Below are 288,358 nucleotides of genomic sequence, written 5' to 3'. Positions count from 1 at the left end.
AACCAGGACATGCAGAAACACCAGAATGTCCCCAGGGGATCCAGGGGTCATTCATCACAGAGTTCCTTAATTGCCTCCTGTCCCAGTCCTTAACTCAGTAATATGCCATTTCTTTGTAGTTTCTTTGCTATTAAAACTCCAGACACTGAAATCCAAAGACTGTAATGATTTCAATTTGATTTCTTTTTATTTTTTGTATGAATTTCTAGTCCTCTACTTTGAAAATCTATGTTTAAAGGATAATGAAAATAGAAAGCAAAAAAAAGTAATTTTTGTATTTCCTGTGCATTTGTTCATTCTGTGCTCAGGTTTATGACTCTTAAACACTCGGAATCCAACAATACAAAGTACTATCCACATGAATTGCATGAATATAGCAGAAAAGAGTTGAATATTTCCTACTTTGATCTCATAAAAATAACCTTTAATTCTAACCTTGTGTTCACACAAAAATCTGCTTCCTTTCTACTATTTATGCTTTCAGATTCTGAGATGCTTATCACAGAATCACAGAATGACCCGGGTTGGAAGGGACCTCAAGGATCATTAAGCTCCAACCCCCCTACCTGGCAGAGCCACCAAACTTCCACGCTTACTAGATCAGGTTGGCCAGGGCCCCATCCAACCTGGCCTTGAACACCTCCAGGAGGTTACCCAGTTACTGCACACACACAGTGCAGCACAAAGACTTGTGAGCCCATGACTCAAGTTATACACTTTGTGCTGCAACTTTTTCTTTGAAGGATCTGTAAATAATCATTAAAATAAAGTCAACAAAACTAGATGCTATCTTACCACTACCTGGAATTCACTGAAAAGTACAGATTCAACCTTGTTGTCCCAGTTTAGGTTTGGTGTCAAATGTTATAGCTTCAGAACCTCATGACTAATGAGATTAGCACATATTAATATTAATCCCTTAATTCTTTCTCTAATTGCTTTGAAATCCAGGGTCATTAATGGCTTCAGCCATTCCTGAGCTGCTTTTTTAATTGGACGTCAGTTTTTGTCATCTATGCTTAAATTTATAGGCAAAATACTGTGAAAAGGGGATAAAGCTCAGGTGAATATGAGTATTACGAGTGTAATATGTGTTAATACATTGGGCTTTTTTCTGAAATAGTCTGTATGAAAAGAAATCACCTTCTCAAAAAAAAAAAAAAATCAAAACAGAAATACTGAAAACTTACTTTGTTTTATAGACCAGGTGATCTCAGAGGTCTTTTCCTCCTTTAATGAATCTGTGATTCTACAACAGCAAAGCCTTCCAGATGTATTCACTTTTACGGATGTCCTTTTGATGATTTTTCTCCTGTTGTTTCAATACTTTTCTAAGGCTCTAAGTGCTATTCTGTATATCTGGACATTTTACTGCAGACTTTTTTAATTTCTAGATGCGCTGAAAGTAGTTTAACAGCTATGTACGCTTTAAAAAAAATGTTTGCCCTATTTAAATGCATGAGGAGGAAATTTTATTTGTGTTTGAGGAGTCCACAACTAGAAGTAAAATTCAACTTTTTAGGGAGGAATGTGAATATCATCAACCAGCACAGTGTTACTCTATGAAATTCTAATGCATGATAAATAAATGCCCCATGCTGTCAATCATGACAAGAGATCTAAAGATGCACAAGGTATGCCAAAGCCATTATTAGAAAAGATGCTTGACTTTTATACTGTCTGCAGAGAAGAAGACATAGAGACGGACTGTGTACTGGATATGACTCGCAAAATGAACAAGGGGAGGGGAGGTAGATAACTAACTTGTGTACACAAAATACTTTCACCTGAGCAAGCTCATTCCAACAGGAAAAGCAAAGCTGCAACACACTCCAAGGGGGATGATTTAGTACCTTTCGTTTTGCTACCCCAGCAGGTTTGGTTCAAAGGCAGCTCTCATATCTCTGCATGGTGTTGGCATGTACACTGCACTTAAATCATTAGGCACTGCCTCAGCTGATATGTTCAGGCTTAGAAAAGAGACATTGTGATCTGTTTGCTGCTCTAGGGTCATAAAGCAGCTGGGAGTAATGAGGGAGGCAGAGAGGTTGGAGGTCTGAGCCTATAGGCTGAATACTTTGGGGGGAAACCATGTAGTATCTATAAAGCATCTTCAAAATCTGTTCCTAACTGCATTGGTTAAATATTGTCAAGACCTGAGTTTGGTTTTACTGTACTGTTCAGCTCATTCCCCTCTAAAATGGATATTACACATAGAACTCATTTTTTATCCAGGTCACAGTAATCAAATAAATTACTATTTTATTATTAGAGAAGAAGATAAACTTCATTATAGTGATAATACACTATACACAAATACACCAAAAAAAAAAAAAAAAAAAAAAAAAAAAAAAAAAGCATTGTATAAATGCTTTTAGCGCAAGGAGCTAACAAGAATCATCCAAAATTCACAAGAAATTGTTCAATTGGTCTGGTCTGGTCTGGGTCTGTCCAAGATGTGCCCAAAATGTTCTAATGAAGAGATAAAATATGACAGTGAAGACAAAAACAGTCATCCAATAACCTTTTACATATTTCTGGACCTGCAGTTTAATAAGCAGTTTAGTTGTGTGGGTATCAAGTCTATTTTTTAGATACCATTTCATCTTGTGGTAAACAACTGGTTTATGGCCTGAACGTATTGCAGTAGCACAAAAGATTGATACTGTTGAATCAGACAATAGACACAAATGACAGAACACCTTAGAAAAGAACAGTGTTTTCTTTGCAGCTATGAATGACAAAGAAAATCTCCCCTTAAATCTGTATCCTTTATATGGATACTGACTGGAAAGCATTAAACAGTCCCAGATCTAGTAATGTCTGGTCTTCCACAGACTTGTATCCTGTCTCAGCATATCCCACAATAGTAACTGTAACCTGCAGTTCTTCCAGCTGTCCCCTACAAAGCCCTGTTTATCATCTTTTTCCCATGTCTTTAAGATGACTGCTAGCCAAAGGCAGCATGTGCATTTGTTTCCATGAAACAGATCCATGCCAATCCATCCAGGCCTACCAGAGTACGTACCAAAGGACCAGATGGCAAACTGATTTGTCACAGTCTTCTCCAAAGCAAGGGCAATCCGGGACCCTGCCCTTGATCAGACACTGATTTTCATAACTTTTATAGTTCTTACATTCGTATCAGATTTGACTGAATTTAGCCAAGTTCAAACATTACTGAGAGGAAAGGAGAGAAAGATTGATAGTTGGGCAGATAGCCCAGCCATGTGAACCTCACATGCCTGGGTAACCATGTACACAGAGACAGCTTAATAATCTGCAGTTATACACACTGTGAACCCACATATGCGTACCATGACTGTGCGCTGCCTCCTCTCATCTCTTTGACTGATGCTCATATGATGGAGGCTTTTGATATTTTTATCCTTATCTTTTAATTAGTAGGGCATATATCTTTCAGTGATCCACCCAAAGCCAGTAATTAACGAGGAGTTATTTGTTTCCTCAAGGCCTTTCTTACAGTACTCACATTTCTTTGTGCCTTCTAAATGTGTAATCACTACCACAGGTTAAGAATGTGACTGTCTTGATAGCACAAATGAGTAAAATGAGCTAAAGAGGATTGCCTGAAGATAAAATCCACTTTGGAGCTCAGGCTGGTATCTGAAGCATCTCCCAAAGTGCCAAGCAGCACTTTGTTATACCTAACATTGCCTATTAGCCAGAACACCAAGGTGCTGCCACTGCCCAGCACAGCACTGCCACTGCCACCTGTCTGCAGGGTGGGTGGGCCTGAGGGCAGCCTCATTTGCCCTCCCTGCCCCAGAGAGGCCATCTGTCCTTCCCAGCACCACCGTGCTTCATGCTTGAACAGAGGCAGTCCTAGATGAGAATTCTCATGTTTACCTACTGCTTTTGACACACTGCCATTATTTTGTTCATTATTCAACTAAAAAAATCATCATTTCCTTCCTGTCAGACTTAATCTATCAATCAAACTTGAGTGGAATTTCACAGAAGGGCAAAACACATCTCTAGTCACATCACTTTCTCCCTGCCAAGTTTCTAAGAGCTTCCACAAACAAAAAAATCTTCAGTAATATTTTTAATCATAGGCAACCTAAATCAAGAAAGTGCTGCTCTTCTCCCTATAATAATATTCACTGGAGATTTCATTTGATTTCTTGTCAAGATTTCACCTGCAGCCACCATCTGTCTCATTGAGCTTCCCCAGCAGATCCCATCCTTCTGAGCAGCACGGGATGCACTGAGGACATCCTTCCCCTCCTCTTTGCAGTGCACCTGAAGGCCAGCAACACTACATGGAACTGACACTCTAGTGTCAGCCTCACACTGAAGTCAAGGAGCTTTCCTGCTTCACAAATCTGTCTTCCTTTCCCCCACTGATTGCATTCATTTTGTAAAAACTCAGAAGGGGTGAGGGGTGACAAAACACACATTTTTAAACTTTAGGTCTCCTTCTATCATTATCATTTTTCTCCTTACAAATTCATTGTGATGGCCACAAAGAATCCGCTTTTTTTTCTTTTTAATAGATGTATTCCTGCAATTGCTCTTGTCAGTATGGAGGTCGCTTTTATCCCCTGATTGCAGATGTTTGTTTAGCCCTTTCACAGAACAGCATGCTGTTAAGATGTGTGTGTACATGCATGTGTTTACGAGTTTGCATCTGATTTTAGCATTCTTCTATTTTTAAAATAGTAGTAATTTCCCTAGAAGAAAAACAAGTTCCTACTTCAGCCTGGGATAAAAGGCAACCTACAAGGCACCACTCAACTGAATTGCTTTTTCATGTAATTCTGCATTTTAAATAAAGCAGCAGTCTAAAGGCCTTGCTGTAATGGAAGGTTTCCCTCACTTATATAATAGTTCATGCAGACAGACAGCACTTCAGAGCCTGCCACTGACATTCAGACAAAACTAGCTCAGTCAAAAGTACCACCCAGAAAAATAAGCTTCTGGGATCCAAAGGAGCCTCTGCCCCACTTCTTTTTGTTTTGTTTTGTTATTTCCCCAAGGGTACTCCCAAACACAGAGCAAAATCAAACCACCAAAAGGAAAGAACTGGGGCTGCCTTTGTCTTATTAACATGGTGCACATGCGGCTGGCATTTGCAGAAACCTGCTAGGAACAACTCTAAACTCTACAAATAAGTGTCACTATGGAAACTAATCAGATGAAGAGAAGTATGAAAGAGACCGCCCCAGGAAAATGTCTGAGAGGGATAAATATTACTATAAATAAATTACTTTGCTTAGAAGGCCTCTGTGAAAAGGTTAAAGAAGCTGGCCAGGTGTCTCAGGGTCTGGGGCACATTCAGGACTTTTTTTTGCCAGGTCAGCAGTGTGCAGGAGCACTGTGTGTCTGCAAAGGGAGAACAGAGCCCGCTTCATTCTTATGCGCCTGAGCTCCTGGCTGGGAGGAGAACCTTGCTTCTATCTTCCAAGGAGGATGGCTTCTTGGCAGCGTGTCTGCTCCCTGACAGCTCCTAAGGATAAGGATAAATAGCTGAGGAGAGTGGCAACTTAAATACAAATGAGGATTAACTGTTGGGAACAAGCTAAACTTGTTCGACTAGAAGCCAAAAATATGCTTTATTTCCAATAAGTATGAAAGTTGAAACTCTTTTATTTTGTAGAATAGCAAATGTCATCTCCATTACATCTTTTCTGCAGTTAACATAAGGAACTGTGCACACACCTCACTTTTAGTGATTTGTAAAACAACATGTAAGAAAGAAACTGTAGCTACCCAAAACCAAATAATAAAATTTTGCTGCCTCAACTGACCCAGAGCAGATGTCTTTATGTTTAAATATATCCTGTGCCTTATCATACCATGTTGCAGCATTGTCATGAATTATAAGTAGTCAGTCTTTTGAAGAGAAGGAGCCAAACCTGAAGTTTGTATGGAAACCAGTAAATGCTCCTATCCAGGCTCACTGGTGAGACAGGAAGGTGAACGTGCAGCCTCCAGACTTTGATCAAGCAGCACCTCCAGGCAGCTATAGCCCACTGCTCCTCCAATCACAGCAATGGTCTGTACAGCAGAATGTCCAGCAAATTGTGGAAGAGAACAGCAGATAGTCAGCAGCTGAATCTGATCAAAGACAACATTAGTCAAAGAAGACTAAAAAACTGAGGTAAAATGTAGTTTTATTGAACACAACTAACAGCTGTTTCTTGATTTTGTCTTTTCAAGCACAAGCAGAAATAAATACCTGCTCTAAAGCCATCTATTTGTACCACTCATTTAGAATGGGTTTGGCTGGAACTGACTCACAGGAGAGCTGCAACTGGGCCCAAATATTTGGCTTTTGGAATCACTGTGACAGAATGCAACATGCAGAGATAATCACTTGTAATATTTTCTTGCCAGAAATGAGCCCAGACAGGGAAATTCACAAACTGCAGCTTTGAGAGGTTTATAAATTCTTCAGTTTCCAGTAAGATGGTATGGAGGGAGTTACATGTGATTTGTAAGAAGACTTTTAATCAGAAAGGTGATTAAGATGACAGGCAACTGATTGACAGACATTTTTCCAGTTGCAGAGGGAATCAAAATGTTTAGTTATGTGGGCATTGGTAAGTGGTACCAACCCATCACTCTTCAGGTGTGAATCCACCCTTCTTCTGGCAAAGTCTACTGGGAGAGAGAAACTATAACAGCAGTAAAAGATCTGTCTGTTCCACATGTGTTTAATTTGGATATCCACATGCTTTTAAGTGAAACAATTAGTCCCTCTCACTCAGTTCCACCCACTGTTCCACAAAACACAGAACTAGAGGTCAGGTAGAAAGCTTGCCTTTAAAACACCGCCCTTAGTCAATGCAAGCTGCCAGAAGTACGCTCAGTAGGCCTTGCAGAGGGACCCATGTCCTGCTGGAGTCTGGAGGGCACTGGGTGGCTGCACAAGGCTGTGCATGGTTGTGCTTGAGCGTGGTAGACAGCCCTGCCACACTGCACAGGATAACTCAAAATGTTTACTGTGCCAAAGCACATAAAATAGAGTTTTGAGAACTAGAAAAATTGACCAAGCTCAGTCCTTTGGGATTTTAGCAGTTCCTCCCCCTCCTTTATTAGCACAGCTGCAGAAGCAGCAGTTCATTGCAGCAGCCCTCCTCCCCCAGCACCGACTTCCGAGCAGAAGAGTTTCCTGCACTCCATAAAAGTGCTCCAGGTGGAAGCACTGAATACGTTCACATACTCAGAAGCAAGCATGTTATTTTCAAAAGCTGTATCGGTGGTAAATGTAGGTGGAAAGCAGAATGAAGTTCCTACTCTGTGATGGAGACAGCACTTAAGAACCGGCTTGTGGAACAAAGCTTCTTTGTGATTCTGTTCAGGTTCTTGCTCCCTTCATCTTCCCCCACAGCAGCTAATTTAGGTAATTAAGGCAGGGAGGGAGACGGGGAGGGGGGGGTAAAACTCCCAAAAAAAAAAAAAAAGCTGTTGTAGATTATCATATAAAGAAGGTTCGCCACAGAGTAAAAGGCGCTCTTCGCAACTTGAAATCTGTCTTCGGGAAAGAGAAAACTTTCCCTCTGATCGCGGGGCCGCCGGGCCCCGTCCTCCACAGAGGGCTTCTGCTGCAGAGCGGCACCATCTGCTGGGAGCAGCCGGTAGGGCGGGCAGCGGGTACGGGGAGCATCTTCAAGAAGGGGCGTTGTTAACCTGATTAGCCAGAGACTGATGTTTATAGGTGCCTCTCGCTGGAATCTTTCCGCAAAGCTGCAAAATTACGGGGTCGGAAATTGAAGGTAGGTTGTTAAAGGTGTCGTAGTACGTATTTACTGGAACTGGTTAACAAGGAGAGAGGGGAAAGGTCTGAGGTACGATAACTCTACTACTTAAACATTGTTCTCAGCAATACCTTCTATCCTTCAGCTTCACAACAGTGCTTCAAAGTACATGGAGAACTATTGAAGTTGAGAGAAAAAGCTTGGGCAGCTGTGGAGAAGACCTGGCTATGTGCATTCAGTCCTAAAGAGAGAAATGCAAATTCTCAGTATCCAAAAGCAGAAAATTACTGAAGCCCTTATTTTTTTCCCCCTATCTCTGCGATCTGTGCTAACAGCAATGAAGATTTCTGGACTATTCTCCTATACCTAAACTTGTATTCTCTTTAGGCTTTGAGCCAGCTGTTTGAAGATTTTAGATGACCGACCTTGTGAGCTAAGATCCCAGTGCTATTGCTATTTCACTTGTGCAGTCATGTACCTTTCACTTAGCTCCTTCCTCACTGATGTGGAAATCGATCCCAGACCTAAATGAAAACTGTGTGCTTCCTTTATTGTCTTATCCTTTGAATATACTTTATTAAAGTTATTAAAAAAATAGAATCCCTTGTACTGTACCAGTGAGAGGCAGTTTTAGGGTGTGCTTTTAGTATTCAGTCTTGGGGAAGTCTTTATATAGTCTTTTAGTCTACATGCTAGGCATGTACTGTGCACATGTTTCTGCCTCGTGTTATAATGCTGAAACATAATGGTTTGTTGTACACATTTGTCATACTGTACAAAATCCAACCAGTGGAACAGAGGCCTGCACTTGCATACCACAGCAAAACATGATCCAGTACTGAAACTGAAATCCAGATCAGTCTGATGAAAAACACCTAAGGATTGAAATGAAGGAGAAGAATTTTCAGAATAGCACGTTTGTAGAACAAGCCGTGAAAGCAGCACTTCGCTGTTCTCCCCATGAGACTTACAAAGATGGGAATCATTGCTGTCTTCACAACATTTCAGAGATGTACACTAAGACAGCTGTACGTGTTTTCTAGACTGTAAGATTCAGTCTTGCATGTTCTTTTTTAAAGCCAAGTATGCATCTTGTTTGTTGCTTGCAGCCCCACTTTTCCCTTTGCCACTCCATCTCATCATGGCCATCCATCACTGCAGGACTACTGACTCTCCAGGGCCAAGCTGCTCTAGAGATTATTTCTTACCCATCCTTTCTAAGCACTGTCTTCAGCCACCTTCTGGCCAGTCACAAACTCAGCTAAATCTCTGACTATCATTTGGCCTTCCTGGAGCAGCAGGGAAGACAGTTAATGCTGAGACTTGTGGCCCAACTGTAGGATACTCTCAGACCAATGGTCTGAATCACTCCAAATGATGAACTTGCTTCAGTCACAACCCTGGTTTCCCCTTAGAAGTCATCATAAATCCATCCCAAAGGTCATATCACAGATCATTATTAGGTAACTCATGCAGCACTGTCTACTTCTGCCACCCATTCAAGAATGCCATGCAAGGAAAGAAACACTCGGCATCTAAATGTCTGCAGCTGTGACGTGCGTGTATCTGTACACAGAATTTCTGATCATACTTTCCTTTTCACTTCTTTTGCCTGAAATTTAATCCTTTTTGAAAAGTGGTTTCCTACAAGGAGAAGGAGAACAGAGGGAAGGACATGGAAAAGGGCACGACTCAGCTTCCTGTTTCACCTTGCAAGTCCTCCTGTGAGTCTCTGGGACATGGGGTCATGATTGGGTAACAGATGGAAAGGGATCTTGGAAGGTCTCTAGTCCAATCCCCTGCCCAAAGCAAGGTCAACATCAACAGAACAGGTTGCTCAAGGATTTGTCCAATCCAGTATGGAGAAGCTGCTGAAGCTGCTCCAATGCTTAGTTGTCCACACAGGAAAAAATCTTTTCTTTACATCCAGTCTATGCAAGATAGATCTGCTGCACACAATATCTGCCTGAAATACAACTTGCTGAGTTGGATGCCATCAAGACAAGACAAGGCTATCCATGCCATAATGATCACCTGCTCTGTCCTAATGCAGCCATGCCCAGGGGTGCAGGCCTGGGTCAGCCCACCCCACAGAGGCAGCTGTCAGTGGGTGCTGCGTGGCTTCCTCCTCCCTCAGACAGTGCAGTTGTAAGCACAAATGAGACCAAAGCAATTTGAATCAACAGGCAGGAACTCTTCATTAAAATGTTGTACCTTCATTTATTTTGCATCTGTGTGCCTCAGCCATCTTGTTGAAGAACACTGTCGCCATTTTTGCAAAACATTGACTTGCAACAGAATATGGCTTTCGTACTGTAATTGGTGTTTCACTAATTCAAAAGGAGGATAAGTTCTGCCTTATATATTTACTTAAGAAATTGTCCTTGCATTTGTTTAAATACTTACGGGAAGTGCTCTCTTCTTGGTGTTGCTGCTTTTGATCTTTCAAGTATTGTGGGGGGGGGTTTGTTTAAAATAGGAATGATCAAGGGTGCAGGAATCTCTTATGGGCAAAAACACTGATTTTTTCTTTGGAAATACTGCACAAAGAGAATGAAAAAGAGAAAACATAAAAAGCTGTAGGTTCTGAAGAGTAACAGTTATACAGGATTACTGGTCTACCCATCAAACGCAACAATGAAGGAACATTTGATTACATTTAGAACAGAATACTGCTAAATGGTAAAATACAGACCCATTTAGCAATGTGGATAATTAATCTGTGCCACAGGAGGCTGACAAAGGAAAAGTAGAATGAAGTCCTAACAGGACTGTATATTTGTTATTAATTTGGGAAACCTCCTACTAGGGAAATGAAACAGGGGATTCAGAGTGACCATGTGGGTTCATCAGTGCCAGCCTCTTACTCTCAGAAGGATGTGAGCCCCCACCTCCCCCAAAGAAGAAGAACAGCCATGGCAGGAATTGTGTAGCCAGGAATGGGCAGTGAGGACGTACAGTGCACACCTGCTCTCTGCCTCCATTGTCTTTTAATGTGGGGCCCCTGTGCAGCCGTGAATACGCCATGGATAGGGACATGTGGAGGGGGACCACAGAAAAATTATGTGGGTGCACTGGCTGTGGGGTGCTCTAACTACTGAGTTACAAACAGCCCTTTGTACTGTCCCTTGGAACCTCTGACTTGTGCTCGTGGCTCCATTTAACTTATATAGGTGAACAAACAAGTAAACAAAGCGTTAGCATCTCTGGAGGGAAATAGAAAGAACAAGAAATAGCACTGTATGAATCAATGCCTGCACTTGAACTGATGAACACTGGTCAGCTGATCTCAGAGACACACGGCAAATGAACAGGAGTATAGGAAAAACTTTCAGATACAGATCAGGACTGTTAAACTGAGAGAAGAAAAAGGAGAGAACTGAAAAATGTACAGAGAAAGCAACATTATTCTTTTGGTACAAGAGAAAGGAGACCGCCAGTGGCAGCAACAAACATAGATCTGATGAAAGAAAGTACTTATTTCCTCAGAAAAAAATACCATATATTACTAGTTTGTGGAATTCATTCACAAGGGCAGGCCAACTACTTGAAAGACCTGAGCAAAATGTTTAGATGTACCGCATGTATTCAATAGGAATAATTCACACATTAGAAGAAAAAAAAACTTCAAAAATGAGGCTATAAGCCCTTATTCTACAGGGAATTAGACTTATTGGGTTCTACAGGGAACTGAAAAGTAATTGTGCAGCCTGTAATTCCTCCTCTGAAGCTGGCCTCCACATACAGCATTAAATTGGGCCAGATGAACCTTTAATGTGGCTGCCACAGGCAGTAACTAAATATTTGGAACATATTTACCTTGGGAAAAGGAAATGGAAACAGAGAAGAGGGAAGTTAAGAAAAGTGTAGAGAATACAAGAAAAGCAATAAATGATAAAATGTAAGAAAAAAAAATAGTAAAGCTGACAGCAAATTAAGTTCAACATTATACAGGTCAACACGTCGTTGGGCTACTAAAGTGAGTTTCATGAGGTAGACTCCAATTTTCTTACAGTTTGCTGCTTCTCAGGAATACCAGAGGAGAAAATGGTAAGTTATGGAAAATACAAGATGTATTTAAGCACACTTAAAAATATTTGCCAACAATACATGTGTAAAAAAACACCACCACCATTTCCCATGGCCCAGCTAGACTCATGCTCAAGTCTTGTACCTATACACTACAGTGTAAGAAAATAAAGTAGAACTTCTGTATAGGAAAATATTAGCAGGAGAATGAAAGAACAAAGTTTCCCCAGGCATGTTTCTAAGTCATTAAGCTGAGATTTAGAAAAGGAATATGAATTCTTAACACTCACAGGAAAGAAAAGCATCTCACCATAAATAGGAGTGAAAAAAAAATAGATACCAAGATATCAAAGACAAATGGGAGGACTGGGTGAGCCATTTGCTTCCTCGAAGTAATGTTTCATAACCTACAAGTCTACAGAACATATTACTTGGGTGATAAAAGTTTTGTGTTTTCATGGTCTGGAAGGTAGAAATGTGTAGTGGTAGAACTTGTGTTGAGTAGATAATGAGAGGATCAACACAGCTACAACTGCTGGCTCTTCCCAATTCATAATCTTCATGTCATTCTAGGAAGGAGTCAATCCAGAGCTGAGTAACCCACAGGGTCCTCAGTCCCAGCAGTGCTTCCCAGGCATGCAGGGAGTGAGCAGCCCTCCCGCAGCCTGTGGGAACCTTTCTGGGATGAGGTCTGCTCATGCAATTTGGGCTGGGAAAGCCAGTGAGGATGGGAAAAGCAGGCCTGGAAACTCCTAGCTGCAGAGTCATAAAGAGGAGTCATGCTGGGGGGAGAGGATGGCTGCTCATGGGCAGCTCTGTCAGCCATGTCAGCAGGGTGAGGCAGAACAGTGATGCTGAAGGGGGTGGCTGAGCTGGAGGCTGGTGGATGAGGCCAGAATAAGAAGGGAGGACAAGCTGAGGAAGAAGAGCTTTACTAAGGGAGGCACTCTGTCTCAGAAAGGAATTTGGAAAGACTGAGAAGTCTGTATAACAATCATAAGACTCTTTTGTCTCTCACTAATTCATCAGCTAGCACTATCTCAGTCTGGTCATACATACAGCTGAAGTCAGCTCTCCCATTAATTGAGCATGGCCAGCAACATGTCGGAAAACTGCCCATATATTTTGAGCATTAGGGCACTACATATTGTACAAAATCTCAAGGGTAAATATGGAAAATACCACTAACAGCATTAGAGGGAGAGGATGTCAGGTGTATCAGATTGATTCACTACAACTACACAAAGGATTAGAAAAAAGTTGGCCGGTGCAGTTCCTCGACAAAATGATTGAATGCAGGGCCAGGCAGAGCTAACAGTGCTTATATTTAACTTACTAATGCTTACTTACTAATGCAACATTGTGTGCACCGCAGGTGACCCCAAGCAATTTAATCAGAACTTAAGCTCTCTTTTAAGGATAAAAAGGAACATCCAGCTCTCACTGCTGTGAAAATACCTCCTTGACATAATGTAGACTACTGTAGCTGTATGCATGACCTCCTTAATTTTAATGTCAGCTAGCCAAAAAAAAAAGGCAAAGAAACAGAAAACCTGAGCCTCTGGCTTTTTTCCATAATTTTCCCAGATAAATTTCCATGCTCTTTGTCACAACGTGGTTGCCAGCTGGGCAGCCACATGACATTGTACTGTGAGGACGTTCAATTTACCAGGGATGTCAAATGGAACAGGCAGCTCAAACACACTGTGTGGACAAGATCATGAACTCTCTCAATAGTCTTCTAGAAATGCAGGCTATACAGATATCGGGTAAAGAATTACCCTGTAGCCATTAGTCTAAATGCTGGTTTTCACAGCTCCCCACTAAGAATAGTAAATAGCATCACAAATATTTTCTTCCTCTGTGCACCAGAGAGGGTAATAATTTGTCCAGGCATGAGTGGGATTTTTGAGAACTGAGCTAAACAGTCCTGAGAAAAAGGCAAGGAGAGGAACATAAAGTAGATTCAGCTGCCTAAACACAGTACTGTTTGATTTGCCTTGGGTTTCCAAGACCATCACTTGAAGCAAAGGACCTGTGGGAGATTTGTGCCTTTCTGAATGCTAGGGAAGATTTCCTACTGCAACGAAAACTGACACCAGGGCCTATGTTTAAGCAACTGAATCTTGTCCTCCATATTCGTTATGTTTGTGGTTAGATGCAGATTATTCAGTCCTGGCCATCTCTCAGTATTCTAATTCTGCTGTGCCCCTTTGGAGCAAAAAGGACTTACTCCCCTAGAGGGGAGCTCCCTCCATTTCTGTGAAGGTACTCTGATATCGTTCACTTTTCTGTGCATATGCAATCTAATACCTTCCAGCTGTTACGGTCAAGGGGATTTCAGAGGAAGAGAAATGCACTAGGTTTTCCATCCAGTGCATACTTCTTTGCATTTACCAACACTGAAGTTAATTTACAATCTTTTTGCTTGTTTCTTTCACTGGTTTAAATCTCAACTAACTTCATCACAGTTTTCTTTCACAGTGGTCAACCAACACAGGCAACTTTGGCTTCCAACCCCTCTTCTTCTATTTGTCTCTTCTCTTTCAAGATCACAAACAAATGCATTTAACACCAGAGGGGTTTGCATGATATCCTAAAGTGCTCTGCTGTTAATTTTACCTCACAGGGAGCTGAGTTTTCATTGCACTCTTTGGCTGCTGACGACCAGCCAATATTAACTGTTGGATGTGTTATGAAATACAGGAAATCCTGATGTAAAAATATTCTCCAGAGTAACCTAATCATACCACAGCACAGATTCTGAGCACTTGTATTCCACTTCAACCACTTCTAGACTTAGCAAGCCCTTATTTGTGCCTCCTAGTTCCACAGAGAGTACTCAGAAAAGATCTGCCTGCACCCAGCCACCTCCTTGCAGCCCCCATGGCCCCAGCAGGATCCATTCAATCACCCTATTTGACTAATGCAATTCCAAAAATTCACATGCATATGCATTATTGCCAAAAACATCACAATACTGCCCTGTTTGGCAACCTATTGTTGTATTTGTTTTTTATTCAGCAGCAATTGGGAATTTGGCAGCCATCTCACCACGACTGGTTCCAAAGGGGTATCTAAATACAAGGAAGTACTAAGGAAAATTTCTGTCTGGATTTTCTCCTCTAAAGTAGCCATTTAAAACAGGCTCATAAAAAACTTCTGTAGCTGGAAAAGCTGAGGTAACTAATTTAGCATCAAAAAGCAAAAGAATCATCGCATTAAAAATAATGCCAACTTAAACATGAAGGGATCAGGTTTGTGAACTTACATGTTGGTTCCTATCATTCTAAAATGTACCTCAAGTTATTTAGTGCTATAAGCAGGGAAACCTTCATTCATTTTCTTAGTGTAACTATCAAGTTTTAGAGAGGTTTTAGACAGGCATCAATCAAATATTAAGATGTGACTACCTTACATTGTAGAAGACACTGAATTTTTTGCTTATTGTTGGAGTGCACCATTATGCAGCCATGATGGGAGTTCAAGGGGGAAAAATGACTATTTCAATTTCATTTCAATTTCTTTGGTGTCTAACCTCATATAAAGGATTTAGAATTGTTCTTTTTTGTAAACTTAAAGCTGAATACTCCATTTCCAGTCTTGTATTAGATGAAGAGATGTTACACTAACAGAATCATACATCTATTTGCTTTGTGCCATCAGCTTTTTCATAGGGGCTGGGGAACACTTCTGAGCTTCAAGACTACTGAGAAAAATACATGCGGTTTCACCAAAAGCTCAGACATTTTAAACATCAGCAATGGGGAGACAAACAACATCAGTCTAATTCCAACAACTGCCACATCCAGTGAGCTCAGAGGTTTCAGTCCAAAGCCACATTTAGTCCAGAATTGTTTAATCACTCTCTTCTGATGGAGTGATAGTCGGGAGCTGGTGGCTGCTGTTTTGTCCATCCTACTTTGCACTGTTTCATGGGCTCAGAAGCCAGACTGATACAACAAAAGGACCAAAAGTCTTCCCTTAAAATTTGATTGAAGTAGTGGGAATGAAAAATTCATTGTGACTGACAAGAAATAATTGGGTATCTGCCAGTAGTTTACATTCAGATGCGAGGAAAAGGAGAGATTAAGCAGATTAACCTCCATCATCTGGGAGATGACATTTCTTGCTGTGTTTGAAGTATTTTGTGAAGGAAAGATGGCACTGATTTTGAAGTTTATACTAACTGAATCTCTTTGATTTGGTTTGATGCAGCAGCTGCAGTGACACGCCCTCAGTCTTTGAAGGCCTCGAGCTGCAAGGGCCAGGATGGAGAAGAGCCCAACTGCAGCTCTGAAGTGTCAGCTTCCACCTCTGGGGGAAGGAGTGCTCTTGTCTAATTTCTCCTGTCATCTTCTTAAATTTTTCTTAGAAGGTATGGGGCAGGTGGGATGCTTTCCCAGCCATGCTGAAGGCAGGAGTGGTGGCTCTGTTCATGTTAGGATTCCTGTGTTCATTACTGCACCTTCCAGGAGGAGCAGAGTTGGAAGGCAGCCAGCCCTGCAGAGGTACTCTGAGTGGATTTTGTGTTTTCCTTTTATTTTCTTAAAGAAATTCAAATCCCAGAAAAAGATGTGTTTTGACTTGTTGTTATTTGTTTTGGCAGTAACTAAAGAGAATAAGGCAATTATCTGCTGATAGACTTTGTATTTGATTGCTAAAAATCAGATCGAGTGTGACTTACAGTGGTAGACAAGCCCGTAATGAAACTACTCAGAAATTATTCTACTGAGAGAAAACATAGAGAACAACAGCTTATTGTATCTGAGACACTATTGAATTAACACTCATAGAATGGTGGAGCATCTTGAGTAGGAATGGTCTCACAATGGTTGAGCCCAACTCCCAGCTCCACTAAGGACCACCAAAATCAGTCCTTGTGTCTGAGAGCATTGTCCAGACGCTCCTTGAATTTCAGCGCTTGGGGCAGTGGGCACTGCCCTGGGCAGCCTATTCCACACTCACCACCCACTGGTGAAGAACCTTTCCTGATACCCAACCTGACCCTCTCCTTTCTACTCACTCCAATGAATAACAAGGAAATTTCTTCAACGCTCAGTGTTCAATATCTGACTTCCAGAGTCACGTGCTGGTTTAACATCTAAAACCTCTCTTCAGGTTATGCAAATATATTATTAAAAACAAACAAACAAACAAACCTGTAGCAATGTACTGCATTATTTCCTTTTGAAACAGTAACACTGAAGAGAGAATGAGAGCCATAACCCAGGGAAAGGAGGAGGCAAAGTGTGTAGACAGAGTCCATCTTATTTAACCTTTACATCCACCCATCTATCAAAAAAATCTTTGATCGCAATTTTGAGTTTAACTGCTCTATTCCCACAGAGTTACTTAGTATCTTAAAGGCAGTGTTATTTTCCTGTCTCCTCTAATCAGCCGTCACCCCTAGGAATTCTTTTATTTCCACTTATTTCACTCTCCAGCCACAAGTCAATCACAATATGCACTACAAGACATCGAATATTAGCAGAAAGAAGCAATATTACTGTAAATGGCTAGAAGGTGTTACTACAGATATCAAGTTTTAACTAGTTTATGACAGTTAAATCTTGGGAGAAATGCACTAAGTTTGGGTCACACAGCACTGTGAAGCTTGTTACTGGCTGAAATGTTCTGGCTACAGACATAGGCAGTGTACTTGTTAAGTAAGGGAAGACATATGTCTATATTTTTAACAGTTCAGGCTTACATATTATATATCAGCAATGATTAACACTGGATATCACCAAGTCTTTTTCCTATGGCATTACTAGAAGTGATCTTGACATGGGTATTATTTAACTCTACTTTCCAACAGGAATGAGATTGAATGCAGTGTTTCCACTTTGATCAATCTCAGGTTAACACTGCCCAAATTTCTGTGCAATCTATTTGTGAATTAACAGTTGCAGTTTGATCCCAACTCAGTCTTCAGTTTTAAGGTGACTGTAGTGTTTTTTCAATTAGCTGCTAAGTGAACATATTTTTCCTGTAGCCTCACGGTTCTGAGGTGAGCTCTGGCTTATTCACCTCCTCCAACTAAAAACTGACAGATCCTTGCTGCTCCAAGCTCCTTTCACTTTCACATCCCCAGAGGATGATGCAGCATCTTTTCAGTGTGTGATTCAGCTTTTACGGTTATATTCACTCCTGCTCCTGCTACTGCATGGCCTAACTGCAGAGTAGGCTGGGGCAAACAGGTGGCCCTGACGCCTCATGCAGACCCTAAGCTGCATCAAGGAACCCAGAGACTCTCCTCACATTTAGAGCGAGTGAGTGCAGTCAAAATGATGAAAGATTATGCAAGTTACATATCCATGTGACACTTTGTGCCAGTGCTCTGCTTGCACTGAAGCTAGTTCTGGTGCTTCCCTTTATAAGAATCAGCAGAATGGGGGCTTGGAAGGGTGCAATCGGTGCAGGACCAGCAGTGAGGTGGAAATAATTATAATAAAATTACTTATAATTACCTGAGCGGTAAAGAAAAGTCCCTTTCATAAAGCATTGCCCCTGTAATAGGGTCTCAGCAACTCCTTGGCACTTTTTTGTGTGTTTGGATGACTTTAAATGCTCCGTTACAGTGAGTGATAGGGAATCAAAATACAGAGTAAGCCTTCATTTTCTGGGTAAAAGCTCTTATTTCTGCTGTGGAAAATAAAAATATGATGAGGATTTAGATTTTAAAAAAATAATAACACCTGATATTAATGTTATTGAGCAGGGTCACTGAATCAGTGCTCTCTGTAATTCTGCTATGTTGACTTCTCATTTCAGATCTTTGCCAAAGCAGCAGGCAGAGGACTGCTTTTCCAGGAAGGGTTACAGAGCATTAAATCCCAGAGCTGACAAACAGGCATCAGCAGTACACAGCTAATTTCAGAGAGATTGCCATTAGTTACACATAAACACATACATATCAAATAGTAAAAAACATCAGACATATCTGGGATTTTAGAATTTTAGAAAAAAATTGACCCTGTATCAAGAAGTTTTTTTCTTTTCCCCTTTTTTTTTCTTCTACATTTTACCTTTTTGCTTTTTCTTTTTTTCTTTTTGCCTTTTGTTTCCCATTTTTTTTCCTTTTTCTTGCTAGGTTTGTGTGCTGCCTAATGAAGCACTTAGAGAAAACAGCAGCACTCACTCTGAACACACAGGATCTCATGCTTTATTCTCAAATCACCACACACTAACACTGCAGCATACAGCCGTCATGAGGAAGTCCTCTAAAGAAAGATAAACCAGAGCACTGTCAGCAAAACAACAAACCTGGGCTTCCCCACATTTTGCAGGGCAAGTCCTAGGAGCAGTGCTCACACAGCTTTCCATTGCTGGAAAAAACAGATGTGGTTCAAAGCAGCCTTTCAAGGTGGTGAGAGAGAGAGAAGGAGAGAGAGAGAGAGAAGAGAGATTTAATGCATTAATATGTTCCCGTATGGGTTTTTCATTGAAAACAAGAGGAAGGGTTGCCTATGGAAATGCACCCCAGGCATTCAGATTTAATGCTGACTTTGCAGCAGAGGGCCATGGTCTGAGCAATGCTGGCCATTGGAGCTCCACAGTGTATCTCATAGAGCCCAGAGAGATAACAGGGAGTGATGCACAGATTTATGTGAAGTGTATGTGAGTATTTACATAAAGCCTTTCTGGCCAGGGGCTGCAGATACCTCCCATCTTTTATCCAGCTGTAAGCCACCAAGCTCCTTCTAAGCAGAGCAGCCAGTTCTGCCCATTCAGGGTTGTGCATCCCAGTTAACATGCACCCAGACCTGGGGGAGAGTGGTTTCCTCTTCACCCCGCCCCAGTAAAGTGATCAATATGCACTGTTCTCATTTTAAAATAAAAAAAAATCCCCTTGAATAGGGATCTCAAATGAAATTCTGCTTAATTACATTAGTTGCAAGATTTTTCCATTAACTGCAGTAAAAGTAAGCTTCCCCACATTATCATTTCCCAATTTAAAATTCAAATAAAAATGACAGCATAAAATGTCCCGCTGGCATAGGATTTATTATCACTCAGTTACCTCTGCCTGTAAATATTAATAAACTGATTCCAGAGACTGGTTGCAGCAATTGACTCTCTTCAGCCAAGACTTACACAGGGTGGAAGTGCTCCCAGGATTCTGCAATAGAAATATCTGGTATGTGTCCAGGTTATCCCAGTGAAGAGAAATGCTGAAGGCTTTATTCAGGTCTTACGTAGTCCTTTGGCAAAACTTGCACAGCTAAACATTTATTGGAAGCCATCGAAGTGGGAGGTTTGTTCTTTTTTTATAAAGTTAGTAAGCCTCCTCCTTGCTGTTAGTGTTCTTCCTCAAGGTCTCCAAGTAAAGACACCAGCATATGGAATTATTCAGTAGGAGCAAGCAGGGTTTCTTTCTCCTATTGCAGCACAGTGGTCATTAATAGTCTGGATCACCATAGCCCCGATTTGACAAATTATCAGTACCTGAAGTATTAAGTATTCTGTTTCCAGTATCAGTCGTTTTCTCTCATTAATTTCCTACTACTGTTGCAAAGCGCACTTAAATAGGAAGCCAAGCAGGTATATGTTACCAATCAGAGCAACACTGAAGGAAACCTTACAGAAAATAAATAAATAAATACATACAACATTTTTACAGTTTTCTGCACAATCATAAGTTGTCATTTTCAATTAAGTTTCAATCACTACATGTTTGGAGAAATGCTTTATAGGAATTCAGAAAGCCACCTTCCTTTCAGCAAAAAGCATGTGAGCTGCTTCAACAGTCATACTGCAATCACAGAAGCGCTAATTGGGCTTCGAAGCTGGTGCTGTTATAAAGCACAATAACATGAGAAACAAACACCCAGCTAAGGCAAACACTTTTTTTTTTTTTAATCTGTTTTCTTCTTCCCACAAATATCATTCTCAGGCTGACCTGACTCCATACATCTATTCTTTCAAAACAAGATTTCCTGTCACACAGCTGTGTTCTCTAGACGCATCAAAGGAGTTAATAGATTATTAATAGCAGTTAAAGCTTATTACTGGCAATACTCTGTCCAAGAAAGAAATCCCAGAAGGAATCTCAATTCCCATTGGATACTTTTCATACAAATATCTGGAAGAACTGCAACTCTGCCTTGTTCTGCAAGACCAACCAGACCACCGTTTTCCTAGAGAGAACCCTGCTAAAACAATAACAAGTGTTCCTGTGCTACATGGTGCATATTGAGCAGATCCTTAGGGTACACAAAGACCCAGCTCCTAAATATCCACCAGTCACCCTAGACTTCCAGGAGACGGGAGTGAGGAATATAGGCAGCAGGAAGGTTTAATCTCTTCCGGAATGGTGTTTTCCCCAGACTCCCCACCTGCTTTGCAGACTGCCATGGCTCGCTGCCCATCTGCACTACAGAGAAGCAAACTGCACAGCTCTGCACTAGGGAAAGCCTGCAGTCCTGCCCCAGCCCTTGCAACACCCATGCCAACAGTCCTTTATCATCTGCAATCAATGCATCTATTTGGGTGCATGTGCTCTGAGTAAGATACTACGTTGTGATGTGTAGCTGCATCTTGATATGGGATGACCCTCCCACAGTGGCTTTTCTTTGGTCTGGGTTTGATTCAGAGCAGCGTTCAGCATGTAATCTTGTAAATACAGATATTGTGGAGCCCCAGTGCTTCATCCCACTGTCTTACAGTGTGCACAAATCTCTAGAGTGTTGTAGCAGACACTGATACCACCCCACTGTGTTTCCTGCTTCAGGTAAAACAAAAGCAGAAGATAAAACAGAAAATTTTACTTTAAAACACATTCCTGGTCTTATGTTTCTTGTAGTTTGTGTGTTTCTATGAATCATTAGTCATATGCCTTCTAAATGCACAGAAATCCATTCCTCTACAGAGAATCTGTTCTAAGTTTTTTCTTGCAGTAAGTCAACTTATAATAAAGGCAAATGCATATCCCTTCTGATATAAACCTCAAACTTCCCCCAGATGAGGCTTTTAAACATTTTAAAGTCTAGTTTGCAAAAATATACTTTCTGGGTATTTAGTCATTTCTACATTGAAAGAATCCTTGACTAAAATGTGAAAGTCTTCTATTTTTCAGAAAACCATCAGTTTTATCCCAATGACCCCTTAACCCATCCTTGATGACAATTTGTAACATAAGGCACTGAACAAAGATGAAAAACACCACATCCTGGGATACTCTTGCTCTGGATAAACAGTTACAGTGTTAAAACCAAAGGGGTTTCCATTTCAGACCTACAGGACTGTATAGATTGCAGAGGATTGATGATCTTCAGTTATTGCTTACTGCAAAACAACGACCGATGAGGTGATAAGCTGACTTTCACATGGTAGCAACAAAACACCAAAGCACCACTCAGTGCTATGGGTGGACAAATTCCTCTCTTCTTCAGGTTTTACTTAATTCTTGGATCATCTCTTTTCATTCATTTTGGGTTTTCCATGTGATTTTGCCAACGAGCAGTTCAGTTTTGTTATACTGTAATACTCACTCACACACAAGTAAAATAAAGGTCATAGAAGCTTCTGGTTTATTTCTAAGAGTGTCCTGTAGAAACCCAACTTGAACCGTGGTAAACAATGCAACTGATATTAATTCAGAGTTTCCCCTTTAAAAAGGGAAACAGGTCAAAGGATACACCCTCTAGGGTATGTGCTGGGATTACACACCTGTGATTAATCTAACAAACTGCTGGAGATGTGATTGTTTCTTCATAGAACTGCAGCTGAAACAACAGTTCTTTGGCAGTAAAATAAATGTAACCCCTCGTGGTGCCCCTAGACATACGAGATAATTACAACAAAGTACCTTCATAGGAAGTTAGGACGCTCCTGCTGCATCATTAAAATAAACGGACCCACGATAACTGATGCAGCCTTGGAAGTGCAACAGAGGAGCATGGTACTCAAGAGATGAAAGAGACCTGCTCTCCTTCTGGAACGTGCATGTGACTTTCATTAGCTCTAGTGGAAGCTGAGATTTCGAGCCCAAATCTAGCAAGAATAAGAGACAGGTTTTACTCCTGTGAAGTCAACTGCAGTTTTGCCAAGGAGTTCAGTGGGGCAAGACTTCTGAAGCAAAACTTAATTATCCCAAGGCCTTTTGGGGCCAGCCTGAGCCTCATGGTGGTGTGGCAGCCAGCCCCAGCCTACACACTGCTAGCGCTGAGTTGTGGGGCCATATCTGCACACCACTGTCCCCTGGACAGACAGAGTCCTGCCAACACCAGAAGCACTGCACACTACAGCCATTCCCAATGATTTCTCCAGCATAAATACAAGCATAGTGTTATAAAGGAGAAACAGTACTGTCAGCACACAATTATAGAATGACAGAATGACTTGGGTTGGAAGGGACCCTAAAGACCACTTAGCTCCAACATCCTCTGCTAATCAGTTAAAGGGTGTGAGCATGTGTGAATGCCAAATAAGCACAAAATTGTGCTATTTTAACAGTTCCAATGGTGATTTGCACAACAAAATAAATGAAAGGTAGCAAGGCTTACCAAGAATTTAGTGTGTCCAGTACTGACCCCATTTTGATCTGCATGGAACATATCCTCTGTCATTATAAATATTTCAAATACCATTTGAGCAACTTCATTTGGGTACTGACTTCCAAGTTATCTCACAATAAAGTACACTTATGATTCAGAATGTAATTCTATATATATAATTCTCACCATTCTTCCAGCAGATTTGCCTGATTACACCTCCTAATTGTGTTTGGATTGCTCTGCCTCCTTGGAGCGTGATACCGTTACTCACAGACACATAATCTCGTGGAAGAGTTTCTAAAGCCCTGCCCTGAGGACTTGATTCTTGCTAAGTCAGCATATACACTATTCTCCATCCATGTCCAAAACATGGTATTATATGTCCACATGCAACAGCACAGAGACATTAGGAGAGTCAATTGATGTTATGTTCATCACCATTTAGTGTGAAATAAAATATGTTGAGGCCGCTTTCCCTCATTATTATTTTTTTCTAAACCAGTATGGTCATCGCTGTCCATTTGTTTGACTTCTACCTCTTCATCTTTTGCAGCCAAATGGATGTGTGGATAATGCTATAAGCTTAAGGAAAAGGCTAGCCTTTATAGTAGACAACATTTTCTTTCTCTGGAAACTGGGAAGGTAATGCAGTAGTGTATATGTGAAAGTTGTCTTCACCACTTCAAGAAAGAAAAAGTGGGTTTTTTTAAAGGCAAAAATGTACCAACATAAATTCGACATGGGTAAATGTTTATGTAGGAACATTTACCATGATACAGAATCCAGTTCTGAAACAACCAGGGCAGTATGATGCTTTAATGTAACTTCTGGCACAGTAAATTTGTACAAATGGGGCCCTGAGCTGGGCAAACACACCAAGTTGTCTGTCTCGAGCCAATGGAAAAAGAGTCTAATGGCCAGGCTACAGGGAAACAAGTTCCAGGTTCAAACTTATTTAGAAACACAATGAGAGCAAGAGGGACCTTTCAGGAACATCACCATGCACATGCTCCATGTCATTCTATCTACTTATGTTCCTCTTGGCTAGAAGCAGATTTGATTCACCGTGACATGAATCTAATGTTGCGGATAAGAGGAAAATGCAGATAAAAGAGGAGCTTTGTTCTTATGTGTTCTTCCGCTCTCCACTGCTGAAAACAAAACACAGAGTCTAAATACTCACAGCCTCTGAAACTGGCAAAAAGCAGAATTTGTGACTGGTTTAGAGTGAAGAAAATGTTATTTAGATAAAATAACAAGCTTTATTTTCTTTCTGATACATATATAAACAAATACACATACAAACAAATAAAAGAGAAATGATTTATGAGTCTCCTAAGAGAATGAAATAACTGTAAGGAATACAGAAAAAGAAAATGCTGATGTCATTAAGAGTTTCTACTTTATAGAATATATTAAATAGTACAAATGAAAATAATTTTCTTCAGTGAAGGCCAATGTTGGACTCAGATAGTTTCTGAATTTTATTGATAAGATTGAGGAAGGTTAATTCTACACTTTTAATTGAGTGATTGATTTCTTACACATTTCATTTTCCTCTTTAAATTGGTCATAGTTCTTGTCACAGTTCTTAGAACAATGTGGAATATAATCATTCCTAGCATAACCAGTACAACTGTCTGCATGATTATTGTATCATCTCAGCCAGAGCTTCTTTTGAAACAGACTCCAATTAACATAAGGTAATATGATGCACAAATTAAATAACGGCATCTTAATAATCTTCATAAAAGAATCATTCTCATACAATGTGATTTTTAATAGTTACTTTAGCAAATTCCTATTTACAGTAATTATACTCAAAGAAGATTTTTTAACTTATTAATATGCAAGAATGCACACATATGAAAGCTTGTTACTTTAAACACACTAACTAAAGCTTTCTTCACCATCTCTGTCTGAATAAAGGCTTCTTAATAGATAGACTGCATGAAATACCCTTTCTTACCAGGCTGTATCTATTAACAGGACTCTACAAACTATTTTATAGCTATACTTTTGTAAATACCTTGCAGATGTTTTCAGCCAGGGTCTATATTCTTTCTCTGTGAGTCAACATCACTCCTTGGATTTCTGTCTGCCTGTCTAACTCAAAATTCACATCAACCTCCACAGCTTTCAGGGTCTTCAGCACTGTCTGAGCTCCTCTCTTTTCACAAGTGCTAATTTCTGCTTTTATCAGAAAAAGGAAGGCTTTTCCACCAGGCCTTCCCTTCTGGTGGTTCCTATTAGTTTTCAGACCCATCTCTTCGCTTATAGCAAACTTCACACTGCTGGGCTGGGGTATTCATCCAGGCCAAGCTCCCACCATCCCTGGCTGGAGAACCTCAGGTGATACATAGTATTTATCTCTCTGCTAAAAATTTAGGAAAAGTGTCCTGTTTGCATTTCAGTTCCTCTGCTTGGAGAATCTGTCCTTTCTCAAGGACACTTTAGGCTTTTGCTGCACTCTGTTGAGGACTGTTTGGTTCATCTTCACGGAACTATAACTGAAACTATTAATTTCAGCCAATATTTTACTCACTTTAATAATACATTAAAAAGCTGATCATAATATTTATTTTGAAGTCATGCGTGAAGCTTTAGGTATGGGGTAGAAAATCTAAAATAGACACTGCTAATTGTTTCATAGATATATTTCCTTCAAAAGCTGGAGTCACCACCTAGTTCAAGCCTTCAGCCAGAAAAGATACACCAAAATCCAAAGCATATGATAGCAGACAGCCCCCAGTGTCTGACTAGCCCAACCAAATTCAGTTGGGCACTAGATTTTGCTACCAAAAAGTTGGTTCCACTTGTAACATTTCTCCTACCAAGGTAAACCTAGAAAGAAAAGGGAAAAGCGAATAAAATACCCGTAATGCCAAATTTTGAACAATCTTTGTTCTCCATCATTTCTTTACTTGACAGTGTCTCAAAGAATATAAGACGTCCCTTGTTGGTGAAAATATTTAAGTAATAACAATTCTCAGCATACACGTGTAAATACTTAAACCTAAACCTTTTGTTTTTAGGGTCAAACAACAAATAATGAGAAGGGGAAAAATAGGAAAATATAGGAATCTGCAGTTTTAACTTCAATCCTCACCATTCCATTTATTGAAAACTTCTGATCTGTGTTTTGCATTCTGACATCCAGCAAACATTTACCACACCTGGGCTGCTCAGATATCTTTTCAAGCTCATACTCTGAGCACAGAAAGTACAGAGGCAGATATGTGTCAGAAACCAGCACTGGGTTCTTGGTAAACAGAAACACACAGGGATGCATGCACAAAAAAGTGGCTAATGGAGATAGATGGGAAGCAAATGAAATTCTAGCTTTGTCTGCTAAGAGCAGTCATGTCCAGTTTGTGCTCTCTGGCTGATCAGGAGTGAGATTACTGGTGGATTCAATGAGAAGCTCTCTTGAGCTGTGACATCCTTCAGGATCATAATGCTGCTACAGAACATGGTAAGATAATGCTTTCTAAAGGGCTCAACATTGCCTGCCAAATGTCTTTCACAATATAGCATTCCTTACAGGTCTGTGTTTGTCCCATTGAAATATCCAGCTTGAGGATGGTACCACAATGCCAGACTGCCCCAGTCACATCATCCCCTGAGCTAGGGCTCACCATTACCTCCCTCTGCCATGAGAAGCAGTTTCTGATCACACACACAGCCTAGCAGGGTTTCAGATGTTCTCCACACAGAGGATTTCTGATTAGAAGTGTAGAGTCTACATGCCATGCATCCACATAGCATGTGCTAAATGTGACTTTGTTTTATAGCTATATTTGGCTAGCTTTTCTGTTTCAGAATAAGAAAAAAGAAATCCCAACAAAAGGTTTTTAATCCCCATTCCAATATTAACAAACATGTTCCAAAACAAGAAGCTCGTATACCTTTAAAAAGCATCACTAAGATCTTTTGAGATAGCTAAAGCAGTTGTCCATTTTCTTCTCAGCAGATGAACCATTTTAGTTGAAGATTTCCAAATAAATTCAGCCCGACCCAGGCTCACAGTAAGGGAAATTTCAACCTAAGCAGACAACAGATGGCACAGTTTTAAACAATTGAGAACTGGGCCTTTTAGTAGAAAACAACAGGAGACCTTAATAAGAGGTCGTGCTAGCATGTCTGCTCATAAAACTTAACTTTTACGTGGCATATTCTTATTTCAAAGCAGACATATGAATAGTTATCATACAACTGTGTACTTTCTTAAGATCGTGGTTTTCATCACCCGTTTCAATAGCTCTGAGATAGTCCATGCTACATTTTCATACCATACCAGCTTATGAAAATAATAACAGAATCTTATACTATAAATCATTTGCTAAGGAAAGTAAAGTGATGTTTTTGGAAAAGAGTATATAGACCATGAACAACCATTTGGCTTATTTAAGTGTATATAATTGTTTATATTGGCCCCTAGCATTAAAATGTTTGAGCATTATTTAATAAGTAAATACAATTATGGGCGAAGTTTTTGATCAGGAAAACATGTTTCATGAGACCACTGCCAAGGCCACGCTCAGACTGTGGGTGGAGGATAAATACTCAGCAAGGGCTACAGTCCCAAGCAGATAAATGCACAGTGCAACATGCACACACACAAAAAAGCTGCAGCTCCAGCCACAGTCACTGCCTTGAACATATCAAAAAAATCACCTTTTTTGTGCTTTTGATGTGATGCATCATTGTTATCCTATAACACGCAGGACAGGTTGAGGAGTTGTAGGAGCCTCATAGCATGGATAAACATGTTCGTGCAAAATGATAACCTGGGGTGCCACAGCCACTCCAAACTCAGAGTGTCTTGACTGTTCCTCTCCTAATAACAAGAATATTTCTGACAGCTATATGGGATCCTACTGTGGGAGCAGCAAAGAACTGAGAAGGTAAAGCTCCCAAAGCTCTGAAACATATATATTTTTAAAAAGACGGGATTTTGTTCAACATTTCTGAATCGTGGCTTATTGCCCACCAAACAAAATGTTAACAAGATAAACTTGTAATTTAAATTACTGGTACTTCCAGGATACTTAGAAACGTATATTCTTTTCATCTAGCCTGATGATTAAAAATGCCTTTGGGATCATGCCTAGAATAATGTTTTACAGTATGGAGGCCAATAAAGAGTCTATTGCTAAAAACTTGGATCAAATACACTGTAACTGTTCCCACCTCTTAATCAATTAAAAATATATATCGTAACAGCATATGCCTTGTAAGAAGCAAAACACAGAAGTTATTCTCCTCTTCATGAACATGCTAACTGCTACTCAATTTAATGGGACACATACACATACACTGAATGAAAAATATCTTCTAGAATATGAAAGATTCATATATATCTGTAATTTATTACATGCTTAGGTGCAGATTGGCCTTTAGCCATGCAAGACTCAATGCACCCAGTTTTGCCTGATCTTGGAAGCTGAACAGTCCCTGGCCTGGCTAACATTTCAATACAGCGACCATCTGGGAATTCAGTGTGCCATGGGAACAAGCCAGAGAGTCACAGGGTGGTGAATATTAGGCCATAGAAACTGAATGAGTGGAAGATTTCATTCAGCACCATCAGCACTTCCAAAGTGATGAATGAGGAACTCACCGCTCCTTGCCTTCCTCTCCCTGCCTTCCCCAGCAGGGAAATATTCAGACTAATTGTTCTGGAAGGATGGAAGCTCACAGTCAAAGTGAAGAATTAAATCCAAAAATACCTATAAATGTAACATGGAATTAGAAATATAGTGAAAACATCAATAATACAAGTGGTGTTTGAATACTTGAAGTCTCCATTTGCAGAAATCTGCATGACTGAGGGTTTTATTAAGCACACACCTGAGTCTAATGGGAGACATTTTCTTCAACAAAATAAGCAAAATGCCCTGTGGCTGCACACATCAAACGTGCTGTACTTACACGCACTGTGACCAGTACCAAACCAAATGGAAAGGTAATTCTGGTTTGTGAGTAGATGTACATGTCTGTTGGACTTCACTGCTGTATTACAAATGACAGGAATGGTTTTGACAGTCAAAACATTTAACATTATGCTATGCTTCTAACTGAGAGATCTAACTAATGCCTGAGGCTATTTCACAAAGCACAGGGTAAATCTGAAAAGCATTTAGAGCTTAGAAAGACAGGAGTGGGGAATTGCAGTAAGTCCATTTCTTCCCTCATCTTCAGATCAACAATGAGAAACTGGACTTCCTCATCACAGCCTTGGCAATAACCAACCCATGGTCTTAAGAAATCAGATCTCTGAATTATTTGATTTTTTTTTTCAGCTTTTATATCTTCTCATCCCACCAACAACTGCAGAACGTTTAAACTACAATTAAAGAATGGTTATTCATATTTACATATGAAGTATTTGGATAGCTTAATGATTGCTGGAGCTTAGTTCATTTGTACTTTATCAAGCTTTCATGTAGTCTTTATTTTTAAGCAAATATATATTAAAAAATGTTAATGTCTTGGGCATAAATGCTATGGAAAGGAAAAGAAGATTTATATCAATCATGTTTTGTTAAAAAGGGAAGTCACTGCTCTCGTATTTCTAGTCATGCTCATGCTAATTACTCTTTCCTGGGCTATCAATATCTATAAAAACATCCCATATATATGTCTACCCAGAAGAGGAATGGAAAAGCTGTCAGAACTACTGACATGGCAACACCCTGGAATCAACAGTCCTGGCTCTCCTCCCAGCATTATACCATAAACCTTTGGTTACATCTATTCAAAATGTACACATAGATTACTAAACCATAATAGCAGCACATGACAACAATTTAGAGGGGTATAAAATGTCTGTTCTGTGTTCTAGGCAACAAAGATCCACAGGAACCATAATCCATTATCTGAAACTTCACCGTCTGCAAATGCAGACAGACTGAAGCAAATCCTTCACTGCGCACTGCAGTGGGCATGCTGTCATTGATCACTACAAGGAGGCTATTGAAGACAGACTCTGGGATGGATTTTAGTGCCAGGTTGCAGCTTTATTGGCTCAACATATCCCGGCATTCAAGTGGATCTGGTGTAGGAGTTGCAGGACTCCCACCATACAACTTATAGTTCATGGTTAACCATTCTCAGCCTGCCTACAGAAACCAGCTTCTCCCATCTGACATCTCACTTTGGGGAGAGAGAAAGGAGCACAGCAGGGGCAACTCTAAGCCTGCTGTGTCTTGGGTTTCCATTTTCAGCAATCCATGCAAAACCCCAGATCTTCATTTTTGGGAGAGTGTAATTCAGCTTCCTATCCCTGCTGGATACCAGCTTCTAGTTTCAAAGTAATTATAACACTGAGAATTACAAAGATATTAAATGTAGAAAGGCATAAAAATTACTTAATATTTATATCCATGTTCTATACTAGATTTATTGCCTTTATTACATATAGGGGTGGGAGGGTGGGGGAATCAGACAGATTAGAAATAAGAACAATAATCCTTCCTCAGTTTTGTCACAGTAGAGAAAAAATGCTATTTTGACACCAAAACAGGGAGCCTATTAAATCTCAAAACTGCTGAAAATACTATTCCTAGTTTACAGCTACAAGTCAGGAACAAAGAAGTAGTTTAAACCCTTAACAGTAGTTCAGAAAGGGGATTCCCAGTTGCTGCACACACACCATGCCACGAAACCTCAGGAAACACCATGAAGTCTCCAAAACCATGCTCTCCTAACAGTCGGAAACTTTCTCCTAACTTCTAACCTACATTTCTTCACTGGCAATTTATATCTCACTTGACCCAACACTGCCCTTTGGCTTAAATAACCCTTCTGTCACCTGTTTGCAGATGTTAAGTGTGTCAATGAAAGGAGGAGCACAAGATCCTACCATCTTCTGGCTGGCCAGCAGGACAGAAAGCCCTCTCAGAGGACAAGAATTGTTTCTTCTGTCCTCTCTAGGTTGCTCAGTGTTCTCCCAGCTCCTTCTGCAAACCACTCTCCACCAACAGCTAACCATGGCTCTGACTACATTTGCTATTTCTTAACTGGATAAAAATACAGTGTGAGACATCTATTAGGCATGAAACAAAGAAACAACCCCCTCTGAGAAATGAACAAGATCTGACACTAAAGAAATCATATTGAATGGACTTGAAATAATAGGTAAGCCAGAGAATTTTGTAAAGATGAAGAAAAGTGAGAAAAGGAAAGAATAGTGTTTTGAGAGACCTGAGCTGTGAAGAATGTAAAAGTAGAAAAGCCTTTGTAATTTGGGTAGGAGAAATGTGATGCTGGTCAGTGTACTGGGTAGGTGCCTTTCAGCACAGTGAGGTGACCTGCAGTAACGCAGGTTCTCAAAACGGTCGTCCTCCATGTACAGCATCAGAGGTCAAAAGTGAGTGGGATCCCTCCACAGGGTGCAACCCATCTCACCAGAAGAAGACTGCAAACAATATTCCTTCCATGAGGAGTCATCTAAAGTGACAAAGACACAGAATTTTGAAGATCTGGTTTTGGACAGGTGGCCAAAGATTGTGTCTGAGGGCAAAAATGCCACTGCCACCCGCATCCTTTCATCAGAGCTGGAAGAGCTGGAGCTGAATGTCTGGAAACACAGAACAGGGCTATAGGGTCACAGGAGATTTGCCTTGCCATTTGTTTTTACAGATCTACAGATGTAGCAAAAGTTCTGTCTAGAATATACACTCAGCTGTTTTGTATCTGCTTCAAACGATTCAGCACTCACTATCGTTCCAGATGGCAGAGATAGCGGTGTTTTGGTCTGTACCACACCACACAGAGGCCTGTGTCATATCACAGAGGTCTGTGCCACAGTGTGGAGTGCCCCTGTTCATCAGGAGACCAGCCTGGCAGAGAACGCAGTGTGCCAAGGAGTCTGCAGCCATAAAGCTCCTGGAAATAGGCAGAGCTGAGTGGAGAAGTAAGAGCTGCACACTGCTGCTGCCTAGCAGAGAGAGACTGAGAGCAGAGCAGCTCCTGAGTGTTCTTTCATAGACAGAAGCAATAATTCTTTTCCTGCATTTTGGCATCAGTAAGACAGACAGCAAATCTCCATTCTGCAGTGGTCTGCAGTGGTTTGTTCCCCCTTCAACTGCCTATTTCCTAAGACCACAGGTTCTGCTCCAGACTACCAATGGAGAATTGAAAGTACAGAAAAAGAAATGTGTTTTTTTTTTTATACTGACAGAGGAGGGTTCCTTTTGTCAGACCTTTATGCCCTCGAAGAAATGATGGGAGTGGAGCAATTACCCCATTACAGAAGCTGTAGGCCAGAAGCTCTGACCTACACTGGATAAAACATTTTCCTCACTGGATCCAAGGCCAGGTGCTGCCCACAGGCCATGCTGAGTGAGCAATGGCAATAAGGGAAAATGGATGCAAGGAAATGAAATCGTTGGCTGGCAATAATTATCACCAATGACTGGTAGCGTGATCCATACAAAATGTTGCACAAGGACCTTTGGTCTTGAAGATGGCAGCAACCAGCACACTGCAGCAACGGCTCAGAGATGTGAATTTATTACAGTTACTGGGGGGAAAAAAGCTATATGGTGCAAGAAAAGAGAATGGGTACTACACAGATTAAAGTAACGGTTATCACCAAGTACCTGTTACTTGTCACTTGAAAACAGAGATCCATCTCCTTCTAAACTTGATGAGACCAATCTGTTACTGTGATACTGAAGCTATGAGAAGTCAGGGTTGCCAGTCACCATATGGTTGTTACAGGCTGAATCAAGCACAAAAGCCATTCTCAAAGCTGAGCAAGAGGTCCAGCTAGTGAAAGATCAGACTGTGGAGACAGCATCTCAAAGCCTCTGACAGCAGCGGTGATAGGTGGAGAAATGACTTGGACAGAAAAAGTTGGGAAATGAGTTAATAGAAGCCTTGGTAGAAGACAGAAAGACAAGGCAATTAGCACAGCTGGAGTAACAATGTCCCAGTGTATCCTCCAAGACTCCAAGAATAAAGGAAAGCTTGTTAGGATTTGATCAAGTGCAACATCAGGTTGCACTTAAAATTGGAAGTATTCCTGGCAAGCAATTCCCAGCTTGAACACCCTGAATATCAGGTTACTGTGCAGCTAAGTGATATTCTGGAGGTTAGCCTCACTGGTCAACATCGTCAACATGCCTAATCCTGGGCATCCCCATGTGCAGACCCTTAAAGTTCTAAGAGATGTGAAAATGTGAAGGCTGTGTGAGGTGTAACACATGGGAAGGTTGAGATAATTCCCTACTTGCATAGATAGGCAAACACAAGAATAAAATCTACTTCTGAGCACTGAAGAAGCATCCACATGTTTCATAAGATGCATTAGGACTGGCAGTGATATTTAAATCTTTTGAAGGTTTAAGTGTCAAGAATTAAGTAACAGTACTCGGTAAGCTGCACCCTGAGCACACAGGCAGTAAGGACATCTAAGAGCTTTGGGTCCCCACCATCAGCAAGCACAAAGCAAAAAGAGGTACTGGCTAAACCACAGGTTATCTGCACAGGAGGTGCTGAATCTAAAATAGTTTTGAACATGTTATCAGAATGGACAGTATGATCTTGTTGTTTAAGATGAAGATTATCCAGACAAGGGACACAAAGCTCAGGAGAGTAACAAAGAATGGTTTCTGAGCCATGTTGTGTTCACATTTTTGGACTTGTCCCTCAGCCTGTGGGAATCTGCAAGGCCCCAAAATCTCCAGGTGGCACTGGAAACCGGTGAGGTTGATAGGAGCTCTTTGATGAGTTTCTACAGATCAAACAAAGATTGCTATGGAACTGGGAAGTTCAGTTATTGTGGAAGTCCTCAGCTCCCCTCATTTACTTTCAGTCCACAAGGAATTCAGGGTACACAGATTCACAGCAGCCTTTAGCAACTCCTCATCAAGCACAGCCTAGTAAGACATCCACAGAGATGAAATTACAGACTATCCAAATAAACATTCACAGCTTAACAGAAAGCAAATAAAAGTGTGACTCTACTTCCCAGAGCACAAGCCTGCCCAAGCTCACTCTGGTCTTCCCACTTTGAAGAAGACCAGCATATGGATCCTGGTTATTATTTATTCCCAGAAAAGTCTATCAAAGGAAACCCAAGTTGGTTTCAGGAATACAGTATCAATAGGGCAATCTCCAGAGGGATTCATTTCCAGAACTGACAAATATCATCTGGAACTCTCTACTTTCTGGTTGTGTATGACCCTTTAGAAAATATGCTACTGAAGCATGAAAAGGAGCCCGAGACTGTTACAGACACATTGATGAATTGTGTAACACTGTGGTTCAGCCCATGGGGCTGCATATACAGTGAAGCAGAGGAAACCCAAGGTAGGAGTGCCAAAATCTTAAGGCAATCATATGATCATATTATATATTGTATGATATATAAACAAACTGTGTTATAAGCTGGTTTAGGGGAGGAATGAAGAGTAATTATCCCACTGGTGTCATGCTCAAGGTTCTCATCCAAAAACAACAGGACTCAGTAAGGAAGATGCCTTCAAACAATTACAATTAATGAATCAGTTCACATCTCTTCATCTGACTTCCACTGAGGCTATTTTTAACCCTACAAGTTCTGGCTTGATTTTCAGAGATGTTTTGCCTCTCTATAGGTGTGGTAGATGAAAGGCACCTGTATCAGTGCCCCCAGGACAACACAGTGCCAAGAGGTGGCAGAGAGCCTGAGGGTCTCAGAAATTAGCTTGCCAGGAACAAGGCTGCAAGTGAGAGCAGAGATGGGTGCCCATCCTGTAGGGAGGGTGGTGGCACATTGGGAACAATCTGGGGAAAAAATCCCAGACACAGATCTCCTTCAAGGGAATTTTACAGAGCTGAGAAACTAAGTCTGTGAATGCTGATAAAAAAGCTGATGAGAAAAAAAATCTAGATCATGGTCTTCTGTGGCATCCAGCTGATCTCATTTTATAGTAATTACTGAAGCTTTTATTATTATGTTTTTTATGCTTTCTATCAACTCTATTGTAAAGCTTTGCATGTCAAATGCTAAAAGAAAACAGTCAGGTTTGGGTCAGTATGAAAGTGGGGACTTTACCACTGCTGCTGCATCTTTCTTACTCTGACTTCTTTCTTTTCTGAACAAAATATACATGGTAGCCTGCTAGAATCTATTCTTCCTTGATTTTTCTCTCTTTGATATATGCAGGTAATAATGGAATAGGAATATCTAGAATATTTACTTCTCATTTTAGATGAAATCTGCCAAGCACGTACAATAGGAAGGTCTGGAAAGTAATTTGTCTCTGTAACTTAACTTGTGCAAGCTTCAGACAAGGATGTTTATCATTTTGCTTTCCACCATATCCAGGAAACAGGCAGGGGAAAGCTCAGCAATGAGTAACGTCTTGTGGGGCCTGCAGTCAGTTAGGCAGGAAGAGGCATCCTTCCTTCCTCTTGAGGGCAACACGAACTCCTCAGGTTTAGCCAAAGCTGTTTTGTTTTCTGAATACTATTCTCTGTGCTACATTAAGATAAGGACCAAGAGCATCCAAAAAATGACAAGAGATTAGCAAATGAAAGATGAGGAAGAGAAACAACAGCTCTAACAGATCTAATTCATTTACAGATGTCTATCTCCACTGGGGTCAGGGGACATTTGTTTTCAACACCATCAAAATCTAATAGGGAAAAAAAAAAAAAAAATTACACTGTATTATTCACAGACATTTGTCTGTTGCTGCTAAACAATGTTTAAAACTGTCTGTTATCAAAAGAAAATAAATGTTTTTAAGGATAAAAGTATAAGAATAGTTTTAGCACTCAGAGGTCACATCATTAACAGCTATACACAGCCCCACATCTTCTGATCCACAACTGGTGTTTGCCTCCCCTCTCCTGGGTGCTGCCCTCCCAGGGATCACAGCCCCATGGTGACCTCCAAGGCCAGGAGAAGTAGCTGGGTCAGATCCTGGGGAGACCCTGAGCACAAAAACCCAAAGATGCTCAAACTGTAACTTCCGCGAGTGCCAGAACTCAGTCAAGCTCAGACATATTATTGTGGGAGCAGTTAAAAGTACCTTTCCAAATGCTATTGCTCTTTTAAACACTGTATCATGACACCACTACAGATAACACTACACCTTGTCTGTATTTTCTTAAATTTTGTTAACATAAACCAAACAAAGTAATTTTCTCAGTCTTGTTTTTAGAGAAATTTGAACTCTTTTAGCTGAAACTTTCCATTGCGAATTTTGCCTCAGGCTTAATATTCCTATGGAAAGTTTCAGCCTGAGCTGTTGAAGCTGGGCTGGATTATAACCATGACTGCATAACAGAAAGAGTCAGAAAGCTTTAGCTGTATTAATCTATTATTAACATTTTAGTTATATAAGCAATATTACTAGCTCGTCCACTAGTATGCATATAAACACTCCTATTTCTGGCTAATATGGTCAAATTACTTTAAGATACACACTAATGACTGAATTTCCAAACAAGCAGATAATGGCCAAGACTTAAAGTAATAGCTTCTTTAGGGTTATCCATGCCAAGAGAAGTTATAGATGCCCCATCCCTGGAGGTGTTGTGTTCAAGGCTAAGTTGGATAGAGCTTTGGGCAACCTGGTCTAATGGAGGGTGTCCCTGCCCATGGCAGGAGAGTTGGAGCTAGATGGTCTTTAATGTCCCTTCCAGCTCAAACCTTCTATGATTCTATGATTCTGTGATTCTATGATTCCATGATTCCATGATTCTATGATTCTGTGTCTGAGTGGAGCCAGTACAACTTTAAAAAAGGCAAGTCTAACTCTTAGAAAAACATGTGTTTTGCTCACTTATCTGTAGTACAGTTAAGTCATTTGGTGTATAATCTGCATAGAAGCGGTGATGCGTTGTAGTTTACTGCCATTTCCCATTTGAAAGAGGAAAGCATTTTTCTCATTTTTGCATGATGGGAAAAAAAAAGTAGAAAAAATGAGGGGAAAAGAAATGAGCAAATGGAAACCAGTATATTTTCTCCCATGACACTAAGGCATACACACAGATATTTTTCTCTTTCCCAGTTCAACGGAAAATCCATATTGGCTCTTCCATTCTATTCTTTCACATACCTTAATTCTCACTCTTCGCTCAGGTAATGCCAAGGCAGTTTGGCACATGAAGTCAGGGCAAGCAGCATGAGAAATTATCACCATGATTTACCTCCAGTAACCTACGGGATACAACCACACAACTTTGCATGCAGGTCTGCATTTATTTAAACCACCTTCTTCTGCTATACCAACAGTAGAAGAGTCCTACTGTGAAACAACAGCATTTCAGCTTTACGTGCTTATCATTCTTGTTGTTCTCAAATTGACCAAGACAGGTAAGTATTATGACTCAACTTACAGAGGGATTTTCATGCAGATCCCACTGTGATCAAGTATAGTCAGTTTGATTTTCAACAACCCTGTCAGATAAAAACTTACAGCCGGCCTTGATACAGAGATGAATGGGATGATCTTTGATGTTACAAGCCCAGTAGGAGGGAAAGTAGATAAAAGGTGTTTATATGCCATCTTCTGCTGTTAAAACAGTGCACAACAAGAAGTAAAAGTGAGCAGCTCCATTTTAGTAAAATCAGCAGTGACCTGCAGAAATATGACAGAGATAAGCAGAATTCTTGTGAAGAGAAGAGAAAATCAACCTTCTCAGAGAAATAAATAAGTAGATAAATAAATCAGTCTGCAGGTAAATTTTTAAGTGTAGACACACATAGCAATAATAAAATCCATCCTTTGCTATGGAAGAAGTATTACAAATTTTTCAATGAACACAAGCAATTAAGAGCTTGTCAGTGGTGTCCAGGAATGAGCATGACTGAATTAAAATGTTGGTAAACTGTGTGGTTACCTCGGTACTTGTGCTGTAAAGTACTTCTCTTCATAAAACACGAAATATGTTTGAGGTGTGATGATGCCTTCAATTTACTTCCAGAAGATTTTTGGTATATAGCCTTCCTTCTGTCCTGTGACTTTGTGCTAATATTTGGCCAAGGAATAAAGCAGTGAATGGTGGCAATGATGGCCAGGCCAGGTTGTGGCTCAGGAAGTACCCAATGCATGGGGGAGTGGGGGCATGCAATGGTGGGGATGGGGGCCGAGGGGTGTGCAGGCACTGCCCACTGCCAGCATGACCCCGGGAACCCATTCTCCACACCCAAAATAACGCTAACATCCTGGATGTAACCAGTTCTGTAACTCAAGCTGCTGTGCCCTGCTGAAGGTTCGGGTTTCAAGCCTGCTAACAAGGAATGCTGCAGCAGTTGCTGGAAATTCCACCTTCAAGAGTAGGAAAACAACAACAACAACAGAGGTAGAGAGAAACTGCTTCCACCTTCAGAAAAGCGAGCCTACAAGGAAAAGTACTGAGAAATGAAGATGCCAGAATACAGACTGCTTGTGTGACTTTAATGTAGTCCCTTTTGTGCACATGCTGTGAGCCAGCCCATAATTGTACAGTCGTGTATTATTAGGATTTGGTGATTAGTATTTATTTGTTTGTTTGTTTTTTCCATGAGGTTTGGTTCCATAGTCAATAAACAGCAACACAAGGCATGAATCGGGTTTATGAAATTAATGAGGTCATTTGTAAGGAAATATTAATCTCACTGAGTTTTGGCATTTGATGTATTTATTTCACCGCCTTCGGCTCTGGGTGAGGATTCTGTCCTGAACAGGCAACTCCCAGTTTTGCACCACAATCACTTTCCAAAAATGACTTTTGGAGCTCCTCGGGAGCACCTGACCGCCGGTATTTCTGCTTCTGCTATTGCGCCTGTAACAGTGGATGTGCGAAGGGGCAGAGGGCTGGGACTGGGGAGGGGGCAAGTGTAGCAGAAAGGAGCCAGGGGGAGTAAGAGGGTCGGGGTGTTGATCTGCACCGGCTCCTCTGGAAGAACCAAATAAGTGAGGGAAGTAGCCATTTAGAAAGCATTTACTGCTCGAAGGGGGGGGGAATAAAGAAAGGAAGGGACTGGGATGGGTTTGGATGGATCTGGTCGGGATGGGATGGGATGGGATGGGATGGGATGGGATGGGATGGGATGGGATGGGATGGGATGGGATGGGATGGGATGGGATGGGATGGGATGGAGAGCCCCCATTGCCCGTCCCCGTGCTTAAGTGCCGACGGGCGCAGCCCGGCCGTGCCCCTCCCGCTCGGTGGAGCTGCTGCGGGGCCGCACGAAAGCGGCCTCATACCTTTCCCGAGGGGTCACGCACCACCACCGGTCTCGCACCTCGCGTGCTGTTATTCACGGCATCCTTTCGACAGATGTTTGGAAACCCGCGTTTTCCCACTACTGCCCTGGGATCCGAGGGAAAAATTCGGTGACAGCTACATTAGTTAAAAGCACGGGATAACGGGGAAAGTTTATAGCTCTTCCCTTTCACAGCCAATGGAGTCAGACGTTCATGTAAACACTTGTGAATCTTATTGGGAGGAAGTTTTCAGGGGGCAAAAAATGGGCAGCAAAAAGTCTGCCTAATGTAAACCACTCCTTTCTGGAGACCAACGAGCTTTCCTTTGTTAAAACAGGGAGCGCACCCGCTGCTGTGAGCCCAAGCTGCGGCTCGGGGCTCTCGGGGAGCATTTAAAACAGAAGTGCCGTCGAAAGGCGTATGTGTGCCCAGCACCGGGAACAACGATTCCACGGGGTGATTTTCCTCTCAGTGCGGTGTTATTTCCGTCCCTGAGAAAGAATTACTTTTTAACAGTAAAGAAAGGAAGAGGAGCCCGGTTTTGTTTTGAAAGCCTGATTGATATTTAGATTGACCCAACGCTGCCTGAAGATGTTTTCATTACCATGTCTGTTTGACTGGGCTGAAAAAGGGTTAAAAGCAACAACAGCCTCGCAGTCAGCAGAAAGCTATTGAAATGTTTGATTATCCCTGAAGCAAAGGAGAGGATAGTAATGCAACAGCAACCTCTCTTGGGGTAAAGTCGAGATTTAATAACAGAGGACCAAAGCAGTTGTTTGAATCGAGCAAAAGGAAGTTCAAAGTATTTTCACGTACGATCTGTTATTTCCTTGTGTTTCTTTTGACCATGGTGCCTTCAGATAAATAGCCCTCTTCCTCGGAAGGCAATAGAAATGTCACCAGGCATCATCGGGTCTGACGCCTGGACATCATGGGGGGAACATTGACTTAATATTCCACAAAAGAGTGTGGCTGAAGACTCAATATTCTCTCATCCCTCTCTCCTTGTTCCGTCAGCTCTTTTTCTTGCTGCTATTTCATCGAATCTCCATCCCAGAACTCGGTGACAGAAAGGATCCAGCAGATCGAGGGGTCTGCACACAAAGTTTCCCCGTGTTGTTGCAGCGCAGCTTTTTTAAGCGCCCCAGGTGCCACGGGCTCCTGGCAAAGCCTCGCTGCGTTGTGACGGATCTCGGGCTCTGATCAAATCCTGCTGTTCCTTGCTATGCAGGAAGTCTTTCCAAATTAGTCTAACACCAAGGCCGAGCAGTGTGACTAATAGGCATAACTGCACAGTTCATGCTATCTGTAGGGCAGGTTCAGCAGGGGAAACAGCGGCACCAGGAATGTGGTTGCTGTTCCACGGAGTGAGGCTGACTCTTAGAGACAAAGATCAGGAGAGTTACTGGAGAGGCTAAACAATCTCAGCATAAATAATGGTGCAACCTTGCGCTACTCAGGAGGTAGTTGATCACTAACAGCTCTGGATTAACTGAAGAAAGAAGAAAGCTGGCAGCCAGCAGCCCTCAGGGCAGGCACACACACCTCGGGATCCCACGGACTGGGACTGAGCAGAAGCATCACGTCTAATTGGAGCTGATAGCGTTTTGTTTAGCACCGATCATTAGATCTCGTCCTACTTTACCTTCAGTTGTGTCCAGTAATTTGTGTCTGATAAAAACATGTTTCTCAGGAAATTAGGAAAAAAAAAAAAAAAATCAATATCTGGATTTGCCACTTCCCTGGGCAGAATCTTACAAACCAGTGCTTTCCTCCACACGTGAATCTGTGCAGCCTCACCCTGCCGTTATTTGTTCAGTCTGTGCTTTTCCTTATCATTTTTAAAAGACCCTCCATGCCTCACTTGTACAGCTCGTGGGGTATTTCACGTTGTAATCCAGTCCCTTAAGATCTGATTCCAGCGAGCCTTGTGTGGCAGTCGGGGGTTTCAAACGTATGGGGTGGAGGTCAGGGGCTCTTCTCCATGCTCTTCAAAATGTCAGGGTCCCTTTGAAAAAAGTCTGAGTGTGACAAGGCATCGTAACCCTGCCTGGACACGGAGATGAGGGGAAGGATGGGAGGAAGACACTGATCCGAGCAGCTGGGAGAGGGAGCCCAGAATTCACATTTTGGTATTGGCTGAAGACAAACTTTATTTTGTCAGATGCACACAATTCGCAGTTACCTTTTTGAATAAATACTGCCGGGAAGCTTTCACTTCTTCTTATTAATACTCACTGACTCATTGTTGGCCTTCAAGGAGAAAATTCTATACGTAAAGAAGAAAAAAAAAAATCTAATAAATCGATTGTCTTTCTGGGAAAGGAAAAAAAGAAAAAGAAAATGAAAGAAAGAAAAAGAGAAAAAAGAAAAGCCAGAATCGTTATTTTCTTCCGTGAAATCCAAAGGAAACACATTGCAGTCCCTACTCCACGATGCCTGGCGGTAGCTGCTGGGAGGGCTGTGCCCTGTAATCCAGCCTGACTGAGTGTCCTGGAGTGCCAAAATCCTGTTCAGAGGTGTCAGAAGACCATCCAGGGTTGGAGCGGTCGCAGGGACCTCCACGAGGAGCCCGAGGGCCACCATCTCCATGTGACAGTGACCTTCAGCTGCGGTTGCCCGGCCAGCAGCACCCAGCTGGTGGAACACACACGGACGGGTCCTGGAAGAGGAATCTACCCCTAAGGAGTGGACGTGCTCCTCCTTCCAGCTCCCACCAGACACTGGTTGAGGACGAGGGGTTCTCTTTGGATTTCACTGCCGGGAAACTATTAACGTCTACAGCCTTGTTCATTTACTGTGACACTTGTTTTAGCCCCGAACAAAGAATGCGTTTGATAAAATGAGGGCAATATCTTTTTCGTTTATAGAGGCAATTAGCTACACGTTCTCTGTTGTCAGAGCGACACGGCATCAATCACGGCACGGATCCGTTTCTTTAAAAGTTCAGTTCCCGCTGCCGGCCCCGCCGGTCTGTGTGTGTGTGTGTGTGTGTGTGTGTGTGTGTGTGTGTCACACGAATTGTGTTTACTTTAGGCAGGAAAATGAGTTTCATTCCGGCAACGGGAACAAAATGCTTCAGACGAGGGCTCTTTTAACAAAAGACGGCGGAATATTCCGATGCTTTATATAAAGAGGGGAGATAAGGGACCCGAGGTGCCGCGCCGCCGCAATCGCGGTAATTCGTGCTCGCTGTGCTGCGCTGTGCGGGACTCTGCGTCACTGCCTTCCTCCGTAGTTGGATTCCTCTGTTTGTGGGCTGAACCACCCCTTACCCTCTCCAGAACCGCGTCCCTGGGGCCATGTGTCAGAGCACGTCTTTTAGTCTGCGTTATCCTTATTTTTATCCGCTTTTCGGAGTTCGCAGCCCTACCACGAAGTGAGAGAAATGGAAATACACAAGTGCCCGATGTCGGGGCCGACCCGTGGATCCCAGGGCCGCGCTGTCCGCTGGGAACAGACCCAGAGCTGCGTCCTCGGCTGCTGAGCACAAACTTCAAGCGGACGAAAAGAAAATAAATAACAATAATTAAAGAAAGAAAAAGAAAAGGAAAGAAAGAAAGAAAGGAAGGAAGGAAAGGAAGGCGGCGATAGGCGGAGGACGCTCTTCTTTTTCCCCACCGGGCACTGCCCTGTCCCACCGTTTCAAACACTCCGCCCGCATCTCGGGGTCCGCCCCGCGCAGCCCCGCTCCGCTGTCAGTGCCGTTCCGCTGCGCGGGGCGGGGGAAGGGGGGATGGGGAGGGGGGTACAAACACCGATGGGGCTTTTGAACCAGTTTCGGAGCGTTTCGGTGGGCGCGGAGCCGCGCGGGGGGGGCCGCCTCGCCTCTCCTCCGCGGGAGCTCACAAATCACGGCTAAAACACGAGAGGGAACCTCGCCGTGCTTAATGGCCTGTGCGCGGCAGCTGGAGCGCGGATTTATCTTCATTAGGTTGAGTGGGCAGCCCCCTCCAAAGGAAAGGAAACAAAATAAAGTCGCTACACAACAGTGATTTTGCCCCGAATTTTCGGAGCTGCTCAGCACTTTCCGGGCGCTGTTCCGCAGGTGCCGGAGGTGACACCCGAGTGTCCGCCCGTGCCCGGAGTTCCCCGACGCTGCGGCCGCTCCGTACCGTGGGGACACGGCCCGTTCTGGTTTTATTTTCTTATTTAATTCACGCGTTCTGCTCCCGGGACCGGCGCGGTGGCGGGTGGCCTTGAGGCTCTCCAGGAGGAGCTTTGAGGAGCTCCAGGAGCCTCCGGCTGCTCTCGGAGTCATTGTGGCGATAGGACGCGGTACTCCGGAGCCGAGCGGGGCGTCCCAGGTCGGGACGGGGCCGGAGCGCGGCCACCCGAGTCGCGGAGCGGAGGAAGCTCCGTTCCACCTTAAGCAGAGCTTCCCCCTTTAAGGGGCGGGGCCGCCGCCGGGCCGTGCTGCTCCGCCGCCGCCCTGCAGGGGGCGCTGCCGGCCCGCGTTTGGCTCAGCGAGCGGCGGGCGGGGGCCGCGGCCTCGGAGATGGGGCCCCTCCACCCTCCGCCCGCGGCCTCCCTCGGTCCCGCCGCGCCGCCTTTGTTCCCCCGCGGTCGGGCGGCGGGGACTCGCGGTCCCGGCGGCGGCCCCTCGCCCTGCCCCGGTCCCGCACCGCCGCTCTGGCCGGGACCGAGAGAGGCCCCGCGGGGCGGTGTCAGCGGCGCGGGGCGCGCGGGGCGCGCGGGGCTCGGAGCCTCTTCCCGTCCTCCTGCCGTCCCTGCGGGCGGCACCTTCGGGCAGAGCTGGGGAGGCCGCCCCGCTCCGCTCCGCGCCGGCACCGCTTTGTTCCGGGCTGAGCCGCCTCGCCCATAACCCTGCGGGGCGTCATCGGGATGGTCGGTGCTAAGAGCCCAAATAAATTAACGCAATCTTAATCGTGACGGGACGCGACCTCTGTTTTTCTCTCGCGAACGGCAAGAATAAAGCCGTCATTAGCTAAAGCCGCATTAATTCATTCGTATGTCTCCGTATGAAGACGATATCCGACGCTCAGCGGCTTCGGGCTGACTCTCGTGTGCACGGCGCGGTGCTGCGGGTCCCGCCGGCTGATGCAGCTCTTGGCTCCGCAGCAGCAGCTCACCCCGCTCCCGGGCTGTGCCGCACACCGGCACCTCGCTTTGCCCCGTTCAATGGGGAGCAGCTCCATGCAGAGCCCTGGGGCAGCCCCGCAACGCCCAGCCCGGCTCGGACACTTCTCCTCTTGGTTTCTATTTTATTTCTTTTTCTATTTTATTTTTCCTTCTCTCGACCTTTTCCCGCAGCTCTCAGACACAGCAGCGCTGCGTGCAGGAGCGGCACCTGCCTCGGGACTCACCGCCCTGCAACCCGGGCTCCGCCGCAGCCCCGCAAATCCCCTTTCCCCGCACTCAGCCTTCAGCTCTCGGCGATACATTCGGTTCGCGAAGGGAGTTTTCTCCTCTTCAACGCTGCCTAAAATCTTAACGCTGTTTTTTCCTCTATTTAGGGGTCTTTGTGCAATTAAAGAAGCATAAAGGAGTCATTTCTTTCCCCTCTTACTGCTTTTTTATTGGTCGTTGTTGTTGCTGGTTTGGTTTGGGTTTGTTGGTTGTTTTTTTCCTTAGATTTGGTATTTTCCCCCCTATAATTTCGACTGAAATGGGATTTTTAAAAGATCCGCCGCTCTAATCCCGGCTGATGTTTTGGTGTATTCACGGTAATGAGTCCTATTCCCTCGGGTCACCGAGCCCCCGGACGTCAATCAAACGAAGTGATTCAGAAATGCCATTGTGGGCTCCCACGTCACTGCCTTCCTCCCGTTCGCTCTCACAATGTCGCGTTTCTCTGATCGCTCACTCGGAATACGGCATTATCTGCGCCAATCGCGCAGCGTCCGGACCTCTCTGTGCCGCGGGGTGTGCGCGGAGCGGCCGCTGCGCCTTCACACCTCTGCCCCCGAACTTCGGCTCACCGGGAGAGCCCACGGGTGTCACGAGAGCGAACCGTGCCGTAAACCCGTCAAAAACTCTTCTGGCCGCGGAGATGTTACGTTTCTATTGCCGAGCTCCGGGCCGGGACACGCGTGGGGCCGGGACTCAAAGCGGGGATACGCGGCCCGGCCCGACCCGGCGCGGAATTAGCGCGATCCCAGCCGGGGCTCCGCGCGGGTTGCGCGCCCCAACGCCGCCTCCATTTCAAGCCGGTGGCAGGGGCTGCTCAGCCCCCGGCCCCGACGTTTAAAGCGCCTTTTGTCTCTTCATTTCACTTAAGCGAGGTTTTGTTGCCGGTTGCCAAGTTCCATTAAGGCAGAATTTAATCGGAAAATGCTTTTCCCCGCTCTGAGCTGGGCGGGAAAGGCGGACTGATGGGCCTAAGGCGGTGCGAGGCGATCCCCCGGCGCTACCACCCCGCAATTCTGAGCTGTCTTTGGAAAAAAAGCACTTGTGTAGCATCGACGTTTGGTGCTTAGAGGAAAAATCACTCCTTTCTTTTCCTCGAGCCCGAAGCTGGAATATGAAACTGCAAAGGAAATATCTAAAGAGAAAGGCCTTAATTGCTGGATCCCTCGTGCAGCTAATCTGAAGCACGCTTAAAGCAAATGCAATGGGCCGGGATTCATCCTGTCCCCGAGCAGAGCGGGCCCATGGGTGCTCTCCACCCGCCTCAGCGCCTCTCCACACTTTGCTTCCCTCACGGAAGCCCTCCCCGGCCTTAAATCCTCACAGCATCCCCTTTGCCGGCCGGGAAAGGGAGAGAGAGGGGAGAGAGGAAATGGAATTGTTCCGGGGATCGCGGTGTGCGCCGCTGGGCTTTGGCCGCTCCTCGGGTTTTGTCGCGGAGCGGTTACGTGCAGACTTGTATTTCCCTTCACAAGAATGGACAATTTTTCTCGCTTATTTGCAGTTTCCCAAAGTTCTACACACAAATCAGTGAACCTTAAGGGACCCTTTCACTCTTTTATTGTGAATATTTGTCAGTGCTCGGGGGCCGTGATCGCAGTGACAGGTGAATCAGGGGCCCGGCGATGGCATCCCAACCCCACGGACCGGGGAACGCGGGAGCCCCCCGGGCCCACCCCCGGGATGCGGCACCCAACAGTTCCCGTCCTCAGGGAGGGAAAGGAGCGGAACGGGGTTCGGCTCCCCCGAGGAGGAGGAAGGAGGTGCGTGATGACTGCGGGGAGATCCAGCCCGGCAGCCGCGCACCTTTCCACTCCCCTCACTCCCAGGAGAGTTCCCGCCGAGAGAGGAAACCCCTCGCCCCTCTCCTGCCCCCTCTTTAATTTTCATGCCGCCTTTTAATTAATAATTAAAGCTGAGAAAGGCCGGGGTTGAGGAGGGCTGCGGCTGTGCCGCTGGAGTTGGCCGATCTACAGACGCGCTGCGGGGGCTGCTCAGTGCCTTCCCCTCCAGCGCTGGTACCCGAGTCCCGCAGCCCCGGTACCGCGGACCCGCCCCCGCCCGTCCCGTTCCGTCCCGTGTTTCCCAAACGCCACCGCCCCGAGGGGCACCCGATGCGCGGAGCCGCGCGGAAAGCAGAGCTGAAAGCAGAGCTGAAAGCAGAGCGGAAAGTAGAGGCTCTGAAAGCAGAGCGGAAAGCAGCTGCTCTGGGAGCGCACATTGCTCCTCTGTGCCCCGGTGCCAGCGCGCAGCCCCGGCGCGAGGTTGGACTCCTCTCCGTCCGGACGTAGCTCAGCTATTTTCCTACGAGGAAACGCCTCTGAGTCGGGGTTAACCTTCAGCGTTATGCCGGGAGCTCAGAGATGCTTTCCCGGCTCTCAAACCCGAACAAAAAGGAGCTGCAGAGAATCGCGGCTTTTCGCTCCCAACAAAGAGTTCCCGGTCACTGCACCCCGGGGCCAATTCTTACTCCCGTGTCCGCTCCGAGTATTGGAATAGATAGAATATAGCACATCTCCGGGTCCCCTCCCTGCACGCTGCGGCTGTTGCTCGTCCCACTCCGTCCCCAGCTCACGCCGGGTGTCACAGCGGCGGTCCCCGCTCAGCACACGGCCATTGGGGCTGCGGACACTTCTGGAATCACATGGAACAAAATCCCAAACGTCAGGAACTGAAGGTGTACGCACTGAACGCGTTCCCCTTCATCTCACAGGCACCGATGAACAAACTCAGCACATATGTGTGTGTGACTCCAGTGTCGGGACGAACTGGGTTTTAATTATAAGAGATTTAGATAACACACTCTTCGTTTGTTTCTATTGCTTAACTATCCTACGCGACCCGTCCCGTAAGCTCCTAATCTGCTGTGGGGTATTTCTCTCTGCCCCCTCTCCCTTTGCCGTACCCCTACAGCTCTCCTGTTCGCAAGCCTTTTGTTTTTCCTCTTTGTAAACGCGCATTAAAAGCGCTGTGACTGCGCGAGGTGGGGACGAGCATCTGCGGGTCGGGCCGGCTGTGGTGCTGCTCCGTGACGTCTCCATCTCCTCCGAGAGGTGCTCGGCAATGGAAAACGGCAGCTCTGGAGTGTTGGGGGAAATGACAAATGGATGCTCCGGCAGCGTCCGCAAATGTCGACAGCTCGGACGCATCAGTTGTGTATGTGCATGGAAATATCCGCGTGTATGTGGACACACATATATATTTACTTAGGCGCAGTTTGCTGCTCTCCGGGCGGGATGGGACGCTGCAAGTTCCAGAGAGCGAATCCCCTGGAGGTGACACAGGGGGCAGTGAGGGGGCACCGCAGCTCCCCGCACACCGAGCACATCGGGGTCCTGCAGCACGGCTGCCCAGCCGAGATCGGCCCTTCCTTCCCGAGGCCGGGAGGGACGCAGCGATGCTCGGTGCTACGGCGTGAGTGCGAAGTTCTTAGAGCTATTGATTCTTAACTTTCTTCGTGAAGACAAATTTACCATATGGCGATGTGTAAACACTTCGGAATAAAATTAAAACCAGCTCCGCGAGATTGTCACCGAGCTGGATTCTGACACAAACGATCAGATGTCGGTGCACTTCGTCTTTCCCAATGATCAGACTCAATCAGCGTGGCTAAACCAAACGAGAGAGCTAAACATTGTCCGAAGGGAGCCGGCTGCGGCCGGGTCGGTGCTGACTGCATGGACCCGCCGTCACCTCGCACAGGAACCGCCGGGAGAACCCGGAGCTCTCCTGAGTGTACCGGGGACATAGAGAGGCGGAGGATGAGCACCGGGGGACACGGAGAGGCCTCGGGAGGCAGCGCTGCGTTAGAGCTGCCCGGAGGAGCCCCGTATACAGCAGGCAGAGAAGCTCCTGGACTCCTCGCTCTACGAGTGGCCGCAGAAACTCCCCTTCCACCCCCCGGCTCTTTCCGGCTCGGAACACGGAGCGCCGGGAGCTCGGGACGGAGCTCGGTTATCCGCACAGCCCTCACCTTAGCGACCCCCGGGGCCGCGGGAGGGGCTCGGGAAGTGCTGTGCACGAGTAATGTGTCTTACAGAGGCTCCTTTATGGGGGAAGGATGCAGAGATCATCGGGGAATTAATGACACTTTACTACCGAAATGTGTAACACCGGGTAACCACCTATAAACTTCCCCCGGAATATAAAAGAGGCTCCGAGATAACAGAGCCCGGCTCGGACATTATTTTACGGAGTATTACACGCCGCTCATTCCCACCCCGTCTCCCCTCCCCCTCCCACGTACGGCCATCCTTTTCCCCGGGCAGATGTCACCGCAGGGAACCACCCGGCCGTCCCTCCCCCGGCTATACCGCGCTGCGTGCCCTCTCCCAGACTCTCATGCCTGCCTACATAGATGGGAGCGACCGCTTCCCAAGGAGAGCGGCCCGTTCCCCCCCGTGCCGAGAAGGGGGGAACGCCGGGATGAAATGTCACTCGGAGCGGCAGAAGGGGAGGGTTTGCTGGGATGTGTTTCCCTGCTAAACTCTCTTCGGGGAAAACCGGTGCAGGTTGACGAGAATATCCTGTTTGGAGAGAAATGCACCGACCGGCCCGGAGCTGGGCTGCGGGGCTCGGGGCACGGCAGCGCCTCGGCCCCGGGAGGCAGCGACGGCCCGGCCGGGGGGAACCGCAGCTGCGGGCCGTGCAGAAATCCGGCAAACGAGTGCTGAAGTCGGGGGGGATTCCTCCTAATGGCGAAATTAGAGAGGGAGAAATCAGGGAAAGGAACGGCCCAATATAAGTTCCTCGAGTGGAATTTACGTTCCGCCGCGATTTATGGTTATAACGGACGGACACGTGCGTTCCGCCGTGGCGGTGGGGAGGGCCCCGCAGCCCGGGCTGCTCCGGCGGCGGCAGGGAGCGGGGCCCGAGGACAGGCCCGAGCCGGGGCAGTGACCGCGGCTCCTTTTCCCCGCAGCACGAGCCGCTCATCCCCGCGGACACCGCGCTGAAGGCGCCGTAACGGGCAGCCCCGACCCCTCCGAGCCCGTCGGCCGGGCCGGGGCACGGCGGCCGCTAACAAAGGCGGAGCGGCCCCTCCACGTGTGCGCGGCCCCTCCGGCCTCCGCGCTGCGCTGCCGGCTCCAGCCCCGCTCCCCGCTCCCGGCCGCATTAGCGGAGCGGCCATTTACTGCCCCCGGATTGCGGCAGCGCCCAGGTTAGCTCATAAAGCCATTCACACTCAACAATGGGGATTTTCTCAACAATTAACAAGAAACAACATAATAAAGCCATTTACAAAGCCCGCGCTATTTACGATAAATTAGCCGCTCTTTAAGACAGCGGTGCGTAATTTCACACACTTTACAGCCGAGCAGCAGCTCGCACCGCCCGCTCCTGTTGCGCTCCGCTCCGTGTCCCCCCTCCCGGGCCGACCCCGGAGCCGTGCCCGGGACCCGCGGGCCCGTCCCCGCCGCGCACAAACCGGGGGGGGCAGCGCGGTGCGTTCGGCCCCGTGGCCGCATTGGGCGCAGCGCGGCGCGGAGCCCCCGGGCTCGGCTCGGAGCGGCTCGTGGCGGCGCGGGGCGCGGGGCCGGCGGCGTGGAGCCGGGCAAGATGGCGGCCCGAGGCGCGCCGTGCCCCGCCATGGGGCCGCCCCGAGAGCGGCCCAGCGCCGCCCGCGGCCTGAGGGAGCCCGGCACCGCGCGGCGCGGCCACGGGGCCGCTTCTCGCCTGCCCCGAGCCGCGATTTCTCCCTCGTTCCGCGTTCCCGTGGGCGGCGAGCGGAGGCAGCGCCGCGAGGAGCGGCTCCCGCCGAAGTGCGGCTGTTTACACGCAGCTGTTGCGGTGTTTGCGGTGCGAACGAGGCCGCTGCGGGAGATGCTGCCCGGCATCGGGAGGGCCGGGCGCTGCCCGGGGCCGTCAGCTCCGCCGGCCGCTATTGTCAGCGCCTCGACAGACACATCGCGGCCCTGCGGCTCGGGGCCGCCCGGCAGTGGAAGCAGCGCGGGGAGAGGCCGGGCCGCGGCTCGGCGTTGTGCCGGGCAGGTCCGTGCTGCCGTCCCGCATCCCCGAGCCGCAGCCCGCTCAGATCCGGCTGGATGGGGAATGGAGGACGCTGCGAGCGCGGCTGTGGCTCGGTGGGCCCCGGCCGCTATTTCCGCTCCGTGCTCGCCCTTCTTTTGTACTTGGGAGCCGGGCTCGGGGATGAGGCTGTACGTGCTCTTTCCCGTCGCCATCGCACCCAGGAAAACCACGGCTCTCTGCAGCCGCTTCCCCGCACGGAGCGATTCCCCGCAGAGCTCCCCGAGTACGAAACATTCACTTTTCCTGCACCTCTCCATTGAACGCTCACACGTGCGAACAGCAACGGACAAAACGTGGCAGCGCAGTTACTTCGATTTTATTGGCAACTCAACCTGCTGAAGGGAAAAGGAGCCGTGTAAAAAACAAAACAAAACAAAACAAAAACACAGAGAGAAGAACAGCAAAGTTCACACCGCACATCACTGCAGCAGCAGAGGGAATACCCGCTGCAGGCAGTGCGTGCTGTAACGCGAGGTGCTGCGGCAGCATCCCCGCCGCCGGGGCACGGCACGTGTTCCCTTCTCGGTGCTCGGGAGCTCTCGGCTCGGTCCCAAAGTCCCTTTTGTCCTCGGCCCGGCCGCAGGAATCCCCCCCACCGGCAGGGCAGGGAGCTCGGCCTGCGCTGTACCTGGGAGGAGCACACGCGCTGCGCCACGTCGCTTTTCCTTTATGGAATTCTGTGGGGTTTTGTGCACCCGGAGAGGGAAAATGGTGGCGTTTCATCACTGATGGGTTTGAATTTTCCTCTGCCATGAACATCACGACAAAACTGTGGCCTGGCCCATCAGGACACCTTCGTTTTTCCTCGCGTTATAACTAACCATTAAGGGAGAAATGTGTTCTTGGTGCACAGCGCAATGTGTTTGTTCGACTTTGTGTGAGTGAGGCTGGGATGGGAGCGAGCTCTGTCTCAGCACCAGTTACATTGCCATCTCCATCAGCCGTCAGACCCCCCGAACCGGGAGGATTGCGGTATTTTGCATGGCAGCGCATTATGTACCTGGTGACACTCCCGGCACAGTGACCCCACGGGGCCCGTGAGCAGCACCGAGTGCACACGTGTGGCCATGGGGATGTGTGACTCCGTGCCTCCCGCTGCACCCTGGCCAGGCGCCATACGTCCCCGGCCCTGCAGGGCCTGTTTGGGATCAGTGTGTGTCTCTCTCCCTTCCCCCTTCTCCCCTACCCTCCCCCCCCCCCCCGGATTATTTCAGGAACCCGAAAAGGCACCTCTGCAATTTACAATTCCCAGCCACATCAGCACAGCGTAATTGGAAGTAAACAGGGTCAGGGGACGGAGTTCCTCTGAAAGCGATACGTTGTTTAATTGACACGGCAAAATTTTAGGCTTCCAGTTTGCATATTACATCTCCGCAGCTTTTCAATTTGATTTCCACCCCCACCCCCACCACCTTTTCCTTTTTTTTCGGTGCAGGGAAGACCTCTGTCAGGCAGAGCGGAGCCGGGGCTTCCCGGGGCGGTGCGCCCTGACCATATTCACAACTCTCTGGAAATAGGGCCGCAGTCTGCTCGGCCCCAAACGCACGCGAGTTAAACACTCGACCCCCAGCCACCCTGAGAGCCGATTTTTCACGACCATCGTAATTTCAGCAGCGCGGTTAAATATGCAGAGTACCTTTTGCAATTGGCAGCTCTAAGTGATGTGAGAGTGCGGGGGAAGGGTAACCCCCTCGGAAGGGCGATTGTTTACTCTCTTTAACTATATTTGGTGCAGGTATTTCTAGAGCGGGGCTTTACAATGGGGGAAAAGGAGGGAGCGGGGATAGCGCGGAGCTGCGGGCGGCGGCGTGCGCGGAGCCACGAGGGCTGCGGGGGGCACCACAAAGGCAGGGATGAAACAGCCGAGAGCGGCAGCGGATCGCCGGCAGAATGTTGACTTTGAGTCACACGGTAAACATCACGTTGTGGCTTTGTTTTCCTTTTTTTTTTTTCTTTTTTTTTTTTCTTTTTCCTTTTCTTTGATTTACGATAAATTATCCTCCCGAGATTGATCGATGAGTGGAATCCTTAACATTTAATTTAGGAATGATCTAGTATAAATAAAGAGCCAGGCCAAAGAAAGAAAGCAGCAGTCCTTCAGATGAAACCCCGCTGATGCAGCACTCGGCCTTCCCGGGGCCGCAAACTTTTGGGCCGCGTTCGGAGCTGCTCCCGTCCCCCCACACCGGGGCCCATCCGCAGCCCTCGGCCCCGGGCCCGGCTGCTGCGTGTCGGCCTTCCTTTCTTTTTTCTCTCTCTTTTTTTTCCTTTCTTTTTATTTGATTTTTTTCCCTTTCTTTTGGAGGGGCTTTGGGGGCAGGGAGAGAAACAGTGAACCTCTTGAAGCGTATTTCCTCGGAATCCAAGCGGGGGAGCTCCCAAACGGAGGGGAAAGCGTGGATAAACTGCAATAATTCAAAGTGTAGGGAATCAGGAATTTTTAAACAGTGTTTTTAATTGAAAATAAAGCTAAAGCATGCTTTTCAACAGTGCAAATTTTCCATCATTTTGATTTACCGCTTCCATCATCACAATATATTATACCGGCATGTCTCTCCGAGGCGAGGCCCTCGCCCCCGCCCGCTCCACTATTTCGATATTAAGTGCAAATAGAGATAATCGCCTCTGATTGTCACGTGCGGTAGAAACGTTTCTGCTACATAGAGAGGACGGCCTGGAAACAAAAACCGACAGCGCCGGGGTTCGGGGCTGAGGACACCGAGGCGGCAGAGCCCGAGTTCAGGGCCGGAGAGCCACGAGCAGCGAGGGGATCGCGTTTGCTGCGCTGTTCCCACTCCTGGCCCCTCGCTCCGCTCTCTCTGAGCCGCATTTACTGCTTCGCTATTTCCTGCGGCCCGCTCGGGGTTGCCCATAAATCGCCTCGGGCCGGGCAGGGCTCTGAGCGCCGTGCGAGTTTGCAGGGGCACGTTCGGAGCTCAGCTTCGGCACGACGTGAGCGGGTAACAGTAACCTTATTTAAGACCTCTGGGTGAAACAAAAAGGCTTCCAATCGCAACGAGGGGCCGTACGAGAGAAAGGACGCCCTTTCCCCTCGCTGCAATCCCCCATTTCGAGCCGCTCTCTGCCCCCGCCTTCCCCAGGGGCTGAGCGCAGCGCTGTGGGCCCAGGGCATCGCACCGCCCCGCTCCGAGCGCCGAGGTGCGGCCAACCCTCCTGTGAGGCCGTGGCACTTCACAAACTTTAACTGAATTAACAGTTAGACTGCCATGTTCGAAATCTAGTGCATAAATTTAATGGCTCATTCTAGTATTTATTATTCAACCTTTTGACATTTATTTGCAGCAGTTGAATTGAGGTACTGGTGCATTATTAGCATTCAAACAGTAAAGTGTTCCAGCTCTACCGGCGTTAACTGAGTTGAGTTGAGTCTTTGCCTGAAGTACTCTGTGGAATGTAACAAAAAAATACCCAAATGTAACAGGAAAAAACAAAAACAAAAAACAAAAGGAAAACAAAAAAAAAGACCCAACCAAACCAAAGCAAAACCACTGTCGGGACGAGGAAAGAAAACGGTAATCCGGGTTCTGTCTTCACAAACGACACGACGGATCCCAGCAGCGAGCGCTGCGCGGCGTTAAGGGCCGCATGAACCTTCCTGCCGAGCTCACGCAGCGCACGGACCGAGAGGTGGTTCCAGCAAAGATTTTCCAAAGTATTTTATTAATTAAATTTCCTGAATTTGTGGCTAGGTGGGAGAGGTATTGCAGAGCCGCCCAGCTGCCATTTCCACACGGGATGGGCCCTGTGAGGTGCTTGCGAGTCCTTAGTGGTGCTTAAGGAGTAAGCTGGCAACAAATCCCCGTCGTGGCCAATAATTAGCGACGGTGGACAGGGAAAATTTGCCATGAAATTAAACGGCCTTTTCACCGCTGATGCTACATTGCCGGCTACCCTTCTGCGCCTATTGTTGGCCGTGAGATCGTCCAGTGTTCCTTCGGGCTCGGCTTTACCTGCGGGCCGCGGGCTCCGCGCCGATTTCAGATTTGGTTTGAGTGGAGGAGGCTGCAGCGCGGGCCGCTTGCCCAGAACCAGCGTCCTGTAGTTCTTTCTCACCCTCGCTCCAAATTTATACTCCCCATCCTCAGGTTTTGGAGTACCTAAAGTGCATGAGAGGCCCTGACTCTGAGTCAGCGGGGGGAAGGAAGTGGTTTCTTTCTCAGTGCATGCGGAATCCTCCTTGGCCGTTCCTAAAGCGTCCCGCTCGCTGCCCTCCGTCACGCCGCGACGCTCCTCCTCGGGATCATTGCACTCACACCGCAGCTCGTGGGGCGGAGGGTCGGGCCCGTCCTTGCCGCTCGCCTCCTCCTCGGTTTTGATGCGGACGCGGTGCGGGAAGGGCAGCTCGTCGGCCTCCGGCTCGGCGCTCCGCGGCTCCGCAGCCCCCGGAGAGGCGGCGTCCTCCGCGGGGTCGGTCCGTAACGAGGGCAAATCCGTGGCAAATTCAATACAATGAGGGATTTGGGAATCTTTCTCGGAATTCGCAGCCGCTGATGAAGAATCATTATTTAAGATCCTAGCAGCTATTGTATTGTTATCTGCACAGTGTGTAGTAGTTGCTGGAAGGCATTTCCTTGCCTCTCTGAGTATTCTTTGTTGTGGAAATGCATTGTTTGTCTTTGGGCTAGGTGAAGAGGCCCCCTTTGCAACGCAGTTAATTGTTAGGTCAGTACTCTTGGCGTTATTGGGAAATTCAGAGTGTGGGAATGTGATCTCGGCCGCCCTCCGCTCCCTTATCTCCGCGAAGCAGCTCCCGGGGCCGCCGGGGCAGCGCAGCGCCGGGCCCCAGCCGGGCCGGCCCCACTCCTCGGGCAGCTCCGGCTTCACGCAGCCCGCGGCGCGGCGGAGGGCGGGAGGCCCGCCGGGATCCGTCGGGGCCGGGGCCGGGGGCCGGGGGGCGGCGGCGGCGGCCAGATGGTACAAGAAGTTGGCGTGCACCACGGCGGGCGGGCTGCAGAAACTAGTGCGCCTGAAGCGGATGCTCTGCACCGAGACCTGGCTGGAGACCGAGCTGGAGTCGGAGTCCGAGGTGCTGTCCTCCTCCTCCTCCTCCTCTTCCTCCTCCTCCTCCTCCTCCTCCTCTTCCTCCTCCTCCTCCGAGCTGCCCTCGCTGGAGTCCGAGCCGCCGCTGCCCTCCTCGTCCTCCTCCTCCTCGTCCTCCTCCTCCGAGCTGCCCTCGCTGGAGCTGGACGGGCTGGAGCCGCAGTCCGAGTCGTGCGCGGCGCGGCCGGAGCAGCAGCTGGACTCCGAGTCGCTGCTGCCGCTCTCGGCGAAGGCGGACGAAGGCGGCGGCCCGAAGCCGCGCGGCAGCGGCAGAGGGAGCCGCGGGGAGCCGCGGGGCCGACAGGGCCGCGCCAGGGCCAGGGGCCGCCGGGGGGGGCCCAGCGCGGCGGCGACGGCGGCGGCTGCGGCGGCGGCAGCGGCGGCGGCGGCGGCGGCCCCGTGTCGGCGGCGGCTGGCAGCGGCATGGGCAGGGGCATGGGGCGGGGGCCCGGCGGCCGGGGGCCGAGCCGACCCGTGAGCGGCGGCGCGGGGGGCGGGCGCGGGAGGGCGGCGGGGCGCGGAGGGGAGCGCAGCCGCCCGCGGCCGTTTCATAGCCGCCGGGGGTTTGCGGGGCGCCCGGGCCAGCTCCGGTAGCGTGGCCAGTTATTTACTAAAAAGGTGAGGTAGATGGAGGCCGGCAGCGGGCGCGGCCCCCGGCCGCAGAGCTTTCGCCTGATTGGCAGCAGCGGCCGGGGAGCAGTCATTCAAACCCAGCCAAAGTTTGTTCTCCTTCCAGAAGCCGCGGAAGGGGTCGGCGGGCGCCCGCTCCGGCCGCAGCTCGGAGCCGCCAGGGCCCGGCCGAGCTTCCGCCGCTTTGTCCTGAGGACCCGCTCGGTTTTGCAGGAGGTGTAGAGCGCTTCCACGTCCTCTCTGGAGATGAGCGTGCATTTGGCGGCGTGGAACGCGATGGAGTTGATGGCTTTGAGTTTCCTCAACTCCTCCAGGTCGCAGTGGTGCTTTTTGACTTTCAAATGATCCATTCGCTTGTGCACGGTGGTCCGCGGGATGTTTTTGAGCAGGTCGGTGAAAACCTGGGAGAGTGCAAACATTTGCTTTCCTTTAATGATGAGGTAGCCGAGCCGCACGCCATCCACCTCTTCAAACCCCGACTTCAGGTCTCCCATTTCGCGAATTAAATCATTCCCGGCATTTGCGGAGAGAGAGAGAGAAGGGGGAAAAAAAAAAAAAAAAAAAAAAGAAAAAAAAAAAAAAAGGAAAAAAAAAGAGAAAAAAAAAAAGAAAAAGCCACACACACACAATCCTCGGCCAGATGCTGTATTTGTCTCAAGGCATCCTGCTAACAGAGCGCAACAAAGGCTGCTGCTATTCCTGGTGGGTGAAGTGCCAAACTTTAGATAAAATAGCAAAAATAAAAATAAGTTAAAAAAGAAAAAAGCAACAAAAGCAACCAAAAAGCACCACCGTGAGGCTACAATCGATATGTAATCTTCAAAATCTGCTTTGCCAAAGTGTTTCTCTAAGTTGCTGCCGCAGATCAGTACCTGTTCCCTTTCATTCCCTGCTTTTCCATTGGAAACTATGATAATGGAATGTGAAGGGAGGAAGAGAAAAGCAATGCAGCTGCTATTCCCGCCGCTGCTTTAGCTACAAATAAAATGACAGAGTGAAGTGAGCTCGTCCGGAGACACCTTCATCAATTAATTCCCCTAAAGCCAACGCTGATTGGACACTCCTGACAGGTGATGCAATAAAAATTGATATTCCACCCCTTCCCCCCAAAAATCTCCCGCTAATTAGCATACCCTCATACCGCCGCCTCCCCTCCCAAAGTAAATAATACAGTTCGCAGATAAATCTTTCTATTAAACAATCCGGGCTCCAGCACGCTCCGACCTCTCCGGCTCGCTCCTCGCTCGCTCCGCACGAAGGATTTCGGTGCTTTTTCGTAGCGTTTCGTGTATTTTTTTATTCTATTTCGGACCAACGTTGCTCTTTTGTGCACGCCCTGAGTGTGAGGGACGGAAGTGTGAGCACGGCGGTGGGAGATCCTCCGCGAGCGCGGCTGTTCGGCAGCGGCGTTCGCCGCTCATTGTGCGGCTCCGCGCCCCGGGCCCGGCGCTCCCAACTTCAAGGCTCGGAGCGAGGAATACTTACATGTGCGGGCCGCTCCGATTTTCCTCTCCTGCTCAATTCGCTCTGTGCAGCCGGGGCTATTTTGCCGCCCGCGCCCCTCGCTGCCCGAGAGCTCGGAGCCGCGGTTCGAATATTGCGTGAGGGGGAGGAGGACGCGGGCCGCCGTCAGCCCCGTAACAAAGCATAGAGAAGGCAGAAAGGCGCACGCTTCCCCCGGTTAACCGTGCCGGATGGCGAGCTGCGTTGTGCTACGGTCCCGGAGCCCTCGTCGGGATTGCTGTGAGCCGATTGCTTCCAGCGGAGGAAGGAGAAGGCGGAATACCCCAGGTGCTTCCAGGGCTCTACGTAACAACACCGTGAGCGGGGCTGCGAGGGGCTACGGAGAGGCTGCCCCGAGCTGGGCATGACCGGGCCGGGGCGGCACCTCCGCGGCCGTGCGGTGTTCCATGGGAGCAGCCCCTTAACATCAACGTGAAGGTTTAACCTCTTCTTGGGAATGCGGAATTACTGTAGTGCGAGGAGCGATGGTTCCGGACTCGCTGCCCCGCCACACGCCGCTCCGTGTCACGTCCAAGTGATGCTCGCGGTGTGTTCTCAGCTGCGGGCACGGCCGTGTGGCCCGGAGTCACACGTATCCGCGAGGGGAATGACACATCCCGGAGTGCTGGGGCTTGGCGAGGGAAAGGGGAAAAAAAAAAAAAAAGAGAGAGAAAAAAAAAAAGCAAAAAAAAAAAAAAAAGCTTCAATCCCGACTGTCAATATCCACTCCATGGGCTGGCGATACGGTGCGCGGAGGTCGCGTTACCTCGTCAGGTACAGCCAAAATAAAGGGCAGCATCCCCCCAAAAAAGGCTCGGCGAGGGGGAAGCACGCGATCCCCCCGTGCCGCAGGAATTCGAGAGCGAGTCGGGAATTTCGAGCAGTGCATCCGGAAATTGAGGAAGTCTATGGCAGAGAGCCTCCGAGTCACGGGCTGAGGTTTGAAGTCAGCCTCGAACTACTGTTGCTCTCAGCGCAGATGTAATCGCCGCCGTTCAACTTAATCCATGTGTGCCCGGCCCGCGATGTCTACTTCTTCCCTTTGAAATCTAAGGGCAGCTTTCCCATCCAGGAAACCAGAGCTAGAGCCGATTAGATCGCGGCCCCCGAACGGGAGAGGCTCCGGGGCGCATCCCGCGCCGCGCGGCCCCACCGCGGCCGAACAATGAACGCCTCCGCCGCTCCCCCCGCCCGCGGCTCTGCCCCCGGCTCCGCGCTGTGCCCCGGCCGGGAGGGACCCGGGGGCGGCGGCGGAGTCGCGGGGGAACGCGCTGACCGCGTGGGACGGAAACCCTCGTGGTGTTTGTAGAGGGAGAGACAATACGGGCGTTTAAAAATTCCTCCTGATGTACTTATATGCTGCCAACACCCCCACCCCCTCCCGCTGCTCTCCTCCCCCTGCTTTAAGGTTAAGGCGATGGAGTCAACAGTGAGGGAGCAGTGAACTCCGAGAGAGCTCAGAAGACGTTACAAAAAAAAAAAAAAAAAAAAATAATAATAATAAAAACAAACAAACCACACACACACACCACCACCAACAAAACGCGATGAGCCCCGAGGTCCTTTATCTGCCCGGAGCTGGGCGGTTCGGTCCCCGCTGAAATCCCCGCGGGGACACACAGAGGCACACACACCCTGCGGTGACAGCCCGGCTGTTATTTCCAAAATGCGTGATTTCTGTTGGTGTAATTCCGCCTCTACCAAACGCCGGGAAGCAGCGGCGGCTGTCTGCACACCCTTCGCGTTCTGAAAGGTACGGCCACGGCCGCTGGCTGGAGCCGGAGCCCCGTGTGGAAGGGGAGGAAGGCGGCAGAACTCCTAGGAAACGTCCTCCCGTACCCACACCCGCACCCAGCCCCGCACTCCTTCACCCCTCACGCCTGTGCCCGCTCTCCGCAGCCCTCCTCTCCCTGCGGCGGTGCGGCCCAGGCTCGACCCGGCCCGGCGCTCCCCCTGCTCGGGGAGCATCCGGGCTCGGCCCCGGCCCCGCCGGGAGACCCCGAGAAAGGGCCCCGGGCCCCTCGCGCGAGCACACGAAGGGCCGGGGGCTTCCGGATGGGTTTGCAGGCACAAGGGGGATCGGGATCGATAGCGACCGCCGTTTGCGGCTGGGATCGGTAACGTGAACGGCAGCCAAAAGAATTAAAATGAACAATTAAGGGTGTCTGGTGTCAATTACGTGAAAAGTTGTGGGATCTCTGGCTCGCCCGGAGCCCGCGTGTACGTCCGTGTGTCCGTGTGTCCACATCCGTGTGTGTGCAGACCCGGCTGTGTGTGCGGGGCTCCCAGACGCCAGGGAGTTCCTTTGTTAATTTTACGGACGGTGTCACCCTGCCCGCGATCACAGATGCCCACGACCAAAGGCCGCTGTCTGTCCCACGTTTCCTCGGAGGAGGACGCGGAGGTGCCTTCTCGGGCCGAGCACACACACACACACACACACACACACACACACAAGGCTCCGGGGTGGTGTGTCCGGGCACACACACACACACACACACCATCAATCAGCCGCGCTCCTTTTCACGCTGAGCAGCGTGCAATGCGCGATCTGCACTCTCCACCGAGCGGTGTTCCAGCCCCGGAGCCGTCTGCCCGGAGTAGAAACCTCATTAGAAAATAAAGAGAAAAAGAATCTCGGTGGTACCCCGCTGCAGACCTATTCCCGTTTTCTATAAATCGCACGCTTTCATTTTGGTAAACTCGTGTTCAAATCCACAAGCTCGCAGGGAAGTGCTTCGCCACGGCGTTGCGGGTAAAAAATACGCGTCGCGCTGAAAATTCGCCTTTATGCGACGGTTTGATTTATTTTCACAGAACGCTGATGTTTAAATACCGTCGCAATTCCTCCTGACCTCTTCCCCCCGCAGCGCACACACACCGCGGAGCGCTCAGTGGGAAATGCAGCAGCGATGCCCACCGGCTGCTGTGCCGATGGGAGAACGCTTCGGGAACCTTCAGGGCAGCCCGAGAGGCCCGTCTGCGTTTCCACCCAGGAATTGCCGCCCTATTCGAGAATTATCATAATTAATGATTGTTTCTTAAGTGCCTGGCCGCGTCTTCAGGTATTGACGAGGCGTAAATAAACCATTTGCTTTCACGACTTGGGCAGAAATAAACGCTCCGAAGGGGAACTCCTCTGATCCCCGCTCCCAGAGCCCGCCGTGAGCACCGAGCTCGGGGAGGAGCAGCGAGCAGCCAGGGGCTATCACAAAGGGCCGGGAACGTAAATATAATGGGGTCAAAGAACAGTATAATGGGATCCTTCTGCTATTTTAAAGTCAGCCAAATGTGACTGTAGGACTTAAAAATCGCCGTAAATTCCGCTGTGACAACAAACGCGAACGTTCGACTAAATCTCCTAAATACGTAGGACAAAGAAATGCCGAATATCGGCCTGAACAAAAATCATCGCACCGCCGTGGCCAGGAGTCGCAGGGCTCCCTTTCTTTTCTTATTTTTTTCCTTCCTCCTTTTCCCCCTTTGCAAACAAAGCAGCGCCGTGCAGTTCTGCGGAGCGCCGTGCAAGTTGTGATGGTCGGAGGGGGCCGGGGCATCCCCCGCACGTGAGAATTCGGTGCGATTCACAATCACGGCGGGTTGAGGCTCTGCCCGAGCCCGGCGCTCCCGCAGCTTTAGGACACTTTCCGCAGGAGTTTGTGGCCGCATACTCCATGCCATGTTGTTTACTGACCCATAATCAAAACGCGGTGACCTCCTACCCTTTTTTTGCCCCTTGACCCACGCTGAATTCAATGCAGCCTTTATAAATTTGCAAATCCTTGGACGTAAAGGGGATTTGGAGCGGCTTTGTTCGGAAAGGCTCCCAAAAGTTTGCATTTTTAATTAGGTAAAGGTACGGCACCGAGCGCTGGGAAGCGGGGGCCCGTCCCGCACGGAGGTGATCGCTCGGAATTTCTGTGCCGGGGATCTGCGTCCCCAACCCTCGTCTCACCCTAAAGCGGAGGGAACCCGAGGTTCTGGGCAGCCCCAAATCAGCGATGTCGCCCCACTCAATTCGGGTCGTGGGGACGGACGGGCTGCGATCTCCCACTGCCGCGCACCGGGCGCGTCCCTTATCGCTGCCATCACTCACCCCAAAAGACACCGTCATTACGACGGTGATAAAACAACGCCCGCTGATGTGTGTGTGCTGGATAAATACAGAATGTTTACAGCCCTAAAGTGCTTCGATTCCAATCAAGCGCTAGCAAAGAAAAGCCCCCTCTTCCTGCATCCTTTCCCCCAACCCCCCGTCATTCCTTATTTATTTACCCCGTGCTCGGCCCTAGGAAATAGAACGGCCGCACCGGGGGGGTTGGGAGGCACCTCCGCGTTCATTTTGCAGCTGCCCAGGGGATGCCGCTGAGGGATGGGAACGGGAGCACGGAACCCCGAGAGCCCGAGATCATCTCAAATATTCACGGTATCAGCAGATCCCACCGTAATCAGATTAAAGCGAGGTTTGGGGGTGGAAGGGGGGGGGGGCGGGGCACTGGGAAGGCACCGGGATGTGCGGGGAACTCAGAGCGGGCTCTGCCCGGCCTTTGGGGGAATAAAAACAACAAGAAACCAACAACCGGCACGGCACAACAACACGGAGCGCGGCCCGGCACTGCGGCCCTTGGGAGAGGAAGAGGCGCCGGAACACAGCTCGCCTACCCACAATGCCCCGCCACGGCCCAGCTCGTGCCGCGCTCGAGCCTCCCGGAACGCCCCCCCCCCCCAGCTCCCCCCCCCCCCCGGCCCCGGCCGATGACGGGCAGCGCCCCGGGACGGGCCGTGGGGGCGGGGAGGGAACGCGCCAGTTCGAACGGCGGCGTGAGAGGAAAAGCTGGGGGCTGCCGGCTCCGAGCAGCAGGAAGACGAGAGGGAAGGGAAGGAGAGGGGAGGGGGCCGGGAGCGGCACAAAGGCCGAGAGCTCGGGCTGAGCCGAGCTGGGCTGCACCGCAACGTGACGGCACCGCAACGTGACGGCTCCGCTCCGGGGCTGCAGCGCTCCGCGGTGGCCTGAAGGAAGTCACACGTGACGCCGAGCGAGTCCCGCCAATGTAAACAGTTGGAAGTTAAACCCCAACGCCGGGCAGTTATTGCAATGGAGCCGCGGCTCCGCTCGGCGCTGTACGAGGCTCCGCTCGCCCCGTCCGGCCCGTCGCCGTGTCCCGCTGTGTGGCCACACTTCGCTCCCGGGCGTGACGTGGGAGCGCCGCGAACCCGGCCGGGGCCAGCGGGGAGCGGGGCGATGCCACCGCCACCCCGAGGGAACGTCCGTGTGTGAGGAGTAGGAGGATGGGGCCTGCGGCACCGAGCGGAGCGGGGCTCAAAGGGATCCCCCGAGGGGACCGAGAGCCGCGGGGGGGGGGGGGGGGCTGCAGAGCGGCCTCTCTCGCCCTCCACCCTCCCGCCCGTCCCTCCCGGCTCCTCGGCCGCTCTCCCGGCGCGGGGACCCGGGGTCAGAGCAGAACAATGCCGGGCGGCCTCCGAGCGCAGCACCGTCCCCTGAAGGGAAGCGGCGCGCACTGCAGCCCAGGTGGGGCCGCGCTCACGGCGCGCGGGGCGGGAGGAGGTCGGGGCGGCGAGCGGGGCCGCGCGGCTCCCATAGGCCGCCTCGCCGAGCCCGGGATAGGATGGAGCGCGGCTGGCCCACAGCCAGCCCGGCCGTCCCGCTCGCCCTGCGGCACGCTTTGCGCTGAGGGCGATAGAGCGTGAGGGTGAGTAGCCCGGACGATAACACCGCGGTGCCCCGGGCGGCACGGCCGGAGCCGACGGAGCTCCGAGGGGAGCCGGGCGTCCCGGGGCGGCGGGAAGAGGACGGAGGAGCCGGGCGGGAAGCGAGCGGGGCCGGGCCCCGAGGAAGCGGCCGGGGCCCTCTGTGATCGCTCCCATTGTTCGTGCGGCCCGAGGAGACCGGAGCGACTCCCGGCGCGCGGCCCGCAGCCAACAGAGCGGCGGCTCCGGGGCGGGAGCAACGTGCTCCTGTGGGGCCGCACCGCGCTGTTACTGCGAAGGTAAAACCCCGCTCGTGCGTAAATAACAGCTGTGTGTGGGCGGATGGCGGGCAGCTCTGCTCGCACCGACGGACAGGAACCGCTCCGAGCTCAGCGACTGAAATCGTAAACGTAGCCAGAGAAGTTCGGAAGGAACTCGTCGTAATGGTCTGTTTATAAAAACGGAGATTAATCTTGTCCCGTTCCGTACAAGCACCACGAGGCTGGATTTTTTTCGCTCTTCTCGTTTTTCAAGCGGTTGTTGTATGTTGGCCTTAAAAACAAAGCAAAACAACAAAAAAAGTGTTTTTTAGGAAAAACATTTCTTTTTTTTTTTTTAAATTTATTTTTATGTTCTTTATTTTTTTTTTCCCTTTCCTTCCCCTAAAAATAATCAGGAATTAACCAGTTTTGCTCCGCCGTTCCGAGCACAACTTCCCCATGTGTCCGCATGTCGCAGAGCTGCCTGCCCCGATGCTGAGGCTGCTTCCAACAAGTGCCCGCTCTGCTGCGGCACAAATGTGCCCCCGCACGTTGGCTCGTGAAGAGCATTGACACGGAAAGAGCTTCCTTTAGCGAGGGGGGAATGGCTGCCAGGGAGTGAGATTTTGGTAAGGGAGCCTTTTGTAGGAGAACGGCGATGGTTTTTAGCGAGTTAGTTGGCAGCGGGTGGAAATGCGTTGGGAGGATTGGAGTTAGTCTCCTGTTTTTCTCTTTTTTAACGTATCGGCACCAAATGATGATTTTGCAGCCTCGCGAGTCAGGAGGAAAAGAAGTTAAAGGATGATATTAATGGATATCACCGTTGCAAATAATTCAGCAGTGAGTCCCCCCGCCCCCCCGGGAAGTTGCTGCTCGCGGGCATTGTGTGAGATAACAGCCCCGGACTCCTCTTTCGCTCTTTGTGAGCTCCGCTCCTTTGTGGGACTCCTCCAAATCAAAGCCCACTGTAGTTCGGATGGGAAAATGCATTTCTGTTAGTGGGAAGTTGAGGAGGCTGGAAATATTTAATAGGAGATGCCCCACCACGGCAGCATCTAAAAGCAATAAGTTTAAAATCGAGGAGAAAAAAAGCTTTTATTTGTTCAGGTTTTTCCCTCTCCTGCTGAGTGTTCCGGAGATGCGTTCACTGTTAATTGCCGTTTGGCCATTTTCAAAAGGTAACTGCAAATTTAGGAAGCCTCATTCAGAAAGACATTTATTTAATGCTCTCGTAGTTGCTAAAAGAATATATCGCTATTTAAAAGCCGTCTGATGGAAAGGGAAGATGGAAAAAAAAAAATATATATATATATAAATAGGGAGAGACTGAACGTTGCCATTCTTTGTTGCTCTCTGTTTTGTATTTGTGTGGAACGCGTTGATGTGTTTCACGTAGGAGTTTATTTATTTATCTATTGGAAAGAAGCACCGTTGTTATGTTTAATGGGGGAGTAGCACGGTATAAAACCGACCCACGGTCCCCACTCTGCAGTGCCCACGTAAGGGTGACAAATCTCGGGCCGAGGCTCCCACCCTCCGTCCTCCAGCAACGTGAGGCTGCCCCCGGATCCCAGCGTGGCCACGGCAGCCTTTCGTTCTGAGCCAGTTCCTCATGGTCACAACCTACATAGATATATTTCTTCCACGTACGTATGTGGGGAATTGAAATGAGATGGTAACCAGTGGGAACGGAGCTCTCTGATCAAAAGACTTTTTTTTTTTTTTTTTTTTTTTTTTTTATTGCATTTGGCAACCCCTTTTCTTTCAGAGACACAATACAATTAATTAACATATTCTGGGGCGTGTTTTTGCGATTGGGAAGTGGTGGCCCCTTGTTGAGAAGAAAACACTTTAAATAAAAAAGTAACATTGTTGTGTCCAAATGGTACTGGGAAAAGCAGAGCAGTGCTGCTGATACGGCCCATGGATGCGGTTGATTTACTCCACTTTGCTTTAGCATATACCAAACCAGCTTTTCCTTTCCCACGCTCATATTAGATATGTGTTTTGTTTGTACGAATCCACCTAAAATCGGTCTGTATTTAAGATATTTGATGGGAAATCCGGCACGTCATTTCTCCTAGACGGCGGGTAGCGCAGATACAGTTCCTAAATTGAAATCAAATACACGTGAGCAGTGACATGATACAGTATCACGCTGCTCGTCGTAACACCACAAACATGAGGAAAGGCTGTTAATTTATATGGAATGTTAATTTGGCAAATCCCACGCTGAGGTATTCCTGTGCAGGAAAAGCAAAGCGAGGCTGGGTTTTGGCATGATGCTATGAAAATGTATTGAATAAAAATGCAATCAATTAATACATGCGTCCCCCAAATCCAAACTTTGCAGTGATGTACGCTTTAAAGAAAAGCCCCGTGTTATGTTTAAGTTGCATATAATCTAAATTCCAGAGTTTACTAATGCAGCTTTTTGGGGCTTATCATGACGTTAATATTCAATGTGGTTTTGCTGGAAGTTTATTTCAGGTTCTTTTGTATCATACTGTAGTTGTCATTGCTTTGACTTGACTCACATAAAAACGTGGTTAACGTTTAAATGTCTTTTTAATGTAGAGAATTATAAATTAACTGTCACGTGTAAATCTTTTAGCTTCTATCACTGAGGGAATGTTAAGTCTTTCACGAGGAAGTGATCACTGCTTAAAAATATCCCATGTATCTTTTCCTTTAGAGTTTTGGTTTGAGATGGTTCGCTCAAAGGAAATCCCTTGTTTGGTGTTTACTGTAAACCTCGGTGGGAAATTAACATTTAAATGCCAACACCAGTAACAGAAGCAGCACTTGAAAACCACCACGGCTACCCATGGCTGCTTGCTAAGTGGAATTCACCAAAGTCTCCAAAGGTGATAATGCATTTAAAACCAAGAAAATGAATACAATAGTTGGTGGGATTCTTCCCCCTTCCTTTCTGCTCTGAGGAATTATGAAATTTCTCATTCCACCCACACAAAAGAAAATAGCTTGAGATGTGGAGGGGCGCGGTGTCCAGGAGATGCATCAGCGTGACCCCTGGTGCTGCTACCTGTACCTGTGTCATGTGTGCAAGCTGCCCACGGTGAAGTCACTGCATCTTAAGTGTTAGAGCTTTCCAATTACTCAGCAACTTGCATTTGGGTAGGTGTTACACACAGATTTGATGATTACATTAAAGCACAGAAAGGAAACTTTACTTTCTTGGTATAATTTAAGAGTAAGCATATAAAGATGCATTGACGCTTCACTGTGGGTTGTGGACATGCCGTATCCATCCTAACTGAACATGGGCAGAAATAATTTGTTGGGTCCGAGGCGGGCTGCCATTTAGAACATGCTACGTGCAAAGGTCAGCACGCAGGAGTCGCATTCTGCTTTGTGTGGAGTGACCATTTTGCTGCTGCCTTCCCAGAAATGAAGCAAGGACCCACGATTAGGATGTATTTCCACAAAGACCGTTAATGATTTAAACCCGCAGAAACAAAAGGCAGACGAGCATCAATCTATTTTAAAGAGATAAACAGGGGAAGTATTATTGTATATATTGAGAACCTCCGAGTTACTGGTCTCGGTTGCATCCGCTCGCTGTGTAGTGTGTGTCCTTCTGTACAGAGGTAAAGATCAAAGCTTTCCCAACAAAGTCACGAGTTGAAAATGGACTAAAAATGGCGATGAGAAATTTGCTTTAAAGAATTAGCTGTAAAGTGAGTTTTCCCACTCGGCAATTCCAACTCTGATGTTTTCCAATACAGCACACGTTGTATGTAAAACCTCTGCTTTTTCTGTTACTCATGGAGGACTCCTCTGATGCTTACATCCAACCAATGATGTGCCTGTGCGAAGGAAAGACTTGTGCTTGTTCAATGCTTTGTTTTATTCACTGAAGTTACAGTGATTGTACGCTCTGTAGAGAAAAAGCAGCGAAATTTAAAGCAAGTCTGCAGATCCCAGCATTGTTGTGGGAAGTGATTAATGGGTACTAAAAAATTTAAGGTGAATATCTCTTTATTTTTGCTAACGAAGCTGAAGTGCCACGCAGTGCTGTGTGTTAACGTTTTCCTACCTTTTAAAATGCTTTCCATGTGGGAAGGGTAATTTTCATTCACTTACGCATTAGTTCTACTCAAAAAAGATCTAAAAAAAATATGGATACGTATCAGCCTGTTGTATGTTTGTTAGAACCAAACTTGTCCAGCTGTTAGATTCTGTAGGTTCCTTTTAAGAGAACAGGCTTTTCTCCTCGCATTTAGATTAACAATGAAATTATTCATTCTTACTCCCTGAATTATATTCCCCTCTAATTATTTTAATCTCTTATATATCACTGTAAGAAGGACAGGGTTCTTTTTTTCAAACAGAAAATTGGCCTTCTGTGTGGTGTCAGCGCTTATTAAATACTACAATCATAACAACATATAGGCTACAAGATTTTACCTTCTGATTCCGTAGCTGTTATGGGCTTAGCGGTTGCAGTATTTATTTAGTGGTAACGCATTTCTTTTCCTATTTTGCATTTCAAAGGTCTCCTCTAAACAATTGTTTTACGCAACTATTCAGAGGTTATCAAAATTTCCCCATCAAATATTACGCAGCACCATAAGCTGGGAGTCGTGGAGTTTCTTTCCGTTCATTTACATTCCCTCTATAGAAAGAACTGATCAGAAAGCCACAAAAAAACACAACGAATCCTCGATGAAGTTTTTCAGTGTATTCGATTTGGCTGAATTTGGACTAAAGCAAAGTTTTAAGCTGTTCACCGCTAAGCTGGTGTTCAAACACTCTCAGAGTAAAATATTTCTATCTGAGGACGATGCAGGGGGGGTTCTGGTGGATTTATTCTCAATTCCTCGGTGCGGCGTTCATCAAGTTGTTGCAAAGGAATTCATTTCTTGCTTTAGCGATGCATTTTTATAAAGCCAGAAATGGGGTTTCAGAGTCACTAACGTCAAAAACAGCCCCAAACTCAGCACTACCAGGAGCTGCACGTGTTGCTGTTCAAAGAGGAAGCTGCAGGAAAACCATCACAATTAATAATAAAAAGACAAAAAAACACCCCAAAAGCAGCGATAAAAAATGTACAACCGTTTGTTGCTCTACAAGCTTCACTGTCTGTATACATTCATCCAACAAATTAAAATATACTTTGTATGTTTTCCTTTCCAAAGAATATTTATTTTAATTTACCTGTCAGGGAAATAAAGGACAGATTTGCTGCTGTACCGTGTTTTTTTTTTCCCCCTTGTCAGGGTTAACAGAATCATTGGGAATGCTTTTTAAATTAGACGTCATTTTCTTGACACGAACAAGGAAGGGCCAGGAGGTGCATCTACCTTCAAATCATTTGCCTTTTTAAAAACACCGGGGGCTGTTGGGTGCTTTATTTCCTCACCCAGTAATTGCTCCCACCTGCAATTTTCAGCATATATTTTATTACAAGCCTTAAAAGTAATAAAACTGGCGTTGCACGTTTTATCATACAAATAGTTCCGAGTTCAAATGTGTGTTCTTTCCTGCTAAGATGGGCTGGTTTTGTGTGGGGTGGCTTTTTTGGGAGCACTGACTGCAGTATTTTACTCCAGCTGAAAGGTTCCACATCCCACCATCCTCCTCCCTTCGCTGTTTTTTTGTTTTTTTTTTCCCTGTGTGTTAAAAATGTCTAAACTCAGGGATATCGGAGCATGCATTTACAGAGCAACGTTACAGCGTGTCCCAAATGGCTGCGCTAATTGCACTGGGCTGGGCCTTCACGGAGGAAGCTGCCTCCATCACTCCCGTTGCCTTTGCCCTCCATTCTTCCTCTATTTATCTAATTTCACTTAAAACTTTCAGGGAGAGAAAAGAGCGTGACCCGAGCTGTCCTGCCTGCACTGCGGCTCTGGGGGTGGAGCTGGGCACATCCTTACCCAGATCCCTTCCTCCTGCTCCCACACACGTTAGTTACCAATGTATAAAACACATATATATGTGTAGGTCCAGGTAGCCACGCGTCCAGCAGTGCACACAATTTAGCAGTGATTTGTGCAGATACCGAATCGACTGAGCCGGCCTTGCAAAACTGTCACAAAAAGCACAAATTCCACGTGTCTGCCTTTTAGCACAACAGAGGTAAAGCAGTGGGGGCTTCTGGGCCCAACGCTAATACAGAAATTAAATAAATATATAGCGGCCCTGGGGTGGGTGAGGGCGGACCGGGCAGGGTTGCGTGCATTTCTGTGCTCCAGAGCCCTGCCAGCAGCTCTGGGACCTGCCTGGAGCTCAGGGCCGTTCTCAGCATGAGCTGTTTCTGCTCAACCAGCTTTGCGATTTTTTAATGTTAATTTTCAATTTTAATTTCAATACAATAGAAGAATTTTACTTAAATAAAATGATTAAAAAAAACCACCCCCTCGGAATAAATAAATAAAAACATTTCCCAAAGCGATGCCCGCCGGCCCCAAATCGATCCATCCCACGCATCCTCCCGCAGGGATCGCTCAGCTCCGGGCTCGGCGCTGTGCAGCCCGCGTTTCCCCGCGTGCTGCCTGCCCTTCCCGCAGCACAGCGGCTGGGCGCCGCTCCTCGGAGCGCACAGCGGAACGGAACGGAACGGAACGGAACGGCGCGAGGGCGGCGGGAGCGCGCGGCTGCCGCGTGCGCAGCGGAGGGGCCGGAGGCAGAGCCCGGAGAGTCGGGAGCGGTAACGAGCCGGTCCCGGGGCGAACGAACGGGACGGTAAAAACCGCGTGTGCGGGGCGGGAGGAGGGAGCGGCGGGGGCGACTCCGTCAGTCCCCTGAAGGGGGCACGAGCGGCGACATGGCGGTGGGAGCGGGGCGCATGTCTGCCACCTCCCCGCCCCCGCGCCGCGAGGGGAGGGGGGCAGCGCGGCGCCCGGCCAGCGCTCGCCTGGGCTACGCGGGGAGGCGGCTCGGCGCGGCCCGGCCCGCCAGCAGCCCCGGCAGCCCCGGCAGCCCCGGCAACGGGCCGCGGCGCGGGGAGCGCGGGGCCGGGGCCCGCCCGGCGGCATCGGCATGGCGCGCCCGGCGGAGGCGGAGTGGCAGCGCTCCGAGGTGGGTGCGGGGCCGCTCGGCCGCTCGGCCGGGCCGGGCCGGGCCGGGCCCTCGCTCAGGTGGCGGCCGGGCGAGGCGAAGCGAGGGGCGGGCGGGCCCGGCGGGGCCCTGACGCTCGCGCACGCTCTCTCTGCGCGGCGGTCGGGGCCGAGCTGGGGGTGGGGGTGTGGGGCGCGCGCTCGGCCCCGCGCACGTTCCCTGGGCGGCTCCGAACCATCGCGAGGCGGACCGGGCCCGGGCCTGCCCCGCGGGGGCGCGCAGTGCGCCTGCGCGCGGCCCGCTCTGCCCGCCGCCCGCTGCGCGCCGCCCCGCTCCGCTCCGCCGGCCGCCGCCGGGCCGCCCCGCGCTGAACGACGCACCCGGCCGACGGGTCGGGCGGGGGGGCGAGGAGCGGAGCTCGGCACGCGGCCATGGGCCACGAATCGTCGCCGTGGCGGCGCTGGTGGCGGCGGCGGCGTCGGAGCGACTGAGGGCGGACGGGCAGGGGCGAAGCGCGTGTGTGCGTGTGCGGCGCTGACGGCGGTGTGTTTAACCCTTAGATGGTCTCTAGCGAGCCGCTGCTGCTGCCGGTGTCACTGGAGGGCGAGTTCTCCACTAGCATGAAGGAGATGATCGGCGGCTGCTGCGTGTGCTCCGACGAGAGGGGCTGGGCCGAGAACCCGCTCGTCTACTGCGACGGGCACGGCTGCAATGTCGCAGTGCATCAAGGTGAGTGGGTGGGGGCCGCAACCTCTTCCCGTGATCCCCGTCACTCGGGCTCGTGTCCGCGATCCCGGCCGTCCCCCGCCCTCGTCTGCCTCCCGTGACACCCGCGGAGCCGTTTCCCTGCCCGCAGGCCCGAGTGTGACCCGGCCTGTCATCCCGCGCCTCGCCGTCTGTCTTTTCCCTCACGTGAGACTTCCTACGCTGTGACTCCCTGTGTTATGACTGGTACAGACAAGGAACAGCCCTTCCCAGTTTTCGTCCCTTCTCCCTCGGACCTCGCAGTGCTCGTGCTTCCCAGTCCTTTGCACCCTGCTGACAGCCTCACCTACTGCAGTCTGATGACTACTGAAAACTCCTGTCTTTGTTATTATCGTTATTTTATTTTTGCAGAGTTCTGTCCTAGCCTCTGTCCTGGTAGTTGTTGCTTTGTCTCTTCCTCTTCTCGATTCCTGTTGTCTCTGCCTTGCCCAAGTTAGATAAATTGCCAGCCAGTAGCTGAGCAGGGTTTGGGACTGGGAGGCAGCAGCGTGTAGGGACAGCTCAGCTGTCATGTGATTTCTGCTCCTGCCTGCCTTTCCCTGAATGTCGTTTGGCTGAGGTCTCCTGGTAGGCAGGGAGAGACTTCCTGTTGTGGTTGTGCAGCAGGAGGATGCCGGTCACAGCAGCCGGTGCAGGATTTGTTTGGATTAGTAAGACCGGTTGGTTGCTTTCCAGCTCAGCACAGGAGCTGGCGTGTTCTGTGTATCATTTTTGTCAGCGGGCTGACCCAAATGCTGAGAGCACAGGGACTGAGTTCTGCTGCTTACATTGTAAGAAAGGAAGTCACAATCACTTTTGCTTTATGTGTGACAGAACTAAGGAATAAAGTTGTAGTTTTTCGCTGTAAACTCCCAAGCAGTCACGTGAAATCCATGGTAGGTTCTCTGACTCCTGGATGGTAAATAAATGGGAGGAGAGGTAACATTCTCAGTCCAGTTTACTAGTCTGAATACCTGGTATGTGTGAAAATACTATTAACACATCTCCACTGCTTGGTCTTAAAATAAGATGACGTAGCTGTTTGTTGTGTGTATGTGTTCTCAAATAGCAGTAATAATTGAAGGAGACGTGCAGAAGAATTCAGTTATTCTTGATGCTGGAGTTCAGGCAGAAAGGAGCTGACGGCATCTGTGAAAACAGCCAAGTTTTGAATTAGATTTGTGTTGTTTTAAGAGCTGAATAAGGTTAACTGGTAAATGAATTGTTTTTGTGGAAACTTAGGATGATGAAAAAGAACAGCAGAACATGAATAGTTTAAGAAGTCATATCTGGACCACCTACTACTATTGTATTATGGTTAGCATCTTCCTTTAGATTTAGTCTCACTAATGATTTCAGTGAGCAAATCTGATGATAGCAGGGGTTGTGTGCTGCCAGTACTCATGTAGCTGAAAAGGTAACAAGAAAGGTCTGGTTTAGGAAGTATTCCTCAGAGAAAGGGAATTAAGTCAGGTACATGCTACACTTCTTTAAGTTCAGATCCAAACCTGAATTTGAATACGGAAGGAAGCACGCGGTGTCCTGCTTCTGAATCCAGATGCTGTTGTAGGGGTAGTAAGAAAAGGAGAACAGTTTGTTTTGATGTATTGGTAGTGTTTTCTGTTTTTAATTTGATGCGTTGTGTGAAGATGGTAGAAGAAACATGTTGATTCTAAATGTTCTTTTTGTAGTCTTTCTGCAGTAAAAGTAGTTGTCAAGGTAAAAGCTGGTGGTTCTCATTTGGAAATCAGATGTAAGAATTCCCAATTCTGGAGGTACTTTTACATTTGTACAAAGTACTTCACCTTTGCTCTTTGCCCAACTTGTGTTGCCTTCAGGTCTCGTTGGCAGCCCCATCTCTGAGTTGTGTTCTGCAGTTAGTTTTTTACTCTGCACTGCCTTCTGGTAATTCAAATGTGTGATTGCACGTTTGAAGTCTCCTGCTGAATTTATAGAGGAATTCAGTATCCCCCCGTCCTGTCTGTAGCTAATACAAATGCAACTAAAGCAAGATGCTTTCTCTCATGTTATAAAACTTCCTTGTACAGTGGAAAAGGGTTAGCAGGGTAGTTTGGTCTGTCAATGCTTGGATAATGTATCTGAAAATCTGACAATCTTAGTATGACTAAGTGTATGTACAGTATAGGAAATAGTTTCATTTACACTTTGTAGAAGGAAAGGTGCCTTGTGGAAGGGATAGATGTGTTGTGGAAGGAAAACTGTGTTTCATACTGTTGTTGCATTAGTTTGTTGTTACTTGTTTATACGGACTAGCACAAAACTAGCAGTGTTTTTGGATACAAACTAGAAGATAGCAATATGATCTCAACATTCCTAGTTAATTTAAGCTATTAATGTGTGATTCCTCCCCCAGATTTTTACAAATTTAAATAAAATATCCTAACTGGCAACTGAGGCATTAAAAACACAAGGTTCAGATTCATGATTGTGTTTTTTGAGAAACGTTCTTGGCTGTATGGGTTGTTAATAGTCATTAAAACCATGCAGATAGAAGAATGTAAGTGCTGTAAGCAAATAGTGATTCCATCGTTCTGTCAGGAGTTCTAACTGTTGCTCTGTGCATTTTGGATGTAAACAGCACCGCCAACTTACTAAACTCTTTTTCTGTTGAATTTCTTATCAGATTGTTGTATCAATGTACTATAAAAATACTGATAGTAGTCTGGCAGATAAATGTGCACATCTCGAGAAATCCCTTTCCTAAGGGTTTATGCTGTAGCCTGCTTACAGTTAAAGCATGAGTCATGATGCTCAAATTGGTTTCTATTTAAAGCTTCATATGAATTTTCAGGGCACAAAAGCCAGCTTTTTGTCATTGTTAAGTTTACTATGGAACTCCTACTTAAAATGGGTCATGTTATTCATAAAGTCTAAGAAAACATGGTTGTAACTAAGTGTACGAATGTGTTATGGCAAGCTCAAACTTTGTAAGTCGCTTTTGGTTTTCTGTTAAGAAAAATCTGTGCTACAGATGAAAGCTTGTAATTGTGAGGTATTTTACCTGTTCTGCTGCTGAATAAACAGCAAAACATATTGCATGTTAAAGGTATTGCTGCTTTTGAATTATTACGTTACTTAAAAATTAATTGAACCAAGCATTTTTTCATAAATCTAAGTGGAAGGTGATTGTTCTTGACGTCAAGTACCATTGTGGTAGAACTTGATGTGCGGTGCATAGATGTGAATTTGGGTTATTAATGTGAGATGTATTCATATGAAATTCACAACAAAGTGTAGCGTTGTGCTGTAGCGATCCTGCAGATTTGCTGAAATGTTGTCTCTTGTTCCAAACAGCTTGCTATGGGATTGTTCAAGTACCCACTGGACCTTGGTTCTGCAGAAAGTGTGAATCTCAGGAAAGAGCAGCCAGAGTGGTACGTGCTTTGTTTGTTACATGTTGCTGCTTATGAGGGTGGTGTGGGCAATGTTTGATCAGCCATCTCAGTAACAGTAGAAAATAGCTCTGCTTTCTGTCATAGTTACATCTAATTGCTATTCAAAAAAATATATATATTTTTAAAGCAGTCTTTAATTGTTCTTTTTTTCTTCAAACAACTGTTCATGTGGTTCTTTTCTTCTTATCTGTGGTGGGGGTCTTGTGTGTTTTTGTCTGCTTATTACTTTTATGGTTATTGTTCTAAATTTCAGGATCTAGTTCTTACTTTGAATTGGCTTTTGTCATACAATACTTCTAAATAAAGAATTGTGTTCTTTCATCCTCTTATTTATTTATTAGTGTTAAGTACTGGGGACTCAGGTAATCCTTCTGAGCAAAAAAGCCAACCAAGAAATCAATTACAACCCTCTTTTTTTTGTGATTACATGCAGTTCTATTCTGTTTTTCACCTGTATGTTATTAACTCAAGCTGCCATGATGTCAGGTACTTTCAGTAAGAGAGAATCATGCTCATCACTTACTACTTGTTCGTATTCCAGCAAAAGCTAAAATGAGGATGTTTTGAAAGACAAAGTTGTTTTTTTTTTTATCTCTTTAAAATCTTTCTATAAAAATCAAGGGATGGTTCATTGCCTTGGGACAGTGTGAACTATTTTTAGTTTTCAAAGCTAAAGACAAATAATGAGTATGAAACTGAGTTTTTAGTTCCATCAGTGGGGGGCAGGGTGTTTACATGAGCTGCTTGCTGTATCGTATTTTCTTTTCTAATATAATGTGCTATAAAAATGTTAGGAAGACTTCCCAGGGTGTGAATTTTTGGCGCAGAGTTGAACATCTTGTTCCTCTACTTCGTCCCATCTCACATCTAGTCATTTCCTAATGCGCTAGAATGTGTTTCCTACTCCTTCAGAGCAGATCTGTTGGTGGAAGCAAGAACAGATTGGAATCAATGTGCTCTCCAAATATTTGTCAACAGAAAATCAAAACCACCACCCTTTATAAAGAAAGGTCATTTTCTTTTTTTTCTTTTCCCGGGAAGATCGTCAGTAATGTGAAGTTTTAAGAGGAATGTTTTTTTTTTTTCTTTTCTTTTTTTTTTTTCCCATGTTGCTGAATTTGATATATTCAGTTTGACAACAGAAGAAAAATTATAGAGGGGGGAAAAGATGGTGGCTGGAAGGAAGGATTTTCTGGGTCATGACAGGAAATTCTCATCAGGATTTAGGGTGTAGTTATTCCTGTCTTCTCCTGACCCACTGTATGAAGGAGAATCGCATTGACTTCTGAAGTAAGCACTATTTTACTGTTGCCTGATAAGTTTATTGAGCTCACCAAAGACAATAGCTTTGATGGGCATTACACTGCTTTTCTTCGCTGATGGAACTTGTTAAGCAATCAGCTTAACTGAGTTCTCTCCCTTGTGTATTCAGTTTGTGTTTCCACTTTGTGTCTGGGTACTGTACAGTTCAAAAAGCTGTTTACTGATTTGTTTTTTAAAGAAAAGAAGAATTGCCTCTTATTTGTCATACAGCATAGGATTAAGTGGTTCTTAAGTGACCCCATGTTTGGGGTAGGGGTAAAACAGCTTTATAATAGTTAAGGTTTTAAGAACTACATGTATGTTGGTGAATTACAAACACAGTGCTTGTCTCTGAGTTGTCTTGGTCAAGTTCTTAATGTGCAAAAACTGAACTGAAAATCTGGCTTTGGTAGGAAAGCAGAACATTATCATTTATCAGACACAGAAGGTGTACCACACTTACAGAAGCGGCCCCTTCGTCATTGTTATAGGAGGTTGAAGCTTAATTTTTCTGTTTGCATTTTTGTCGAGAAATAAAACCAGAATCGGATTAACTGTGTCACATTGAATGTGCTTCTGCTTATTTTGAATCATTAAGAAGACCCAAGTCTTGAACTCAAGGCAGCTGTTTCCGTGCTGATGTGCTCAGAAAGATTTCTTATTGTTTTAAGCTGCAGTCAAAACAGACAAGTGTTATTTGCTTGCACTAAAGTTAGACTTGCTGTAACAAGTGAATGAAGCAGGCTAGCTCAAGAGCGTGTAATTTAGGTAGGTGGATCACTAGAGAGCTTAACAGCAGATTAGAAATCAGTTTCCAGTATACTTTTAGTCATTATGATGTTTGCCTTCATTTTCTTCTCTCTCTTTTTATTTTTTTTTTCCCAGCTAACCTGGTACACACTGATTGACAGTGGAACTGGTTGCTGCTGTGTAAGCTGTGCAAGCCTCCTGGCTGATTGACTTCTGTGTTTTTGATAGTGACGTTGTTGCCAGTATTCTGGGTTTTAGATGGTCAGCTGTTTGTTGGAAAGCAGATTGTGGTGGCTGAAAGCTCTCTCTTGTCTCAGCTCTGCTGGAGCCACAGTTCTGTGTGCGTGAGAGAAACTGCAATTTTGGTAAACTTAGGTTTGTTAATGGACATGTTGAGATGTCTGCTAGTTGTTTGACTTACAATCGCGCATACACTGTGTATAAGAATCAGATGAAGTAAGAAATAATTCCAGTATGCATTTTTTTACAATAAATATGAACTTTTTAAAATTTTTTTTTTAATTTTTTTAAATTTTTTTTTATTTTTGCTTGAAAAGCTCCTGTTTTTCCTTAGTGAGCTGGCTTATCTAACTGACTCAAGTTGACTCCCTTCAAGATAGGTGGCAATTGCTTCCAGTTTTGCTAATTTCAGCACCAACTGCTAGAGCACTGCAAAGGGGCATTTGTAATGTCTTTAGAACTTCTGAATAAAAAAACTGGGCAGGTACGAGTCACTGTAGGAAAAAAATAGTTTTAGGGTCTGTGAGAGGATGTGTGCTTATGAAGTAATATGTGAAAGGATTTAGGTCCTGGGTTGGGGAGCTGATGGATATGTATAAGTTCTTCAGAACATGGTAGTGCTGCTGTCCAGAGAGAGCCTAGAGAAGCCAAGTTTAGAATATGTAGCACAACTGTTCAGAAATAAACTTCTTCTCCCCATCACACTATTATGTTGAAGATGTTTTTCATGATAATCTTATTTAAATAATTATTTAATTATGGTATTTATAGGGGTAGAAATAGGCTGTGTGTTTTACTACAGGCTATTCTTCCTTCTGCTTATCATGAGGAAGCTGGAATAGTCCATGTGAAAGAGATAGCAGGCAGCACAGAGACATCTGACATTTACATAGTTGGCTTTTGTGTGGTCAGGCTTTTCGCTACATGGGTCCTTGTGGATGCAACTTGATTTAGAGAGACAAGGAGATCTTGGTGGTTTGGAATTCCGGGAAGCACAGTTTGTATCATACATGGGATTTGGATCGCTTACAGCAGAGCAAGTGAAGAAATACAGTGTTGATTTTTTATTTTTATTTTTCCCTCTGGAATATGTATATTATAAACACGTCATTGGATCTGGAAAAAAATGTTTGTACTCGGTTGAAATTGCTTAAGCTTGTTAAAGATGATGTTTTTTTTTTTCCTCTTGGCATTTCTGTATTGTTCTCCTTTATGGGTTGGTTTATGAAGTCAAGTGCAACACTGGCCTGGAACAGAGTCCTGACGTTTGTGTGATGCTGCTCGCCACCTGGATTTGAGTTCTGGGAATGAGTGGAGGGGGCTGTGACTCCTTGTGGAATTAGCCGCATTTGAGTAGTGTTCATCTGGATGTCAGCTGAGTTGAGGGTTACCGGAGTCTCGGCACTTGCATGTACTTCTTGGAATTTGTTGTGGAGAAATACAGACTGTGCAGTCAGTTGGGATCATACAGTACCTCACAGTTAGGGGTTCCAAGCTGCAGAAACACAGCTGTAATGTTTACCTCCAATGCAAATTCAGGTACGTTATGCTGTTGTAGGGATAGGTTTCTGCTGCAAGTCCTGCCAGGCCTGAGCTGTTCCTGCATCTGCTGCACAGATGATCCAAAGTCTGAGCACTTGAGAATAATTTTATTTTAATCTGTTATATAGCAGTGGTTGTAGTTTGCCTTTCTAGATTCCTTTTCTTTTTTTCTTTTAAAGCTTTCATCACGTGTCTGCAAGTTTATTATTGAAGAGCTGCTCATAAGGGTTGTATGATGTATCCATAATTCAACCCTCGCTTCCCCCCAGCATTTAAGTAATATAATATAACCATGCACGTAGCATTGCTTGCGTTTTGCAAGCAGAAGGAAGTGAAGGAGGAGGAAATGGGAATGCAGACTTTAGAAGAGCATGTAGGTTTGCAATCAGGTCTCTGACAGCTCATGCACAACAAGCTGCTGCTGCAGGAATGGGATCTTGGCCTGTGCTGAGAGTATTTTTTTGACGTGATGGACCTGTAGCTGTTAAATGGAATGTATATTGATAAATATGGTCACAACAGGGGGAACTAAATTTCAGAAGAAGAAAGTGGTTTGTAATGACTTGCTGCTTTCACTTTTTTTTTCCTTCTATCTGAAATACTGGCAGCCAAATAGTTAATTCCGGGATTAATTTACTGTGTTATTTCTGAAGGTACACCTTAAAATAATTCTTAAAAGAAATTTTGGAATGAGTGCTCTGTTTCGTGTATCCATAATTAATATTAAAGGGCAATTTTCTTGGACTATAATTACAAGTACTTTAGTAGTACATCGACAAGTAGTAGAAAAATTGCTTTAGTCTTGATCACAGAACAGAAAAATTACTTCTATTTGTCACTTGTTTTGTACACAGTAGTAAACAGTAAACTTCTGAATAAGAGGAGTGACTGCAAAATACAAATTACCAGAGTGTTTTTTTTTAATAAGTGCAGGAAACTACTTCTAATATCCCCACACTTCCTCTCCATTTAGAAGTCAGTGAATGTTCGTAGTTGGCTAAGTGGAGTAAGCTGCCCATCTAAAAATACATAGGCCTAGCACTTGATGTTTCTGCTTTTATTCTGAGCCCGTATGGATTGAGTGAGGTGTGTTTCTTGTCTGTTAGACCAGTGACTGTTGTTTGCCTTGAATGTCCTGAGTAGGAGAGAACAGTGTTTCATGTTCACATTTTTTAATGTAAGTAAGTATGGCAGACCTTTAACTTCATTGCACCGTGTCTCAGAAAAAGACCAAGTTGCTTAGGATCCTGTGTTGTCTGGTCGTTACTGTTAGTAGTACTGTTGACAGAAGATAACGATGGTTTCTGTACACTCTCAACTTGCCATTTTCATTGGAGGTATTGATTACAAATGCAATGTCACTGAAGAAATGGCTTCTTTGGTGTTGTTTAAAGACACAAAAATCTACTCATTTGCTTGAAGCAGTAAAAAAATACACATTAAAGCAATTTTCTTTAACCTTTGTTAATGTACCTGCTGTAGTTGACAGCACTGATGGCACCCTGGCAATGGCTGGTAAAAAAGAGGGACTTATAAAATTAATAGAAGATGATGCAGTTGCTGCCAGCAACTCATGTTTGATGAAATATCACTGCATTGTACATCAAGAAAATTTATGTGTGAAAGCTTTAAAAATGGGTAATGTCATGCAAATCGTCATCAAAGTTGTGAATTTCATAAAGTCTGAGGGATTGAATCATCACTAATTCCAGGAGTTGCTAAGAAGTACAGATGCTGATTATGGGGTCATCTTTTCTGAAGGAAGATGGCTGAGTTGGGGTAAAATGCTAAAAAGACTTTATGATTTGCAAAGTGAGAGATGGGCCTTTTTGGAATCAAGAGGAAAACTTGTGCCAGGATGGGAACATTAAAAGTGGCTCTCACGTTTGGCATTTTTTGGGTGGATTTGACTGCTCATTTAAATGAATTAAATGTGTGTCTTCAAGGTGAAAATCAGCTTATCTGTGCTATGTTTCAAACCATAACAGCATTTGAAATAAATCATGGCAAACCCAAGGTATGGCAAATAATTTCATGGGTTTTGGTGTGTTGGCTAAACACGGTCCTGTGAACAGTAAAAAATGTGCAGCCTTACTGTCTGTTTCAGTAAAGAGATTTGACAGTAAGTTTAAAGATCAAAAAATAAATTTAAAAAATCAGTATTTTGGTATATTTGTGATTCTGTTTTCAATCATTGTAAGTACATTACCTGTGAGTTTTCAGGTGGAAGGTATGGAGTTGCAATCAGACGTTCAACTCAAGAAAATTTTGGTCGTGTCTCTTTACCAGACTTTTATGCTCCCTATCTTACCAGAGAAAAATATCCTCCAGTTCACAGTCACGCCTTATTCATGCAATCACTTTTTGGCAGCGCATGTGTTTGTGAACAGTAACTATCAAAGATGGAGAGTAATATTTCATCAAAAATCTCGGGCAGATGCCTTGAGAGCTCACTAATAATTGCAACCACTTCAATTGAACCGGACATCGATGCATTGGTTTCATAAAAACAGGATCAAATATCCCACCAGTTTTATGTTTTTGTTTCTGTTTTATATATTTTAATTAAAAAAAAACATAAAAAAGAAAGTTTTGCTACTTACATACATTGACTATATTGTAGATTTTATATGTGGCCCAAGACAACTCCTGTCCGCTGAGTGTGTGTGGCCCAGGCAAGCAAAAATGTTGGACACCCATGAAATAATCAAAATGTCCTGTGGTTAAATGAGTAACTAAAATGAGAACAGAGCCTAAAGCAAAATGTTTTCTGTCACTGGAAATGCCTGGTGCTTACACAGATATGTTTTGTGATCACTGATTCTGTTTCCTTAATTGATAAAACTTTGTTAAATCACAGGCAGAAGTATTCTATACAGTGCTTCTCAACTCCAGGGGTCCTAAAACGTGCACTAGGATTTTGTACCTTGGAATTTTTAGGGTCCAGCTCTTACATGTTCCAGGAAGACACTGAAGAGAACCAGTGCAAACTCGTATTTCTTTGGCTGATGATTGAATTGAGATACTTTCATCCTGATGCTGACAGTAGCAGGACACGGGGAAATGATTTTAAGTTAAAAGAGGGAAGATTTAGGTTGGATGTTAGGGGGAAGTTCTTCACTAGGAGAGTGGTTAGGCCCTGGAACAGGCTGCCCAGGGAGGTTGTGGATGCCCCGTCCTTGGAGGTGTTCAAGACCAGGTTGGACAGGGCCCTGGGCAACCTGATCTAGTAAAGGTGTATGTTTGGTGTTTGGTGGCCCTGCTAGGCAGGGGGGTTGGAACTACATGATCCTTGAGGTCCCTTCCAACCCGGGTCATTCTGTGGTAGCAAAAGCTTGTGTGGCTGATTGGAAATCCAGCCAAATATGACACGTATTTGTCATAGTCTTCTGATGCTTTCCAGTAAGGATTCATGTGTGTATTTTAAATTTTGTGTATGCTTATAGTTTATGTTCCTGTGACATCAGGACTTGGTAGTCATAAATATGTACTGGGAAATACTTGGGACTTCTGAGGTTGGAGTAGCCACATCTCAATATGTGCTCTATGGAGCTGGGTGTCATTGGTAATGGTCAGTTGTGCTGTGTGTTATTTCTACCTTATGTGTATTGAGTTAAAGTATGACTGACTGTCACCTGTAGTGTACACTGAGTGGATGGTCTTGGAAGAATGCTGATTTGCATGTTGAGTGCCTCTAATCTTCTTGTCATATGCAGTAAATTTATTGCCTGTAGTAGATGTCGTTTGACAGAGCTAACTGAATCTGCATATGTCTTTATCTGATCTCTTGATAAAGCAAACTAGATTGAGTCTCTGTAATTTATCCAGGTATAAAGCCCCAAATACTCCAGGTAGTCAGTCTGTTTTTCTCTTAACTGTCAACTGTCTGCTTAAAAAAAAAAAAGTTTTCTCCTCCTCCTGGGACATTTGACTGAATAGAAATGGGGCAGAGATTTGGCAAATTTGTCAGCATCGAGAAATGATTATTTGAAGAGGGAGATGACTTAATTTCTTAAGTTGTCAAGTTGCAGAACATAGCACTTGGGAAGAGAAGTGTGACAGTATGCGTTCGTTTGCTCTATTAGTGGTGTCAGCCAGTTGGGGATTCTTGAATGCTTTCCCTGTGGTAGTAGGAGATCTTTTGGTTTCTGTTGGTTCTTTGCTGCAGTATATAAATACTGGAGCCTGATATGAATCATGGGTTAGAAACACTGGAACTTAAGTAGTTTTTGTTTGCCTCTTTTTAGATATCTTGGTTTGAAAAATTGCGTAGTTAGCTGCTTGCTGGCTTTTGCTTAAAATAGTTGTATGGTTGAAAGCTATTATTTATAGAGACATTTAAGATAAAAATATAGAAGGTGGACACTGGGTTTACGAATAAGGTCATAATTCTGAAATACTGCAGGTTGAGACTATTGATAAGGTATCTTACTATCGAGCTGTAGTTTAGAAACTGATAAATAAAGAAATGTGGATTTGGTTACATGACTGTCAGATACATTATATAGATAGCATAAATACTGTAAGTTGTGTAGATAACAGTGCTGACTATCTGTGTTACATGGGTAGCAATGTTGGCTGGGCTGTATGTTCCCGTAGATGCTTTTGAAAAAGAGGTTATGTATAATTAATCCTTTTTGCTCTACTGAACAATGAAAAAGAGCACCGAGAAAAAGAAATCTTGACTTTAGTAAGTACTAGTAAGCAAAGGTTTGAAAAATCAGAGGTAATCTCTGATGGGAGGTTTGAAAGTACCTAATTAGTTTGAAGGAAGAATGATCAAAAATATTAATAAAACATCAGAGTAAAAAGGTAGGCTGAGTTTGATCTAAGTTCAATAATTTCAGCAGCCCTTGGGAATGCCTGTGAATTAGAGTGGGCTGGATTTGTGGAGGTTTCAGGAGCTTGCAAGGTTACTATGTTGGCAATATCAGTTTTGTTTCATGTTGGATTGTCTGAATAAGGTGAATGGAAAAACGAAATTTCACTGGATTCTGAGGCCTGGGGTAGGTTATTACCAGCAGATGTAGACGTGGTCAGTCTGGTATACATCCTGTCATTGGGTCTGTTTTTTACTAACCAGCTGGGATTTCTCATCTGTTGATATGCCATGATATGTATTTCTAGTATGTTGGTTTGCCCCACTGCAAACATTGCTAATTTTTCTTTTTCTTTTTTTCTTCTTCTGGTTGTTTAATCTTGGAAAACTTGACTTCTCTTTAGGCTGTCAGGCATGTGTCCTTCTCTGGATTAGCGGAGTTTGAATTAGCTTTTCTCTTAAGTATAATCTAATTGTCTGTTGTTTGATTAATGCTTGATTATCTTTATGCAGGTCTTTTCAGAGTATGGTGTCTGTTCGTAGGGGAAGCCATACTTGCCTTATCCCAAATTATTATTATTATTATTATTTTGTTTTCTTTGTTTTTAAGGGGGAATCTGCACTTTTTCTTATACTTGGTGCTTTCATTTCAAGGTGTTTGTGTTGGTTTTTTAACTTTTTTTTTTTTTTTCCTATCAAAGAAATGGGCCAAAACATTATGAGGAGGAGAGATACTGAAAGAAAAGGGAATGTAAGAAAACACATATAGGACACAATGTGTTTTGAGATGGAAATTAAGCTTGTAAGCAAATCAGTCCACACATGACTGATGCAAGTTTAAAATCTGCAATGTAGATATGCTGGGGAAAAACATTGGCCCAAGAAATTTGTGTTTACTAGTAGAGTGTGGTTGTATTCTTGTCCTACTCTCTATCTTTATTCCTGTTACGTTTGTTATTTGGCATCGTTGTTCATATGGCCTTATGGAGAGATGACTCAAAGAATTGATCGGTCTGAAAACTAAGCAGGGGAAAAAAAAGTATTTTATTTTTAGCTTGCTGATCAGGATTTCCATATGGTTGAATGATTGCTCTTCCAAGAGCAAGGGAGACAGTAGAAAGTACACAGCAGGGGGTGGCCAGTGATCTTCTTTTGGCAGAAGTCAGCAATTATGTTAGCTTAAAGTGAATCTGAATTGAAGTCAGCTGGAACTGCAGCCTAATTTCTCAGCTAACAGCTAGGAACTGTAGTCTATTTTAGCTGCTGTAGATCTTTTGCGTTATTTAGGTTAACGGGTCATACTGAGACACACTATTTATTGCATTATTGCAGTGCTGGGAATGCTGGGAATTCAGTCCTGTAGGACTTGGCTTGCTTGGACAGTCATTACTCAGGTGAATGGCTCCATTGGCCTACCACGGGTTACAATTCAGTAAATTACTTGCATATTTTGTTATGTTTTGTTTGTTTTTTCCTATAGCAAGTAAAATATAAAATGTATCTCTCCACATTATGCTTATGAAACCTTGTTTCAGATTAATAGAACCCTAAAAGAAGAACAAGACTGTATTTCTACCATTCTTTCTTTTATAGTCTTGTTCTTATTTATGTACTCTACTATGTAAATCTTTTTGTGTCAACATGTATAAGCTGGTCTGCTGGATTTAAACAGTTTCTCTTTCTTTTTTTTTTTTCCCTGATTGAAAAATTGGTGGAATTAAGTTAACTAAGAAGTTCTTCAGTAATGAATTTGTGTAATATCTACTCCCAGATTTGGTAGTTGTTATTCCTGGTTAAAATGGAATGATGTATCTATCTGAAATGAGGGAGAAAACTTGTGACCCTGATGCAGCGGCGCCAAGTCGTACTCTTGACTAATTCAGCATAGGAAGCTGAGTTTATGTAGCTCTTGCTTTGCTTGTATTGTTTTGCTCTTTCTGTCTTTAGTTCTGCTATTTGTCTTTAGTGATCACCTTCATTTTTTATTCTGTTTATTTTACTGTTATTTGTTTCATGATTATTTTTTACTTGTTTTAAGACAGAAGCTATATCCATGAACTTAGTCTGTTCCACCTTCAAACATGAGGTCTGCCTGTTACATTTTGTAAGCCTATAATGCTCCTTTTTTCACTTCTCTTCTTCAAATCTAAATCAATTGGTTGTACCTACAGTACCACATGCACTCATGCCCTGCTGTGTACACAGTAAAGGATGTGGCTGTTCTTTGCATCACAGTCAGCCTTTCTGGTGTTCCTATTTGCATGGTCACACCTGATGTTTATCTGAATTATTGATCAGTCTTAGGAGTTTGCCCAGTTTTTGCTAGTGTTTTTTTCTTTTCTTTTTTTCCCCCAGTTGATTTAGTAGTTCCATGAACAACGGATCTCAGAAATCCTTTGCCAGGGCTGAGAGAACTGGAGAAGAGAGCCTCAAGATTGTCAGTGCTTGAATATTATAGGTCATCCGGCCTTCCATACAGAACCTTTTTGCCTTCAACTGTCACAGAGATTGAAGCTTTATTCTATTGTGTGAGTTGTATGCAGATGTGGCCTTTAATAGAGGGATTCAGCTGTTGTTCACTTTGACATTAAGGTCTGTCCGTAAGTTAAAGAAGGAGACATGGTGTTGGATGAAGACATTCAAATAAGAAATTAAAAGTAACTGGACTTTTGAAATACATATGTATGGACAGTGTTTTATTTCCTTTCTCCTGCAAAATCTTTTGTAACAACATGTGCATATTGAAAGTACCCAGGATTATTATTATTATTATTATTTTTTTTTTGAGCCACTTCACAAATTCTCACCTGAAGCTATCACTTTTTTTGAAACATAGAAGCATAAAATCATTTGTGGTGGATGGGACCCTTAAAGGCCAACTAGTCCAGCTCCCCTGCAATGAACCTACAGCTGCACCAGGTTGCTCAGAGCCCCATCCAGCCTGACTTAGGATGTCTCCAGGGACAGAGCATCCACCACTTCTCATGGCAACCTGTTGCAGTGCTTCATCACCTTTCTCCTTATATCCAATCTATATATAATTTCAGAGACTTCATGTTGAAGGGTCAGGCAAAGGAAGGTCTGTGACATGGGATCCATCTGAACTGGTTGCTCTATCTAACATATTGCTTTAAGATTTTAGAACTAGTAGTAAAATATTAGTTCAAAATTTAATGGAAGAATGATTTGCAATGTTACTTGTCTCAACCAGGTGGGAGTGAGGCAGGTGGGGCCCACTAGGCAAGGGCACTGGTTCTGCTGCATGTTGTGTATTGAAAGTGAGGAGGTAACATGTGAGAGTGTGTAGGCCGGGAACCAGTTAGATTAATAACCTAGAGTGATGAGGGCAGAGGGTCACTGTGGGTATATTAGCTTATAATGATGCTACTTTATTGCAGATGGTAGCCAAAATTCACAGCACCAGAAATGCTACGTATCAGAACACCACATCCAGCTCCTCTAGAGCCGAGTGCAGGCGTTCTGCTTCCTGCTAGCGGCAGAATTCTCTGCACAATTCCCAACACTTAAGTTTTCTTTCACTGTCAAAGGTCCCTCCTCCAGTTCAGTTTTCTGTCTCATATCTTTATTCTTCTCTGACTGGTTGCAACTATGGCTACAGAGGGATAATGAGGGGAGATATAATGGACCTGAGCCCTATGGGGATATGAGACAAAAAGAAATGAGTTGAAACTGAACTCTGAAGAGACTAAGGAGCATACTGAACTCTTACACATAAATGACTGGTTCCGTTTCTTGCCACTCAGTATCCCGTGATTGTTTTTAATTTTTTATTCTATTATTTTTATGTAAAGTTTGTTCAGGAAGTTTGTTCATTCTTATTTATGCTGCAGTGCTGCCACTTCCTGCCTTCTGTTTTGCTGTTGAAACTGACTGTGGGATTATGCTGTAAATTGCGTCAGAAACATGACCTAAATTAAAAATATTAAATGTTTATATCACTTCACTTCACTGATCTGGTTTAAAGGGCAGCCTTGCAGATTTTGGCAGCCATGGGAGTGATGGAATGAGAGATTAATAAGGGAGTGGTGGAGGGGAGAAGAAGGGAACCTCCTAAACTGGTTTTGCCACTAGTGAAAATATATGACAAATTTTCATAGGCTTCTGGAGGTGGGGCAAGGTAAACTATGTTAAGAGCTTCGGTTGTCTCTGTGATAGATAAATAATCTCAGCTCACTGCCCTTAAGCTGTACGGCTTGGAGTTTTGGGATGGAAACAAACTTTATTGCACTGTTACAGAATCACAAAGTCACAAGGTTGGAAAGGACCTACAAGATCGTCTAGTCCAACCCTCCTCCCATTACCATTGCTACCACAAGCCACTAAGCCATATCTTGTATCTCCTCATCCAGACGCCTCTTGAACACTGCCAGGGACAGTGATTCCACCACCTCCCTGGGCAGCCATTGCAGTGCCTGTCCACTCCGAGAGGAAAAAGTTTTTCCTTACGTCTAATCTAAACCTCCTCTGGCCCAACTTGTGGCCATTTCCTCAGGTCCTGTTTGTTGCTTGTAAGAGGCCAAGCCCCTCCTCATCACAACCTCCCTTCAGGAAGTTGTAGAGTGCAATGAGGTCTCCCCTGAGCCTTCTCTTCTCCAGGCTAAACAATCCCAGCTCCCTGAGCTGTTCCTCATAAGGCTTGTGCTCCAGACCCCTCACTGGTTTTGTTGTCTTTCTCTGGACACGTTCAAGGGCCTCAATGCCTTTCATGCAGTGAGGGGCCCTGAACACAGTACTCGAGGTTTGGCCTCACCAGTGCTGAGTACACAGGGATGTTTACCTCTCTACTCCAGCTCGCTACACTGTTTCTGATGCAGGCCAGAATGCCCTTGGCCCTCTTGGCCAGCTGGGCACTCTGTCAGCTCATGTTCAGCTGAGCAAGCTTGTAGTGCTGTATGGGGTTATTGTGGCCAAAGTGCAGGATCCAACACTTGGCCCTGTTGAACGTCATCCCATTCACCTCAGCCCAGTGATCCAGCTTATTGAGATCCCTCTGAAGGGCCTCCCTCATCCGTCTCTTCATCCCGGTTAGGTGGTCTATAACAGACTCCCACCAAGATGTCACCCCTACAGGTCTTCCCCCTGATCCTTACCAACAGACACTCAACTTCATCATTATCCTACCCCAAGCTCTTCAACATCAAAACAGTCTTTAATTTAAAGGGCCACACTACCATCTTTCCTTCCTGTCTGTCTTATCTAAAGAGCTTGTAGCCATCCATCACAGCACTCTGGTGATGGGAGTGATCCCACCATTATTTTGGTAATAGCAGTTAGGTCATAGCCTGCTGCACACTCGTTTCCATCTCCTCCTGCTTGTTGCCCATGCTGTATTCATTGGTGTAGATGCACTTCAGCTGAGTCATCTGTCTCACCCCCAGTTCAAATATTGTTCCCCTAGGCTTGCCTCTTGTGTGCCCTGTTTTGTCCCCTTTCTACATCATAGCTAATTTAAAGCTCTTTTGGTGTGTCCTGCTAGCTCCTGTGCTAGGATTTGTTGCCCCCTTTGAGATAGGTGGGTTCCATGGATGGACAACAGGCCAGGGGCCAAGTAAACTGCCCCATGATCAAAGAACCCAAAGTTTCTGCCTTGACACCAGCCTCTGAGCCAGTTATTCATTGCTTGTGCTTTCCAAGCCCACTCTGTGTCCCTCACTGCCCCTGAAGGTATAGAACAAAAGATCACTTGAGCTCCCACTCTTTGAACTAAATGGCCTAAACTCCTCAAATCTCTTTTCATAGTTTGTAGGCTTCTCTAAGGAATTTCATCACTGCTCACCTGAACTATGAATAGTGCAAAATAATCAGTGGACCTTACCAGCTTTGGGTGTTTTGTGGTTATGTCCCTGACCTGGGCCCCAGGATGGCAGCACACTTCCCAATGGCTTGGGTCTGGTCTGCATATGGGGCCCTCAGTTCCTCTAAGGAGGGAGTTGCCCACCATGACCACCCTTCTTTCTTTCCTGACAGATGCAGTCTCAAGATGTTACTGTCAATATGTACCAGGCTTCTTGTTTTGAGAGTCTAATCCAGTGTGTATGGAATTCATTAAAATTAACCTGCAGCTACTGAGTATCTCCGCAGCTTGCATGTAGTGCTTGGAGAGCTGAAGTGTTAAGATACAGCGCATATACTGCATATATAAGATTTTGTTGAAAAGGTCATAGTCATATAATATAGTCATATAATGTAGTAATATAGTCATAGAAGGGTTTAGGTTGGAAGAGACCCTAAAGATCGTTTAGTTTCAACCCCCTGACATGGACAGGGACTGAACCAGTCATTCGTTTCAGTTGCAAGAAAGTAATTATAACATGGACTTGAAAAAGATGTGGTATAGTGCTCCAAGTCTGGAGGCAGCTTACAGAACAGTTTGGAGTTTTCAGGCACTTTGACCTTTGAATTTCACTATAGACTTAATATTGCCTTTTAATAAATGGTTGATCATTTTCATGGGTTGCTGTGAGGGAACAGTAAGTGAAGCGCAAAAGATAGGAAGGAGGAATCCTGAAGCTTCTTTTTCTTGCGTGCATCTGGCTGTACCAATGTACTGAGCAAAAATGATTAAAAAATGTTTCTGTTTTACCCTTTGAGAAAACCTCTTTGCTAATACAAGTTTTGTTACAGGTTACATAGTCTCGAAGATACGCTTCATCTGTATTAGTTTCAGGAGTTCCCCAAGTCTGTGCAAACTGTTTTTGAGGCACTTAGATCAATGTAGGCTCCTTTATCTGCTGACTTAGTAGTTAGCTGATAACAGAGAACTGTGTAGCTCAAGAAACAGAGAGGATCTGTACTGATGCTAGATGTCTGTTTCCAATTGAAGGGTGTGATAAAAAGATGCATCTGCAGATCTGTTACTTGGTTTCTTAAAAAGCTTGTAAGACTGGTATGCTTTGGGTTGTTACTAATTTGAGAATACATAAAGTTTTGCAGTAAAATGATGCATAGGTATAGCTTCTCCTGTTACTGTGCTCCTTTTCACATCATCTGGACCAGTTAAATGGAATGTATGTCAAACCTGTTCAATTTCTACAGTCTCTAGACTTATCTGAAATTGATTGACTCTACTTTGGCAAACTTATTGCTAAGCTTGATGTTATGAAGTTGATAGAAACAGTTGTAGCAGAAAGATTGCACTGCTGTGATCCTGATATGTCACAAGAAAAGGATGCCCAGCTGCGTGTTTCAAGAGGTGCGGTCTTTGGGAATTTCGGGGATGAGTTAATTTTTGACCAGTTCATGAAACAGAAAATGAAGTTGTTTTTGGCTTGTTGGAATAAGCGTGAGTCAGCAGAGACTATGAAGCCAGTTCTTTCTCTGTTCTCTGCAATAATTATATCCGTGGCACATCTTTGTGATTGACTGTTTTAGTGAGTACAAAGATGGAAGGAAAAGGGCATAAAATAGGGAGTCTTTGGACTGTACCCAGGTTTCTTGTCAAGTCTTCCCCATTCTTGGTGACGTGTATCCAGAATTCCATGGTGTGGAATCCAGGGATTAAAACTTGGAGGTAGAATTGTAAATAGTTTAAATACATTGTGGTTTCAAGATCCAAAGGAAAAGGCTTTTTTTGTGACAAACTAGCATTAATACAACAGTAAGGGCTAAGGTAGAATATGCCCATTTGCTTTTATGGAGTGGTAACTTCTTTACTGACACCTAATAGATTTGATTTGTGTGGTTTCTTTTGTAATGCTTCTGTGATCATTCCATTTTTTTTATTTTATTTTTGCTTTTTTTTTTTTCCCAGAGATGTGAATTATGCCCTCATAAGGATGGTGCTTTAAAGAGAACAGATAATGGGGGTAAGTTTTATTCTTACTATTTGTGAACTCTCTTATTTTGTGTAAGGGAAATAAGACTGCGAAAGGAATATGTAGGGATCCCAATAACAACTGGAAACGAGCAACTGGTTTATCACACTAGCTGGCTTGGGAAGTGATAACTATTTTACAGTAACCTGCAGTTGTCCAGGTTAGGATGGATTTAAGTTTGAGAACATCAATCGTTATTCTTAGATTTGCTTGTAGATAAAAGTTACACTAAAGGAGAAAACGCATTTTAACACAAGATTTTACAAGGGAAACAGATAAATTTTATATATATTTAGTTGGAGTTTGAACATTTGTAGAAAGCTGTTCAAAGTGCATCATTCATGGGAGAAGGTTAATTTTTATGTCTCTAGCCAGGCTGAATGCATTGGTGCATTTTCAAAGATAGCTCTTTCATGTTTGGTTTACTAGTGCGTTTTGTAACAAAGAAACTAGAGCTGAAAAGCTGTAGTAGCAATTACCTGTCCCTTGCATCTTCCTAATTGTATTGTTCAGGTTATCATCAGTTCTGCTCCTGCCAAGTAGAACTGCTAAAAGAAATCTCCAGGGGATACCATGCTTTGGTTGTTTTTTTGCTAATGGTTGGGTGATGTGAATGAAATCTTTATCAATAAACTTTCCAGACACTTTGGATTGTCATCTTCTGTCTATAATAGATACTTCTAAATTTTGGTCCATCATCTATTTGTAAATAGCCCGTTCATTTTGATACTGCGACCTTTCTCTTGTGAGAGGAGAAAGGATGATCAGGATTGCAGATGTCATTTGGACAGTCTGTTAATTGTGTTCTGTGTTAATTTTGTGCTGCATACATAGTATTCTGCCTAAGTTTTGTCTCAATCTCAGTTTAGCGTTGAGGTAGTTGATGTGGCATTGCTATTCCCTTTACAGTTGAGTTGCATGAGCCAGAGCCTGCTTGTATTTGGGCTGGTCTCCTCTTTCCCTTCCTAATCATTATACTTTGACAATAATATATAGCATGCATTCTGGTATTCATTGTTCTAGTGTCTGCTTATCTCAAACATGTTAGTGAATTTTGTGTCGTTCGTAAGTGTTAGGAGATTGTGTTAAGTTAGTGTGTCAGTGGAACTACCATAATAAGAGCCAGCGCAGTACTTTAGCCTTAGAACTAAGCCTCTCAGACAGGTTAATATGCAGCATCGTTGAATTAATTTCTTCAGAATGGCAACTGAAGCGTGAGGTAGCTGAAGAGTTTTCCGCTTTTGTTCTTAAAGTAGTGTTTGGGAATGCCTTGCTATTCTGTATTGTAATTTTGAAGAATTTTCTTTTCAGGAAGTATTCAGAGTGTATTTTGACAGCGTGCATCAAATATCTGAGCATCCTTTTGATTCTCTCTTGCAATTGTATTTGTAGTTATGAATTTCTGTCTGAAAGTGAATTGCCTTATCTGATTGAAGTTACTGAGGTTTAAATAGCAAAGGTGTTACACTGGACAAATGGTATTGTCCCTTTAATTTTCATCACCAGCAGGTTTTATCAGTGAAAAGCTGATACCAGAGAAGTCTTGAGAATTTGTGTTTTACTGTTTGGAAGTCTCCCTCAGTAATAGATGTTGTCTGTGGGGCTGAATACAATAAATCTTACTTTATGGACCAACTGTACTTTTAGTTACAGGTTTACAGAAGGATGTGAACCTTGGAAAAATGAACTCCAGCTGGTGTTATGTCATGGAAACCTACACTGTTAATCTGAAGCTTTCCTTTCAAAATGTTGCTTAATATAAGGGGTCGTGCCAGAAGTATTTTAGGGGCAGAGTAGTACTATAGGAGGTCATGTCCTGGGCATCTCAGGTTAAAACTTGGTTTTTAAAACTCTCTTCCACCAGCACTGACCAGAAAGCCAGTGCAATTTTTGTTTATGTGTGCAGATTAGTCATACGTGGTCTGTTGGTGTTATAGCTTATTTATTTATTTATTATTTTATTTATTTATTTAGAAGTCTTCTGGATATTTGCTTTTTACTCATGTGAAGAAGTGTGTTTTGTTTTGGATGTTGTAGGTTTCTTTTACATTTGGAATCTTAATGTTTTGTCTGCTGAGCTTTTACTCCTGGGTTCCATGATTTTCTTAATCTGCAGTAAGACACTGTTATTGCAGGTAGGGCCATTACAGTGCGTTACTGCCTCCTCCTTTGTGGTGGCATTGGTGTTTACTATTTTGTTTCCTGTGTTCATTTTCAGCTAAATTAAATCCGTTCCCTGATGCAGCTGACAATGCCAATGTCAGGGAATGACCAGGACCATTCTTTTAGCAGCAGCCTGTACGTAAGCTGTCTTAAGTCAGCTGTACAGCTGTCCCTGAAAGAAGCCTAAGCTTATGGCTCTTATCTAGTGGTATTATCTTGTCTTTAAGAACTCTGGGGCACTATAATATCTATTCATCTATCTGTCTGTCTATCCATCTATAACAAAATAGTCCATGAGTCAAACTGGTCTTATTTTTAGGTGTTAGTAAGAATAGTCGTATGTCTTTTTTTTTTCTTTTTTTTGGGCCCACTCTTCCTTCTCTTTGACTTCAGGTTTTTTTTTGTGCATATTCTTTCTCTTTCTCCCTCTCTTTTACTTATCTGTTACAGCTTATTTGAATTTTTGGATATCATTGCATCTTGAAATTTCCTTTTTAGGTTTTATATTTCTGTTTGGAGATACCTAATATTCTTTAGTTATGCTTATTGGTGCAGTTACTAAGGGAGTAACATTGTGTTTTCCAGTATCATTTATGGTAAATAAGGAATTACAGTTTTCAGTAATACCACAAATGCAGCATTCCTGATGCAGTTCTGTCCTGTATCTTCTATATAAATTGGAAGTGTCAGTATGTGGTACTAAGAGAAGAGGATCACGATCTCTTTATCACTATGAACTTAGTTCTTGGGAAATTTCTTGTGTGCTTTCTCAAAATATGTTCCCAGCCTACATTTATTATGCTTTGGGACTTCTTGAACCAGTGATGGTATTTTTTTTGTGTTTTCAAAGAACGCAGCATGTTCTGTTAAGTGTGTTTTAAGTGTGTCTGTTACATACTTAATTTGTCCATTTCTTTTAGGGTGTTAGTGTCTGTAGCAAGACATTCCACAGCTGATCAGTATGATGTATAACAGTAGTATGCAGATTGTGAGTCCTTTAAATCACAGTTTTATTTGATGGCACGTGGCAGTTGCTAAGTCAAGGGAGGTGACAAAGACCAGTTATTTTATTTTCAGTACCACTTGTGGTTTTATAGACCCTTGTCATATTCTTTTTCTGTCTCCTTTCAGGGGAGCTCAGACTGATTGGGTATTCCTTGTATGGAAGTATAACCCCTTTCTGCTTCTCTTCCGCTTCCAAATGACACATAATCCTTACCAGAACTGTGTGTGAAGTTTTAGAGAAGCAAATTTGTATCTACCTAAGCTGCCAAATGATAACAGTATGATTTAGTGTTCCATAGCATAGACTGCTCATGTGATTACAGGTCACCATTTTTGGTGCAGATTTTTTTCTCAATAATTGTGAAACACAGTAGCTAGCAATTCACACTACCTCGAATCTGGGACAGAACCTCAAATTGGAACACAAGTATTAATTTTAACAAGGCTTTTGCCTGAAGAATATTCTTCACATTGAATACTTGATTTTCAGTATCTGCTCTGAAAACAGAATACATGGGCAACGTAAATTTTTGAGGTGTTAACTATTTTTACAGTCTTTGTTAACTCTTGACCATTTGGGCAATTAGAGATTGAGTGGGATAGGGGAATTTCAGTTATCCAAGGCAACTGTAACTGGATTAGCTGCTTGTTCTTGGCCTGTTGGCCCGGGCTACTCCTGCTGGTGGTGGGTCCAGAGAGAATTTGGTCTGGATTTGAGTTGAACCCAGAACTTCAGGCTGCTTCATTGTCCTTTCAGGGCTTTCCACTGCCAGAAACTAACGCAGAACAGGAGCAGCTTAGAGCTGAACGCATGTGTTTGTTGGGATTCTTCACACTGTGTGAAAATGATTTTTCAGCTTCTGCACTTGCATGGGTCTTGGAAACAATACAGTTGCATTTCATAGCATGCAGCCTGCACTGAGGTCTGCAATGTGGTTTGTTGCCAGCTGATCTTATGTGCTGAGGATTATTAAGAGGTGGCTGTATTTAGCTGCAAATTTGATTTCATTCACTTGTTAATAGTGATGGGACCTTGTATGGTTCTAGTCAGGGTGACTGCCAGAAACTTTAAACGTAAGCTTTGAATATGTAAATAATACATTGTAATGTTTTGGCTGCTGAATGTTTGGTGGTGGAAAAAGATCTTCTCTGTACCTGGACCTTGTGGAACTATTTACGTAAACGTTAGAAGGTCTGTGGTCACTGTCTGCAGTTACAGAAATTCGGAGTTTTGTAGAAAAGGAGGATTGAGCTGAAATTTAATGAACTTTTGTCTTTGAATATGCCTATGAACAAAAGCCCGTGCTACAGTTGGTAGTAGTGTTCATTGAGGGGCATCACTGTGGCTTAAAATACATAACTGAACGTGAAAAGTTTGGAAAGTGAGGAAAAAACTGTGGTGTATGTGGGAATTCCTTATTGATTGATGTCTCGTGTAAGAAGGCTACTGAAAGCAGCTAAGCTATTTGTAGTAGTATCTGTTCTGTGTACATGGCTTAGTTGGGCGAAGTGTAAAAGCTCATTTAATACATTAGAAAAAGAGCTCACTTGTTCCTTTTTTTTTTAAGCACATTATTCATTGGATATAGTTTTTGGATGTTTAAATAGTTCCCTTACAGTAATCTTTGTCCTCATTTCTCTCTGAGCCGAAGAAGCCTCAGCTTGGTGTGCGAGTTGTTGCTTTGAAATCTGATTCCACTGGCTGCTGCTGAGGAATGCTGTGTAACAGCATTCTTTGTGTCGACTTTTCACCAAGGCATCTTTCATGCAGCTGCTTGGGAAAAGGCCAGCTAACAATGCAGTGGTTTTATGTCATCCTTCAGGCCCTCTTCCCATCCCCTGGGTCAGCGTTGGGATCCCCCAAGTCTATAAAAACACCACATGGCAGCTTTTCTTACTCTTAGTGTCAGCAGCTCTGTTTTCATGGTATTAATGTCCAAGAATATGGATGGTATAATGTTATATATTTAGGCTTATGTGTTTTGCTGGAAATGTTTACATAAAAATGTTCAGGTCCTTTCACAGAGATCTTGCATATGTATATTTTACTAGAAAAGGCAGTAATATTATTTAAGCAATACTAAAATATTTTACTAACAAATGCACATATTACCATATAATCTGTATTACATACTTACTAGTTATTTTACTAGTAAATGCAATGTAAGGAACTACAGTGGGAACCTGGAAAAAAATTAGGGAAAGCTTTAGATAAATATTTATGACATTTTTTCCTTTTTGTATAAAATATCTTTAGAGAGGAGTAACAGACTCATTAATGCTGTAACATGCAAGATAAGATGATTAAAGCTGTTGGCTTACTTAGTGGACCAGTGGGATGCGAGCTGGAGCTGCTTCAGAAACAAACTATTTGTTGTGCTGCCAAATGAAGAACCAGTGAGATTTGTTCATATGTACTTATTCTTTAATTGAAGAGCGAGTATTGATAAATGCAGATTTAGGTGAAATTCTGTAGTAAAGCTCTGTGGAATGGAGCCTTTTCTTCACAAATAACCAGTTTATTACTATTATTTTTAGTAGAAATTGTCACTTGATTCAGAGTACCAGTGATGTGGTTGGTTGTCTGCTGATGGGGGAGGGATCTCTAGCAGTTACTGTGGGCTCCTTTTTTCCTGTCTTTTCAAGGAATGGATCAAACCGAGTAGTGAATAATACCATGTTAGCTCCAGCAATCTCTAAAACAGTGTTTTTAAGGTTAAAGAAACTGCAGTATCTTAAGCAGCCTCATCTCCTCTGCAAGTTTTGTTATCTTCGCAGGAAACGAGGGTCAGGGTTAAAATAGAGGTGTATGGAATGCTTTAATGAGGCATTTAGGCTAAGGGTTTAAAGCAGTACTTAATCTTTCCCCATAGCAAATAGTAACAGTTCTGGTCTTATACACATCTTTGGCTTCACCTTTCAGGATGGCATAGGGCTGAGTTTTGGGATCAGCCAGCAGATGTGCTGGTGGTGGAACCTGGGCTGCAGTTCCCTGTAATGCAGACCTCTGCAGAAAGGAGGGGGCTGTGCTTTTCCCAACGTGGGCTTGTTTTTTCACCTGTGGTTTTGTTTATGGTAAATGTAGAACCTCAGCATGGCTTTCATCAGCTCGATGATCTGACTGCAGGGTAAATTTCTGTCTTCCCCCAGGGTTAATAATGAGATGAATACAATTTTATCTGCCCCAATGCGTATGGCAAGTTGTACTTCAGGGAGGCAGAGATGGGGATTTACCTTCCAGTGACAGCTCACAGTTGAAATGGATTGAGGCATATCCTTAGGATGCGTCCCGGAGTGACCCTAGTAAGAAAACTATTGTTTCAACAAAGAAACGTTTTTCCATGCTAAAAAATAGTGTTCACTGCATTAGGAGTGAATTAAAGTTAAAACTGACATAAAATTTCCTTAGTGAATTACAATGGACTCTTTAGGATCAGAATGCATAAGCACTTGTTACTCAGAGATTGGACCAGAGTTAGGAGATGGTGATGATGTCACAGAGCTCTTTTTTGGGACTAGGCTGACGCTGCATCTGGAATTCTCTGTGGCCTCCTGGCTGCTACTGCTCTGCTGCTCCTATAGCATCGACTGTCCAGAGCCTGTTCTGCATGTATTAGATCTCAGCCTTCTGTTTTTGAGAGGTAGGGAGGATCATGTAAAAGGATTTGGTTGTTATTGTGTTGTGATGTAAAAGATTATAAAAGCAAGGCTTTAAAGTTCACTCTGGAAGGTGATGGAATTTCTGTTCTGTGGAAGTGCTTGGGAACCCAGTTTTAGACAGATAAACGGTAGTGGTAAAGGGCAACAGTGTAGTTAGAAGGATAATGTACTGCTATGGTATTTATCTTCTTGGGTTTCCTGTGCTAATTTTAGATTACTTTGCTTAATATTTTTTCTAGTTTTAGAATTCTGTGTTGGCAACAGCTTTTATTAACTAATGATGAAACAGTTACCTGTTCACTGTCATTGGGATGACAGACAGACTGTTTTTAGTTAAGGCTCTGGAACTTGAGATCTGTTACTCTGAATGTTAATGAATATTACATACTTAAATATTTTGAATATGCAATGCTAGAAGGTTTTCACTGAGATCAAAATTAGTTTAGGCATCTGAAATCAGAATCTCAGCAAAGGTTTTGTAAAATGAGCATGGATTCTGAGCTTGTAATTAAGCGTTTGACATGCTGGGACAGAACTTAAAATTGGCACAACTCAGTAGTGTGCTTTTCTGACAGATACTTAATGAAAAAAAGGTGACAGTGGGGCTCAAGTAAAAGCTTTCATAAGATATATTCTAATTTTGAAGGCTTTTTGGCATGACTTTTCAATTCCTGTCATTTGAAATATCTGTTTTTATTATTATTGTTACTGAAGTAGATCCTGGGCTTGTTTTTAAATGTGGTTTTGATGTTGTTTTAATATTAATTGAGGTTGTTTCCTAAGATCTCTTAAAGGAAAAGTGTTATAGTTACACTTGAGTTACCTTATAAAATAAAGTGGATATGCAAAAGTATTTGTTATCATTTCCTAAAGTTACTGAAAGTAAGGAGTAAGTAAAACTAGAAAGTGCAATTGAAATATATTGAATTTAAAGTTGGCCATCATCAGTAGTCTTTGTTTTGCTTTAACTCTTGAGATGTGGGTGTACAGCAATATTCTTCACATTTAAACATTAGGAAAGTTCTATTTGATTTAATTATGTCCTTTTTGGAGTGGAGGACGTATATTTATCCAGAAATATTTTAATAAGTTATAAGAATAGGAAGTTTATGGCTTATGTATGGAGCTAATAGAGCTCTGAACATGGCAAGAGAGTCTCTGAGTTGTCTAAGGAGGAAGGGAGTAGAAACTTCTCTGTGCCAGGCAGCAGAATGGTGTAAGGCAAGGAAGAGGAACATTTGGGTTCTGTCCTGTCAACTAGGGGAGTTTGAACTTTCCAGGGAAAATGGCCTACTCTGTCTGGCCAAATAGTCTTGTGTGATGGTGTGTTGTTTCCTTTTGCCTTTTAAGCCTGGGCTGGTATGAATTGAAGAATGCAAATTAGCTAGAAATAAATCATGTGATAGTAAGCACATGAAGGATCATATGTAGCCTTACGACTGCACTCTTGAGAAGTTTTCCTGGGGAAAACGATATGGAATTTTTTGGTTTCTGCTTTCTGCGCTTTTTATGTATGTTTATAGAGTTTAAAAATGCAAAAGGCATGAAGTGGTGACAGAGTAGGAAGCAAAGCCTGGGCCATTTGTTTTCCTCCCTACGAAGATGGGGGAGGCATTTTCTCACTTTGTTATATAGTCAAAAGCCTCTTGGTTCCAGAAGATATTAGAAATAAAGGCTACTTGCATGCTAGTAATAGTAGCTCATTCTTCTGTCAGTGAGACAGAGACAGAGCTGTCACATTTGTCCCTTTTGGGTGTCCTTGGTTCCACATGCTTTGGAATAGTTTTTGGGGTTTTTTTGTTTTGTTTTTTTGTTTTGCCTTTTTTTAAAGATTTCTTTGTATACATGTATGTTTATGGTGTGGGATTTCTTGCTTAAGAGAGAATAGATGAGTCTAGTCAATTTAGAATGTTTTTGTTTAAATAAAATGTACACAGAATGTCTTACATGAAGGTAATGCTTGCATGAATCATTTCTTCAGCCCCTATTTTCCTTTAGTGGGAATCTGTATAATTTTAGAGTGTATTTCATGGATTTTAAATGGTAATTCTAGGAATTTAAAGAACATACCTGTTTTTCCATTAGTACTTGTATGAATCATTACTATCTGCAGTTCATGAAGTATTGTTTTTGGGAGTTCTCCACACATTAAATTTGAAAATACTTTACAGCTCATCTTAACTTTGGGTAACCTAAAGTGAAGTGTAAAAGTGATGTAAGTCAAACACGTCTTCCATGTTCTAAACAGTTAGAATAGTTAATGGAGAAGAGTGTTGTAAAAGGTACTTTGTACAGTAATTCAAATGTCCTTGGAGCTTCTAGAAGACATTAAAATTAAATACAATTGTAACTTTTTGTAGGTTGGGCTCATGTGGTTTGTGCTCTGTACATTCCCGAGGTGCAGTTTGCCAACGTCGCTACAATGGAACCTATTGTGTTGCAGTCCGTTCCTCATGATCGTTATAATAAGGTATAACTATGTTTGTCTTTTTATCTATGTGTAATGTATTTATTTGAAAACTTGTGAGCTTTAAATAATCTAAAACTACAGTTCTTAAAATGCAGTTTACGATGTATCAATAGCTACTATAATGTATGTTTTCTTCCATGTATCAATGATAAGTTCAAGAATTAAGAAAGCTGTTATTCAGTTAAACTGCAAAGTTATCTGTAATGTCTCATTATTCTTATACTGAGTAGGGACTGTTTTGTTAATTAAAAATATTGCAATCTTTGAATAATGGTTTATTTTGAAAGCAGTGTGAAATATTTCCCAAACGTAAGAATATTATTACACCTTATTTGAAATGTTGATATTCATTACCACTAAGTCTCGCTGTTTTAATTATTAATAAGAAGTTCGTAAACAAGAACAGCAATACCAATATATTGAGGATAAATCTTTCAGACTTTTGCTTTTGTAAACAGTGTTTTCTTTAACAGAATTAGTTGCCTATAGAAGAAATAGAATAACTGCTCCTAAATAAGTGACAGAGAGATGGAATCTTTTTTGAAGTGTGGCAAGACTTCATAAAAAAACCAAATTGTTAATATTTTATACTGATAGCTTATTTTTTCTGCTTGGTCTTCCACTTGCGCTACCTTTCCCCACAATACCTAACTACTTCCTCCTTTGTATTTTGTATTTTCCCTTTCATAGGCAGCAAACTCAGTTTATGAGTAGTTCTATTAGCACATTTTTGTGCAGTTCCTTATAATTCTATTTCTTGCTTTTACTTTATTTCATGATGGTTTGTGGACAAAGGAGCAAGAGAAGAATACACTTTATTATATAAAAAAAACAAAGCACGTCATTTCCTACAGGGAGCCCTTTCCTTCTCATGTTGGTTCCATAACCTCTTTTTTTTCCAGCTTACATCTCTGATTTTATTTTTTTTCAATCTCACAGAATGATCCACATTATACTTCTGTTCTTTTCCCTTTCTTTCTAGTCTTTTTTCCTGTTTAATACACTGGTCTTTTCCTTATCTGTTTCATTTACTAATAATTGCTGTTCCATAGGTTTTTCCCTTCCTACTTACCAGTGTTTGAAAACAGTTGAACTGCAGGTCTTTCTAATGATTTCTCATTACATACCAACTGAGCATCTGTATCATCTGTATCAGAACTTCCTTCTGTGCTGGTGAGAAAATGCGAGAGTGAGATTACGCTCTGAACTATGGTCTTCCATATGGACCTGGAGTAAAACGTAGTTCAACAAAAATTGTCACAAGGAAGAGTTTGTACTATAATCTCAAAAAGAAAAAAAAAGCCCTCCTTGGAATTCTGCCAGGAGATACTACTTGATTTACATGGGATTCTTTTATGTAGTTGTTTCCTTATTTGATGTTGTAAAACATACACTATTATGCACTGTAATCTTGGGTACAAGAAGGAACACAGATGATGCCAGAGCATGAGGTTTATGGCCACTCATTCTGTGGAGTTTACCTGTTCCTTGGATAAAAGCCATTGTACAGAGTAAACCTACTGGGTGACCTGATGAGTGAGTTAACAGAAAAGCTCTTCTTGTACAGTTGCTTCCAAAGAGGAAATGGACTAGAAATTGCTCTCCCATTGAATAGATGTTTGTTACTTCTTGGCTGCTTGTGCATGTATAATCTCTTATTTGTTTTACGAGAGCTTTATTTGTCTTTCTTAGGTACATATGAGGTCTGTGGTAATTATATAATAATTATTGCCTTTAAGAGCCTCTTCAGTGTTGATTTAAGAAACCAGTGCGTTTGGAGTTTCTTGATCCACCTAGCAGTAAAGGCAGCTATTAAAATTTTATTTCATTATTTGCTGCAACATTGAGAAACTTCTGTTCAAACTAAATTCAGTTCTGTAAATAGGCAGTACTCTCAGGTAGCTTTTACAAGCAGAATAATCTGCTTCTCAGATTCCTTTTTTTTTGCAAGGCATTCCTCGCCTCATCCTCCTTTCTGCCTTTTTTTTTGCAGAGGAGATTTGCAGTTTGGAATCTTTGAAGGAGAATTACTGACAGAGAACTCAAGGCAGCTTTGCAAAATGTCTTTAGATATTTGTGATGGGTGGGCAGTCCGCAGTGTTGTGTTTAGACTTGTTTGTAATGTATCCAGTCAGGTGTTTTGTTTTTTCTTCCCCCAGTCATTTTACTGTAAATCTGCTTAAGGGGTCCTGAATGCAGCATATGCTGTCAAAGAACAGGACCTACATCCCTACTATGTGGAACGTTTACACCATGTATGAACTTCAGTGAGGAAAACTTTTCAGGCAAAAATCAGTCACAACAGAGTGGTATCTGGAGCTTGAGCTGTGTGGAATCTGTTGAACTCTGCTTACAGAGCTACCTTGTATTGAGACTTAGAAATAGTTATTCAGGTGCAATTGATAGATTATTAACCAGTTCACTTATAAAATCTTCTTGTGTCAGGTCATGGTATGGAAAGCTAGAAAGTGGCCAATCTCCAGCCCTTGCAAATGACCCAGTGGGTAGTGTGCGCTACCTGGTATGGCAGGAGCAAAGCGAAGAATCATGTCCCCTTTCCTCAACCCTCAAACGTTAGGAGGTTAGGAGATAGAGCTGCTGCTCTTAGTGCTTTTCAAAAGCCTAGGGTAAACCATGCCAAACAATTCATCTACCTCAAAGTCTTGCTCAGTAACAAAAATGCTGTAGTTGTCTGACTTCTCATGCTAAGCACTGAACGTGGAGAACTGTTCAAGGCAGTTCTGATTTCAGAATTTCACTGATTTTCACTTTTTTTTTTTTTTGTAAAGAACATCAGTTTTGCATTATTTCATTTTTCATTCTCAATTTAATTGATGTTTTGGGACATTTTTCTTAAACACTGGGTAATAAACAACAGCTTATTGAGAATTTCTCATTTCTCATTTCATTGAGAATATTTTCTAAAAATCTTGCAAACTACCCTGGTATCCCAATAAGGCAAATTTATGAGTAAAATTCTTTGAAAATATTTTCAGGTAATAGACAACTCATTCTCATTTTAGCTTGTTTTTAAGCTTGCAGTAGGCTTAGTATATTAATTTAAACTTTGTTTATGGAGAGTTCTTACTTGATTACTTTCTAAGATGCTTCTGGCGCTGTCTGAAATCAAAGCAGAACTCTGTTAAACACAATGTTTAGTTGAAGGTAACTGAATGTCATATGGGTATTGAAGCATGCTATGAGACTTCTGAAAATTTTTTACACCAAAACTGCACGTAAAATTTTAAGCTTGCAGCTTTTCTGTTGGTAGTTTGTGTAGATATATGCATATATACCTTATGGTATCTAATACTGGTAGGCACTCAGTCTGGTTTGATGTTTCTGAATCGTTGCTACGAGTACTGTTAAATGACTGTCAAAATGATTGCAACTTAAAAAGACATAAATGCAAACTTGAAAGCCAGGAAAATCCCAAAGCCTAATGCTATTAGCCTTTGGTTGTTTAACCATTTTGGCTGGTTGAGTAGCAGTATAGAATTTAAATAAATTAGTATTTGTACTGCTTTAGCACTGATGAAGTGTTATGTATCTCCCACATAATCTTCTTTTGCAAACAAGTATAATTAGACTTCTTTATAAAGAAGTTATTATATAAGGTTAGCTGCACAATCCAACACTTCTCATCTTAGAATTTCCTGTGACACATAACTTATTGGTTTGCTTTTCATCCTATTAAATATTTTCTCTTTGATAGACATGCTATATCTGTGATGAACAAGGCAGAGAAAGTAAGGCAGCCACTGGTGCGTGCATGACGTGTAATAAACATGGATGTCGACAAGCTTTTCATGTAACGTGGTAAGTATATTTTACTAACATATCTAAAAGAATTTTCCAGAGAGTCAGCTCTATACTGTAAAATGGATAAGTGCTTTAATTAGAATGTTTTGGGCTGAAGAAATGCAGTGAAGTGTTTTGTGTAGAAATACTTAACTACTTACTTTATTAGAGTTTACTGACTGTATGGCAGTGGTATCATATACACTGCTGGGATCTGTAGAAGTAGGCTGATAATACTGCTTCGTATTGTATTAAGTACTTTGTGCTCCTGTGAGTAAGGTTTAGTGTTTCTCGTCCTATCTTCTTAAGATGTTATATAGGATACAGGAATGGGCAGGAATTTGAATCACTGATGCGGTGATCTGATATTTGCTTTTCATAAAACAGTAGGAAAAAGTGTTGAAATATTATGCATTAAGAGTGCAGTAAAGTAACTAATTTTGGTTTTCAAACATTTGGAGTAGTTCACCTCACTAGCATTATGTAAATGGTACACATCTATCCTGAACTATTTGTTTAGGTTTCCTCTGTTGCTGCTGGAGAAAAAACAGCCATATCTGTGTGATTCATTCTACTTCAAGCTATTGTAGTTGGCAAGCATTCAGAAGATGCTTGTCTCGTTTTATGGGTTTCTAAAAGAGACTGTATTAGATGACAACACATATCAGCAAATGAGATGAGGCAAAGGGATTTCCACCTCAGAATTTCTGGAGGATATTTACTCTCTCAAATTCAGCTGAAGCTATTTTGTAATAGCAGATTTAACAGATTATCTAGGTATGTTAGCTGTAGATTTACTCATCAGTTTTATGAGTGCCCTGTTGTACTTCCATCATTTCTGTATAGAAGCTCAGCCTAAGAAAAGATATTTCCACACCTACTTATAAGTATTTTCCTCAGTGTAATCAAGAGTTACTTTGAATGTCTTGTTCAGATTAAGGACTGATTTCATTGCAGTTCTGCACATCCTGATTTGCAGAGGTGGGGTCCCCTGTGCTGTGTGGTTTCTGTTGTTTTTTGGTTTTGCGCCTTCTTGCTTAGCTATGTGGAGGGATGTTGAAGTCTTCTTCAATAACTGGCTAATTTTTTATTGGATGTAATCAATGTCAAGTTTGGTTTCATGGTGAAAACAGCCTTTGCTCCTGAAAACTTGCATACCATCTCGAGAAGTTGCTTATGGATGTGAAAAAAATGTCTGCATCCAATTGTTTGAAAGAAGAGTCCTTTTCATCTCTCATCTCTTTCTTCCAAAATCTTGTTATCAGTGAATGTAAAAAGAACATGAGAATCACATTCAGAATAGAAATATATACCATTTTTAATCCTGCCAGTTATTAGAATTGTTTCATTGTGAACAGATATGTACCAAAAGATGATATCCAACCAGAGAGCACTATATTGGTATAGTATTGAGGATAGTGAGTGGCTTCTGTAATATTTATGACATGGAAGAAAAATGTGAAAACTACAGAAAATAGAGATCCAGATCAAGCTGTGTCAGTTCTGTGTTAACAAAATGAATGTCTAAAGAAAAAAGAGCAGGAGTCCACCTGTTTTTGTATGACAAGCTTAGAATGACAGATGTTTGCTTACAGCTGGCATTTGCTGTAGGTGTGCATGTATTTAGTAGACAGTATTTCTGGGTTGCACAAGAATGTGATATATAAATTAGGGGAAAGTGATTTTTAAAAACAGTGATAATAAGCTGCCATGTATGTTGTTTTTCCATTTACATACCTCCTTGCATCACTTTGTCTGTAACACTGTATTATTATGCTAATGAAAATGATGTAGAAAATGAAGCCGAATGACTTGGTTTTTCAATATTTAGGTTGGTTTTGATATAGAAAATAAATCAACTTTACTAATGGTGAAAAGCAAATTTGATTTGAAAAATGTAGTTGAATAAGGTAATATTAGCCCAGACAAAGTGACACTGTAAGTCATTTTCTTCTTTTAAAAGGAATTAACCTGCCACAGTCTTTTAAACCAATGAAATATGGTTAGATTTATTATGTCATTGAAGATTATTTAAAAAAAAAAAAAAAGTAATTTTCTTGGTAGAACAGAGAAGGATATATGCAACTAGAGGAATTTCTTCTTTGGATCCACACTATGGTTTTGTTTAAAAACAAAGCAAAAAACAACCAGTTATTTCTGTACATTATTTTGACTTCACTTTGAGCTAATAATCATCACTAACTGCTTTGTTTATTTGTGAAAGTAACTCAAATTTTGCAAGCTACACATTTATTTGAATGGCTGGTAGTTCTAGGAGAAAGTCATCAGCTGTAAGTAACCACAGGGTTTTCATTGGGTTACCGAGGTGGGTTAGATGCTGGCATGCTGTTAGAAGTCACTTGTTTGGAAACCTCCTCTAATTAAACACAGAAACAAGCATCCATATATTATCAACTGTGTTACTTTGGTGCAGGTTGGTATTTGCTTGTCTTGAATATTGTTTGGTTTGTTTCTAGTGCACAGTTTGCAGGACTTCTTTGTGAAGAAGAAGGCAATGGTGCAGATAATGTCCAATACTGTGGCTACTGTAAATACCATTTTAGTAAGCTGGTAAGTAATGGTTAAATTCTGTACATTAACGACACTAACTTATTTTTTCACTCTGAATTGCTACTAACAGTAGAGAGAATATTTTCCTGTGGCTCAAAAAGTAGATTTTTTTTTGGTAGCTTTTGACTCCAGATAGAAATGTTTTCATTTATTTTCCAAAAAATAAAGAAATAACACACATCTAGTTTGTATTTGTATTTTTTGTAATTAGTAGCTGAAAATACTTTTTCCTTGTTATTCTGTATATTGGATTATAAAGAAGGCTTCCAGTTCTTTCTCCGTCTGTCATTCTGATTTGCTATTGTTCTTTCAGCTTTCCCTTTAACACCCGTTTGGCAGTTCCAGATATATGTGTACATGGATGGACTTAAAGAATTAGAATCATTGGAGTTGGAAGGCACCCTTAAAGGCCATCTAGCCCAACTCCCCTGCACAAACAAGGGCACCTATAGCTAGTTCAGGTGCTCAGAGCCCTGTCTGGTCTGAACTTGAGTGTCTCCAAGGACGGGGCTTCTGCCACCTCTCTGGGCAAGCTGCCTTAAGTGTTTTAGCGATATTTTAAAAACATTATTTACAATCATTGACATATGAAAATTAAAATATGGGCTGAAATTCATATGTTGCTGTAAATATGGTGAAACTCGTAGGTTACTTGTTCTCACTGCTGAAAAGCTGAGTATTTTGGAGACTTAGTCATGTTGCAGTGAAGTAAAAACAGGGCCAATGTGTCCATTTAGATTTGTAGAATATAAGCTCAGGGAGGTTAGCTCTCAGAATACTGATGAATTTATTTCATAATGAAGATAAGTCAGGGCCTTCTAGACTTGAATTAATCTGTTTTCTTTGTTTTTTTAATTTAAATCTTGAGCTAAATATATGAAAAGAACAAAAATTATGCATTACTTGTCAGTGAAAGCAAGCTCTACACTTTTATACGTTTGATTTCAATGTGTCAGTGCAACTGTGTTTGAGAACTTGCATGACTATTTGAAACACGAGGTAACAGTAAAGACACAGCATTGTATTTGACTTGATAGCTTGCCATTGTAAGAACAGTAAAGGCTGGAAAGATCATGCTCGTGTTCTAATGTTTCTTCAGAGATATTGGGAGTGTTGATGGCTGATAAATACAAGTATTTGTTATCTGTTACTGAAAATGATGAATGTTGTATAACTACTTGGAAAATCACTGATTTAAGTTGTTTATACAACTCAGTTATGAGCTATAATATGTACAGTTGTAATACAGTGACATACACTTTTTGGACACTGGCTAGTATAAATATGTGGCTTCAGAATAGGCTCTTGAACGTAATGGAAATACATGAAAATCTTTTAAACTTTAGAAGATGGTATATCTCTTTTTCTTTGGGTAAAAAACATTTTGTCTGGGAGGTATGAAAGTCAGTGAAAGGACAGACATTTTCTGGCTGTACATTCAGTAGTCTTATTAATTTTACCAGTGTTAGTTATTTGTCAGGCTTTCAGTAACTGAAGTTTTTTTCTTCAAGCAGTAAGGCATTTTATCAGTTGAAATGCTTTCTATTTTTATTTATTCAATTGATTCCTTTTGTATATCCATAAATATGTTTTCTCTTTTTAGAAAAAGAGCAAACGGGGATCTAATAGGTCATATGATCAAAGTTTAAGTGATTCTTCCTCTCACTCTCAGGATAAACATCATGAGAAGGAGAAAAAAGTAAGTGGATTTGTCGTTGCTAATTATGTGGCACATCTGCTTAGTAGTAGAGCTTTCTGATAAACATTTACCTTAACTTTTTCTGAAAAGCATGAGGGAAATCTTGTTCCTGAAGCACTGGCTAACACAGGTGATGAGCTAGAGGTTCTAGGGTCCAGTCAAGAAGCACCTTTGGTGTGGTTGTTTGCATGCCTTTTTTCTGTTTCTTTATGGGTAGTTTTGGGATACACACTGAAACATGTCTGTTGGGAAGGCTGTTTTCATGCAGCTTCTTTTGCCTTAGTTTTTCTGTTAGAGATTTTTCTTTTTCATATAGTAGTTGTAACTAGGAGGGAAAGAGTAAAGGGGAGTAGATTATTCAGCAAGCGTCTGAGTAATCAGCATCTAGTTCATCATGTTTGTATGTTGCATGTTTTTCCCTATTGGGGGTCTTACGCCTCCTCTTGACACATTTTAATGGTACTGGTGATTAGATCCACTGTTGCAGCAAAATACCTGGTAATTCACCTGGAATTTTCATGTGAGGGTACAGAGGTAGCAAACCAATTGCTAACTTTCTGTCATTGATGAGTTCTTACAAGAATTTAACTTCATATGTTTTTAAAAATGAATTTTAAATTTTTGAGGATTATTTTACATTTTTACTGCACTTTATCCTGTACAACTTAATAGACTTTTCTGTGAGTAGGGATGGACTTAATGTTGTATTTTTCCAAAAGCATACAAATTGAAGAAACAATATCTACTGAAAAAGTGTGTATTACTTGGAGTAGCTATACTTCCAGTGACATTTAATAAGAAATATCTGTCTTCAGGGCTCCTTAACATTGGCTTTGTTTTCAAGCTTACTTCCACTCTGGATGGGTGTTGGTTTTCAATGTTCCAGGACTGTCTTTTGTAAAGATATCTTTATGTCTGGTTAATAGTAGTGCTGAATAGTTCTGTTTTCATCTGGTGCTGAAGGAGTATGTGCATTGTGATGCAGTAGTACCTCAATCAAAATTTGACTGAAAGTAACAAAAGTATGGGTTCTTGGCTGTTTTTTTTCTTAGCAGTATGGGCATGGAAGGAAAAAAAAAAAACTGAATGACACTACAGGATTACTTTCAGGTTAAGAGTCTACTAGTATTCACTTTACTTTTTCTTTAATTTGCTTAATTTTCCACTGTTGCTGCATTGCAGGTCATGCTTCGTAAAAATACATACACGGATTTTTATTCAAATTGACAAAACCTTGAAGTTAAAGTTGAAACCGAGTCGTTTCATGTGTCTGACCAGAACAAAAAAAGTCACTTTGATTGGAGATATTATGGCCTGAAATACAGCTATGAAATAGTTTGAGAACACCTATGTATATTCAGTTTGTTTGCTAACTGCTGGGCTTCTCTTGTAATGAGCTCTTCTTGAAATTGATGTGTTTTGCCATTGAAATTTTTGACCTTTTTCTTTAATTATGATGTTTGAAATGAATAGGGTTTTAAAAGTTTTTCTACCTTTCACAAACTGAAACATATTACTCCAGAAGACTGCATGACCTGTAATACCAGGTAAAGCAATACTGTTAAATGAAGTTGTTCTGGATTGATGCTTAGAGGTTCTCAGGTTATATTATGGCATCTTCATATAATCAAACTTAATTTGCTTTATGAGTTGTATCATAAGGTGCTGTTTAAATTAATTGATGGTATAATTCATTACCTGGTAGAAAAGAGTTGCAATTTTCAGAATTTGTAAATCACTTAAATTTTCATGACTGTGGGCTTTTGTTCTGGAATTCCATCTGACATGCTTAATAGTTAACAAATGATCCATGCTTTGCAAAATATTGGTCAGTGAGGCACATTTGGTATGAAAGGCTGTAAAGATAAGCAATAGTATATATAGCTGCTTGAAATGAGTTTCTGATTGCTCAAGAAAGGCAGAGCTTACAATCCAGTAATAAAAAAAGGAATCACTTACCCCTTTCTGAGGACCAGGGCTCACCAAACACGCCAAAGGAGGTATTTCTCTTGCAGCTGCGAGCCCTTAAATACAGTTAGAGAAGGGTAGACCCTCGGTCCGCCCCTTCCAGTCATACAGGTGAATTGCTTTCACCTGTGCTCCCAGGGCTGGTCATGTCCCTTCACCAGGTGCTTAATTGCTGGCTCAGTCTGTGATCTCATGGTTCCAGTACAGAGGCTCATGCATAAAATGGATTACCATCTCCACATGATGGCTTGTTTTATTGTACTGCATATGTGATACACTACATCTTGGAGGAGAAGGGTAACTATTTAGGGTGACTTTTTTAATTTTCTCTTCTGCAAATTCATTCGGAGTCTTGATTATTCTCAGAGTAAATGTTTGTATTTTTATTTCTATATAGTTTTTGGGAGGTTGTTTTCATACTATCTTTTACGTTTGTATTTTGGAAATTTCAACCAGCAATATGGCCCTGCAGCCTAGAAAACCAACTGCGTCCTGGGATGCAGCAAGAGAAGTGCAATCAGCAGGTCAAGGGAGGTGACCCTGCCCCTGTACTCAGCACTGTGAGACCTCACCTGCAGAGGCCTCAGTACAGGAGAGATGTGGTCCAGTTGGAACATGTCCAGAGGAGAGCCACAAAAATGATCGCAGGGATGGAACACCTCCCCTGTGAGAACAGGCTGAGAGAGCTGGGGCTATTCAGCCTGGAGAAGAGAAGGCTCCAGGGAGGGCTGAGAGCAGCCTTTCATTATCTACAGGGGGCTGTAAGAACAGACTCTTTAGCAGGGTCTGTTGTGGTGGGATAGAGGGGAATGGTTTCTAACTGCAAGAGAGGACATTTAGTTTGGATATAATATTGGTATGGATAGCTGCCATTTTTGTAAACAAATACTGAGTTGAAAGGATTTTGTTCTTCAGAATAAATAGTCTCATTTGGGCACTGTGCAATTAATGCATAAAGATATAACAATAAAAAACAACTGAAAAGCTTAGGTATAATTTAATTGTAATGAACAATTAGAAACTACAGAATAAATAGCTTAGTTACTCTCTGATTACTGCAGCACTAAAAATGCTTAGTTGTTACGGGGAGATGTTATTTAGAAGTGATTAGAGATGAGTCCGTGTGCCCTGTAAGTAGGATCAGTAGTATCTTGCTTTGACATTCCACTATAATTCCCCTTTTTACACTGCCCAAGTGTTTACCTCAAGGTTTTTGGGGAAAAACTTGGAGAACAGGAAGCTGTGGAAGAACACCTTATTTTGGTGATGTTCCTGGTAGCTTTGTCTTTGGAAAGAACTAAAGCAGGATTTTTGAACATCTGAGATCAACCATGGAAATGGTGTCATGGAAATGTTTTGTGGTACTTGTAGAAAATTCAGGAAGCTTTTTGTGTTTATTAGTTCTTAGCAACTGAAACAACCAAAAGTCTGCACCAGAAGTGCTTTGGGCCAGAACAGGGAAATGTAAAACTCTTTACTGCAGTAAACTGTGCAAGCAAAAATCTATGGCTAGCAAAATTGAGAAATTCTCCTTATAGTAAACTCTATTTATTTATTTTTTCTTTAAAGAAGAACAATCTGTGTCTGTTAAGGTTTAATGGTGCAGAGAGGGGCTTGAGAGAAGAGCATAGAGGAGCCTCAGCTGCTCTTTTATATTCTTTTGAGAAACAATTTCACTTTGACTTTTGTAGTAAGTTCTTTCCACACTCATCAAAAGACTTTTTTGAGAAAGATCACATTGCTTCTCCATATTGCATCCTTACCCTGTGGGGATCAAAATACTTTCAGTTAAAGATAGCCATTATATACTTCTTATATTATTAAGTCTTAATATTTTATTCATTATTATGACATTATTTACTTTAGTTACATCAGTAGTTTTCTAATACTTGAAGTAAAGGTGTTATTGGACTGACTGTGATTTTTGACTTTTTTTTCTTCAGTCTCAGTGTGTTGTAGTATCCTTTGCTTACCTCCTTGGTGTTGGTTCTCTGCCACATTATAAGACAAAGGAGAGTAAATTTTGAACAACTACAGTAAAGAATCAACTGAAGCTTGAAGTGACGTGCATATTTCTTATTTGAGAATATAATGTGGCGGATGTTGTTAATTATTTAAATATGAAACGTCTGAATACTAAAAATAGGTCATTAAGTTTACTGCTTGATTCTGCTTCCATTTGGGCAGTGTGTCTGCTTATATTTGTATTCTGTAACAACAGCTATGAAAGATGTAGAAGTAAATGGTGCTTTAAGATACTCTTCTTATTTGCTTTGGATCCCAGGTTACACCATGATTGTTAGTAGTTCATGTTGACTTTGTTTGACTTGTGACTCTTTGACTTGTTTGACTTGCAACTGTTCCTAGAAGGTATTCTTGGTACTTCATTAAAAAAAAAAAAGTTGTACCTACATGCTGTTCCCCAGACACCAAGTTTTGCAATTAAAAGTGAACTGTAATGTTAAACTTTCTGAACCAGGAAAATGTAACTTATCCCTTTTATTTGCCATTGTATTTGCATATTTCTTAACATATATTTTATGGGTATCTTTAAAGATACCTTGCAGACAGTGTTGCATTTCATAGTATGTCACATATATTTTAGACACTTACGGTTTTTAATAGGAATAAATGAAGCTGAACGTGGGCAATAAATAGAATAATAGGTAGCTTAGATTGGGAGGGATGTCAAATATGATCTGGTTACAGCCCCTTGCTGTGGACAGAGTTGCCAACCAATAGATTTGGCTGCCCAGAACCTTATCCATCCTGGCCATGAAAGCCTGCAGGTATAGAGCATTAAGAGCCATGTCTTTGAGAAAGATGCAAAAGAACACTGGTCCCATGACAGACCTCAGTGCGATATCGGTTGTGACTGGACTCCATCTGAACACAGAGCTGTTAATCACAACCTGTGACCATGGAGCCAGTTCTTAATCCACCAAATAGTACAGCCTTTGAATCCGTATTTCTCCAGTTTAGAAATAAGAATGTGTTGCGGGACCATGTGAAAGGCATTGCATAAATCCAGGTAGATGGCATCACTTGCCCTACCTTTGTCTGCTGATGCTGTCACTCCATTTTAGAAGACCTTCAGACTGGTCAGTCTGACTGTCCTTGCAAATCCTTAGCTACAAAACGCTATTTTTCAGCACAGTCACCACCATTAGTTGTGTGTTTTTGCCAGTGATAAACAAGAGCCTGTGTGCTGTGTTCACAGAAATCCTCATGGCTGCCCAGAACGTGCCTTGTCTTTCACATTGCTGTCATCACTGCTGAACTGCACGACCCACAGCCTCATATCCTGATCTCCATACATGCTCACCAAATGTTGCTGAATGTCAGTGGGTGCCATTTTTTTCTGCATGAAGGCATTAAGTTCCACCTGTTTGCTTCACATGCACTTCCAGGTCAGACATTGTTCCATCATCCTGCCTCTCTGCTGCCATCTCTCACATGGCAACAGCATGTAACAGAATATTGGTTGGAAGGTTCAGTCTCCATTGCCATACCACCAGCGTTCATCTTTGACATCGTGGGCCAACAACATGTAACAGGAGACATTGCTTTTGGAGTGCTGCTCATACTTTATATACTGAAAGAGGAGGAGTTCATTGTGTTTGTTATATGCTACTCTTGTATAAAAGGGAAGCTGTGATTTTTTTTTTTTGGCAGTTTTTCTTGCCAGTTCTTGATTGCTACTTAAAACTGTCATGATCACTGTATTGAAGTGAGCTTTTTGAGTCTTACAAGTAATAGCGTCAAGGATTGGCAGTTAGTAACAGGTTTCCTGTTTAGGGATGAATATGTGTGTGCTTTAAATAATGTTGTCAGTATGTTCTGCTTCGTCTTGTAAACTATCTCTTGTATGTCTTTTTTTACTACTGTGACAGTAGCAATGTTGCTACTGCATTAAAACTGCTGTGGTTTATATTGTATAAAATAATAGATACCTTAGTGAGGGCTGTTCTTGTCAAGACAAGGTAAATAAGGGCTTGAATGTGGAACGTGTGGACCATGGGCATCTTTCATTCTGGAACTGTTATGGTTATATTACTAAAAACTAGTCATAAGTAGGAGCCAAGCAGGTCTCGTGTGAGGGATTAAGAGCTATACACAGTTGTTTGTGAAGGATGTGGGTTGTGACAGTGACAGCTATGGATTTTTGAGCTTCAGTGATGGAAAGATGGTACAGAAAATCCATGAGTGACAAAAGAACAGCAAGAGTACTCTGATGAAAGGACATTCTTATATGTTGTAATTATTTGAGGGAGGAAAGAATAGTGTCTGAAAAATAACAGTTTAGACATTTGGCTGGTTTTGCTTGCGAGAATCATTAAGGGAATTAGATTTGAAAAATGTGCTAAAAATTGGGACAACCGCAGGCAGTGGAAGTCATGGTTTTTGTGACAGAGGGAATACTCTGCCAGACAGAATCCTTGTTAAGACTGTTTATTTGTTTTTTTTCCTGTGTTGAAGATTTGCTCTGCTGTCAGTCAGTTGATACCAATGCCTTCTCTGGAATGGTGGGTTTCCAGTGGCTTTCAGGATGGGTGTCTTTGGGGGCTACGGCTGATCAGAGAAGCAAATCTGATAAAAAGTGAAGTGTGCACTGAGTTGCCATGAAGGACCAGATATTTCTTTATTATTCTGTAGGTGGGAAAGATGATTGGTTTGTGTGTCCTTTCAGACTGACTTGATCGAAAGTTTTGATATTTGTTGAATGTTGTGGGAATTGGTGTCACTTTGTCGCTCCTTTTCCAGATCAAGAAGTGAATGATATTTTAAAACTCTTGCTATGCTATGTATGCATCTTTATGGGGAGATGAGTGTGAAACTGAGAGGAGTCAAATTATTGGGAGCTAAGGCTCTTCATCTCAGCAGGTTGTTGAAACATTTATTCTTACCTGTGTAAAACCTGAGCATTCATTTCAAAGGTTTTCCTGCAAGTGAATTTTTCTCTACTTCTTTGATGTTATTTCCATCTGGAGTCAATTCACGTTCAGAAGTAGGATGTCTGAATTTTCGTTAGAAAGGAAGAAACAAGAAAAGAGGAAAAAATGGAGGGATGATTTGTTAGAGGAGGTATAACCTGAAAGGAGGAGGGAATATAGAGCTAAGAACATCAAACCTCCTGTGGTCAGTATCTTCATATGTAAAGGCCTTCAGGTGAGGTACCGTTCCAACATCTACTGGTGACTCCTGTCAGTGCCATCTGCATGCACCTTGGTAACCTATCCTAGCAAACTTTGTGTTGATATTTTGGATCTGGGAGAGAGATTTGCTGTGATGCTGATGCTTTAGGGATTTAAAGCATGTTTCTTTCCAGATTGTTCAAGTTGTTTATTTTATGTACTTGCGCATCCCCTCCCTTATCCCCTATTTTGTATCCATCCCTCTTTCCTTCTTCTTGACAAATCCTTCTGTATTGAGAATACTACAATACTATCTAAGTTGTTTCAGTACATTACAGAATATAGTTTGAAGTCTTCCTGGCTGTTATTTTGATCAGAACTCTATGTTTCATTGCCTTTCAGACAAAAATTATGGTAGAATCAAAAGAAGAAATTGTAAAACATGCAAAACATGTTCATTTAAATGTTTCCTATTCATTATTGATGTTGTTATAAAGTTTCATCTTAAAGAATTTTAAAGTCATTACCTCATCATTCTAAAATTATAAAAATTTCTTCTGGGTAGTTTGAATTTCCTGGGAAAATGATGAAAATAAAATGAACTCATGCAGTGGCTTTGGTTTCCATTTCATGGCTTCATTCTCAAGGCTTGTTTAGGATTCACTGAAATAGTTCAGTTGATCTGAATGTGTTCACTGATGATACAGAAGGCTGAGTAACTAGTGCTGATGAAAGGCTTTTGAACCAACTCTTCATTGTGCTTACAGCAGATCTTATAACAGAGGAATCTTGATATAGATGTTTTCTTGATGTTGATGTTTTCTTCCTGCTTGTGTTTTGGCAGTGCAGGATAGCAATTCTTGGATTGATAAATTAAAGGAATTATTGAAAAGACTGTGCAGTGCAGTTGAATCCCTCTTCCATTTTTCTACCCTTAATTTTTTATTTTCCAGGTCCAAAAAGCCTGAAACAAATAGTCTCTTCTCCAAAACAAAATCCTCTTGACATAAACTTCCCTCAACAAGTTTATGTGAGGTGTTATAAACTTCAAATCCTACTTTGTGATGTACGTTGTTGTCATTATGACACCTGCACACTTTACTGCAAAAGGGCAAATTCCATATTTCTATTTAAATAGCACATGGGAAGCAAACTTTCACATCTGCACATGGACAAAAACAGAAAATGAAAAAAAGAACAACCAAACAAAGGTGGGCTATGTTAAAGTTGAAGCTGAATTGTGTTTTGTTTTGTAACTTACAGAAATATAAAGAGAAAGATAAACACAAGCAAAAATATAAGAAGCAGTCGGAGTCCTCACCGTCCTTGGTTCCATCTCTTACTGTAACTACAGAGAAAGTAAGTTGATTTTTTTTTAAAAACTCTTCTTCCACTTTCATTACTTATGCTGACTTCTCATAATGTTTCCAGGATATACTACAAGAGCTTTAAAATTACAGTATAGCAGTCTTATTTTAGCTGTCTACTCTGTTGGTTCTGTGTTCTTTCATTCTTGTTAGCAGGACAGGAAGTCACCTTCCTCCTATCTCTTCTCTTCTTCCCCCCCCAGTTAAAAAAAAAAAAAAAGACTCTAATGATGGTATTTCATCGTAGCATAACAGTATTTAGAAATGTTTTCTCACTTCAAAGTTGGAAAACATTTGTTCTATTCACATGGGAATATTTGATGTGCAAGCTGGGGAGTCATAGCTGAAGTATCTGTCAGTACGTGGAGTATTTTATTCGTCAGGAATAATACTCTTGTATTTTGAGCCATGAGAGCTCAAAAGAGAGTTTAAAAATGTGTATGGCTTAACAGATCCAGAAAAATGATGATCACTTCTTTTTGGTTGTCTTTTTTCTGTAACCCAAGAAAAACTCAACCCAAACCGACTCTTCTAGGAATGCTAAGACAGTGTATGTGCTTTCAGATTGTAGCTGGTGACAGGTATCTGTAAGAGTAGGTCACCCTAAATGTCAGCAGATGGGTTCTCAAGGGAGATGCTCTCATCCTAGTGCAGTAGAAAATGGAAGGGAACAAAAAGAGAAAGGTAATCTCTGTTTTATGACTGAGTATTGCTTTACTTCACCTGTGTAGTGTTTTTGGGCTGTGGGTTTGTGTGTACATGACGTTTTGTTGTCTTGTTCTGCTTGGACTCATCTCTTACCACCTGGCACTGTGGTGGTTGATGGCGTGCTGTGGACTTTCCCTCTGCAACAGTACTGTTCTGTACATCTGGATTCAGGCTAAAGGCTTGTCAAGTATTGGGATGCTCTGTGTATGTTAAGCATGATTATTATGCTTTTACATTGAATCTAAAGCTTTTCCAGAAGTTTTAAGACTCGCTCTCCCTGCTTTTAAGACTTGCTGTGGTGCACGCAGGGTGATATATAATGAGGCATAAAAGTGACAGTAACTCTCTTCACCAAGTTGGCAGTGTAAAAGTGAAGGTTAAGGGAAAAAAAACCTGCAAACTGATTTATGAGAAACATAAAGGAGCTGTGATGTACACAGAGTTTGCTTGATAATTGCAGTAGCAATTGCTGACTGACTTGCAGAACAGGAGGAACATTCATGAACTGGTTATTTCAGTTCTCAGAAATAAACCAAGGAATGGGCTTGGGGGACGACATCAGAGGAATCTGTTTTGGGGGGATGTTTGTACTGGAGTGAAGGGAAATGACTGACGGCAGTGTGTGAAGAGGTGGGGGATGCCTTAAGCTGTGTCTTCCCTATAAAAAGCATGCACTGGGGGGAGTGGGCATGGCAGGCTCCAGGGGACAGCAGAATCTGAAACCAGTTATTAAGGAACCAAAGAAGTTCGGCCTTCATCCTTAGATCATTTGTTCCTTGCCATCCCTCACTTGCATCACCTCAAAAAAAACCCAGCCAAATCAATCTAACTTTGCCATTGGCCTCGGCGTTTATCTTAGGCCTTCATCTTTTAGAGTGTGGCATTTTAGAAAAGCCATTCAGGAGTGGGTAAGTTGTTTTATGAACCATTTAGCTTCGTAATTGAATTGTGCTGCCCTTTCATCTTGGATGGTATTGCACATCTTTTGGATTCTCAAAGTAATTAATATTCAGATCTGTTTAGGATACTTTCTTGCAATTAACTCCTTAAAGTGAGGAACATAATCTGGAGAAAAAAAGTTACTGATCAAGTGATATGATTTTTCTTTGCTTCATGTCTGTTATATCCTATTAGTATGCAAGATATTCTCAGCAAGCATGTATGTTTCAGAATATTTCACAGCATGTGCTGAAACAGAAATACCTGTTGATTGAAACTTTCATGAGCAGAACTGCAATGTGTGTGTGCATGTTCTCCAGAATCTGCTAAATGCAGGATTCAGGAATGCAGTCTCTGAATGTTTCTTTGATATTAGTAGCTAAATCATATTCTGACCTTTCTGGTGATGGCAAATGAAACATTATATTCTCACATCAGATCTCTGTGCAGTGTATGCAGATGACAGCCTACTAGTCATTGCCTGGTCTTGGCCAGGTCTTGTAGAGCTTAAGTTAAGCTCTTAATTTCCTTTGTATCATGTAAAAACCAGCAACCAAAAAGGTCTCCAAACCAACCCTGCAATAATGGAGAAAAGGTACTAGGTAACATCAAAATACGGTTGCTGATAACTAGTGTGAATTGTCCTAGTAATTAATATTCAGCTGAGGGGGTAGTGGATAAAGGTTAAGAGAATAAAGAGTTAGATAAGAGAAACCTCAGGTCCCAGAAAAAGCTGACTTAGAGGGAGTGGGTTATTGCATGTCTGGAAACCCTTTGTTCAAATGACCCACATTTGAACCACTGCTTCTTAACACAGGTCAAGTGACACATCAGTTTCAGGAAAATGGAGCATACTTGTGGACTTTGCAACAGTTCAAAAAGTTAACTACTACATTTACCTTAGAATTGGCTCCATCTTCACTGGAAACAGTTATCAGTATAGTAATGTCAAACTGAGGAAAATTATTATTAATGTTGTACTTTTGAAAGACCTAAGCTAATATCGTTTCTTCACTGTTACTTAGAAAGCCTGTAATATATTTCTGTTGCAGTTTGTAATAGGATTGTATTTGCAATTTTGAAGAGCTATATTTTGCATTCCTGCTTAAGTAGGTAAAAAAAAAAAAAAGAAGTTGCTAGTTAAAAAAAGAAGTTCTATTTTAGACAGGCTGTTCAGAGTTTGTTTATGTGAGTGGGTACTTTACAGGTACTTATGTGTGTCCATAACACTATATATATTTCATTTAGATTATTATATAGTGAAGTTCATTTTACTAGGTATTGTTTGGCTTATTTGCTATAGGAATTTAAAATAGCAGTAACTGAACAGAATGAAAATGTGAAACACCATTTGTTAATTATTGGTTTAGAAATTGCTACTTGTGGACATTCAAGTCATAATGGTTCTCAGCATTTCTTCTATTTAGGGTGTGCTCTACTTTGCAGAGTTTAGAAGCGCTGTCTTTGCATGGCTTTTAGTACACTAGGCCACATAGGTGTGATGTAAGTGGAACAGAGAGCCTCAGGAGTAGCCTAAGCTTATGGGGAAAGTACTTCAAGAGCAAGTTCACTTGTCTGTGTAGGCCTGTTCTGTGTGGAGATGCTGATACCTGTAAAACAGGACATGAAGTCTAACCAGTTTGAATACTTGCTCTCAGGAGTAGTTTATGGCTGCTTACCTGTTGTAGTTTGGAACACGGTATCAGTCTTAGCTTGGCTTATGCTGTTCACAAGTACCAAGTTAAAACAAAAAAGAAACCAACAGTACAGAGTAACACTAAGGTTAAGGGACTAGAGGTAGAATTCAAGCAAAGCAGTTTTTCTGGAGACCAGGTTTTATAGAAGCTACTGACCGTGGGATGGCTGGTGGGACAATGGGAAGTGAATGCATAAGAGCTCATTGCATTTGATTTTATTTGGTGATGAGACTATAAAGTTGTAAAAGTGCATCTGGGTAGGTTCTGAAGCCTTTGTCAGATCCATTGCTAGTGATGAAACATTTCCAGTTTGATTACACTGCATTTGAAGTCTTTCCTTCTTTCACCAGTTGATGTTACATTTGAACATTCTATTTCACAAAGTAATTGTACTTTAATCATATATCTTGACAGTCTTAACAATTTTATGTAACTTCTGTTATTGCCAGTTACCTTACTATATGAAATCTTCTAAATTTGTTATCTCAAGGAGTGTCTTCTTTTATACCCTGAGGTATATTGGAATATATAAAAAACAGTCTTGTATTTTTTTTCAAATCATTAAAATTGTGTGAGCAGACATGGAGAAGACTCATGTTCAGCATGTATACATAAACGTGCAGCACATATAGTTATGAAAACAAATATAAACCTGAGGCCAAAATATCGATCTTACAGCAAGTGTAACTCAAAGGCTCTCTTCTTCAATACTAAAAATAAATTAGATACCCTGCAACTCTTTCTAGCCCTTGGCATAGGACTTCTGTGTTTGCTCTGAATTTGTTGTGCTGTATTTCTGCTGACTTAAATAGGAATACTAGATGAATCAACTTGAATATACTGGCAAGTTTATTGAGCTGATTCTAGGATTTTGTATTGCATTACTAAAATTTTATTACTAATTACTGATGTTGTGCATAGTAAAACCAGTAGCTTTGTGTAAGCTGTAGAGGATAAGTCATCAAGTCAGCTTCCACTGATTGTTCTAATTTGATAGTAAATGATCTGATTGTAATGCCACTTAACTAAGTAATTAGTAATGATAGCTGACTTTTCTTTATATAGGATGAAATAAACTTTTAATTTTTATGGTGGGTATATTAATACGTGCAGTGCTCTAGTTGTGTGTATTGGCTGTAACAGATCTTTGTATGACCTTACTTTTTCTTTTCTTTAATTTCATTTCACTTATCACAATGGTAGACTTATACAAGCACTAGCAACAACTCCATGTCAGGCTCCTTGAAGCGTCTGGAAGATACTACGGCTCGATTTACAAATGCAAATTTCCAGGAAGTTTCTACACACGTTTCAAGTGGAAAAGATTCTTCAGAGGCTAGAGGGTCAGAGAGCAAAGGGAAGAAATCTGCGGGTCACAGCTCGGGTCAGAGGGGAAGAAAGCCTGGTGCTGGAAGAAATCCAGGAACAACTGTGACTGCAGCTAGCCCTTTTCAGCAAGGTATGAATCGTTCTGCAGTAATACTTCTTTTGCTTTGACATGAATTAGACAGAAATCTCACATATTTAAAAAAGATTACAGATTGAAAAGTAGCTCGTCCTTCATCCTCAGTAATGAGAGTGTTGTTTTACTTGGGAAAACATAACTTTTTACAGTAATAAAAGTTTATTGTTGTAACATGAAAAAGAAGGTTGTGCATCTTTAAAGGGCAAAGGTGATGTTTTTGTTTAGGTTGTTTAGGTATGTTCTTTAACTGATAAAACCAGAAGTTTCGTTTCTTCTGAACGGTTATTCTAGTGTAATGTTTAAAATGAAATTGAGTCTATGGATCTTCTGTAGATCTGCTTTTTAATTCAAATTAGAACAAAGCTTAACTAGCGTATGGAGAGGGATGACTGCAAAGTAACTCTTCAAATTGCACGCTTTTAAAATACACTACTTTCCTCTAAGGTAGAGATGTTGCTCTGGGTTTTAATCTGTTACATGATGAGGAGTTCAGAATTTGTCTAGAACATTTACAGTTTTTTTTTCCACTTGAAATACTGGAGTGGTTTTTGTTTGAATTTTCAGAACTTGTAAAATTTTCCACTAGGATCTCACATTTAAATAAAAATCTTTCCTACTGTTCAGTGGTGAAATAAAACTTTATATAAAACAACACTTAATATGATTTAAAGACTAACATAAAGATAAAGCAATTATAAGTAATGTTTAGTGGGCTACCACTGATAAAATATTCATTTTTATGTTTTTTTTCAGCACTTTGTGTCATTATTTAGGGAGTATTTGCTTGGTAGGACGGTGGTCACCAGTTGAAGTTTTGCAATATAATGCTCATATATGCATTCACCCCTAAAAAATTACTGAATTTCAGTGAACTGGATTGGTGTTTGTATTTTGTAAATGTGCTTATTTTTCTGCCTTGCATGTACTAACTCAGCATTGAAGTGACTGCATTCCAGATACTACAGAAACAAAGCAGTTCTATTACATAAAAGATCTTTATGATTCTCTGACAATGTAAAGAAATCTTAAAATACCAATTTTATACACTTTTCTCCACTTGCTTTCCTGTCCTTTTGAAAAATACCTCTTCTGTGGAATACCTCCTGAGCCAGGGTAAATTAAATGCAATTGCTGTTCACTTGACCTATGTCAGACCCCTGATTTAGGTAGATTGGCAAGGAAGATTGCAGGACTAGCATAAATGTGATCACAGCATGTTTTATCATCTGTCTTCTTTTTATATAAAAGTGTGTTTAAAAAAAAACCACGCAAAACAGCTTGCTCTGTCGTATGTTTGTTGAGGCTTCAAAACACCAGAGATATCACAAGTGTTTTAATACAGAAGTTGTTATTCTCCTATTAATTTTTGTCTTATTTGTGTCCCAAGTTGAGTGATAGGAGATTCAGATCCATAAGAAATAAAGATCAGCAGTCAAAATGAGTTTCTTTAAAAATATTTTTTCTGTCTTTTGGTGTCACTTTTCATAAGGTCTTTGAGCTTTGAGGGTTTTGTATTTTAAAATACCAGTTTTTTCCATGAATTTTCATCAGTTGTAGGAAAAGAAAAATAAAAATTGTACTTTTTGTTCCTCTTTAGGAAGCTTTTTGGGCACTCCTGGGAGCATAAAGTCATCTTCTGGAAGTTCAGTTCAGTCTCCCCAGGATTTTTTGAGTTTTACAGAAACAGATCTGCGAAGTGACAGTTTCACTCATTCTCAACAGGCTTCGTCAACCAAAGATGTACATAAAGGAGAGACTGGGAGTCAAGAGGGAGGTGTCAACTGTTTCACTTCCTTAATTGGTCTCCCTTCATCATCAGCTGTTTCCCAATCTAAAAACTTTGACAGCTCACCTGGAGACATAAGTAATTCAAGCCTTACTTCTACAGCATACAAAAGAGCTCAAACTTCTGGAACAGAAGAGGAAACTGTAATGGAGAAGAAGCGGAAAGGAAATAAGCAAAGTAAACATGGGCCTGGTAGACCCAAAGGAAATAAAAGTCAAGAAAGTATTTCCCATCTTTCAGTTTCTTCTGCTTCCCCAACTTCATCTGTAGCATCCGCTGCAGGAAGTGTGACAAGCTCTGGTCTTCAAAAATCTCCAACTTTGCTCAGGAATGGAAGTTTACAAAGTCTTAGTGTTGGCTCATCTCCAGTGGGTTCAGGTAGGCATTCATTGGATTTGTTTTCTTATCTCAAAAGACCTCTGTTATTTTAGCCTTAATTCTGAGTGTGCTTTTCATGAACAGAGTATCATTTCAGTTACCTTGAAAGTCTCATTAGTGGAAAAAAAAAAGTCCAGTTTAGAATGTAGTGGTTGGAGGAGTAAGTTTTGCTCCATATGTAGGTGCCACTGTTGTAGTTGGCTGTAGTAGATTGACATATATAATGATCTGTATGTTATATAAATCAAACTTTTGAGGTTTAGGGGGAAGAATAAATTGCATGAAAATAGTTTATCTGGAAATTGTGTGATAGGTTCAGCTAACTTGAGAGAGTATACAGACTATATAGTCTGTATCTTTTTGTTGTATAGAGAAAACATAAGCAGTACTCAGGCATGCCAGCTGTGCTGAATATCCCTCAGTTTCAGGTTTTCAGTTTAGCTCACTGAAAAATCAAAACGTATATATGGATATATTATCAGTTTAAACATGTAAGAGGTTATTCTCAATCTGGACTCCTTCTTCACCCAGAAGACCATTTCATGACCTAGTGTGCTTTTTAGCAGTTGAGATTGGCTGGTTTGTTCTTCCTCTGTTCTGAATGTCTATACAGTTCGGGCTGTGAGAGGCTTTCTGCTTTCACTAAACCTATGTGGGGAGTGATGTTGCAGAATACTGTACCAAAGTCTGTCCTGCTTTGAAGTTTCCCTTGAGGCCTTTGTGTTTAGATAAACATAACAGTGAAGTGAGACTCACTAATCTGCCATTTTTGTTATAGTGGATTTTTTTTCGTGTGCTTTGTTTTCATTTTTTTGAGAAGGAAATGAAAACCTTTGCAACTCAGGTAACAGATGGAAGTACGAGATCTTGGTTGAAGAAAATGACCTGTGTTTCCTTGCTTTGTATTTGTCTGAGAATATTCTGGTCCTGTTGGCTCCTAGTGTAGGCCTTCTTCTTGCCATGTCTGTCCTTGATTCCTTTGCCTTCTTTGAGATCTCATTCCCCTAACTGATGATAATGTTAAATGTGTTGCATAAATATCTTTGAAATACATGGATGGATATACCTTGTTGGTTTTAGTAGATTTATTATGACATATGGAGCATATAATTTTACCTTTGTTGTACATACTTAAAATCTCATCACCCACCATCCTAAGGTAGACCTGTTCTCTGAAATAGTGATATTGTATGAAGGCATTGAAGAAATACATATATAAACAAGTGATCACCTCCCCACCCCCAAGCAAGAAAAAAGAGGGGGAAAAAAAAAGGGAAGCCACAAAACCAGAAAACCCAAAGAAACAAAACCAGATGGGAAATCTGAGCTTGGAAATTCATCTGCTAGCTTATGGTTAAGTCTGGGCATATTGTTTTAATGTACTCTTTCTTCTCTTTTCCCCCCTTTGTTTTGGTGGTAGCGCTTCATTCCTCACTTCATCATAAGCATTTTAAGGGTTTAGCAGACTATTTAAAACATTGTTACAACATGGAAGGGCAGATCAGTGTTATCAGAAGCATACATCTTCTCATGTATGATATGCTGCCTTTAAAATGTCTCTGTATTGTCTGGTGGAAGTATAGGATGGACAAGTGAATCTAAGCTGTTTGACACAAAAGTAATGTAAATGTATAAGAAATGCAGAGAAAATCGAGGAAAAAAAAGTGTGTAGTGATTCTTAATTGGAATTGTTGTGTTACTTCAAAGGAGCAGAATCAGGAGTGAGTTAGAGCATATCAACTGAGAATTAGAAGCATCTTTTCAAGAATCTCCAGGCTGGTTTTTATATTTTAGGTTCCTTCAGGAGCTGCAGTTATTTTTTGGAAGGTTGGCTATTAAATTGGGCCTCAAAATAATTAAGCCATGCTTTCAGAATGTGTGCTCTACCCACCTTCTGGAATTCCTTTGTTACAGTTGAGGCAACCTTACTATTTCCTATGTTATTATCTCTACATCAGATGTATTCTGTTCTTGTCCAGTTGTCTGTATGCTCTGGCTAGGAATGCTAGGTAGTTTTTACAGTAAAAGGCCCGTCCAAACCCAGTGTTGTACTTCAGTAGAGCACTATTGGAAATTTTGACTTAGAAACAGTGTGTATTTTTTGGCACAGGCCCCTTTGGGCTTATCTTACGCCTTATCCAGACAAATTTTCAGCTTTATGTAGGAGTTTGACCGTGCTGGAGCATCCAGTAATATATTTCATTCTTCTTTCTCATCTGGCTTGAGCAATGATGCTTCTGCTGGGCATTATGCTCCTGTGCAAGGAGATGATCTTACTTTTAAGGTCATGGTCTTCTTGGTGGTGTAAGACAATGTTGAGCTTTTAAATAGATAAGTAACTGATTGAGATTGAGGCCCTCAGAGCTTGTGGCTGAGTCTTCAAGAAGCTATATTTAAAATCCCCTCTAGTATTTGACTTACAAGCTAAATCTATTGAGGGATAGATAAAATTATTCTGAAGCAATTTGTGCTATTATGTTTTATCCGCAAGAAATCTTACTGTGTTACAGAGTATTACTTAATATAGAGTATTCCAGATAGTAACAATTAGAATCAGATTGAAAGGACAAATAGATATTAGTGACTTTTAGAACTGAGCAGACTGTGTAGGAGACACACAAAGCCCAGTTTCTGTCCAGAATTCAAGTTGAGTTATTTTTCCAAAAGAGCTGTAGAAAAATAAATGGAGTAAAAGCAGGGCTTTCTGAAGTGATTTTGCTTCCCAAGGAGTGGAAGGTGAATTCTACTAACTAAGGTGTGGATTGCATGTCAGGCTGTTTAGGCCAGCTTATATTAGAGAAGTTCTTGACAGCTGTGGGAGTGAGATTTTACCTGACCAGTTAATTGCTGTGTGAAAGCATAAACGTCCATCAGGTTAAAATGGAAGTTTTGAAGATTAAATACTTGAAACTAGACTCCTAAATTATGGCGTGACTCTGCATGTTGGTTTCTAGTTACGTTGCAAAACAATATCATACCTCTGTATGTTTATTTAAGCTGATGTTATACTCACTGTGCTCTGATAATCAGCAACAAATAGCAAATATTTACTTATAACAAATCTTTTGCAAAATTGGCATCTAAAGTTGATGTTTGTGCAACTGCACAGTATCTGTAGGAATACTTTGTTGTGTCTGTGATAGCAGAGAAGAAAGTGAACTATTCTTAAGAGCTGGCTAATTGCTCTGCTTAATGTTTTCCAAATGCAGCTACAAATCTTTAGTGTTTGGTGAGGGGAGTTTTTCTAAATCTCAACCTTGTTTTGATAAACTGTACTCTTTAGTTACACAACATTTAAGCCTGCAATCTGCCATGTGTATTATCCTTAGGTTTAGGCCTGAATTCTTAATAAAAACTCAATTATTTTTATGTGTGGGTAATGAAGTTAAGCTACACGGTATAGCTGGGAACTGACTGCCAGTGTTGCTGTTGTTGCTGCATAGTGAACAAAACAGTCTGCTCTTCCAGGAGCTGAGTATCTTTGCAGATACAGCGAATATGAGATGTTATCACTATTATATTAAAAAAAAAAAAGGTGTGTGTGAAAGTTTTAGTTGTGTGCTTGGGTTGTGTTAGTTCTTCAGCTTGTTTTGTAAAGCTAAGAATTAGACTTTATAGAGGGGAATAGAAAGACACTGGAACAAATAAGATTTCTCTCCTATCAGATGTCTTTGAGGGACTAGATGTTTCCTTTAGACATGTATGTCTTTTGTAGAAGATCAAGTAAATCTTAAATGAAGTTCTGTTGCTGTGTGGAAACTGTTGTGAGCTACGGGACTTGTTTCCCTACTTGCAGTGTCTAGTTCCAAAAATCTTTAAAAATTAAACTTACTGAAATGCCTTAATTTTAGATAATTTTGTAAATATCTGTATTTTTAAGAATTAAAATGTACAACTTTGAGTGTGAACATTTTTCAGCATCTGGAGTCAATTTACTAGAGCACAGCATTCCTTGTAAGTCGAATGCAAGATAGCCATCAGTCTTTTAACTCCATAAAATCTGTTAAAGGTGACAGGAGAACATAAAAAGTGTGTGGGTGGGGGCAGGGAAGGATGAGGCTTGACTGTAAAATTGGCTGTGGTTTGGGTTTTTTTGTTTACTCTGCCTTGAAAGTTGTACTTTTCAGATCTTACAGACTTTCAGGTCTTTTAAAGAAAGCAAATGTAGCTGAAAACAAGTGGTGTATTTGCAGCGGTTTTGTACTGCAAAGACTATCCAGTTCATGTGGTGAAACTTCTGTTGTAGTTGATTTTCCCAGTCGGAGGTGATAGCATTACAGTCAGGTTTTTAAAATCAGAAGGAATTGTACCCGGTGGTTAAGTATTACGTTTATTAGATGTGAAGAGAAGAGCCCCAGTATCAGAAGTTAAATTGGGTGAAAGTTGTTTCAGGATTAAGATCAGAATGACTACCTTCTGTGTAAGAGGCTGATGTCCAGAGCCTGTAGTAGATTATCCTAATCCTTTCTGAGACTATAAAGTTTTAAAAGAAAGTGCAAGCAACACTAAAAACCAGTGCCAGCTAGACCCATAAATTAATACAGTAGTGTAAGGAAGACCAGATACCTTAAAATAATTGAGGTTTTAATTGAGAGTCTTTGAATGAAGACAAATCCATTAAGAGTTGCAGTGGACAGAATCGTGCTTTGATGTACAGCATCTCCCTGTTTTTAAGCACATAGACCAAGTATGTGATTATCAACTCCCCATTTTCCTGTACTTCCTTGTAATTCAAATAATTTATGTTACTCTTAACCAGGTTGCATGAGAGTGAAATGTCTAAGAGCTAAGCCTCTTGAAGGTTGCAGTAGCTGTATAGCAACCTGTATAGTTTGGTATGATGTTGGGGCATGTATACTGCAAAAATTCTTGCTCTGTAGGGAAATACTGGGTCTGCTCTGAAAGTAATGCCTCCTATTTGATTACATTGGCCTATCATGTCAGAGGCAGATGTTGATGATGGTAGAGGGAGAACTTTCCCTCCAGTATTCCATTACATTTTGTTGCCATGTGACAGATGGCAGCAGAGGGGCTGTCTGACAAAATGGCATCTGACATGGAAATGCAGATGAAGCAAAGGGATGGAATTGAATTTCTCCATGCTGAACAAAATGGCATCCACTGATATTCATTGACAGTTACTGAATGTTTATGGAAACCTAAGAGTGAATTTGAGCACAGTGAGGTGGTGGGTGGTACATTTCAATAGTGGTGGCAGTGATGTGAAAGATAAGCCATGTACTGGATGACAGCCATTGCACCACTAAATGAAAAGCGTCTTGATCAGCTCATCCAAGTGTATCAGCCTATTATGACCAGAAATCTGTGTAAGGAACTGAATATTAGCTTTAAAGTGCTGAAAACGATGCTGGCAATGTTGATTTATCACAAAGTTTGCACCAGGTGGATCTCACAAATGCTCACACAGGAAAAAAGGTACAGCATGCACAAGTTTGTCAGGACTTGTTGAGCCACAGTGAGGCTGAAGGTGACAGTTTCTTGTATTACATCATTACTGGTGACAAAATGTGGTGTTACCATGATGAGGCAGAGTCAGAACAGAGGTGATCTTTCTGGATTTTCTGGAACACAGATAAACCATCAACTTTGCTACATTGCGATGCTGACTAAGTAGGAGGCTCAAACTTCCAGTGTCAGGCTGGAGAAGACAGTTTTTCTCTTGTAACAGGATAACAGCAGGCCCATACCAGCTTGAAGGTTGATGCACTGCCAGTCTTAGCTGGACTGTCCTACCACACCCACTGAACAGTCTGGATTTGGCACTGTAGAATGTGGTGTCTATCCAGACATAATGATTTGACTTAGCCACACAGAGATAACATATCCCAGTGTGTTTTAACTGTATGTCAGTTCCTGATGCTTTACAAATGTTACCTCAGCTAGTTGGTTAAAAGCTGCGGGATCCTTGTGATGATTCATCTGGATGTGAGCTCGTTTTCAGTAAATCTCCCTAGTCTAAATGCATAAAATTGTCTAGATAGACTGAGAATGTATTTCCAGAAGGTTATTCAAATAAACCTCTCTTTCAGGAGCGTTAGGCATAGTTTCAAAAATGCTGTAGGAGTTCTATATACAAGTATGCTGTATGCAGGAAGTATACTGTCAAAATACTTAGCAAAGTTCGTGTAAGAGCTGGTGTGGTGGGAACACAAGAATAGTAAGAGAAACAAACTATCACGTACTGTTGGAAAAGCTGCTTCATTTCCAGTCCTGATCTGGACTTCGGAGTGGAATTTTTGTCAATCTGAATTGAAGTGGGACTTAACTAGTTTAGATGTAAACTCACTGCTTTGTATTACTTTTACCATAGTTTTAATTTTTATTCAGCTTTTGATTAGAATTCTTTTTTGTGGTGTCAAGTCTTGTAGATGACCTGTGGTGACTGCAAGGAGGCCCTAAGAATAATACTAAACTAAAAGCTGTTAATTACGGAAGTGGTCTAGCTTGCCATATGCTTTTATGAGGAGAAATATTTATGCAACAGTGCAGTATATTTTATAAAAAATAAAAATATATCCATCCTGAGGAGATTTCTTGTTAGACTCAGTGATTTGAAGAAACTAGAATTTAAAAAACCAAAACAGTGATGTCTCTCTGGCCTCTAGAACTGTACAGCTCTAAGAATGTTAATGTAGAAGAGATTCATGAAAAGTGGAAATGGAGCTCAATATCAGTGTCGATCTGAGGATCGTGCATGCATAATCTTCTCATGTTGTTTGTATTTGACAATGTGACTTGTTTTATACCTGTTTCCCATTGCTTATTTTGTGCATTTATGAGAAGATTTTCTTGGTAGGAATAACTATAAGTTTCAAGTACATTCTTAAACAAATGAAAAAGCTACTCATAAGTCATTAACATAGTTTGCTTTCATATAAAAACCCCGAATGCAAGTTTAAAAGAACAGAAAGTTTGTGATAACTATCACAGACTAATTCCTAATATGAAGGATTCAGTGGTTCATTAGGGCAAATAACATCCTTTTGGGGGACCTTTACTTTTGTATGCAAAAACAGTTCTCTTAAGAGCAGTGAACAAGCAGTAGAAGGATGGCAGTGCAGATGAATGTATTGATATACAGTTAATTCTAATGTATTTTGAAATGAATAAGCTGGAAGTAGCAAAGTATTCCTGACATTTTGAAGAGCATTGATTCTGTGGAATAATAGTTATGAGTGTAAGGCAAGCAATAAGAATAAGGGGAGGCTTTCAAAGGAAGGACTCAGCCATGACTGAGAAGAAAGTTCATAAGGGAGCAGAGATGGAAAATGGAGTGTGTATTTGCCAAAACCCCATATGATTACTGTTCACCATTCTTAACCTTTCTTGGCACATCAGCATAGTGGAGTTCAGTGGCTTGGCTGTGGTTGCAGGAGAAAGCTGGGTGGCTGGGGTGGTTCTTCAATGAGGGAAGGTCAGGGAAGGGTAACTTCCACTAGAAGCTGTTATACCAGGAGCCCAGGCAGGAGCTCTTTTTCATCTGGTTTGGGTGTAGTGGTAGAGGAACAGTTTTTTAATTCTTTTTGGAAGCTGGGAGAGCCTGGGATGGGCTTTGTTTGTCATGTTGGACAGGAGGTACAGAGAGCGCTGATCTGGTGCTGGCCATGGCCAGATGCAGTCTGCATTCGGATGGTTTCTTTGAAAGGAATTAGGTTAAACAGAACCCGTGTTTGCTAGGATTCCTCATCTCACCTGTAGGCTGAGTATCACTGATTGTTCTTCCCCATTATTTGTCTAATTTTTTTGCTACCACTTACGCTGTTAATAACTGAAACGTGACAAGTAAACTTGATACTTGCATGCTATGAGGAGTTATTGTATCTTTTTACTTCCTATCAGGAATCTTAACTATTAAAAAAAAAAAAAAGTTTCAAAGCAAAGATCAAAAGTGAATCTTTCTAGGACATACTTATTTCATTGTTCCATATACTTATCGTGAAAATCTCATTCTGATAAGCACAGTAAGAGACTATTAAATTCTAATGTGTGTCCTGGAAATGGCACCGTTCTTTTATGGGTTTAGTATACTATGAATGTTAAAACAACTTTTTTTCTGTGTTTAATAGTTGCAGTTGGAAGGAATTATACAGCAGCTTGTTTGTCTCACTTTGTCTTTAGTTATGTCCGTGAGCTGCCAGACAGCTACTTGTGTTAACCGTAATGCTGACTGGGTCTATGGAACTGTTTTGTCAGCTCTTCAACTGCATTTCCTCCTAATTTGTCCGTAAAGTATGTGTGTTGTAGCAGTAAATTATTCACTGAGGTATACCTGGTGCATTCTGCTTGGAAACTCTGGGAGAGGTCTGAGTGATGTTTGGGAACACGATGTGTGTGACAGTTTAGTAGTCCCTGTGCTGTATACTTTTAGAGGAACAAAACCTGAAAGCATAGCTTCAGGCAATCCGGAGTGTCCTCGTGTAGGAAAAATAATAATAAAAAAAACCCCTATCTCTTTAAATTTTGAAAGAAGATTTCCTTAGTACAGAAAGACAGCATAACTGGAACGAATAGTTGGTATTGTAATCAAATAAAGGCTTTGCAGAGTAAGTGTGGGTGAAATGATTCAGCTTTTAAAGGGTAGCGGACAGCAGTTGCATCATGTCCTCTACACCTGAGGCAGAATTAGGCCCAGGAATTTAATTTCTATGAACACAATAAGGCCATATTAGCTCAGTGCATTTTTGTAAGATAGATAGATATATTTTCGGAGGCCATGTTAAAGCAATAGTTTTCATTTTTAAGGGTGCTGTACAGTGTTACTAGCTCTTTGAAAACTGTTGGCGGGGTTGATTAAAATGACTTGTTTTTATCAGTTTTCAAAAACATCCAAAATCAGGATTTTTTTGAAACCATTATATTTTACATTATAGACCTGGTCTGTAATGCTGATGTGGCAATTACGGTCAGTATTGCAATTTACTCCTAGTAACTGTAGATACAAGGAAATTTTCTAAACTTACAGTACCTTTGTGTAGTTAGTCAAGATTAGGCAGTATGTAAAAAAAACAATGTGTTGTTTTTTTTTAATTATTATTACTTCCAGATTAGTGTTGTGATTTTCTCGAATCAATGCCAAAAGTTAAAATTGTCTTTATTTCAATTATTATTATTATTTTGAAGTTGTTGTGGGGAGAATAAAAGAGAAAAGAACAAGGAGTAAAAGTCAGTCACCCTGTTAGGTGATGAACATTTTTAACAGTGAGACCTCATGGACTGGTGCAGCTGGTAGTTCACCCATGGAAACACTGCAGAGATTTCACTCCTCTCTGGCATTCTGTCATCTTGTCTAAACAGACAGAGGTGCTGTGTGCGTTATTCATTAATGATGTGGAAAAGTGAAACAGTAAATGGAAAAGAAAATGATGTTGTAGGCATGAGGTCGTTATTCTTAAGTATGAATAAAATGGTGGTGTCAGTGGAGAAGGTGTGCCATCAGCACAACTGCAATCTCTTTGTAACTGGGCATCCAGGTGCTGGATTACCACGTAGGCTGAACTGCAGCGACTGCTTGCAGAGGGTTTGAGTGTGTCCATGGTCATTTCATGGTCAGAGACCTGCAGTTCTCTAGGTGGCAAAAAGAAAAGCCCTGGAAGAAGAGTTCATGTGAGTGTCTTCCTTTGTTTGCCGCTGGTTGGAGTTCTTCCTCTCTGTTCATCTGAGTTCTTCCTCAGTGATCTCCCCAAGACCAGGAGCGACGCTGTTTTGTGTTAAACTTCACGACTGCGGAGTTGTGCTCAGTCTGTCAGTGAAGCAGAACGATGCCTCGTGATTAAAACTAGTATGTCAGCTTCAGTTTAAGTATCCAAATTTGTTGTTGATGAAATTAAAATCAGTTTTTTGCTGGGGAGACTGAATGTGACTGGGACATATTTGACTTTTTATTTGTAATGGTAGCTTTAGAATGCAGCTAATTGGCACGTGCTGGAACGTTCTTATTATATCAGGCATTTAAAAGCTAACAAACACTGACAAAAGAAATACGAGTAAAAAATTATAGTGGGTAGAAATAAATCCATTTTACAATTTGAGCTACTGTAAATGATCAGAGCTCTAATACAAGAAAGATTTATTCAGTTATATTATTGTTCACTGAAATTCCTGTCTATACATATATTCTTTTGTGTGTCTGTTAAACATGATCTTAACATGAAGCCCTTTTTCTCCTAACTCAAAAGCTTTCTCGAAGTTGATGAATACCATACATAATGGTAAGTTATATTAGAATCTTTTTCAGAGGTTCATTTATCCCAAAGGGTAGCCTTTTGTGGAAAATCCTGATTGAAGGTCTGCATATTCTATTGATTGGGTGAAATACAGGTCTGCAGTGAGTCAATTGTTCAGTACTTGAGTGAAAACTTTGTAGATTGTCTGCAGGAGCCTGATAGGTCAATAGTTCCTCAGTTCTCTTTTTATGATCTTTTTGTATGTGCGCAGTAAAATGATAACAGTTTTATTCTAGTTCTAAGATTCTTTTCTTTAATTTTGTGAATAGTGTTTTTAGTTCTTCTTCTGTGCTCCATTCATAGGTGTGTTATAGTGGTATCTGCCTCAGGAATTCTCTCACTTACCTTCCTGACTACTTAAATTACTACAAGTAATGCATGTGAAGGTATCCTTGTTTTGTCCATCCTTTGTTCTGGCAGCCCAGTGCTGCCATTTGTGTCACTGGTAGCAGTACTATCAATTTCAGAGGGGGCAATATCGAATCTTTAATGTATCTGATTGCAGTTTCCCTCTAGGACTGAGTATTGGCTTTGTGTCCCTAGTTGTGTATTCACTCATAGCTTGTGGAAATTAAATATATCTTATTAAATTTACTTTTTCAAGGCTTTTGTTCATTTATGGGAAACAGTTGTAGCTATATTCACAAGTTACTGAAAGATTCAGTGGGAGTATTTACAGTTGAAATGATCTAGTAAGGATAATTTTAAAGACGATCAAGTGTATTTCTCAGTGTTTATTTAAATGGTGGCAGGCAATCTAGTAATGAACTTCAGAGTAGTTTTTTCAATTGATATCAGCCATATAGAATTATTTTCTTATTGTTGTACACGCATGTAGGAAAAGCAGTGCTGTATTCATTGCAAATTCTATCAGCGTGAAGTGCAGCGTATCCAAAAGAAATTGTTTAAACTTTGCATGTTGAAATTCTTTGCATCTTAAGCTAGCATTCATTAAGATTTCATAGGACTTCTGCTTTTCACACTGCTGGAGGCATGGATTATGTGTTAGGCAGATGTCTGTAGTGGTAGGTCTCTTTAAAAATAAAGAAATTCTTGTCTACATGTCATGAGAAATGCTGAAATTTCTCTAGGTTTGCTTTGCTTTAGTAAAACAGGTTTAGCTTTTTCCCTTTTGATATAGGGTTTCCCTCTCACTCTCCCAGGTGTACAGTGCTCTGAACCAGCTTTGAGATGAAGGAAAGCAAGCTCACCATTTTTCTGAACAAAAATAAAACATCTGAAGGGTATCTGAGAAAGTGTGCTGAATTTGGACTTGGTGAGTTTCTGCTGGTTTATAAGCAGAGCTTTTTTGCTGTTTGATGTTGAAGAAGTTTAAGTTCACCATAAAGTGCAGAATAAAAATGGATGGAACACCATTTGTCATTACTTCTTTCCACATTACAGTATTTTCTAAAACTGGTTGTGTATTCCTAGCACTAGTGTAGAAGTTCAAACAGCATAGATGGAAAGTGGTTACTTAATGTTGTAAGCTTTCTTGTCAAGCAATAACAGTGCTTTGTAGGAACACATTGTGGGACAGAGTAACATTACCTACTTGTTTGTTTTAGAACAGGACAGGGTTTATCATCTGATCTGCCTGGTGTGCACAGGGGTGTGCATGTGTGTGTTATTTGCCTTCCCATGTTTCCTTCAGTAAGATTTTGAAGTTGCTTATTTCCTTCCTCTTCCAACCTCATTTTGCAGGATGTTTCTGCATTTTCTTCTTTTGGCAGAAGTGTAAACAGTGAGGATAGGTAGAGAGATCTTGGTAGTATGAACAGTAAGGAAAGATTGTGCTGTGTGTACAGGATGAAAAGTTGGTATTAAAACTTGTGTTTAAATGTAAGATTGTGAGTCAGGTGATGCTGAGGACTGTCTGGGTTATCTGAAAGAGTTTTAAAGGAGATGATGTATCAGGAGCTTATTTTTTGTTGCACTGAGTTTTCTGAATGCACATGGGCAAGAAAGTTCCAAAAAAATTAAAAATGAGAATTTGGGTTTGAGCAGAGACAAATACAAGTTTGAAACAGAGAGGTTCATTTGACAACTATGCTTAATATAAAGGTGATGTCAGTGAGCTGATGAGTCGAATTTGGTGCCAACCAAGAGTAAAGGAGGAAAGATAATAGCAAGAGGCTTGAACACATGAGAAAGTGTCAATTAAAAGGGAGGAATAGAAAATAGTATCATGCAAGCTGTGACTTCCAATAAAAATACCTGTCTTAGTAGAGGGGAGACTGCAATTTCGCCAGTAAGAGACTGTACTTTGGTTCTTGGTTTTGGTAGATATTCAGGTCAGTTTTTTGTTTTTTTTTTTCTTCTTTTAATAAATATAATATGTTGTTTAAAAAATCTCTGATTGCACTGTTATTCAATGTGTGATAACTTTGTGCTTTGTCTTACTCTGGACAGTCAAACTTTTGTATTTGACCTTGAAGTCTCATCTATTCTGCATCATCTTTTATCACTGGAAAGCAGGAGGAGGTAATGCAGGCATACGTGTCTGCTGGGGATTTTAGAGCATACTAAAGACTATGGGGAGTGATGACCTGACAGTTGTAATTTCATGTTAGAGCTAGCTGTAAATTGTAATGGTTGGTTGTAGGCTTTCTCTGGCTACTTTTGTCCTTAGTTGTTAAGTCTACTCTCTGTTTTACTTCTTATTCCTCTTCCTGTTTTCAGGTCTGTTTTCATGTGTCCCATCTTACACTGGTTTTTTGTGTCACGGTATTGGCAGTTGTAGTGCAGAACAGGCAGCAGTCAATGCAATTCTAGCACTGTGGCCATCCTTAGAAGACGGTATGTTTGCAAATGAAGTTTTCAGCTCTGTACACTTGGCCTTGGCATAAATGCTGGCAAAATTTAATATGGATGTTGCTTTTTTTTTCAGAGGACAGATTACACCCGAAGAGTGTAATCTACTACTGTAGTGTAACAAATTACTGTAGGCTATAGTATTTAAAGGAGTTAAATACTCTGTATTCTGTTAATAGGGAAGAGGAATATGGTGTTTCCATTGACTTGCCGTTCCAGCACTAAGGTAGATTCCTGTCAGACTGGTTTGAAGTAGGTAGGTTTTCAGGAATCTTAAGCTAACATGTAAAGCTCTCCCTCAGGTTCTCTCTCAAATGTCATGTTCCTACTTGGGAATACTTGTTTCGTGGAGCTGATACTACTTTTAGTATAAGCCATATTGGAATAACTAAATTGTATCTTGGATCACCATAATTAAAGTGAACAGGTAAATAAAAAATACAGATTTTATTTATCAGTTATTCTTCTGTATCTGTTTTCTTTTTCTTGCAAAGATCTTTCACTGCTTTTACGTACTTTGAAATTCAGGTCTTTTCTGTATTCTTGAGGATACTATCTCACATCTGACTATGGAGCTCTGGGTCTTACTGATATTTTTCTGATCTTTTTCTACAAGAGTACTTTAAAAATGTTGAATCATTTTATAATCTTAGAATTTTGCACTTTGTTTTAGTATGTGATGCTGTAATATTGGTGGCACCTGGAACGATTGCATAGGTTCTTGTGGTTCCAACTTTGAACCAAGAAGACCCCGTTCCTTGATTACTGTTAGCTCAGACCTAGAGCATGTTTCTACAGGCACTGGGGGTGTGCATTGAGTCTGTCATGATCAGGCTAATGGGATAAGCTTTGGTATCCCAGCCTGTCTGTGCAAATGGTCTGTTCCAGGCATGTGGTAGAGAGAAGACCATGCACCTCTACTGAAAGTATGAGGAAACAGTCTGCACTGTAAGATAGCAAAGGTCTGAGTGAGAAGGCAAAGTTACAGGGGCTGAGAATTTTGGCAAATCCATTCAGCTAGTATTTCTGGGTGGCTTTGGGAGAGACAAGGCAGGAATGATGCACTTCGGCTAGGCACTGATGTGTCTCATGTGTGTCCTGCAGGTATGTATGGTATCTGGTGGAAGCACAAGCCAGAACAACATACACTCCTCTAACCTGTTTGTTGAGGAAAGAGGAGAAGTTAACTTGGAATTTCTTTAAGGTTTTCATAACACTCTATGCAAAGGTAATTGTAACCTGTGTGCCAACAGTCATGCTGCCACTTCTTCTACTTTGACATTTAAATTCTCCCAACTCCACAACCCATTCCTGTTCTGGGGCCCCTTCCCTGGATTGCCTTCAATTCTTGCAGATCCATCTTTAGTATTTCATCCCTGTGAACATCCTACTGAGAGAATGACTACTGCACAGTCACTGGTAGCAGCACCCTGTTCTTGATGTCCCACTATGGGAATTTACATTGGTTCAGAGAGGGTTGCAGGGAATTCACTGGGACAGAGCTGGAAGCAAACCCAAGGCTACATGCTTCAGGCCCAGAATCCCGAAATCATAGGGTTCTAAAAGCTGGGAGATTATCCAGGGAAATCTTACTTCATACCTGCCCTTTTCTTGAGCCTTTCTCTGTGCAGCTGCTGTTGGTCACAGTAAGTAGTTTTTATTTGCTTGTGTTTAGCATTAGGTGCAACTGAGCTTATATTTAATCCATATTGCAAATTAATGACCTAGGTGATAATTCTCCCACAGTTAATGTTCTATTAGAGCATGTTCTTGCTTGTTTAAAATAAATAAAATTTGGTTACTAATCAACAGGCAACAGTACTAAAGGGCACCTTCATTTTGCTCTGTAGAGAAAATTGTCATGGTGGGTTTGATTTCTTGAGCTCATCACAGGAAATGGAAGTACTGGAAATGCGTATATAGCATCCTTTTTTTGTGTGGAGTTCTTGTTCTTAAAATGTGAGATTTTCTTTGGTTTATGTGAGCTTTGCTGCATGACTGAAGTTAATTCCTTCTCCTTCTGCTTTTCCCCAAGTAGGAAGGCAAACCTTAGATTCTGTAAATGTTAAAGTTTACATTTTTAAAAAAGCTCTTGGACTAGATTAAGTCATTTCTTAAGCTTTTGCAAAATACTAAGGACATCAACCTATGGTAGATACAGCAGATAAATAGAACAGGTACCTGGAAGGAACCTTCACACTGTAGTCCAACTGCAGCCACATGAGTTGTGGTGGGGAAATGTAGGTTATTGATGCAGCGCTGTTAAAAGTGAAAAGTTCATCTGATTTGTTACTTCTTCTGCTCATAGAACTACTTTTTTGAGGTTTCTAATAAGACCATTTAAATTGCTCTGTGTGCCTCTTGACGCATGTTGCTGCACAGCAAGTTCTCACTAATCTTGATGTTCTTCTATTTCTTCTGTTATCTGTTTGTTTCATCATTGATTGTCAGCAAAATGGTTGCATTTTCTCCCAATCTGCATCATCTGATGTGTTCCCTGCTCTATATCATTGTGCATCCTCATTAAGCAGGCACTTATTTCTTGTTCAGAAATGATTTTGTTTTGTTTGTCAGTTGCCCTTTTGTTAAGCATTTTGGTCCAGCAACGCAGGCTGTACATGCATTTAATGTCTCGTTACCTGAAGTCATGCTTTGTGTGTGTCAGCAGTGGTAAGGATAGTCAGGCTTTGCCCTGACAGTGCTGCATGTCCACGTGTACTTGAAGAACTGGGTACTATTTAAAACACTGAAGACTGTATTTAATCATGCTGTTTATGCCTCTGGCAAATGGCACAGTGCCATTTGTCACAAGTTACAGCTGTTACTTTTCAGTAGCAGGGAAGAACTTCAGGGCGATTGGTTTGTTTGGCACTTAGAACTTTGGTTTATGTTCAGTTATGATTCTTCACTAATTTGGAGTAATTTTTCGCCCTTCAGAGAACAAAAGGACAACTTGATAGTGTTGAGACATTTTACATATGTACTTTCCTGACTTTCTGATATGATGAGCACTTTGTTCTTGTACAGCTCTTTTTGGAATAGTGGGGAAATTGGGGGTTTGTGTGTGCTGCGTTCAGTTGTTTGAGTGCCTGCATGAAGTCTTGGTTGCATGACTGCTTCTAGAATGTGCGCTGACTTAGTGTTGTAAGTAAGGCGTTGCTAAATGGAAGTATTTAGCCCAGAGTATCTGGACAGGTGGTGTTTTCTGGTGTTTTGCAACACCAGAATAGCAAGTGTTCGAAAGCAAACAAAGAAGTAATAAAGGCAGAAAAGAAGAGGAAAAAGCTTACCTCATTGCCCTGGTGAACTAGTTTACTGTTCTTCTTTTGAAGTAGTTTGATGCCCATGGTTTTATAATATCTGCCTGTATACCAACAGTTCATTTTAAAGAGGAAGAATAAACCTTATGATTAAAATAGAAGCAGCAGAAGCCCTGCAGTTATTTAATTTATAAAGTTCTGAAAATGAAGAAGCATTTTAAAATAGTGCGCTTTAAAATTGGGGAGTTTTGCTTTTCTGGAAAAATATCTTTCTTTTTTACAACTTGACTTTCACCAATAAGTTTGTTTTCTCCACATGTATGCTTTATGAGACCAGTAACATTTGTAGTGACTAGCTGTTGTGGTTTCGTCTGTGTTGTGCTATTTCTTTATTATTAACTTTAAAATCCACAGAACTGGGTAGTTACCTGAGAATCTCATCATTCTCAAAAAATGGTGTGGCTTTAATTGTTTTAGGGATACTTTCAAAATGTGGGATATTGCATTTAAGAACAGACTCGGTAGCAAGGCTGTTTGTTAACTGTGTTCAGCTGGTCGTGTGTAGAGACAAATGTAGAGCAGAATCCATATAGTTTACTGTCTGTGAGTTAGGTGAGGCAGATACAGTTGGCAAAAGGTTGTTACAATGTGGACCCTTCAGGATTGTAACTGTTAGTTATGTCATAATTATGGACTGGGGGGATGGTGACAAAAAAGAAGGGAAAGATGACCATGAAAAGTAAGCTAAATGGAAGAAGGGAAGATATGAAGGTCAGCAGAAAAGTGGAGCAGGTATGGAATTGTGCTATGGAGAGGTTGAGGAGAAGACGGCAAGTCCTTACCTAACCTAGCTTAGATAGGGGAGCTAATGTTGTCAGCATGTGTCTGGCTGTTCACCTCTCCTTTCTCTGCTAGGTCTGGCTTCAGTCCTCTTCAGTTTTTCTTGGTAGTTCATACAGGCAGAGGATTTAAGACGCATTGCTGTTTGCACAGTGTGTGTGGGTTTGGGTGATGTTAGTTTTCCTTGACTGTCAGAGCTCAGAAGGAATGCTTGGTAGCAAGTGGTTTTTAAATATTGCCTGTCTTCCTGTCACTGCCTTCTTCAGATCATTATTTGTACAAGTGACAAACTAGCTCCACCCTTTGCCTTCTGACTGGCATTTCACTTCTGTTGCTTTTTTTTTTTTTTTTTTAATCTAACCATGTTCATTCTACTTCTGTTTACTCCCTGTGGCACTCTTCCTCTAACTGCAGTTCAGTGCTACCATGCTTGATATTCCTTGGCCAGCTGACAGCTCACTTATCTAATGCATGTGGAGCCTAACAGTTTCATAGACAGGTACTACATCTTCTCCTGGGCTTCTGGTCAGTAGGATTTTTCCCTCAGCCTATATCATGAGCTTTACCCTGCATGTAGATCAACAGAAGTAATGGCTCCACTGAGGGGTATGAACTCTTAAAATTTAAGTTGCTACCATACATTTCTGACTAATGTTAATATGTTTAATCATTTACTTATTGGCTGCTCTAGCAGAAATGCTAGTCAAGCATTCGTAGATCACAGATGGAGCTCTAGTTTGTGAGTAAACAAAATGCCAGTTCTACCAGCAAATCTGAGTGCTTGATCCTCAGATTTGCTGTCATTTTTTTCTGAAAATACACAAGAAATCTGTAGCTACAGAAATTACTTTTTTGAACAAATGTATGTCATTCAGAAATGTTACTTTAAATTCAAAGTATTTTTGTATTCAAATGGTTTGTGTTCAGCCTAATACTTTATTCCTTATCTACTTCAACTTTCACGGTAATTCTTTGAGACAGTGCTCTCAGATAGCAGACTCAGCTGAAGGCAGGTATTTTAGCAAAAGTATCTGCTAGTTAAACATTTGAGTGTAGTTTTTAATGCGCATAAAATATTTGATCCATCATGTGTCTTTGTAAAACTTAGAACTGAGACAGTCTGTGTTCTCTGAATTGTAGCATGTCACACGATGAGAGTGCTTTTATCAATCGACATGGTTAGAAATTCAACGCAGGAACTTTTTGCATTATATATTGAGTAATCTTGTTTATCTTGTTTAATTTTCTACTGCATATTTACATGGTTACTAGAAAAGAGGGAGGGGGGAGAGAGATGCATGTAATCATTTTTGTAATTTTTTTCAGGTATTTTTAGCAGCAATGATGTAGCAGTATCATTTCCAAATGCAGTATCTGGCTCAGGATCTAGCACTCCCGTTTCCAGTTCTCATTTACCTCAGCAGGCTTCAGGCCACTTGCAGCAAGTGGGAGCTCTATCACCTTCAACTGCGCCTTCTATAACTACTGTTGTTGCTGCAACTCAGGTAAACTATCAAAAGAGTTTAAGATAGCAAGCAATGTTATTGACCCGCTTATTTTCAGTGTTATAAGAAACATCATTTATTTGGAAAGTAGGTTAATAAACATTGTATTTGTTATGCAATCATAATTATAGTGGCTGGAGTTTCCTCCACATTATTTCATAGTCCAGTCTCTATAATAGAGTGGAAGTACATAGTAATACTGATTATAATGGGACTAATAGCATAAATGTTATTAGTTCATCAGTGCTCTAACCCATGTCTGCCATCAGAACAATGTTTTAAGAAAGAATTTAAAAGAAAATCTTGTAGAGTTTTTGGGTGTTTCATCTAAATGTGGTGGTATCAGCTAAAGAATTAATGGATTTGTTTGGGAAATTTAGCAGATGGATAACTAATGCTGACCTAGGCCAAGGAGGCCAAGGTTGACATCCTGACAGCAAATAAAAGTTGACAGACATGTTATAGTTTTATATTTGAAAAATTATACAAATGAAGATGTGCAGTTAGAGATGAAGGGATAAGGCAGTCACTGGAAGAGTGCAGAAGGAAAGATGACATGATCGAAGTAATGAACCAGAAAAGATACGGTAACGTTTCATATGAATTTAAGTTGGGCAAGGTTATATTTGTCAACAGCACAGAGTATGAACCTATAGTTGTAAAGAGCCAACACGGTTAGAGTAAGTACGAAGGGTATAATGTTTTTTGTACTTCAATTTGTATTTTTCTTTCTCTGTTGAGAATCTGTTTTACAACCAATACATCAAATGCAGCCTTTTGTGTGTGCATACAAACATCAGGTTTCAAATTTATAGTCTGCAGTGATTTAAGACAGTGAATAAAAACTGAAAAATTAAAGTCAAGCTTAATGCATACTCATGTACATATTTGCGTGCACACAAGGACGCATAGGTGTGTATAATAAGCACATAGAAGAAATGCTGCATGCAGACCAGCACAAAATACTTTCCAGTATCTCATAACGCTGTTGTTGGAGGTGATACTCCATATTTTAAAGTAATTGTTCTAGATTAATTTCCTAAAGGTATAAGCCTTGCATTTTCCCAGTGTGTTAGTGCAATTTCTGTTTCATAACTTTTGGGTGGCATCTCTGCAGAAATTGGTTGAAACCATTTTAAAGAAATAAACTAAAAATATGGTGTTTTTGGGAAACCTGTGTAGCTTTTCTGAGGGGAGGTGACAAGCAACTGGATTTTTTTCCATTTTTTTTTCCTTCCCCCCTCTTTTCCTTAGTATATTATATAAAATAACTCCATGAAGTCACGGCAAAGTGGTTGTATGAAGTTTAGTAGCTGATTAAAAGACTTTAAAACAAACAAACAAAAAAACAACAGAAAACCCAAAAAACAATGAGTATATATGCTCATCTCTCGGTGATGAGGATTTCCACTGAGTCTAGGAACAGTCAGCATTATGGCCATTTAAGTGTATTCAGTGTATTTGTAAATGATGTGGGGAAAAAAGGAGGAACAAAGGCTACGTTTGCTGATTATGGTAGGTGATGCAGTGAGCTATTATGAGGATCAGCTGTCAAAACCGCTGAAAGACCTCACCAGCCTTTGCTGACAAGGTGGTAAGAGGACAAATGAAATTCACATTAAAGGGAAAACAGTCTCTAGTCAAAACAGATATGGCAAACCTGAAAGAGTTGCGGAAGTACAGCAGTAATGAGCAGTGGTAAGGAATGGCATCTCTATAAGGAACGAGTAAATAATTTAGGGATCTTGGCTTGAAAAAGAGACTCTTGTATGGTGTAAGCCAAAGGTCTGTAATGTCAGAAATGACACGGAATAGGTAAATAAACAAGAGTGGCACACTATCTCTTTGTATTTGTTAAAGTCTGATGGAGGACAAATGGATTGAAAAAAAACATGCAAGAGAGCCCAAATGCATTTTACCAGCTTAAAGGACTTGAAAATACCGAGCAGGTCACCCCAGTATAGGTATTTTTTTTTCATGCTGAATTGTGAAAACCACCCCTATGATGCCTTCTCTTTACTTGAACTCTGGGACTTTTTTCAGTTTCAGTTCATGAGGTATTTGAAGAGACTCAGTCAAGTAAACCTATTTTACCATGTAGTTGTTTCTTAATTCAAGAGAACCAGTTTACCACGCTGTCACTTTAAATGCCTGATTGTACTTCAAGGGTGAGGGTTTACCTATTTAGTTCTGCGAAGTTTCCACGTGACTGGTTATTGAGTTCTTGTGTAAATATTATCAGTTACCATTTCTTGACCATGAAAGTCTTCAAATAATGGTGTGCTAATGCATTTATTGTGTTGAATTTTAATTAAAAGAAAATGAGCCAAGATCCTCAGTGCACCAAAAAAATGGTTATAAGAAACTTGGGCATCTACAGCAGGTAAAAAGTAGCAGTTAAAAAGTTGTTTTTGTTTGAACGGCTTGTTAAGAGAGCTGCAAAACTTGATTGGTCAGACATGCAGTTGGAATATTATTGAATAGCATCGTATATATGCAGTTATACTGCTCTCATCTAAGACTTTAAATATTCGTTTTCTATTAGTCAGTTGTAAATTACGACTTTGGCGAGATCATAAGCTTTACATTTCTTAATAGATTTTAGTATCCTTTTTTTTTTTTTTTAAAGGTGAGGTGTTAGGAAAATCCAAAGAGAAGGTTTTGGGAAAAAGTATTATCAAACACCAGGTTTCTGAAATTGGCTGAATTGTTTTGAGGGGGAGGCCATGGTAGACATTCAGTACAGAACGTTTTACTTAAAGTAGTAAGAAAACTAGAAAGCAGTGCTGTTTTGCCTGTATTGTTGAATAACCTCTGTGCCCATCTTAAACATTAAGGAAAGCCCCAAAAAAGTGATATCTCAGGCTCTGCTGTTTCCTCCAGCAACTAAACAACACCAATTTTAAAGTGTAAAATGTGGTTTTGTTTTTTGTTTTTAAATCCTGGATTTTAATTCTTTGACTCTGTTGACTGATATGTTGGCTCCTACACTGCTTTTTGTTAAAGACTGGCCTCATTGCAGTCACCTTTTCTTCGCTGTCTCATTTTATTCTGCCTTCATGCCACCCGTAATTTTTATTCCAATCTAATAAATCCAGAAGAGATTATTAGCTTGTGTTCCATGCTGTGCTGTAACTGAATTTGAATGCTGGTGTTCCTCACCAGGTGGGAGCTGGTGATCTGCTTGCTGGAAAATGTGGACATATATATGGATTTTTTTTTTTTTTCTTGCATCTTTTTCATTTTTTTTATAATTCATGGACATAGACTGTGATAAATTACACTGTATAATTCAGTGAGACTTCATTAGCATGACAATGCAATTAACAATTGCAAAAGTGTAAGAAAAAGTGCACAGGAGAAAAAGGTACAGTCCACGCAGATACTTGATTCTGGTTTTCTGGGTGTGGATGCTCTGTGTTGGGTAGGTACTGCCTGTTTCGCATGAAACTGCAAAATACTATATCTTATGTCTCTGAAACACATCTACCTATTGCATGAAAATTAATGTATGTTTTGTTGTTAAGAAAAATCACTTTCTTGCATTTTGGTTTGGAATATTGTCTTACTGTTGAACCAAGTCTCACGTTGCACCGTGGTGCTCAGTTTTCATCTCGAGGATTTCTTTGTGTTTCATGCTTGATTATAGCAAAGATGGTTGTTGCGTTGTTCTGTATCAATCTGCTCTATTGCTCTTTCTGATAAGTTGTTCTGTGATGATATTTATTTACAGCGAAAGTAGTGATGTAGGTGCCTCGGAATCTTTTGGTATTGTACAACAGCATTTGTTTTCTACTTGCCAGGAAATGGTGGTTGGGAGATTAATTTACTTTCAGTTTTAAAATTTTTAATTAGTTTTAGTAGGTCACGTGTTTTATAGCGAAGGAGATGTTTACTGCTTTGATAAAGACCCAGATTGGTTGAGCTGTCTATTTGTTTTGATTACCTAAATCAGTGAAATTATCCTAGTAGCGCTCTGGGGCCATTTGTTTCTGGGCTCTGTGTGCACTCAGAATATAGGATCAGTCTGCAGAAACGGAAGCAAGGCTTTTTGTCTTGGTTTTCTTACAGTCATTATTTATCTCACAAACTGTATTATTTGTAAGGAAGACTGTATCATGTCATCCCATTCCAATATTGTTAATGGGAGTAGAGTAGGCGTGTAGTGGTTTCTTTAAACCAGAGCATTTTGTTCTAGAGATTTGGAGCTGGTAAACTCTTAGTGCTGGTGTTGCATGGTTTGGATTATAGTAATTGCAGATGATGCAGAAATTTTTGGAATTTTATTTTGGAATCAATATATTTGAGTTGTGATTTTAGATTTAATTTTTTCTTTCCCCTCCCATATAGTGGTATCTGTGATTGTAGTGATTGAACTGTGTGGCGCTTTCAAGCAGTGTTACACATACATGATAATAGCCTGTTTGACAGATACAGTCCAAAATATCCTTTTCTGTTTCTTAGAACAGGGAGAATGATAGCGGTAGTGGTTTCCTTCTCTTCTCAAGCTGCTTTTCCTGCTCCTGAGTTTGTTTTGTTTTCTTCCTAAGTTCCCATCTCTATGCACTGTGTTTCCTTGACCACAGAAACAGCTAATAGAGGGAAGGAAAAGAAGCATCTGTAACAGCGGTCCTTGTGACTTGCGCAGTGATAGGGAAAGTGAATAGCTGCTGTTCGTTACTTTAGTCCGGGATTTAATTATGATGGAGTAAACTGCAGCCTCCGTGGTGGAGATGTGATAATTGGGAAGGTAGGTGCTGCTACTCAGTTGCAATTCTAAGTGAAATAAGTTTGCTTTAATCACTTCCATTATCCCTGAAGTCTGTTTGGCTTTACTCCCCTTAGGAGCAGTAGGAAAACAGCAGGGCTTTCTTTAGCATTCATATAGTGGTGGTTATCCTCCTTTGTGTGATGCAGCCTTTAGAGAGAGATAAGGCTTAATTTTTTCAATAGGTTTGGAGTTATTTGTTAACAATAGAGGAATGTGAAAGCTCAGGAATCCAGAGATCTTTTCAGATGCTGAATGTATGGCACCTTATGTTTCAGATGCTTCTGTCCTGTGGTTTTTATTTTCTCACTTTCTGGGTTACTATAGTTCCTAATTCTGGGTCTTTGTAGCCCCCTGCTCTTTCTCCACGCTGCTAATTTACGCTATTTTTTGTATTTCCTATTTTAGTGATTTTTCTTATCGTGGTTCATGTCTGCTGCTCATCATTGTGCATACTGTCAAAGGCAACCTTCTCCCCCTTTTTCTTTTATATTCTGACACCCATAGGAAAATAACTGAAAATACTGGAAAGATGAACTGTTGTTAATTCTGGTCCTTATCAACTGAGGTTAGGAGCAATTTCAAAAGCAGTGTTATTTATGCCTTCCAGAACAGGAGTGGAATGTTCTCTGTAGTTGAAATCATGATTATGTAAAAATACTGCTTCAAAAATTAAAAAAAAGAAAAAAAATTCTTTCTTTTGCAAATCTTTAGAGGGCAGATTTGGCACTTTAGGACAATAAAATCCACATGCCTGACTGTTACTGTGGCTGAGCTTACAGCTGTAGCAACAAATGGATGCCATATTCGCAAAGTTAGTACAGCCAGAGAAGATATTCCCTCGCTTCCCAGACTTGTGCAAAGAAACATCGTTTATTTATTTATTTATTTTTATTTTTTATTTTTGTAAAACATTCAGCTTAAGTAAACATGAGGAAGGGAAGTAAGTTTCACGATGAGCATCTTAATGTGATAGAGCTCCTTTTCATGAGTACTCTAGAAAAATGGCAGGTCTGTTGGCTGTCAATGCTTTAATGAGCTTTCCTTTTGGAGATAGAATGAAAACATGAAAAAAGACAAATTGCCCTCACTTTTAGGACACTGATGTGACAGATGTGATAATCTCAGTCTTCAAGTAGCCTGCACTAGGTGGTAGGCTGCCTGAGTGAGCATGCTGCTTCAGTCCCCAAGGTACACGTTGCAGCCACATGTAATGGCTGAAGTTAAGAATTTGGTATAATGCTCAGGTGGACGTGTTTGTATCAGAACATCTTAAGGCTTAGAACTAGAAACTTCAGAAGTATCCCTACAGACTTATTTAAATAGAGTAACCCTTTCTTGCTATGCAAAACAATTTGTCTTAATTATGATAAATTACTGTAGCCATGTAATCAAATACGATTTCTATAACTTGGTAAAACCATCATGTTGTTTTTAGATTTTTTCAGGTTAATTGCTAAAGTGTTTCCTAATACATAAATACTTGGGATTCTGAATGCCAGATATGAAGTCCAGAGTGCAGTTAATATGGACTCTTTATCTGCAAAGCCTAGTGACTTGTATCAGTTTGTGTAACAGGCTGCCTTGTAAAGAAACCTTTTAACCCTTAGAAACCAATAATTTGTGTAAAGCACTGGTAGTGCTTATGACGTTTTGTTGGTTTATTGATAAGTTTCCCCCAAAATCCCTACCTCTAGTGTATGGGACTTCAGGTCTCACCAGATATTATTTGATGCAAACTGATTTGCTCTAATCAAGAGTTAAATGATTGTTCTTGCAGATGGGCAGTATATTTGGCATTTCTTTTTGGCTTATTCTGTTATAACTTACACTGCAGTATAATGGCATTTTTGGTTGTTTGTTTGTGTTATTTAAGAACCTGCATAAAAGTAGCAGGTCTAACAAATGTATGTGGTCAGGTTAGTTATATCTTTATGAATTTGTCTTTCTAAAGATGATTTGTGTTTATTTTAATATAGGTAGTAATTAGAAATAGAATAATAAAACATCTGGAAATTGTGATAGTGCTGTGTTCTTCCAGAAAGGAAATCATATCCTTACTGCTGTACTAGAATTCTCTAATAAATAGACATGGTGGTTAAGTGAGAGCCACTTAACATATTTTATTTGACTATCAAAACAGCTCTTGGTGATAAGATCTCTCAGAAGAGGCTCCTAGTCATGGGGTCAGAGGTGAAATATCACCATGGATCATGGTCTGTTTGGATGCTGAGATTACTCTGTGCTCCTTATCTCACAACTTAAAAAGATGAAAAAGGGAAAAGCAGCACATCCAAAACAAAAAGAGATTATTCTTAAAAAAGTACGTTGTTCATCCTTGGGACTCATTGCCACAGGAAGTAGTCAACGTCAGTATATTTAGAAGGTGCTCTGTATGCATCCCCTAGTGCTTTATAGACAGAGGACAGTTAGGTAGCGTTACATGAATTGTCAATGCAAAATAAAAACTTTCCTTCCTAAAGCACTGAACTATATTTGTGTCGCAGCCACTTAAATTTAAGAGACTCACGAAATTAAAAATGAAAAAAGAATGATACTAATAAAGATTTTACCATTGCAATTTTCTTGTTGGACACTTAAAACCTGTTTTAATTCTTTAGGCAAAATGGGTAAAAATCTAATTTTCTTTTCCTTCAATCTGATTGAGGATTTTTGGGGTGGGGGTGGAGGAGAGTAGCAAGGAGGAAGAATTTACAGCCAGAGGGAAAATTCCTTGTAACATGTGACTCAAGTAGAAGAACAAAGGAATCATAGTTGCAAGTAATCTAGTATTTAGCTCAATTAAAATCTTTACTTTTTATATTCTTGCCTCAGTGAGATTGTCTTCACACACACTTGTGCAGTGCACAGGTAGCTTGAAAGGCGGTTGCATGATCTTGTGCAGTGCTGCATGCTGAGACAACTGCATCAATGTTTCGGTCTAGCAATAAATGTTTTCTGCCTTCAAGCTGAAGCTTATTTAGCTTGGCTTATCTGGTGCTGCTGTAGCAACCATCAGTCTCCAGGCAACTGAGGCACATTGACCTCTTCGTTGAACTGAGTGTAGCACTACTTCAATTTAGCTGCCTGAGACAATAGTAATGGTGTTGAATGTGAAAAATGTGAAATTTTCTAGTCTGTATGCAATGGAAAGATTAAATAAAATTTCAGATGAGACCAAATGTTTAGTTTTGACTTGAAAAAGATTTCAAGTTTATGTAGTGCATCTTTTGTTCCTCCCAAGCTGCAAAGTTCATTGTTGAGGCAGTCCTTACATGCCTTCTATAGTGTTGAGTATCTGGCAAGCATTTTTACGCAGCAGGAATTCTGCTACCATAGGTGTGTTTTGTCACTTAAATACCAAAGGCTGTTGAGGTTTGTTTAGAAATTTTACATGTCAGTGTGTGTGGATAAATGGCTGATTCATTATTTCTGTTTTAGAAATTACAGATGATCTTGGAAGTGATTACTTCTTTCTCAAATTTATTATTGGTCGTACTAAGCAGGGTTTCTTTGGAATACTCATGAAGTGAACAGATTGCTAAATTGGTATACTGGGTCTGTTTCCTAATCAAGTCATTCTTTCTGCTAGACGGTATGAAAGTGAAATTGTGATTCCTGATGCATGGGTTCACATTCTTGAGGAAGACAAATTCATAGGCAGGATATCGCTTCCATTGTCTGTGTAGAGCTCATACAGGTTAAGTGCTACGAAGGCAGAGGTAGATGGAAAGGATGGAGGAACAAACTTGAGGTAAAAGGGACTTGTGTTGAAATGACAGCTCTGTAGGCATTTATATTGTTGGGGGAGGTGGAGGAATCTCAGTCTTACCTCTGTAAATCCACTTTTTATTTTTTTGTTTTATTTTTTTCAACGAAGGATAGGGAGGAAAGAGGGAAAAAAAACACTTTTGAGCTTAGTAAGTAAAATTCTAATAAGTTTATGTACAGGCCTATTTATTTTTTAACATCTAATTGATAAATATCAGTTGACTAAAATTTTACAGAATATCCAGCTTAGTTAATGTGGAAGAGACCAGTAAACTGGCTGTGCAGTTGAAGTTATAGCTTTTTCACATTATTGGAATATAGGCCTTCTACCCATGTGGGTTTTAATGACTTGATGTGTCCTTGTTGTACAGTGGGCAGAGGTATAAATTAGTTTCTGTAGGTGTGCCATTAATTTTTCATTTTGCCTTTCAGATCCCACTGAGTTTCCCAGTTGCATTCATTCATGCCTTTCTTGGAAAATATTTGAGTGTTGTTGTTTGAAGGTTAGATGGTTGCATTTAATTGAATGATTTATTTGTACTTTTAATCAAAATGATTGATTCTCAAAGACAGTATTTGATTATTTGCTTTTTATAAGCAGGAGTCTTCGTGACATCTGGTTTTATGCTATTGGCCTAAAAAGTACTAATGATGTGAGTAATTCATCATAAGCCACATATATAGTTTTCCTAACAGTTTTTAATTATGGTAATTTGTATATTTTTAATGAATGCTTTTTGATTGATTTTTTTTTTTTTTTTTCCCTTAAGGTATCCCAAAACCTTTCTCCGATTACATTTCAGCTTTTCCAATATCCATATTTTTTAGCTAATTCTTTATTTCAGTGAGTTAGCAGTTTGGGTAGGGGGAGGGTAGGAGACAGTCCAGTTGATTTCAGAAAACTGCACCTTTATTATGTGTCAAAAACAAAAACCCACCAAACTTCAGGGACTTGTGTATGAGGGCGTTAGTTGCAGAATCGGATGGGTTATCTTTTCAATCCCAGTACACCTCCTTTTGGGATATGAGCAAATAAAAGGCTATAGTAGACATTTGAGGGTGACTGATACTGCTGATGTATTGGTACCCGTGATACCAGATGAGATGAGATGAGCTGTAAAAGGTTGTGTGCAGTTCCCGTGTCAGTAGTGCTATAGGCTGTAGTAATCCAGAAGCCAATGCAGTAATTTGCTTGAAAGTTAATACAACCAATAAATAAGAGAACAAATATGAAAAAAGTGAAAAGATATAAGGACCATTTTTGTTCAGTTAAAATGTAAATTGAGCTTATCATGTTGCATTTTAAAATGATTTTGTGCTCTGCTATTCATTTTGCAAACTTGTATGATAGTTTTCAGAAGGAAAGTGGAAACAGAGTATTGTATCCAGGATTTTCTTTGTTGCCTCAAATCCATCTGTATTTCTTTGAATGGAAATCTTTCAGGTATTATTGTTTTTGCTAGATTCAAGGTCTAGATACTTGTGGAGAATGTACTGGAGAGTTGAAATGCAGCAATTGGTTTGGCATTTGGGGTTCCTAGAAATTTGGTGTGTCACTGCAGTTAACTGCAGTCTGACAACCCCTGTGTAGCTGTGTATTGCCATCCCATATGATGAGCTAACAGAATTCAGAGAAGGCAAATGATGGATGATGTGTATCAGTGGCTCCCTCCCCACACTTCTTAAGTGAAGTTAAAGATGGTACTGAAGGTTCTGAAAGGATCTGATAGCACATTCTTCCCTTTGCACTGAAGATCCAAGCAAAGCTCTGGGTAGTGTAACTGGCTTAAAAAAAATTCTAGAGATAAAATCATTTTTATTCACTTGTCCAGGTTAAGCTAGAAAACAAAAGGCAAAGCTGCTCTTGCAGCTATCACTTGATAGGGAGGCTCTTCCACCTTCTCAAGAAAAGCAGTTTATTTATATCTGTGTATTAATGATTTTTGTTTAACATCATGTACAGAACATGAATATGTTTGAATATCTAAACTTTTTAATAGTGGTGGAGGTTTTAATTTTGATGCTATTTTCGATAGTACGTTTCAGACAAATGTTACTTGCCATTGACCAAAATACATTACTTTAAGATAGCTTCTTGATAAAGCGTGTTGATGTTAATATTTGGTCAGGAGTTGAATTTCCTTTCATACCTCATGACACTGGGCAATTGCATGGAATTCCTTTAGTGACATCTTCTCAGATGCGTAGCTTCTTAAAAACTTTTCAGAAGTTTGCTTGGTTTTGTTGTATATGTATAGGTAGGACTCTGTTCATGTTACTGGATCTGGGGGCTATCTTGTGGTATCATAGTGTTGTTCTGTGGTAGCACGGGTAGGTAAATATTACAAATGCAAGCACATTAATCTGGTCATCGAACTTAAAGGGATACAGACAACACAAAAGCAATGACATGTTTTTATTTTAAATGAGAAATTAAAATGTCCCTTTCAGTTATTCTTGACAACTTGTATTGGCTGAAGCAGGTAATTAAACGATGTCAATGATTTTAAAGCATCATCCCAATATGACACAAAGCTACAATACGGCAGTGACCATTTTTGAAAAGCAGAAGGGAAAAGGTATGTTGATTGGATATAAACTGATTAAGAAGCTGTCTTGGAATTGGTTGTTCAGGCCATCCTTGTTGTCCTATCATGAAAGGAGGAGAGTTCAGTAATGGTTTAACTACAATTAAATCCCTCCCCTTTCTTTATGGAAACTCAACTGTAGGCATTTCAGCATTAGCCTAAACAATGGTTTTGAATATGTTAAGCCCCTAACAATTAGGGAGCAGTTTGGGGCATTGAATAATGTGGAATGATGCAATTGAACCTGACAGCTTCAACAGTCAGCCTACTCATGGGACCTGAAAGTTGTTCACACTTGGTTTCATCTCTCATCACACGCTGAGTATTAAAACCTTACTGGTGTAGAGCTGAGACAGAAATGAGGCCTGTTATCAGAAAATGTTTCAGAGCATAAAACTTGAAAGGAACAGGGGAGTTGGCGTGCTCAGAGATTCTCGAATTTTTGAGACCTGATGCAGTTGGATGCAACTACACGTTGTTGCATTTATCTTTTCCTTAAAGAACATTTAACTTTAGAAAATGTGGAGTCGTGTAAGCTAAATACAAAACAATTCTAAATATTTGACGGGATATTTGTATTTAGCCAAGTTTAGTTAACTTGCAAACGTAATTCTCTAATTAGAGGAATACCCTCTAAGACCTCCCTATGCTGGAGGAAGTGTTTGTAAGCATCAATCAAGGATCAGTCATTTGCTCTTATTGGAATGGGGCATTCTGTGAATTACAGTGTATCTTCTTTCTGTGCTGCTCTGCTGCTTATTGCTTTGCTGATTTATTGAACGTGCTATAAATGAAAGTAGTGTATTACATACCTCTAGATGGGCTTAAATCCTGCTAAAACCTTCATAAGGGAAATTTGCAGCCTTTTCAAAATAAATGCTTAGTGGTCTCTTTATTAGTTCGTACATTTTGATCGTGTGTTGTGTTGACTGAATCAGTTGAAACAAAGAATGCTGTGGCTTCAGAAGTTCTGGATTTTAGAGCATGTTTCAGTCTTGTGATCTTAATGTGTATTGACAGGATGATTGCGCATTTTTAATAAATGCTTGCTACAGCTTGTTTCGGCTGTGAGTGAAACACGGAGCTCCTATTTCACCTTTAAATAATGTAGTACCCCTCCACTTCCTCTGCTTTCCTGTCAGATGAAGTCGTCACATACATAATAAAGCTTCACAAATCATTATTCTTGTCATTTTACATCGCCATTTAAAAAAAAACAAAACATTTTAAACATTTTTTTTAAATTTACCTCCAGCTTACTTGAACTTTTTTGTTAATGTGACTTTTCCTTTGAAAAGCCGCATAGGGTATATGATGTCACTAGAACTTTTGTAGTTCTGACTTGTTGTAGGACACCTTTACTATTATTTTAAAGGTATAAACAGGGGTTAAGTTTAGGGTGAACCACCACTTGTGAAAAAAATCAACTTAGATATTGTTTGAATCATGCTCAGTCTTTTGATCTGCTATATCAGCTCACTTGGCAAACATTGTTTAGTTCCTTTGATGTCTTCTGTTTTGTGATGTGATGGTTACTCAACAGACTTTAGCAACGCCTTTCAAGATACTCAGATACTTTTTAGAACGTTCTCAAAGCTTTTGGGGCATGTTTCTGTCAAATAAACACTCATTCTCCGTGCTGATTTTAGCTGCCCTGCCGTTATAAATTAATATATAGCTGCTATCGTACAGCGTTAAGCAGTCTGGTAGTGAATTACACAGAATGAGGGTAAACGCTGCTGCTTCTGTGTAAATTCTCACTGGAATTACAAAAAATCTTTTCTGGAAATATCCTGTTCTGAGCACAAATAACGTGTATTTGTAGTATAAAAACAAACAGATAACATTAAAACTTATAATCTCAACCCATTTTTTTACATGAAGAAGAGTATATTCATTTTTAATTTGCTAGTCTCGTCTCTTAGATATGGAAACGAGTAAAGTTGCATCTTACAGTGTGCTGTTTTGCAAAGTTTCTTCCATGAAAGAATCGGGGTATTTTTGTTTTTTCCTTTTGGAGAGGAAAGCGATGGGAGTTTGCTGATGAATGATAGTAGTCAACTGGGTGTCTCTCTATAGGAATTTGTTAAGGGAAATAGCAGGAGCTGCACACTATTGCCTTCTTCAGCAGTTAAGTGTCAAAGTCCCACCATGTGCTGTATTTCTGGAAGATGTTATATCAGTAGGTGGAAGTGCCTGCTTTACTTAGCACTAATTCAGATTAATTCTACTGAAGACGTGCAGTTGTGCAAATACAGAAATAAAAGCCAGATTTGAAGTGAGACTGGAATTCTGTGTCTGGCTGTTTTGCACATACCTTTAAAATACGAAGTGAAAAAACCCTCATCATTGCAAGTAATTACTTGTGGCTTTTTCTGACTTTGTGACAGTAGAAGAATGCAAGTATCAGGCACAATTTCTCACCAGTATATAGTAAATAAAGCATCATTGAAAACAGTTGTGTGAATTCATAAAAGTCCATTCATCATGTTTAATATGTTGGCCGAAAGCCAAAACTTAATGGTAGTGTGTGATTCTTTCCAGAGACATAGTTTATACTCTGTAATATTTTGCTGTAATAACCAGTATGTTCCCCTCGTCTCTTGTGTGCAGTTATACATGTCAAAATGTCCCACAAATTGAGTTCCTTACTGATCACCTTTTTATTTCCCCCCTTTTTTTTCCTTTCCCATTTTCTGAAATAAGTTTCCTTTGTGAGGGTCGTTTACATTTTCTTAAAAGGTTCATTCTGAAACTTGCGATTGCCCTCGTTGTGTATCTGTGATTTTGTTCCCCTCCGAATATTGCGACCTTTTGTTTGTTGGGAAGCGGTCCTTTTGTCAGGTGGGGAAATGCCTTTTTAATAAGCAGCAGCGCCTTTTTCCTTTGATTGGTTGTCTCTGAAACTCAGCATTTGACACAGATCTTTTCTTCGAAAGGGAAAAAGCATAAGCAGCCAAGGAGGAAGGTATTTTTATTGCTTTGGATTATGCAAGATTTTGGCCAGCCTCCTTAGCTTCATCTGTTTAAGGGTTCATTTTCGCTTGTTTGGCACAAGTCCCAGCAGAGACCTTCAGAATTGTGGTTAGCAACATGAATGAACACAAACTTTGGGAGCTCTTCAATAAGTAGAGCTGGCCAACTGCCAAAAATACAGTTCCTTATATGGGGTCAGGGCAAAGCTGTGATTCGTTGAGCCCCCTATTGTATAGAAAACATACTTGTAATGGCTGTTTGCGTTCTTTAAAATAAAAACAAAACAAAACAAAAAAACACCAGGCTCCCAAGTCTATCAAAATAGGAAGTAACAAAATAGTGTGCAGGTTTTACTAATGACGGAGCAGAGCAAAGGAAATATGGCTCTGTGTAGTTAAACTATAGAGCTGAAAGTTGGACCTTTTGACCTCCACAGCCGGCTTGTGATGTAAGGAACCCAAGCATTTGTGAGACATCTGTTGTCTACCTGCCCTTATTTTGTAAATGGTTTAATAAGATTAAATAATTAGGAGGATAACCACATGGTCGCCATGCTACTAAGTCCTAGCGTTGAGTGCATGCTTCTAGACAGCAAGGTCTCTCCATCCTCTTCCTTATCTGTTGCTTTAAAATGCAGTTTAGGTATTTCCAATATTTGCTATGGTACCCTTTTTATTAGAGTTTTTTTTATTAGCATATCGATAAAGAGCAAACTTCCCTACTTGGTGTATTTGAAAAGTACTGCGGTTCTCTTTCTGCACTCATGAGCAGAAAATATTTTTGCTGTTAAATACGCTCATCTTTGTTTAAAAAAAAAAATAAATTCAACTTAAATAAACAAGCCCCCACTAAAACAAACTGTTGTGCGCTGGGCAGACTTCTGTCAAGTATGTTTAATATTTCTCTTCGTTTTTAAAAAGGTATTCAAGTTTTATTTGGTTTCTTGCAGGCAAACACCCTACCTGGATCTTCTCTCAGTCTGCCTCCATCCCATATGTATGGCAATAGGCTGAATCCAAGTTCAGCAATGGCAGCACTTATAGCTCAGTCTGAGAACAGCCAAGCAGGTAAGCTTCCTGGTGGTGGTGAAAACACTGACACTGCACAAACTTAAGTATTTTAAAGTAAATTGTAAGATTTTATTTTTGAACTCTGCTCAGCATTTGGTTATTAAGAGTCTGTGTAAAGTTGTGAGGTGTTGGGAGTAAATTCTTGGTAGTTCAGAACAGCTTCTTTTTTTTTTTTATTTCCTTAACTTTCTGAAATGTAAATGTTTAAGCAGAGCCATCAGCAGGCAGGAATGCAACAATGTCTCCTGTGACTTCGGTGATTGATGTGTTCAGTTCTTAGCTCTTTGCAATGAGAGCAACACAGCTCTGGGTTTTGTCGTGAATAGTTTAAACCTCTATTTGCATAATTCATGAAATTGCATTACATACAACTTCGTGTGAAAGAGATCCCGTTAGAGAACTTCTACAGCATTCAATAATCTTGTGAATATTTACCAATTGACATTTTTGTAACATTCGGGCTCCTCTCCGGTTTTAATGAGCCTCAGGATTTGCTTTGTTTCATTCCATCCTAGGGATTTGTTGACATGTCGTAGTAGTCATGCCTGTTTGGGGGAAGGGAATGAGTTTAGCAGTTTACCAAGAATGGATCAGTCATGTCTTTGCCCTCCAAGAGGTCGGGGGTCACTTGACTCAGAATAGGGGGAGGGCAACCTTGAAGGGGGCAGATAGGGTTATTTTATTGAGAGGCCATAGGGAAAATAACCCTTTTGAGTCCTTCCAAGCAAAACGTTTTCGTATATTTAATGAGGCCTTTTCTGTTTGTTTTACTATGTTTTTAGCAAGCGACTTTCCTATGCTTCAGCTTATAAATAGGAATTTGTGAATTAGACACTTTCATAAAGCTTTCAGTAAATTTGCAGAGTAGCACGTGCTTGTTAGATGGTAGTGGTAAGTTTAGCACGTTTCCTATTTTACGAGTTGTTTTGGGATGCAAAGTGTTAAAAAAAATACGGAGCATCAGGATTTGCTGTGATAAGCATACAGATTAGCTGTCCACAGCTGTGATTCATTACTTTCACCGTAGAAATTAAAAGTGGCTGAGGGGAGGGTACTGCAAATGCAAACCACGCTTCTGTGCTGTAAAACTGAAAGGAATGAAAGAAGTGAACATAATCCATGGCCTGGTACAGCCTCAGAAATGTGTAAGGACAACACCTTACATGCTACAGTTCAGCAATCTTAAACTAGTTACGGCTTCGCTCTTCAGTAGAAACTGCGGATAGAAGTTAAGATTTAAGATATTTTTAAGATATCTACGTCAGCTTTAAAACTCTTATCTAAGAAGAGTCGATTTATCAGCTGTGAAATATTTACACTGCAGATCAAGATGTGGGAGATAACAGCCGCAGCCTTGCTGGCAGAGGAGGCTCGCCCAGAGGAAGTCTCTCACCACGGTAAGCAGCATTTACTTTGCAGAGTGCAGGCAGAGGAAATGCTGTAAGGTCTGGAAACCTCACTGCCTTTTTGCTTGTAATATGTAAGTGTTCTAAAAGCCGGTGTGCATAAATGTGGTAGAAATGTACATCAAAAAAGGCTAGTGTGTACAAATAGCTAAAAATGGTTTGTAATTTACTTACGTATGAGCAAAATTAGGTTTGTGAATGAAGGTCCTAGGAAATGGAGGCTGGCTTTAAAGGGATTTATTTATCATTGAGGGCGTGCGTACTAATTACCTGCTGAGTTTTGTTACCGTCGTTAGATTTTTATTCATATTGCAAAGGGCCCCAAACCCCACAGTGTTGCAGAGACAAAGAGCACAGTTAGAAGGCTTGGAGAAATTAACTGCTGGTACAAATTCAGGAACAAATTCCCCTCAGTGCTACAGATACGCAGTAATGCTGTGTTGGGGGAGAGCGCCTTTTTTGTTCTGCTGCAGTTCTCCTCTGCTACAAAGGGCTGATGTAAGTGTTCTGCTGTTGGAATTGTAGCAAGTTATTTTGGTTTAAAATATTGACTGTTAAATTTCAGAATTGTGTTTTTAATAACATCAGTGATACTTTCGATTTTTTCTTAATTGAATCTTTTTGTTGTTTAAAGGGCTTTGTTTTCTGTTCTTGATCCCATATTGATTACTCGATACAGCAATATCATCGGATTATTATTATTATATTGACTGAGGGTCTGAATCTAGGAGTTTTTACCTTGGAAGGAATTTTAGAACAGCTAAGAAATGGTGGTTACAAAGATACAGCATTATAACAATTCTGTTATGGCTTGTATTTACTATACTAACTTAGGAAAAATATCACCAAATTAGGTAATTTAAGGTACATGTCTTTTTGTTGGTCTTCTGTTATTTTCCTTAATTAATCAAAAGACTTCTTGTTGCACACAGTGAGAATATCCATCAAATACTTAACTAGTATCTCATATTCATGAACTGGCTTTTACATTTTCTAATGTGTGTTACTTCTAAAACAATAAATAGAGAATTTATGAATTAGATTAGACTGTGTTCTCTTACAGACACGTATATTTATATTACCATGTAAACATTTACATAAATAAGGGCCATGCCTGTGTATATCCTTAGGAGTAAGTCAGAGAGATTTTTGCAAAGGGAAATGCTCAGCAATTAGGAAATTCCTGTATGTTGATATTATGTAATCATTACTGCACATGTGGCAGTTCCGAGTTGTAGTGCTTGCTTAGGTTTGCAAAGGCCTGGTCATTCTGTGGGCTGGGTTGTGTTCAGGCTGGTTCTGGATAGGTTATTTTGGAAACTAAACTTGTTAAACATGTTTTTAACACGTATTTACAGCACTTTAACAGAGTGTATATTCAATATATGTATGCATAGTCCCGTACTTACTAAGTGATCAGATTTCAGCTGATTTTCATGAGAATGGAAAGGAAACTGCTTCATTCAAAAGCCCTCTGGGTCCCAAACTCCTGATCTTCCTTCAATAAGTGCAAAAAAAATCACTTCTGTAATTCTGAAATAGAAAGATTGAAGAAATCAGTTTGAAATATTTCGTGTTAAAAAAGAAGCTCAGTAGGCAGCACCTTCCAGTGCTGTTCTGCAGTGCATTTCTGGCTATGTAATATGTCCAGTGCTCAGCGATCTGGTGCTGTTGTGAACAGTGTGCAGATACTTCTGAGATGTTTAGGTAATTCCCCCCTGTCCTGAGCTAAGTAAATAACTGTGGTTACTTAAAATATGATTTATGGGGATGGGGAAGCTGACTTCAGAAATCTGCTGTTTAAATCTTTTTAATGTTACCCACGTTATGTATTACAGTGTGTTTTTTTTCTGTGAGTTCTGGCTTTTCCCTTTGAAGCCTGTGAGATTTGAAAATCGCATGTTTTTGGAAAAGAATCATAATTTGTAAACAGTTGTTTAAAATAAAGATATTTGCAGGAATAGTTGTTTGCTGTTTCTGGTAGCAAGAGTGTAGCTGAGAAGATACATGACCTGAACGGTCCTTTCAGAAAGGACCCTTCCCATCGTTATATCTTTGTTACCCCACCGTAATCGCTGATTGATATTTAAGCTTTCACATTTAAAATTATGCTATCTGTAATATATGGAAATATATGTTATATATAAATGTACTTGGTGTGGGGGAGCTGTTTCCGTTTTGCAAAGGAAGAGCTGCTTTTCCCAAGGCAGCGCTTACACTTTTTTTACCCAACACTTAACCTTTGATTTAAAAATGTGCTCTGCAGTTCAGTTGTATTACTTACAGTTAATACTGTAGGAGAAGGAACAAGTATACTGCAAACAAAACAATCACTTGTGAAAGTAAGCAAGATGAGAAAATGAAACCAAGAAGGGATTGCTGTCTCAATGGCAGCATCGAAGCAGGGCTTACAGCACTCTTACAGCCCTATAGGAAACTGTGATCAAATACTGTATAGAATAAGGATTCAAATGTAGCACGCGGAAACTGTACCATACCAAAGGGGTGAAGTAGAGGATCAGCTGGAGGAGGATGGGTTGGCTCGTGTTGAGGTAGAGAAATCTAGATGTGTGTTTCTTTCCATCTCTGCAGGCTTCCATAGGAGGACTGCAGCACTGTGTACTCGTGTGTTGCTTTATTTCTGAGCTGATGAAGTTGATGGGGAAACCATCCTAAGCCCAACGAGCCTTTTGTTGTTCATTTACAATTCAAATGGAGTAATCTGCTAGGGCAGTGTTACGTGCTTTTAAAATGCATCGGGAAGTGCTTGGGGTGCCGTGTGTGTTTTTTGTTTGTTTGTTTGATGTAAATCAGCTGTGTGGAGTGTAGTGCATCTGTTTAGAATGTTTCTGCTGAAACCTTTATTACTTCAGCACCTCTTGCAAACATCTACTTTTAAGGCTGGTTTGTTTTTGTACTTTGTCTCCGTGCTGAACTGTTGACCGCTGTTGGGTTGTCATCTCTTGTCAAAAAGCACTACCAGGGTTACCCGTTCACCAGACTTCTTTTAACGAGTGTTATTCTTTCATCCTGTATGCAAAAGAGGAATTATTTATAAATACCTACAGAGCTCTTAAGTCACCTACTTAAAACCTTTTCTCATAAAAATCACTTTGCTCTGCTGCCTACAAAATGCTTGCCAGTCATTAGGTAGCTAATGTGCTGTGACCACTGCTTATTGCACTGGTCATAATTAACACACCGATTTCCTGAGCTCTGTATGTTGTCCTGTACTGGCTCTATGGTGGTCTTGGTAAGTTTGCATCATGTAGAGCGGTACAGCTGTGATCCTGTGATGGGACCAGTATTTATTGATACAGCTAATATAATATATATGTGTATATGTATATAAACGGACTGAATCTCGACTCACACCAGTTGTTTTAAAAAAAACAAACCAAACAACCAACTTTTGGTGTTGGCCCTGTATGAGAAATGGAGCTACGCAAACGTGAGGCCAGAATTCTGAGAAATACAGTGCGCATCTGGTTTTGCTCACAGGTTAGAGTTTGCCCCATCCAATGAGAAAGGAGCCTGCTCGTAGGTCCTGAGGGCTCCCCAGCTTTAATAGCGGCTGTATGCTGAATATTTCATTTTCTCCTGAACGAGAAAAGACATGTGGCAGAGGGATTATTCCTTAAAATATGTGTGATCGTGCGTGGAGGGGGGGGGGAGGCACATGAAGTGTGCACAGGACAGGCAGGAGGCAACTTTAACTTCCATCGTGCTCCTTGTCCATTAATGTTTTTGCCTGAAAAACAAAACAAAAGTGTTTTTATGTGATTCTTTTTAGAACAGTTTAGACAGTGGAATTGTATATGACCTTTCCACGTGTAAGTGCCATTACTATGTTGATTTTAATAAATGGATTTTATTTTCCCAATTTCCTCTAAAGGTTTGAAGTTTTCTTTAAATCTAGGTGAAATGTAGAGCCATGTATAATGGTTCCTAAAGGGAGGGGTGTGTTGTGTAATTTAGTGCAATGTTGTTGGTCACTTTGATGCGTCTTAGTCTCTATGCAAGAAGAAGTTGTGTTTTCCCAGTGGAAATTCACATGCTGTGAAATATTACCTTGTTTTTTTATGAAACTCTTAGCTGTGAGAACCAGGAATTCATAGTGCTGTGATGGATTAACTTAGTCTTAAAAGTACAAGATACACAGGGGCTGAGGGCTGATACAAGGTTTTTTAAAAAAAAGTCTTCAGCAGGTTTTTGCTAATGCATTTCCTTAAATCACTTTCTTTAAACAATAAATTGCAATATTTTCAACAGATCCCCTGTAAGCAGCTTGCAGGTCCGCTATGACCAATCAGGAAACAATTGTGGGGACAGTTTGCCCCCGGTAGCAGCCAGCATAGAACAGCTTCTGGAGAGGCAGTGGAGCGAAGGACAGCAGTTCTTACTGGAACAAGGCACCCCCAGTGACAGTAAGTACTCCCATTCTGTTCCGGGACAGTCTGTTACCTGTGCTATCCATAACTGCCACACAGTCATTGTCCAAGGATTTTATAAAGACTTGTTTTCTGTTAGGAACAGAAATACAAATGTAGTGTTGAATTACAACATAGATGTTAGCGTGACAGTGGATTATAAGAGTGTTCTGTCTTTACATTTTTACCATTGGGGAAATTGTGTGAGGCCAGAGGAAGTGCCTTGTAGATCCAGCTGGTCGGCTGTGGGCTTTGAAAACATCCTGCACTCTTAGATCCACTGCTGCAAACATGCAGAGCTCTTACACACTATGGATTAGTAAAGCACAGTTTGTTTCGCATAATATGATCTACACTGGTGATTTTTTTATTACTAGATTTAAGAAACTGCCATTTCTGGTGCTGTTTTTAAAAGATCCATTTACAAATGTTGGGCAGGTGTCCTGCTGTGCTTTGTGTCTTTGTTATGTGTCACTCAGGAAGTTCTCCAAGTAAGCAAATTGTTTTTTCCAGTTATGTTTAGTAGCTTGGAATAGTCTCAGAGTGAATAGCAAAGTGCAGAAGGGATGAGTGGATCGCTTGGATCTCTGTATTCCAGAAACTGTCAGTATCCAAGGCAGTGATTGAATATACTCAAAAAAATAATAATTCCTGTTTGTTTACTTTTGTGTTACACTTTATTGAATATGTTATTCTTCTTGTTGGTAGTGTAAAGTGGTATCTAGTTGGTATTTTTATGAATGGTATCCTGACAAAAATGCTAATTGTGAGGAAATTCATGCAGGGATAATCCTTTAAACATGATAGCTGGAGGACAGGTTTAGCTAAGTCTTATTGCATCTCATTTGGGCTCACTGAGGGTTCCTTTGTATGTTCTTGAAGAGGAGGGATAAAAGCTAAATCCTTGGGAAATGACCAGATGTGCCTATACCAGTAGACTTATGTCTGTAGTAGGCCCAGAGGTCATGTTAAACAAATACAATTTAGAATTAAAAAAAAAAATAAACGGCTGTCCTTGTGCCTTTACAGTCATGCTGTAATGTTGGTTGGGAAACCCACCTTCTGAAACAAAACCAGAGTTCGAGCAGAGTGAGCTTGCTAAAATACCGTGCTAGTACAGAAGATGATGTCCTTTATCTGGAGGGGGGAAAAAAGGGGGAAAAAGAAGAAAAAAAGAAGGGGGGGAAAAAAAAAAGGGGTGGTGACTGGAGTGCTCACACAGTGCTCCCTGCTGGGTGATTTGTAGATCGCCACTCAAAGCGAACGAGAGCGCTGCCAGCAAGGTGGGTCGTGGTAGCTTAACAGTGGGTGAGATCTTGTCATTGCTGATCTAAGTTTGGGTGTCATTGTACAGCAGATGAAAATAATAATTCCAATGTCACAAACTTTAGTTTATTTGTACATAGGTGTAGCTGGTTGTATCGTTCGTTGAATGCGTATTTTCCAAACGTTTCCTGTTGGGAAAAATAGATTTTTCCCAATTAGGTTCTTAACCTGTGCTATTAAAATAGTACTGGTTTTGTATTCTGGTTTGCAGTTGTTGTGCACTTATGTTTACTCAGTGTCAGCCCCAGAGCTGAGGCTCCATGTATCCATATACAGACAGGGTGTAGGTACAGCACACTGTTACTATTGCATACTACATACTTTTTTCCACGCTTCAAATTGCACAAAATTGGTCTGGGTAAAGTCAAATTTGTCCTCATTTCTCACTGATAATGTTGCTTCTGTTTTCACATATAGCTCTATTTGCTAGTCCTATTTTGTAACATATACTTTAGCATTACTCATTTTCGAAACTTCAGGGACTGTGTTGTGTCACCATGACTTTTTACCGAAAGAAGAAAAACTTTGTGTTCATGAAAGATAACATCCCTGTTTTTATCTTAGTTTTAGGAATGCTTAAATCGCTACACCAACTTCAGGTTGAAAACAGGAGGTTGGAAGAGCAGATCAAGAATCTGACCGCTAAAAAGGAACGGCTTCAGCTTCTCAACGCGCAGCTTTCAGTGCCCTTCCCAACACTGACTTCAAATCCCAGCCCCTCTCATCAAGTACATGCCTTTCCTGTACAAGCAGGTAAGTGGAGTATGGAAGTGTGGAAGCGATTAGAGTGATTTATACAAAATAATGGCACATGCCATTGATGGAAGGTATTATGAGAACAGAATAAGCAGTTCTTGATGTGGGGATTAAAAAAAATACCTCCGATGTTTAAAATCAATTGGAAAACATGTATAAATTTATAAATTACTTGATTCGGCACGGCTTTTTTGTCTTTTAGTTTTTCAGACTGAAGTAGTCTGAAGCACATCTGCTTGAATCTATTGATTCACTAATCATCAAGTTAATATTTCACTGTTCAGCAGTCATTCTGAGGTTGACTTTACATTTTCTGTGTTTGCCTCTGGCATTATTTGGAAATAATTATTCAGAATATCTCTTTATGTGCTGCAGAAATGTAATCGCTGTATGTTTTTTTGCAATGATTGCTTTAGCACCAAGCACGGATTCCTTGAACAGCAGTAAAAGCCCTCATCTGGGAAACAGTTTTTTACCGGACAATTCTCTTCCCGTGTTAAATCAGGTAATGCTTATTTCTTTCGTCTAAATTTAAAGTTATTACAAGTTTAACTCATCGTAGTCTTTCTGTTTTGCTGCAATGTGAAGTTTTAAGCAGCTGAGAGGGTTTTGCTGTTTGTTTTTACACCAGGAGATAACCTCCAGCGGACAAAGCACCAGCAGTTCATCAGCTCTTTCCACTCCACCACCTGCTGGGCAGAGTCCAGCTCAGCAAGGCTCAGGAGTCACGGGAGTTCAACAGGTCAATGGTGTGACAGTGGGGGCACTAGCTAGTGGTATGCAGACTGTAACCTCCACCATTCCTGCAGTGCCTGGTGTGGGTGGAATAATTGGAGCGCTGCCAGCCAGCCAGCTGGCAATCAATGGAATTGTAGGGGCTTTAAATGGGGTAATTCAGACCCCAGCAACAATATCACAGAACCCTTCTCCTCTCACTCATGCAACGGTGCCACCCAATGCAACGCATCCTCTGCCAACTACATTAAACAACAGGTAAGAATTTGCTGATTTATCTGTTTCTCGTTAGTGTCTCCTGTTCTTCAGTTTAGCTTTATTTTTTAGCTGTCTCTATAAAGAAGGTACGTTTCCTTCTTCAGCCTGCAGTTGTCAAACTGATTTGGGAAAGAAAGTAAGCAGAAAGGCGAAGCATGAACAGTCGTGTTAAAGATGTTTTCTGTTCAGCTTTTATGAGTCAGCGTCATGTCCTTTTATTTGTTGTCTTTTCTTTTTTTATTTAATATTCATGTTCTAAAACAAATGTAAATATACAGATGCGTTTCAGATCTATTTTTAGTTCAGAAAACAATGTTCTTTGTCTTGCCAATTCTTCTTCCAGGATTCAAGTAACACGGGGAGAGCTACCGTTTGTTGTAGGGGTGGAGGGGAGGGAGAAGGGGATCAGAATACGGTCATGTAGTTAGCGAGGGAACAGGCGCAAATAACCAGAGCAGCGCTACACCTACATGGGGATTTTGGTGTCTATCCCCAAATTAGTTTTTCAAGACATTTTCTAAACGATTTTTAAATGTGTAAAAAGGTCTGTGTCTGAGCATTCATGACTACCCTTTTGCTAAACGCAGACAGAACTGCTGCTTGAAGTGCAAGGTAAACGCGTAACAAAAGGAAAGAACTGCTTTCCAGGAAGGCTTTGGGCTGCTTGGTTTGGAAGTGTTTTGGGGTAGAGCAGAGCCAGGAATAGCTGATTCATGAACTCCTGATAACTCCTGCTTCCCTTCCCCCCATCCCTCGCACTGCCTTTGCTTAGGAAGGAGAAACACGTCTATCTGTAGGAAAAAATGCCTGCAAATAGGGAGTGAATTACTTGTCTTTGAGTTTATTTTTGGAGATTATGTTGGATTACCCCCAAAAAGGGAACGTGATTGGAATGGTGCAAGGGATTCCTGATTCTGAAGCTGCCTATTCTGGTTTCTTTCCTCACTGTTCCTTTGGCACTTCGTGAATGTTCTTGTACCGTGTTGCTGCCTGGTATCATTTCGGTAGGCTTGTCAGACCTGAAACTAATGTGTGTCTTTAGATGCTGCAGTATTTTTACTGAGGTGATTGTGGGTTGATTTTGTTATTTTTTTAGTTTATGTTGTATATGAACATAGAATTTCATAGATAAGGCAACAGACGGTTCCTTAAAGAGAAGATATTTTCTTTTTATTTATTTATTTTCTCTCTTGTATATCAGGGTTCTTGGAATACGAGAATTTTCATTTACCTTCCCCAGAAGTGTAAGGGGAAAGTCTTAGCAAAGTCAGTAATACTGGCAAGTTGTATCATGCTTTCTGCTCGCAGGTAGTGCCAGGTCACACTGGTCATTCTGATGTTGTCTCATGTGCTTTTTATTGATACAGAGATAATTTATTTCAGTCTATAGAGCAGAAGTTCTTTGTCTCTCTTACATCCATCATAAGTGCTTTCCCCACTGAGCATGTATGGATCCTCGGCATCACTGCTCCGCTTCAGCAGGGTGCTGCAGCTGGCTCCTGTTGGTCAGCTCTCACCCCAACTTCTGCCACAGTCTGCAATATTCCTGTCATTCCCTGTTCTTGCTGCAACAAGTTTGTGGTGTGTAACTCCCTCAGTGTTTCCATTGCTCTGTTTCTCTTGTCAGCATTGTGATTTCTGTGTTTCTCCTCTAGCACGATCTCTTGCTGCATTGCTTCCTTATGAAATTTACTGCATTTTTCACACAACTCCCTGCGTTTTTTGCTGGGTTGTTATTTTAGAGGTGGTGTTGTAATTCCCCCCCATTTTCTATGAGTTTTCACCATTTCTGCTTTTGTATTTTGTGGAAAAAGTTGAGGCTGGGCAATTGCTAAGGCTTGTTAGGGCTAGAATGACCTTTGTAGCAATGCATGCATTCCTTGTTCCTGTCTCTTCCATTATTTGTTTGACAATGTTTTGTGCAAAATATGAAAAAACAACCTTTTTTCTTAAAAACAAACAAACCAACCCCAAACCCCACCCTAACAGCAAGTTGTGAGGGGGTTCTGGGATGACTTTGGATGAATTAAAAATGGAACAAAAAACCCCCAACTCTGAGTATTTGCCATTGGCTGAGATCAGTGTTTGTGAAACAAACTTTGTTCCTCCTACCCCAGAGGCTGGTGCTGTTTCAGTGCTAAGGAGCTGAGGTTGGTCAGTGCTAAATTCCTCGAGCTATCACTGCTCTTTGAACTGCGTGAGTGGGAGGGGTACATTGTCAAAGGCCCAGGCGGCCTGAAGGGCTGCTGCTGTGCTGCTTGCAGCTCTCTGAGCCTGGTTGGATGCTGTGGTGGCAGACAGTATCAGAGCTGGTTTAAATCACTATTCCCAAGGTGATGGAAACCGAGAACTCGATCCAACTTTCTAACTTTTTTTTGGGTATTGTTCTGTAATTAAAAGAGCTCCCAGATGTTTCTGTACATTGCTACTTATGGTAACTTTCCCAGCTTCAGAATCTGCTCAGTTTCATGTGAGAAACTGTATGTATTGTTCTTACTCACACAAGCTCTCTGTTAACTGGGATGTGGGGAAGTGAGAAAACACTGATTTACACGCTCCTGGCTGGGAAAGTTTCAAATTGTAGGTAAAAGCCTATGTTCGTTCAGTAGAGAAAAATACTCAGCCTTTCTCTGGGGGGGAAATAGCTTAATGGAGATTGCATGCTATGCCAGGAGATGAAGTGATTTGAGGAAGATAGGACTGGTTCTTTACGTGCTGCAATCTGAGAAGACGGGAGGATGGTGAGTTTCCGGCTGATCGTAGACATTTCAGTGAGGAGCAAAAGAAGGAAAATTTACATTCCAGACTGATCTGATGGAGAAAGCTCTGCAGTGAAACGCTGTGAGCTGCCTCTTCCAGGACGCTCAGGGAGCCACACAGTTGTGTTTTCTGCATTGAGGTTTTGTATCTGGCTGTGTCTCAGCTGCTGCTTGTGGGTGCTTCTCTTCAGGAAGGGAAGGCAGAATGGAGAAAGGATGGGCAGCAGCGGGGCAAAAATCAGTGCTAAGTTAAAACAGAAAGGGGGGAAAAAAGAATATCTTTTTTTAACAGCAGGGTGGGGGGGGGGGGGGCAGCAGAAAAGAGTTATTCCAGTATAGAAAAAGTGAGGTTAAAAAGAGGAACATAACGATCATATTAGCCAAGCTGAAGATACTTATTTTTTTTGCTGCTGTTGCAGACACTTTTGCTACAGTTGAATTTAAAACCAAGTGAAATGATTTCCAATAATTAATGTTGCCATTTGGAAGACAAACACGTGGGGGGAAACCAGTTGAACCTTATTCCTGTTAGGTGGTGTGCCTTGTTTTTCTTGTCACAGTCAGGAGGGAAATCGGAGAGTTTCCCCGGAGAGGTGAAAATAATCTAATAAACATAGCTTGAATTACTGTTGAATAAATAGAACACCGAATGGCCTCCACCATGACGTCACCTTAAATCCCTGGTGTGTCTGCACCTTCAGCATTGCGTGCACTTCTGATTGTACGGATTCTTGAAAGGATATAGTACGTCTATGGAGCTGAGATTAATCGGGGCAGAACGGTCTGCAGAGCACACGAGATCAGGAGAAATGACTCCTCGGCTTGGGGAGAAGAGCACTGCAGGAGTTTGGAGAACTTGGAGAGAGCAGTGAATGTTTCAGTGGTGACCGTGGGAAATGTGGTGCAGCCCAGCATTTCCCATAGCTCTGAGGTCATCCAGTGAAACATGAAGCAAAGTCGATTCGTCACCTGCCCTGTTCCGGCACTAGAGAAGGCCATTCTACTGTTATTTCCATGTTGGCTGGTTAGCTCCAAATAAAAGGCAGAAATGTCAAGAAACAGGGCTGCAGTGTGCTGGCTGCTGTGGAGAGGCAGGACAGAGCGTGTGCCCTGAAGACTTAGTGACAGTAACCTCATAGTGCAGATCTGTGGCTGATTTAATTTACTGCTGATCACAGCTAGCAATCTTCTTGTCCCATTGGAGATCCTGCACACAGCTTCATGTCTGTACCAGTGCTTGTGCGTTCACACAGGAACCTCCTCCATGTTAATGGATGATCTTGCAGTGCATTTGGTGTTGGCTTCGGTTTCAGCTTGACTCCCTTGAGATGCAGCTCATTGTGCAAGAGCGAGGGCAAGGGGAGGAGACCGCAACGCAGAGCTGAAAGGGAAATACTTAACCTTTCAGCAGCAGGATAAGCTTAGTAAGATCAGCTTAAACCGATCACAGAAGTGCACCTTAGTAATTTGGTGGGGGTTTTAACCAAGTAAAAACTAATTCTGGTACCAAAAGAATAAGTCCAACTGTCTCCCTGGTTGTCTGTTCCAAAGCCACCCTCACGCTGCTGGTCCCACAGTGAACTGGCACAGCTGCAGAAACCCTTTATGTCCAGAGCAGTTGTCAGCTGGATCCGTTCCCCACTTGATTTCCTAAATAGCTGCAGAAAGTCTTATAGGGGCAGAGAGAGGAATGGGAGCTGTGCCACAGCCAGGTGCAGAGGCTGCCTGCTTCATTCCACAGCAGCATCAGTTGATCCACTTCAAGGCTGAATGTGCCTGCTGAATTACAGACAAGGTATAGGCAACAGTGATAGATTTGAATACAGTAAGAAATGAGAATTAAAAAGAAAGCTGGACAAAAGTAAAGTAAGTAAATCTTAGCTTCTGTGCCTTTAAAAGCAAAGAAGTGCATGTACACACACACAACTTATTGACTGTTTTGTGGGTACCTAATAATGTTTTCAAAGAGATTTGGAAGGTGATGAATTTGATTAGTGTAGATTTGTGTGAGGATGCACAGAAGTCTGAGAGGAAGAGAGACAGCTTACACTACTGAAATGTGTATGCATCCTAAGGCAATCCTGTAGAGCCTGTGGCTTTGGAACAAGCATTTGGCAGTTCCCCACCAGTGTGGGATAACATCAGAGTTCCTCAGTGGCTGTGGTTATTTTCACTGCAGTTCAGGCGGTTACCATGGCCAGCTGCCTGCTCTGCAGCACAGCAGACTAGAGGAGATGCTTTCTGTGTCAGGATGCCATTGGCAGTTTCTGTCCTCTTCCATTGTGAAGGGTGAGGGGCAAAGTGCTGTGTGCTCCAGCATGTTCAGAGTGGTCAGATCAGCTCATTTGTTGAAGTTGTACTCAGCAAAATGTTGCCTGAGAATACCACAGAATGGCCAGCACTTAATGATTTGAGCACTAATCAGACTGATGATACAGCTTGCTATAGACAGCATGTTTAGAAAAAGTAGAAGATGGCATTAGAAGAGGTGGATTGAGAAGCAGCTTCAGGGATTTGAATTTGATGAGACTAGTTCAAAGAACTGGGGCAGGAGAAAGGGCTTTGCTCTAGTATGGCAGATGGATGTGAGCATGGCAGTCGTTCCTTCAGCTGAGGTACAAATACTAGTTTTAGTGACAGACATGCAGCTTTTGGTAGCAGGTATGGAAGCACTAAAGGCTGGCAAGAGCTGTCCTAGGACGCGCACATAGCATCATAGTTAGGTCTGCCTGCATCTACTGAGCTGCCTGACTTACAGGAGAGGTGTTGCCATTGCTCAAAGTAAACGAGAAGAAAAGGTGCAGTGACTTGATGGACGGTGTCTGGGTATGTATCAGAAATGCAAATAATCAGGAGTCAGTGTTGGACGTGATGGAGTCAAAATGCTGAACAGGAACTGTCCATTTGTGTAGAGACTTTTTTAGTTTCCGTGGAGCGCTGAAGTGAAAAATCCCCATACTTTCATATAAACCGCAGTATCCCCTTGTCATACCCTGCAGTGCCTCGGGACTAGGATTGCTTCCTGACCAACAGAGACAACTTTTACTCCATCAGCAGCACCAGCAATTCCAGCAATTATTGAGTACTCAGCAACTCACATCAGTAAGTTTTCCAGTTAATTATAAGTTATTCTTCTTGTACAGCCTAAGGCATGAATAGATTCCCTGCCCCAAAACAAATATTAAGAGACATGTTTAACTTGCTGTTACAGCTTTGGAAAATGTTCAGTAGTTTCAGCCTTTTATGATGGCAGTCACGTTAGATTTCAGAACGCTGCTGGGCTCCATGTATTGCTCTCAGAATTGTTCCCTGAGCCCTTCAGTCCCATTTTACCCCTTGTGGGCCTGGTGCCTTGCATCCCTCAGCATCAGCTGTGGGCAGTGGGGTCTGAGACCATTGGTTGGCTCTAACAACATGCAAAGTGGAGCTTCGTCACCACCAGGGCTCCAGTGTGAAATGTTTTGGAAATCACCGTGAGCTGTCTTTGCTCCCCCTCTCAGTACTGACATATGTCATGGATAAGTGGCTTTACTATTTCTGTTTTCAGTTGTGCAGTGTTAGTACTGGTTTGATATTCCTCTCAGATATGTTTCCTTTGATAGGGGCATGTTGAAGCCAGTTGGTATAGCTGAACTTCTGCTGAGCAACTGATTTCAGGACATTTTATAGACACTTCCTTCCCTTTCCTCCAGTCTTGTGGAACCCCATTAGTGTAAACTAAATCAGCTGGGATTAGGTTAAGTGTTGCACTGATGGAGGATTTGGATAAGCAAGACCCCGATGAGAAGCCATTACTCAGTAACTAATTCTTGATTATTTCCATCCCCACCCCCATCTCATTCCTCAAGGAACAACATCAGGCCCTTCTGTATCAGCTGGTACAGCAACACCACCACCACCAACACCACCATCAGTCCGAAGTGCAGCAACTGCAGATTACTGGAGGAGCACAGATACCCATAAACAACTTACTGTCAGGCACGCAGGCATCGCCACTTAACGCAGCTTCTACCAACCCGTTCCTGACAATTCATGGAGATAATGCGGCTCAGAAGGTGACAGTAAGTATATTTCTCACCTCGTTTTCAATGAAGTATCTCCGTAATGTAACTAATTGACAGACAGGAAGTTAGAAGCATGTTTCACAACGCAAGGATGTGGATTTTTTTAATTATTATTTATTTTTACGTTAAGTTTTTCTGAAGCTTTGAGCTGCAGTTAATGAGAACTCAGAGAACTTCAGAACTTGTCCTGTAGGTGACTGACGTCTTGTAGTCCCATCTACACGCTTTGTTGCATGCTCCTGCTTCCCTGGGTTAGGACTCCAGTGCAGTGACTCCTGCCTTCCTCCTGCATCACCGTAACCCAGTCCTCAACTCTCCTCCTTCCAAGCTTTGTGTGTCACTGTGTCAGCCCTCCCTCTTAGTGCTTTACTTGAAGAACTTTTCCTCACCAGGCTGCAGGGTGTTGGTTGACAGCTTAAGAGATGAGGAGCCCATTGCTGGGACAGTGAAATATGTATTTGGAGAATGGTTACGTGTGTCTTGGGTCTGTTTGCTGGGACACTGAGCAACTCCTCCTTTACTCATTACAGTAATAAAACCTTTCCTGGACAGATAAAAAGGCAAGACATTTTTTCCAGCAAAGATGTTCCATTTTCTTCAACTTTGCCCTGTAACCTCTGTCCCCAAGAGACGAATTCTTTCTTTATTACTCTTCAAGGAGTGAACGTATAGACTTCATTCTCTCAGGGTCACGCAATTAAGATAAGAGAGGATGAAGGGAAGGAGCATATGGAACTTGTAAAATCAAACAGGAGTAGTGCAGGAAGACAAAGTTCCAGTATTTCTTGGACAACTCATGAAGTGGCAACAGTAGCAGGAAAAAGGCAGCTTGTCTGCAACGCCAGGTGGGAAGTTTGGGGCCACATTTTGGCTGCCCGCTCTGCTCCCCACTTGCAGAGTCTGAGATACCTCCGGGGCACCACAGGCAGCTGGGCCTCAGACGGTATTGACCCAGGAAGGAGGAGAGAGACAAAAGATGATGAATTTTCAAGATGGTTTTCCTAAAACCAGCTTCCTGAAAATAGGGAAATAGGGGCCTTTGCTTTTATTGAGTTGTGTGGGTGTCATCATTGTTGCCTTTCCAGCCTGGTCCTTTGCTGTGATGTTGCAAACCAACTGCTGCCAGCAGTACTATGGTAAGGTCATCTTCTATCCTGGCCACCAGATGAAGGAGCAGAAGGGCTGATCACAGGAATCTGCTCCATGCTTTGGCTCCTTTTAGAAATGTTGGACTTGGTTCTTGTTTCAAATTTGTGTTTTATAAAAATTAGTAGCGAATGAGGTTGAGACCCTCCATTTGTTTTGCATCAGAGCAAACCATTTTATGTGACGTGCTTTGAGTGGTTTGAAATGGCTCTTACTGGCTCTGGAGATGGTGCCCAGGCAGCAGTCATTGTACTGACGTGCTGTTAGTCATATTTCTTGCTCTTATAACAGTTGGCTGCAAACAACTCAGGGGAATCTGAGAGCCTCTTCCAAATGAAACCCTTAGAAATATGTATGCATTGTCTGAAATGGCTTTTTTTTGCTTTTAAAGGTTAGATTTGAGAGAGATTGCATTTGATTGTTGAGCTGTTTGAATCCAGGAAGAATTTAAAGCAAACTCTGTTTGCGGAAAGTTTGGATGTTTGAAGCTCATTTCAAATTGGACGAGGTTTTTCAGATGTTTCTGAGTGCTCAGAGGATGAAGTTGAGGCTTTTGCTGAGTCGAGTTCAGTATTTACAGGAAATGTCCTCACAATTTATGAAAGAAACTCAGCTGCGGCAGAGACAGAATGGAAACAGCATTTCTGTGCTGTTGGAAGAGGACAGATTTTAACCCTCTGTAATGGGTAGCAAAGGTCACCTCCTGTTTGTCTTGACCATCATTGGGACCCAATGTCAGACCAATGGCTGGCAACACAAAGTCCTGTTGGAAATGAAAGCACAGGCCAAGCTTGAGCATTGCAGTGTGAGCTCCAGCTGGGAGTTGTGCAAGTGCAGTTCTGCTCCTGGGACTATTCTTTGCCTCTTTCTATTCTGTGATACACAATTACTCTTTACAATGCAAAAGTAACAAACTTACTATTAACGCAGCTGAATTCAGTTACCTCATCTGCTTTGTGCACCGTCTGTTTCCTTTCCGCTGTATTTATGGTGTGGTTTTACTGAGCTCTGTATTTTATAATCTGATTTTTAGAAGTATTTTCTCTTACACAGAGGCTCAATGACAAAACTGGACCAGTTGCATCAGAGAAGAGTTGACATTTGAGCGATACTTGAGAGCTGCACGTCCTGCTGTGATAGCACTTCATCTGCCTGCAAGCTGCAGTTTTCCTTTCTGCAAATAGGAAGAAATGCAACAAGGAACTCTTACTGCACAGCAAAAGGTTAATAATTTTCATAAGGGTATATTTGGTAGGCTTTGATTTGCTTTCTTGTTGCACTAAAATGGATGTAATTTTTAATGTGTCAGACTGTGAAGCAGAGAGAGCTCTGTAAGCCACAGTGATTCTGTCAATGGTAGTGAGGACAAGTTAAACCACAGAAGAACGTACGCTTGACTTTTCAGTACTGATGTCAAAACCCAGAGGCTGAAGAACTGCCTGCAGGCACAAGTTACCTTGATTTCGGAGCAGGAGGGTTTCTTCGTTTTGTTTTGTTAATTAAAAAGCTCAACAGAAGCCCAAACGTAGCGTCTGATCTCTGCTGCAGCTGCAATCTGTCCTTCAGACTAAGCTGGCAGTGGCAGTCTGGACTTGCTGTTTGTTGTTCCCTTTTACACACATGCACTCATTCGGAAATCTGACTCATAAGGGAATCTATTCTGAGCTTTTATTCCTTTAAATTCCTGTCGTTATATAGTGGGGAACTGTTCCTCAGTAAGACTTACAGTATGGAATCCAAAGTGAATTAATTTTGGTGTAGGTTTTAGAGTGATGAGGTTTTTAAAGGAACTGCTTCGGTTCCAGCAACAAAGTTTTCTTACCAGATGAGAAGGCCACACTGGAAGAATTAGGTGTAGTGTTTGGCCTCAACCAAGTGCCTGTTGCTACCTCCGCTTCGTTGGGATGGCTGCCAGCAGCTGATGATGCACTATAGACGTGTCCTTGTGAGCAGCAGGAAGAGCCGGTGTTGCACCAGCAGCCTCGTCCTTCTGCCTTTACTCCAAGTGTTGGTTCCGCTGCCGGCAGCTCAGGTGGATTCGTTCCCTGGGTCGTTTGGCGCTTAGAAACCACCAAAAAAGGGAGTGAGGGTTTCCCACCGGAATTCAGCTGTGCTTGAAACGGGCGGGCGCGAGTTGGACGGGGCAGATGTGATGCTGCACGCGGCTCCGTGCGGCGTGGTGTTAAATGGGGCGATGACCACTAATCAGTGCTGCGTGGGAACGACAAGGGGGAGAGACCCAGCTGTAATCAGACCTCCACTGTGTACCCATTCGGAAGAACATGTGAATTCTGCAATATGTTTCTTAGTTAAACGTTGCACAGTTCTTACCTCATTTCTGTAAATAAAGTTTTGTGGATCTGTTTTGTATTGTGAAGAATTCCTAAGAAAACACGGCTATTTTGATTTGTAATATTTCTAACGAGTAGATTTAATGGAAGAAGTGGAAATAATTTATTTTTATACGTCGCGGGCAACTTTTTAAAGACGTCCCATATTGCTTTTGTAGATACTTGACAAAAGTCAGCCCGGTGGTTTATTTTAGCCTGTCGCCCCACTGGTGAACTGAACGTTCTGTAACAATTTGTACAAAAGGTAAGATGGAAACGTGCTGTTATTTTGACTAGATGTAAAATTCCAAGTGTATGAAAAGAGATGTACAAAGCTTTTGTTAATAAACTGGAATAATGTTTATAGTTGCACGCCGCTTGTGTCAACCTCAGTCTTGCACACAAATGCTGCCATGGCTGCAGCTGCACGTGGGCGCCACGGCTCCATCCAGCACTTTGTGCTTCCAGGAGCCCTGTTGAGCCGTGGTACGTCCTGGACAGAACAGCTCCTGGCTGGTAAATGAACAAGCTCAGAGTTAATGGAACATCTCTTTGGCACAGCTGGGTCACCGCTAACCCTGGCCCAGCTCAGTGTCTCTCTGGCAACAGAACCTTCTCAGAAAGTTTCCTTTACTGCTCGTTGGTGGTGGTGGCTGTTTGGTGTGGCTGGGGCAGAGGCTGAGGAATAGCTGGTGTCACAAGTTCCACTGACCAAGCCAGGGCTCAGCTCTAGAACCAGGCACTATTTGCTCCCTTTGGGAGGGGCACTGCCCTTGTGCTTGTTGGGACAGTCAGTATTAAGGGAGAGCCAGGGCATTTAAAAACTGGGCCCCTACATTTATACTTCTTACTGCCTGAGGGAGGGGAAAGCAGCCCAAGATGCTCCCAGGTGCTTATAGGGAATCCTGAGCATCCCTTCTACTGCAGTTGTGGAAGTGAGTGTTCAGTACCTGTAGCTTTATGGATCTAACCTGAATCTAAAAACAGCATGGTGGACATAAGCATCAGCCCCCAAGTGTCTTTTCCCTGCATGTTCCTCTTCTTGAGGGATGTGGGCAAGAGGGAGGCGCCCCTGCCTATAGCAGGGAGTTGGAACTGGGTCATCTTCAAGGTCTCTTCCAACCCAAACCATTCTATGATTCTTCAAGAGCTCCTGCCTGATCTCTGCCATCTGTTTCCTGGTCAGAGGCAGAGTAGCATGAAAGCAACAAATACGGAGTGAGATTGCCAAACTCAGGGCAGCCTTAACTTCTCAATGTGTCAGAGGTTGGTGTCACAAACCCAAGACAGTGGTGGATGTTGTACGGTGCTCGTATCCCTGATGGACAGAAAATCAACAGCAGGAAAGTAATGAAAAGGACGGTTATGACATTAAACAAAACTCTGATTTGCTCATCTTTATAGGAGGAGACCACATCAAAGCCGAGTTCACATGAAGGCCAGATGCAGTCAGAAACCAACCTTGTTTCAATGACTTTGCAGATCCTGACATCAAAGGTGCTGGTCTTTGGCAGCAGCTCAATAGGAACCATTTGCCATTCAGTGTCACGAGAGCAGACCTTGGGGCAGTCAGTGCTGCCTGCAGGACCAGTGCATGTCCCAGCCAGCCTGCTGCTACTCCTGCACCTCCATAGGCCTGTGCTGTGGGCAGGCTGTGCTCCTGGCCCAGTAACCACAGGCCATCCATCACCTCTCCCCAGGAATGGCCAACGCCGTGTTTCAGCATTCCCACTCAGAGCAGTGCCACAAATGCTGCGCCTCTCTTGCTTCAGAGATTCAACCTGTCGGGAGTGACACAGTGGTACAGCCCAGCTGCCCCTCCTTAAGGATGTGCCTTCAGATAGATACGTGTCTGTTTGTCACACTGGCATTAACACCATCAGTGTTTGTCAGGTGCACTGCTTGAAGTATCCCGGCAGCAATGGGCTACCAACCAAGAACGTTTCTCACCCATGAGCGATGTGAGCTTCCTTGATGTGTGCATCCCCATGCAGAAGCTCTTAGGGCTTGGAGAAGCTGAAGGTGTTGGGCACATGGCGTAACACAGGCAAGGCTCACACAGGGCTTGTATGTGAGTTTTAAAGATTGTCACTGATGGATAAAAGCATCAAACTCCTCCCAGCTCCATACTCTTTTTCCCTGCTATTTATTGTTACATTCCACTCTTTCCTTACAGCCTAAGGTTAATTTTTATCTGTGACCAAAAAACATTCCACGTGCTAAAGAACAAATACGGGCTGCACCCGCAGCAGTTGCAGCACGCAGGCAGCGGGGTGGGTTACCTGAAGCTCCTGTTCAGGACATCAGCACCTCTCCACGTAAGCAGCTCCTACACAAAAGCGCACCTCCTTTCTCCAGCACACAGAATAGTCGGTAAGACGACAAAAGATTTATTGACACTTTCTTTTCCTAAGGCACGTGACGTATAGAAATACCGAGGTACAAAAATGCGGTTTCCTGCATATGAGTTTTACTCCCCCATTTTGACGAAGACGACGTCAATTCTTCTGCTGAGAGCACTCAGCTTTTGGCCAGCTTTTTCTTTTGTACCAGCTCAACCAGCAGCCTGTACCGCGCTATGCACTCCTCCTAGAAGGAAAACAAACGTTTGTTTGATAAACGAGAAAACCAAAGTGTGGCACTGTTATAAGGTGGGTAGAGGTGAAAACAGTACCAAAGTTACTCATGCAGTGGCTTTCAGAAGGACAATCTACATCTGCGAGCACTGGGTTAGAAAAACAAAGTTCTGACTGACATTTCTTACTGGGTAATTTCTCTTTTCCAAGAGCGCACCAAGCCAAGAAAACCCCTGCCTGCTATTTCTATACAACACCTGTAAAGGCAGCTGTTATGCATTGTGTTGTATGAGCCCTTCCAGAACAGTTACGAGTTACTTTGACATTTCTGTAACACATTAAGCAAATTGACCTAATGGAAAATGCCCTCGAAAATCTGCAGAGGTTGCCACCTTTGTAGAGGCTTCGTGTCTTGATTGATGGCTACAGGTGAAGTAACGCCCTCACTTTGCTGCATGGCCCTTAAGATACTCATGAATGGGCAGAACATGTATTTCCTCTTTATTTACACTCTAATTCCAACACCAAGAACTGTACCTTGCTTTTTCCAGGAACGCATTTTGCTATCTTGTCCCAGCGGTCCGACGTTCCCTTTGGATGCTGCTGCAAGGCCATTTCCAGAAGTTTCTGTTGGTTCTGAGTCCACAGTTCTTCTAAGGCACGGCTCTTCTCTCTTTTTCTGCTCTCGTCATCACTTTCTTCCTCCTGCTCTGTGTGATCGAAATCCTTCTGCCGTCTCCCTCTGCCCTTCTCCTCCGATGCCTCTTTTGTTGCTGCTGGCCCCATTTCAGGCGCTTTGGGGACCTTCCGCCTGCGATGCCTGGTCTCACCAGCACCGCTCTCCTTGGGATCTGTCTGGGCATCTGTCCGATCTGGGCTGTGATTGAAGCTCCCCTCCTCCTCCTCTTCCTCCTCCCTTTCCCTCTGTGTGATGATGTGGTCTGGTAGATTCATGGAGACTTTGGTGTTCTTGGAATTCTGGGCCAAGGTTTTAAGCTCGGAGAGCCTGGTGACACCTGTTTAAAGCACTGCTGTTATACTTCTAAATAAATAAACCATAAACAGGAGGTACTGCAAGTAGGAGGTACTCAGAACAGTGCAGAGAGCAGGTGAAGCCCTTACAGATCATGCCAAGTTGCTTATGTTTATCCAGAAATCAAGGCATTTGTATGAAGCAATGAACTTAGTTATGAGCTCATCTGGTAGGCGTGAAGTAACAAGTAAATTACCACACTGACATAAACGAGAACAGAACAGCATCAAGAAATGGACAAAGCCCACCCTAAACTGAATAAGAAGGGCTGGGGGGATGTAGCTACAAAGGCAGCATTCCCTCAGAGTGCGTCAGGTCTTTTCCTTGCTTGAAGCAAGGCAGGCTGCAGGAGTCTCTGCAGAACACACGCAGAAAGTGACCGAATGCACCCGTGTGCATGCAGCTACCTAAACACAGTGCTCCCTACAGGTGTTGGTGAGGAGCTGGCAGCACACACCTGGTGTATACGTCACAGAGTCCTTCAGCTGTTTGGCTTTTGTGGTGACCTGCGGAGAAGAGGAATAAAAAATGGGACTATTAAAAATTACATTTATCACACGGCAATCCATATATGTGGAATCCCTGCTTCGTCCTCTCTCTTAATACCTAAATCTGTGTCTTGGAGTGATCTAACAGCGCAATGAGCTATATCCTCACTGAACCACACAGCATCACACAATGGAAGGGACCTCAAGGATCACAAACCTCCACACCCCCCTGCCACAGCAGGGCCACCAACCTTCACATTTAATACCAGACCAGGCTGCCCAGGGCCCCATCCAACCTGGCCTTGAACACCTCCAAGGACGGGGCATCCACAGCCTCTCTGGGCAGCCCTGCCAAGAACGTGCGTTGTGCCAAATGACCTGCGAGATTCAAGTCTCACGTAACAGCATTTTAAAATGTAGTGCTCCAAGAAGTGCACACTCAAAGTACTCAACATTTTAAACGAGTACCAGTTTGTCTTCCAACACGTGACCCTGTTCAGCCTAGAATGAATCATTTTTGGAGTCCCCACGCAGACCTCTGCTGTCCGGGCTGACCATGCTAAGGGCAGCAGACTCCTCTCCCTACACAGAGCAGCACCGGGGGAGAACAGCCCACACCGTGCAGCACTTCTCTAAAGAACAGGAATGATCTCTCCCACAAATTAAACCGTATTTTCAGGGCTGATTAAATTTGAATGAGAACTCCACGGACAAAAAAGAAAGTCCTGGCTGTAATTAACCAAAGTCTTTATCCAGAGACAGACACCTGGCATAGAAAAGCCCAGTGCCCACTGCTGCAGCATGATAAACTTTGAATCATTTGAAGAGGAAAAGCCTAAGAACATCGTGATGAGTGAATGACTCTAAGCAGCACCAACTGTTCTTCATCTGCATGATGCTGAAACAACTGATGGATCCCCCCTGAAAGGGATAACCCGCTAACACAGAAACAGAAACTCTCCTCAGAGAGTCTAAATTCATCCAAACCTAAATATACGAGTTCCCTTTCCACTTTAAGCAGAACAGCTCCGTGTGCCCACGCTGCAAAAGGAGGGGAACCCGCTGCCGATTGCTGAACACAACTGCTCCTACACAGAGACCTGTTACACATCTCTGGAATTATCTTTGTCTAAAGTGGACTGCAATAATTACGTTGAAAAGTGAGGAGAACTTGTCATGGCAGAGCGCGGTGGATCGTTTAGAGCTGCAGTGATTCACCACAAGTACAGCAGAGCACTGTCTGTCTGTGCTCATCTATTCCAGACAGCTGACAATAACCCATCCTGCTATTTTTAAACTCCTTTCAAAGACTTGCAAGCTACTCAGATGACCAAGAAGAGAGGAAAAGAGACAGGAAATTTCCCTGAGCCTAGAGAGTAAGCAGCCAGCAGCCTTAATGCCACCGTTCTGCCTTCTGTGTGCTGAAGCACTGATACCGTAGCAGGCTGCCAATTACTGCTTCATCCTTCCAACTGGGACTACACGCAACAGAAACTTACAGTGTAAGTGGTGCAAGTCAACATCCTGGATTCCAGCGTCCTTTACAGGATGGATGTTCCCAGATTAGGCTAGTGCTGGAATCCCACAACAGATACAAGTTTTGGTGCATGTTGCATCCAACTGAATTAATCTAAAATGGCTCTTTCCATTAGAGCAGTGAAGGACTCCAAGATCCAGATGGTATTGAAATACCATCCCCCATATGTGAGAAGTACCAGCCTCACCTCAGCCTGTCTTTCTTTGGGTGACTCCAGCACCAGTATCTTTGCTGGCCCGGTTTTACCCCCTGTAGTAAGTTACTCCATCTATTGCACAAGACTTTTGGAGGCACCTTAATCATCATTTTTATGGACTTTCAATCTGAACACTTGGTGATTAATCCGGAAATAACAGCTATGTGTAAGGTTTAGATACTGTGAATCCACAATACCAGGTCCTGAGCAAGCTCTGTCAAGCACCTCCTGCTGACATAACTCCGAAGCTCATTGACAGCATCACTACCATCATTCCCATATTCCATGCGATGACTTATCAATTATCCTTCTTTTTTCCTCACTTTAAACTCAGCTTTCTTCTTTTCTAGGTGCTATGCAAAATCCTTGTTTACTCCAGCTCTTCTCACTCAGAGCTCAGGTGTCACATATACAGACTTAGGACTTATTTGTCCATCAGCTCCAACTGTCATTGCTGTTAGAGATGCTGACGCAGGGAAAGAATCATAACATGTCAGCATTAACCTATTAGGGATTATTAGGAACCCATCCTATGGAATGTGGGAAATCTGTATTTCAGTTTGATCTGCTTGAGTTTAATCACTGCTCTTGCCACTCAAATTTGCAGCCTCCTCTGGTGCCAGCTCCTCCATACACTGACAGCCCTAACATCAATCACTGCTTACCAGTGCTGAGCAGGGTTATCTACTGGGTACTTCTTAGCAGTTATTTTGAAGAGCAGAAGTTGCTCCATTGCATTCTCAGCTCTATTTCTTATCATAACTTGCTTCGATTTATTACTCTTTCATTCAGTAGCAGATAACATACTCAGAAGTACCAAAGCACGAAGCAGTTGTGGCATTATGCTTCTAATTATTATTGGCAACTGCTAGTGCACAATGCTACAAATTACAGTTGTAGTGTATATTGAACTGTGAGTTTTGTCATTAGTGTGAAAAGTCGTGCTAAGAGCCTGTTGTTATTTGACAACAGCTCTCATCAAAGTATTGGTCAGGTCTGAAGAAAACCTGGGTCTGGGGACACCTTAAGTAATAAACATCATACTCTGAGATGGATTTAAAATAGAAGAGGGAGGAGCTCTTATTTCCACAAATAATTTTACTGCTAGAAAGGCACACTGCATTATTCTATAGGAATCAACTTTCATCTTTGCTGTTTCTATGCACAAACAACCCAGGCATCCCCGTAGTTCTCTGGGGATAACAGAAGTCACAAATGAAGTCAGGTAATCGCACGCACAATGAAACATTTTTTTAGACAAAGGAAGATGAGAACAAATGTTTGCTGTGAGCAATCACTGCTGAAGTAGAAAGTGAACAGTCTTACTGTGGGACATACAGAAAGAAGCCACAGGAACAGTTTGCTTCTGTGAACTCCCCTCTGAATTCAGTTTCAATAGCTCTTCAGCTACAAAAAGATTTTACTGAAAGCTCGGATTAGTGGGATGATTTTATGCAATGAAAGCCAGGCAGAGAGCTGGCTTCCTCTTGTACTCCTGACAATTAGTCCAGATCACAAGACCAGTTGCTACTCAACAAGACACCTAGCAGTAAAAACATTCCTCATCCTGACCATCCTGATGTTAAATCTCATTACCCTGGACACCTGCCTCCTCTTTCAGATGGGACAATCAATGCTTCAGAGAGGTACAGGAGAAAAAAAAGTATTATTCAGAGTCAGCTTAAAAGCCTTTTGGCAGCACAGGCAAAATTCAGGTTTGCTATCACATGGGTGAGAGGCTGCACCTTTTGTGCTGCTGGGAAGGCAAGGATAAAATAGCACGGAATTGTGACCGGCCTCAGGGGGAAACCCTGTAAAGTCAAGTATAGCGACCATACCCATGCTAAACACACAGGAATGGCCCATTTGCAGAAGGTGAAGATCAAATTCCCCACTCCCACAGCAGCAGCCATAAGCTGGCCATGGTCAGAACCATGGTCAGCCCAGCTTTGCAGGGCTCTGGCAGTGGTCAACGGGGCTTTGAAGCTTTTCCCATCCTGCTGCCTCCAGACACTCCCCTTCTGGATACAAGACCATTTAGACCAGGGCTGCACCAGGTAAATAAGGCAACGAAAGTCTCTTGTGTTCTGAAGACACTTTGAAAAAACATGAGCAGATGAAGAGATAACTTGTGTCATTTGGCTCCCAGATGTATCTAACTTTGCGAAGCAGGATGACATGTTGGTGTGCTGCTGCCAACCCAGCACACTGACAAAGCTGTTTACTACTCTAAGCACCTTCCCGAGCAGAAGCTATCTAAGTATCTATGACGCTGCCTGAATTTCTCAGCATCACCTACCAGAAACCTGCTGTCTCAGTAGCAGTGTTCTGCCCAGCCACTTGCTATCTGTTTACTCTCCATCTATTTATGTTATGTAAAAGCATCCAAGATCTGTGGAATTACAGAGAAAAAGAAAGTATAGATACAGCCTGGAAGTAGCTGAAGCCAATATGCATCAAATTTTTTTTGAATCTGAGGTTAATTTGAGCCAAAACCACATTGTTCTCATAAAGGAAAGCCAGGTACAGGACACTCAATTATTTCCTGCCCTTCTCCAAGAAATAGGCTTTACTGACCTTTCAGAACAGCACAGAAAAAGCTGTCAAATTCCAGGTTCTCTCCTTATAGGCCAAGTATTACTTGTTGCACTGAACTGATGTCCCAATCTAGATCTAAACAGCTTATTCACAGCAACCACAATTGCATCAAAGATGGCTGACCAAAGTCAGCCAACAGCAGTGACTCACTCCTTTATTTTCATGTGACAGACTCAAAGTTTGTTGCTTTATAAAATGCCTTCCTGGATTGCTAAAACTGCCTTCCAGTTCTAACAGACCTGTTGAACATCAGGCCAAATCATCCTGCTCCTTTTCTTTTTAAACAGCTTATTTCCAACGCAGCAGATCTCTAGCAATGAAGAATTTAAGTTAGAAGATGCACTTTTGCTCTGGCCCCACTTGTAACAATTTGCTTAGTGGGCTGTTACTAACTTTTCCAAAAGTGTGCAACATAACGGGCCAATGAGGCCAACAGCTCTTGCTCTTGAAAGAACTAAGGGACACTTCACCAACTGGATTTGCTTAGACCAGCTGCTGCCAGCCTGCAGCAAATGGCTTTCTTGTGGTTACGACCTGTGAAGCTGTGTGTGATTGCAAACCTGGCCACAGCCAATGAGAGGAGGCAGCCACAGCAGAAACACAACAGCTGTGTGTTCAGTGATGAGGCAGCCTAAGATGTGGCCTAAACCACTGGATTTAGAACATCAGATCTCGTTAAGTGCCCGGAGAGTTAATTTAAAACAGAAGAACAACTGCTCTCTTTTTTCAGGCCTAAGAGGAAGAACTCAACACCCAGAATTGTCATGACATGGGAGACTTCAAACTATGCCATTTTTCTACTTTTGTCAGTCAAAATCTACATTTGCAAGTCTCAGCTCAGTACTGTGGAAACTCATGCACTCAAATGCCCTTTGCAACAACTGCTTGAGTATTTTATGACCTTTGATGCAAAATGCTTTACCTGTGCTAAGAGCTTTAAGATTTGCATTCTGCAATGGAATTTAAACCCAGCTCATCAGGATACACACGGAATGTTTTGTTATTCAAGCTACACTGCAAAGTTATAGCAGCACTGTCCCGACCACTGTATAGCGCGTGTATCTGAATTAAAGCTGGTGTCCCGCTGGCTTCTGCAAACAGCTTTCTCCTTTAAGTGACAGGAATGCTCTTGTCACGCCTCCCAAGAAGCAAATCAATCTGTTTTGTATTTGGGCATAAGATGCTCCATGCTGCCTGATTCTGCAAGAATGGCAGGGTCAGTTGTATGACAGCACAGAAGAAAACTGTGCAATCACAGGACTGTGAACAGCAACCCTTGTGCAAAGTATCAACAGGCGTGTTGGTGTGTCTGTGGGATTAGACAGGTGTTCTGAAGATTTCACTCTTAGACTGAGGGATCTCCATGACCTACATACCATCTAAATCCCATCTTAGATATTCATAACTGCTTTCAGACCTTGATCCAGAGCAAGGTCTTTATACTTCAATAAGCTACCGAAAGAACTATTGATTACATAAATATATGCAAGATGCCGAGAGGGACTGCTTCAGAACATCCACAACTGGAGATCACAGTAACCGAGTTAACACATGCACAGTATATAAAATGAAATATAAAGCAGACTTAGCAAAAGCTTAATCTCCAAAAGCAAAAAAACAACAACAAAAAAACCAACCCTAATAAATTCATTAACTTGTACATATTAATTACTTCTCAGATAGATGTTTTCTCGCTGGCAATGTAACGAGCTTGCACTTGCCAAAAATGAGGGGTCTATTATATAATGGCACATAAATGTGCAGTGAGTGTGAACTCGCACAGTTAGACTTAAGGCTGAAACTGTTGGAGAGATGAGAAAACACAAAACAAGCCCTCCCTCCCAATCTCGTGCTTTCAGGTTTCACCATAATTCAGGATGTCTGCTCCAATACATACACCTGTCTATTGTTTTGCTGTCTGCCTTGGTCTTTTTTTATACAAGCAGCAAATCCCTATCAGCCTGTTTTTACAACACAAATGCGTGAGATTAGTGACTGCAGGAGCAAACAGAATCAGTTTAAATCCTGTAAGACAAGTGAATGATATTACTTCACAAGTATGAAATCTGAGATCTCTTTGCCTTTAATTTAAAAAACCTGTACCTAATAATCACATTAAAGTCTGTTTGGCATGCCAGACAGCTTTTACTTCCTCTGTTATTTTTACAATTTGAATGTCCTTTGTAGTTACTGAAATTAATTTATGCCTTTCAGCAAATATTTTATTTTTTCTAATCTGTAAGGGTAGGCATTGTCGAGTAAAATATGCTGCTATAATTCCACACCTAAGTGCTTCTCCTCAATCTGAGTTCAACAAAAGCCGGCCATCATTATAAATCTTCATAAAGCACAGCATTTGTCAAATCAAGGAATGTAATTTTTGCAGAAATAGTCACCTTGAAATTCTATTCATAATTTATTCTACGTCTGAGTGTGTTCACAGCGTTTAGGAAATTCAAACCTAACTTTTTCTTTTGTTTTAAAAGGTCAATTATTTCCTTAAGTATTGGAGGACAGGAATGAGAACTAACCCCGGAGCAACAAATTCAGCAAGGAAAATGGGTCAAAGAACAGATGTTCAGGGGATGGCAGAGAGCAGTGGTACAGGTAACCAGGTCAGCCAGCAGGAACTCTGATTAGAGTTAACTGAACTCCATTTCCCTTTCATAATCAAAATACTTGAAAATCTAATTTATACCACCAGCCAACTGCAATAAAAATGACTTAAAAAGCTATAGAAGCTTTTGGTTGTGAGAGCAGTAAGATTTCATTATACCAAGCTGGATGAAAATCATTTTTATGGGAAAAGGTTGATAAATCCACAATATGCACATATTAAAATGTCAATTAGCCATTTAAATAATGAAACATACATAATGAAACATAATAAAATGAGCACAATTGCATCCATTTTGGGTCGACTATTCATTGGCTGTTCAAGGATGGTTTCTGGACGAGAGACGAGATAAGAATTACTCTGTACTTGATAGGACCAAAGTTAGAGCAACACCCTTCTCACAGCACGCCTACACAATGGTTGCAAGCATAAAGTAGCTGAGCTCAAGGAATACGTTGCAAAGAAATTGATGCTGGTATCACATGAGGCAGCACGAACAGAAACAGTACAGCTGCATGAGCTCAGATGCACTACAGTACGGAAACAGCTGTTTACTGTTGGATTTTGGCTGGCACTTTCCCACTGCCCTGAATCACATTGTGTAGAAGCATCTGTTTGGACAGGGCATCTGGTAGACAGATCCATATAACGGGTCTTATTCTTGTTTGTGTGTTATTTTGGGAAATCACAAAATTCACAGACTTAAATGCCTACAAAATAACGAAACAATTCAAACTCAAGTGATTTTAGTAACAGTATAAAAGAAAAAGCATCTGAAAGATGACTTTGTAAGGAATTACTGAACGTAAGAACAATCAAGCCAAGGTACATGCAGTGATTAAGAACCAACGTAGTGACTATCTGGCTTTAATTTTACATTTTTTAAAATGAGTTCACACATGCTTCCAATTGTAGGCGAGTTTTGTTTCCTCCCCCTTTCCTCCTAGATAGCTTGCACTTGCTAGTCTAATCACAGGCCATATGAAGGGAAGGACCTAACCTGAGGCAGAATCTCTATATTGATCTCGTTTCTTGCAGATGTTTCCCTAACCTGTTTTTTAAAGACCTTCAAAGGTGGATACTCCACAGCAGCTTATTCCACTGCTTTACTACACCTTTTCAATCTTTGCCCCTTCATGGCTTACTCAGCTGCGTACGTTAAATTTCAGGTAACCATTTCTTGCCCTATAAAGCTGATACAGAGCACAAGCAACTTCCTATTTGCAGTCATCTCTTTAGATAGATGAATGCTTACATCATATTTTCTTTCAGTTCTCAGCCCATAATAATTCCTTCACAATCTTTTCCAATAGGTCTCTAAAGATCAGTCACTCTCCTTATTCTCTTCTGGACTTGTTACACTGAATCACATACTTATTGTAATACTGAAAACTAGACACAAACTGGAGATGTAGATTCAGGTTTACCATCCTCCTGTGTTTTCTCAGTATGATGCTCCCCTTTTTAAAAGAACTTGCTATTTGTTGACCTGTATTATCTCTCCTAATCTCTGCATTTCTCCTGCACTTGTTTGCCATCTTTTATTTGTGAACCCTGTCATTATCTTGCTGCATGTACTTGCATATTGACTGTTTAATTTGCCTACTGCAACTAATAATCTTACTTTTTGCATCTTATTTCTCTAATTCATTCTGAGTTCTACTCATATTGCAATTTATTTGCAGTTCCCTCTTAGCTTTCTAAAAGTACTTCACAAAGAAGTTATGCTACTCCATCATCTTTCATCACTCAGGTTAGCAAAGGTGCAAAATAATGCAAAATATAACTTGCTGTGTTATCTGATAAAGCCCTTCAGCTGGACAGTGAGACACCAACGACTTCTGCAGAACTGGTGGGACAGATACACTATGGTAGGAAACACCATAGCACTGTCAGATCCAGGAGAGAAAGAGATGACAAACTAAGAAGGACAATTTATTGCCAAAATGATTTTTTTTTTTGTCATTAATTAATGCCTGTTTATCTTCAGATGACAAACATCTTAAGGAAGTTCTGCTAACATGGAAGGTTCAAAAGCCAAAGCTTCTATTCAGAATGCTGTTTCAACAAGTGCAAACTGGGTTCTGAGGTAGCAAATCAATGATAAGAAAAACAAAACAGAAAATCATGGTGGAATTTTCCAAGCATAACGAATCTCTCTGCAAATAAGCAAGAGACAAACTTTTCCCTTCTTTGTATGTGGAAAAAATAAAAGCAGTGCTAAAGCATTAAAATCTTCCTTCATGTTGCCTAAAAAAGTCAGTAACGTAATGGCAGGAGGAAAGTTCAGAATGATGTAAAAAACTCCAAAACAAATAAAACCACAAAACTAGGTTAAAAAAACACCACAAAGCCAAAAAGTTGACAAAAGCCAAGATGCAGTGACAAAAGCCAAGATGCAGTGGAAATTAATACAGCCTTACAAGGGAATTTACTTCAGAAAAGAACAAAGGAAGAAGAAAATAAGAGTTGTTTGAAATGGAATTTGTTTGGGGCAGTCAGGAGAGAACTTCACTCGTTACTACATGGATATGCTGCAGATATTGTTCAGCAGCTGGAAGGATACACCTGAAGTAGTTCCCAGTTCCAGTGTCTCCACTACTGATCTCATAACATCTTGAGACAGAAAGCTTCCAGGAAACTTTTGTTTAAGTGTTTCCTCTTGGACCCAACCACTGAAACTGCACAACATGATAGAGGAGAAACACTACTAAGTAGTCTGTATTGGGAAATCTGACCCAGCATTATCAGCAGTGTGAAATTTTTAGAGAAATAAAAGATTGTGCAGAGCACACTCGAAGTAATCACATAGTTGGAGGCCACAGGAAGTAAAAAGGATTACACTCTGACTTTGCCTCACACAAAACCCCCCAACATTGCCATTTTTCATACAAGAAAATGACAGCTCTTAGATCTCTCATTGCTCTACCCCACTCATGGTGCTGAGGTCTTCTCACCTCACAGAAGTGAGTGAGCTTCACTTTTCTCTACAGCCCTGTCAGTGTGCAAGTATGGTGTGCAAATTTACTATTAAGAATCCTTTAAGTAATGTATGTTTCTATAACTGTTTCAAGGAATAAAGCAGAAAATGGCTGCAAGAAGTCTTAAGATAATATGCTAGTTTAGTGATGGGTTTGTACCATCAGTAAGCATTCTTTCTGAAGGCAAACTCCAAGATCCATCCCATGCTCACTGCCTACCATCAAGTCACGTGAAATATTTTTTGCTATTAGAATCTGCATAGTAAAATACAACAGCTTTTTAATAGTCACTCCACCTCAGTATTATGATGAGCAGCACTGAACGGAATCTGATCAGAGTAAACAAACAAACTAAAAAAATCAATTACATTTGCATAGCAGGTTTATAACTTCTTGTTTACATTCACTTATCTGCAAATAATAAGGCTTGTTCTGAAATGACAGGAACACAAATGGCTTGTTTTGCAGTATAAATGAGTAACTGAGCAATATAACTCTACAGATAAAATCTTTAAAAGCAACTCCCAAAAATATCTTTTGTGATTCTATCAACAAGGACAAGAAACAAACAATTATCCAGACTGCCCAAAGGGTGCAGCGGGTTACACTTGCTCTGGCCAGAGGCCGTGTTTCCCATTATTTAAGATAATTCCTGAAATACAATAAATGAAGAATATCTAATCTCAAAACATACATCAACAGCTTTAAACATTATTCTCATTAACCCCTCCAGAGCCTATAAAATAGGGTCAGCTGAAAGGGCTTTCAAAGGGTCCTCAGCAGACACTACATCATGTTCCAGTGATCTATTGCTTGAAAAGGAAAAGTCTTTTACGGCCTGGCCCCTGAGGGTTTTAAGATCATAACACTTAAAATCCATAAGTACAAGCTTTCTTTGATATGTGGTACAATACTATAAAATATGAATTAACAAGGATATTAATCATTTTACACAGTGTTATTACCCAAGCTATAATCCAGAAAAATGGTCTGAAATAGTATCACATGTATAACTTGTTTTAAAGTTTGCAGAGATACTTCAGTTTAATTAATGGAAACCATCTGTCTAAACACCATTAGCTCATCTATGTTTTGAAGGGCCGGCTTAGAACAGAAATGTAATCTTTAACCAAGTCCCACAAATACCAGTTTGCAGTTAAAAGGGTCCCTACAAAACCCAAGTGGCATTGTTTTTCTCTTATTGGGTTACAGTAGCGTGAGTCTCCCAGCACCAGAATCCCCCATACAGCTGATCAGTTACAGCTGCTAATTGCAGAGCGAGAAACGGGCTGACATCTGCTTCTTGCATAGTTAGTTAATGGTTCACTTCCAGGTCCTAAAAGGATTGTAGCCTCTCTCAAAAGACAATGTCGGCCCCCATATACGTCTGCCTTCTACACTGCCTGTCTTGTTCTGGTTTGTCACTCTCTCTACAATGCAAATCCGAGTGAACTCACATCTGCCACTGATCGACCCAATTCGTGAGCAATCTTTTCCCATCGACCTGGGGTCCCCCCTGGGAACTTAACCATACTTCTTGTCAGCTGGCTGAGGTCCTCTTCTGTCCATTCAGGTGCCTGTAAAACATTTGTAAAACATTCATTACTGTGGGGATATTGGACATATATCTGTGAGGTAATATACTGGAAAAATTCCTCACGTGAATTAATCAAGTCTTGTTAAAAAAAAAAAAAAAAAGTAATAGTTTGATATATCTGGTACAATCTCCCTGTTCTATAGCAGAAAATGTGAAGGAACAATAGACCAACAGGGAGGTATTAGAAACCCTTAACACAGGAAAAGCATGTTTTGTATGTTATATACACGCATCTGTGTAATTTACATTAGCACACTGGTACAATGTACACAACACCAGAGAACTGCAGTAAAGATAAAAAGCAACAAGACTTTAATTAAAGATTAAACTGCAGTTTAAGATACAAAATTTTAGACATTTCTGTAATTTCTCACAGAAGATTTTTTCAGCAAAGATAAAGAAAATTTTACTTTTACATTTAAAGCACCCTCTGAATGAAACAGCATCGTCATCTTACTTTTGATCACAGCAGCCTTCACATGCTTTAGCATTTTTGTGTGACTCAGGAATGAAATCTGTTGATTCTAATACTGCACTAAGAGCTCTGGCCACCACCCCACCCCTGCAACAACACCCCAGCCATACCACAAACAGAATGCTTCCGCAATCCAATAAGCAAAATACATTACGACGCTGTACTCTAACAACACCAGACAATCTGATAGAAACGACTGTCTTCATAATGGCCAAATAAAGTGAACAAAGCCGGGGAGCACACAATTACGGCAGCTTAAGCCATGAAATCCCGCTTGCCTCACAAGGCACAGTAACCATCCCTGACATTTGCAGCATCCTTGGCGACATCTGCAGAGCCCAACCTTTGTTACGATGCCTAGTTTGCCATTTTATTTATTTTTAAGGAATTCCTTATGACATACCTCTTCTAATCACCATTTCCGATAATGAACAGCACATATCAAGCAGTTTGCATTACAGAGCCATCAGCACAGAACAACAGTCAGAGGTGAGTGACCCCAGGGACCATCTCCACAACTACAGCAAAGCTTCTCCCTGACACTAATCCTGCCTGTCATTCTCCCACTGTGCTCTAACCACACTGACATCCGCCTGCCGCACTGCGAGCTTAACGGGGCCCTTCCTGACTTTTTACTGTCTCCCCCAATCAATGGTTCAAGCGTGCTCTTTTCACCATGTCCAAATGGCAGCTTCACTCATAATCAAAGTGCATTGCTCCTGTTAAAGGGCTTCCCGAAAGGCTCCACCATTTGCATTCATTTGCAAAGCAAACTACTTTTATTCACTTTGTTCTGCTATCAAGAGTGTTCCCTGAAGCAGATAAATTGGCATAAATACAACCTGCCACTTAAAAGACAGTAAATAATAGCCAATAGTAGCAAGGATTTCATCAATCGTCCTGGTTTGGATCCATGTAGCCCTTTATTCAGTGCTGAAAGCCTCAGACATTCATATTCATATACTTTTTAATACAAGTGTAATATATATTTGAGTCACTGCACAGAATTCAAGATGTTTAAATTACGTGTGTATGTGAGAGTGATCTCACGCACATTACACGCGCACTCAGACAACTGCAACATGGCTGAAGGAAGATGGGACAAACACACAGCAGATCCCCACACCGCAAATAACCTTTTTATTTTTATTATATCAAGCGAGTTTGTATACTCCATGCCCTCTTTTATGCTAAGATATCTCTCTGAGATTTTTAGAAAGCAAGTTTAGGGGGCAATCTTCTACTTAGAAAGATTTTCACTGCTATCATTTCAATAACAATTATGCTTCTGTTTTAGTTAAAATAATTACGTTCAAAAGGCAGTCAAATTTCAGACGTTAAAATCAGACCTTAATGCGCGGTTAACTGTAATTTCTTATTTAATTTATATTAAAACCATTTTTCTGTTGTTGTTCTTGTTGAATTTGGTTTTGTTTTTTTAATAGATCCAGAGCTATTTTTCCTTACCACATCCAAAGCATATCTAAGCAATTACACACGGAAATCAAGGTGATTTTTTCAGTGATGTACATGTTGAGGCAGCCTATCAATAAGATGCATTTTCAGACTTCTTTGTATTTCCCGTGCTCAAGACTCTACCAACCACTTGTAAATATTAGAATTAATTTCATCTTCCTAAATAGAGGGGGGTAAAACTATAATTATTTTGTAGATCTGAAACAAATTATATAGCTTATTCACAGCACAGGAATTCATTAGCTAAATTAAAACATCAACTGATTAATCTTATTTCAAGCTGGTAATTTTAGAATGTAAGATCTAAAAACATCTATAAACTTGGGAAATCTTTGAAAAAGCTTTTAGGAAATCCACTCGGAACTGCGAAAGCTGTAAAGAGCTTTTGTGAATTTGCAATTCCTCAGCAACAGTTAATTGTGTCTTTAGATGCAACAGCGCCTACTGTGATCCAACTACTACAAACAGCTACGAGGGTGGTCATGGTGTGAATGTGTTCTCCCTGTTCTAATCTGTAGCCAACTGTAACTGTGAGAGTCAAATAAATGCATAAACATACCGCTCTGTCACCTAGAACCACCTGTGTCCAATATTACTGAAACGCTGGGCCAAAATTCATCTCTACAGTAAAGCAATGGAAGACACCACATGGTGAGGGGACAGCTGTTGTTACTACACAAGCATTCAGATTTTGCATCAAAAAAGCTGTGTTCTGGGATTCCCTTCCCATATTGAATACAAAAGTAAAAGTACAGAGTTATGGTCTACAGTCTTGAAAATGAAAATAAACTGCAAGCGTAAACATAAAAATTCATAGCGTTCTCTTCAATAATAATCCCTTAACGTGGTTTATCACACTTAACTGGCGATACTGGAGGATTAGTTCACCCAAACCACTATGGACTTTCCATGGCAAAGAAATAGGATGTGGTTTATTGTTTACAGCACGACTCTTTTGCATGCATCCTCCTTTCATAATTCCATCCCATCTCTTTCAGTATAACAGATTTTACACTATTAGGATATATATTTAAATTCAAAAAGCTCTATTTTCAGTGCCAAAAGCAAATTTTTAGACAACAAAGTATTTATTATCAAGAAAACAGTATAACATCTTTATACCCATTAACATTAGCGAGTATGAAGTACGTATCATTTTACTGGTAAGACTGGGAAGTGGTTAGTATTTGAGAATTTATAAAGTGTAAAAGATATTTACATTGACAGTAAGTTGTAATTTGATTTTTTAGATTAAATTTTAGCTTTAGATACTTTCTTACTGCCATCAATTAACTGCACATTCTCCATTAAAATCAAAGTTTGGGCAATGTTTTCAATCTGGTCAGAATTTCGTGCTATGCATCATCTAGTTTGGGTAATTTATGGACTTAAGCAGTCCAGGCAACGATCTTGCAAATACACTGTGTTTGTGGAAACATCTGTAGTACAAGAGTCCTAGTAAACTCCCAAACAGTTCTGCCATTCAAAATATATATATATATAATTAACCTATAAGTAGGTGGTGTTTCTATCCAGTAACACCATGAGAGTAGAACAAAAAACATTTCTGATCCACTTTCTTACCCATATTAGTCTTATTTTTCTTACATTTTTCTTCCATATTCTTAAAATTTCATGCTTTTCACTGTAAGAATTCTGAAGTCATTCTTCTTTTATCAAGTCTCATACATGTGTGGCTACAAGATCCAGGGTTTAGCTGCACACTAAAGACCTAGGATTCTGGAACTCTTAATCTAAACATCAATTAAAAAATTATTTTTATTTTTATTTTTTTTTTGGTCCTTCAAAGCTTGTAGTCAAATCCAAATTCCAGCAGAACAATTTTTATTAAGTGAAACAATAAAAACAAAGGCAGTGGTCAAGCTAGGCCAGTAACCCAATTAGTGCCCAGGGAGCACAGCTGGAAAAAACTTTAACACACACTTTGTGATAACTCTGTTCACTGTCATCCTCTCCAGTTCCACTCTAAAAAAAACCAGGGTCATACGCAGATACCAAGAGAGGAAGTAAGAGGAAAGTGAACAAATATTTTACCCACACCCTACCTAACATTTTCCCAACCTCCAATTATTTTCATTCCAAGGAATTTCTTCAGCTTAATTTGTTTTATCTACTTAGTAACTTAATGAATTTCTTTTTCATTGGTTTGTCCAGTCCTCCCTGAACTATGCAGATTTTCCATATTTGCAATATCTCCTTCATCAGGATCTGCACACATCTACTACTCATTATGCAAAGAATTGCATTACTGTGTCTGCTTTGAACAGCTGTTGCTGGCTTTGACAACTAGCTCTTGGTTTCAAGTTAAGAACCAGCAACTAGTCTACTTCTATTCACGTCCATGGTACTCACTCCCCAGTAAGTTGTTTCTTCCAAGCTCAAGAGTCCAAGCCTACTCAGATGGTTTTTCATGTAAAAGCCATTTCACACACAACCCTGTTCTTTATGCCTTTCTCTAAACCTTCTTAAATTCCAAAATAACTTCTTTGAAATCAGATACCAAGCTGCACATTGCAGTCAAGCTGTGTGATTAATCATAAATCATGAATTCATGCAGTAAGGATTCTTCTGTTTTATTTTCAGTTCCTTTCTCCATAGTTCCCAAAAACATCAGCACCGATAAATCGTAAGATGTTTCTTCTCAAGAATAATGGCCAACTCAGTTCAGAGCTCATCACCTTGTGCACAAAGTTAGGACTGTCATTAACTACATCAAGATTTGCATCACCTTGTATCTACCTGCTGGGAAGGGTTTCTGCCATTTTATTGTTCTATTCTACACTTCTTAGTGCCTGATTTTACTTTCACTATTCCAAATATAATCCTGCTAATGATGCATTCTCTATCCTCAGTGTTCACCCTTTGTATTACCACTCATTATACCCTAAGAATACACCAAGCAGCTCAGTTTTTGCTAGTTTTCCTGAAACATATATCAGATACGTAGGTTTATAATGGTCCCTAAATTCCACTGACAACTTAGAAAATAATTAGAATGATGTATTTGACACTTTGGTCCACAGACACGCATGAAAATGAAGAATTAATTCAATTATTTCTTCCTTAATTTTTCTTTAAATTTGTGGTTGGATATCTTCTGGTTCCAGCAAATTAAAACATTTAAACAATATACTACACAATTATAAAAGAACATTAGAGATGCACATTATTAATTCCAGATTTGTTTAAAGCAACTCTCTGTAAATATGAAGGCACAGTTTACTAGCTTCAGGCACTGAGGCCTTGGCATAGGCTGCCCAGAGAAGCTATGGGTGCCCCATCACTGGAGGTGCTCAAGGCCAAGCTGGATGGGGCCCTGGGCAGCCAAACCTATGAGTGGCAGCCCTGACCCCGACAGGGGTTGTAACTGGATGGGCTTTAAAGTCCCTTCCAACCTAAGTGATTCTTCATGTATATCACAAGCTTGTCAAGGTAACATCCTAGCCGTATTCATTTTTGCTTACGCAGTTCCTCGCACAATGGATCTGAGACTCCAGTATTAAAAGCCTTAAAGTATTTAACAATATAAATTATGTAAATATTTAACAGCTCTCAAAGAAGGCTGAGAACCCAAGACAATTTTTAAAGTTACTACTGCATGCAAGTTGCAGATACTCCAAAAAAGCAGTAATTAGTCATGTGACAGAAAAAGTGCCTTAAAAATGACACACCAGGTAACCTAGTAATAGTATACCAGTCTATATTTTCATAGTGCAATCTGAACATTCCCCCTATATAGCTCAGTTTTCAAAAACACAAGAAATAATTCAAATTATGACATTTTCATTGCTTTGAAATTAAAATTTTCTGTAGTATTTATACAAAAACCAGCTTATTAGTGTAAGGTTTTTTTTTCCCCCTATACATCATTATAGCAAACCATGGGGGTAAAAGATTATTTAAAAGGTTATTTCTTGCTATATTCTCAAAATCAAATCTACTTTTCCATCAAGCAAGCCAGAGGAAAAATGTCACAATTAAATGGTTCATAAATATAACACTAAAATTACTTCTTAAGTCAATGTAATTGAACAGAAATTAAAATGTAGTTTTTAATTGCATATTACAACTTAAATGGTAGCACTTAGCAGAAAGTGTTAACTCATTTATTTTTTAATTGTTAGCTGCTTCAAGGCAATTGTTTTAATGCAGAAAAAAAGTGAGAAGCTCTTCAGTAAATTTGATTGTAGGACACTCAGGCATGCAGATCAAATAAAGTATAGGTTGAATAGGTAATTAGGTTTGGCCCGTGATACATTAATGTGTAGACAAATTCCCAAGGAAAGGGAGCAAATGTTTTTAGTTTAATTCTCTCTCTAAACACTACTTTACTTGGGTATTTAAATGCAGTTTTGAAAGTATTTCCATTTGATAGAGAAGTTAACACTGCACTGCAAGTTTTCCAGAACACAATATATCTATTAACTGTTGAGGAAAATAATTTTGCAGCTTTCACAAACTTCAATAAATAGGTGTGTAAGACAGTAAGTCCACAACAGACTGCTGGTGCCAACCTTCTTGTAACTGTTTGATGCATTTCAAGTCTTTGGTCATATTGTTAAATTTGCTAGGTAAGGTAAACCCAAAGGCATGCAGATACATTGAAGTACATAATTAGTCCTTAGTACTACAGAGTGTTTTTGCTTGTAAGGTAATAATAATTTTTCTCCTGAAATACCAGGCAGACTAAGCAAGTCTACAACAGATAACAGCTTTGAGCAGTACAAAACACACTCTTACTTAAAGCACTTTGGTGTAACACTGCAGGTTATGGGGATTTTGAAACTATTAACATACGAGGTTAAAAAGCATTAAATATTTTAAACCACCTTCAACCTAACTTTATTGACAGGGCACAAAGCAACTATGAATTCTGGTTATGGAGAATACACAAAAAGAATCTATCCCACTGGAATATGTCTGCAAGAATTGGAAACAATATCACTTAGGACCCCAAAGAAACTACCTGGAAAACATTATGAACACAGCCCATGCTAAAGTTTTTAACTCATACAGTAACACAGGAAACAAAATCATCTAACAAGCTTTCAGGAATTCATAAAACGTCCATCTTTGATGGTAACTTCACACATCTGCACTTCCAAAAAAATCCAAATTTCAAAATTGTTCTTAATTATCATGAAATATAACTGAAAACAAGGGAACAGCATTTCAGCTGCTTAGCATATAAATATTGAATCTGCCTGTCAAATTACCGGATAAAAACACTTAGTCTGGGCTAAAGAAAAAATCAAAGTTAACCTTCCCTTTCCTCACACAGATTTTCCCTCCTAGTTTGTGGCCATTTCAATGGGTACAGAAAACTTCATTCTTCTTGTGTTTTATCACTTAGCAAATCTTCCAAACAAGGCAAGTAAAGAAAAAACCCAATGCAGCAAAACATGCCTGGATATCCATTAGTATCAGCAGAGACAAGCATAGCTTAGTTTAAAAAACGGTAATACAGAAAAACCCACAACAAATATAAAGTTACTAACATGCTACCTAGACTCTCCACTGACATTATTTTCTGCTATAATTCAAATTTCCAATGTGAATTAGCAGAACCACCGAGAAAATCATAAAAATTGAAGCACTATGTTTTCTTTGTTCATGTGTGCACTTTAACAAATGAACCCAGGCCCAGTTTCTCTCACGACTACGATGACAACACCACTGTAAGAATGCCGGATGGTCAGAATGCTGACGCTCCTTAACCAGGACCATGTAAAAGAATATGATGCTGAACACCACATAAAATCTGCTTTCATAAGTAAATGCATGCTGCGAATGCGTGCTTACTTTGTGCAAGTTTGAAGGCTGCAGCAAAACATACATTTTCCTTTCGCTGAACATCACTCAATTGCACGTGATGCATGAACTTTCTCTCCTTCATAATGTGCACCTTGAGTACAGGCATCATATTTTTTATTGAAAACGCTGGGAAGTGCCATAGCTAACATGGAAAACAAACAATTTCTCATAATCACTAAGAGTGCTCTCATTTTTTGCAGGTTTGGGCAAGTAATATACTAAGCAGCAACATTTTATAAAGAACTGTTCAGGCCAAATCATTTGCATCCCAATTCAAAGAGCACTTAACTTCAAATATGGACACAATTCCTATTCATTTAAATAGAATACAATTGCATGCTTAAGTGTGCTCAGCAGAGGGTTTGAAGACTAAAGGTGATATATTCAAGACTACCCTGACTGTCAAAAGCTATACAGAAAATGGCTAATATCCAGATTGAGATTCTCTGAAAACCTCAAAGTGGCAGAATACTTACAACAACAGCAAGGCAGGATTACATATTTATCTTTACTAGACAAACAAAAGCCAAACAACTCACATCGCTCAGAATATCCAGTTGCTGGAGTTTACCTTAGATCGTAATTTCTGGGCGATTTCTATGAATAAATATGACCAGAAGTCATTACAGTCATGGTCTTCTCAAGAAGAGAAGGAAAGAAGCAGCACTGTGCAAGAAAGTAAGATGATGAATCTAATCATATTTCTTTCAAACTGGTTTGTTTGGAAAGGACAATACAGAAATATTGGAAAATTAATATGTATTTTAAATAATAAATTAAAACTGGATTTATTTGAAGCTAGCTTCATCCTCCAATTTAAAAACAACCAAACTCATACCAAGAAAAGTAACTATTTTGCAACATATCTGAACACTTTAAATTTACATCAAAAAGCTGAGAATAGAAACAGTGAATTGCACTATAGAAGTTAATGCCATAAATGGCAAATTCTTTCTCGTCCCTAAATTGTGAACCCTATTAAAATCCCGTTTCAGAGATATTTACAGATTTACAGCCTCTGCCTCTCATGGTCCTGGTGAAAATTGAAGGATGCAGTGTGTCATAGCTGAACCGCTCTCTCTGTTATGTTGGAGGGGCAGGAGCAAACAGGGCAGGCTCACACTGAGTAACTACCTTCACCTCTCCCTCCAGTTTCTACCCTGTACAGGCACAACTGTAATATCCTTATTCCTCCACTCCTCCTTTCCACGTTAGAGAACCTTGGCAGGTGACAAGGAGGGAGCACTGAAAGGGAAATCAGGATTTCCAGCGCGTCCTGGCCCCAGATGGGCCAAGCTGGAGCAGTCCTGGTGATTGCTTTCCACGTCTTCCCAGGCTGTGCAATGAAGGCTAATATTTACAAATGATCAGCTTCTTGCAATTTTATGTAAAATGTTTACAAGATTCAAATCAGAAGAGAGAATTCCAATGACAAGAGTCAGAATTTCAATGTCTAATTTAGAAAGATAACATTCCTGTCACTCACAGGTAGGTTCCAGGTGTCTATCTTGTCTGCTACCAAGTCTTTCTATGATTAGACAATGACCATGTCAGCTCAAAAAGGAAACAAGGCTTGGGACATGCAGCAAATCAAGACACCCAACCCAAGCTCTAGAAGTTAACGTAACAGAACTGACATTAGCCCTAGAAATTACACATCCATGGTTTGGACACAAGCAGGTGTCTATACAGTGTGGCCTAGTGTTAAAACAGAGCAGCAATTGAAAAGCTGTACACATCTGCCTGCACAGATTAACCCTTTGAACAATTAAGCTTCTGGGTGGTTTTCAGGCTCCAAAACCTGAGGACCAAATATATATTAAAAAAAAAAGCACGTGTAAAACTGATCAGATTGAATTATAGCTGCAAGGCACATAAATCACTTCTGGAAGCTATAACTTGACACCACATAGCAACAGCATGGCGCTGAAATCAGACTGTATTGGTCTGTACAGTACAAGCACTTATGCTGCTATATTTGACTAGACAAAAAGATTAAAGACTAAACTGAGATCAGGAAATATCAGAAAAAAATCCATTGTATGGCCTTAACTTAGTACATATGCACTGATGATCTTTTTTAATCTTTTTTTTTTTTTTTTTTAGTACAACAGTAGCATGACAGTGTTTATATACCATATAGTTACTATACATTGAAAGTATCCTTATGGAAATAAGTATTTTGTCTGTTTGTTTCCTTTACACACTCTACCAGAATTGTCAGGATTGTAAGTAGGTACTTTTTACACGAGGCTTTTCCCTTTCATATCAAATAATTGATACTGTATTTTTATTTTCTATAATCTTAATGGTTCACAGCATAACTTTCCTGCTTGCATACATTACAAGAACTAGTTGTAGACAGCATGAACATGGTACATCTGAGAGAAGAATATTATTGACTTATATGTAATCACACCAATATGTTTTATAAATGAATACAGAAAGAAAGTTTCCTATGCTTTGTTAACCTATCCAACCTAAAATAATAGGTCAGGGATGAGAAGACAGAAAAGGAAATGCATAAATGCCACATTCTTACATTAGCAGTGGCTCTGCAGGTATTTATTTCCATTCTTTTTCTATTCCTGAAATACTTCCCAACTCTCCAACTCTTTTGTAAGCTGCTTCTGGCATTAATACCAGCTGTAACAACTTCATTTTCCCTGAACTGGCATAATTTCTGTTGTTTTGTATTCACAAATGCAGTTTGTTCTTTAATCTCTATCTGTCATACCACTGAAGACATCAACTTAAAATGTTAGTCATAGCATCTGTCATAATCATCCTGCAACTTAATTCTTCCTTAAGAAAAAGCTGAGAAAACTAAAGGCACTGCATGTTTGATACTGCAGATGAAATGTTGGTCTTCGTACCCAATAAAACACAAGAACTAAAAAATACTAATTTAGGAAAAGAAAAAAAAAATAAATCACTCTTTGCTCTTCTTACAGGCATTCAAGTACAAAGTGAAGTCCTTAGGGGCATAAATATTTAAGGTACAAGCCTGAAAGAAACATTATTTTCTGTATTAAGGGAAAGAGGATTCAAAAAGCAAAAAATTGCATTTTTTCTTAACAAAATTAAAAAAAAAACCAACCACAACATTTGGCCAGAAATTCGCAAATTGTACTAATTTTGCCAGAAACAAACTGCTCTGTTTAAGCAGTCACAGAAGTAAAAAAAAAGATCAGCCCTAAAATCAAGAAGCCATGGCTGTTCAGTATGACATTCGGAAATTCTGAAGTTTTTCAAGTATCCTTTTGTCTGTTACAACCTGCTGACTTGTAATGTGGAACAGAAAAGGGAAGACAGTGAATGTGTGTATGGGATGAATTAAACATACAATTTTTGAGTAATTGAGGTGATCATCTACTCCACTGGTAAATAAAGTCCTATCACCTACTCTGCAAACACAGTAACAGAAGAGTGTCTTCTCCTCACCATCTCAGCTGTTACCATGAATGTTTTACCAGCAGCTTTCTGCTCCACAGAAGAAAGATGTATATTTGGTTCTGCACTTGTTCACAGAGCTCAGGCAAGAGCCTGAGTATCTTATATAGGTAGGCATAAATACATGCAGAAGTATGTGTATGTAGGACACAAGTAGCTATTTCATTAGCTCTAAAGTAAATATGAAAATTGTAGGAGTTACCTATGGCACTAAAGAGTTATTTTAAAATGTAAAAACCAATATTCTACTCAGGCTTAGTCTGCATCCTCTGCAGTAACACAAAGCATAATAAACTACAGGAAATAGAGCCTTCTGACTTAACACTTTCAGTACTGTGCTGAAAAATGCAGATTTTTCTTTTCTTTTTTTAAAATGAAGTTATCTTTTCAGTGAAACTACACTGCTTAAGGGTTTGGTAATAGAATACTGGGATTTTCACCTCAGGGTCACTAAATTCGATATGGCCCAGATCAATAGTGACTCAAAGTCATCACCATTTGATGAGAGTTTGGAGTTTGGGTTAAAATGTATTATGAGCTCAGGCTGGCTCCTAGTGAATAGCATCATAACTGACACTAACAGGTATGGCTGCTGGCAGTCTCAATATAGAGGCTTAAATTCAATGGGCATACAGAGTGATTTACTTTCTCAACCTACAGCAATCTCTCTGGGTCAGGGTCGAGGCACACCAGCAGGACACCAGGAGCAACCTCAGACTGCTACTTGCTCACATTTATCTGTCCCATGAATAAAAGGGAGTTAGAATACAAACATGCTAACACATACTATATATGTTTCACTGCTTACAAAAAGAAAACAGAGTATTTCAAAACTAGATGACCTCAGGTAGCCCACTAAAACAGTATAACCCTTCCTCTCGAAGACCAACTTATTAAAACATCTGTTTTATGCAGCACCTTAATCCCACTAAGATACAAACTACTTGCTTAAGGCATTAACATTTTTTAAAAGCCTGGAAACTGTATTCAGGTAATCCGTCATATGATGTCTGATTAGAACAAGCACTATGTTATTTGCTACTAAAGAAAAAGCATACTCAGATTTCAAAGCAGCACAGATGCGGGAAGATTCAAGACAGAAGAGAGCAGGTGGCAGGCTAGCTGGCAATTACGCAACACACGAGATTATAAAATGACTAAAACTTAATTGTCAAAACCATAGTCTTAAAGCTAATGGAGTAATAATTTAGCATTTGTACAGCATTTTGCCTTATAAAGTTATGAAGCAGAGAGACTTACTTTGTGCAGATAAAGTTTGGTTATTTTATACCACTGTTCCACAGTCAGCTTTTGAGTAAAACTCTTTGCACTCTGTTATCCCCATCTATGAAGTACAATGCATGAATGCTCCATAGGAAGCACAAGTACTACCAGCATTTTAACCAGAAAGAGTCTGAATCAGGTTTCATTGCAATGTGTGGAAAATGCAGAAGAAGCACATTATCTAAGCTTCCCATCTTTGTGCACAGAAACAGTTGTTACTATTCTTACTTTAGTAAAATCAAGCCAGGTGCTCCGGCCATATCAAAAACACCCAAATGCCAAGAAGTGCTGCAGGATTACATGAAAAACAAAAATAATGAGAAACATGATTTTTTAATCGATACATCTGGCCCAGCTGGAAGGGATCAGGCACTGTCTTTCTCCACCTTTGTTTCCCCTTAACAGAGCAAGCAAATATCAAAAGGTCAAAAGTATTCATCCCTCACTGAGGAAGAACTAGGAATCCCATCTTCAGAGATGAATAAAGAGTAGATTCCAGCGGGAGAAGATGAGGAATGTGTAAACCAAAAGGAATTATAATCCTGGACCCACTCAGGACCATGATAAACCTCCCACTGATTTCTCAAGGGCCAAGATTTTCCTGCAGCATCAACACATTATTCACACCGACAATGAACTCTCATGAAAACATGCATCACAAATCATGTAAAATCTGATCAGAATGAAGATTAGGAGAGAAATCCCACTTGGAGAGAAATTACTTAGAAATGATTCATCAATAGAATGAGTCCAGAAATGATAAATACATATAGTTTTGCATGAACATGTGCAGAAAGGACAGAACAAGTTCAAAGGTAACATATCCAGATGCTCTTTTTAATTTCATCTCTACTTAACAGGTCGCTCCAGGGGAAAATGAAGGGTTAAATGGCTACAAAGTAATGCAGTACTTAATAAATGGAGGCTAACAAAATAATGCAACCAAAAAGGAAGCCCTGGTGAAACTTTTCATTTTCTTTAACTCTTAACAAGCATACACAGAACACTTACTCTAGTCCATTTGGGGTGACAGATAAATAAATATCAGAAGCCTAAACTAAGTAAATGTAGATACTTATCTGCTCTTAATAACTTTTAAGAAGATCTAATCTGGAAGTATTAACATTCAACAACCAAAGAAAATAGCTTTAGGAATAAAACTTTTAAAAGTACAGAAAGAATTTGCCGCTGGTATTAGAGTAAGCTTTTAGCAATTCCTCTCAGCTTTGAGTCATGCAGTTTGCATGAATAGTGTCAACAGTGTTACATGAATTTGCAACTTAACACTAGCTAGGTACATGATTTCTCATATAGAAGAAGTCTCAGGAGTCTCACCGCCCCATTTCCATGCTCTCCAATACAATCGAGTCTGCTTGCACTGTTTTCAACAGAGGTAGTTCAGGAATAGATCAGGCAATCGAAACAAGCTTTCAAACAAGGTGAAGGTAACATGTTCTAGTTACACTTCTCCCTCTACATGTTTCCAAATTTGAATGTAAATTTTTTTTGTTTAAAATTAATCTTTTTTTTTGCACATACTTGTAAAAGGCTGTAAGGAAGTGATTACCATTCTGCCTAAAACAGACTGGAATGAATTGGAAAAACAATGCATCCAGTTATTCCCAGCAACTTAGCTTTTATGGGCTAAAACCCAACCTATTCAACCTTTCCTATTTAGTACATATTATTTCCAAAATTTACTTCTATTGCTGATCTACTCTTTCTGTTCATCCATTCTATGGTATTACTTCTTAGATGAGTGCATCAGAGAAAAATCCAGACTACTGAAGAAGAAAATCTGAATTTTCCTATTATACAGTTTCAATGCATCTAAGTTCACAAACTTAAGTTTTCCAAAGAGAGCAGATACAGTCTTTCAAACTGGGCATTTGGCATGATACAGTACTTTCCAAACAAATGAGTAACTCCACTAAAGTACCAAATGACAACAGAGCAAAGAAGCTCATGGTCAATGTAAAGCCAGACATAATCACCTAGACCTGGGATAGGAACATCAGGGACAACTCCAATACATTATTCATGGATGGATGACATAGTAGCATACTATTTTATCAAGCCAGTTTGATCTTTTCACATGGGTAACTGCTCCCTGGCCTGGCATATTTTATGTAGTACACATCCTTAAGCTAACATAAGGAAAAAAAGCCCCATAAACCCAGCAAGCTTTCATATGAGTGAAGCACAATGACCCCAAGAAAAATCTGATGGCAAAGCATTTTATGGAAGAGAAACTTATTCCTAAGACAAGCAAAACTTGGACACCAATATTACGCACACTTGATATATGTGTCAATGAAAGAAGTGATAGAAGGAGGAAGGAGGGGAATGTTCTCCATGTTCACATCTGCAACGTGTAGCAGAAGAAAACATATCATTCCAAAACAGAAAATCCACTGAATGACAGTCAGAAACAAATCACCTGTGGTACAGTCATTTTCCCAGCGAGCTTATTGCAAATAAACTGACACAAACATCCTTGTATTGAAATACAAATGGCTCCTACAAGCCACTACAGCCAGTAAACATACATTCTCCAATTCTTTGTACATTTCATGGATCTGCTGCTCACTACTACCATATCAAATGCTGCATTGCAATTTAGCTGTTAGCTGTCAAGCACACCTCATCACAGCTTGTTCAGGTCAAATATCTTACCTAGACAGTATACTTTCAAACTGCCCAACAGTCCCTAAAATGTTAACCCCATTTGCAACAGAATGCAATTTTAAAAGAAAGTAAATGAGTCAATTGTATCAGCTTTAACACTGAACCTCCACCAATGAGAACAGAAAAACAAGTTACTTACCTTCTAATAAGAATTCTTAAAGTTGTATTCATTTCTGTGAGTCTTTTGTCTGAAAGGATGAACATGCAACTTTTGTTCCCTTACCAGCGTCTCTGAAGACACAATTTCTACTCACTGTGTTGAATGTGCAAAATTATAGATGGAATAGGCTCAGTCTCATTCAATGAAAATCCAAAGATAGGCTTCCATGGAAATCCAAGGAAAGACTCCAGCCACAAGGACTGCTTCCATCAAGGTACACAAAGCAATGACTGTAAACATCAGCTCCTAACTTCCTGTCAGCTTATCTCAGAATTAAGGACAGGAGTTCTTACTTAGAGAAAGTGAGTGTGACTATGCTCCAGTGTGTAGGGATTCAGAGTTCCAATTCTTTACACAGAAGTGAAAAACTGAGCTTTTTGAGGAAAAAATTTGTTACAGAAATACCAAAGAAAACATAAAGGTATATATATACATATATATTTATATGCATATATGTATATATATGAAAAATAAGATAGCAAAAGAGAATTAATAGGCACAAAAAAAACCACACAGCAAGAAACTTGGCAACTAAGAAGTCATGAAGCCTAGGAGTATGACACTGGCAGATGATTAAATTTGATATGCAAAATGTAAATTATTTTAGTAAAAAAAAAATTATGTCTGGCTAAAAATGGAGACAGTGTTTTTCACAGGCTTGAAGAAAATAAATCAAAGAGTAGAAAATCTTCAGCATACAGTAAACAGACAACAGCAGGAACTTCTTTCACTGTTTTGACACTGAAGTCAACATGTTGCCCTAAGGTCACCCTGAATACAATCTTCGCCTCAGTCTATGAGGCAAGGCAGATTTTCAAGCAAGGAGACCAATTTACAACATATTTTCTCCTGTCATATGTATAACTCACTACTAAGATGAAAACTATACATCCTTGAGCCAGTACGTTTTAATAACATTTACTAGAAGTTAATTACAGAAGCTGCCAGTAGGAACTCTGACCTCTAAGCAGCAAGAATTTTAACAGGTGCACATCATACTGTAAGTCAGGTCAAATATACAAAATACAGAAGGAGATTCATAGTCAAAAAGTGATGCACATGGATACTAAGAACTTAATAAAACCTTTTTTTTTCCAACAGAGAAGAATCTATTCTAGAAAGTAAAATGTTATTAACTGCAATTGAGAGAGAAACAAGCCTCAGGTAACCTGACAGCACTATCTTACACTAATTTCTAGTGAAAAAGATTAGTATTTATATTAGAAACCATAGAGAGCTTTCACATGATTTAATTAACTACATCTTATTATAATATTTCCAGTATCATTACACAAATTACACTGAACATAAGATATAATCTCTACCCAACAATTAAAATTTCTCTAGACTTCACCTATATAGAAATATAGTTGTACCTTTAACATCCCATTTTCTTAAGAGGCAAGCAAATGAAAACATTTGAAATATATAACTACATTAAAGATTTTGAACTTGCCTTCTTTTTGTGTGCTCTGTTCCTGTTTCCCAACCAGTCATCCATCTGTTCCTCGATCTCTTCAATAGAAGCTCCATGGTCATAGGATGGTATGTATGCACTTGATTCGAGAACAGTGTATACAGGAAATTCAGACTTTGGTTTCTTGACTTTAGGCTTCTTCTCCTCTATACAGAAACAAAAGAAAAAAGAAAAAGTAATGCTTCAAATACTGCAGAGAAGTATAATTCCGAAGCAGGCTTAGCTCCTCAACTCTAAATGCTATATTCAGTTTCCATTTTGGAAGGGTCTTCAGTTTCTTTGTAAAATAGATAACTTAGAAAGCTGCATAATCATTTTATTTGCTTTTTGTTTCATTTGTTTTATTGCTTTATATAACAGTGCATATACTTAGAACCTCTTCTACCTGCAGCTATGACTTAAAGAGGGCCAAATATAGAACGTGCCAAAAACACAGCTAGCTCCATTAACTACTACACCATCTGACAATTATGATTAGTAGAAGCAAAAGCACAGTGAACAGTTACAAGATTTCCAAAGTCTTGCTAGTTTTAAAACCAAAACAGCAAAGGCAGAAAAGTGACTTTTAGGCAGTTTTGTATTACGTTATGGTTAGCTGTGTTGTAAAAGCTTCTAAGCCAGTAGATAGCTTCACTGTTCTCAGATTCCACTAACTACACATAGGTCTGCTATCACACCTTTAGGAATATTTCAGTGTTGGACCTCATTTCCCAAACTGACAACTCTTTTCTTCTTCTCACTGTCCTTCAAATAGTACATGAAGTATTTGAGATCAGCAAACCAAGGGACACCATGGAAGAAGGAACAACAACAACCCACAAATCCAGTAACTGAAAACAGATCTACTATACTACGTGATCCTCAAGATTGACTGAAAATTGCCAGAACTCTAGGAAAGAGGATCAGAAAGAAAAAGAATTTAGAGCACCCAGAAGTACATAAAAGCCTTGGGTGTACCTAAGCATTGGCTCTTATTTTCCCTTGTCTTATTCCCATCTCCAGTTTTAGAAGTTCTGTGCTGCTTCCACCCTTCTACTGCCTACTGCATTTGTTCCTTTTCTTTTTCTGTTTTGACAACCATCTGATCATTTAATAAACAAATTCACAAATTCAATTCACTAATCCAGTAGCAATTTACCCCTTCACACTCTAAACAAAAAGAAATCTGCCAAGGTGGGCAAGAAAGAGGAGAACCACTGTTATCTCACGTTTCTCCAAAGCCGCTACATGTAGCAGCTTCTGAAGCCAGTGCTCAGGTTTACAAAGACAAGCAACAATGACTTCACAAATTGTTTACTGCAAATATATCAACACAAATATTCTTCCAAGTTACCTTAAACGACAATTTCCACCACTGTATTTCAATCCTGTAAAACCACAAGTGGTCACGTGGAATTACGTGAATCACGTGGAATCAGTGAACACACTGATAGTGATTTTTCATGTATTTTGCATCCCGTAAGTTACTGTTTGCTAATTTTCCCTCACAAAAGATGCAAACAGCTAAAGCCTCAATACATCTAACTTTAACGTCAAAGTTTAGAGCCCAGTCTCTAAATAAGTCACCTAGGCTCCTTTTTCACTTACAGAAGTAATTCTGTAACAGTATTTCCAGAGGGCACTGCATCCCACTTTAAAATCCAGTATTAAAACCAGCATCTAGGCCTTCTTCAGGCAGATGAATGAGAGAAGACATGAAGCAGATAAGACATCCTTCTGTTTTTAACTACCAAAGGAAAGGGAAATCTTAACAAGAGAAGATGGCTGTATATTCTCAAACAAGAACTCAATTAGAATCAAAAAACCTGTCTCCACTTTATTCCATGGAGATAGTAAAAGATGAAAGAGTTCAGCATATCCTTTATGCTCCACAATGGCAGTCATACATACTGAATTTTAAAAAATAAACAGAACTGAAGTCACAGCACCTTTGACACAGGATTCCCCAAAACTCACTGAAAAGTTTCAACTCAGAATTTTCAAAAGCCAGGTGAATATTTACTATTTGAAGATAAACAGGGGGAGTATTTATGAGTTAAGAACAATGGCACATCAAGACATGTGATGGAACTTTAATGGGCTTCAAGTACTGCCGGTAAAAACTTGGTTTATGCACACTTACAAAGAATGCTGTTCAGAAGTAATGATGCACAGTACTAAGCTTCAACTTAAGGCACCGAGCACTGTGCTTCTTTCAGGTGGAGAAAGGAAAACAGATCACTGAAATTTAATTCTGCTGAGCATCAGAAATCACAGCAGACACCTAGGAGGAAAATCTGTTTCTATGCTATCTTTTCATTATCAGCACTTCAGCTGGAAGACCAAAAGACACTCCTGACCTGTCTTGCTGCTTTTGTCTGAAAAGAATAAGGATTAAGTTTTCCATTCATTAAATGATGCCTAGAGGGCCAAGTCCTGTATCAGCTAAGACCTGATGGACAACTGGGCCTGATGCTGCTGCCATACCTAGCATCTTAAGATGCGATACTAAATTTTGAAACGTGGGTATTTCCTTACTACAGTCATTTCCTAATGGCACTGGGTTTAGACCATGCACCTATCAGAGACAAATATACCCCTATGCCCCATGTGAGCACCAATACCCAGTGGACCTGATTTATGACTAGTTACTGGTGCTCACACAACTAAATGCAGTGGAGATGGGTGGTCTCGATGAAACCAGAGACAGATTTCAAGCTCAACAGGTTAAAAGAATATCTTACTCTTGCTGTTTACAAAAAGAGATAGCATTTGTCTGCTATGTTCAAACAGTGTACAACACACCCATCAATAGTATCCTTAACACATAACAATTAGCAAACTGTTTTACCTGTACAGTACTCACTGCTTCTAAAGGCTTTCTGCACTATTCTGCACTATTCCACAGAACTGCCTAAATGCTCTGTTGGTTTATAGCATAATGATTCAGGTACTGAAGTCTGATGAATGACTTGTGGATAATTTGGATTTCTTAGTCCTTCTGCCTTGTTAACACATTAATTTTACTATATCAATGGCAGAATTAATAGTATCTAACCAATGGTTACTTGCTTTAGGATCTACCAGCTGTCATTTCTAGACATTAAGGAATCACATAGCATTTTGGACTGAGGGTGCCACATAATAATAGCATCTTTCTAATAAAAATTATCAGGAATCTGTATTTTTAAAGTTCTCAGAAAACTATATCCTAATTTTACCAATTACCTAATTTTCTTCTGCTTATGAGAAACTTGTAAGAACTTACGAGAGATGAAGCTCTCTCAGATGAGGGAACTCTCTCTCAGTAAGAAAGTAAGTTCCCTCTCTCAGTAAGAAAGTAAGGATAATGACCATTAATCCCATGTGTTGACCATCAACAACAAACAGAGGCAGATAGCAAGCACTGTTGTGGAATGTCACTAAGATACTCCCTTGCTTAAACATGACACAAAAAAAATTAAGTTGCCATGTACATCAACACAGTCATATATAATATAACAGATCCGAAAGTCCAGAAAAATTGTTGGCCTAAAGTTTAGACTGTCTACTGAAAAAAATGAGCAAGCAAATTCTATATTGAAATCATGGGGCAAATACTTCTGTTTAAAAAAATACACATTTTTGTTCTCATAATAAAATCAATTGGATTACATGAATGCACCAAAGTCACATAAATACATGTGCTGCACAGAGACCGAGAAGTTAGCTTATTTTTGAGCAAACAGACTAAAAGCTGTTCATCCTTAGTGATGAATATATCCTCAGCTTCACAAAAATGCCCCACAAGGGCTTGATGCCTTTCACCTCTCCTCTGAACACTCAAGGTTCCCCATGTTTCTTGTTCTCCTCAAATACCTCATCTGATAACAAGAAAGGGCTAGGATTAAGCATCTAATTTTAAAGAACTACCTAATCTGCCTTGGAACAAACAAAAAATGGAAAACACATGCCTCTTTCAAGCAAACATCAAAAAACTGTCTGTTAAGATGAATATTTATGTTTTTGTAAGTTCTGAAGAAAGTTTTGCATGGAGAGGCATCACACAGACTAGCTGATACAATTGGAAAAAGCACTTGAGCTGCAAGTTCAGAATCCCTTTGGCAGACCTACAAAAACAGTCAGTAAAATCAATGATACTTAGTTTGCCATAAATAGGCTTCAGAGGTAACAATTAAGTGATCAGAACATTCACACCCACGCTAACAAAAAATAAAGCAGACATTATATGAAATAATTTTCTCTGAACCTGCTGTCAGCAACTCATTGCTGAGCAGGCATGTGAACACGGCATTCTGGCAGGGATTAATACTAAACAGAATACAACATGTTTATCAATTGTTTGGAAATAAATGAAAAGTCGCCTTAAATATATTGCTGGATTATATAAACTTGGATAAAATTGTTCACAGTTAAGTAAAAACTACAGTAAGATTTAGGAACATGAACTGGCTGACATTCTGGGATTATTCAAATCAAAAGCATTTTGGATCATCAATATAATAAATTACACAACTTAGTAGCTTAGGCCATATCTGCACTTAAATGCAATGCGTGCAGGGATCCTTTGTTGTAAGAGCTTAAAGGTACGGTAGCACGTGATCAGAAATGAGCTATTAGAGTTTGGAGCTAATATAATCTGTGATCCTGTAAACAGAACACTGATAACACTAGAAATGTGATTTTATAATCAGAAGATGGCAAATATTAGAACACTATGTACAAAGCCAGGGTCCACATCTGTAGCTATACTAGAAAACAATTTAGTACAGAAAAGCCACGGAAATTTAGGGCTAAAGAAATACTTTATATGAAGAAAAACTGGAGATAAAGACAAGTTCTTATTTTAAGCACTGACAAATGCTAATAATAAAAACTTGATAGCTAGAGAAATCCACAGTTAAATTAAGATACAACTATATAACACTAAAATTAATTATTTAAACAATTTCCCTCGCGAGGAGCTGTAGGCTGCAACGAGGTCTTCTCTTCTCTGGGCTGAACAAACCAAGGGACCTCAGATCCTCTCAAGTTAGCTAGTATGCAAGCTGCCTTAGTGTACATTTCAAAGTCCTGCATTCAAAATACTGATGAAAACTTTGAATATAACTGGTCCCAAAATGGAGCCCTGCAGAACCCCACTAGTGACTGGCTGCCAGCCTGATGTAACCCCATTTACTATAACCCTTTGAGCCCAACCCATCAGTCAATGGTTTTGTCTAACTGTATGCTGGCTGGGTATCTTGTCCAGAAGGATACTATGAAAATCAGAGTTGGAAGCTGAGCTTAAATCCAAAAATATTACATCAACTGGCCTCCCTTGGTCAACTAGGTGGGTAACGTTGTGATATTCATAACCTTCCTATTGAGGGGCAGAGAAAAGAAAGGTTAGAAAATAAAGCGTGCTACCAGAGTTAAGCACAAAGAAATAAAAACATGTAGTTTGCACCAAAATGGATGCCACTGAAAGCACTTCATAATCCAACAGCAGCCAGTACAACTGCTAGAACTGATCTTGATAACTACTGAAACATTGTGATTTAAGTTTAAAAACCAGCAGAAGAGTCTGTCCTGACAATGTATGTTTACATCTTTAGTTTAACAATTAGCTGGTTCAGTTAATATATATATCTATGTACTCTGTTTCATATCCCATGACTACAAAAAAATAAGACTATCATTGCCAGATGCAGAGATTATATGCAAGTGTGACAGTACTGGAAAGGGAAAAGGTAACAGTTATATTAATTAAAGCACTTTCATTTAAAGAGAAATTTTGTGTTCTGGTACCCAAAAGTAAAAAGGACGTTAAAAAAATGCAAGGCAAACCATTTCTATTTTGGTGGCTAAAACAGATATCTGTAATTGCACACAAAAAAAATGTATTTCCTAGAAATAAAGTCTGTATTATTAGTTTCTGTATTTTGCCAGGTAAACTGTAAAGGTGCTTATGCAGGAGTAATGAGTATTTTGAATGGACTGAGAAGCGATAACATAAGTAGCACAGAAGTAATGACAAAATAAGTCAGAATTATGCACAATTCTTATTTACCAAGAAAATACTTTTTCACCCTCCTTCCCAAATATAGCACTTTAATGACATCTCAGCATTATCCTCTTTCTCCTACTTGGCAAATTGTGTTTTCCTCCTCTGATACCCTTCTCTGGTTTTAGTTCAAGGCGCCTACAGATGACTGAACGTTTTCAGCAGGAAAGCAGACAGACATGGGGGTAAACTAGCAATTAGGTCATGAAAAAACAAGCGTGGTAAAGCAGCTATTGCTAATCTGCATGAGATGCATTTACTCAATTAGATACATGGAACTGTTATTAGGAACTCACACTCCATGCACTGCCTCTAGAATTAAGAATGGGGACAAGCGATCACCAAATGCACATTTGATGATTTACAACCTATGCTATTACAAAGAGGACAATGAAGAACAATATAATGAAATAAAGAACGTTAGCAGATGCTTTGCATGCAGGCTTCTGAAAAAAAAATATTTATTTTGTTTTTGTTTTGTTTTTTTTTTTCCCTCTGGTAATACAGATGCATCTCCTGTTTTTCTATTGTAAATATCATTTCTATTAGAAAAAGCAACTTTTGGTTCATTCTGTTACCCAGTAATAGCACTTCTATAGTTGATCAAATTAATTCTATGCCCTATTTAACTAATCTCTCCTCTTGTTCTGGATGTGTGAAACCAGGTTTCCTTACAGACAGAGAGGTGAGATGCCAGGTAACACCCTGGTGTGACAGAGGACAGGGTAGTGTTTCTGCAACAATTCATGGGAGACCTGGAGGGGGCAAAGGCAGCAAACCCGCGTCTCTCAGAGTAAGAATGGCAGAGGCACATGGAAGAGGAGGTAAAAGCAGTAACTCTCACATGACACCTGCCAGATCTGCACAGAGAAAAAACTCTGAAAAGTTCACAAATGGCAATTCAGCGAAACACAGGAACACACAAAGAACTATTTTAATGACTTCACACTTTCATTTGCACTTCTGTTATCAAAATGCATCCTTTTAAAACAATACATACAAAGTAGCTTGTGGATTTAAATGAAGAATGCGTCCCATTTATGCTGAACAATGTAATAAATCACTATCTGGCAATTTAACAAAATTTTAACATAGCTGAAGTCAAGACCCATTTCAAGGGCCCATTTTTTGATTGGTATCTCAAATATAGCTGCAGACCTCCCCAGCAGGCACTAAATGCACCATCCTGCTAGACTTAGCCAGGATCCACAGTATTCAATGAGATGCTAAATATTACCTGTTTTCTTAAAATAAGATTTACCTACAGTTAAGTAAGGAATTATTGCTGAAGCTACACCTTGTCACTCATTTTATAAAATCAAGCTATTTAGTAAATATAAATAATGCAGCTGTATTTTAAGTACCCAAAGGCTTATGCATACTCAAAGCTAGTAAATTACTACAGAGGACTCAATGCACTTGTCAGAACAGAAGAACTTAAAAGCATGCACTTAAGTACAGAAAATAAAGCAAGCACATAGAAACACAAACAAAAATCGAATGCTAATTGCCTTCTCTGATCTTCTATAAAAGTACAAAAACTTTTAAGACACTTATTTCAACAGCAGCAAGAATCCCTCTCCTAAGACTGCACAGACACTTCTGGAAATTCAAATTAACTTCACTTTCTACTTATATTACAAAAATCAACTCAATTTGTATAAAAGAAACACAAAACACATTATTTTAAATGGTTATTTACAGGGGGAAAAAAAAGCAGGAATGCTGAAAATGCAGAGGTCACTTCTAAAAATTTATACTTCAAGATCTATGCTTTTGAGATTTCCCTCTCCTGTAAAGCAGCATTTCTAGCAAAGCATGCTTTTCTGGACACTACCTAACTATCAGTTGAGTTCATGCTTCCACACAAGCAAGCCAGCAGCACACTGTGAAATTACAGCCACAAAATTAAAATCTCATTTAACAGCAGTACAGAAATACAAAGCACATATTGTAGATTGTAAAAACATTCGTTCACATACATCTCGCTGAGTAGGTAGATTACATTACATTTTTGTTTATTAAGACAGTGGTAAAAACTCACTCTGAAGTGTTTCAAGTTCAGCCTTAGCCAGGGCATCTTCTTTCTCCTTCATTTTTGTTTCTTTATATTCTACATATAATTGTCTGGCATCCTTTAAGAAAATGTTGCAATGACATTAGCATCCTTATACAAACAAGTTATTGCAATGGCTCTGTTTTAATTTCTCATTTAACCTCCCCCAAAAATATTAAGACACGTTTACTTCACTCACACTGGAAGTTCAAGAAAGAAAGCAGAGTTTTTAACGAGAGCAGCGTGTGCAGGACAAACCAAGGCAACTGCCAGGCAGCAATCTTCTTACCATGAACTCATTAAGGGAACACTAACTTACTCCTTTTTTTAAAAAAACATCTTTTAAACTGCTATTGAAGTGCTAAAAAATGAAAACCAAGTTTCCTTTTTAGAATTAGATTCTAATCTAAAATCTATTTAGCATATTTACCCATAAAATTAGAAGTTCTGTCACAAATCTTGGAATAAGATAAACATTTCCAATATCTGATAAATTGGTAATTATAGATTTGTGTTGAAAGCCTTCTACACGTGAGCAACCAGATTGCTGAATTAAGAGGTATGGAGTGTTTTCTTGCTTACTAGTTTAAGATATTTCTCTATTCATCCAGAACCAATGAAACTATAATACAAACACTGAAATAAGCAAATTATTTATTCCTTCCAGTCAGACAGAATATTATTTGTATTACATCAAAATCAATTATATGGTCAGAATAACTAAAATTTACTTCCTTACAGTCATTCATTTACTCTTGTTATTACACCACAGACCCACCTTATGTATTAAAAAGGTGACTTAAATTTTAATGTAAATATTTATTGAATTTCCACTACCATCCCATAAATCTGAATAAAACTTGCTCTCATTAAAACAAGTTTAAAAACAAGTTCAGCAGTCATTACTGCTGTATCTCACTGCAGAAGTTATTCACAGACATTGCTTACTGAAAAGACACTGCAACGCAACTGCTCTTTCCATTATACTGCATTATACTCTATTTCTTCAAAGTCACATGAGGGATGTGGGGCAACAAGGAGGACAGAATTATGTTCTGAGCAGAGCACTGTAATGTTTCAGAGAAATCCCATCGATACAAGACAACATTCCACAATTAGGTTTCCTCTTCTTCCAAAATCTTACTCCCTCTTTTTACATTTGTGTTTGGGAAACAAGGATTCATACTTCTCTGCCAAGATTATGTAGGAGATCACTGTTAGCACAGAAGAAATTTTAGAAGTTCACAAAACTTCTCCCCTCTGGCACATAGCATCCCACATGCTTATTGCTTTGTCTTGGGGGGATGGGGAAAAGGTGTTGTTTTTCAGTAGAAGCAGGGCTAAAAATGTGTAGATCCATTTACTACATTAGGCATTAAGGCCTAAAATAAGAACATTCATTTTGAATGTTAAAACAATGAATCACAGTAGAAACATCAGTATTGGGCCTCTTTTTGGTTTACTTGCCACATATGGAAGCTTTCCTTGTTTTCTCCAGATCTGGACTATTTGCATTGTTAATAAACAGAAACAGCCACCAATGTAATGGTTAACTTCTTCTGCAAGTTTGAGACATTTGGATTGTGCGGCCTACACAGGACTCAGACATTACTGATATCTAAAAATGCTTTTTTGTTTAAGGATATGATTTCAAAATGGCTACAATTAGCCGGCATTTAAATTTAACCCATTTGACACTGAAAGCCAATATTTGATGCTAAATTCTGGTGTAAGATCCATTATTGCTTGTGGGATCTCCAGACAGCAGGCACTAGGGGGTAACTGTCAATCTCTCCAGCATGTCAATCACAGAACAATTGGAAATGTGGCTCAGACGAAAATGAGACACAATAGCTGAACAACAAAGAAAACTAGTCAGAAGCACGCAAATGAAATTTACTAGTATTGCTGCTTTAGAGATATAAAATGGATTATCACTGAAATGATGTAATATGCAGGTAACAAATGCGACATTTGATTTTTCATCTTATTAATCATATATTTTATTTGATACCATCAAAAGAAAAAAACACCACAGGGATACTGAGCATTTTGAAGCACGTATGATAACATACATATAGAGCAACAAGATGAATCAAAGTGGATTTTGGAGATTTGAAAATCAAAATCTTCCCACCAAAGCACAAGAAATAGCTCTACAGGTTGTGAAGAGAAATTGGAAGACATACCTGAATAGAGATTTTAGTCAGACAGAAACTATATTAATACCACACATGGTAAGTTACAACAGAATAAACTCTGGAGATCACATAACAATAGGAGTTTCTTTGGAGAAAACTTCTGTTTTTACATGAAGAAGCACATTTTGAATAGTTCCAGTCTAAGAAATAAACAGTTTTCAAGCATATTTAGTTTTGGAAGAGAATTTCAAAACAGATTTATCTTCAGATTTTTTTACTTTCCTGAAGTGATAAATTTAAATGATCATTTTGTCTCAATACAAATACTTTGGGGCCAAAATAAACACACAATTACCCTAAAATCAGTGGCAATACAGACACAGCCACTTCCAAACTACCATTCCTTTCCTAAGACTCAGTAATGAATTTCCTTCTAAAGCATCTTTATTTTTTTTTTGCCCAAGAGTACAAAATATGTGCAACCTCAGAATTTTGTACCTGATGTATAATTCGCCTTCAACAGGTAATAAACATGAGAACAGCAACATTTTGATCCTTCAGGAGGTAGGAGGGGATTGAGGACAGATGCATACAAACACAAAGCTTGGAACTGTTCTAACTAACGCTTGCAACTTAACTACTCATTATAACATTTTGCTCTCATTTGCAGTTGAGTGAGATGTTCTCAAAAAAAAAAAAAAGAAAAAAAGAAAAAAAAAGCAGAACACAAATACGTGACTTCATCATCAAAGCAGTAATATGCATGTAGTCAAGCAAAAAGAATAACGAAGCCTGGATTATTAGGCTATGATTCAAATATTCACTTTCCAAGAAGGAACGGAATGAGAAAGGAATGTTTTAGAGTTTCAAAACTGTGCAGCTTGTATATCCAAATCATATGTCGACTGCTCTGTATAGGAAGCTCTTGTGACTACTCTTACTTTAAACTAAAAATTTCAGGAAGTACTGCAGATGAGAAATGAAATTGACAGATAAACTATTCATTAACATTTTCTCAATATTTTAATCACAAATAAAAACTAAGAATATAGTAAAATTATTGTATTTCATTTTTTCTCTGTATGAGTCAATAAAAGTGAGTCTCCTGCCAAGACGTTTGAGATTGCCAGGACAAAGCTGCACTTATTACTGAACTATGTACAGAAATTCTCGATACTGGATTTTAAGGTTTTTCTTTGCTTCTTTGTTTTTCTAACATAGCTAAAATATAAACTGCTCTAATCCTGTAACCAAAATCTTCAGTTTTGAATAAGACTCAGTGGCTCTGCCCTCTCCTTGACTTTTGGAGAAGGAAGGTGATGAGGTTTTGTTTGTTTGTTTGGGGGGTGGGATTGTTGTTGGTTTTCTTTCCTCCAGTCAATCTTCCTCACTTTCTGGTCTACCTCAGAATAACAACAGATCAACAGAAATACAGCAAAAAAAGGAAACAACTCACATTATTTGTTCCTATATGAATCTTCATTATAGATTCTGTGATAGAACCAACTTCACTTTCTACTTCTGTGGCGTGAAGGATTAACACAAAAAAACCTGCACCTCCATCTCTGAATTAACAGTTAACTGGAAACTCTGATACAAACAGATTTAAAACTGGTGCACTTAAATAATTTTCTCCGCATCTTAATCTTAATCTTAAATTACTCTTAAATTAATCTATCAGCTTTGATATTTGCACAAAGTTCGTGGACTAGTTTTTGTCTTTGAGCATGGTGTTCTGGTGCCATTCTTACAAGAGTGACAACAGTCACAGAAAGGAGAACATCAGTATAAAACTACTGATGATAAAGTAGTCAAATCAAAATTGTCACCATCCGACCTTCAGTTGGCTACTTCTTGGCAATAAAAATGCCCGTCATAATGCCACAGAGCCTCCTCATGGATTTATATAATCTCAAATGAAGCGTTGTGGCAACAAGTAGTGTTTAAAAAAAAAAAAGCTGAACACCGTGATTTAAATTACTGGTAATTTGTACATGTTTACTCAAAGGTAAACCAGTAAATAAATGATCTTTTTAATCAGGAAATTATGCTATGACCTTGCAATAGTACCAGGTGTGGGCAGGCTCCACAGCTGTGTATAGCTTGTGGGCAGTCACAGCAAGCGTCACATGCACCAGGTGACCAGAGGCGGGCTGTGCTAATGCAGGATCTGATGGATATTCCAGATCCACAGTGAGAAAACAAAGGCAGCCAGAAGGGGGAACTGCAAGGCCTATCCAGGATCGCCATTCATGCCCACAGAAGCCTCCCTCCAGAAAAGTCCAATTCACTGAGAGCCAACATCACCTTGCACTCATAAGCTACACTCTTCCAAAATGCTGAGATATGCAGGCATACACCAAGGGACTGTTTGAAGGAGGAGAGCAAAACTGGCCAACACAGCAAAATGTAGAAAGCCAAGTTTATTTTGTGTCTTATGTTCACTTAAAACTTATCCTATGCAATAAAGCACATTTTTTCACCAGCGTATCAGACAGTAAGCACCCTTTTAGAGGTAGAATATTTTTGCTCACTTGCATACACCCAGAATACTTGTTTTATCATCCACTCTCCTCTGACCTTTATCTAAGCTTCTAATTGACCTCAGGGTCAAGAGCTTCATCCCTACTTTGGTTCTCCCAACCACTGCAAAACAGAAAGAAACAGAGCAAATGGGCAATCACTCGTGCCACACATCCTGCATCTGCTCGCTCCCCACAAATTATACCACATCAGTGCTGTACCTTAGGCTGCAACAACTCAAAACTGTGTAACCTTTTTGGTTATTATGGAGATACTTAAACATTGGCACCTGAATAAATCCTTTCAAAAATCTATTTTTTAAAGCAGACATAACTAAACTCAATAAATTTCACTTTAATCTCACATTCTGATTTTATGTAAAAGTCATATGTGAAGACAAAACCAACCCATATAAATGTTTGCTGACCTAATCAAATCCTGCTTAACTGCTAACTTTGCCAAAGGAGATGCCCTGCTGGCAAAGCCTCTTGAGTTTAATGACACATTGCCAATCCGTTTAAGGCCAGAGCTGAACCATCTCTAAGCAGGTGTTGAAATGTAATCACAGATTAAAAGAAAACCTAAGGAAAAAATGCCAAGAAATTAAACACCTCTGGGTCACTAGTTTGAATCTATTCCAGGCTACTAAATCAGCTACAGTAATTACCATCTGGTAGTCTACATAAAAATAAATTACTGGCCTTTTTGTTTTAATTTACTTCATACTACGCAAAGGTCTTTAGAAACAAAAGTTTCAATTGTAACTGAAAGCTTTGTTCATAATCTTGCTGGGTTGTACCCACTGCAGCTACATGTTGAGCGTGAACTGCCTTCTCATTGCTGGAGAGCCACTAGAAGCTCTTCCAACAGCCAAGCAATAGGGTCTGCAATACACCTACCTTATTACTGACAGAAGATAAAAGGGAAGTTTATTTTCTTAATAAGAATCAATTTCTGTACGAGACAAACAACAACACTTCCTGCTTCATTACTTTCCTAACAACAGTAGGAACAGAATTCAACTAATAAAAACCATATCCTAGTGCTGGTTGGTGTAAAAATAAGCACATTGGTAACTAAGCTTCACCACAAAAAGTTGGAAGAAATGTAGCTGTCAGCAATGCAAACAAACATGTTTATCTTCAGTTTTTGGGAGAAAATATTTTGTGAAGAATAATTAAGAACATTTTTAAGAAATGCCACCTCTCAAGTTGTATGTCTGCACATCCAAAGAAAAAACCTCTCATCAGCTATTTTGGGAATAAACTGCATTTCACTTGATTCTTCTGCCACAAAGAAAAAAGATAATTAACAAAACTGTCTATTCTGTATTACATGCACCATTTGAACTGAAATTCTTGCACACTATATTTAGCTGCGTTATTTCTTTGTGAGACCAACGTTCAGTTCCAACAAGCATTTTTATTGAGTTTTTTGGTTTTTAAGTAAATAGCCTTCTTCCAGGTCATTCTCATGACCCTAGAAATAACTTGCATTCTTTGTTCTATCTTTTTCTCGTGTCTTCATTAGAAGAATTAAAATCTGTAATAGCCAATGTAATTTACTCTCGGCTTAATACTTCTTTCCCATCACAGATATTTGATTGATGATACATTTATGTTTTCTTTTCCCTTCACTTCTTGAAATAAGCTTTAAGATGTTGTTTTCACCCTGAAATTGAACTACACTAAATGCAGGGATATAAAAACCTATGTAGTTTCCCTCAAAATACAATTGTCAACAGTTAAAAAAACAATCATTTCTGAGTTTCTCTCATTCTCCTCTCACTCATTTTTCTACCAGTTTCTTGACATAAAATGCAGACTACAATAAAATGGCATAGGCCATCACAGGGGCATGCAAACAAAGCATTTTTCTTCAGTAAAGGCCTACCTTAATTATTTTAAGTGCCTCCTTCTGAAATCTGACATTTTGAAGGAGGAGGGGAAGTAGGAGAAAGACACTCAATTGGATAAATGAGAGTCAGGCATGGGCAGAAGCTCAGCAACCTGAATCCTCAGAGCTGTGCTAAGAAGAATATTCACACTAATGGAGGGGGAGGGGAAGAGGGATGGCTGCTAGGTAAAATGAACTCATTTGAAAAGTGGTTAAAAGTTTAAATTGACTTTCTCTTTTCTTACAGGGAAAAAAAAAGTTTACTTTGCAGAAGATCTTTGTGTACACTGACAGGCTGTTTTATTCATTTGAAATAGCTGAACTGCTTCCTCACTGAAAGTCTTGAGGAACATGAAACTCAGTGTCAGAAACTACATCTAGTTATTAGCATTGCTGAAACTCAGCCTTTTAACTCCCAATCATGGTATATTTAAATATGGATGATATTTTTAGAACTTATTCTGTGACAACATTAATTGCATATGGATAAAAGCCAACCCTGAAAATAACTTATTGGCTCTTAAATTAGAGAAAAATCATTTAGATTAACCCCATAAAGATATAGAATCTGCAGCAGATATCCTTATGTCAACCTCATAACAGTATGTTAATAAATAATTAGCATGTGTAACTAGCACTCAGTATCTGTTGGTATCCACCTTTTAGCTAACTTGCCCTAGTGATTCTACTTACCCTAAAAGCCTCGAATACTCTGAAGTCTCAAACCTACATTAGTGTACTACTGAAGGTAATGGCACTTACTTTCAAAAGAGCATATCTGTATGAAGGAACACAGCTATTTTATTGCTAAAACCTTAAATAGAACTCAAGAGCCCAGAAGTCTCTCTGACCAGTCAAGCAGAACATAAAAATTTTCTTCTGCACTGTTCTTCTCATCCCTGACACAAGGTCACTGCTATCACGGCTCTTCAGAAGAGGTGATACTCTCTTAAGTATTTTTAACTAATTAACTACAATAGCTCAGTTATCCAAAATGCTGAAAGTTCTTAATATTGAAGCTTACTTGTAATTCATGGCATTTTCATTTACATATATGGCAGGTCACGTTGAAGAACAACAAAAGCCCTGGAATTAAGCAGCAGCATTATTTAAGTACAGGACGACTCACTCAAGAACCCTGTCTCTTTGCTTCCTGCTTGTTCTGAAACCTTCCTGCACTGAATTCCTATAATTGTGCTTCCTCTGCCACCACTTCCCTGGCTTGCTGGTCTCCCATTTTCCATGAGTTACTGGACACCTAATTTTCCACTACCATTAATTTAATGGATTTGAAATACAAAGCAAAAGCGATCAGCTAAGTGTCTTCAAAGTTCAATACATCACCTTTTCTGGCCAGTCCAGCAGAGATGCTTTTTGAAGAGAAAATCTGAAACCCCTACTACTGACTGCATAGCAGACTAAATCAAGATGATGAAACAGACAAAATGACAGCTTAGAAACATTATAAGACATCTTATTTTAAAAATCCTTACAACTGTTACTATATTCAATAAGACTGTGCCTATTTAGCAATCAAAGCAAAAGGAAAAGTACTATAATTATAAAGTAAGTTTCGAAAACGTGGCAGCAACAATTGGCAAAAAAATTTTCTAACTCATCCCAATCAAGGATGAAAATCAAAGCTTAACAGCTGATTTAATTATGCAGTCATTTTTGCTTTTAAACCATGCAAACAGATTAAGAAAGCTTGTTTTAATAAAATAACCACATAGTCCCGATGAAACATTTAAAAGATGATGGAATATTAATTTTGCATCTCTTTGTAGGAAAAGTTATAGGCTATAAAAATAGAAGCTGAAACACCAGACTTTTCCTTACTGTACAAGTTTTACAAGCCTTTTGGCTGACAGATTAGGAATTATGAATTGTATGAAAGAATTCCAGTTTGTACTCAGACAAATGGAATATTTATGCTAGTTACACTTCAGCATTAATAGTATATTAATAAGTATAAACCAAATTAAATCCACCCTAGTTTCCTGATCTATACCCATCAGTCCCATGGGATTTAAAAAGTTATTCTGATAATTGGCATTTTTTACCACACTTGGTGAACGTCAGCTGAATTTTACAATTAATTGTATTCATATTAAAAAGAAAACAAAACCACACCAGAGCTGTGGCCTGATTTCCCATGTTTAAGTATCTAAATTACAAACATAATTTTCTTACTCTACTTTGTTAATTTCAGGTATAAATTTCTACCATTATCCTGCACTTCATAAAGAAAGCTCACTCAGAAGTAGCTGCACTGCTTTCTCAAATTTAAATACACAGTGTTTGCCTATCTGAGATAACAATATTTTCTTAACAGATTGCTTAAAAGATGTTGCTATTTGTATTATAGGTGCCTGCATATATTTTCCTCCTCCTACAATTCCTGCATTTGTGTCCAGCAGAAACTGCTGCTGAATTCCCTAACATATTAATACAATTTTTAATATACTCAAAATTTATATACATTTATTAAAATTATCTCCAAATAATGCTTTTTGAATGTGTGTGTATATATATAAGTGAATATACATATACCTTTTATATACTTATAAATATGTATATACTTATATAGATTATACAAATTTATATATTATATATATATATAAGAGCTATAAACTTGAGCCAGAAAATTAATATAAACAAGTGCAACAACATGATCATGCATAACACCATCAACAAATGTAATTTAATAGTCTAAAGTTACAGTACTTTACCTGGAATAGCTGAGGCAAAGCTTTCACAGTGAGACAGAACCATATTCCCAGCTTGCATGGAAGTAAGTCATGCCACTGTGGTTTGTCCAGTGCTCTACAGCCAAACAAAATTGTGAGTTTTTTTCCACTGTTACTACACAGTTTCAAAACTGTCCCAAAAATTTCAGAATTCTTCCATGACCCTTTTTATAATGATTACCACTTGTCAATTCATAAATTTAGCTACATAATACAAAAGATTTGTTCCGAACATTTATTTCAAAATACTTAACACAACCCCCAAATTCTAATTATCTCTGTATTTTAGTATCTTGAAAAGGGCTTTTCTTCCAAGAAAATAAATTCATAAGCCACATAATCACTTGAGTCTAAAAAAAAAAACAACAAAACACAAAACCTCAAGCCTCAATCAAGTGTTCACAAGTGCTGACAACCAGATATGAAGACTGTAGCATAAACAAAACAATACATAAAAATTAATGTCATTTGCAGTTCGCTGAAGCATTACTCACTGATGTCATCAGGAAAGACGACAGGCAGAATGGTCTCTGATCTCCATCCTGCATTGATCCAGTTCATGCCCCTGCTGTGTGAACTATTTAAACCCTTTATTTCTTTCTATGAATCAATAGAAGAAATGGTGGTATCTTTTGGAGTGTCCTGAAAGTCACTATTTCCCTATGCGTCTCTTAACTGAAAAATAGCATTATAAGCCTTCACCAACACGCTTGTTTTCAAGTTAATCAGACAAAGGCATTAAATCAGACATGCATTAAAAACCCCATAAAAACTCCTGATTCGTTATGGTGATAAATTAAAGCTTAAATAAATTAAGAAATTTTAACCAAAAGCAAAAATCTTCGAAGACAGAAAAAATAGTAAAATCTTCTAAAAAAAGCCAATTTGGAGGAACAGCGCCCTTCCACAGACGAGATGTCATGAATTCAGCCTCAGTATTTCCCTTACTGATCATCTGTTGAGTAAATACCACATATTTGTTTACGGTATTAAAAACTGCATGCACATCGACACCGGGACGCTTTATATCAGAAATGAATGTTACAGATCGATCTCTTGTACAAATACTTCAAAAATGCAAGGAGAAAAGAAAGAAACAAAACCGGTAGCTGCTACAAAGCTTCAAAATGCTGAAATCAAGTTTCTTCCCACCTTTCATGTTTTTCAGGAGCAGCAAGTTTTGCTTCATCCGCACTTCTACCTCCCGTTTTTTTCTTCTTCTCCCTCTTTTTTCTGCTGAGCAGTTCATCCTTGATGTAGAAAGAACTACAGTTACAGGTTATCATTAACATGTAAACCACAAATGTTACTGGGACTCTTCTGTGAAGGGTAAACATTAGAGTAGCATTTATGCAAATGTATCTAGGGGTCCTACATGATTAAGTAAAATGATCTATCTTAACAATAACTGTTGCCATGGTATCCAGTCTTTAAACACACATGAAGTCCAGTTCTGTCACTCATGTGTATCTCCATAGCAATCAAACTTTTCTAAGAGGAGAAAGCATTCAACTTGCCTCCTTTCTCATTCATCAACTTCAATAATGCAGTGGAAAATAAAAAAGTAAATAGATGCTAATGTATGAGTATTTTTCAAGTTATGCTTAGTGTGGTTTTTTTTTTCCTACTTTGATAACTGCAACAGACTTTTATATGTAAAACCCAAAAATAATCCAACAGAAATTTGTTTGCGCTGCTTACCAACGTTAACAAAAACCCCAAACAAAACCAAAAACTAAAGCATTTAGCTAAGAACAAAGGCAAAGCTGGGATGACTCCTAAATGAATCAAATCTGGTTATTTTTAAGTAACGTTTAGGAAAGTCATAAACATGACTACAGGAGCATATGACCCTGCATCAATAAATGACAGAAGAGCTTTTATTCTCCTTCTTTCTGCCAATTATAAACCTAAGAACCATCTCTTATCCATTACCAATTCTCGATAAACAGGTTTGGGATTACTGTTTCTGACACGCTGAATCTCTCATTTTATATTTATTACCATTTTAAATGTAATAATTTTAAAATACAAAAACGTCAAATTCAAAACGGGGGAAGCGGTGGGGATCCCTATAATATGCAAACTTTAGCGGGGAACTCAATGCTAATAACTGAAGCAAGTTTGATTTATTACCAATACTTACCAGCTGTTTTTCCAGGTAGATTGACCAAACCACAGCATAATGACCCACTGTGAGTATAATGAACAAGAGTAATGCCAGCTCAGCATTGCTCATTTTTCTCACCCGCCTGTAGTAGAATACAGGCTGTCTCCAATCTGGTAGTCCATTGATCAGAATATCATCATACCTACAGTAGCAAATATAACAGGCTTTCATGGAGAGCTAAAAATGAGATCAGCCCAACCATCCCATCATAAAGCAAAACAAACGGTAATGCACAGCCCGCTCGCATAAAGCGCGCACAAAAGCTCGGTTAGCAGCGTTTATTCTCTAGCACAGCGCTGTGTCGCTCAGCCAAACGCCGGCAACAAACAGAACCCAACACGGAACGTGCTCTTTTTGCAACGCCGGCTGCGCAGCAGCCCCGCTCGGCCCAGCGCGGAAACGGCGCTGCGGGAAAGGCTCACAGCGCGGGCAGGAGGGGCGAAGGAGCGAGGAGAAACGGCTCGACCACCATCGCCCCGTCTTCCTCTCCCAAATTAAAAGCACGAGTGGTGGGGGAGGGGAGCAGCGCCCGCGCTTTTGTTCCGCTCTGCAGCAGCGCCGCGGCCGCGCCGGCAGCGCGCGGTCAGGGAAGCACCGCCACGGGCTGAGCGCGGGGCCACCCAGCTACGCGCACCGCAGCACCCGCCGCTTGAAAAGCTGCCTCCGAAATCAATCTGTTCCAACGCCGCTTACATTTACCAGCCCCGCCGGCTCCGCGGGAACCCTTTTTATGACAGCTCGTCAGCTTTTCTCCTCACCAAATTCTTGAGGCATCTCTGCGCGCCCGCAGCATCTTTTAATTACGGTGCGCCGACGCCATCGATTCGCCCATAGATGGAGCGCGGCCATTCACACAACCGCCCTTTCGCTATTTGTTACCTTTCAGAGTAAAGTTTCCAGCACAGACCCCTGCAATAAACGCCAAAAGCCGAATGCTCTGGCGATGCACAACCTGTTCATCTGGAACTGAACGCGACTCATTACACATTCTAATCACACCGGTTCCAGAATTAAATCTGCGCTGAAAGGCCTAATTTGGTGCAACACATTGACCAAAATATTTTAATTAAAAATATTCTGAGTTAGTCGCGGGCCTAATTACAGGAATAGAAATAGGGCCTATATTGTCATGCAGGTCAGTAGAACTCAGTAGTAGGTTTTTCTCAAGTAAATTGACCGATCCAGGAATAATAGCGCAGCTGCTAAACTGCCAGTCTTGACATGTAAATCAATTTAAATGCAACAACTGCACTCGCTACTTTGATAGTTATTAAATTGATACCTCGGAGATGGACTAAAAATAAAAATTTCCACTGGCAAATTCATTTCTTTTTTTTTCAGGCAGAAAAAGCAGCCGTGGTCCTAAATAAAATATATCCTTTAATTCTGTGCATCCAGAAAAGCTGACTTCTGAGACAACATTTGCTCGAGCAGCCGAGGTGTTGCCAGGCTCCTTCTGTGCAAAAGATTTAACACTCCAAGATTCCAAGTACCAAAAACATGTACAGCAAAATTGTATCTTCCTTGGCAGGGACTGAGAATGCTACGATTAATATCTATCAGCATCAGTTTTGTTCTAACAACATTTCTACTTTCCCAGTAAGTTAGGAAGAGATCATTGCTGCTGCCTCAACTCTCCGCTTAGCAAGCAGTTTCAAAACTAAAACTTTGGGTTTTTTTAAAGATTTTTTTTAGCATTTAAAAATAATATATTTGCTAAAACATTCCAAACTTTTGTTCTAGATTAAAAAACAAATATTTTAGAATCAAAACCTCTTTTAAAAACTAGACTGATAAAACTCCACAAAATACGTCCTGCTGTTGACAGCTTCAGAGAAATAAATGTACAAAATTGAGAAAAAATAAATGGCTTTAATACTACTATAGATTTATTAAGCATTTGTTTCCTTATACAATAGGAAATGTTAATGGAGGCACTGCAGATTTGTCCACAGATTTAAATAGGGTCCATGTACACTAATGGTAACAATATCCTAATACTCAAAATAGGGCTGGGAAAAAAAAATGTTTGACAACCACGTTCTATTATAAATTATCTGTTAAGAAAAAAAATATAAATTAAGACAGCAGAGTCTCTTGCATTAAACACTTTAAACAGCACTCTGTATTTACTAGGCTATGTCCGCTGTTCGGAACAACAGTCTCCAAGGATTAAGTCTCAGAATCAATGCTCTATTGATTTTACTATCAATGAGCATTATGGCTCACACGACTGGCCATTTTAAGGGAAGATAGCTTCTATTATAACCCACTTTTTAGAATATATACTGTTAAAAGATAAATCACTGCTTTCAATAGTAATTAAGCTCTGTATTTGAAAAATAAGGACACCAATGATATTTAGGTTTTCAACTGGAAAATGATCCTACTGAAACTCAGAAGCTTCCCATAATTTTAAAATCTTCCTTTCCAAATTTAGGATGCGGTTTAATTAAAAGCAGGTTTCTCATTAAATGATTTATTAATAGAAATCTATATTAACTGTGGAGGATAGTCAGCTAATCCGTGTATAGAACTACACTCATAATTGAATTACAAAGCATCCTTCTTTTGGTGACGTATATTAATTGCTACGCTCTGCGAGAAAAATCAAACTGAAAAGGAAAAATATATCTGCGGTACTTCTTCTCAGATCTCTGCACACAGAACACAACAAACCTTCTGCACCGGGTATTCTTACCCGTTACCTCTGACATGTAGCAGTCAGCAAACTGAAAAACCACAGAGCACCAGAACAGGAACAAGCAAACAAAAATATATTTATAAATATGTATTTATATAATATATATTTATAACTTACAATGAATCTTTGTTTAAAAACTCATGTTTCTATGTTAGGACAGAAATCCAAGTCTTACAAGCAACCAACTGCATGAACTGTATTAGAATTTCATTCTTTTGTAAAGCTTCATTTTAGAGCTCTTTGTGGAATCAATTATATTGCAAGAAAAATCCATTACCTGTAGTAGCTAATTACAGTATCATCTATTTTAATATAATTATAATTTACTCCTCCCTTTAACGCAGCCACTGCATTTCATATTTCAAATTATTTCAGAGGTCTGATATATTTCATATACTATAAGCTTGAATTAATGAGATCTGCTCTGAACTACGGGAATACTTCACTGATGTTTTTTACTTGGGGGGCTTTTTCTCCTCGCTCTGTCAGAGACACCCAGTGCAACAGCAGCCAGAACAATTTATACCTATGCATGCACGCACGTAATTATAATGCGAGCAAAGACAAACACCTTTCTTACTCTAAACAAGCATATCTTGATTCCTTTACAAATGCTTCTTGTAATCAAGTCCACATTGTTACAGAGAATAGGCCTTGTAGGTAAAAAGCTCCTTAAAATGGCAACAAAGAAATTAAAATCTACATTTTTGCCTAATTACAACTGATAGAACCGTGCAAACTTTTTATTGTGAATTAAAAATAATCAAAAGGTAATAACATATCATCATCAAGCTTATTTACCAATAAGTGACTTAAAATGCACTTCAGGAGATGATTCTACTTCTACATATCCTAAAGAAACTTTTCCGTAGAAATTCTTATACTCTGCAATGTGCACAAGGCATAAAACATTAAACAATGCTATGTGAAACAGTCTGCACGTGTGTTTCATGTTAGAACACTGGGATGTTTTAATTATGCAGCAGTTAAATTGTGTAAGTGGAAAGCACTACCATGGCAGTGCTGCTGTGTTCTATAGTACAACTAATAGCATTGGGATACTTCACAAACAGCTATGAACCTTTCTCAGAAGCAAATTGAATTATAAAGTTGTATTAGCTAATTTTTTTAATAGAAGAACAGCAATATTTTAAGAAAGGTTTGTGTCAACAGCTACAGTAAAAATCCACCGATAAATATAGAAACAGAATAGTTCTAGAACAGCCATTACATTTAGCTGGCCAACAGATCTGCCTTTCAGAACACCCTTTCTGTACACACACAATTAACGCCTCTGACATTCACAGAGACATGGAGGAAGGGTTTCATTAGACAGAGTTCTGTTGTTTCAAAGCGAGTTTGTCGCTCCTCACACAGGACAGGTCCTTTTACTCCTATTCGTCCTGTTTCTGCTCTCTGTGTATGCACCAAGATCAATGCTGGATTACATCACTTCTAAGACAAACAGATGGAGGCAGGCAGGTACTGAGGGCATCCCCAAAAGGGGTCTGCAGCTCACTCTTCTCAAGGCAGTGTAATCTTGTGCCCCAAACCCTTTACACATCCCATTCCAGAGGGATTCCCAGCTAAACTGCCAGAATGTCCCACCAACTAATTTGCAAGACCGATTTCCATCTCACCCCAGCAGGTCTTTGAGTTACTTTAGAAATAAAAACTAGCTTGCTGCCAAGGGGAAAAAAATCTGGCAGAAAGCCTTGTTGCAGCAGACCCGAATAGCTGTCTCTGGAATTAGGATAAAAGTGAGTTGATAAGACCTAAGACAAAGGGTGCAGCACCCTGTGCATGGGCATGAAGGTAAACTTGGAGCCTCTTCCCACACTACAGATAACCAAATAACAATGCAAGTAGAAAAATGCCCCAAAGCAGCCACTTTCTCCTTTCCTTTGACATATGGCTACAAGAGACATATGAATTATCTTAAATCACGAGAGAGGCTTTTTTTAAGGACACGAGGCAACAATTCCTTAAAGCAAAAAGCAGAAAATACAATCTCAATGAGGGTTTACCACTAGACTGTGCAATAAAGCTGAGGAACAAATGTTTTCTGAAAGTAAAGAAACCATATACTGCTGTTTATAGAATCACCAACGTTGGAAAAGACCTCTAAGACCATCTAGTGCACATTATTCCTAAATCACAGTCACAGAACTGAAGGGACCTCTGGAGATCACCTCGTCCAACCCCCTGCTAAAGCAGGTTCCCTACAGCAGGTTGCACAGAAAAGCATCCAGACAATTTCTGAGTATCTCCACAGAAGGGGACTCTGCACCCTCTCTGAGCAGCCTGCTCCACTTCTCTGATACCTTCACAGTCAAGAAGTTTTTCCTCATGTTTGTATGAACGTTGTATGTTCCAGTTTGCCTTTCCTATGCCTCCTGCCCCTTGTTTTGTCACTGAGCACCACTGAGAAGAGCCTTGCTGCATCCACTTGACTCCTGCCCGTTAGGTATTTATTTATATGCATTGATAACCCTCTCTCTCTTCTCCAGGCTGAATGGCCCCAGGTCTTTTCTCACAAGGGAGATACTCCAGGCCCCCAGTAATCTTTGTCACCCTCTGCTGGACTCCCTCCAGAAGCTCCCTGCTTTTCTTGAACAGGGGAGTCCAAATTGGTCACAGCACTCCAGATGTGGCCTCACCAGGCAGACTAGAGGGAGAAGTATCACCTCCCTTGACCTTCTGGCCACATTCTTTTTAACACACTCCAGGATACCATTGGCCTTCTTGGCCACAGGGGCACACTGCTGGCTCATGGCCAACCTGCTGCCCACCAGGACATTCAGGTCCTTCTCTGCAAAGCTCTTCTCCAGCACATCAGCTCCTAACTTGTACTGATGCAAGCAGTTATTCCTCCCCAGCAGGACTCTGCACTTGTTCCTGTTGAAAGTCATTCGGTTCCTCTCCACCCAAATGTCTGGCTTAGCCTACATATTATTTCCAAGAAATTATCTGACAGCAAATGCTATTTTATTAAACTGTATTTTTGCTTTATCAGTGACAGAAGAGGGATCAACCACATACCTGCACTGCAAACAAAAATACAACAGATATTGCCACCTATGTGTAAAAGAAGTTACTGACAATGAAATCAAGATAAGCTAGAGCAATCCATTTCTGCTTTAACTTCTCATTATCTATTACTACACTATACTAATGAATAACATTTGCTCAAACAAGATGGTTAAATTAGTTACTCTCATAATGTACAGAGGGCTTAAAAACAATTTTCACAAGCTACTTCACTACAGTTTCATTTAAAAAGACACCATAACATCTGCAATGTCCCAGTAGCTTCATGCTGGAAATAAGTTCCAAAAAGGCAATGCTCACTTTTTAGCTAGTCTGAAACCATTTAGCTAATGACTCGTTTATTTTAACCTTTCCTCAATTAGGACTTCACAAGAACTATCTCTGGTGAGAGGAGAAAGGAAAAAAAAACCTACTGATTTTCAGAAATACTTCTCTGAAGTACATTTTCACGACACCTGAAGAAAGCACCAAAGACTGTACTACCTGTACTATTAAAGCAGGAGTCATGACAAGAAACCAAAAATCCTTCACGAAATGCCTCACAATCCGCAGCTACCTTAGCCTTAGAAACCAAAAGACGCTTTCCTAGAACTCCATCCTAAATGTACTTTTACAATGGCTCTGTTCCCCTTACAATCACTGGCTCATTTGGGCAGCCTCTTAAAAAGAAAAACAAAACGACAACAACAAAATCTTCCAGAAGAGCACAGTTTTTCAGTTGTCAGCCCTAACCCCTTCACAGACTTCTGGACCTGCTCCCAAAGCTGCAGGGACAATTATCAGTTGTAAATAAAATATGGTATTCCCATCAAAGTTTAAAACACCATAAGTAAAATATCTGAAAGAAAAGCAACAAAATAAAGAGCAGAAAAAAATGTTAACGAAGGCATAAATTGAAGATAATCCCAAATATCATGCAAAGCGTTCTCTTGGAACACCGAGTTATAACTGACAGTTGAATCAAGGACTATATGTTCAACCACAGCATTAATAAAACAGCCAATGATATTTAACACAACTCAAAAAAGTAAAACATCTGAGAAATGTTAAAACAATGATTTGCACCAAATAACGGGTAGTTTTTTAAGCTTTTAGAAGAGGATAATGAGCGTATCACACAAAAATACCCATCAGCTTCCCCTTTCAGCCCACAATCAAAAGAACTGCAAACTGAAATTATGCAAAAATCATCCAAATAGTTACAAATAAGACAAACAGTGCTTCAATTTATCACTGGTATATATGAATACTTAGGAAACAGAAGATTAACTCACCTCTTCCTTCTTTCTTCATCCTTTAAAATCTCATAGATAGCCACCAACTACAACACAAACACAAGAAGATATACTTAATATTACTTTAGAATAAAGTCTGCAAAATATTAATAGTAGTATCAGATAATACATTTGACATCAGATAATACAGTGACATAATCATATACAAGCTGCCACCAGAGATACAAACAAGCAACTCCTGCAGAGGACATTTTCCTCCTCTCATCTCTCAAAGTGACTTGTATCTCAGCTACAAACAAACAAACAACAAACTACTTGTCACTTCTTTCATCCAAAAGATCTTCTTTAAATTGAGTAGCCAGTATTTAGTCATCAGCATGTTATAAAGGCTGAGCTAATGTCAACAGCCTCATGCTTTTGGTCTGTAAAGATTTAAAGAAAGAAAAATTAAAATAAATTGATTGTTCTTACTAAAACACCATCAATCTATAAAAATCAGATCTTATTTTCCCAAAACTTGTATAACCACACATTGCACTTACTTGCCTAAACTGTGTTTCTGCATTTTCATCTTTATTCTTGTCTGGGTGTAAAATCAGTGAAAGCTTCCTATATGCTTTCCGAATATCTGCTGATGAAGCATCCTGCAAAATGTAAACAGAGCAATCTGTCAGAAATGATTCCCAGAACTTTGTTAGGAAATGAAGGCAGCCAAGACAGCACAGTACATGAGGCAGTAACATTGGAGGAACCTAACCACCAAACCACACGACCAGCGGAACGATCACTGAGCCCGTGTCATCTTTCATCTCTACTTTCTCTGTTACTGGACATTCATTACAACATTTGTCAAAACTTTCAAACACTTTCTTGCTTCATACCACAGAACCACAGAATGGCCTGTGTTGAAAGCAACCACAATGATCATCCAGTTTCAACCCCCCTGCTATGTGCAGGGCCACCAACTACCAGACCAGGCTGCCCAGAGCCACATCCAGCCTGGCCTTGAATGCATCCAGGTCAGTGCATCAAGTGCACCAACTGTGCCACCTGAAAGTTCAAATAAAAACTGGAAATTATGCAACCAACATACCTTCATGACACCACCTCTGAAAACTACTGTGCTCAGTTTCCCAAACTTGAGACTAGCTATGAGCATTTCCCTTACTAACATTTACATGAAATCCACTAATAGGATTTGCATTCAACTTTAGCTTCACCACCTGTAAACACACATGTATTTTGCTAAAGGAGCTTCAAATTGCAATTCTAAGGCTGTTTTGTGGCACTGACATCATTCTGCTTCTCGATGATAAACTGGCACACGCTCTGGGAGAAAAAATAAAATTCAGAACATAAAGTGCATTAAATTAACTGCACAACACAAAGATTTCTAAATTAACGACTGCCATGCAGTACATGCTATGAAGATATCCAGAAAAGGAAAACTTTGCAGGTTGTTATGTGTGGTATATAAGTGTGGATCAGAAGATCCACAAAGCTCCAAACACAAACAGAACTACTTGTGTTCTATTAAAAATACATTGAAGGCAACATTTTAGAAAGAAAGTATTCTTCTGACAATTTTAATCTCTTGACTTATACATATATGGTTCCCAATATAGTCTCTCTCTCAAAATTACAGCGTCAACTGGGATTAAAAAACACCAAAAAGACAGATCTGAATTGGCTGAGAGAGGAACAGAGCTGAAATAAGATAATAATTAATGCAATACTGTAATTAGCCTGTCAGGCTTTTTATTATAAATCATTATTTTCATTTTAAAAATATCAGTTTTATAACACAAAGGTATAATAATGCCTTATACCACTTTGGGCCAGGAGTGAACATTAGAGAAAGATTTGGGAGAGGAGAAGGGGAAAAGGAGAAAGTGGGGAAAAGCGCAGTATTTGAGAAAAATCAGCTATGAGATGATGCTTTGAGGAAATCGCTATTATCCCCTCACGTAAAACCAAAATTCTCATATTCCCTTCTCCGTCCAAAGAAGGTGCTTTGATTACTCATAGGGAAGATTTCTCCTGCAATGACTGCATCTGCATTTTTTCATTTTCATATTTTCCAGCAGCTATTCCTATGGCACACAGAAGCTGGATCTGAGTGGGTAAGCACCAGCTTGCTTCTGTGTCGATTACTGCAAATAAGTTGTTTCCAACTGATGCTATACGATAGGTTTACTTTTAACTGCTGAAGGAAGACACAGTGATGAAACAGATTTTCTGAACACAAACTCACAAGACGCTTAACAGAATTACATGAAATTAAGACAAAAACATAACAGAAACAAATCGTTTAAAAATTAGAGATTGAGACCATGAAAACCTCAAGAAATGAATCCCTCCAGACTGTGTGTTAAGGACAGACCACAGCTTATTCCTTCTCCACTACATACTTTGATGTGCTTGGTGTTGTTTTTGGAACGCTCTTGACAAACTGTGTAAAACCTGACTGAAGCATATTTTTAAGAGCTGCCTGGCAATGTCCTTCCAACTACTTCACACAACAGAGAAGCAAAGGATTTATGATGTTTTCAGTTTTATCAGGACAATTTCAACTTCAATCTCATATAGGAGCAGCACAAGCTTTCACGTTTTTATGCTTAAACAAAGCAAGAGATCCCAAATCAACTTTGAGAAAGTAAAGTTGCTTAAATATGTGTGTTGCTTCATCCTGAGAACAAACATTTCTAGATTTACAGAAACAGGTTATTCATCTTATTTACCAGAAATAATGGAAACATTGTTTTGTTTGCCCTGTCCTACCAACCCAGTCAGCCACTTCATAAACGACATGGGCTCATCCTTAATACAAAGTAGAGTATTTCAACATTACTATAGCAAATAAAAATAAGGAAATAGATTACTGCTATAGTCTTAGCTAAACTATGGAAGTGATCTTTATTAACGTATCAGCTAATTGTAATTAAGCCCTCAAAAGCTCAAAAAGGGGACAATAATAGCAACAAATAGCTAAATTGTTGCTATAAATGCTTTTATCACTACTGGCCCACATAAATTTCAGAAGCAGCAGTGAGACTGCCAGTTCACTGACTCTTTACAGCATAAAGCAGGAAAATCTTGTGTGTTTTGAAAATCAAGTTCCAAATGTGTTGTTAATGCGTGCTACCTATGGGTAAGGTTAAGCATCTTCAGGAGAGGTTCCAGACCCATCAGGAGCTGTCCTGAACAGTCTTAGAGGTGCAAAATGGAGTAATTTAATGAAAAGCCTGTCATCCCTACAGAGCTTCCTAGCAGTGTACGACCCTAAATAGAATACAAAGAACAATTATTTTCAAGCTAATAAAGAAGCATCTACCATATTGAAGTCAGCTGTTCTAACAGACTTTCACTTATAGCTGACTCTGTTGGCCACTTTCTGTAATGGCTGTGCAGCAAAACACCAAATTAAAGAGTCAGCGCTTCCTAAGAGTAAGGTATTATTTCATATACTAGGCAAAAATCCAGAGACTAGGGAGAGAAAGCCAGGACCACACTGGTTTTGTTTGTTTTAAAGATAAAGCTGAGAAGAGAAGCAGGATGGCCTCATATACATTTCAGATATCTCAATCTCAGTTATATCTAAGGAGGGAAAAATAAGATCTCTATAAGCATATCATTTAATAGCAGTAGGAGCTGGTATTATTACAGATGGATAGAGACAGCATTAAGCAGTTTCTCCGACTCTGTGCTTCAGGCTGGCATGTCATGCCACTGATACAGCCAGATGAGTCCACCGCACTGCCCCTCTCATGCAGAAACAAACATCAGCCCTTTTCCTCAACAACCGTCCTGTGACAGCAACATTGCCCCATAGGACTCCCAAGGCTGAACATCTCCTTATGATCCTGTTTCTGCTTAATGGATCTTACAACCCCAGAACTTCTCCACAATGCATAATTCCATTTCAGGAGGTAAAAAAAAAACCCCACAATACTCCATCATGCATACACACTTTGGGGGGAAAAAGGAAAGAAAGAAGAAAGACAGAAAGAAAGAAAAGATAATGCAAAATGGGTGCTCCAATTTGCAGGAAACGCCACTCAGTTGCCAGCTGAGCAGCTGGAAAGTACACAGACATGTCAAAACAGAAAAGGTGTTTAATGCTAGAATTAGTTCTCAGAAATATGAAATAAATCCGTATTTTGTTAGGTTACAGACTGGACTCATGCATGGAAATATATGCAATATTCTTGAGGGAAGTTTGAAATTGCTAAAGCTTTACTGAACAAGTAGAGTTATCAGGTGTTTAGATACAAGACATCTAGGTAGAATTAAAAGTTCATCCTCCAAATATTTTAGTGTAAGCCTTTCATTACAACCAAGTACTTTAACCCAGAAACAAGGTAAGCATTTGAAGGGATCAACAGTCAAAAAAGTGGAAGACATCCTGAAGGAGTTCTGTTGGAATTCATGTCACCTTTCCCTACCATCACAGGGCAGGGGAGAAGAAGAAATAGTTTTCTCTCTACTTATGTCATTTGCTTTTAGCAGCTTCTTCTGTTCAGACAATTAAAACATATTACTAAATTTTTTTCCCTCTGTATCATTTCCACAATACCCAGTACCATCCGGAAAAGTACATAATTAGACCACAAATAAGATATGGAGAAATTGAGAATGGATTTTTTTTAATCACAACTGATAATAGAGCAAAAATAATGTGAATCTGCTTTCTGTGTTCTTTAAATGACATTCTTGTTGAAAATGCATAGAAGTCAGAAGATATAAATTTGATCTCAACAGCCTATACTAATTTAATGCAGTCTCACCTGCAGAGTTCACTTCCACCTTCATAATAAAGAGAAAAACCGGTGTAGAGCGCTACAGCTCTATATTACCCCACTGCCTTCCACGCCTAATGTAACTATGATTACTAATGAAGCTTTAAAAAAAAAAAAAAAGAAAGAAAAAAATAGCCTCATTGTGGTCTCAAGATAATTCCTGAACACATAACGTATCAGATATTGCCATAGGCAAACAATGATTGGGTCAAGGGGAAAAAAATAATCAATGTCTACATAGTTTTCACTTACTAACATATACAATTCAAAACCTAAATTGTTCCCTTGAGTGCAATGCAGTTACTGAACAAGACTTAGTTACTTACAATTTAGCAACTGCCTCTAACACAGCAAAAGTGCTCATTTCATCTTAGGTTTCAAATATGCCTGCAGATATCTTCACATAGGTGGCATTACCTTCACTAGCGATGGGGAGACAGTGGTCCAGAGGACAAGCACACTGACAGAAGTCACTTTGCTACTGACCTGCTGTTTGCCCAACTGCTTATTAATGAGCTACAAGAGAACAGCACCAGAGCATCTACTTCATCACTGTGCTGCTAAGTAACTGCAGAATTTCCAGCCATGTAACTACTGGAGCTATAAACTATAACTACTGGCAGCCCAAAATGATGACTGCACATAGCACCATGTACATCTGTAACGTGACATGTTGTACCTGTAAGTGCCCTCAGGAGAGGCAGGCCTTCGTGAGAGAAAATGTATCCTTTTTAGTCTCCACGAATTATAATCTATTGATTAAAATTCCTTGGTTTGGTTTTATTTCAAATTAAAGAGCAATTCAAATGCATACGGTTCCTTCAATACCATTTTTCGTTCACAATTTGCACGTGGAACAAAGTGCGTAAGTCCCGTTTGGTAACCATTAAGTATAGAAGCTGACTGGCATGGAAAGGGAAACAAAAAGTAAGCTTTGCAAACACAACATTTCCTATTTTTCTTCGGTGACCCTGCAGGACACACAGACGGTCCCACCAAAACCCACAGCACAAACCAGAGCAGATAACCACACAGAAGCTACAGCTGCCCACTGAATGTGAGATCACCACCGCTGCTTTCCACCCAGTTGTTTCCATGCGAGGCCCACAGAGAGCTGCACAACCTACGTTCAATTAGAAAGAAGCTCAACAAAAATAAAGGGTGAAGACACTCCTCTTTTTCAAGGATGTAAATTGAGTTCAACCCATGTTTGCTGCTCCACTGCAGATGGCTGCTCCAAGCACACCCAGGGAGGAGGAGGTATTTGCTCTGCTGCAGAAGGGGCCATGCATCTCTCAACATTCCATTGATTTAAACAGAATAACAGCACAGCAGGGAAATATGTAAGAACCAAAAATAATGCTAAAATGGTGTTTTAATGCTTTTTTATTTTGCTAAGTTTTAAAGCAATTCATGAAATGAAAATGAATACAAACCAGCACAATGTATTCCTGTAGGCTTCTGATAACTGGCACAATCCCTTAACTGGCATGCTTGTTTCCAGGGGAGTGTGTCAGATGAAAGAAGACTCTGTTTTCAGCCTAGCATGCCAAATGAATGAAAATTCTGCTGCCTCATGCTTGAGAAACCAAAAAAAGAATGTCCTCTTCAGCACATGTGCACAATTACACACGCTTTGCTTTTCTTGATCATTCTGAACAACAGTTTATGTCATTTTTTCTTTTCCTTCTGCTGAAACTATTTTAGCTTTTTAGCTTTTTAACTTCAGTTTTCAGCAATTGATTTTTTAGATATGAAAAACTAAGAGACCACTGTCCTGTATAACTGTAATGTACGATTTGACATGAGCTTTACATCTGAGATGCAGAGAACACTCACTAATTCTGTCAGAACGTTTTTAGAACTACTCCTCTAAATTCAAAAGAGAGAAATAGCTCCAAACAATAACTGAGGACATAAATGAGGCCGCAACAAACTATTCTGAAATCCTGATGTTGTTAAGGTTTATTTTCTTTTAGGTTTTCTTTCTGGTAGCTCAAAGGAAGGAACAAGTAAGTATCCTTCATTTATTTTACCTTCCCCTTCCTCCCCCCAGGAATGTTGCTATGTATTTATTATTTTATGTATGTATTGTTTATATATTTATACAATGTTGTCTGTATGTTTACACAGTAAGAGCACTGCTTTTACAGCCCAAGTGGGCAGGGGAAGCAAAGCACAATGTCTCCTGCAGAGCATTTCTTGCTCAACGAACGCCTTTGCCCCTTGCTATACAGCAGAGCCGCTGTGCTGCGCTCACACAGCTGCGGAGCACCACTGTACAGCACTGAAGATTTTTGGGTATTGGATCTGACAAGTTCCAACCCCTCCTTCTATGTAATCCCCAAAATATGCTGCCGCTTGATTGTTTATACGGTTTTCATGCTACATTTCAGCTTTAGTATGTTTCTAAGTATGTAAGGAATTAAAGGAAATCAGAATCAGCAAAGCTACACCCATACAAGGCCTTTCTCTCCTCTCTTCTCCCCTCACTCACCCCCATTCTCATCACGACCTGCCAGCAGATCTGGCACAACTGACTCACGTTCTCCTACATGTCTCCTCTACCCCTTCCACTGACAGCTTCCCAGATCCCAATTTAAACGTAAATTTTGAAGGGATTTTACTAACAGCTGCAGACTTAAACGATGAAGGTCTTATAGAAAAAAAGAGATCAAAATAAATAATAATAAAAAAAATAGCACATACACACACAGCTCTGGCTACTTTCTAATTACTGAAATCTCATGCCATCTGAGTTGCTGCTGTCATTTTTATGACTGTATCTTTAATTGACTTGTATGCTCAATAACAAAGTAAAAGCTATGTAAAAACAGTGTAAAAACACAGCTAACATAAAACCAAGGAGTAAAGCAAGTTGGAAAGAAAAAACCCATACTTTGCAGTTAACCATCATAACAAAAAGATGTATCAAATACGATATTTGGAGCTCTGTCCCAGATCCACTGATACTCAGTATTTCAACTGTTGAGTTGCAGAATCACTACCAAACCAGCTAACACCGGCCTCTGAAACCTGAACAGAACTACATTTTTTAAAGATCTTGACAAATTGCAGAATTGCTCTGGAAGTTTCCTAAGGGAAAGACTAATAGACCACATGTGGACAAAAATCACCATCCACACCAGTGCAGGCTGGCACAAAGTGGCTGGGCAGAACAACCAGCCCCTCACAGCCAGTGACACACCGCTGCCTGCCCGAGCAGCCCAGCACAGCCGTGACACCAACTGCATGGTGCCCAGCAGCTGCCCCATATCATGTCTGAGCAGCAGCAGCAGCAGCTGAATAATGGCACAGGCAGCTCAGGTTAGATGCACTGCAAATCTCCCAGCAGCACTGTTAGCTCACTGCAGCACGGGCCGACAAAGCCTCCATGGAGGGCCGATCTCACACACATTCATCAGGCGTGACTCAGCTTTAATTGGTTCTGTCACAGCAGGGTACAGTAGATCACTATCATTCCTGTACTTTAGTATTCAAATATCCCTTTGATGATCAATTTAATCATTACACTGACAATATTCCAACTGGATTTACGGTGTCTGTTTAAAGGGACCGAGCTGGCAGACAGCACTCTTGTCACACTGAAGGTGACAGCTCCTGCCAGAAGGTGCTGAGATTTTCACAGTGCCTCACAGATCACTGGAAGGAGCAGCAGTATCAGGAGGTGCCAGGACACACTCCTGTCCCATGAATGTGAACCCCAGTGGACTGGTCCATGACTGGGACCGCCAGGTGATACTCTTATTTTTCCTGTTACAGACCAGTTACTCTGAAGTACTACAAAAGTCATCCTGTAATAGGTGTTTATTAATATACTATCCTTACAATCCGAGTTTAGAAGACTTTTTCCATCAGTTATCAGCTGTAAGACTAGCAAGGCACCATGAACAGCCACGATCAGCATAGTTTCCTCAGGAAGGCCAAATGGAAAGTAGTTCTAAACCAGGCAAAGTTGAAAAGCAGACAGGAATTTCAATGAACAGCATAAAAATTTTAAGCCAAATGAAACTATTCATTTAAGATTGCTCTGTATTTGGTGTATTTCAAGTACATGTTTAATTTCTGCAGCAAAAACATCTAAATGAGGATATGGTTGAGACGCTGTAGTAAACCATATCTAAGCAAAATGGACTTTGAGGGTCACCTCTCTCACAACACTATATAAACATGTATAAGGTAATATTTTAAAACCCTAATTAAACTATTTCCCATTGTTTAGCCTGTTTCCGTACCATAGTATCATACTGCTGAATTTCACAGAAATTTCACAGCTGTTTTCCTTAGCTTAGAAACAGCTAAAATGGTCCCCCAAAGCTGAGTCTTGAGATGTCAATGTAGCTCTGTCTGCAGTCTTCTACTGGCTTTTTTGTCCCTCCAGAGCCTGGAAGAAGACAGGAAGAACTGAAAAACATTCTTGATCTCATTATCTGCTACAAAATACATATTTGGTTTGAGTAAATCCTTAATAACTTTCTCCAGAAAACAACCTTAGCTAAATGAAAGGCATAAGAAAGCGAGCAGACCATGAAGGTCTCATGTGTGGTTACATATTCCTTGAGTAATATCATATTACCAGAATGTTTCTCTCCTCTCTCTCTCAGAGAAATAATTGTTTCACCATTTATTTTTGGCACACAGAACAGAAAATGTCTTCTGATTTCAAAATCATAAATAAGTAAATAGAATAACAGAGGGTTTTTTTCTCTGTTTTTTCCTCCTCAAACCAACTGATCAGAAAAGGCAAAATCCTGTGTATTTTTAAACAAAGGCGTTTCATCACAGACTGTGTTAAAGTAACCTTGAGACTATACAGAATATCAACACCTCTGAAAGCCCTGAAAGGCGTTCAGAAACAGGTATTCATCTACTCAAGATGTATTTGGGTGGGTTTTTTCCTTCTTCCCCCCCTCACCTCCCAAACACGTTGCTTTAAATAGCCAGGTTTATAAATAACTACCAGCAGCATTTATCAATCTCCTTCCATCTTTATTTAGACTACTTACTACCAAACTAGTTAGGATTTAGCCCTACCCACCATGTAAAGGAGTCACATAATGATCCCTTTATACTCATTAACTACCATTTTAATGAGCTATTACTACCTCGGGACTCAGAAGACCTCAGGGAGGTTGTAACATGCCACTACCCATATAGTAATTCACTGCTGAGTTAGTACATAGCCTCCTTGAAAGAATACAGGAATGCCCTCCATCACTCGCTGTAGTACAGATGGCACCGTCAGCAAAATTCCTGTATGAGAGGCACAACCCAGACTAAAACCTAATGAAAAACGTCTCAGTTAAACTCCAATAAGCTTAACAGATTACCCATTACTACGGCTCACCACTTCATTGGAAGTAACCACCCTCCTAACAGTGCGAGCTGTAAGCTGGAGCGCTGCCCCACAGCACCACCTCGGTCTGCTGGCACAAAAGGAGCACACCTGGTAAAGGCACAAGGAAGAAAGCAGAGGACAGGGACATCCCAAATGACTATTCACAAAACCTGGCAGGGGTTTCGTGAGCTGTAAATTAGCCAGCAGATGTTCAAAGGAATCTGAATAAAGAAATCAAGTTTACCATTAGGAACGATCAATAAAAAATTTACACAAAAATGAAGTTACGTACAACTGAAAGGTACTGTAAAATGGAACTGAAAAAAAAAATCTCAACCTTATTAAAAAAAATAAAAAAATACATGTTCCATGACTTGTGATGGAACTGAATTGAAGACAGCCCATCCTGTTCACTAGGAACTTAGTATGGAAAATTGGGACTGTGGCCACTAAGAAAGCCTACCTGACATTTATAGTGAGAATGGCCAAATCAAGCTGAAGGAAGATGGCTGCCTCCCAGACTGCAGGGTAGCTGTGGGCAGAAACTGCTACACAGCAGCATGCTGTTCCCTGAACTGCCCTGATTTTTTGGTTGATGTGTTTGAGTGAACCCAAATGAGAGGCAGAAAGTTGCCTGTGCCCAAATGTGAGGCAGAGCGATCACCTCTGCTTTCCATAAAAACACTCCTGGCAAGCAGTTACTGCTCTTTTCCTGCACTTCCTAGGAGGCACCCTGTTTGCTGCAGGAAAGGAGGAAGTAATTCACACTGGTCCATAAGCATCTCCCCTTCAGTCTGCAAGAGCCAGGGGGAGAACAAAACAGAACCAAAGGCTCTGCCCATGTGTAAGCCCATTGCAGCAGGCCAGTGCCACTGTGACAGCAGCACTGCGAGGCTGCAGCCAAACCATGTGCTCTGACATCGCAGACAGGTCCGGAGGAGGCAGTGAGCAGGGATGTACAAAGGGAAAAAGCTGAGAGGATCAGAGCAGAGGAAACACTTCCCTGTCTACTTGAAAGTGTTTTCCAGTACAACACACAGCCTCAGTGCTGCAGCACTTGGATGAGCGCACATGCACCACCTCCTCTCTTCACTCAGTCAGCCACAGCCAATGCAGGAACCACAGAGAGGGCTGAACCAAGCAGGCAGCAAGACAGACTGCAAAAGGAAGAAAGATCAAAATAAAGGGGAAAAGTGTGCATTCTTCCATGCCTATGGAAAAGAGGAATTAGCAGTTGAGTGAGTAGCAATAAAAACTTGGCACAGGTTGCATCCCATTAACTATGCTACCAGAAATCTCTTTCAGCCAACTGACTGCAGAAGATAGTGACTATTACTAATTCATTTACTTGCCTCTCAACATAGGATTACAGGATTATCAGTATTAAAGATAACAGTGAAAGTTGGGAGATAAAACTCTGATCCCACAGTCTCCAGTAGAAACACTGATAAATGTGGAGCATTTCGAAACCAAAAGCAATAGGAAAAGTTTTGCTTTGCTTAAGCCCTGTGGCCATAAAGATATGGTACAACGTCCCCTGCATTTTCTAGTTATAAACAGAAAGTCAAGACTTAAAGAAGGATCAACAAACAAGCAAGAACATTTAGTGAGTAACTTCTGTCATGGGTGGGGAAGAAAGAAATGAAACTGCAGATCTGCAAGCTGCTGCATGGAAAAGAAAAAGAAGGGAATAAAAAATAAAGGCATGTTTCTGACAATCTTAGGAGTATAAACCAAAGCCACGCTTTTCTCTATCGCATAACATCAGCCATAGAGCTGAATCCAAGAAACTGCATCAGCCAGATGCGATTTCTTCCTCTGTAACTCGTTGGGGTGAGGAAGACTTTTTCAGATGTAAAGAAAACTAGTAATCATTTTTAAATAGTAATAATTTTTTAAATACTGGCAGCAGAAATACTGCAAAATTATTTCTGAAAGTCGCAGTTAAGTGCCACTGACCAAAAGAAAAGAAACATTTGCTGCAGAGCAATGAAACTGCGGAAGCAGGAAGAAGGAGGGGACTAACATGAGTGTTTCCTTACTCAGCTCGCCTCTACCCATCAGTGCCAAACCAACCCTGAAATCTGACAGATCTCATACACGACACAGACAGCAATGGGTATTCTTAGCAGGTGAAGATTTCAGAGGTCCCTGACAGCACCCTGCAGCCTCTCCTCTCGCTGTGCCCCCAGCTTCCAGCACGGCACACAAGATGAGCGCCTGCCCAGGGATTGCTATTCAGCGCTGCTCTGCACACATTTGCCCATGTGTGGCCTCATCTGCCTGTCACCACACGCTATTCAAACACGCTCTGAAGACGTGGTTATTTGTTTTGAAGCCCACCACAACGGCACCAGAGTTCATCAACAGCATCATTAGCCTTTCTGGTATCTTTAACATAAGCATCCATTACTGTCCTTTCTTTTTTTTTTCTTTTTATTCTTTTTTTGGATTACAAAACGAGGCACAGCTATCTCAGGTGCTAATTTTATCACAGATAGGATCCATCCCAGTGCTTAGTATCAAACAGCATTCCGTACTTTCAGGGCAGACTTTAATCGACTTCAGCTGCAGCTGCAAGCGCTCGCTATTTCTGCACAGAAGCCCCCGGTATCTCAAATTATGCAACCAGAATTGCAGAGCACTCAAATCAATTAGTCACCACTTGGGAAAAGTTCCGTTTAAACGACTCGCCTGGCATCACATAGGAATTCTGTGGCAGAGAGAGGAACAGAATCCCGTCCTCAGGGGCACTTTCCGACTGACTGCTTTACCCTTGGAACCGCTTCCTCTTGCAATCTTCTCCCCCAGCCTATCCGCACCCTCAGCACCTACAGGTTACAGTTTTTGCAGACAACGGCCTCTTTCAGCACAGCCTGAAGCTGCACTGGGGCCAGATCTCTCCCTGAGCCTGAATAAATAAAGACTACGTAGGATATAACACAGTGAATTCAAAATCATCACAATGAACGAGCACAAAGAAACCATATTACGACTTGAGACATTCTGAAAACTGACATTCTGTGATTTTACAGAACGTGTTCCCAGAACTTAGTGAAAGCCTTTAGAAGCGACACTACAGTACAGGATTTTTCATAAGGCTGTTGCAGGAAATAGTAGAAAAATACACAGATTTTGAAAGCAAACAAAAAAGTCCAGCCTGGGCATAAGCAGTGCAGACGTGCTTTATAATGCCATCTTAAGAGCAACAGTGGTTTTTCTCCCCTGCAATAAGCCCACACTCTCTGAAGAATCACTCTGACTCTAAAAGGTTCCACTCATCTGCAGGACAGCTTGGCTAGCCATCAGCGTGCCATTCCAAACAGCACATCTTTGGACAAACCTAACAGAGATAGGCTTCCTCCTGTGGCAGGGAGCCACCGGGCGGCCCCTATGGCAGCACACACAGCAGAGCAGCATCAGGTGAGGCCGGGTGTGGGTGGGTGATCTCCCAACGCACCGTGCCCAGGCAGCTGCTGGCCCTCCTGCAGGGCTGCCTGTGCTCTGCCTCCAAAGCCCCAGAAGCATTTCCCGGGCACGTTCTGCGAGGCATATGTATTTTTATCGTCTCAGACAAAGAAGGACAAGACCCAGCACCTTGCAAAATCTCTCAAGTATAATGAAAGTAATGAGATTCTAAAAATAATGGCGGCCACATGAGAAACAGGCTCAGCTTTTTAATTACCAATTTCGTTAAGGTGCAACAGAGCTCTTTGTTAATAATTCAGTATTACTGCTCCACACGTCAGCGCACTCCAGAAGTACAAATAAAGACATCTACTTTCAGACCACTATTTTTTATCACAAGTCCCAGGAATCTTGTCAAAATATAAATGGATGCACGCCATATCGCACATAACTCACAGCACTGCACTGCTGTGAAGGGCTGGGCAGCACGAAGCAGCACAAGGCGCACTGCCCTACCTTTGTATCACCCACACCTCATTTTATCATTGCATTTAAGATACATCATTTGTGTAAGAATTGCAAAGCCTCACACAGCCTGGAAGACAAACTCCGTCAAGCCAAATAAACATGAATAATTGAAGTCTTTGATTTAAAAAAAGGAAAAGGAAAAAAAGAAAAGGTTAAGAATGTACATATTTGTGGTTGCGTTTCTGAAACATGATTTCATGTTGTTTATACTGGATGGAGTTTTCCTGTACTACACGGAAGAATAACTTAAAATAAGACCGACACTATTCCCACATGGATCAATCAAAATTTGCATGAAATTAAAGCAGTATTTTACATATGAACACGGCAATTCCACGCATTCCTAGGGATCCCAGGACTCACACCTATACTTACGTGCAGAAACATGTGGATAGTCATAGCCCCAGATCGACAGCAGGGCATGGAGCTTTGATCCAGCACTATTTACAGACCTTGATTCAGACTGAAATACCCGTAAGACGGAACATTCAAGGTATCTTTACCAGTAAGACAATTTTACATATGGGGAACAGTTTATTTTACCCAAGAAAAATCTTCCTGTTACTGTTTGATCTCGAGCTGCAAAAAAGAGCCTCATTTGTAACGGATTCTTAACATAACAAATATTCCCTGAAAAACTGCAATGAGGGCAATTTCCACAATCACTCCAGATGGACTTTATGAACAAGTACACATGTATCCTATGTTTTCTACCTGAAAGACTTTACACGATTACCCTTTTTTAAAGCAAGTCTGCATTGCCATTCAGCTCTTTTCAACTAATAACCCTCGATGACACCGAGTGAGGGACTGGGGGAGGGGGCAGCTCTCAGGAAAGGGGCAATGACCAAAGGGATATGGCCCATCAGGATGCGTGACAACTGGAACGTCTATTATTTCTCTATCAGTGTTTGTACCAACTGAGTGAAAATGAAAACATTTTTCAAAGGCAACCACTCAAGGATATTTGTTCAGTTTAATCTTCTGGTAAAAACTGGTACAAAAAAATGTTTTAGCAGTAAGACGACAAAAAAACAAAAACAAAACAAACAAACAAGGAAATTTCTTGATTGCTTTCTTCACTGAAAAGGTCTCTGGAATTCTTTAATTGGTCTGAAATTTAGGCAAACAACAAATAAAGGCACACAAACAGAACGTGGCTGCTGGCTGCATTAATGTGCTGCTGCACAATGAAATTAAAATGCTGAAGTGCTCTCACGGTAAACCAAAACAAAAACCTGAAGGGTTAATTCCACCAGAGTTAATTCTACCAGCAATTCTTTCTTCAAGCTTCTTTATTCTGCTCTCATTAAACACTACACAGCAAGAGATGCTACTGCAGTTTTACATCATCAGATTTTCATGAAGTAAAATAAAATCATTTTGATGATCTTTCCACAGAAGGAGAACATCAGCTTATTTCCACCCATTCACAGTCAGTATTAATGAATGTATCTTTTCCAGCACTATGGAGGAGACAAAATGAACTCCATGTTAGTGCCCAGCCTTTAGCTGCAGCGCAGCATCTCACTTATCAGCAACGGGGCTCCGTACTGCCCACAGCTGCGGAGTGGATTCTTTGTTCAAAACCCAGTAACATTCAGGACAATTTAGTCCACCCACCGGTTGCTACTTTTTGCCATTTTACGCCTTTTCCAAGAACTCACTTTGTTCCTTCAACTGAAACAGGAAGTAACAGTTCGAGTCTGCTCAACACACAAAGAAAACTAAAAATGCCACCAAAAGCTTGTGGCTGTTAAAGGCATCGAGCAGCCTCACCGTTTTGATGAGGATGTGACTACGGGAATATATGCAAGAGAAAATGTCAAAGAGAGAAGGCGTACAACAAAAGGAAGAAGCTAACTAATTTTTAAAGGATGAAAATGGATGTGCTGTCTTTAACAGAGATGGAACCTTTACCGTTACCTGCAGCTCTACAGCAGGTAAGGAGACACAACAACAGTCTGCTTCTGGGGAACTGCCACCTCGGCACTATGGAGTTACATGTGCCTCAGTTCTTGACAATCACCCAGAAAAACAAAGCTTAATCTGCACATACACGTGTATTTTTTCCGTATCTGATTGTTGGCAATTACGCCATTCAACCTGGCAAACAGACAGAGCAAGATTAACACCAACTTCCTCAAACAAATTCATTCCATGTTCCAAATGCTCTGATCACGTTGGTAGTGCCTTTCAAATTTCAAACTCTCCTAAATCAAATAGCAGCAGCTGGAAAAGCATGCACTAGATCCTTTCAAAACGATACTGAACCGCAGCAGCTAAATGCTTCCACAAGCATGAAAATAAATGCAGCCAACTTACACCACATGATGAAGGAAAACTTTGTTGTTTTCTAACAAATTTTATTCAGAACACACAGAAAAGAAGCTCATTTTAATACCACTGATGAAGAAATGGCTCCATTTCAGCCAGGCTTACAGACACCAGCTAGTGCACAGAATGATGCACTGAAGTGCTTTAAAAATAAGAATGGCATCCGAAATGTAAATGTTTGATAACTCCTGTAAATTTTTTATTATTATTTTCTTTCAAGCACAAGTTTACACAGTATTGTCTTCCACAAAACTAGAACAATCCCACTAATGATAAAGATACTTAGTAATTACACAGTCATCGTTTGGCTTTTCGCTATTTTCTGTAATTAGTAACAGGCTGCACGTCCACAAAACTCAACAAGCCAACTTCTTCCTTCAGAATTCAAGCAAAAACCATAACTGCAAAATATCAGCAACATGGATTTTAAATGAATGACTTCCATCAATTCGCTTGCTATTAATCTGTATGGATGTTTTTGATACTCATTCAAAATCACTTACATGTCAAAGACACTGCATGAAATTGAAACCTTAACTAATGCCAAGGTTTGACCCAGGATCCAAAATAAATCTGCATGTACAGACCCTTGTACCTACACAAAGCACCAATTACTTCAAATAAGGTTTTGTCTGTGTACTGGAGTCCACCCATGTGGAGCCAATTACTATAGCGGGGCCATTATATGGTTCATTTCCCCATACCAGCTTGGCAAGAGGTGTACATGGGTGTAGGAAGTGCGAAAGAGCCTTCGCTAATAAAGCACCTCAAACACACATTGCAATATCTGATGTTACAGCAAACACTTCTTCACTGAGATTGCACCGTGAATACAGGAAACACTGCAGGGCGGTTTGGAATTTGAACACTATTCTTTCACATTTCACTTTCTGGCCCAACAGTTAAATAAATAAATAAATAAAATCAAACCAACCTTGCAATAGAATAAACAAAATCTTAAATAATTACTCCAATACTTAACCTGCAGAGCATATTTCTACCAATACCCAAATATTCCAAAGAATACTGAGAGACAGCAGGATTTGAAGAGCAAGAGAAATATCAGAATTTCATGCTCTTCCAGAAGGACAGTATGTTTATAATAGCAGAAGCACTGATATTACTTATTGATTATGTCTGGTATCATTCCATTCCTAAAGGGGAAAGTTGCTTTTTGAAATAATTATTATAAATAGGAGCAAATCTCTTAAGTATAAAAATCTCTCCCCCACTGGAAGAACTGAAGCTCCATCTAGAGGCTTTTCTTCCTCTACTGTCATTTGTGGTATATGTAATATCACCTAGAAATGTGAACAATATTAAATGTCACAGGCTTCCTTTGTACCTCCTCTTTTGTTATTCATATTGGGTCTTGCCCTGAACCTTTGCCTGGCAACACTAGCTCCTTCACTGCCATCAAGTGGTAAGAAGCCAAAACTGAGCTTAAACATGTAAAATCTCAATAATCAGATTACGCGATCGCTACAGCACAGAGACAACCATAAATACCGAATACCGAAAAGCTTTATGGCGTGCATCACTGAAGTTCTGGTATCTCTGCTCTACGGCATTCAGAAACCTCACACAGCAATTTCAGTAATTGTTTCCAAATATCTTTTGCGGGTTCCATTTTCATCTTGAATTGCACACAATACAGATCTATGTCCATGTTCTTCATCATTATATTTAGAACAAAAAGGTCTCACTGTAAAAAGAAATTTTAAGCAATAACATATGTTTCAACTTTCCATTGGAAAAATACCAAATTCTGCTACAAGAAGGAAGATCACGATGTAATTAGAGGGAATAGCACAACCATCTCTCCAGCCTCAGTGCTGTCTACCGACAGCGTCTCAAAAGAAAGGGCAGAACGGCAGCAGCACATCGCTCCAGCAGTGTCTCGTGCAGCTATGGAGCCTCTTTGCGCTCCACAGCTGAGATCAATTGCTGGCACTCACTGCATCAGAAGTCTTAGTGTTCCACAACTGACAGTGACCTGCGGGGAAATGAACACGGACCACACCAAAAATTGGGACACACCAAAAAATGGGAGGGTTTGTCCAGATGAAATAAAATAGGAAATAGAGCTAATAAAGCAACAGCAGAATGTAGCCACTCTCCAAGAGCTTGACGACTTCCATATCAGCCTGTGGATGACTTAGGGCACAGCTACTCCCATGGTCACCCATCACAGCATTTCAAATTACAGCAGTCCCAAAAGGGCTTCCCACAAAACTTGGGGTAATTATTTCTTTTGAAATGATAAGAAGGAAGAATAGGATTGTCACTGACATGGAGAAGTGAAAAAAGGACCTTCAATAAATGACCCAAGTCGAGACAAAAGAAAAGAAAAAATATATGAGATTTAAAAAAAAAACAAAACAACAGTGTAAAAATGGGAATGTAGAGGAGAAAGACTGTAGCACACAGCCTAAAGTCACAGGCGGCGTGAAGCTTGAGGAGATGCAAACCACCTGCTGCTTGGCAATTCAGTCTCGAGGCCCAACTGAAAAACCAACACCAATTTCAGACAGAAACTTTAGTTACACAAAGTACAGGGATTAGACAAAGGGTCTGTTCGAAATAATTAAAATGTAAGTTAACCAGCGTGCATACAACCACTTTAGCTCCTGAGCTGGAAGAAAGGACTGAATTTATGATGGGCAGTGAAAGCCACAGTAAAACACGATGGCTGCAGGAATGCATTTAAAAACCAACAAACCAACCACGCAATAAAGAGAAAAGATGACCTCAAGAACAAGAGTGACAAACAGAAGGCAATGGAGACTTAAAAAATAGTAATGAAAATAAAAACTCTTAAGTTTTTCTTCCTGAATGACATGGTGTTCATGCTAAATGCAGATCTCTCAAATGGATGCATGTACTGAGTAGGAAAAAGTAACCAGACAGCACACTCTAACAGTTACAGTATCTCTGACTGACAGCTGCTGTTCTTAATGATGGGATGGGAGAAAAAAAAAGGAATTAGAAGACAAGGCACAGCCTCTGTTGAGGTGCAGCCAACTGGCACATAGGGCTCTCATCCATCGCTCCTGAAAGCAGATGGGATAACCAGCACCTGGTAACGATGGGATACTGTAAATTCACTGACGGTGTCTGACAGAACAAAACTACAGAAGCTGTGGGAATGCATCTTACATACTTCAGAAGTAAAACTCTAGTTTTACAGCCTCCTGTTTTCTTCAGGATAGAAATTTAAGATGCTCCAAACTAAATATCAGATTTTCTTTTTAAAAAAATATGTTACTTCTTTTCTTTGTTAAAGAACTGAACTTTAAGGATAGCAAACACAAAGAAGATGAATGAAATTCTGCCTTAGAAAGAAAACAAGACATCTGTATTCAATGTTAAGCAACGTTTATATTCACAAATGAGAAGCTGACATACTGCAGTGCGAAATGGCGACCAGCGAGACAGCACTTTAAAACAAAAAGCGTCCCAACTTACGTTCTATTGCTTATTTCTATCCCATATCTTATTTTCAGGAACAAATTCAAAAACAAAGAAATAACCTTGAGTGGTTGTCTTCTTTAAAACAACGACACAACATCAGGATCAAAGCCTCCTTATTGTTAAGGTAGGATTTTACTTGAAGTGTATTTCTCTCTAAATCTATCCTTTTTATAGGGAGAATGTAGTATTACACAAACATTTTGTATTTCAATACATTCAACTCCAACTTACAACTTCAAAGCCTGATGGAATTCAACACTGTAGTTTTACCACAAAATAGAGATAAAGCTAATGCATGTGTGATAAAGATCAGCTGCAATACTAAATAACGCTTAATTGCACTTACATATTTCAATTTGCTGTCACATTGTGACAAATTGGAGCCTACTAAGGACAATCCCAGGTCCAATTATTACCAGCTCAAACTAGAGAACATTCACCATCAACCCGTCTCTGAACCTGTCTGATGTTAAGGCCATCTGAACTCTGCACCAAATACACAGTACCTACAAAACTGGACTTCCCAGTAACACAGCCCAACTTGGTCATTCGTTACAAATACTAATGATTCTTCTTTGAGGTTCTCAAACAGTCTCAGTGCACCAGTGCAGATGGTAACAAAGAGCCAAATCTCCCCCAAATTTGCATCTCTTGATATTAGTCAAGGTGCACAAACAGCGTGGAAGCAAAGGGGGGGACTACATCCAGGGCTTAATTATTTTCAGTAATATTGTCACGGGTTACTTAGATTTACCTATGCCCGTGACAGGGGAAGCCACCCCGTGGGCCCCCTCCCGGGGCCCGGAAAGGAGGGGGAAAAAGGGAGTGGGATAAAACAGCGACAATCTAAGGAGGAAAAACTTATTTTACTAAATATGATACCGAAATACAAGATAACACAATATAATATAATTGAGGCTAACAAATTGAACGAAACAGAGAGAGAGAGTCCCCGAAAACCGAGAGGCCTACTGTGAACTCTAGGCGACACGGCTGGAACGCTTCCCACTCTCCGAGAAGTTCGAGAGAAGAAAGAAGGCACTCCAGCCTGGGAACGAGATTATACAGCGTCCTGGTCCCGTGACTTATCATTAACCCTGTTGTTCTCTGGGATATGTAGTCTTCTTCTGTGGACTGCACATTCAATAGAAGTATCCATACTTTACATGATGTTATGATGTGGAATACTGATACTGATAGCAAAATTACAAAACCATGACAAATATCAACAAGCGTGAGTTTATCCTATGTTATAATGGGAGAAAAGAGATTAATAGAAGTTAGATAGATCTTCTATCTAATGATAGAAGATTAATGAACACAACACAAAAAGCACAGCTCAATGGCCTTCAGTGTCGATACAAAGGCAGCTAAAAGGTGTTCTGTTGGGGATGGGTGCTGGGATGTGCTGTGCTCAATACATTAAGTGATGACATGAAGAACAAGAGGAGCACTCAGTTAAATCTCAGAGTCCATAGGTGACACATGCATTTTGGGTAGGCACTGGTGAGGGAATGCCAGACTGAGTGCACTGACTCCACTGGAAGTACAACTAAGCCATGTTTACAGTGCAGAACTTGGAGCTGGCAGCTCTACCTGTCCAGGAGGGAAGTGGGTTTTGTGTGCAGAATTAACACAGCTTTCTGGTTAAGCACTGAGTATTAACACAGTAGCCAGTAAGATTTACTAAATGGATTACAGCATGGAACTCTGTTCTGTGTATCTGAACCTGAACACAAGCCAGTTGTGTCCCATACTTAAAAGTGAAGTGTAACTTATGTATGGAAGAGGTTTGTTCTCTCCTCACCATTGTAAACAGCAAAATACAACTGACTGGCTGACAGCATCCAGCTGCATTTCAACTGATACAGCCCAGCATTTGAGTTTTTCTGTCTCGTTCTGAATATTGCGCTGTTTGTTTGTAGTGTTGAAAAAGTACTGGGGTACAAAAAAGAACAAAAGGAACAAACTACAAACAACACACATTACAAACTCACAGAAATATTTTGTACTCAACAAACAGGCTTGTGTTGGAAAACTATTTTATTCAGAATTTTTATACAACTTACAGAACTTGATATTCTATATTTGCATCAAAGAAGATTTTGAATAGTTTGTAGAAATGAGAAGAGGCTCCTACACAGATTGAATTTTTTTCTTTTTGCTGTAACATTACAATTAGACACAAGGCACAATAAAATAATTACTAATAAACTGTCACAAAGCTTTAAATGGCATACAGCTCTTTGCTCTGCTGTCAGAGCATATATGTTCCATACGATAACACTATATGAATTTATCACTGACTATGAAATGGTGGTTATTCATCTAAATCATTTTGAAATGTGCTAAAATACTGATGAGGCTGCAGACTCATTGGTAAAATGTGCTAGTGCTAGTATGGATGTGGCACTAAGGGACACAGTTTTGTGGTGGACAGGTGTTATAGGCTGGACTTGATCTTAGGGGTCCCTTTCAACATAAATGATTTTACAGTAACAATTTCTGCCCCTTAAAGAAGGGCTACTCATCTCAGTGCAGTAAGGCTACTCCATCTTTCTCATCTGCTTATCAGCACTTGAATGCTTCTTCAATAAGCAAAAGCACTTCATGTTGAGACAGCAGCATTCCAGAATTATAGCCCATAGACAAAGTCAAACTCCATTTGTTCTTCCTTCACTCTTTAGTTATAGAAAGACTTAAGAATGACATTATTCCAGCAGCTTCTACATGTTTTCTGATTTTTTTTTTTTTTCCAGCAGCACCAGATTAATACTGAGAAGAAAGAATTTCAGATTTAGTAGAGATGAGAGACAACATGAATTCTCTTCTACTCATTCCACCACTTTTTTGCTTGACACCAAGAGCAGCTTCTAAGGCCTGGGAGCCAAGTCATTCAAGAAACTTTCACCTTAGCAATCTGTTGGATGGGAGCCCAGTAACTTCCAACATCCCGCTACAAACCCTACTGTAAAGTGCTACATTCAGACCGCTGATTGCAGAGCTGAATTGCCACATGCATTAGGAATGTTTACAAATCACTTTTATACAGAGCGGTAACATCCAAACAAGGCTGACAGTCAAGAAAACAGAAGCGAGGGGAAAAAAAACACAAGAAACAACAATCTCTTCATTATTTATGAAAAAAAAAATAGTAATAATTTCAAGCTTCAGAGAATATGCACATGCACACACAAACATACACACATGTAACTGTTCAGGGATCCAACACTGAAAGAAAAAAAAGCCCAAGCTTTTAACTGGCACAGCATATTGCTAAGCAAAAGCAAGAACGCTCACAAACAAATCAAAAGCAAAACTAATGGCTTTCAAATGCTGCATGACTTTCATAGTCCATTAAGAGACCATGGAAAACAAGCAACATTTCAGGTATACATTAATTTCAGTTATACATTAATTTCAGGTACACGTTAATTTCCCCTATTTTTTTTTCACATCAGCCCTGTTCTCACAGAAGAGAACCCCTTTGTCATTGCTTGTGCTCTCATTCCCTCAGCTCAGCTGTGTGGCAGCATCGGTGCTCTTTGTTAGCAGCTCCGCCGACAGCATCAGGAGCACGGATTCATTCAAAGGACATTTTAAAATGCTGAATGGTCCTTTAAAATTTGGTCAGGTACTGAAGTTAAAATAGCATCGCATACACCACTAACGCCCCCCTTAGAACTGTACTTTTCTCTAGAGCAAATCAGAAAAACATGTCCATCTTCACTGCAAAATGGCTCTGGTTTAGATGCCAGCATAAGCACATACAGAAGAACTCCAGCAAAGGAGCACAATTCAGAACAAGCATAAAACATTGTACAAGCAGCAGAGGCCACCACAGGTTACCCTCAACAAGAAATTGCTTGTTCCCTTCAATGAATTGCTAATAAAATGCAGAACTCTGAGCAGCTAAACTAGCCCGTTTTTTATTCCTGCAGTTTGAAAACCAAGCTATTATGGATACATGCTGAAGGACTAGAAAAGCAGAAAACATAGAAAGAGAGGAGCAGCTCCAACTGCTGCTGCAGACAACATTAATAAGCAAACAAGATCTCCTTATTTCACCCCTTTCACAGCACTTTATATACTGTTACTCCCTCAGATCCTAAGCACAGCCGCTTACTGCTGTAATGTATCCACCTCTCTACAGAGACAAAAAGAAAGATGTAACCTGAACAAAATTATAGAAGTATTACATAAACGAGTTGCCAGGGAAAGTCAAGAGCAAATGTTTAAAACTATCTCTAATGGTAAATTGTGAAACACTTTGGTGTCTGTAAGAAAGCAGCCAACTACAACCAAAGCCAAAATAATAATAATACAACAGAACAGATTTCCTTGGACAGCATTCAAGCAGAAAGTTAGGAGACAATATAGCAAATGCATTTACTGGAAACAAGTCTCACAAGCCGAGATGTCTGAATTATTAAGTATTTCGGTTGTGAGTAACCAACACTGGTTAGTGTTACAAGAACGTGTGTCTGCACTCACAGGATGCATGGCATCAAGCAGCAGCTGCTTAGCTGGGAGTTTAGTGCTGTTTAAACATCCACAAATACAAAACCCCATATCCTATAGAATCACAGGGTTGGAAAGGACCTACAAGATCATCTAGTCCAACTGTCCTCTCATTAGCATTGCTACCACAAGCCACAGGTCTCGTAGCTCCTCATCCAGACACCTCTTGAACACTGCAAGGGACAGTGATTCCACCACCTCCCTGGGCAGCCATTCCAGTGCCTGACCACTCCGAGAGAAAAAGTTTTTCCTTACGTCTAATCTAAACCTCCTCTGGCCCAACTTGCGGCCATTTCCTCAGGTCCTGTTTGTTGCCTGGGAGAAGAGCCCAAACCCCTCCTCATCACAACCTCCCTTCAGGAAGTTGTAGAGTGAAATGAGGTCTCCCCTGAGCCGTTTCTTCTCCAGACTAAACAATCCCAGCTCTCTGAGCCACTCCTCAAAAGACTTGTGCTCCAGACCCCTCACCAGTTTTGTTGCCCTTCTCTGGGCATGTTCCAGGGCCTCAGTGTCTTTCATGCAGTGAGGGGCCCAAAACTGAACACAACACTCCACATCCAGCCTCACCAGTGCTGAGTACACGGGGATGATCACCTCCCTGCTCCTGCTGGCCACGCTATTTCTAATGCAGGCCAGGATGCTGTTGGCCTTCTTGGCCACCTGGGCACACTGTTGGCTCCTGTTCAGCCAAGCATCAACCAACACCCTCATGCCTCTTCCCTCTTCACAGTCATCCAGCCACTCACCCCAAGTCTATAGCACTGCATGGGGCTATTGTGGCTAAAGTGCAGGACCTGGCACTTGGCCTTGTTGAACCTCATCCCATTCACCTCAGCCCAGTGATCCAGCTTACTGAGATCCCTGGATCGCTGGGCTGAGGTGAATGCATCATCCTCAGTTATAAATCTCAGCACAGTTTTAACAGCTGGTTCCTTAGGGCAATTTTTCCAAGCTGAAGTTATTTCTGACAGTATGAAGCAATAGAGATGATGAAGCACATCTTTCTTTTCTTCTTTTGGACACAGAACTCCAATTCCATGATAAACAATGCATTGAAGTCTTCCAAAGCTACTAGGCCTCCCTAATATAAGTTCTGAACACAGAACAGAAAATAAGATGATCTTAACAGGTTTCTGAATCAAGAATCTGGCCCTTTAGACATGTTTTAACTACCCAACAATTTTCATTCCTCAAATGCAGTAGTGAGACATCAAGCTGCTCCATGGCACATCATGGCACAAGACTTACAGAAGTCACAGTGCTGTCATGCAAAGACAAAATAATCTTACAAAACAAAGTAACAAAACCCTAAATCTCATAGTTCTGACACAATTATCTCAACAAGACATGCCAAAAAGGAGTGTGAAGTTCTATCCTAGTAGATCAAATACTCCCACTACTTGAAAAACTGAACCAGTACTACCAATCTAGGTTTCCTCTGGAATATGACTTTACTAACAGATGACTTTACTGACACCACACCCACATTTGTTACCCTTAAGAAGCATCAGGGAAGGGAACAGCCTAGAGTAATAGAAGAGAAACCACTCTCAGGAGTGTGATGCATGTTGTCACTAGAAGGAAGAAGCAGACTGCTCAGATTCTGGTCTGTCCCTCCTCATCCCCCTCCCCTGTCCTGCTGGTATGCACCTTGCGAGCCTGGGGAGGAAGAAGGCTGTGCAGAAAGGCTGATTTTGCTGAGGGATCGAGAGCATTCCTTGAATAGAACAGCACTCCATCATGTGCCTGGTAACATGATAAAAGCCATGTAATTTGTCATGGGGCTCATTTCTGGTAAGGATCTTAGAAAGCAATGCCAAGAGAAAAAATTCAGCACAAGCCATAAATGATAGTCTCAAAGGTGCATCCACCTCAATTTCTTAGCACGTAAAGCTTACTTTTTTTATTGTTGCCACTGACTCTGCATCAGGAAGCAGTCCTGGAGCAGATGATGTGGTTTCCTTTCAGCTAGAACTGAACTGGGAGATGCATACAAGGAACACAACCAATGCACTTCAGCACAAACTGGCACCACGTCCACACAGCCAGCCTGGAACAAGTTCAACAGCAGAACTCCCTGCAATGCAAACAGTACGGGCATCAGCTCCTCGGCAGCAGGCGGGCATTCCGCAGGCACAGCTCTGCCAGACCGCACTGCTTGCTGAAGTAACACAGCTCCTCTGTTCAAGGTCTTCGCAGGGCCTAAAAGCCCAACACCACCAGCCCGCAGCCAAAGAAACCCGAGGCCTCACTCCCCACATTTAGCACTTTCTGGAGCTGGTTGCATACTTGTGGCTCACAGGCAACAGGACTATAATCGGGTTCTGTACATGAAGCTGTGCCTGTGCCACGCTGTCATCTAGCAGATCCATAGTCTGGCAGTGACATGGACACAACACTCTCAGCTTTTCCAGTAAAGCCTCAAGAATAATTTAGATTTGTCAGAATAAATTCAAAACAAATCTCACAAGAAAAGTAAGAACATTAAAGAAAAATGCTCCTCAACATTTGAAGTGGTTATATATTTATCCACAGTTGGCCAGCAAGTCACGTTAGCTCTTCCTTGGGAATCTAAGGTGCCAAGGACTCCCCTTCTACATCAAAGGACACTTGGAGGAGCGCTGTGTTTGTTTTCACACTGGCCCTGCAGAACTTCCAAAACAAACCTGCTCCCTTACCTGGTTCCCAGCAGCAGCCATAGCCTGATTCAGGAATTCCTTGGTTCTAGCTCAGACAGAACACACTGCTCTGCACTGGCCAATCCTAGCAACACAGCTCATGTGTCTTTAAACATATCTTCATTGAATCAGCACGTTGCAGTGCTCTTAACACAAACAAGCAACACTTCCCAAAATCTTTTCAATCAAAACTCATATAGAACTATATTACAAACTTTCACAAGGCATCAGAGGCCTGTAGTGCTTTCCCTACTGCAAGCTAAAACCAGTAAAGGAGCAGATAACTCCCTTGAAGCCATATAAACAGTTCTAAACAACAGCAAGCTTCAGCATGAAGTCAAGTCTCTGCTGACACCAAGCCGGTTCACCCAGAGCATAACATATTTATGCAAGCACCAGCCAGCAAAAGCTGCAAGAGATTACAGAATCAACTTCATCTGTGCTTATAGCTCCATACAAGCTCATAGTTCCACAGATTTCCTGAAATTTCTGCAGAAAGTTGACATTATTTTTGTACATTCTCATTCTCAGGTAACAAGGTGAATTTGTTACCAAGTCTGCACAGCCTCTGATTAATTCAGCAACTTCCACTGAGTTTTAATATGAATACTTCTTTGGTCCTCATCCTTTTGTCAGAATGAAACTGGCCATACTGAAGTGATTACTGAAGTGTCTATTACATCTGATCTGTCAAGAGTTTGATTCTCTTTTCCCCATTTGGGCACAAATTCAGTAACCAACTGGGGGACGTGGAAAAATAATCTTCTCTCAAGTCAAAGGTTAACTTAATCTCCACATTTTACCAGCTCAAACTTCTTTACAATGGTAACATTTTAAATGTGCCACTCAAGTAAATCACATCATTGATTTTAGAGCAACTGAAGAAATATGATGGTGAAACAATTCAAGAATCGTTCAAAACAGAGGTAATAAAAGTGTAACAATTTAATTTTTGCTATATACGTTATGTTATTATTAGATACAGTGGCTTAACAGATAAATTGAGTCCTTGTATAATAATCAGACACTTCGTAATCCAGGTGCTCAGCCTGGGGCCCGGCCAGTACCTTCTTCAGAGGTCCCTTCCAATGTAACCATCCTTTGAGCACTTGTAAATTTCTCAGCCAACCGCAGTTTGAGGACAAGCACTAACAAAAGTTACTGGAATAACTGAGACAGTGAAAGCATTGCTCTTCCTCTGTCACTGCACTTTCAGAATAAAAATTATTTTCATCAGGTCATCTTCCATCTCAGCCACCGATGTTGGAAAACATGCCAGCAGCAGCATTTGGACCTAACAGTGTCACTGCTGGATAGCAGTTACCCATCAATGCTGCAAGGCTTCCACGTAATCTGGCAACATGCAGAACTCTTAACTCAGTGAGATGAGACTTGCAACAGAAGTCACTGCTTCTCTCTAATTCCAAGGGAAAATCCAGCAGCCAGAGGCAAGAGAGCTGCAGTGCTGTACTTACCTTGTCAGATGAGGTCAGCATCAGCTTCAGACACTGCATGGGAGGTATAAGACGTGAAGTACAACAAAATGCCAGCACCACAATTCCCCTATCAAGAGCTAAGCTGTTTCAATGCCTTACAGATATATTAGAGTCATTCCCTATATTTTTTTTCCAAGCCAGAAGGTGACACGTTTAGAAAAATGCAGCACCCTGATACACTGCTGTTAGTGAGCATGGTCTGATATCTGCAACTTAGACACAGAACTTATATCCTGCTTGGAGCCTCCCTCTCCCACAAATACATGAAGGTAGAAAGGATTACCAAGATAGTACAAGGCAAATGACACAAAGAGGAATATGGAGACTGAGAAGGAAATGGTAATAAAATAATTGATGAATGGGAGATTATGGAACAGTCCAGAGGCCAAGTTACAAAGGCTACATTCACAGTCTCCATCCCCCTTGTGCTGAAGTCCCAAGACAAACACCTGAGCACAGGGGAACATAACCACCAACACCAGAACTACAAAATATTCTGGGTACTGTACCCAGTGGCATATCAACTCCTAACAGTGACGTACAAAATAGTCAGTAAGGTCCACTAAATCAGATTTTAAAACAACAGAGAACCTCAAGAAACATGCAAACAGCACACAGACTTTATGATAAAGGATGCTCTGTATTAAGGCATCCAGGGCAGGATACCCAAGACTTGTGCAGTCCCAGTCCCCACTACCTTCCCCATACCATAACTCAAACCACTGCAGTGATCCAACATGTCAGGGCAAACCAGAGCAGACAGAGCCCTGATTCAGTCCTTGTCTGAAGCACTGGGACAGGGCAGCACTAGAGAAGCAAGCAGCAGGAGCAGAAGATTCAAGGACCTGTAAACCTATACAGCTCCTTCCAGCACTCACCAATTTCTATTAAAGCTCAGCTTTGACACTACATACTCTATTACAGTTATCACAGGAGCATTCCATCCGCAAAACACAGTGTGCCATGAGCTCAGGATGCCATGACACATGGCCAAACAGCCCATTCTTGTGATTAACAAAACCTCCCTTCACTTCGGCATGCACATCAGCAACTTCTTTCCTTCTTACACACTGCAGGAGATTTAAGTTCTTCATTAAGACCTTCTGTCATCCTATAAAGCCTAAGCAGAAGTGGAAAGTAGCAGAGAATCCTCTTACTAAAAGTGACGTTATATTTTGTCAATCTTGCTGTGCCCGCTACCTTTTCAGCAAAATTCTGTATCTATTCTAAACACTAAAAACGCCCTTGAGGAATTAAGCCCCATGTTTTTAGGCCCATGAAAGTAAGCCTTGTGCAGCAGTGTTTGCTGCGCTGTACACATGACAATATTGCACTGTATTTAATGCCAGATGCTTAAGGAGATGGAAGCAACTGCATCTCTTGATAACCACAGCTGGCAGATCCCAGACAGGACCCCCACATGCTGCAACACCCCCGTCCTTGCAGGCACAGCCCAAATGAAACACACATGAAGACACAGTTATTATCTTCAATAAGTACAAGGACTGCATCAGACCGGGACATGAACTGCCAAGGAAATTGTTTGACCAGCAGCATCACTCACAAGGTACAGAGATATAGGTGAGATACCAGGCATTAAATGCCTCTTGGGGACTGGTGAAGTAACGTCATATAGAATCCATATCTAACTCTTGAGATGTGTTCTGACTGAAGGACTGGTTGCCGAGATGAGATCCAGCAACATGCACACAGAGCGGAGTGCCCAGAAGACGAAAGAGGACACAAGACAAAGGACACGAGTTGGGGATGTCAAGGGGCAGCGAAACTGGGAAACCTGGGACAGGAACGCCGGAACGAGCGTCCCTATTGAGCTCACTTGAGCACGGAAACGAACTGGAGAAACGAGCCGCCACCAAGGGCGAGGGCCGCAGCCTCCGCACGGCTCGAGAGAAGGAAAGCGGGAGCTGCAGCCCGCGGCGCCGGGCAATGTCACACGGCGGGACGTGGAGCCCGCGATCCGGCCGGCCTGCGGGAACCACGGGCGGCGGAGCAACAGGCGGCGCGGGCACGGCTGGGGGCGAAGGGAGGCGGCGGGCAGCGGCACGGCGTGACAGCGCCGGGAGCCGCGAGGGAGAACGGAGCGGGTGGGGGGGGAGGGGAGCCGGCCACGTCGGGGCCGCACGGAGCGCCCGGCGCCGTGGGGTCGCGCTCCGGGAACGCTGCGGGCCGCGGGGCCGCGCTCACCTGCTGCACCCCCAGGAAGTCGTAGAAGTTGCGCGGCACCTCCTCCACCAGGTCGAACAGCTCCAGGTCGCCGCTGTCCCAGGCGCGGCCGCGGGGCAGCAGCGCCAGCAGCGCCAGCAGCAGCAGCGGGCGGCCCATGGCCACGGCGCGGACGTGGCCGGGCGGGCGCAGCCGAGGCGGCGCGGTGCCGGCAGCCGCCGAGCGCCGAAGGAAGCGGGCGGGCTCGGCCCCGTCGGGAGCGCCCGGCCCGGACCAATCGCCGCCTCGGCTGCAACTGACGTCGGCTGCCCCGGCAACGGCGGTGCCGGCGGAGGCCGGGCGGTGGGGGCTGGGTATCGCGGCCCTTCCCCCTCCCCTTCCCGCATCGGCCTTTCTCCTCCTCCTGCTCCTATTCCTCCTGTTCCAGCGGGCCCGCGGGAGGCAGAGCGCGCGGCCGGGCTGGGAGGGGCTGAGCCGCTGCCCGCTGCGAGCGGAGGAAGGCGGCAGAGCGCGGTGCCGGCCCGGCCCGCTGTCCCTGCGGGCGCTGCGTGTCCGAGCCGTGCCGGTGTCCGAGCCCTCGATGCGGGCTGTTCCCGCACCCGGCGCACCCCGCATCGCTGCAGTGCACGATCCCGGCCGCTGCCCCTCCCCCCTCCGGGCTTCTCGCGCTTTCTTTGCTTAAAGCGATCCTGGAGCTTGGTGGCTCTGCAATAACCGTTGGCCACGTTATCGCACACGCAGGTGGGCCCCTCAGAACACACACAGTGCCCTCAAAGCTGGGCCTCGTTCGTGGCCGGTTGAGAAAAGGCACCAGTTTCAGCCATCCCAGAAACATCCTTGGTTTTCTGAATCAAGTTCAGGAAAAATCTCTTCCAATTGACGCAAATCCTAACAGCAAATCTGGCCACTGTCTGCACTCACAGTACAGAGATAGGCACCACTTAAACCTCCATACGGTACAGCACCACTCTGCGTGCTCCATGGGGACAGCGAGAGGCAGCTTTAGAAATACACCCTGCCTAACTCAGAATAAGGGTTTGGACCTATGTAACCACAGAAAATATACATGCTCACGTCCTATCGTATGTATCATGACCCTTACCTTATTCGATAATTACCTTTTTCCAACCCGTATAGTCTCAAACATTGTCTTCTATTGAAGCCGGTCCCCTTTGAATAAACTACTTAAATATTAATTAGATTGATATTTAAACTTGTGTTTCCACATCCCATATGCACGCCCTCTGGGCTGCTACGAGCATCATTCTGCCTCTGGCTCTGTTTTCTGAAGAGACACCTAAACCCACTTGCCAGGAAACAATAACTTAACCAACATCTGATGGAGGCTTTTGTTAATTCACTCTTCTTGAAAAGGAGCACTTAACTGTTAACGCTGATCTCTTAAAAAAAATAATGCTTCTTTTAGTTGATCACAGAGCCAAAAAATAATCCTTTTGCAGAGAATCACAGTGTCATGAGAAAGTCCTGGGCAAGTTAATTTATTGGTTGGTTTGCTTTGCAGGAGTAACTGAATCTGTTCATGTTATATATCTGTTCCTAACTATTCATGCTGGGAGGTACTATTACTTTTTTTTTCTTTTTTTCCCCCAAGACATATCTGACATTTAAGTGGCTGGAGGATCAGAGGAAGGTTTGTTATTGCACACCATATTCTGCATGCAGTGTCCCCAGCTGGGCTACTTCTTTGTTTTACCGATGCTGGGAGCTGTGAAGGTGAGTGCAGTGTTTCCATCCCCTCCATGAGGTTTCTCTGCCTGCACGCACAGGCAGGTATCACCGTATCAGCTCTCCTTAGCAAGCCACAAGGGCAAGAAACATACACAGGAATATCACTTGTTTAAATAAATCTATGTCCTGATGCTAATTGACAGCAAGACATGAGGCCTGAGGCATGGAGCAGTTATTATGACTGTTTTTAACACCACTGAAAGACGAACTTACTTTAAAGCCCAGCAGGATTCACACAATCTGCATGGCCAAACAGCTGCTGTTATGGTGTCTCCAATGAGCAGAAGACAACTCATGGAAAGAGCTTATCATCCAATTCCCCCCACCCCCCCTTTTTTTTTTCTTTTTTCCTTTTCTTCTTTTCTTTTCCTAAAGATAAGCCTTATCTCCAGCACTTCACAGGTTTGACTGCTCTGTGGTCTATTCCAGTTTTCTCTCCTGGCTGTTTCATTTAGGTTCTCTGTAGGTTCTGCACAGTTCCAGTAGTTTCTGTGCTAACAAAGCTTGTTGAAGGGTTTCCTGCACACCCCCCAGCCCTGCTGCTGGTTCCCACCTCTGTGCTGCGTTAATTCACCTCTTTGTGGGCCACATTATAAATCAAATGGCTGAAATGATCCAGGTTCAAAAAGTAAAAATAAAAAGCTGTTCACACACATGTATATACACATATGCACACAAAAACTCAGATTTATTTCCGTGATCCAATTTACAGCACAGCCCAGAAACAGCTGCATCGGCACAATCAAGGGCACAGTGAGCTGTGATGAAGGAGCCAGAACAAGAAGGCATAGCAGGCAGGAAACTGCCTGGCTTAAACTGGCTTTCTCACTGGAAATAAAACCTTTGTATAACTCTACCCTGAGAGCTGGACACAAGCTGTTCCCCAAGCAGTGGGCTAAGTGGAGCAGGGGCAGGAATGTTCCTTTGCAGCTGGCAGGAGAGCTGGAGGACTTGCACTGGAAGACAGGGTTCTGCAAGAGCAGAGAGCGAGATGGCAGTAACCTTGTTCTGAGGTGTTTCTGAGTGCTCTGCTCTGCCAGGCCAGCAACCTGGTGGGCTTATTACGGGATGTATTTTTTTAAAGCCAGGTCATTTCTCTGATCCAGTCTGGAGTGCAGCCACAGAGACATGAGTCAGAATAGGGTGGAGAATGAGGGAAGGTAACATCCGGCGTGGAAGTGGGAAAATGAAGGGGAGTAGGCTCACTTTATAGCAATACTGCCCACTGAAATATTTGTAAGGAATATGCCATTTGTTTGGACCAGCTGTTACCTTAGGCCAGACATAATTCAAAGTAATGAGAAAGAAATGTGGGAATGGAAAGAGAAACAAAAGCAACACAGCTAAAAGCTGAAAGCCGACTCTATTACAGTCCATCAGACATGAAAGAATATTATTTAGGAAATAGCTATTTAATGCCTGGTCTGGGCAGCTCAGCCCTCTCTTTTAACTATATTACTCTTTTATTTTCCTCCCCTTATATTACATCATTAATGCTCGTACCAAAACAGTCCCTGCCTGAGTGTGCAATTCTGTGCCATGACGTTTTCCAAATCAAAAAGCTACCTGAAGGCACATTAACATCATACAAGGCAATCACAGACTGTGGGACAGACTAAAATTTCATCTTCCAAATGCCAGCGTATTGTAGTACCGTAAGCCAACACATGAAAAGTTTGATCATTATAAATGGCCTTTTTCCAGCATAAATGCATAATATCTTGCTGTATGACTTAGCAGTAGTACATCATTGTATTTTGATACACATTCGCCTGCAGAACTTCAACCAGGGGAAACACTATCTTGGGAAGAAGTTCAGGAGGCACAAGAATTAGAAGACCAAACAAAATCAGTGACTAGAAGGCTTATACCATCTTTTTAAATAAGACATTCTCAACATCTTTCAGAATGATTTGTGGATTAAACTGAAAGTGGATGACTTCCATGTCAATTTTGTTATTACTCTTCCAAGAACAATATCCTGGTGCTCTATTCATGTATGGAGATGCTTGGCATGCTCAAGCTGAAGACCCCAAGACAATTTTTAGAGAAAGATACAGGTCTTTTAATATTTCCACTCAGGGAATGTTATTACTCGTCTCCCAGAATGAGAGCTCTGACTGTACAGATGATACTGCTAACCTCCAGCGTGTGGTATACTTAAAGATATTGTACAATACAATATGAATGCTGGAGATTGGGTATTCTCAGCATTCTCATCACAGTAAGTTTTCAAGGCATTTGCGTTAAACCCACTAACTAAAAAAAAATAAGAAGCATATTTTGAAATGCAGAAGATCTCACGCCATTCTTGAATAGCGACATTGATTCCTTTTGTTCTGTTCTGCAGTGGCTATCAAAGATGAACGAAGCTTGTTCGTAACAGGATTTTCCTTAATTAGGCTTTATGCATTTATTATCCTTTAGCAATTTACTTTTACTTGTATTTGCCAAAGCAACGAATATCTCTTTTTAATTTCAAATAAACTTCCTAAAAGTGCCTTTTAATATTTTTAAAAATTAATTCACCACCAGGGGGCAAATAACTATTTCTCCAGAGGGAACATTTGTGTCGGTTTTATAGATGCATGACCCTTCCAAGGTCCTTTTCTATTTCACAGTAATTGCAGAAGTGATAAATAGATTTATTTTTTAGGTGTGCTGCCCTAGAAATACACCAGAGGGACATGTCTGATTTTTTTTTTTTCCAACTCTGCCTGCCGTAACTTTAAGACAAAAGCTGAGAAAGCAAATTGGATGACCATGAAGAGGTGGAACAAGATGGCTGCTATGTGAGAGCAGCTTCTGTCCTCCTGTATGTGGTGGTTTTAGTACCCTTCTGCCAGGGGTGCTAAATATTTTGTTGTTTAAAGCTTTATCTTCTTTACAAGAAGAACTATCTAGGCACTAAGGGAGGTAACGGTACTTTCCCAATAATAATTCAGTCGTACCTGCAATCAGTATCCTAGCAGTTGATTTTAATTCCCTGCATTGGTCCCTCCTTGTATTTTTCTTTGCTTTATCACAGAGAACCTGCTATTAGAGACAACATAAAAAGGAATTTGCTTTGGCAAATGAAAAAGGATGAGTTTAACTTTCCATATCATCTGCAAATTTGCTTATTGCCATGAAGATATACTGAATCCCAGATGACAAGGTTCTGTTTGTCAGTATGTAACACTGATCTCCCATTTATTAAAATGGTAGGAGCATATGTTTATGGCATTTCTTAATATATCCCTCCCAGGAACGGAAGAGATAGCACCAAAAAGTGTTAGAGAAGTGAAGTACAATACAAAAATCCATCACTTTAAAATAAATTTGAACACAGAACTCTAACCATGCACAGACAGACTGCCCAGCCATGAGAACAACATGCCAAAAACACAAGAGGAGGGCTTGTTGCAGCAAATGTTTGTAGGAGTTAATCATGGGCAGCTCTTGGTGTTGGGGTGATTTGTTATAAACATATCGCAGCATCTTGTTGCTGGTACATTATATTTGACTTTTCTTCAGACTGTAACAAAAATGGCCCAAATCCTTCCTGTCTGTCCAGCTTCCACTTGCTTTCAAGGAATCTGTATCAGAAAATAGAGCAGGGTATTACTTTAATTACAAGTGCAAACCATTATTTTAAGGGGAAATAAAATACTGCACAAATAACTTTGCCAAAATTCTGCAACATCATTTCTCACAAACTCCTGCTGCCCAGTACAGTTTCTCCATAACCAAATTCTCCAGTAAGTAGACCTGAGAGCTTTAACAGCTTTCAGGGTTGGCAGCATTTTGTTACTCGATTTTGTTGCAATATGGATTTTGCTTATTACAGCTACGTCACATAAAAGCAATGAAAAATAAAAATAAAGATTTCTCAGACTAAGAACCTGTCAGTGAAGATAAAAAGTGTCCCAAACATGAAGAGCCTGAATGGTCCTGGTCTTACAGGACCAGGTCATTTACAGCCCTCCTTAAGTATCACCTGTTACCTAAAATGGTTAATTTAAAAAACCTAAAATCCTAATTCCTGATCTTGTCTTGCTGGTTTTTATTTTCCTCAGAATTACTGTTGTCATATAGAAATATTTTGTGTTCTGTCCATTCCATTTAATCACTTTTTTTTTCCTCCTGTATTTGCATTCTCTCTCACCTTCTCTGTGCCTACTGTGTTGTGCTACCAAATAAATATTAAATATGTTGTACTTGCTTGATTCTTCTTAACCGGGTATTCAATTCATACAACAAATACTTCTTCTGTAGGCAAATATTAGTCAAGGAATATGTAATATAGAGTGTTATTTAGCAAAATACATTTAATGAATTCTATCAAGTATGACATATAAATATTGACTTCTCCATGTGGCATGTACAGAAAGCTATCGCTTAGTTTATGGGTGCTCCTGATATGTGGCACTGGCATGTAGAGAAGCAGCTATCAGGGCACACAGAAGGACCTTGCTCAGTGGCATTATCCACGGACCCGCTTTTCTTTCCATCGTGCTAATGAATCACACTTGAGAAAAAGTTAAGTTTTTCCTAAGTTGTAACTTAAGAAAAAGTTACAACACAAGAATTACCATATTTAATAGCATAGCAACCCTCCCAAAATGACGACTGCATGCAAAAACTGTGGAAAGCAATCAGCTTGTAATAGTAGTGCAAACAGACACTATAGCTAAATTACAAATCCCCAGATGTTTGACCTGTGTTTCAGAGGACATACAAGTACTCTCTTTTTGGCCCAAAATGCAGTAATGTCCTGAAAATATTACAGGATTTGATGCCAAGGTCCCTTGCATGCCTTTAGGATATCTGTGAATACAAATGCCAAAGAACAGCCCTGTAGTCCTTACTCCATTTATCCCAGATACGATTGCAAAGCCAAAGCCTAGTTTTCAACTTTATTTCTGTAGCAACAAATTTATTTTGTACCAGTAAACAAGCCAGCAGTTTTAATCAGTGCTGGATCAAAGCAGCGTTGTCTCTATCTGCAGGCCAGCGAGGGACTCCATTATATCACTTAAGCTCCATTAAAGCCAGTAGGCGATCTATTCTTGCAGCACGTTGGAGGGAAGGGCAGAAGGAATTCTCTCTGCGGCACCTCCTGCTGTGTGCAGGCTGCCCTCCCACAACTCCCATGTCAGTGACAGATAATTTATGTGCCACCAGCCATCACTGACAGCACTTATACCAACCACAGCCCAGAGACTGTGCCTACAAACCAGGCAGGCCCTGCTTAACGACTACACGTGTGGCAAATCACACACCTGGAGGTGAAGCAGGCATAGCGGTGTGTCCAAATGAACCACAGCTGTGCAGCTAATTGCCACCGAAGTACAGGCAAGCTTGTGTCCTGCATGACAGTCATATAAGATACACAGTTTTTGTGTTGGATGTATTGGGTATTTGTGTTGGATGTATTTGTATTTGTGTTGGATGTTGGGGCTTTTGATCTTTAAGGTTGCTTCTAAACAAAACCATTCTGTGATTCTATGCTGTGTTACAGGAATGGCAGTTCTGGTCAAGGAAAGGCATGATGCCTGCTCTCCCTGCCCTGAGTGAAGTGAGATTGGCCTACCCACGCAGGAGCAAAGTCACCCCATTCTGCCATCATGGGCACTGGGCTGAGCACTCTGGAAACCCCTGAGGTACTGACAAAGAAAATGAGGACTCCTCAGGACAAGGCTTCTCTCAGCAGGCACAGAAACGATCTGTTCTGTTACTGTGCCAAAGTTTTATGTTGAAGAATGCATTCAAACACAGGGTAAAAAATAATGAGGTTTGCTGCTGAAAAGATTAACTGTGGTTTTTTGGTTTCTGTTTTGATTCTGAATGATTTTTAGTTATCCCTTGGGTACACATGTGACTGTTAGTATTGCTTGGTTTCCCAGCAATATTAAAAAAATGTAACCTATGCTTTTCTGCAATTGAAAGAGAGCCAACTTACATACCTGCTCCCCACGTTCTGGCCCAGTAACAGATTCTGTCCCACATTCCACACAACTTCTCCTGTTCCTGCTGGCTGCAGCAGTTTTACTTCCCCAACAGCAGCTCTGCCTTTGTCGTTTCTGCATGACAGCACCACAGGCTGGCAGCTTTCATCCCTTCTCCCTTCACACCTCCACCCATTCCCACCCATCTCTATAGCTTCGGGCATTTCTTGGAGGCTCTGGGTAGTGGGGCAGCTGCTGCAGGAGATGTTGCCCCTAATTCTACTTGAAGGGAGGGGAGAGCTGCTTTGGGTGTCTTCACTGCAGTGTCTAAATCCAACATTCTTTTTCCTTGGCTCTTCATGCTCCTGAATAGAAGGTGAACAATTGGATGAGGGTCTTAGCAGTCAGCCTCCAGGCAGGACTAAAACTCATCAGAATGATTACTCCTTCAGTCTGTGCCAAAATACTATCACCTGTGCAGAGTTTTTAGAGTAAGAAATCCTGAAAACAAAATTGATCTGAAAATAAGCACGAGTGCAGGAATGAGTCCCTCCCGAGCTGCAAGTTCTATTCGTCTTTATAGAAAATGTTAAATAGTGCTGCAGTTTGCTTTCTAAGACCATACTTTCACTCCATGGCTCACTGCTGAACATAATCATCTAATAATTTACACAGGAATTCTATTTGCCTCATGGAAAAGAATACTCAGAACATTTTGCAAAAATATTTCTAAGATAAATAGATATGCTGTCTTCTCCATAGCAAGTACTGTTCAAAATAGCAAAACCACTCAGGATAAACTCTAAATGGTGGTCACAACAATCTTCTGGCTATCATTTAAATACACATTTCCCTATGCACAAGGTTATCTTATGGGTGGTTCTATCACACTTCTTTCAGTATTTTTGAAGCTTGTCTCCTGAAAGTGTGCCTCACTCCAAAAATCTTGCTTGCACAATCAATAGACGTGCCTGTTAATGGAGCAATCCAGATCTAAAATTAAACTGGTCAGTTTGAACATCTAAATTGCCTTCAGCCATCAGCTCTTTCAGCCAGAGCACTATAATTTCTCTGACATATCCTTGGAGGCACTTAGCATTGTTGCTTTCTGTTATATTTGGAGTTATTGCAGATTAAACCAGAGTTACTATAATGCATTATTTCCCACGTGGAAAGATCCATCTAGAACTGTTATCTTACTTTCTAAGTTTTCTCCAGTTAGTTACCAAAACATTTGCTGGAAAGACAACAAAACAGCATGAAGATTTTGGAGAAGGGATTTTGCAGTTGATAAATTGACCAAATTGGATCTTGTTGCTTTTTGTTTCCATTTTGCTCTCTTGCTGAACAATAACTAAAAGAAAATGGGGGTTTCTCAGCTATGTTGATTTTAAAAATATATAATTTAATTAAATCTTCTTTGTATGAAAGTACTGTACCTGTATTCTCTGCTGTTTTACATCTGAGGCTTGCCAAATTTCTCTCAATTAGAAGGAGATTGGTCATTTCAGAACTGAAAGCAGTTTTCTGGAATACCTCCATAAAAACCACATTGAATAATTCAAAAGAACGTAAGAACTCTCAAACCGTAAAGCATTATAAGCCAATTTTTAACCCCTGTATTTTAAATTTGGTACATAAATATTCCATTTATTTCCTTCCTCATTTAATTTCAGACATCATTTTAAGCACATAACACCTAGGAGCACTAAATGACACCCCTGGTGAAAAGCACTCTAAGCATAACTTGAAGCAGTTTTGGTTTCATTTGGTCAGTTCTACCCACCTGATGAAGGAGGACATGCAGATCTTTCCCAGCATCAGCTTATCTTTAGGTATAATAATGATTTCTTGTACTCATAAGTCCCAATTTTCAGTTCATTTCACTGCCACCACTGAAAAGCATGTAGTAGTGGCAATGGAATAGATGCAGAAGTAGCAGACAGTTAGCAAGTAATGGAAATCTTAGAGGAACCATTAGCAACTACAGCGTGTCTCTAACTTCAAGGAAGCACACTAAAAAATGGAAGCAGAACAAGTCAAGTGTTTCATGTTTTTTTATTTCTTATGCTCCTAAATAAATAATATTCTTCAGTTACAGAAAAGCAAAGTTGGAGACATATCAGTTGCATATAAGAATTCAAAAAGGAGATGTGTGCTGCTTTATATGTATTAAGCTGTATATCCGCAAGAAGATGTAATTGCAAATCAAAACAGAGGGCTCTACAGAGAAGTCTACAACAGACAATCAGTGTGGATTTGCAAGAAATCACATCAAAGATTGCACAAGGATTTGAAATAAAATGTAAATTCATTATGCTTGTAAGAAACAAAATCATTCTGCAAAAGTTTGCAGACCAGAGCTGAAGATAAACAAAGAAGAGCTAAAAAGAATAAATATCAGCAAAAATCATTAGAGAGATGAAGATGTAAAGACTGGGTATTCACTTTGAGCTTGAAAAGACTGCAGCTGTTTAGTAGGACACGGCACCCAAGTGTTATTCTATTTGCAGTTACAGCAAGAATTTTGAAATTAAAATCAATTGAAATGAAAATTCAGCTCATAGGATGGTGTGCTGCAGTGAGTGTGACCTGCAAGCAAAGGCAAGACAGCAGTAGGGAAGGCCAACTCTTGCAGTTGTGTCAGAAACTGTGCTTTTTCTATTCTAGGATTGGAAACATCAGATATTGGATGAAAAAGCAGTTATTGAAAAGAAGGTTTTAAAAAATGTATAAAATAAAGAAATTAAATAGAAAATGGACCATAATGAAATGGATCATTGAGCAGAAAAGCAACATAGGAAAGATAGCTTATCTATAATTCCTTTTGTTTGATGTTTGTGGTCAAGTGTCACTCATACTGTCAGAGTAACTACACCTAAGCACATCTACCCAAATAATTTTTGTCTTAGTGCAAGAGACATAATATCAAAGGTATGCCAGACAGCTCACCCCTGAAATAGTGTAACATAGAAACAGCTGATAGAAATCATTCCTCCAGCTGAGACAATTCTGACGCTACTTAGAAAGGTATTTAGAATGAGTATAAATGGTAAACTCTAATAGATAAACGAGATTCTGTCCATCTCCTTTTGCTCTCCTGACTGAGATAACTGCAAGGCTGATTCCACTGTGGGAAGAAGAACGGAACAAGAAGTCACTGATTTGGAAAGTATCTTAGCAAAGCTAAAAGGACAAGCTTACAACACAGTGAGGAACAAGCCCGTGATGGGAAGAAACTCTGGGAGCCTCAAAAACATTCCAGTCATCAGTGGAAAACCCTTCACATCATGATACAACACGGATGTGACTGCCAAGGGCACTTCAAACAAGCCAATCAAAAGTCCTATCGTATCCTATAAATCATCATCATTATTCAACACGCCTTCTACATGTGGCCACTGATATATTTTCTGTTGTTTATCAGGATGTCACCAACCAGGATAAGTGGGTAAACTGTAATCTGGGGAGCCATTGCCTACTGCCAAATAGAGACAAGCTCAGCACAGGGAGGATTTGGCACTGAAAAACAGCACCTCAGGTCACCATACCAAGAGCACATGAGCAAAAATTGGAAAGATAGGCATTTTTTTCTGCTGACGCTGAAGAGATAGGGGACAACCTTTGGCTGGCAGTAGAGGATATCCACCAAGTTGATTCAGTGGAATTATATGAAGTGACATAAAATACCCTATAAATCAAATTAAAATTAATCATGGTTTGAAGCGGTTTGATTTATGCAAGAAACAAGTAAATCTATGTCCACAAAAAATTACTCTGTCTATATTAATGTGCAGGAGTAATGTGATAACACAGTTCCATAATCATAAAAAAGAATGAGACTTTTAGTCTGCTCTTGTGTCTTGAAGAACACTACAGAAGCAGAACTTGCTCAAAGATTGTCCTTCTGTTCTACCCTGTTTCAAAGGAGAAAGGGAATGTTCCAGGAGCCCCTCTTGGCATCACCTTCTGGTTCTGCTTAGGTGTTAGGAGTTCCTGTGGGGATATTTAACAAAAGAGAGGAAAGCTTGCCTTGACTCTCAGGAGAAAATGAAGAGGAGCTTATGAGCTGAGTCTTGTGCTTCCCCTTCTGATAGATGTTCAGTGTAAAGGAATGTTCAAGTTATAAAGGTATATGCCTTTCGCTCCATGGCCAAGTCACATAATGGCGCAAAGGAAGCTGGTAAACCCTAGGATATAAAGAGAAGCAATTTGAAGGGTGAATCAATGTCACCTCTCTATGAATCAACCTGGGCAGGAACAAAGTGAGTATCATTAAAGGTTGTGTATCTCAACAAAGTCAGTCACAGCTGTTCTGGAGAGTCTCAAGGGTCATCATTTCAGGAGGTATTGAAGGAAATGTTTGGAATAAAGGCGAATAATCAACCTTTGTAGACCTACCTCCGACCAAAGTCAGCCTCTTATTCAAAATCTTATTCCTTCTTTCTGGGTGTAGAAACATGAACCAGTCCGGTAGCTGGACAGATTGTTCTCCAGGTTCGTTGACTTTGAAGAACCCACTGATCTCCTCACTAGGTGTTCTCAGAGATTGCACCAATGATCCCTACATGCCCAGGATTTGAATCCAACTTTGAACATCTTCCCAGGGATGTACACCTCCCTCAGGCAGTGAAGACAACAGCTGCAGCCATCAGAAGTGGAAGAACAGGTTCTCCAGGGAAAGTCTATCATCCTGTGCCAAGAGAGAGAAGCAAGTAACTCCAAAGACAGTTAGTGAAGTTTCTGCCAAAAAGAAGCTAAAAATTTGAGAAAATATCACTGTTTTTATACTTGTTTGTTTGTTTATATTGCTATGGAATCTAAAAGCCCATACTTTATATTATTTGCCCATGTACATACATACATTCCATTGAGATGCTATAGTTATAAATAGTTATATATCTATAGAACTTTAAACAAGGACATGGAGGCCTTCTCCAACTCAGATGAACTATGAAGATGGGGACATAAAATCCTTCAATGCTGAATCCCTGCAATGAGGACAGAGCTGAGTCTGTGCATCTCCCACATGGATGATTTTTCTTGCTCACCCATATGTGACAGTGTGAAGACTTAGGTAGATAGATACTCAAGAGAGAAAGCCAAATTCAGAGCAAATTACCAAAAAGCATCAACACAATAATGACATAAAACACTGGTAGAGCATGCCAAAATAAAAGGAAATGTAAGAACCTGATATGGGAGACCAAAATGCCGAGCATAGCATCTTCACAGTGTGAAGTGGGAGCATTACATCAAAAGTGTTAAGAGCTTCTTTAAAACAAATCCTTGGAGCTGCAACTTCTTAGCTTAATTACAGAGAAGAATTCCTGAAACTGAGATTGTCATCTGATGAAATATTAAATAGGAATCAATAGGGATACCTGGTAATGTAACCATCTCTGCTAAAGCCCGCAGAACTGAAGCACACAGGAACTAAAACCCAATGGATGCCTGCTTGCTCTATGCGAATTCCAGTGCTGGCTCCAGAAGACAGAGAAGACCAAACTGACACTGACTGAGAACTGTTGAAATACACATTCTTCTTCCAGAGGGGAAAGACATATGGGTGACTGGCCTTTCAAAAAGCTTTCAGCACCTTGCTTTCAACCAGCTCCTGTTAGGGTCACTAATCATTAGCTGCCTGACAGACTGGGGGTCTTTCTTTCTCCGTTGCAAATTTCTCCCTCCTTTACATGACAGTTTAATTTTTACTTTGCAATAGGACTCAATTCTGAGTCCTCTTTCACTAGCATGTAAGGACACAACACTCAGATCAGTAAATACAGATTAAGTTGCAAAATTTTTATGCCAAAAAGATGAAAATATTGGTCTTCATTTTCATATTTCCTTCTTATCTGTAAGCTGAGGATAGTAAATTTAACAGTATAGCTCACATGAGTCATTAGGCTTCATTAAGATTTCTATAGATTATATTTTTTAGTTACAGTGTTATTATTTTTATCTCTTTCCCTCTGATGAAGGGATTTGTAATGTCTTTCAACATTCTTTATCGCATTTGCCTCTTTTTTTAAAACTCAGACATTTAATGTCCTGTTTCTTGAAAGCTCTGTCTGATATCTGGGTTGACAGCACATCTTGGGTCTCTTCTACAACAGCCCCAAGTGCTTCATGCATACACTAAAATTAACATTCTTTGGTTTAAATTACAGTACAAGCCCAAATCCTCACTGTTTGGCTGAGAAACACAAAAGCATGCACTTCTGTGGTGTGTGTGTGGAAGAACCTGGAATCTGTGAGTCTGATTGCTTTGAACTGTGCAAAGAGAACACCATAAAGGTTATAAAGGCAAATACTCAAAAGTTAAGCACCAGAATTAAGGTCACCAACTTAATCCCCATTCTTCTATTCTTATTTTGACATTAATTTCCAGGTAGAAAAGTAAGAGTTCTGCAATGGGTGCTTAAATGTTGCTCTGTAGGACCTACTCACCTGAATATTGCCATACCTTCATGCATCAGCACAAAGTTTCTGTTCTTTGTGAACTACACTTCTGCATAATTCAGCACACACATACCAGTTCACAAAAGCTGTGACAAACCTACTGTACTCCCTACACATGCCTTTCTTCGAGTAATTGAGTTTATTATTTTGATTCCAAATTGAAAAGGTACTATGGAATTTATGCAGTGTAGTTTGCTTTTGTGCCCGGTAATATTCTAGACTATGCTGACAATTTTAGGGCTTTAAATCACCAGAAGAGCAACTAACAACCCTTTATGATACCACAAAATGGCTGTATTGTATTCTGACTGTTAAAGGCTGATGTGAAAATTATAGCTGAGGTTTTACCTCTGGTTTTTTTTTTCTTCATTTCATTTGTCTGTTTTCAGGCTACTTAGGGACAGATTTTCACCACGACATAACAAGCAGTGGCTGAACTAAACCTCTCTGTGCAATGAAAGTCAATATCCTTCAGCTTTGCCTAATTCCAGACTCAAGGAGCTTCCTTAGAAAAATGGAAATTATGAGATTATTTATTAAGACACATAAAATATAAGAAAAAATTAAAAGAATAAACATCATTAACATTTTGAGCTCTTTTTCCCCTCTAGCACTGCTTTCTTTACAAATTTTGATCCAGTAAAATCTTACATGAAGGGAGCAGGTTGTAGGGATGAAATGTGCCTCTTCCTGGTTTCTTGCTCCACTCCAGTCTGCTTTATCAACCACAGCTTCTGTGCCCTCATGTTTTTTAACCCCAAAATTCTCCTAAAACAGAGCACCCAGCAATGGTCTATGAATCACTCATATTCCCAGTTATGCTGTACTTTACATACCTGACTGGATCTTAAATGACATACAGATGCTGGCTCGACCTTTTGCCCATTCTGCGGGAGCGTGGGGTGATGAATTGTTCAAAACATCACACAGTGCCACAGTGCAGAGCACCTCCCTCGCTCTCCCCCAGCCCTGGCAGGAAGACCCCGAGCAGGCTCCTGTATCCTGCCTTGGCATCCTCCCAAAGGCACGAGGAGTGGGAAAATAAAGATTTATGAAATGGCTGTAAAAAACATGATCCAAGGTGAAAGTTGGAAGCTAATACTCAAATCCATATGCCATTTTATTTTCCTTAAAAAAATAAATAAATAAATAAATAAAAAATCAAATTGCCCACATCTGGACTGCTGTGTAAAAGCACCTTTTTAGTCATCTTGAATTTACATTAGATTTTTTTCAAAATGCTGTTTTCCATCTCTAAATCTATAGGGCAAAACTGTTACTTCATTTAGATAAGCAGCTTTTGGGCATGAATTACAACAACTTTTCATATGGATTTTTATTATGTGGATTAAATACTCTCTAATTACACATAGTGGAATAATTCATAACATTCTGCTGTGTTATGTCAATAATCCATTACGATATGAAAAGATGCTTGGTAAAACTTCTGCTGCAAGCATGAGTGCTTACAATTTCACTGGGGAAAGCTTCACAATCCTATTGACAAGAGCCCAGTGGGACTGCAAAGACAGTGTCATGAAGTGCCAAGAAGGAAGGACCTTCTTTAGGTGGCATTTTATAGTATTTCATGGGTGTCTGCATGTCATTAAACTCTGTGACTGGAAATTGGACAGATCTCCAAAACTCAAATGGCAAAGCAACTGAAATGTCTGAGGGAGGAATGAAATACTCAAGGAAATAATGGTTTTGATCCCTGTTCTTCTTGATAACTATAATGAGTTCCTGTAACTTCCCATCATAAAAGTGCATTGTCAAGTGCTGGTGGCTTTGCGGCCCTTTACATGTCCAGGCTGACATATTCACCTCAGTTGGTTTATTATATTTGCTCAAATATCAGAAAGGTTTTGTTTACAGTTAGAATAGGAGAAAATATTGTTCTGTGTTAAGATATTCCTGTGATCTTCAGTTCGAGTGGATTCAGCACTCACAGAGCTCTGCAGCAAGGATTCTGACACAAACCTCCCACTGCCTTGGAGAAGCAACATTGAAAAGTGGCCACTTTGTAAAGGATGCCATCAATTGCAAGGAGTCAGAAAACATAAATTAGCTTCTCTCAAGAATTCAAAAATGCCGACATCTTAAGGTTAGACCGAGAAGCTCAAAAATGACTTTTTGACGTCTTTCACATCCTTTCACTTTTTATACTTATTTATTTATTTCTGTTGCTGTAGTTCCACAAACTGACTGCAGTGAACGCTGAAAGGACATCCTGGAGTTTCAAAAGGGTAAATTTGCCATAATTCTTGGAACAAAGCCTTCTTGTTCTTTGGTTATATCAGCGAGTTTATTACCCAAAAATAACAGTGGGGAAAAGCAATAGTTTGTCTGCCGATTCACCATTTATTGGGTTCTTTACACACAGCTGGTAATGAATGTCAGTCGTATTTTGGGTACACACTGCAGCTGGGTGGATCTTCTCTCTGACAGTAAGGTAGATTACATCTTTGCTCTTACCTCATTAACCTTTATTGCAAGTGCTTCAGTTTACCAAGATAGAGTTTGTCACTTTGCAATCCCATATTAAATTAAAGACTGCTGTGCAGGCTGTCTCATTTCATTGTGTTCCCGTCTTTAGCTCAGTACTGCAGATTGTTAGTCATTTTGAATAAAGCAGTCTCCAGATGAAACAAATAAAATTTATTTACAATCTAAAAGTAATAAAAGTCTACATAAACAAAAATTTACTGGTTGCTTTTACCTGTTTTTTGATTTCTAAGTCTTTAGAGTATCCATGAACATGTCTTGTAGCTCTGTTGTGAAGGTAGGGACTTACTCCAATTTAATTAAAGTTGGGATTCCTGCTGTAATCATATGAATTTAAGAGCTGGAGCTTTAAGAAAAAAGAAACACTAAATATTCTGAGACTCTCAGCAGAACCATGAGTTATCAGCATTCAGCTGTAAAGCTGTGTGATTCACTGTGAAGTTGATTTTATCACACATTTCCACAATACATCATTGGTTGTTTCTTTCTTTCTTTCTTTTTCAGTTTTTCATGCATTTTTAACATGCTGTCTACTCTTTGGGTACAAATTCTTTTCCTTTCATCGAATTCTAACCTCCTAAACAGTTGAGCAGTTTCAAGCAGCTGCTATTTAATTTTTATCAGCCTCTTCTGGGGAAAGATATTTTTCCTCTCAAATTTGGATGTTTTTCTACTGAAATTGTACACATCTGAGGTACCGAGGTACGTTATTCAGCCTCAAAACATGAGCAGCTGGAGGGCTAGAAATTAGATCTCTATCATCATTTTAAAAATGTTTCCTTGTAGGAGTCATTGCTTGCTTCTGTCACTGGCAAGTTGATAACAGGTATCTACTGTTTAAATATTCACAACTTTATTCTGAGAAAATCTATCTAATATTATTATAAAATCGATTTAACTTCAAGTCCGAAGCTCAAACTTAGTGAAAGATCTTACAAGCTTCTCTTTAGGCACATTAATTCTTTCGGCATCAGTGTAAATCCATGTCGTCACACACACAAATATTGTGCAGAATAAAGACCCTCTTAATATGGCCATGTAGGTGGAAAACCCCAAAACACGTTGGCCCTAATACAGCTGCAATCCTATTACAAAATAGAAGTGTGAATCTACATAGATTTTTGTGTGTCTATACACATCCATATACATACATTTTTATTGTTACTTGCTTGAAAAGATATACGTGACTATCTGCTGTCCTACCACACAGCTGCCAAAACAACTGTTTTTCGATGAACAGAATACCCCCACTCCCTCCTTATGGAGTTAATTGCCTCATTGACATAATTCAGCTTCATATTTTTTTAAAAACGAAGGATCTGTATTAAATAATTTGAGATAAATCATGGGCAGCTTGAAAGACAGTAAACAATTAATAATGACAAATAGCCTGCAATTTGTTGAAATAGATGCAAAGAGGTATCTAGGGAGGTGCCAAAGATGTCATCATTGAAACGATCTCAGTACAATAAGAAACGTTCTAGAAGGAACAGTTGATTAAAGGAGTGGATGATATTGTCTAAGAGTTCAAATGTAAGCAAAAGAAAAAAGAAAAAAATAATAATGGTAGTCAAAAGAAAGTTACTTCAACTGAAATATAATGTAATAACATAAGAAGAGTAATGACAATCATAATTATCTTCTCCTCACGCAGTTTGGCGAAGATACAGTTATGGTTTAAAGACAGTAATAGAAACCCATCAAGGAATACTGAATAAGGAAAAAGCAACCAAACACTGGCATGTTCTCTGTATAGTGATAAAATGTCTATACAACAATGACAAGGTCATGTTGATTTGTGGGGACACAGATTAGGGAAAAATGCTTAAAGTAACGTTACACTGTTTTGTCTTTTTCTTCTGCCTCACCATGAGTATACACAGCTCAGTGACAGATCTGGGATTACTCTGTGACATTCAGGATGTGGAAAATAGTCATTTGTGTTTTAGGGATTTTCTTCAGGTCATAGAATGGGGCTGTAGGAAACCAAGCAGCCGAAGAGAGGTCTGTGTTAAAACATGAATGTATGAAATTTAATTTTCAAACAATATAATCTTCCTGAGTCTGATGTGCTATGCATAATAAATGAACAAATGCACCGTGCTTTGTGCATAAGCAGAAATAAATCAGTGTAAAGTCCCCATAATTCACCTGGTCAAAAAGACCTGCTAGACAAGGTCAAATTATGTGGAAATCAATCTTCATAAACTGAATCTGATTTGCATTTGTAGATAAATGTTTACCATAATTCCAAATCAAAAGCAAGAGTATGTGTTAACTCCTCCATCCATGCTCATTGCATCCAAACCTCAGAACGTGCCCTTGTTTCTGTCAGCTGTGCTTGTGCCCAGCTCAGTTGCACAGTTTCTGTTGCACAGAAATGCTGCTCCAGACAGGGGCAGGTAATCCATTCTTGTCTGTCTTTGGGATAAAATGTTCACCTGAAGCTGATTTTAAATTGTCTATAAGCAGGTCTAACAAAACATTCTGATTTCCTTGCAGCTCTCTTGTATCTCCAACAGGGAGAAGAATGGGCCTTGACCAGTTGAATTTGTCCTCACCTACACACTGTGAAGCACACCTGGCGATAAAAACAAGCTGTGTGGAAAGGCCTCAAATTACACCTCCTGTGAGAGACTGAATGCTCAGCACTGCTGCCCAAACCTACATGGGGAGCCACCCGGAGAAAATCCATACCATCACATCCCATGTTTTGTCTACCCCAGCCACGGGGCTTCAGGGCATCATCAGCCTCCAGGACACTGACCACACAGACCTCTCTAACAGAACCCAGGCTGTCAAGGAATATCCTCACCTGATAGAACCGCAATGGAAGATCTTCATAGCAAGGACAGATGTGAGTGCTGGGTTCCTGTCTTCAACATCTGATGCCCTCCCGCGTTTCCTTCTGGTTATAATGCACTTCTCAAAGTAACAAATGCATCAGCATTACCATCATCTTTACATCTGAAGCACACATCTTACTGTGCAACAGAACATCACCTAGAATGTTGGGACTGGCCAACATTTCCTCCTTGAATAAAGTTGCTGGCATTTTCCAGTTATTTTCTAGTATATCAAAAACTGCCTGAGTAAGTACTTGGATATCTCCTACTTTTCTTGCTCAAACACACCTCACAAAAAACTGACACATAATTTCAATCACAGAACTCCCCATTTGCAAAATTAAGAACCTTTTTTGTTAGCTGCCTCAAAGACCTTTCCCAAAGCAGAGGAATCAATGCATTTCACCTGTAAGAACAGGCACCTCATCTGAAAAATATTCTGCCTGGCATGGAAACTGAAAAACATGGAGTATCTGCTGTTTTGCTAACAGCTTTTTCACCTCTTCCCCATCCCAAAAGAGGGAACTGGCACAGGCAACATTAGAGCATTAGAGTGACAACAAGCCATCAACAGGGCTGATGTGGAGATCCCACCCACCTGTCACTGGATGTTGTCCTTCTGGATACAACCACAGAGTTCAGTAACCACAGCTGCATTCTGGCTGAGGCAAACGGTAAAGATCAGACACCTGCAAATTGCCACCTCAATTTACCTTTGCTTACTTTGTTGTATCCAGGCTGTATCTGGGCAGAAACAACTCCTCCAGGTGTCTCCTTAAAAGGTAAATGCACAGATGGAATGTCTTAACAGCTGATCTTCTAGAAATGCTCACAGCATGGAGTACATCCCTTGTGCTCCAATTATTCTATTTTGGGTCGGGGCAACTTATATAGGTTTTTTTTACTATTTATTTCACTGTCTAGACATCCTATGGAAACTGTGCATACTATCAACAATGAGATGACAACCTTGAAAACATCCTGCAAAGAACCTTTCAGCCAGTGACAACCTTTCCTCTCCTCCACACTCTGACACCAGGTCAGCTCCCAGTTACTTGCCCATGCAACCCCTCGTATTTCAGACACCATTCTTCTACATCCCAAGATCCTTCAGAAAATACTGAGGTGATGCGAGGATCCAGGATCCTATAGGACAGGAGCCTTAAGCTTAAACCATGAGACAGTTCTACAGCTCCTCCACCTAAACAGAAGCAGGTCAGATCTCCTAACACTACCCACTTCTTTCCTCCCCATCCCTCCCCCAATCCCCCTCTGCTTTCCAGTTAATTTATGTGGGAGGAAAGCCCCTTGGGAACTCACCTTTAATAGCACAGCTGTAATCTGCTTTGCAGCCAGGTTAGAGAATCTTACCCAGGGATTTGATGTCTGCAGAGCTGTGTACTTCTCTCTGGCTTTATGTTGTCTTTATAATTTTGGGGCTTTTTGTATGTCTTTCTCTTATCTGTAAGTAAATATAAAGATACAATAGGGAAGCATTTTTTGAATAAATAA

At 41.2% G+C, this 288,358-nt stretch overlaps 3 protein-coding genes and 2 long non-coding RNA genes across 10 annotated transcripts; 3 read left to right on the top strand and 2 right to left on the bottom strand.

Moving 5' to 3' along the window:
• Positions 1–7,500: 7,500 nt before the first annotated feature.
• Positions 7,501–8,408, top strand: LOC107308891. Its single transcript, XR_004306375.1, has 2 exons — positions 7,501–7,745; positions 7,873–8,408. It is a non-coding gene; the product is annotated as an uncharacterized LOC107308891 (long non-coding RNA).
• A 43,745-nt stretch (positions 8,409–52,153) lies between these two features.
• Positions 52,154–59,941, bottom strand: SKIDA1 (SKI/DACH domain containing 1). Its single transcript, XM_032443206.1, is given in 3 exon segments — positions 52,154–56,326; positions 56,519–56,690; positions 56,693–59,941. Coding segments are annotated over 3 exon segments (2,310 nt in total). The 5' UTR covers positions 57,039–59,941; the 3' UTR covers positions 52,154–54,534.
• A 10,650-nt stretch (positions 59,942–70,591) lies between these two features.
• MLLT10 (MLLT10 histone lysine methyltransferase DOT1L cofactor) lies at positions 70,592–177,917 on the top strand. Of its 6 annotated transcripts, none has more exons than XM_015853306.2 (21): positions 70,592–70,724; positions 71,600–71,768; positions 75,099–75,178; positions 91,624–91,678; positions 100,876–100,985; positions 104,701–104,804; positions 107,264–107,357; positions 108,961–109,056; positions 117,423–117,518; positions 122,074–122,329; positions 123,933–124,499; positions 142,984–143,162; positions 158,215–158,332; positions 159,660–159,732; positions 164,014–164,168; positions 166,062–166,250; positions 166,670–166,758; positions 166,885–167,246; positions 173,005–173,107; positions 173,854–174,066; positions 176,252–177,917. In XM_015853306.2, the coding sequence occupies exons 2-21, from the start codon at positions 71,600–71,602 to the stop codon at positions 176,318–176,320; spliced, it is 3,177 nt and encodes a 1,058-aa protein (XP_015708792.2). In that variant the 5' UTR covers positions 70,592–70,724; the 3' UTR covers positions 176,321–177,917. The 6 variants fall into 6 exon arrangements, with proteins under 6 accessions (XP_015708792.2, XP_015708795.2, XP_015708794.2 ...); XM_015853308.2 differs by having other exon boundaries at positions 70,593–70,724; positions 176,269–177,917; XM_015853310.2 differs by lacking the exon at positions 70,592–70,724 and adding an exon at positions 71,018–71,060.
• Positions 177,918–179,675: 1,758 nt separating this feature from the next.
• On the bottom strand, positions 179,676–267,981 carry DNAJC1 (DnaJ heat shock protein family (Hsp40) member C1). The gene is made up of 12 exons (XM_015853312.2): positions 267,373–267,981; positions 237,110–237,211; positions 236,607–236,653; positions 229,554–229,719; positions 228,560–228,657; positions 227,390–227,483; positions 218,086–218,176; positions 209,996–210,162; positions 193,029–193,148; positions 181,612–181,660; positions 180,659–181,137; positions 179,676–180,134 (listed from the first exon to the last, which is right to left on the bottom strand). Exons 1-12 carry the CDS (start codon positions 267,964–267,966, stop codon positions 180,066–180,068), a joined length of 2,076 nt encoding a protein of 691 aa, XP_015708798.1. The 5' UTR covers positions 267,967–267,981; the 3' UTR covers positions 179,676–180,065.
• Positions 267,982–267,999: 18 nt separating this feature from the next.
• LOC107308975 lies at positions 268,000–274,897 on the top strand. Its single transcript, XR_001553021.1, has 3 exons — positions 268,000–268,092; positions 268,964–269,085; positions 274,604–274,897. It is a non-coding gene; the product is annotated as an uncharacterized LOC107308975 (long non-coding RNA).
• The last annotated feature ends 13,461 nt before the right edge of the window (positions 274,898–288,358 follow it).

Source organism: Coturnix japonica, chromosome 2, assembly GCF_001577835.2.
Source record: "Coturnix japonica isolate 7356 chromosome 2, Coturnix japonica 2.1, whole genome shotgun sequence".
NCBI lineage: Eukaryota > Metazoa > Chordata > Aves > Galliformes > Phasianidae > Coturnix > Coturnix japonica.
This window is presented reverse-complemented; position numbering and strand designations above follow the sequence as displayed.

What these genes read in the sequence shown, in the direction of transcription:
- DNAJC1 (XM_015853312.2), bottom strand. Translation starts at nt 267,966, where the DNA reads ATGCGGGGTGCGCCGGGTGCGGGAACAGCCCGCATCGAGGGCTCGGAC. An exon ending in ACTTCCTGGGGGTGCAGCAG is followed by an intron (nt 237,212 to 267,372) that starts GTGAGCGCGGCC and finishes TACATTTTGCAG; the next exon opens with GATGCTTCATCAGCAGATAT. An exon ending in TCTACCTGGAAAAACAGCTG is followed by an intron (nt 228,658 to 229,553) that starts GTAAGTATTGGT and finishes TTCTACATCAAG; the next exon opens with GATGAACTGCTCAGCAGAAA.
- MLLT10 (XM_015853310.2), top strand. Translation starts at nt 71,022, where the DNA reads ATGGCGCGCCCGGCGGAGGCGGAGTGGCAGCGCTCCGAG. An exon ending in ATCATGAGAAGGAGAAAAAA is followed by an intron (nt 109,057 to 117,422) that starts GTAAGTGGATTT and finishes TGTAACTTACAG; the next exon opens with AAATATAAAGAGAAAGATAA. An exon ending in CTCATCTCCAGTGGGTTCAG is followed by an intron (nt 124,500 to 142,983) that starts GTAGGCATTCAT and finishes AATTTTTTTCAG; the next exon opens with GTATTTTTAGCAGCAATGAT.